This window comes from Lagenorhynchus albirostris, chromosome 16, assembly GCF_949774975.1.
Source record: "Lagenorhynchus albirostris chromosome 16, mLagAlb1.1, whole genome shotgun sequence".
Taxonomy (NCBI): domain Eukaryota; kingdom Metazoa; phylum Chordata; class Mammalia; order Artiodactyla; family Delphinidae; genus Lagenorhynchus; species Lagenorhynchus albirostris.
The window spans coordinates 57,263,826-57,552,183 of NC_083110.1; the positions used below are offsets into that span (position 1 = coordinate 57,263,826).

The window sequence follows — 288,358 nt, forward strand, 5'->3', positions numbered from 1 at the left end:
GGAGGGGATGTGAGCCTAATTAGACACCTGGGACGCCCCTGTGCGCAGCTCCTGCCTGACTTCACCAGGCCCGGAAGCAGTGGTTCTTAACCAGTCTGCATGTTAGAATTTTAAAATATACCACAAGGACCACCTTCAGAACAACTGGATCAGAATCTCCGGGGGTAGGGCTCAGGCATTGATGGGTTTTAAAAACTCCCCAGGGGATTTTAAAGTAGCCAGAGTTGAGAAACACAACCTCAAGAAAAGAGGTCTGGATAAGTATGAAAAGACTCTGTTTCTAACCTTCACTTTATCATTTCCTAGCTGGTGGGCTTGGGCAGCCCATCGGACCTCTTTGAGCAGCCCATCGAACCTCTTTGAGCCTCAGTTTTCTTATATCTGTAAAATGGGGATAGTAACCTTGACCCTGCCTACTTTATACAAGTTGTTATGATGCTCAGGTAGACTGTTAAATGTGGTATATTTTGTTAATTATATAGGGCACTATATAAAAGTAAGGTGGAATTAACCTATACAGACACTAAAATACAAATAAGCACACAAGGGACTTCCCTGGTGGCACAGTGGTTAAGAATCTGCCTGCCAACACAGGGGACATGGGTTCGAGCCCTGGTCCAGGAAGATCCCACATGCCGCGGAGCAACTAAGCCCGTGCGCCACAACCACTGAAGCCCACGCGCCTAGAGCCCATACTCCGCAACAAGAGAAGCCACCACAATGAGAAGCCCGCACACCACAACGAAGACTAGCCCCCGCTCGCCGCAACTAGAGAAAGCCCACACGCAGCAATGAAGACCCAATGCAGCCAAAAATAAATAAATAAATAAATAAAAACCAAAAACAATGGGTATCCCTGGTGGCGCCTGCCAATGCAGGGGACATGGGTTCAAGCCCTGGTCCAGGAAGATACCACATGACGCAGAGCAACTAAGCCCATGCGCCACAACTACTGAGCTTGCGCTCTAGCACCCGCGAGCCACAACTACTGAAGCCCGCATGCCTAGAGCCCATGCTCCGCAACAAGAGAAGCCATCGCAATGAGAAGCCCACGCACTGCAACAAACAGACCCCACTCGCCGCAACTAGAGCAAGCCTGCACGCAGCAACGAAGACCCAACGCAGCCAAAAATAATAAATAACTAAAAATAAATAAATTTATTTTAAAAAGACCCCAAAACAAATAAGCACATGTGTTCACTTGGCACAGTAGGTGCACTTGAGTGAGTACACACACACACACACACAAGACCAGACAGCTGCTGGCTGGGTTCTGAAAGCAGAGCCTTGGTTCTCTAGACTTGGCCTTTTATGTTTTTAGCCTTCAGAATATGCCGTTAAAATATGGAGAGATGATCTCTGTGTGTGTGTGCGTGTGTGTGTATGAGTGTATGTGTTTAAATGATTGCTAAAGTGTGGCATCATTTGAGTCCGCCTGTCAGCCTATCAGAAACGTCATCTATAACCTTCACTGTTTGCAGTTTAATCTCCCCTGCCTCCCTGAGGGCCCTGTTCTGACATTTTAAACCCCATAAATGACAGTAGTGCTCTTAGCGATTTTGAAAAAAGCCAAGCATTTGGAAAAAACACACATAGACACATACCCCTAAATTCCCCTTCCCTGAACACATGCTCACTCACGCTCATAAGTGGAATCACAGACCTGCTCACACCCTTGTACTGGCCAATTTAGAAGTCACAGATATTGGCCAAATAAGTGCACACGCGTGATGGCAGGACACAGATGTATGAAGGCCCAGCCGTGCATCTGGTGCCTGTGTGTATGCTCCAGTAGACACACAGCAGACACACCTTTCTGCTCTCATTCTCAAGTCCTATCTATTCCTCTGCTCCTTGGCCTTGAAAGAGAATGGAAGAATCCAAGGTCCTTGGAAGGCTGGTGCTGGGAGCAATGGGGTGACATGGGAGGCTGAGGGGCCCCAAATCTTGGTTTAGTGTTAGGCAAGGTTGTATATTAATAGGCTCAAAGTCTCCACTCTTGGAAAGCCCATGGGTAGAGGGGATAAAAAGCAAATTGTACCCCGCCCTACCAGCAACCAGAGAGCTCACCACATTTGGGGAACTGGAATGAAAAAAGAAAACCCAGAGATGCATATTAAAGGGTTGAGCACGTGAGTATAGAAGGACATGGTATAAGATGTTGACAGTGAGCTCCATAAGGCAGGGCCCTGTCAGCTCCTGGCTGTATCCCTAGGGTTTACAACACACCAGAGGCTCATCAGTACTTGTTGAATGAATGATTGAAAGAATGTGTAAGCTCTAGGGTGAGTAAGTAGTAAGGGGAATGTGTGTGTCCATGTGTGTGTTGTGTGTGTGTGTGTGTGTGTGTGTGTGTGAGAGAGAGAGAGAGAGATGGAGATGGGGATGGGAGATTAGATAGTTAAGGACAGTTTCTTAGAAGAGATGACTTCTGATCTAAGACTGAAATAGAGGTGTCCACATCATATGTGATATCCATTTATTCCAGGGTAAGTGGCTGGTTTTTCTTGCTCTGGACTATCTCTGACTTTGCAGCAAGATCTCCCTACTCAAAGACAAGACAGACTTTTCTCCTTATATGTGAGGCAAATGTACCAGCAGAGGATAGGGACTCTGGGCAGCCCTGCTTGATTCTGAGGGGCTCTGTGGATTCTTCGTGGCAGAGCTTGCTCTTATGGCTCTCGCTGTCACCACCTCAAGTCATCATGCACTTTAATGAACTTGTTTCCATGGCAACCAATTAGTGTCAGAAAATGAGGTCTGTGACATCAGGATGAGAGTGGGGTGAGAAACCTCCATCTTCCATATTCCTGGCTCCCTGCGCAGTGTCTGCAACCTTGTGGGAGGACGCAGGGAAAGCTCCAGAAGAGAGATGCAGGACGTGTACTCCTGAGGAGCACAGATTTGGGGTAAGGCAGGGCCCAGGAATAGGGACTGGGTTGGAGATCTGATTCAGCTGGCAGTGTCCCTACCTGCCATTCCACTCCGAAACGCTGACAAGGCTGTGGGCCCAGTAGTGAGACAGTGTGGGAATACTTAGAAGGGTAACAATAATCTGGGACCATTGCCTGTTCCCTAAGAGAGAGGGATCCCAGGCTTTCTTTATTTGGGGGGCTGTAAACATGGCCCAGAAGGAAGGAAATTTTAGCTCTAGGAGAGGAGACCCTCCCCTTAGGCCTCACTTAAGACCTGTTGCCACCCGCTAGGGATGGATGCTTTGGTCTACAGGAGGAAAGTACATGCTTTAAATAAATAGTGGGAAGCACAGCTAGAATAAGGCATCTGGAGAATGTAGGAGAGAGAATCCAATGGGCACTTAGCTCACTGATTCTTGGTGCAGAGAATGAGTTGTGGGTAACAGAACTGCACCAATCTGAACCCCTAGATCCTTAGGACCACAGCTGGCTTTCTGAGGGAGTCTGGCCAATTTGGGAAGGTCATTCTAATCAGAAGATAAAAGGAAGAATGCAAAGGACCTTGTCCTTAGGAGAAAAAAGAAGGCTGGGTGTTCATTTACTGGACCTCCAAAGTATGTGAACCTCATCACACCAGCTGGGCAGGCTCTGCTGTAAAGATGATGGAGAGGACAATGATGATGATGAAGGTAAACGGCAGCAGCTGTGTTTCTCATGGCACTTTACAAAACACTTTCATCCTTGTAGTAGCCCAGTCAGCAGGTAGGCAGGAATTGAATTGCCTGCAGGTTGGGTCTGGAAGCAGACTCTGGGGTGGAGATTACTGTGCGGGAGCTTCACTGGGGAGTGCCCTTGGGATCGTCACAAGTGCAAGGGATGGAACTGGAAAGAAGCAGGACTGAACAGAATGAGAAGTTGAGCTGTGCTGCAGTCTCAAAAAAGGCCTTAGTGGACCACAGGGAGGGCTCTGAGGCTGGAATGGCCCTTCAGGACTGTCCCAGGTTCTGGGAGAGGGGGCTGGGCCTTCATATGCTGGGGATGACCAGGCATTGGATGCAGGCTGCCCAGGGGAAGGGCATGACCTTAAGTGAGGCAGCTCCCTTTCGACAGAGACAGCTCCAAGGAAAGCTGCCAAGCCAGGGCAGCACCTGGAGACCATCCCTGAGTACTGAGGGAAGCAGGGCATTGCAGCGCGGCCTCCACACCAGCAGTTACCACTTTCCCTTTGAAGATGAGGAGACTGAAGTTCAGAGAGATGCAATGACCTGCCTCGTCATACAGCTGTCGTACAGGTAGGGTTGGAGTTTAGTTTCAGCATCGAAGTCTTAAGCCTTGGCTTCATGGAGAAGGGATTTCAGTGTAAAATTCTTCAGTGTGACTGCATGAGTAATTCATTAAGGGAAACCTCTCGCTGGGCTCCATGGAGGACAGGCCACTGGAGCTGAGGGTGCCTGGGGTGGGAGGCCGCAGGGAAAGCTCTGTGCGCTGTACCTGGGCAGAAAGAGTCAGGGTGCAGCGACCCTGTGCCAGGCCTCCTGAGAGCCTGCTCAGCTCTGCCGAGGTCCAGGGAGCCTCCTCCCCCGCTGGAAAGGGGAGACTGTGGCTTTAATCCTTCCCAGCGCTGAGGCCACAGAGCTGGCTGGTCTGGGCCATAAGAGAAACTTTCAGGGGTCCGGCCAATGGTCAACCTCCCTGGCCAGCCCCAGGGGCCACCAGCTGCCTCAGGAAGGCCTGGCAGAAGACTTTTGTTTGCTGAGGGATTGACAGAGGTGAGGGAAGGAGTGGGCAAGGTGGCAGAAGGTGAGAGATACCAAGGTGGAGGCCAAGAGAACAGAGAGGGGGCTGATGCTCTCAGAACCGGCCACCCCACAGAAACAAGCTGAAGGAAGGCAGTCCTTCGGCTGGGCCATCTATGCCCTGTTGAGGATTCTGGAAGTCTCCGAAGAGTGTTATGAATACGTGTGGTAGGGTGGGGGTGGGGCTGTGACAGGATCAGGTGAGCGTGGGAAATAGAAGGCCACCTGCAAGTTGGAATTGCTGGGTCCGCAGGCTGGGAGTGACAATGGTTCTTGCTCTTGTTTCTTACAAGTGTCCCTGGCTAGGAGGTGGGAAAGAGCCCTGAGCCACTAAGGGGGAAAGACCCAGAGATGCAAGAGGCAAAGGGACAGGAACCTGATGGCAGCTTGGGAGGCTCTTCCGGGGAGACTCACAAGGATCTACCAGCCTCTACCCAGTTGCCCTTTTGCCCTGAGGGCCATGGGCATGTGCCCCAGGGACCCGGTCCTTCTTGCTCTTTTCTGGGAGGCAAGAGTGAGTGGCTGGGGCTTCCTTGGTGGCGTAGTGGTTAAAGAATCCGCCTGCCAATGCAGGGCACATGGGTTCGAGCCCTGGTCCGGGAAGATCCCACGTGCCGGGGAGCAACTAAGCCCATGAGCCACAACTACTGAGCCTGAGTGCCACAACTACTGAAGCCCACGTGCCACAACTACTGAAGCCTATGCGCCTAGAGCCCGTGCTCCGCAACAAGAGAAGCCACCACAATGAGAAGCCCGCATACCACAACGAAGACCCAACACAGCCAAAAATAAAAAAAATAAAAAAAAAAAGAGTGAGTGGCCACAGCTTCTGTCCAGGAGACTCAGATCAGAAAGGGATTGTTGATTTTTGTTTTTTTTAACTCTGTCACCTTGCCCTTCCCCCATACATTTCCCTTCATGACCTTGTGACTCCTCCATTAGGTCTCCTTTCTTCTTGCTTCAAGAAAAAGCCAAGCGCGAGGGCTGGGGGCCAGGGAGGGAGGCGAGGCGGCAGAGAGGCTGAGCCAATCGCGGGTCTGCAAGGTGCAAAGCAATCAGCGGAGCCGCTGGTGAGCGGGTCACTCAGTAGTGTGCACATCAGGGTGAAATCCTTTCAGCTCTTCGCCAAACCCCTAGTGAAAGACAATCAGGCTCGCTGTCACCGAGCTAATTCTGTCTATATAAAAGCAGTAATGAAATTCACGGCAGGATTACCCTCTCCATCCAATGGGCCAGCGTCACGGTGACATATCTCTCTTATTGCCCGAATGTAACACACCATCTAATTTACGTCGTGTAGCGAGCAGGAATGAAATGTTCATAAAGAATTGCTGCATCTCGTCACCTTAACTGCGGCCCGGGGCTCTGAGGCATCTGTCAGGGAGAGGAGCAGGAGGGAGGGCGGGCGGGGCTCAGGGAGCAGCAGCCGGGGGCAGGGGTTCTGGGGGTGGTTGTTTCTCAGTAGGGTGAAGTGGAGGCAGAGGGAAATGGGGGCTGGGTCGGGGTAGGGAGAAGAGTGGGAAAGGGGGCCACGGAGGGCTTTGGGGGGGCAGGGATAAATAAGGGTAGGATGGAGTGGTCTGTAGGGAGTGATTGGAAGTCTGTGTAAGTCTGAGGAGCCAGAGAGTTTGAGAGAGTGTGTGTGTTTGGGTGAGTTTGGGAGGATAAATGACTGCCTGGTTCATTGGGGAAATGACCCTCTAGGTGCCTCCCAAATACTGCGTGGCCCCTGGTAGTCTCTCTCATTCTCTGGAAGTGGAAATCCATCCACCTCTGAAGGCTATCAGAACCAAACTCTAGGGTTTGTGAGAAAGAAGACCTTTAATAGAGGTGAGCAAGGAGCAGACAGACACTGGGAGCAAGTTTACAAACCTAGGGGCCATCTATGGCTCCTCTGGCTCCTCCTCTGCCCTTCAGGACCTGACCATCAGCTAGCCCTTTCACCTCCCCTCTAAAGTGTTTTACTCATCCATCCTTTTTTTTCTGTCTCCACCACCGCAGTCCAAGGCCACTGCCATCTGTTGCCTACCTAACTCCACACCCCACTGACTGGTCTCCCCCTTGCCCTCTTGCCCCCTCAACTCAGCCAGGTAGTGATCATCTGACTACTATCATCCCTCGACTTGAAACCCTGTTATGGTGTCCCCTTGCTCTTAGGACAAAGGCGAGAACCCACACCTCCGACTTCTTTGCCCTACGCTCTCAGTCTCACGTTGTGCTCCAGCCATATTGGCCTTTTCCTGTTGCCTGAACGTGCCATGTTCTAACCAGCCACTGGGACTGTGCACAGGTTTCCTCTCCTTGGAAGACGCCTATCGGCGGGAGCAGCAACACCCCCACGTGGCTTTAACACCCACTCTCGCTTCTGATGTCAGCTGAAGTGTTGCGGCCTGGAGGAAGCCTCCTGTGAGTACCCACACTTCATTATCTTGCTCTTTGATATACTTTCCTGTCGTCATTTACTTCCTTTACAACAAAGACCACATATTGTAAGGAGATGTTTCCTTTTGTGACTATCTGATTACAGCCTGTATTTTCCCACTGGACTCCGAGCTCCATGAGGGCAGGGACCCTTATGTCTCCAACACCTGGTACAGTATTCAGGGACATTGTAGCCGCTTGATAAATATTTGTGGAATGAAGGAATGAGGGGCCTGCACAACAACTACAGGGCTAGAAACCCTGCTCCTTCCTTCTTCCATTCATTCAGCAAACATCTACAGAGTGCCTTCTGTGTGCCAGGCACTGTCAGAGGCACTGTGGTCACAATGCTAAACAAGTGAAGACACAGTCCCTGCCCCTGAGGAGCTCACAGTCCAGGCAGGGGGACAGGCAAGCACCAAAAACAACCAGGGCACTAAACATGTCCTGTGCTGCTTTACTCTGGAGACGAGCCACGTCCCACTGTCAGAGCCCCTATGAGGAGGGGCTGATCTTCTGGGGCTATACAAAATTCCCCTAGACACAGGTCAGACACCTTTGGGGGGAAAAACTAGCAAAAGAAAGCAATTATATGTATGTATGTATATATATATATATATATATATATTTTTTTTTTTTTTTCGGTACGCGGGCCTCTCACTGTTGTGGCCTCTCCTGTTACGGAGCACAGGCTCCAGATGCGCAGGCTCAGCGGCCATGGCTCACGGGCCCATCCGCTCCGCGGCATGTGGGATCTTCCCGGACCGGGGCACGATCCCGTGTCCCCTGCATCGGCAGGCGGACTCTCAACCACTGCGCCACCAGGGAAGCCCAAGAAAGCAACTATATTAAAGAGACATAATTGGGTTTCTCTTACTAGTGCTAACAACAACGAGAAGCATTTATTGAGACTCAGCTCTGCGCCAAGCACCTCACAACGACTGTGACTCCTATGGATTATTTTCCCTGGTTTATAGATGAGGAAACTGAAGCCAACTGAGTTATACAGCTTACCCCCAAAGGTCACACACCTGGCACACAGTTAATGCTTAATAAATATTTATTGAGTGAATGAATGAATGAGAAGCTGATAAGTAGTAGAAAGGGCAGGCATTAAACATAGGCTTCTGGCTCCAAAGCCCCCGGGCTTTCTGTTATTCATTTCAGGTAACTATTTTTGGACTCTCAGGGGCTTCAGTATTAGAGAAATAACCTGAGGTTGGACTCTGGATCTATGCTTCCTTCCGACCCAGACCCTAGTCTGAACATCCATAGCCTTCCCGCAGATACATATGATACCTCAGATACCAGAGAAGATCAGACCTTAATCCCTTTGGGGAAACACCTATCACGTGAACTCTTTCCAATCCTGTCCTGTCTTTGTCCAACACCCCAGGCTTAGGTTAGCTTATCAAGAAACCTAGGAAGGGGGCGTTCCCTGGTGGCCTAATGGTTAGGATTCAGGGCCCCAGGTTCAATCCCTGGTTGGGGAACTGAGATCCCATAAGCTGCCCAGCGCAGCCAAAAAAAAAAAAAAAAAGTCTAGGAAGGGATCTTTTTGGGAGATAGAACATCATTCTCATGTGTCTATAATCAACCACATCTTACACTATGTCTCTTGAGCCTAAGCTATGTGGTCTTTTCATATTGATTCAGACATATTACTCACCAGATGATCTATATCTATGTGGGATGTTGTGTGTGGACATGTGTTCATGTATGTATATATACACATGTATCAGTAAAGCCATCATTTCATTAGCTCTCTCGTATCCCAGTGGTATCTATTCTCTGTGTATGGAGACACCTGAGTCTGTACCCTGAAGTTCCCTTCCCCACAGACGTCTGGGGATATGTGTCCCTGAAGCTGTCTTTCCCTCTTGCTTCTACCCTCCGCTCCTAAAAACTATGCATGACCTTCCAGCTAATGCTGGCAGGACACAGAGTGGGATTATGTGCCATGTGTTTCCTCTTATTTTGAGGAAAGTCCTGCTCCTTGGCAGTGGGTAAATTTCTCTTTATCAAAGAGCTAATGCATAGATGTATCATCAAAGAGATAATATATGCCTGGCACACAGTAATCTCCTAATTCATGCTAGCTATTAACATTATTATAGCTCATTTGTCCTCCCTGACCAGAGGGCGTCCCTCCTTCTCCCCACAGCCCTCCTTGGGCTGGAAGTACAAGTAACAATACCCATTCCTGCCAGGGAGCTGTGTGAGGCTTGGTGAACTTACAAGGATCTCCTGGGGTGAGAGGCTCCGGGCCATTGTCATCTATATCTCTCAGTAGATTAAAAATCTCACACACCCTTGGCAGGCAGGACTCCCTCATATTTTTTTAAAGTTTCCATAAAATAAGTCTCAGGAGTATCCTTAGACATCGCATCCAAAACCTTAAACTTCTAAGACACAGATTGTTTCCTAAACCCATCCTCTTGCAGCTGACATCTTTCCTCCTAGACCAGTGGGTCTGAGGCCAGACCCACTGGCCAATGCCCACCAGAGAAGAGCAGTTGCAGTCATGACACCTGATAATCCTAACTCTTTTCCTTTGGCCCAGGCGGCCTATCCTTCCAGCTAGTGATCTGTTTTGTGGCTCTGCCAGGAGCTGACATTCTAAACCAGACCCACTTCTTCAGGTAAAGCAAGATATCATTCAAGTTGGATACAGAGCATTCAGTAGCAGAAGCAGGGGAGGGTGGGAATGAGAGAGAGAACAGCTATTGAAAAGAATCAGGATTCTCTGGACAATATCAATCCTTAAATTGACATCAGGCATTCTTTTCAGGGTCTCTGGAAACCCAGGGGTCTGTACCTAGAGGTGTATTAAGATAAAGATTTGTTTGATTGTTTTTGGACAGGCAAGAGGGGGAAGGAAGATTCTATGGAACAGATAATCTAGAGGAGGTTGGTGATGGATTGAAAATTGAAAGTCAACCCTGTCAATGTGTTTATTTGATTTCTACATTTTCCTCCCCCCTTTATTCCCACTCCTCCTCCCCTTCCCCCAGACTGACATAAATGAAACCCTGATGGCTATTTCAACTGCAACCTTTCATATCCAGGGAAGCCTGAGCTTCCCAGCTGCCGGCCAGCTCTGATCCTCTAAACCCAGAGAGACCAGTTGGTCAGAGTTCTCAGGGATGGCAGACCCCAAGTGCAAATTTGGCTTCTGCTACCAACAAACTCTGATCATGGCAGATCACTTAACTTCTCTGGGTATTGGCCTTAATATTAACTTCCTCCTCCCACCTCCACACACACCACCCCAGGTGAGAGTAAGAAGCATCCTGAATTTCATGAAAAATGATTCTAGAAATTCACCTTTCCATTTCCCAGTATAATCACCAGATCAGAATGTAATCCCCATGAGAATTAGCTTGATCTTGTGTGGGCCAGTCCTCTTCACTGTTGGCCCGGGCAGCTGTTCAGTCATCAGCCAGCAGAGAGAGTGCGAGTGGGTGGGTGCCGCTCAGCCCTGCTGCTGAGTGCACGACCCATTGTGATAACAGCAAAGATAATTTTTCAGCTTCATTGCTTGTCTGAGGGCTTTGTGTGTACCTCCAGATACCACATGGTTTAAAACTGTGTCAGTCCAGGGAGTTCCCTGGTGGTCCAGTGCTTAGGACTCTGCACTTTCACTGCTGAGGGCCTGGGTTCAATCCCTGGTCAGGGAATCCCACAAGCCAAGTGGCACAGCCAAAAAATAAAAATAAAGCCATGTCAGCCCAAAGGAACTGCATCCAACCTGCTTAGAGTTCGGTATGATGGCAAAGGGATGTCTAGCATGTAGATAAAACTCAAAGGCCCTCAAAATGGAGACTAATTGATGACTTGAAGGAAAAGGCATAAATTCCTGTTAAGTATGGCTCAACTCCCTTGCTCTCCAGGTCCTCCCAAAGCCAGAAATTTGGTTTTGGTGGTCATTACCTGCTCAGTGTCATTAAATTCTCTGGTAATCTGCAGGGATATGTAATTATGCTATAGTTAGTGATTGTTCACTAAGTAAACCCTTGGTGTAGTTACCATGTAAGTCAAAGGTATTTACAGGGTATTTTTTCTGCCTGTAACTCAAAGCCTTACCGAAACAAATTGGAATTGCCTTCTGGAGGCCGTTTTTATAAATTACAGACCCAACATCTGTCCACATCTGCAATGTCTAGACAGCCTGTCTCAGCTACAAGAGAGGGGAGAGATGAACGAGGAAAAGCAAGGGAGACATGAGGAGTGGCAGAGGAAATCTCAGATTCGCACAATTTTTCTCTGCAGAGGTTTACCCAGGTGATTCCTGTGCTGGCTTCTGAAATGGGTCTGAATCTTCAGAAGCCTAACATCAAGCTCTGGAGGGTTCAGGACCTGACCATCACCCCTGAGTGGGTTGGCAATGCAGCCACTTCCTTTGGGCCACATCTCTGACCCGACAGGCTCTCAGGTCACAGTGGAGTCTGGAAGTTACAAACACAGGGACTGATGACTTTCAGGTCAGGAGAGTTGCCTGCTTCTCCGAATTCCCTCCATCCCCTCACCTGCTCCTCCCTGCCTCTCACCCCCACCTGGCTTAGCTTTTGGGGGGTGAGGCATTCATTTGCCTTCCTTTCCTGTGGTCCCTCTCCTGCACCCCCATAAGGAGCCTGCCCATCAGCTGAGTGATTGTATTTTTTTACAGTTCCTAGCACAAACCTTCTCATTTATATGTAAAGCAGCCATTAGTCATAGCTCCGTTCCCACACACTGCCTGATGTACAATCACATTTTGCAGCGGATGAATCTTTCCACACAGCTGCTCTGCTATGAATAATCCGTCTCCGGGCCCATAAATCAGAAAAAAATCATGCACCTCGTTCGCCTGATCCTTACACAAAGTCATATATTTTACATGAGGACGAGCTAAATATTCATGAGTCTTAAAGGCTTTTTTCATAGGCACTTGTTGGGGTTGTTTTCTACTATTGGGGGGATACCAAGGTTGTATTTAGGAGAACCAGGGATTTTAGAGAAGAGAGAAGAAGAGGGGAAGGAGAGAGAGAATCTCTGTGTTTGAGTGTGTATATGTGTGTGTGTGTGTGTGTGTGTGTGTGTGTGAGTGAGAGAGAGAGAAAGAGAGAGAGAGGGAGAGAGAGAGAGAGAGAGAGAGAGAGAGAGAGAGAGAGAGAGAGATGAGAGAGAGAGAGGTTGAGATTCCAAGCTTATCTCTTAGTCTAGGAGTCATGCGGGACAAAGGATGCTCATGTGAGGTCTTAAAAACATGATACATACTTGTTCACCTGAGCTTCTATCCTGCTCAGAGCCATGAATATTGCCTCCCTGACCTTCAAGTTCATTTCATAACCTTTGCCCTCTGACCTGTGCAGCAGTGACTTTGGCCCTTCTCGGTGTAGGGAGGTGCCTGGGAGCCCCACCCTGATTTGATAAAAGCAGAATTCAGGGTGAGGGAGGAGAGACGTGGGAAATGAGCAGATACAAAGAAAACTATTCTGATGCTAACAAAGCCTCTGGACCCACACACAACTTCAGGCCTCCAGAAGCTTCCTGGGGTTTTTGTTTATACCCCATTCTGGTTCCAGAGAGCATTTAAGGTAGTTTTCTTCAGCCTCTGCTTTATCTCCATCCCCTGGTCTATTTCCCTCCACTCACCCTCTTAGCCCCCCAGGCCCTGATCCCTGCAGTCTGCTCAGAGGGCCCACGTGCTCTGCCAGGATTACTCTCCCTGCACAGCCCTTCAAACTCCCCCTCTTTTCTGAAATGCAAATTTTGACCCCTCCAAGAAGCCTCCTTCCACTATACAGAGGAGAAGGAGTTACTTGCCTTGCCATGCAAGACCCGCTTGCTTTCCCTAGCTAAACCACTTATCACACCAACTCGTCTGCTGGCAGGTACTTTTTCATTTTATTCTGGCATTCGCTCAACATTTGTCTGTGTGTTCAGTGACGCTGTCTGTCTGACTCATTAATGTTGCGGTCTGCAATGGAGATGATGATGTGTCCTCACTTCCCTTGAAAGGGTAGAAAATTCTTCATCCTGGATTTCACTGACTAGATGAAGAACATATTGCTATTTCTAGGTAGATTTCTTGGATTTAGCTTTAGATTTGGAAACATATATAAGCTTCTCAGACCCTTTCAGCCTTCAGTGGATGATGATGACTTGTGTTCCAGTAGCTGTCCTCAGATGAATAACTGTCCCCAAACTGTAGTGGCACCTCTGTGGAGAAAATCACTTCTCTGTTTAATCACTTCCATGCCTCAGATGGGCAAACTGAGGCATAACCTTGGCAAACTGCTTTCTCAAGACAAATCAAGAGGAGATGACAGGAAGTTGCAATTGCATGCTAGTTAACTTTTATGATTTTGACTCAGGGCATCAAGTTTTTCCCACCAACCCCCAGGGTGAAAGGCCAGGCATCAAAGCCTTTTCCCATTTCTCCAAGTTCCACGGGTTTACCCTCTCTGCTACCCTTTGCTTCTCTGGCTCGTAACACACTTGCTAACGTTCAGAAAGAATTAAGTAAAAAACCTGCCAGAGAGGAGGAAAAAGTCCAAACTATCACAGATGGTCAGCTCGCAAATTTAATTTAAAATCATTCTTTATTATCCAAAATATTAAAATTAAAGCTATAATGCCCAAAGGAAAACACAGATTAAAACCCCCTATGTTTCACAGCCTCTTCCTCAGGGGGTCCCCAAAACACTGAGTAAGAATGCTTTGAAAAGAAAGCAGGCATGCAGGAGCAAAGAGCCAGCTGTAGATCATTGAGCCAAACTCTCAATGAGTGACCCAATCAGCTTCCCTTAAAGCCAAACACCAACTGTTTCATATGCAATTAATGATTGCCCTAGCAAATGAAAGTGCATCAAGTCATCACAGGCATCATTGAATGAGAAGACACACAGCAGTCACAGGTAGCTCATCCCTGGCATCTACATAATGATATTACCAGGCTAATCTAGGCTCAGAGATTTAATTCTGCAAAACACCATGCACTAAATATTTATATTCATAAAAGGGCTAAGGGGGGGAAAAAGCCCACGTGTTGCCTCTAGGCTCCCCATTTGTCTAGAATAGGCTGCTGGCTCATTTGCTGGGGTGTATGGTTGGGGTCAAGGGCATCAGTCATGTGTCAGTAGAATTCCAGTGTTTCTGGCCCCAACTTCACCCTTTGAAAAGGTTCATTGCTGGATTGGGTATTTAGAGATACCCAAGAGAAGGCAAAGCAGAAAAGGAGGCCCCCTCATATATCAGCTGAAAAAGGGGCAGTAGAATGGATGAGAACGTCTGTTCTCCTTTCTCTGGTGCAAAAAAAAAAAAAAAAAATGTCCAGAGAAAGATCAGAGACTGTTAGACTCATTCCTTACAAATTTCAAAATTTCAATTGCAGATATAGTTCCAATTTTTGGTACTACCACACTTGAACTGTAAAACTGAAGAAGAGAGTCTTTCCAAATAGTCATAAATAAACCAATGCTGATGGAAAGAACAAGTGTTTTCTTTGGCTTTTTGGATTTGTCTCCGTTTCCTCTGCTGGAGCCTCATTTTGAACTATGGCCCTTATTCAAATGTTCTTTGCAGTGCGCTCCTGGGCCTGACACCTCCAGCATACAAGGCACAGGACCTAACATGGCCTGGCGTCAGGGGTTGCCAGGATCATTTCTGGGTCCATCCTGGAGACTCCTCCTCTCCTCTCCCCACTCCCATCTCAAACCCAATTCTTTTTTTTTTTTTTAATTGAAATACAGTTGATTTACAATGTTGTGTTAATTACTGCTATACAGCAAAGTGACTCAGTTATACATATATATATTCTTTGCTATATTCTTTTCCATTATGGTTTATCACAGGTTATTGAATATAGTTCCTGACATTGTTGTTTAGCCATTCTATATATACCAGTTTGCATCTGCTAATCCCAAACTCCCAATCCATCCCTCTCCCACCCCTCTTCTCCTTGGCAACCACCAGTCTATTCTCAATGTCCGTGATTCTGTTTCTGTTTCATAGATAGGTTCATTTCTGTCACGTTTTAGATTCCACATATAAGTGATATCATATGGTATTTGTCTTTTTCTGACTTACTTCACTTAGTGTGATAATCTCTAGTTGCATCCATATTGCTGCAAATGGCACTATTTTGTTCTTTTTTATGGCTGAGTAGTATTCCATGGTATATATGTACCACATCTTCTTTATCCATTCATCTGTTGATGGACATTTAGGTTGTTTCCATGTCTTGGCTCTCGTGAATAGTGCTGCTATGAACATAGGGATGCATGTATCTTTTTGAATTATAGTTTTGTCTGGATGTATGCCCAGAATTGGGATTGCTGGATCATATGGTAATTTTATTTTTAGTTTTCTGAGGAAACGCCATACTGTTTTCCACAGTGGCTGCATCAACTTACATTCCCACCAAGAGTGTAGGAGGGTTCCTTTTTCTCCACACCCTCTTTAGCACTTGTTATTTGTAGACTTTTTAATGATGGCCATTCTGACCTGTGTGAGGTGGTACTTCATTGTAGTTTTGATTTGCATTTCTCTAATAATTAGCAACGTTGAGCATCTTTTCATGTGCCTATTGGCCATCTATATTTCTTCTTTGGAGAAATGTCTCTTTGGGTCTTCTGCCCATTTTTCGATTGTGTTGTTTGCTTTTTTGTTGTTGAGTTCAAACCCAGTGCTTTTAATCCAGCCCCCTCTGCCCTTTTTTCTCCTTGGCAGAAAATGCCGATGATAGAGCCTGTCGGTTCCCTGTGCACACCATGACTTGGAGCCTTCAGCAACTTTTCCAGTGCTCTGCATATTATAATCGAGATGAGATCAGCTAATAAAAATGACTTTGGTTACAATCCAAAAAGATTAACCAGCCTTAAGGGTTTCACGGCTATGCATTACACTTTTCAATTTTCCTACAATTAAGCTAACGACAAATACTATTGACAAATAAACTGCCAGATCTGCTAGCTGAAGCCCTGCCATGGCAAGAGTGTGTTGTTCTGCTGCTGAGTGATTGTCTAGCCACTGCCTGCTTGTAAGGTCCAGCCTGTGAGTTCTAACACGCTGGGGCACTGGCACTCTGGCTGCCTGGCTGAAGGGGCTACGAGGAATGGTTGTTGGCTTTGCTTTTAAAAAATAATTTTAAAAAAGGTGATAGGGCTTCCCTGGTGGCGCAGTGGTTGAGAGTCCGCCTGCCGATGCAGGGGACACGGGTTCGTGTCCCGGTCTGGGAAGATCCCACTTGCCGCGGAGCGGCTGGGCCCGTGAGCCATGGCCGCTGAGCCTGCGTGTCCGGAGCCTGTGCTCCGCCAACGGGAGAGGACACGGCAGTGAGAGTCCTGCGTACCGCAAAAAAAAAAAAAAAAAAGGTGATAATTCTGACTCTTGCCCTCCTGCCACCTTCTGGTTTCCACTGATTTATCGACCTCCTGCTAGAGAAAATCCAAGGTGAGGAGACCTATGTTTTCGTGAGGCACAACTACAACTCATTAACTAATTTGGAGTTACAAATCCAGGGCCCAATATAACTAGACCTAGCACTAATAAAATCTGGGGATGCACCCAAGTGTCTCAGTGGAAAACCCCTCCCACACAGATGCTGCTAGAGGTCTATGGAGGTCAGACTTCACCCTGCCTGACTGCCCTGGCATTGGGAAGAATAGAAGGCTGCAAGATGTTTTGGATCCTGTCTACAAAGCTAAGGTCCAATTACTTCTCCAGATATTTCTATTACGCAGTGTTGGAGAAGAAGACAGCAGGAGAAAGGGCTAGGAGAGGAGAACTACAAAGGGAATAAAGATCATTGTTACCATTTAATGAGAGTTTACCATGTGCCAAGCACTGTGGTAAGTGCTTTCACTCAGTAATTTACTTAATCCTCATAATAATCTTATGAAGTAGACCTGCATTTTACAGCTGAAGAAACCAAGGCTTGGAGAAGTTAAATAGCAGTTCCAAGAATTGCACGCAGGTTTTGGTTGCAGAGCCTGTGCTCTTTACCACAAAACCAATGAAAACTGCCAAATGATTATAAGTATAGAAAGTATCTTTCTATAACAGAATCTAAATTCTGATCTAGGGATTTCCCTGGTGGACCAGTGGTTAGGATTCTGTGCTTCCACTGCAGGGGGCATGGATTTGTCCCCTGGTTGAGGAACTAAGATCCCACATGCCACGCAGTGCGGCTAAAAAATAAAATAAAATGTAAAATAAATAAATAAATAAATTCTGATCTAGGTTAGAAACAGGACATCTAGCCTCAGTCATGCTCACTTTGATACAATGTTTGATCTTCATCAAAATCAAGAAATATCTGACAAGAACCCAGGCTCCTGGGCCAAATGGGAGAGTAAGAGAGTGCTGTTTCTCCAATTATGAGAAACAGAGGACAGTCTTTAAATCATTGGAGAAGCTTGTTAAAAATGCATTTAAAAATGTTAAATTCATGGGCCCCACGCAATCTTCTTGATCAAAATCTCTGAGTAGGAGGCTCATGAGTCTACTGTTTAACAAGCTCTCCAGATGACTATGCATCCCCCAAAGGAAAACTGAAACCATGCACCTCAGATTGGGGCTTGAATCCACGTGTCAGGACTTGAAACTGGCCAAAACCCACAGTCTTCCAACTGAGATCACACACCTGGTTTCAGGACTTAATGAAGCTCAGGTTCTTGATGTCTCATTGCAGAAAGAACTCAGTGAGAGACAAAGTGATAGGTAAGAAGTGGATTTATTTAGAGAGAAACACGCTCCACTGAGTGTGGGCCATCTCAGAAGGTAAGAAAGGCACCAGGGTATGGGGTTGTCAGTTTTTATACGAGTGGGTAATTTCATAGGCTAATTAGTGGGAGGAGTATTCCAGCTATTTCAGGAAGGGGTGAGGATTTCCAGGAATTGGGCCACTTCCCAATTTTTGATCCTTCTGGTTGGTCTTGGAACTGTCAGGGTGCCTGTGGGTGTGTCATTTAGCTTGCTGATGTGAGTGTATACTGAGGTTCAAGGTCTAGTGGAAGTCGACTTGTCCACCATCTTGGACCCATTTGGTTCTAATCAGTTTATGTCATGTACTCGGCTATGTCATTCTTTCAAAGGTTGTGCCCTGCCCCTTTCCCTCCTGTTTCAAAACCATTGACATGAACTATGAACACTGCCCTCAAATAGTTTCTAATCAAACCCAAGTCCCCTGCCCTGGCATCCAGGCCACTAATCTGACCCTAGGCAGCCCTCACCTCCTTCACTGTCCCCCTCCCTTCAGTCTTTCATATGTACCAACTGCATTTCTTCCTCCTGTCTGTCTTTGTTCTGTTTCACGCTGGTCCCCTCACCTGTGCTCGCCCCTCAATCTGTGTTTGGGTTTTATACACTGTGGCCTGCTATGACCTCTTTTTCTCTCCTCTCTACCTTTTTAAAATGTAATTTTAATTTAAGTATAACATACATACAGAAAAGTACACAGATTAATAAGGTTACAGCTCAATGAATTTTTTCAAAGTGTATATACCCATGTAGCCAGCATGAAGTCTCTCTCTTTTTTTAAAATACAAATTTGACTCTAAATAGCACTGAAGAGTAATTTAAGTCTTTAGTCTCTTAAAGGGGCAGCAAGAAAGGGAAATTCCACCGTACATCACTCTTTAAAGACCTCTCCTTATAGAAGCTTCTCCCCACCGAAATCTCTCTCCCTTCTTCCCTTCCTTTCTTTCCTTTCACACGTATTTATTAGGCACCTACCATATTATGTGCTGGGTTGATAATGATGAACAAGATATACCTGGGTCCTGCTTTCATGACACTTACAGTCTCGTGAGGGAAACAAATGAAACACAGGAAGGAAACAATAATTATAAATAGTGACAGTTGCTCTGAAGGGATTAACTGGGTGCTCTGATGCCTGGAGGGTGAGGAGGTGAGGGGAGAGTCTGAATAGCAAGGGCAAAGGCCCTGAGGTGGGTGGGACACACCTTGGCTCAAAGCAGGAATTCTTTCCTTTTTCCTCTGACTTTGGTGGCCTCTCTTCAGCCCTCTCCTCCCACCTTCACAACCTCTTCTTTTCCACCAGAAGCTTTCTACCTTGTCTGCCTCTTTTTATAGGAACGATTCACCATTTTCTCTCTTACAGCATAATAAAGGTTCATCAACACAAACCCTGACTGTTTAGTGAGTTAGGGAAGGGGGAAGAATGTGAACTTGCACTTTCTTTTTTTTTTTGGTTGCATTGGGTCTTCGTTGCTGCACGCAGGCTTTCTCCAGTTGCAGCAAGTCGGGGCTACTCTTTGTTGCGGTGTGCAAGCTTCTCATTGTGGTGGCTTCTCTTGTTGTGGAACATGGGCTCTAGGCAAGCAGGCTTCAGTAGTTGCAGCACATAGCCTCAGTAGTTGCGGCACACGTACCCTAGAGTTCACGGGCTTAGTTGCTCCGTGGCATGGGGGATCTTCCCGGACCAGGGATCCAAAACGTGTCCCTCCATTGACAGGCGGATTCTTAACCACTGCGCCACCAGGTAAGTCCCCGAACTTGCACTTTAATTTCTTTGTTTCTTCCTTTGTTTCTTTCCCCGCTCCGTCCTTCCTTCTGAAACCGTGCACCTTAGATTGGGACTTGAACCCACGTGCCAGGACTGAACCCAGCCAAAACTCAGATTGGGACTTGAACCCATGCGGCTGGGACTCGAACCTGGCCAAAACCCAGTCTTCCAACTGAGATCACACACCTGGTTTCAGGACTTAATGAAGCTCAGGTTCTTGATGTCTCATTGCAGAAAGAACTCAGTGAGAGACAAAGTGATAGGTAAGAAGTGGATTTATTTAGAGAGAAACACGCTCCACTTAGTGTGGGCCATCTCAGAAGGTGAGTAAGGCGCCAGGGTATGGGGTTGTCAGTTTTTATAGGAGTGGGTAATTTCATAGGCTGATGAGTGGGAAGAGTATTCCAGCTATTTCAGGAAGGGGTGGGGATTTCCAGGAATTGGGCCACTTCACACTTTTTGATCCTTCTGGTTGGTCTTGGAACTGTCATGGCGCCTGTGGGTGTGTCATTTAGCTTGCTGATGTGAGTGTATACTGAGGTTCAAGGTCTAGTGGAAGTCGACATGTCCACCATGTTGGACCCATTTGGTTCTAATCAGTTTATGTCATGTCCTCAGGCTATGTCATTCTTTCAAAGTTTGTGCCCTGCCTCCTTCCCTCCTGTTTCACTTCCTCCCTCCCTCCCTCCTCTTTCACTTTCTTTCTTTCTTTCATTTTCTTTCTTTCTTTCTTTCTTTCTTTCTTTCTTTCTTTCTTTCTTTCTTTTTTCCTTCCTTCCTTCCTTCCTTCCTTCCTTTCTCCCTTCCTCCCTTCCTCCCTCCCTCCCCCACCTTCTTTCTCTCTTTCTCCCTTTCTTCCTTTTTTATTTTTTCCCCAGAAATGTTTGAACAGGATTTATCTACCTACTCATTGGAATCAACACTCAGTCCATCCTCAATGGAGTTGTCCCTGATCTAAGTCTACAGGAAGCCTCTGAGTTGCCTCCTTTTTCTGGTTTCTCACAGTTATCACTGAGACTTACAGAGGTGTTCTGTTCAGGAACTCAGAGGTTTAGAATCAAGAGGTCTCATCAGTGGATTTAGCAGCTACACTGCTTTGTTCCCGAGCTAACACTGTTACCACCTGGCATTAAAGGGAGGGGACAGCACAGTCTGTGCCCAAAAGGGTTTGGCTGTGAGCCATTCAGATTCTCACCTACCAACAATGACTTGATATTGTTACAAGCACAAACAGACCTGAGCACTCAAGTGTGGCCCTCTGTCATCTGGCTTTCTTCCCCACAACATCAGTGTGGGCCCTTTGTGCCCTCTGACCCTAGAGGGAGGCAGAGCAAGTCCTTCTACTAGTCTCTTCTCTCCCTTTCCACCTCCACCACACAGCCCATCCTCAGATCCTGTTTCAATTCTGTCTGCCATGGTCTGGCCTCTTCTCTGAAGAATTGCCTCAGTCAGACTCCCTGACAGGTGACTGAAGTAGAGAGAATGTTGGGAGGTGAGCCCTAACAAAATAATTAGATCTTTCAAAAGCCCAGCTTTACAACCCTTTGCACTTTTCCAATATTATGTGATATAGCATCTAATTCTGTTAAATTCCATGTTCTAGAGAAGGTGAATAAAACAAATTGAAAAAAAAAAACAGATAGGGCTTCCCTGGTGGCGCAGTGGTTGAGAGTCCGCCTGCCGATGCAGGGGACACAGGTTAGTGCCCCGGTCCGGGAAGATCCCACTTGCCGCGGAGCGGCTGGGCCCGTGAGCCATGGCCGCTGAGCCTGCGCGTCTGGAGCCTGTGCTCCGCAACGGGAGAGGCCACAACAGTGAGAGGCCCGTGTACCGCAAAAAACCAAAAAACAAAAACCAAAAAACAAATAAACTACTCTTCCATACTGAGATTCAAGTTAAGGCCTCAAAGCCAAATCTTGGTATATGAATCTTTTTATGTCTTCTCTCTGTCCCAGTCCTTGACAAAATTCTGTCCAGTCCTTATCATCATCATCACCACCATCTGACATTTACTGAGTCCCTACCATGAGCTAGGGCCTGGGCAAAGTGCTTTAGGTGCGTCTTTTCATCCTGGTCCTGCTAAACCTGGACTGCTAAGCCTGACCCAGGACAGTGGTTCTGCAGGTCGATCTCCAGGGCTGTGCTATGAATGAGGCAGACCCTCAGGCCAGCACTGGAGCCAGCAGGGAGAACCCAGGGACTGGGGATAAAGTTTAGATACGTTGCTCTCTGACAGTTGGGACATGGTTGGGATAATTCTCTGACAGAGACTAGAGAGTAGAATTTGGTCATGTGTCCATTTAATAACTAGGAGAATGATACTAGCTTAGGATAGGGGAAGTCTGAGCTCAGGGAAACCTTTTTTTTTTTTTTTCTGGTCTTGAAATTTTTTGCGTGTTTAATTTTTATTTATTTTTATTTTTTGGCTGTGCTACGCATCATGCACAATCTCAGCATCATGCACAATCTCAGTTCCCCGACCAGGGATTGAACTCTCGCACCCTGCAGTGGAAGCGTGGAGTCTTAACCACTGGAGCGCCAGGGATGTCCCCTTATTGAAGTATAATTGATTTACAATGTCATGTTAGTTTCAGGTGTAGAGCACAGTGATTCAGTTTTTTATATATATATATATATATATATATACACACACACACACACATATAGGTATACACACAAACACATATATATATATGTATATATATATTCTTTTTCAGATGGTTCCCTGTGCTATGAGGTAGGTTCAGGAAAGCTTTGAGATCAGAAGTCAGTAAGGAGCCTTATGACCTTATATACTGCAAGCTACCCACATATTCATAACTGAAATGATATGAGATTTGTATCAATATAATCCAAAGGATGGGGGAAAGAAGTTGGTGGTGGTACAAATGAAATATAAGTGGCCATAAGTCAATATTTTTGAAGCTGAGTAATTGTTGCAGGAGAAGGGGGAGCAAGAGAATGGTCATGTCCCAGGTCTCGGACTAGTTCCTGGGATGGGCCACTAAGTGAGGGTCCTTGGCATTGTGCAGGGAAGAACTCAAGAGTGAGACATAGTAAAGTGAAAGCGAGTTTATTCAGACACCACATTCCATAGGCAGAATGTGGTCCATCTTAGAAGGTGAGAGCAGGGACTTCCCTGGTGTCCCAGTGGTTAAGACTCTGTGCTTCCACTGCAGGGGGTGTGGGTTCCCCCAAGCCACACAGAGCAGCCAAAAAAAAAAAGGTGAGAGCACCCCTGGGGTATGGGGTTGTTAGTTTTTATGGGCTGGGTAATTTTGTATGCTGACAAGTTGGAGGATTACTCCAACTATTTAGGAGAAGGGTTGGGGATTTCCAGGAATTGGGCCACTGCCCACTTTTGGGCCTTTTATGGTTAGCCTCGGAACTGCCATGGTGCCTGTAGATGTGTCAGTTAGCATGCTGATATATTACAATGAGCATATAACGAGGCTCAACATCTACTGGAAGTCTAATCTTCCAACATCATGGGCCCAGTTGGTTCTAACCAGTTTTTGTAGTATTCTGTTTTTCTTAATGGCTGTGTCATTCTTTTTTTTTTTTAAAATTATTTATTTATTTATTTATGACTGTGTTGGGTCTTCGTTTCAGTGCGAGGGCTTTCTCTAGTTGCGGCAAGCGGGGGACACTCTTCATCGCGGTGCGCGGGCCTCTCACTATCACGGCCTCTCTTTTTGCGGAGCACAGGCTCCAGATGCGCAGGCTCAGTAGTTGTGGCTCACGGGCCTAGTTGCTCTGCGGCATGTGGGATCTTCCCAGACCAGGGCTCGAACCCGTATCCCCTGCATTGGCAGGCAGATTCTCAACCACTGTGCCACCAGGGAAGCCCCTGTGTCATTCTTTTAATGGTTGTTCCCTGTCCCCTTCCCTCCTGTCTCCTAATGAGTAGAAGGAAGTTCACTATATTCTTCTCTTTATCTTTCTATGTGTTTGAAAGTTTACATAATCGAAAGTTACACACACACACACACACACACACACACACACAGTGCCCTTTCTTTGTGTGCATGTTTACTTCCAGGTGTTTTCTTTTCCTCCTTCCTTCCCTTCCTTTCTTCTCTTCTCTTCTCTTCACTTTCTCTATTTCTTCCTTTTCTTATTGTTAGTTGTTTTGTTATTGTTTCTCAAGTAAGGTGCCTTTATTTATTTTTTAAATGGCAGCCTGTTTTGGCTGTGGTAAGGACAAACCAAGTCAAATGGGGCCACTGAGAAAACGGTTCCTTGGACCCTAGGGGCAGTAGTGGTAGAAGGGACAATCATCAGACAACCCCAAGAAGACAAATATTCTGGGATAGGGAACTCAGACCTCTGTGAAATAGGAGAGAAGGAGGAAGGGCACAAACTTTAAAAGAATGACATAGCCCAAGGACATGACATAAACTGATTAGAACCAAATAGGTCTAAGATGGCGGATGAGTTGACTTCCACTAGACCTTGAACCTCAGTATATGCCATTGTAACACATCAGCAAGCTAAATGACACACCCACCAGCACCATGAGGTTCTGAGACTGACCATCAAAGATTAAAAAGTGGGTGGTGACCCAGTTCCTGGAAATCTCTGCCCCTTCCCCAAAATAGCTAGACTACTCCTCCCACTCATTAGCCTATGAAATTACCCGCCTCTGTAAAAACTGACAACCCCGTACCCTGGTGCCCTTCTCACCTTCTGAGATGGCCCACACTCTGTCTGTGGAGTGTGTTTCTCTCTAAATAAATCTGCCTCTTACCACTTTGTCCCTCACTGAATTCTTTCTGCGATGAGACTTCAAGAACCTGAGCTTCATTAAGTCCTGAAACCAGGTGTGTGATCTCAGTTGGAAGACTGTGGGTTTTGGCCGGTTTCAAGTCCTGGCACATAGGTTCAAGTCCCAATCTGAGGAACATAGTTTCATTTGTATAGCTGTCCTGGTGCCCTCCTCTAAACTGCTGCCCCTCAGAATTGTTCCCCTCAAAAATTGTCTCTTGGGACTTCCCTCATGGGGCAGTGGTTAAGAATCCACCTGCCAATGCAAGGGACATGGGTTCGAGCCCTGGTCCGGGAAGATCCCACATGCTGCGGAGCAACTAAGCCTGTGCGCCACAACTACTGAGCCTGCACGCCACAGATACTGAAGCCCCTGCACCTAGAGCCTGTGCTCTGCACCAAGAAAAGCCACCGCAATGAGAAGCCCATGCACCGCGATGAAGAGTAGCCCCCACTCGTCACAACTAGAGAAGGCCTGTGTGCAGCAACGAAGACCCAACACAGCCAAAAAAAAAAAAAAAATTATTAAAAAAAAAAGTTGTCTCTTGCTATATGGAGGAGATTGCATTTGATTTAAGGGGTTATTCTTCAACATCAAAGTTCTGACTCTACCTCCCCCACAGCCACCCCCCAGTCTGTTCCCAGACCTCTCTTGGGCTCACAGCCTGGCTGTCTGGATTACTCTCTGTTTATCTACTGATTAATGTGCCTCATATGGAAGCTTCTTCCAGCTGCAAGGCCCCAGGGATTTCCCCCTCCCTGAATGACCTGCCCTGCCCTGCAGGGCTGTCTACATTCCAGATCTCATCTTCCCCCACACCCCCATACTGTTGCCAAGAGAGCCCTGAAGTTAGTATATATTTTATGTTTTGTTTCCCTTACAAATAGAAAGCTTCCTAAAGGCAGGTCCTATCTCTTGAGATGCATTTCTTTTTCTTTAATATTTTATTTTTGGCTGTGTTGGGTCTTCGTTGCTCTGCGTGGGCTTTCTCTAATTGCGGCAAGTGGGGGCTACTCTTCATTGCAGTGCACGGCTTCTCATTTCAGTGGCTTCTTTTGTGGAGCACGGGCTCTAGGGCACTTGGGCTTCAGTAGTTGCAGCACGTGGGCTAAGTAGTTGCAGCATGCAGGCTCAGTAGTTGCAGCATGCGGGCTCAGTAGTTGTGGCACATGGGCCCTAGAGCATGCGGGCTCAGTAGTTGCAGCACGTGGGCTCTAGGGCACGCAGGCTTCAATAGTTGTGGTGAGCAGGCTTAGTTGCTCCACGGCATGTGGGATCTTACCGGACCAGGGATCGAACCCATGTCCCCTGCAATGGCAGGCAGCTTCTTAACCACTGCACCACCAGAGAAGTCCCGATACTATTGTTAATAAATGCATTTAGGCTCTGGGGTTAGACTACTTACAAGAGAATCTGTATTAGTTATCTATTGCCACATGACAAATAACCCTCCAACTTAACAGCTTAAAATAACGACAAACATTTATTATCTCATATGGGTCAGGAATTCAGGAACAGTTTGGCTGAGTGTTCTACCCAGTGTCTCATGAGGTTGTGTTCAAGATGTTGGCTGGGTTTGTAGTCACCTGAAAGCTTAACTGTGGCTGTTGGATCTGCTCCAAGATGCTTCACTCACGTTATTGGCTATTTGGTGCTGACTATTGGCAGAAGGCTTCAGTTCCTTGCTCTGCGGACCTCTCCACAGGGCTGCTTGGGGTTCCTCATAACTAAGTACCTTGTTTCCCCCAGAGCAAGTACTCCAAGTTGGTAAGGCAGAAACCACAATATTTTTTATAACCTAGCCTTGGGAGTCACCCTCCATCATTTCTGCAGTATCTCATTGGTTAAACAAATCAGCCCTATTCAGTATAGGAGGGACGTGAATACCAGGAGGCAAGAATTATTGGGTGTCATCTTGGAGGTAGACACCACCACGTCTTTGTTCTTCTTACTGCATTATATCAGGGGCACACAATTTCAATTTGCCCCATTCCTGATGATGTCCACCTTACTTTTTTTTTTGGCCGCTCCGCGTGGCATGCAGGATCTTAGTTCCCCAACCAGGGATCAAAACTGTGCCCCCTGCAGTGAAAGTGTGGAGTCCCAACCACTGAACTGCCAGGGAATTCCTGATGTTGTTCACCTTGATTGCTTGTTTAAAGTTATATCTACCAGGCTTCCCCACTGTGAAGTTACTCTTTTCTTTTTCGAATCATTAAGTATTTTGGGAGACGAATCTCCATTATTCTTTGAGTACTTCTTTGTGTTCTGGCACAAAATGTTCTAGGCTCATCTTGTATTTTCCTTGTCCTAGCTCTGGAATCAGTTATTTCCCCAAGGAACACTGATTTCTTTTAGTGGAGAATGGTACTTAGAAGCTAAGATCTGGACGCTAAGTGTACTTATTGTCACTGGGTATTGCTGCTCCAAGACCCTCACAGTGGGCAGAGCTAGAGAATGTATGTATGTAACCAATCTCCCATTGCTGCTGCTAGCTCCTTCCTCCACATGGATGCCCTTACCACACCAGTTGGGCTCCAACACCCCATGCCAGATCACCTCTCAGCATGGACACCAACTTTGTTCTGCCCTATGTAATAGTTTTAAGACTAAATTATTCAGGAAGGAGAAGGTCCAAACTGAGCCCATCTTGATTGTATATGCAAATTATACGAAATTTAGAGCTATTAATTGTTAACATTTATTGAGTAGTTACTATGTGCCAGGTAATGGTCTAAGAATTTTCCATGAACCTTCACACCAGCCCAATGAGATAGGAACTATTGTGGTCCCTGTTTTGCTCATGAGGCATAAAGAGGTTAAGTAACTTGCCCAAGGTCACACAGTTACCAGTGAGATATAGCAGAACTGTTTTATTGGACTTTTAGAACATATCCTTCAAAAGGAGGAGGTATCCTGTGTCCTCCACAGCATTTTTCTGCCGTAGGCCTGGAACACAGATATTGCTAAATGTCCTCTAGGGACAAACTGCCCCCAGCTGAGAACCACTGGTCTAGAACAACATTAATCGAACCTAAGGAAAGTTACTTCTTGATTGTTTGTGCTAAGAATGAAAGAAAGGGGGTAAACATAATACAGAAGGGCAGAACATGCAAAACTCTCATTTCTTTGTGCAGCAGAGATTGCTGTTTGCCTATTCCAACACCCATTAGAAGTGCATTTCTTTAACCTTTCTCCTCCAGCTCTATACCCCACCTGCCTTTGCACCCATACTCTCTCCCTCCATTTCTGTCACTGGAGGCTAATCCTTCCATCTGGATTTCATTCTGTTTTTTCTCAGGACCTGACTCCATCATTATGCCCTCCTCTTTCTTTTATCTTCAACCTTTCCTCTAATGGATCCTTTCTATCACCATTTAAATATGCTCAAGTCTCTCACTTCTTTTTATTCCCCAAGTTTTAATTTTGGAAATTTTATTTAATTAATTTATTTTAAAATTTTTTATTTTTAATTTTTTTTCGCTGCACTGCATAGTTTGCAGGATCTTAGCTCCCTGACCAGGGATTGAACCGGGGCCCTCTGCAGTGAAAGCGCAGAGTCCCAACCACTGGACTGCCAGGGAATTCCCCATATTTAGTATTTTATTTTATTTTATTTTATTTTATTATTATTTGCTGTGTTGGGTCTTCGTTGCTGCACGTGGGCTTTCTCTAGTTGCAGTGAGCTGGGGCTACTCTTTGTTGCAGTGCGTGGGCTTCTCATTGCGGTGGCTTCTCTTGTGGAGCATGGGCTCTAGGTGTGCGGGCTTCAGTAGTGGTGGCTTGTGGGTTCTAGAGCACAGGTTCAGTAGTTGTGGTGCACGGGCTTAGTTGCTCCACGGCATGTGGGATCTTCCTGGACCAGGTCTCAAACCCGTGTCCTCTGCATTGGCAGGTGGATTCTTAACCACTGTGCCACCAGGGAAGTCCCCAGAGCAGAATTTTAGAGTTTAAAAGATCTTAACCTCCCACCCAAACTGAACCCTCCTAGACAATCCTGCCTCTATGTTTTCAGACAATATGGTCATCCTGCCTCTATGTTTCCTTTGTCAGGACAGCTCTGATTACTAGAAAACTCTGAGTCTGAGTCCTATGTTATTACAGTGTGGTTCAGGGAAAATAGCACAGTCCTTGGAGTCAAGCAGAGTTGGGTTTCAATCCTGATGATGTAATTTGCTGCATGACTTGAGTAAGTTATCTCCTCTCAGTCTCACTTACTTCATCTGTAAATTAGGGATAATAGTACTTGTTTTTACAAAGTTGCTCTATATTAGAGATTATGATTGTAAAATACCTAGTGTAGTGCCTGGCATAAAGAGCTAATAAAGTGACAGCTGTTATCATCATCATCATAATTATTATCCCACCCAGTGGTCCTAGTTTGCCCTATAGAGCTATATACATATGCATTTCAGTACTTTCAAATACTTGAATTTAGCTGCCATGTTATTCCTAAGCGCTCTTTTTTCAGAGTAAGCATCCATCAATATTTTTTCTTTCAGTTATCTTGTCCTTGGCTACGCTCCTGCATATGATGTTTATAGAACATGGTGCCCATAACTGAATAAAGTACTCCAGGTGTGAGGACTTCCCTGGTGGCGCAGTGGTTAAGATTCTGCCTGCCAATGCAGGGGACACAGGTTTGAGCCCTGGTCCAGGAAGATCCCACATGCCTCGGAGCAACTAAGTCTGTGCGCCACAGCTACTGAGCCTGTGCTTTAGAGCCCGCGAGCCACAACTACTGAGCCCACGTGCCACAACCACTGAACCTGTGTGGGTAGGGCCCATGCTCTGCAACAAGAGAAACCACCGCAATGAGAAGCCCGGGCACTGCAACAGAGTAGACCCCACTCGCCGCAAATAGAGAACGCCTGCACGCAGCAATGAAGACCCGATGCAGCCACAAATAAATTTATATAAAAAAATTAAATTAAAACAAAGCAAAAAACCCACAAAGTACTCCAGGTATGGTCTTAGTGCTTTAAAACAGAGTAAAACCATAAAACTCTATTCCCCAGACACTAGTCTCTTCAAGCTGCCTAGGATTGCTTTAGCTTTTTTGGCAACCATGTCACATACTGCCTTAGTCCTATGAGAAGTTGCAGGTAGTTTTCATATGAATGAGTTTTTTTTTTTTTTTTTTTTTTGCTGTACGCGGGCCTCTCACTGCTGTGGCCTCTCCCGTTGCGGAGCACAGGCTCCAGATGAGCAGGCTCAGCAGCCATGGCTCACGGGCCCAGCCGCTCTGCGGCACGCGGGATCCTCCCGGACCGGGGCACGAACCCGCGTCCCCTGCATCGGCAGGCGGACTCTCAACCACTGCGCCACCAGGGAAGCCCCATATGAATGAGTTTTGAGTCTTCATTTTGCAGTAGTGTAAAACTTTTTTTTTTAATTCAAGAGTAAAACTTTTTATTAACTTAAAGTCTATTATGTATTAGGTATTGTGCTGAGTTCTGAGGATGTAGGGATGAGTAGGACAAAGTATCAACATACTAGAAATGTAAGCTCCATAAGACTGGGTCTATTGCGTTCACTACTGAATCCCCCCCATCTCTTGGCACAATGTCTGCACACGGTTATATGCTGTTTGTTGAATGAAAGAATGAATAAAATAGTTTACAATGGAAAATTTCCTTATAACCGAAAAGGTATTTCCCTAATTCACTTATTTTATAAACTCAGATATTTTGTACAGCGTATCACTTTTAGCCCAACCCTAGTGTTTTTTCCACTTAGGTTAAACCCAATTTCCAAAATAAATTCGTACTGTCCCTTTTAAGGCCAAACTAAATACTTACATGCTTTATTTATTTATTTATTGGATTTATTGGATATTCCACCATTAAAGGCCTTTTGCAAGTACCCATTTAACCCTTAACGCAGGGCTTACATCTCAGGGTTAGCAGTAGAGGCCATGGTTTCTGAGTGCTAAACACCCGAGAATTTCCTGAGCCGAGTTCTATTCGGCCCTGATTTACTGTGGATTAGAATAAGGTGACAGGCAGAAATGTGCGGCGATGACTTAGGAGGACCTTGAAATTCTGCATTAGTCTATAAGGTGCTGCCAGGTGCCCATAGGCCAAACGCCTCTAGGTTGAAATCCGTCCCGCAGACGCCAGACATATGAATTTTGGGGGCGTCCAGTTTTCTACAACCACAGTTAGGGAGGCCCTAGGACCTTTGTCCTCTCACAGTTTTTTCCAGTATTTGGGCTACAGGTGAGGCACTGGTCGCCATCTTGATATCAATTGCCAGGCAAGACGCCACTGGCGTCGCTCGGTAACCACGGAGACACCGATGCCCCTCCCATTTCCCAGCCCTAGAAGCTGTAAACTACGATTCCCATACGCTGATTCTCTACTTGACTGCCCGTTGTCTAGATGCGGCTTGTCAGCCACCGCGACCCTACCGCAGTGAACCGCGGGAGTTGCAGTTCGCGGTGTGGCCTCATTTTTTCCGGCGGGAAGTCCCAGAACTACAAATCCCGTGAGCCAGCGGGCTCACGCACGCGCACGGAACAGCTGATCCTCCCTGGCCCCCCTGCGGGTGCCTGAGAGGTAAGAGGGCGGGGAGAAGGAAGAGGAGGCGGGATCCGGGCTCTGCGTTGGTTGCGGCCTGGCACCAAGGGGGCGGCCCCGGCGGAGTGCGGACTCGGTGGCTGTTGACGAGCATGGACCCGGCCGAGGCGGTGCTGCAGGAAAAAGCGCTCAAGTTTATGGTGAGGAGAATGTGCAGGCCGGGGAACGGTGGAGGCGGTGGCGTTGGCGGCGTCGCTCAGGCTCGGGTCTGGGCCGCCATCCCGCTGGAGGAGGGGGCAGCGGGACCCTGGGCCGAGGCCGGGGCCGGGGGCGGAGGCGGCTGAAGGGACGGGACGGGAGTTCCTGGGAGGTAGGAGGGGTTACGGAGAGGACCCGGAGGTGGGGGGCAGCAGCTCCGCCATCTTGTGGATGAGAGGCCAAGTGACAGCAGGAGCTTAATCGGGGAGGGGGCTCTGGGCGGCGCGCAGGGCCCTGGAGGGAAAGGGGCGTAGGGACAGTTACTGAAGAGCGGAGGAAGCCAGGAGGAGAGACGCCGTGAGGCCGCTGGCAGGGCCTTCCTTGTGTGAGGGTTACGGGTGAGGCCCGGGAGAAGAGGTGCATTCAGGAGTGGGGAAGGGGAGCGCGGGATAGTGGGAGGAGAGATATTGGGAGTGGGAGGTGGGTGGGAAACGGGCAGCGCTGGATGCAGCTGGATCCAAGGTTAGAGGAGAGAAAGACAGGGCTGGTGGGAGACAGATTTGTAGAGTTAGGTGGGAGAGATAGCCTTTGCCTTCAGGGTACAATCCCAGCTTGGCCAAACTAATGTTGACAAACTCTGGAAAGGACTAGGCCTTACTTAGGAAGAAAAGGACTGGGGATGGGGATCTAGCGCTATGATGACAGTCTCTGAGAATGGAAGGGGGTTGACTAGGAACCAGAATTACAAATATCAGGAAAGGGGCTACATCCTCTAGTTTGAAAGAAGACAGGAGAGGTTCATTGGCTGGGGAAACCTAGGTACAGGAGATTAGGGGCAAAATTAATAACTAATAGGGTAAAACAAAACTTAGTGCTAAATTGTAGAGATAGTAAAATGAGGGGACCGGATGCTGTACTACTTTCTGGGAAAGGAAAGGCCATGGAGAATCCAAAGACCCATAAGAAGTGATAAGATCAATGGAGAAATTCAGGAGATAAAAGGGGGAATGCAGGTAGTGAGGAATGGCTGATGTCAGGATTGGTAGTTTTGAGTTTTAGGTTGAAGCACAGTATGAACTTGGACTGGATTTTGTGGGTGTGTTTAAATCCTTTGGAATCTAGTTCTTTAACTTTGAATCATGCTTTTCTGTTTTTGATATGTGTATGTTTGGCAAATTTGTGGAGTCTGATATTTGATGCTTTTAATCTGATGCTTCATTTGTATATCCTAGTTGTAAAACCAGACTTTGTGGTTACAGAATGATGGGATGCATAGACTTACTTCTGTCTTAGCAGGTGGACATAGAGACGTTGATATTACTTGCAGTCTAGTTTTGCTTTTTCCAGAAGTAATTGTAACCTGTCACTCCAAATCTTATTTCTTTTGTCAGTTATTTTGTGTCTTTGCCTGAGATACCCAAATTTAAACAAACGTGGACATTAACCTAATTGAATTTAGGCTTTAAACTGCCCCATTTACAAGAATACTGGTCAAATTTACTATGACTTTACTTACTTTGTATTAGTACTTTCAGAAACACCTAACTAAAGTTCAAATGTATCTTTAATAAAATTCTGTTAGGCCTGAAGAAGGTTCTTGAGTTTCTACCAAATGTTGAAATTCTAAAATATTAAGAAGAGGCTTTGAAATTTTTTTGGACTATAGAAGTGAGAGGAAGTTGCTTTGTATCTACAGCCAGCTTCTAGATTTGAGTCAGAAAAGTGGCAGTTGCTTATTTTTGTTTTCCTGCTTAGAGATTGACTCAATCCTAATCTTGACATGTATCAGGTTTATGGAATAATGTGGTTTAAAGATCATAAAGAGACATTATGAGATCATCTTCTTTACTCCCCATTAGACGTCAGCCTAGGAACATTTTCAACCAATTGATCTCTGCTTGGCACCAGTGAGTTGTTTTGATAATGGTCTCCTGATTGAGTTAAAGTTGAGCTAGAGATGGCCATGTAGTAGTTTACAGCTTTTGGGACGCCACACATTACGAAATGTTGAGTCAGTTTCCATAGGGAGAAACCAATTCTTCTTCAGTTTTACAATAGTTACTTTCATTTTTGACCTTGCCTGCTATTGTGGCTGCTGTTTGAGCAAAGGCCAACTGGAAGAGGGTCACCAAGAATGACACCTTAGGGCTTCCCTGGTGGCACAGTGGTTGAGAGTCCGCCTGCCGATGCAGGGGACATGGGTTCGTGCCCCGGTCCGGGAAGATCCCACATGCCGCAGAGCAGCTAGGCCCGTGAGCCATGGCCGCTGAGCCTGCATGTCCGGAGCCTGTGCTCCGCAACAGGAGAGGCCACAACAGTGAGAGGCCCGCGTACCGCAAAAAAAGAAAAAAATAAAAAGAATGACACCTTAATAACTGAAACAGAACAGAGAGTTAGAGATTTTGTATTCCTTTTTAGCTCAGTAACAGTCTTATTATGAATCTAAGTCACAACTTACTTGCCTTTGGTCCCATTTACCCTGTTATAACATGTCTGTTTCCTTAGTCAGTTGAGATAGGAAGATATTTTATTTGTGTTTGCACCTAGTAATTAGTGCACAGTACACATGCAAGGATTATCCTTTTAATAAAATTGAAGTTGTTGATAGTATTTGGCTTTATTTTGTCCTTATCCCTTCCTTCAGTTGTGAGTTGTGAATGATAATTTTTATACCGATGCCTGATTTCCACTGTTTAAGAAAATGTAGGGCTTCCCTGGTGGCGCAGTGGTTGAGAGTCCACCTGCCAATGCAGGGTACACGGGTTCGTGCCCTGGTCCAGGAAGATCCCACATGCTGCGGAGCAGCTGGGCCTGTGAGCCATGGCCGCTGAGCCTGCATGTACGGAGCCTGTGCTCCGCAACAGGAGAGGCCACAACAGTGAGAGGCCCGCATACTGCTAAAAAAAAAAAAAAAAAAAGAAAATGTAAAATTTGTTTAAAAAAGCAACATGAAATGATATTCTCTTTCATGAATTTTGTTCATTATTATATTGACATAGTACTTTGATTAGAAATTTTATAATAAAATCTTATCAATGAGACTGGTAATTCAGATTTGACCATAATTCACACATGGTCTAGACTTAAAGTTTACCTTTGGATTTTTGAGATATATCTATCTGTCTATCCTTCTGTATCCTACCTGTCTATATGACAAGTTGAGGGATGAATTTGAAGATTTTTTGTTTGTTTTGTTTTTATTTTTGGCTGCATTGCGTCTTCGTTGCTGCACGCGGGCTTTCTCTAGTTGTGGCGAGTGGGGGCTACTCTTCGTTGTGGTGCACGGGCTTCTCATTGTGGTGGCTTCTTGTTGTGGAACATGGGCTCTGGGTACACGGGCTTCAGTAGTTGTGACACACAGGCTCAGTAGTTGTGGCTCGTGGGCTCTAGAGCACAGGCTTAGTAGTTGTGGCGCACGGGCGTAGTTGCTCCGCGGCATGTGGGATCTTCCCGGGGCAGGGCTCGAACCCGTGTCTCCTGCATTGGCAGGCAGATTCTTAACCACTGCACCACCAGGGAAGTCCTTGAAGTTTATTTTTAAATGGACAGGATAAACCAATCCCAGGATCTTAGAACTGGGAAAATTTGACGCATGCATGAAATAATTTTAGGACATATAAAATAGTTTTTTAAAGAATTGAAAGATAAGTGAAAGTGTAAAGGGTAACTTGCTGTGTAACAAAGATAAATCTGTGGTTGACTGATGCATTTTCTGTTTCACTTGGTGTTGGCTGGGGTGCCAGCGTTTCTGGAATGTTCAAAATGGCCACCTTCTGTCATGGCTGGCCACTGGATGAAAGTTCAGCTAGCAGTAATGCCTTCTGTCCTACTTTATGTGGGCCTCCTTTCTCTAAATGGCCTTTCAATTTCCTTAAAGCATGATGCCTGGTGTCTAAGAAGGAGCATTCCAGGAGATAGGAAATAGAAACCAGTCAGCCAATTCTCCTAAGTCCTAGGTTTGGGAGTTGAGAATGCTGCCATTGGTCAAAGACAGTCAAGGCCAGCCCAGAGTCAGAGGGAGGGAAAATAATCTCTACCTGTAGACAAGAAGAGAGGTATGCATAAACAGAGAGAAACTGCTGGGGGCCATGCCCTTTTGAGACTGGCTACCACAGATGCTATTCTAGTTGGATGCTCAGGATAAAAATACAAATGGGATCAGCCAAATTTGTGGGTAATAACGCTAGGAATGCTTTGGAGGCATCTCTTTTTTGAGGTTAACTTCTTAAGGAGCTAACATGATCTCCTGCATGACTTGTCTTAATAATGTTACTGTAGAGATAATACTGGATGAATTGATAGGATTCAGGAACTTTTCTTTTTTGCCTGAGAACCATATGTATCTAAAAGCAAGAAACTGCATTTTAAAATAAGTATTCAGATTTCTCACTATGTTGGGCTTTTCTTTAAAACAGTGAGATTGATTACCAGCTGGTTGGATGGACATTTGAAACTAGTTCTTAGTTTGTCAGAATTTCTATATATCTGTTCCCTGTTCTCAATTTAAATTAGCCTTCAGTTTCTTTTCTGAATACTCATATAGGTATTGGGGTATGGAATTACAAATTAATGATAATTCTCTGTGTTCATTTTCTTGATTCATGTTTGTAATGTACATAATAAATTATTGGAAGTGAATTATTAGATTGGAGTAAAAATTCTTCTACTTTGAATGATTGCCAGAAATTTTTTTTTTTTTTTTTTGCGGCACGTGGGCCTGTCACTGTTGTGGCCTCTCCCGTTGCGGAGCACAGGCTCCGGACGCGCAGGCTCAGCGGCCATGGCTCATGGGCCCAGCCGCTCCGCAGCATGTGGGATCCTCCCAGACCGGGGCATGAACCCGTGTCCCCTGCATCGGCAGGCGGACTCTCAACCACTGAACCACCAGGGAAGCCCTGCCAGAAATTTTTTATTGCTAAATTAGAAAATGAACTTTCAAAGGAGACTACTTGTTATTCTATATTTTTTGTGTATTGTTTAAATCCTAAAAGAAAATAACCGGTTAAGAATTTTTTTCCCTTTCTAAAGGGAGATGGTACATTATGCAAGATCTTGATCATGTATAGATAAAATTATTTGTGGTAAATGGCATTACAATTAAAAAACGAATGAGAATGAAGAAAGAAAAAAGGATCTTTGTGGTATTAAAATATTTTAAAATACCATGTGCTTTCTAGCAATATTTTAATACAGCATGAAGGTGCTTTCTAAATGTATATAATAAGAATTCACTGTGGATAAAGTAGAAAATATTTACCAATGTTTAACAACTTGGTCACTATAAAGAAAACTGCTTTCTTCCTTAATAAATCAATCCCAGCATCCTAACATTGGCAGTGGAGGAGGGGAAAATCTCTATGGGAAAGGTCCACCTGATCTTACCATTTCAACTAGTATTCCGTAAGATTCACCTTGTCCTGGGGAATCTCTGGATAATTCCCTTTAGATTTCTGAAGCCTGATTGAAAACAGAGCTAGAACATTTTACAGAAGACTCAGAGATAACAACAGAAGAATAGATACTGAGAGTAATTTTGAACTAAGAATATGATTTGTTCTCTGGGGCACTACAATCATAGTTCCTGGATTGCCTTTGTATGTGGCCAGGGTGAGGATGGGGAGCAGGGGAGCAAAAGCCACAGAGCTGGGAGAGAATTCCTGCCTGCTTAAGGTGAACGCTTTGAGTTGGAACTTCCTTCTGAGGTCTTGCTCCTTTCTGAGATTTGGCTCTCCCTTCAGGGTATACTTGCCTTCCTATTCCTAGGCTTGTGACTGACCTGACCTGACTCTGTCTGTGTCAATAATAGGATAACCACAGTAGAAATGGGAGGGTTGTGTTTATTTATTTTTCTTTGTTTTTTTTAAATATGATCAGCCATGAATAGCTAATATGTATTTACTTAGTGTTTACTGTTTGCTATTCTAAATTCTTTACATATACTATTATTTCATTTAATCTTCCCAATAATCCTGTAAGATAGATTCAGTACTATTGTTACTCCCATTTTCAGATGAGGAAACTGATTCCAGGGAGGTTAAGTAACTTGCACAAAGTCTCTCTGCTTAGCAAGAAGCCTGAGATCAAACCCAGGCAGTCTGACTTGAAACCCTCATTTGCACTGTGTTTCATCCTTGAAGAGCAGAGAAACAATGGAATATGATGGCACATTTCTTTGCTGGTCCGATGGGCCAGAGTGGAGAGTTACCGTCCAGACTTATATATAGATTTATTTTATTTTATTTTACCTTTTTTTTTTTTTTTTTTGCGGTACGCGGGCCTCTCACTGCTGTGGCCTCTCCCGTTGTGGCGCACAGGCTCCGGACGCACAGGCTCAGTGGCCATGGCTCATGGGTCCAGCCGCTCTGCGGCATGTGGGATCTTCCCGGACCGGGGCACGAACCCGTGTCCCCTGCATCGGCAGGCGGACTCTCAACCACTGCGTCACCAGGGAAGCCCTATATATAGATTTCTGATCATTTGAATTACTGAGGAAACGGAGTTGTCACGGTATCATTGTATCAATTGGCTATTGCTGAGTAATAAAGACCCACAAAATGTCATGGCAATACGATGATAGTTATTTATTCTCATGAATATGTGGATTTGCTGAATATTGGATGACATAGACTGAATTTTGTTGGGTCACTCTGGATTTGGCTGCTCACTCAGGACTGTTCCACATGTTATTCTGGGACTCAGACTGTAGAGGCAGTGACTTCCCAGGCAGAGCTGTCCTCATAGCTATAGTAGAGGCACAAAAGAGCAAGCCCAGTTGTTCAAGTGCCTTTCAATCATTGGTTGTATTATACCAGCTGATATTCCATTAACCAAAGTAAATCACATGGTCAAGTCAAGAGATGGGAAAGTATACTCTGCCCATAGAAGGAGTGGAAGAGAGAGCAACTTGCACAATAATTTACTATAGTAATAATAACCTAGTATACTTGATTTATAGAAGAATGATAAAATGCTTACTATTACAACTATTGTGCTTTCTTTCTGCTCTCCCTTGTTGGCACTATTCTGACTAGCACTTTCACATTTTGGTTACTGAACAACACCTATTGGTTGGATACTTCCAGAATCACAATTTAATACAGCAGGTGTCTTTGTATTATGTCATGTAGAAAAAAAAAAGTGTAAAGAAGTAATCAGAATCTTGACTTTAATCCACAGTGATGCCCTGGAAAGTTCATCAGTATCACAGTTCTTTTTTTCTGTACTTGGGAAGGATAAGGTTGATGTCACTTGAGTAGCATTTGTAACAGAATTTGAACTGTAACAGAATTTGAATCAAGGTCATACATAATGCCCTCGGTATTACGTTCAGCGCTCTTAAACTCCTTCTCTGAACGTAAACTTAAGGCTGCAACGATATTTTCTGATGTCTGGGGGACTTTCAGGCTTTCACTGAAAAGTCATGGAAACAGAATTGTAGCATGTGGATAATGTTTTTGCAGCATGGATATGTAAATCCTTGTACTTCTTAGCAAGTACTACACTAAACTGTTAATGTGCTTTTTGTGAAATGCTAGATTATGGGTAATATTTCAAAATATTTGGCATCTGAAGATGTATTAGGAAACACACAAAAAAAGCATCACTTAGGTGATTTTTCTTTTCTTTTTCTTTTCTTTTTTTTTTTTTTAAGAAGATGTTGGGGGTAGGAGTTTATTAATTAATTAATTTATTTTTGCTGTGTCGGGTCTTCGGTTCTGTGCGAGGGCTTTCTCTAGCTGCGGCAGGCGGAGGCCACTCTTCATCACGGTGCGTGGGCCTCTCACTATTCACGGCCTCTCTTGTTGCGGAGCGCAGGCTCCAGCCGCGCGAGCTCAGTAGTTGTGGCTCACGGGCCTAGTTGCTCCGCGGCATGTGGGATCCTCCCAGACCAGGGCTCGAACCTGTGTCCCCTGCATTAACAGGCAGATTCTCAACCACTGCACCACCAGGGAAGCCCCGACTTTTCTTTTCTATATATTCCTTAATGTTTTCTACATTTTTGACGGTGAATATGTATTGTTTTTAATCAGAAAAATTAAAGTTTAATATATTTAATGTATACTTTATAAAACAAGTACCCCAAATGAAGACCTGCACTTGATCATGGACTACAGTGTAGCAAGTGTACTGGCCAGTGGACTGACAGTGGTGGCTTGAATAGACAACTGACTCTGAGCTCATTTTCTTAACTGAAAAGTCTTAATTGTTAGTCTTACCTAGTTAAGAAGGGTCTCTCTTTCTCTCTTTCTCCCCCCCTCAGTTCATTTTAAATTGTAAATTGCCATGTATAATGTGTTAATTGATAAATTATGCTACTTAAACTCCTATATGTATCCAAGTTTTCATTGGAAATTTAGAACTCTATGGTCCTAAATTGTGCTGGAGCACTGCATTTTCCTGTTAAGTAGTACTTGACAAAATGAGTGAGTTGACAACTGAAAACGAGGCATGCCGTGTGATTTGATAAAAATATAAACATAAACCGAGTGCAAAACATTATGTTACACGTGGAGGGAACTGGTTATGGGGGCAGGAGGGGATGAAGACACAAAGTTAAGTATTATCAAACTTCTGTCTTCTCTAGAACTTCACAGTCTGTTGAGAAGATAGGCATTTATAAATATCTCTTAAGGCACACTTTGATAAGTGCCAAAATAGAGGCACAAAGTGCTATAGAAGTTAAGGGAGGGGAAATTAGTTTTAACTGGAAAGATCTTTGGAAGGTTTGAAGAAGAGAGCTTCATATTGGACTTGTGGAATAGATAGATTTTGACAGACTTGTTTCTGAAGTGGGAAGTTCCAGGAAGAGGGCGTAGTTTAGGTAGAGGCCAGAAGATCAGGAGACGGCCAGCACAGTGTGAGTAGATGTGTATGATTTGAACATAAGGTGAATAGCAGACAAGAAGGAAAAGATAGATTGGGAGCCTAGGGAGTTTGGATTGAATCCAGTTTGTATTTAAGAATAATATTATAGTGTACTTGGTATGTGTCTATATAAGCTTTTATTGAAGTAAAATAAGTATACTTTTTAAAGAAATCATAAGTATACAGCTCATTGAATGTTTACCCAGTGGTCACTTCTGTGTAACTATTATCTTATATTTGTAGATTAGTTTTTGCCTTTACTGGTATTTAACTTCACATAAATGGAATCACTCCAGTATATATTCTCTAGTGTCTGACATCTTTTGTCCCACATAAGAAGATTCATTCAGGTTGCTGTGTTAGGTGTAGTATGTTCATTTTTATTGCTATGCAGTATTCCACTGTGTGAATATACTTCAAATTTTTAGCCATTTTATTGTTGATGGACGTTTGGGTTATTTCCAGTTTTGGGTTACTGTGAATTGTGCTATTATGAATAATCTTGTACGTGTCTTTTCTTGTACGTATGTACATATTTCTGTTGGGTATATACCTAGGAGTGGAATTGCTGGGTCATAGGGTATGAAAAATGTTTAGCTTTAGTAGAGTCTATGAATTTTTTCCATTTCATACTTTCTACAGCACCATATGAGTTCCAGTTGCTGTACATTCTTGTAACATTTACTTGCTACTGTCTTTTTTCACTTCAGCCATACTAGTGGGTGAATGGTAATTTTTGACTGTTTTAATTTGCGTTTCCCTAATGACTGCTGTAATCAAGCACCTAAAAAGATTATTGAGGTTTTTGGCTTTTTTAGGTTTACTGGCTGTTTAGATATCCTCTTTTTTGAAGTGTCTGTTCATGCCTTGGTCATTTTTTTTTTTAAATTGGATTGTCTGCCTTTTTCTTGTTGATCTATTCCCTATATTCTGAAAAATACAATACAGATCTTTCAACAAATATATGGTTCTTTTGTAGGAATGTGTGTTTTGTTTTCAGATTTTTTTCATTTAAGAGATCAGTAAAAAAGTCACAAGATTTTGAGACTACAAAATACCTACACAGGATTTACAGGGTTAACGTTTTTTTTTCTTACACAACCAATACTTGAAGAAGAAGCACCACTGTCAGCACCATTTTATAAATGAACGAAGGAGATTTTTAATGCCACAGAAGTAGAAAACACATAATCTCAGAATAAAGGAAACTCTTTGAGGTAGGCAAAATAATGCCTTCCCCCCACCCCCCACCCAAGATAGACAGTGTAATCCCAAGAACCTGTGAATATGTTAAATTACAGGGCAAAGGGGAGTTAAGGTAACAGATGGAATTTGGTTGCTAATCAGCTGACTTTATTTTTAATTTTTTACCATACCACGCAGCGTGCGGGATCTTAGTTCCCTGACCAGGGATTGAACCCGTGCCCCCTGCAGTGGAAGTGTAGAGTCTTAACCACTGGACCGCCAGGGAAGTCCCTCAGCTGACTTTAAAATAGGGAGATTGTCCTGGATAATCCAGGTTGGGCTCAGTGTAATCACAAGGGACCCTAAATGTGTAAGAGGGAGGCTGAAGAGGAGGTCATAGTGATGACGTGTGAGAACTCAATCCACTGTTGCTGATTTTGAAGATGCCGTAAGAGAGCCCTGAGCCAAGGAATGTGAGCAGCTTCTAGAAGCAGGAAAGGAAAAGCTAAGCCTCCAGAAAAGAACATATCCCCACTGAGGCCTTGATTTTCGGCTCAGTGAGACCCATTTCAGACTTCAGAACTACAGGACTGTCAAATAATAAATTAATGTTGCTTTAAGCCACTAAGTATGTGGTACTTTTTTAAAGTAGCCATGGCAAATTAATAGTCTCTCTTAAGATAGTTAACCTAATTGGGGTGTCTGTTTGTGGATAAAATACACATACATATAACATCACTATATTTATTTTTAGTGTTTGGTAACTACCAGTGCAATTCTTTCTCTTTCTCTTAATATTTTATTTTGAATCAACTCAGAATTACAGAAAAGTTTCAAGTACAACACAAATGATACTTTTTCCTGAATCATTTGAGAGTAAGTTGTCACATCATCACCAAATGCTTTAGTGTATATTTTCTGCAAACAAGGACATTCTATATAAGACAACCATCAAAATTCAGAAATTAACATACAGTACAATTACAGATCTAACCCCTTAGACCCCATTCAAACTTTGCCAGTTGTTCTAATAATGTTCTTTTTTTAAAAAATATTTATTTATTTGCTTACACAGGGTCTTCGTTTCGGCAGGCGGGCTCCTTAGTTGCAGCTCTCCAGCTCCTTAGCTGCAGCACATGGGCTCCTTAGTTGTGGCAGAGGGCTCCTTAGTTGCAGTACACAGGCTCCTTAGTTGTGGCATGCGAACTCTTAGTTGTGGCATGCGAACTCTTAGTTGTGGCATGCATATGGGATCTAGTTCCCTGACCAGGGATGGAACCTGGGCCCCCGGCATTGGGAGTGCGAAGTCTTATCCACTGCGCCACCAGAGAAGTCCCTCTAGTAATGTTCTTTATAACAAAAGAGTCTAATTCAGAATCACGTACTGAAATTAGTTGTCATGTCTCCTTAGTCTCCTTCAGTCTGGAACGGTTCCTGTCTTTAACTTTCATGACTATGGCACTTTTGAAGATTATAGGCTAGTTATTTTGTAGAATGATTCCTCAATTTGGGTTTATCTGATGATGTTTCCCCATGATTAGATTTGGTCCTGTATTTTTGGCAGAAATACCACAGAAGTGTTGCTTTATTTTACTTATTGCCTCCTGTTGGGTGACACATAATTTTTGTTTGTCTTACAACTTTTTTTACTTGATTAAAGTGGCACCTGCCAGTTTCTTCTTTAAAGCTAATGTTTTTGTAGTAAGTATCTTGTGGGAAGGTACTTTGAAACCATGTAACTATCTTATTCTTCATTAGATTTTCAATCTATTTTTAACAGAATGAGTTTATGAATTCCTGTTTTATTTGATGGGTTATAATACTATCTTTTACTTATTGCCTACTATTCTTTTTTTTTAATTTCTTTTTTTTTTTGGCTGTGTTGGGTCTTCGTTGCTGCACGCGGGCTTTCTCTAGTTGCGGCAAGTGGGGGCTACTCTTCGTTTAGGTGCGTGGGCTTCTCATTGTGGCGGTTTCTCTTGTTGTGGAGCACGGGCTCTAGGCATGTGGGCTTCAGTAGTTGCAGCACGTGGGCTCAGTAGTTGTGGCTCGCGGGCTCTAGAGCGTAGGCTCAGTAGTTGTGGTGCACGGGCTTTGTTGCTCCGCAGCATGCGGGATCTTCCCGGACCAGGGCTTGAACCTGTGTCCATTGCATTGGCAGGCAGATTCTTAACCACTGTGCCACCAGGGAAGCCCAATCATTATTTCTTTTGACACTTAAATTGTTCCCTGTTTGGCCAGTGAGAGTGCTTTCAAACTGCTTTCTTTGTCTTTGTTATGTATTTCTGTCATTCTTTGAACATTGTACTTTTTTCCCCCAGCCCTGGAATCAGTGATTTCTCTTTTTTTTTCCGGTTTCTTTTAGTAGAGAATGATATATAGAAGTCAATATCTGGGTGTTAGGTATACACATTGCTATTGGGTGTCACTGCTCCCAAGTCCTCTCACTGGACAGAGATAGGGAATATATGTATGTGTAAATGTGCGTACACACGCGTGTGCACACACGTATTGCTATTTTAATTTTATCTACATATTTATTTGAAACCATGAGTTCACACAGGTATCTCTAATTCTAGTCTAACACAACAGGGTTTATCCAATAATTTGCTTTCCATAATTGTAACTCCCTTTTCTGTTAGTAAGTTGGCTCTCATTATCCTCAACATAATTTCTTTTTTTTTTCAACATAATTTCTTAATCAATCCCCCCTGTATGTGACCAGTCTCTCCTGTTGCTGCTGTTCCTGACACCCATCATGTGGATGCGATCCTCACCTTATCAGTCTCCAAAATCCCATATTAGGCTGCTGCCCCTAGCCCCCGTTAGAAGACCCTTCTCATTTCAGGCTCTGATACTGTGCACTAGGTTGCTCTCCTCACTCCATTTGGACTTGAGCACCTTGTGCAGGGCTACTAAGGCTGCCGTATTCCTGTATAGACATTCTCTTTATCCTGCTAGGGTTCTGACATCCTGCTGTAGGTCACTGCAGATCCCTCCATCCCATCTCATGTACACACTTGTTTTCCTTGACCCTCACTAAACTGAATACAGAATTTTCACTTTGTAAAACTGAAACTCTGTACCCATTAAACAGTCCCTGGCAATTGCCATTCAGTTGCCTTCAGTCCCTGGCAACTGCCATTCTACTTTGTTTCTATGAATGTGACTACTCTAGATACCTCATAAATGTGGCACCATACAGTATTTGTCTTTTTGTGACTGGCTTATTTTTCTTAGCATAATGTTCTCAAGGTTCATCCATGTTAAGGCATGTGTCAGAATTTCCTTCTTTTTTTTTTTTTTTGCGGTACGCGGGCCTCTCACTGCCGTGGCCTCTCCCGTTGCGGAGCACAGGCTCCGGACGCACAGGCTCAGCAGCCATGGCTCACGGGCCTTTCCACTCCACAGCATGTGGGATCTTCCCGGACCAGGGCACAAACCTGTGTCCCCTGCGTCGGCAGGCGGACTCTCAACCACTGCGCCACCAGGGAAGCCCAGAATTTCCTTCTTTTTTAAGGCTGAATAATATTCCGTTGTATGTATACATCACATTTTGTTTGTCCATTCATCTCTTGCCAGACACTTGGGATACTTTTACCTTTTGGCTACCGTGAATAATGCTGCTATGAACATGGGTCTACAAGTATCTCTTCAAGACCCCAAAACACTTAATTTTTTTTTATCTTGATCTTTTGTTAGCACTTTTATGAATTCATCAGTTTTCCATCAGAGTTCTGAAAATGCTTATTCATTCAGTTCAGCAGTATAGTCAGTTACCAGAAACCTGTACTTGTCAGAGTCTTTTCCATGAATATTTTACCTTTTACATTTAGATGTACAGTCCGTCTGGAATTTTTATGTTTGATATGAGGTAGAGGACAGAATTCAGTTTTGTTTTGTTTTTCATCTGTTGCGTTGCATGGTCACTTTTGTCATATACCACCTGTCTATATATGTGTGTGGGCTTGTTTACAGGACTTTTCTGTTCCAGTGGTCTATTTATCCTTGTGCCAATATCATACTTTCTTAATTACTATATTTTTATACCAATTCTTGATATTGGATACTGAATGTCCCTCAGCTTTTGCATGTCCGTATATATTGGAATCAGCTTAATTTCCACAAAACATCCTCCTATAACTTTTATTGGAATTGCATTGAATCTATATATAAGTTTGGGGAGAACTGAGATCTTAACACTATTGAATTTTATAATCTATGAAAATGGTATATCTTTCCATTTTTGGGGTCTGTAATTCCTCTGTGTAGGGGCCTTTATATATCTTTTGTTAGATTTATTCCAGGTATTTGGTGTTTTTAGATGCTATTTTTAAAATTTAATTTTCTGTTGTTGAGTGTAAAGATTTTTTAAACCCGAGCTCCATGACCTCCATTCAGTATAAACACATGGGAGTACTTTTTTCTGAAAGGTCTATAATTTATGTCTGAATCTGATTCCCACTGGGGGCAATAACAACAAAGAAGATTAGAATACCCCTTTAGTTATTTGACTTTGAGTGGATTGGACTAGGGACGGGGGGGAACAGACAGGCAGGGAGGCTGCTTAAAGACTATGTAATAGTCTAGGCAAGAAGCCACGTGGGCTTGAGCTAGGGCAGTTGGTATGGAAAGAAGGAAAGATATTCAAGGAATATTCTGGAGATACAGTGAGTAAGGTTTGCCTGGAGTAGGCTAGGAGAAAAGAAAAAGAGAAAAGAGAAGAGTAAAATATGGCTGGTGTCAGGCGTGTTCAGGGCGATTAGTTAAAGGGAAGGTTGCCATAGCAGTAGGTATGGCAAAACAAGTATTTGGTGGGTAAAGATATTGGAATAGTCCCTAACTTTAATAAGGAGACTAAATTTAAGATATACATATAGGGTTTCCCTGGTGGGGAACCAAGCAGATGAATATCCAAGCAGATTTGGGGACTCAGAGAAGTTTAGAAGGGCAGGATATAATTTCAGAGGGGAAAATAGTGACAAGGAGTCTGGGTGCAGATATTCTGGGGAGATTCAGTAGGCAGACAACATCAGTGAGTACTGAAAAGAGGCGGCAAATCCTGTTTCAAGTTTGGGCTCAAAAACAGAACTGGAATACCCAGCAAGGAACTAAAGATTTCAGTCTACTCATTAGTGCCCACTGCAGTAGTACTATACTTTATTATTTGGAGAGCATGTTAACATGTAGTGCAGATTCTCAGCTCCTCTTCCCTCCACTTAATTTAGTAGACCTCAAGAATCTGCATGTTTAACAGGCATCTCAGTGTTTCTGATAGAGATATTTTTCAGATCATACTTTGACAAAATATCTAGACTGCTGTGTCCTGGCCAGTGTACCAACACAGAGGGAGTGGGGGAAATATTGTGGCTAGAGCCAGAGTAAAAGGTGAAGCCTTGTACATGGGGAACATAGCAGGAAGCAGCTGAGTTAACTGGATTCAAGAGTGGAGGCAGGTGGTAATCATTTTGTAGTATGTAAATATATTAAATCAACATGTTGTACACCTTACACTTGCACAGTGTTATGTCAGTTATATCTCAGTAAAGCTGGAAAAAAACAGTGAAGGCAGAATGAGACAAACTTCATGGCAGAGGCTTAGAATCGCTTTGAGTTCCAACTGATTAGTAATAAGTTGGTTTCTAAAAACAATTTACTTCTGGGTGCTGTTTGCAGCTGGAGAATTTGGTGAACCATAGGGGCAGAAAAATTAACACGATAATGCCATTTATAAGAGATATATCTAGTAGAAGAGCAATAGCAACACCCCCAAATGTGGCCACTCTAGGTATGTTAAAATCACGTCACAATAAACTGGTAGTCCCTGCTGGTGCTATGAAGAAGTTGTGGATAGTTCTAACATTACTTTTATTGTTAATATTCCATGACCCTATTACATACATGAAGATAAATGACAACAGACTACCTCAACAGTTGTTTCATAGTGCTCTTAAGGTAATGTCTTGAGGTAATGTCAAGGAATGAAGGGAGAAGTTTGAGGAATCATTGAAGTGTTGCTTAAAGCAATAGGCATAACTGAATGGTAAGGAAATTTATGATGAAAGATTCGTCTTTTGTACAATTACATAGACTAGAGTTGTTCTTTTGAGCAGGGTCCTCAAGCTGACCTCAAGTGAGAGGCACAAAGCCACAGGCTTTCTGGTGAGTGAGAAATTGTCTGAAAAGGTCTTTTTATCTTCATCCCTTAGATTAAAAGCAGCATCAGCCACAGCATCAGAGGGAGATGTAATTGATACAATTAAATGAGGTAAAGTGTGAAGCAGCTTTCTAGTCCATAAGGATATAGTGGTGGTAATACTTTTACAACAATACTCTAGTTCAGGGCTTCCCTGGTGGCGCAGTGGTTGGGAGTCCGCCTGCCAATGCAGGGGACACAGGTTCGTGCCCCAGTCCGGGAAGATCCCACATGCCACGGAGGGCGGGGCCCGTGAGCCATGGCCTCTGAGCCTGCGCGTCCGCAGGCTCCACAACAGGAGAGGCCACAACAGTGAGAGGCCCGCCTACCGCAAAAACAAAAACAAACAAACAAAAAAACTCTAGTTCAAAATAATTCACACAGATTTCCAAGGTTTATTGAATAGACATTCCACCCCTATTCCATTTTACTGTTTAAACGTGTATTTATTCATGTCTGCTGTGAGCATGTTTTTGGTCTTGGTTTTTTCTTTAAAAAATTAACGTTTAGTAAAATTGACTTTTTTTTAGTGTACAGGTCTCAGAATTCATGTAACCACCACCACTATCAGGATACACAACAGTTCCATCATCCCCCAAAAAACTACCTTGTACTATCTCCCCATCTTCCTAACTCCTGGGAGCTGTGATCTATTCTCCCTCACTTTAGTTTTATCTTTTTGAGAAAGTCATTTAATGGAATCATACAATATATAATCTTTTTGTACTGACTTCTTTCTCTCAGCATAATGCCTTTCAGATGATTCATCCAAGTTGTTGCATGTATCAATAGTTCATTCCTTTTTATTGCTTGGTAGTATTCCATTGTACGGAATACGGCCAGAGTGGCCGTAACATTTCGCATTACCACAGCAGTGTATGAGAGTTCTAGTTCTCCATCCTTGTCAGCACTTGGGATTGTTAGTATTTTTTATTTTAGCCATTCCAATAGGTATATAGTAGTATCTTATCGTGGTTTTAATTTGCATTTCCCTAGTGAATACCTCAGTTCTTGATGACTTTATCTGTTGGGCTCAAACACAAAAGCTAGTCATCCTAAGAAGAATCAGAAGAATGGTCATTAGAGTGATGTAACGTTCTGTGAAACATTCCATGAAAGACTTTTGTAACATTAGCATTCTATGAAAGACTTTTTGTAAATATTTGAGAAAGGAGTTTGTGCTAATGAATGTTGATGGCTTTTCAATGAAGTGAGGGGTACTTTGAAACCTAGTTACAAAGTTTCAAGTAAGCCCTGTGACAGAATGAGAGAGTGACTTAAGAGTGTCTTTTTCTGGTGGCATTTGGTCTTATGTAGAGCACTTGTGGCTTTTAAACTGAGGAGATAGGCAAATGAAAAAGAAAAATATCTGATTACCTGATAGTTTTGTTTTGTTGGCACCGCGTAGCATGCGGGATCTTAGTTCCCCAACCAGGGATTGAACCTGCGCCCCCTGCAGTGGAAGTGCGGAGTCTTAACCACTGGACTACCAGGGAAGTCCCTACTTACAGTTTTTAGAAACAAAGCAAAATAAGTGAGAAACACTCATGGTCATCATGATCATTATCAACATTTACTGATCTCCTATTCTTGGTATAATTTTGAAAAACTTACTTATTCAGGGAAATAATTTAGATAGAGGAAAGGAGGCATTCCCTTGAGTAATATGTTTGGCCCCCTTCTACTTCTTCCTTCTTCATAAATCATCCCAAGCAGAAGGCTGTATTATAAGAAGCAAACCAGATGATTGCTAACTAAATGTTTAGTGTTTTAGTTGGTTATTAGCTTAAGGTCAAATTTGTTTAATGAGTAAATGTGGAAGAGTTACTTTTTTTTAACACTTTCAACACACACTTAATGATCATTGGTATGTCATTCCCATTTTATGAAGGTGGAGTGTAATTTCTTTATTTTTAATAACGATAGAGGTTTATAATTATTGAATCTTTGTTTTGATGTTATTAGGCGTGTCAGTACTTTTCTTTGATACCAAGTCCTCAGTTAGGAAATAGCCTCCTGATTAGAACTTGTTTCCCTGGGACAATATAGTCCACTTAAAGCAGTTTCCAGGAATATATTGGTGCAGAAATAGACAGTCAAGTAGTGACTCATGTGTAGCATTCAGTGTAATTTAGAAAAGATGACTTAAGTAGAGGAATATTGATGCATCTGTTTTTCAAATTGCAGTTAATTATAGTGACAGCTTATAAGATCTACTTCATTCTCTCTTGGAATCTTGCCTAACTTAACAAATTTAGGTTAGAAACGGACAATTTAAAAGTCAAATAGGGCTTCCCTGGTGGCGCAGTGGTAGAGAGTCCGCCTGCCGATGCAGGGGACCACGGGTTCGTGCCCCGGTCCGGGAAGATCCCACATGCTGCGGAGCGGCTGGGCCCGTGAGCCATGGCTGCTGAGCCCGCGCGCGTCCCGGAATGGGAGAGGCCACAACAGTGAGAGGCCCGTGAACCGCAAAAAAAAAAAAAAGAAAGTCAAATAAATTAATCGAAAAGAATCCTGCCTTATCAAATCATGCTTCCAAAGGTTTTTCACACCCTCCAGTCTTATCCAGGTGTGATGTTTTGAAAATAAGAATGATTGTTTCAGTTTTTATCAGAGTTTGAGAATAGAAACTCCTTTTATGCAGGTATGTATCATCTTTGATTATACGGTAGTCCACTGGATATAGTCCCTCTACTTGACATATACCTACTGCATCAATAAACTGTGTGACCCTAGATAGTTTATATGTGGTCATGTTAAAAAGTGTTTAAGTATTCTTAAATGTGTTTTATCAATATCTTATGGAAAAATACTCATAATCTTTTGAAAGCATTCATGTTAAAAAGAATTAGAAATGATGTTTATCTCATTTGGAACTCTTTCTCTTTCAATGTATCATTAAAGTGTAGGGACAGTATATAAGAATTCATACCGGGCTTCCCTGGTGGCGCAGTGGTTGGGAGTCCACCTGCCGATGCAGGGGACGCGGGTTCGTGCCCCGGTCTGGGAGGATCCCACGTGCCGCCGAGCGGCTGCGCCCGTGAACCATGGCCGCTGAGCCTGCGTGTCCGGAGCCTGTTGCTCCGCGGCGGGAGAGGCCGCAGCGGTGAGAGGCCTGCGTACCGCAAAAAAAAAAAAAAACAATTCATACCATAGGATCAACTGAGACTTTGGTTTAAATATATTACAAATTATACACGGAAGCCTGCATAAGATCCTACATATTTTTTTTTCCCAAAGAAGCTTCTTTAAATGGTTCTGTTAAGTGTAGGAATGTTCTGATGATTATCTTTTTAATTAAAATAAGAAATCTTTGTTTAAAGTGGCATTCTTTTTTTACGGCCTGTTACAGTCTCTGTAACAATCATTCCTTAAGTCTGAACATTTTATTTCCAGGAATCCATTTATATAAAGCTATGTTTAGACCTAATTAAGGAACAATTCTTACAAAGCTTGTAAATAGCCAGGAAAAAAGGGACCGAAGATAAAACTGACATTCACATTTAACAAAATGATTGTTACAAGGTATGTAATAAGCTATAAAAATACAATAAATCTCTTTTTATAAGAGTTCATATTTTTTGGTCCTTGTTTTCAAGGGTATTTAAGGAGAATATCAAAGCTCTGGAAAGTGACATCTGTTTTGCTGAATGGACTAGTGATAACTTCTTTTGTCTCTTACTGACAGTATCAGGAGTTCTACATGTCTTCTTGGTGTGCTTTCTTTGAAAATACCTACTAATCAGTTAAGATTGTGATGTAAATTTTATATTGTGCCATAGTGAAAACAAGACCTAGTTCTCATCTCACTTATACTGCTTTCTAGAAGTTAGAAAACTTTGGGCAAGCTGCTTAACCTCCGAGTCTCATTTTCCTCATCTGGAAAGGTGATAATTGTTTCGATAATAATTCAATAATAATTATAATTATTATTTTTTATAATTATTTATAATAATTATATAATCACTTATAATATAGTTATTTATATTATATTAAATATAATATAATTATTTATATTATAGCAAATGTAATATAATTATTTATATTATATTAAATATAATATAATTATTTATAATTATAACTATTAGAATTTTTATTATAATTATTAAATAATTATTATAATTTTGATAATAATTCTCTTCCTACTTCAAAGAGTTGTTGTGAGGACTAGGTGAAATTATAAATAGTGAAAATATTTTGGAAGTTATATATAGGACTGTGAGTATCCAAGCTATATTTCTTTGTCTCTCTAACCTTGGGTTGTGGTAGCAGTAGTAATAATAAAATAACAGCAATAATGGCAGAAAACACTTATAGCTCAGTATGTACAGTGTAGGATTCTAGGCACTCAACATATATTAACTCATTTGATCCTCTCACCTTATTAGGTATGTATTGTTATTATCCCTGATTTACAGGCATGGAAACTGAGGCACAGAGAGGTTAAGTTACTTCCTTAAGATCATACAGTTGGAGGGACCCCTGGTGGTCCAGTGGTTAAGACTCCACACTCCCAGAGCAGGGGGCCCAGGTTGGATCACTGGTCAGGGAACTAGATCCTGCATGCCACAAGACCCGGTGCAGTCAAATAAATAAATAAATAAATAATTAAAAAAAAATCATACAGTTGGAGAAATATGGATTTGAAGAGGGGAATGGGTGGTATCAATCATTTTTCAAATCTATAGAAAAATTGAGAAAAGCATTCATATATCCCTCACCTGGATTGGCCAAGTGTTAACATTTTGCCATATTTGATTTTTTTCCTCTCTGTATAGCTATACTTTCCTTTCTAAATCATTTGAAAGTTGTAGACATCATGATATTTCACCTCTACTAAAGCATGTATTTCCTAACATGGGCACTGTCTTTCATAACTACAATGCAGGATCCCACTCAGGAGATTTAACAGTGATAACATTTTACTATTCAATATATAGTTTATATTCAGGTTTCCCCAATGGTTCCAGTAGTGTCCTTTATAGCCTCCTTTTTTAAAATTCATGATCCAGTCACATGTTACACATAGTTATGTCTCTTTAGTCTCCTTTAATTTACAATAGTTCCCTAGTCTTTTTATTCTTGAAATTGAAGTTTTTGGAGTCCAGGCAAGTTTTACAGAATGTATCTCATTTGGATTTGTCTGATTGTTGTCCATGGTTAGATTCAGGTTAAAAAATTTGGCAGGAATATATGTTGTAGTTTCTCAGTGCATTACATCAGAAAGTACACGATGTTATTTTGTTCCTTTATCGGTGATGCTAAGTTTGATCATTTTATTAAGGCTGTATTCACCAGATTTCTCCATTGTAAAGGTATATTTGGAATTAATAAGTGCTCAGTGGAGTGAAACTTGGAAACTGTGTAAATAACTTGTTTCCCAGCATTGTTTCTCCCTATAGTTTTGGCATCCACTGATGATTGTTGTGTAGAAATGGTAAAATCAGCCCATTTATTTTTAGGCAGTTCTAAGTGTTTTTTTTTTTTTCCTTCTTGACTTTGAAGTGGTGACTGTTTCCTATTTTGGGAAGATAATATGTAAACTTTGTCATTTTAATTTTATTTTTAATAAATTTATTTGTTAATTTATTTAATTTTTGGCTGAGTTGGGTCTTTGCTGCTGTTCTCGGGCTTTCTCTAGTTGTAGCGAGCGGGGGCTACTCTTCGTTGCGGTGTGTGGGCTTCTCATTGCGGTGGCTTCTCTTGTTGCGGAGCATGGGCTCTAGGTGCGCGGGCTTCAGTAGTTGCAGCACACGGGCTCAGTAGTTGTGGCTCGCGGGCTCTAGAGCGCAGGCTCAGTAGTTGTGGCATACGGGCTTAGTTGTTCCGCGGCATGTGGGATCTTCCTGGGCCAGGGCTCGAACCCGTGTCTCCTGCATTGGCAGGCGGATTCTTAACCACTGCACCACCAGGGAAGTCCCTTTATTTTTGTTTTTGAACTTAGCCTAATTAAAATGTACTTTTTACATTCTAATTTATAGGTTATATGCTTTATAATTTTTATCCTCGGTGGAAAACACTGCTAAAGCTGCTTAAATAATTGGGTTTAGTTTTTAAAGGCTTGTGGTACTAAAAGCTGCAACAGAAGTTCCTGGAGGGCTTGTGTTTTCCATTCCATAGGCCTGGGGTGGAGCCTGAAAATCTGCATTTCTAACTAGTTTCCAGATGATGCCACTGGTTCTGGGATCACACTTTGAGACTCACTGTGGCTTTTCTAGGCCTTTCAAGGCAATTTGCTCATAATTATTTGGGCTTTTTTTTTTTTTCTACTTATTTGCTTTCTCTGGTAGACATGAGAGTAGTGTGGTTATAGTATAGTGGAATAAGTTGAAGTTTGTATTAGTTGATTTTGATAAATGTTGGAAAAATTATGGGAATTGGCTAAATTACTGAATAGTATCTCATTAATCTAATTCACAATTGTGTTGTAATGAAAATGGCTGTAGGCTGTTTTAAAACTTACTGTGGCATTTATATTTGTTGGGATTTTCTTTACTTCACTTAAACACTGATCCCTTAGTTTTGACCGAATGAGATGTCCATTGTGGTCATTTGGGGCTTTCAGGATTTAAGTGATCCCTGCATACATTTCAACAACTTGGTTCTGTTAGGTCTGTGCAATTAGTAAAGCAAGTGGCACATTTGTTATGTCATAGAGATATTTTTACTTCTATGGAATTTGGCCAGATTGTCCTCCTCCCTTGCTTCCCCTATTAGAAATGCTATAAACATCAGAAAGAAAAGGATGACCTTACTATTTGTTTCCCAGACTAAATCACAGCCTTGAAGCAGCTCTTTACTTCCGAATAAAAAGTTTAATTTCACGCCCTGACTAGTGCTTGTACGTGCAGGTAGATATTTATTTTATGCAGCTAAACTGGTCTGCTTTTGCAAATTACTTGCCAGTCAGCAGAGCTATAATTTCTTATGAGTAGTTGGTGGTAAATTATAGTTCTTATTAGTAAGTTTTGTGTGTGTGTGTTTTCAATATGTACTTATGAAGCAGGAGTGGGAATCAGTCAGCAAACTTTGACCAGACTAGGATTTGACTAGTAGCTTTTTTCAGGGCTCAGGGATTGGGACTCCCCTGGTGGCTCAGTGGTTGAGAATCCGCCTGCCAATGCAGGGGACATGGGTTCGAGTTCTGGTCCAGGAAGATCCCACATGCTGCGGAGCAACTAAGCCCTTGCACCACAACTACTGAGCCTGCGCTCTAGAGCCCGTGAGCCACAACTACTGAGCCCACGTGCTACAACTACTGAGCCCGCGTGCCTAGAGCCTGTGCTCCACAACAAGAGAAGCCACTGCAATGAGAAGCCCACACACCGCAATGAAGAGTAGCCCCTCGCTCACTGCAACTAGAGAAAGCCCGCACGCAGCAATGAAGACCTAACACAGCCAAAAATAAATAAATAAATAAATAAAAAAGGCTCAGGGATTGATGAATTTGGACTAACAATTCCAATTAATTATGTAAACCAGTAAGAAAGAGTGAGATCTTGTTTTCAATTGATGTGAAAATGTACCCAGAACCTAGAAAGAATGATGCCTGGTAGAAAGGATTAAAGAAGAGATTCTCTTTCTTATTGAGAAATAGAATATATTGTAGTTAAAATTTGAGTTTTGAAATTGGAGGGCACTATTTTTTTATTTTTGGCTGCATTGGGTCTTCATTGATGCACGCGGGCTTTCTCTAGTTGCAGCAAGCGGGGGCTACTCTATGTTGCGGTGCGCCTGCTTCTCATTGCGGTGGCTTCTCTTGTTGCCTAGCATGAGCTCTAGGCGTGCGGGCTTCAATAGTTGTGGCGCACGGGCGTAGTTTCTCCGTGGCATGTGGGATCTTCCCAGACCAGGGCTCGAACCCGTGTCCCCTGCATTGGCAGGTGGATTCTTAACCACTGCGCCACCACGGAAACCCTGGAGGGCACTATTGGGCTGAAGTTTTAATTGCTTAATTGAAGCCATGAAGTTTAAAAAGTTTTTATTTTAAAGTGAGACTGACTTTTATTGAACTTGGATTAAGAGAAAATGCGATGAATCAGAAGGAGACAAAGTTCTTCTTCCTTAATAAGTGGGTCAGTTATTTGCTTTGACTGAGATGTCACTAATTTTGTGTGGGCTTTGAGTCTAGAGGGGTTATCTAACTCAAAGCTTCATAAACTTTTTTGTTCATGGACCTCACTGAAAATCTTTTGTATGTCATGAGATACTCTCCCCAGACATGCACATGAGTATACCTTTTGTACATGATTTCAAGAGGTTCAGAGATCCTTGAATCCTATCCATGGGTCCCGATCTAGCCTTATTTTAGTGTTGTTACATAATGTATTTTAATTTAAAATTTGTTGTTGATAATTACCATTTCAACATAAGTAATTGTGACTTTAATAAGGGTATGACTATCAGGTCTGAGCTTCATCATAAAATGGCATTTTGAGAAGCTAATGAAATATTATGTTATTTGGTAGTATCAGGAAAAAGGGTACAGACTTGACTGGTGGGTATCAAACATCCTACTGGAATGTCCTGTTCTTAATTTTCTAATCCCCCTAGCCACCCAGGCAAGCAGCCACAATTTATCCCTATCTGTGATGATAGAATTTTACTTGTCAGGGATATATGGATAGTTACACTTAATACTTTATTTGCTATCTACTGATATTTCCATGCTGTTTCTACTTTTATCAGTTTTATTAAAGAAAGAGTATGACCAAGCAAATGCCCAGCAACGTCAATTTACCCTAATAAGTGCACTTTACATCTAGGAGATTTGGAATACACTCTTTTGTGTCACGGTGAGCCTTAAACACTGTCAGCATGTTCAGTTATTTATACTCTTCAGCTCTGGGAGGGCTGGGAAACATCGTTTTCCCTTTTTCTTCATCCTCTTAAGGTATCAACACTGGGAATCTGTCCACCTGCTTAGCTCATTCAAAAAACAGTGGTTTATGGTCATTTTAGATCAGTAGTAGTACACTTTGGGCAAAAGGCCTTGTTTGAATCATAGACTATGACTTCTTCCTTTTAAAAATGAGCGAAGGCCTCGCCTCCGCCCCAGGCTCATGCGAGCTGGGTGTTTCCTGTGTCTCTCAGTCCGGGTTTGGAGACTGCAGTGTCTTCCAGCTTTTCATGGAAGAGATATCAGGAGAAAGTGTGGTGAGCTCAGCAGTACCAGTGGCTGCGACCCACACCACTTCGTTCAAGGGCACGAGCCCCAGCTCCAAGTACATGAAGCTGAACATGGGCGGAGCCCTGTACTACACCACCATGCAGACGCTGACCAAGCAGGACACTAGGCTGAAGGCCGTGTTCAGCAGGTGCATAGAGATGCTCATGGACAGTGAAGGCTGGATCCTCATTGACGAGTGTGAGAAGCTCTATGGTACGATACTCAGTTACCTTTGTGACGGGGCGGTCCCCTTGCCCGAGAGCCACCGGGAGACTGAGGAGCTGCAGGAAGAAGCCAAGTACTATCTGGTCCAGGGCCTGGTGGAAGAGTTCCAGGCAGCCCTGCAAAACAAAGATACTTATGAGCCTTTCTGCAGAGTTCCTGTTATCACCTCATCCAAGGAAGAACAGAAACTTATAGTGACTTCAAATAAGCCAGCCGTGAAGTTGCCCTACAACAGAAGTAACAACAAATACTCGTATACCAGCAATTCTGACGACAATATGTTGAAGAACATCGAACTGTTTGAAAAGCTGTCTCTGTGCTTTGATGGAAGGGTCCTGTTCATAAAGGATGTCATTGGGGATGAAATCTGCTGCTGGTCCTTCTACAGCCAGGGCCACAAGATCGCTGAAGTCTGCTGTACCTCTATCGTCTACACCACGGAGAAGAAACAGACCAAGGTGGAGTTCCCCGAAGCCCGGATCTATGAGGAGACCCTGAATATTTTGCTGTATGAGGCCCAGGATGACCGGGGACCTGACAGCGCGCTTCTGGAGGCCACAGGTGGGGTGGCCGGTTGCTCCCACCACCTGGACGAGGATGACGAGCGGGAGCGGATCTACATTGCCCAGATCTGTTGAAGGGGCAGGCCTGTTGTCCCTTCGGCTGATCTGTGGTCTGGTGCTTGTTGGGACCCCGCAGGGTCTGACCAAGGGCAAAGCTGCCCCTTCCCCTGCCCTCCTTGTTGACCCACTCCATCCTGGGAAGGCCGCCTGGCCTGCTCACAGGCATAGTGCACAAACCACTGCCCGGTGGGCTCCATTCCTTCCTCCTCGGCCTTCTGCCCCCAGCGGATGCCCTGCCCTTTGCTTAGAAGAAATTAAACACAGCCCCAGACTCTGTTCTGGCGTTCAGACAGGACCACCGCTCACACCAGCAGCCTCAGGATGGCTCGCCTGCTGTCAATGTAGCTGTCACCTGGAAATCTCTTCCTGTCTCTGCCTCTGATTCTTACACAGTGTGGAGCGGCCTTCAGCGAGTAGACCAAGAGGACATGCAGATCCCTTTGGGTCCAGTCAGTGTGTGTGTTCATGTTAGTTTAAGGGACGTGTGCGACTGTGGATGAGGATGTGTGCCCGTGGGGCCTGGGTGGCCCGCACTGGATCCCTGCTGTCTGCACGGCGCTTGTGTGGGACGGACGTTCTCGGTTACCTACCTCCCTGTCTCCTCTGTGTCCATGACGCACAGGGGGAGTGGTGACGAATGTGGGTGGTTGAGACTAGGCTGGTAGAGTAGTTCCAAGGAGATTCGGTTGTGTGTTAAAGTATGGGTGGGCTTTTTTTTAAAATATAAATTTATTTGTTCATTTTTGGCTGTGTTGAGTCTTCATTGCTGTGCACGGGCTTTCTCTAGTTGCGGCAAGCAGGGGCTGCTCTTCGTTGTGGTGTGCAGGCTTCTCATTGCAGTGGCTTCTCTTGTTGCGGAGCACAGGCTCCAGGCGTGCGGGCTTCAGTAGCTGTGGCACACAGGCTCAGTAGTTGTGGCTCGCGGCTCTAGAGCGCAGGCTTAGTAGTTGTGGCACATGTGCTTCATTGCTCCGCGGCATGTGGGATCTTCCTGGACCAGGGCTTGAACCCGTGTGCCCTGCATTGGCAGGCGGATTCTTAACCACTGCGCCACCAGGGAAGCCCAGGATGGGTTTTGTCTGCTCTTTGAGGGAAACATTACTGTTTTATGCCAAAAGTATTAATACAGGCAGCCTTTGATAGAGTGTGTTCCAAAAAAACGAGTTTATATTTTGAAATGGTTTTTACTGCTCATACTTTGTACATCCTGCCTTACTTGTGACAGTTGTATGCCTTTATTTTGTATCCAGCAACAAAGCCTACAATAAAACTTTAAAACAATCATGACCGAACCTAAAAATCATGTATCAGGTAGATGCTTTTTAAACTGTTGTGTGGGAAACTTTCATATTAGGCCATTTGGATTTTATTAAGTGCTAAGGATGGGACTTAAATAATGTTATATAAATATTTTATACAGTTTAAGTTTTAAACACCAACCCTGCTGTTTGGGTTGAACTTTTTTAGAAAATTAATGTGAATGTCTGTTGTGATGTTTTCTGTAGGAATGGAAAAGCCATCATGTAAGTTCTTTTTTTTAAATGTTTATGTGAAGAGTAACTTTGTGGAACAGTCTGATTAGCTGGGGCTTCTACACCTTATGACCAAACGTTTCTGGCTGTCTCTCTACTTTTACATTTCCTCCAACTTTGCACTTGTAGTTTTATAGTCTTTGCTTCCCTGGGATATGAAGAAGTTCTTGAAACATTCCATGGTGAGTGATACTGTTAGTTGCATACAGCCGTGAGCTGACAATGACAAAGTGTGGGCTGGTCCAAGCTCTGTTATCAGACATATTTTACAAGGAACTGATTTCTTATGTGAGCACTAAGGGCAAACAAAAGTCAATATTTGTATTTAAGAACCATCCAAGTAAAACACTGGCCTAAGATTTGGTAAAGAGTAAAGTTTTATTACACTGTAATAACTTAAAATGGAAAAAGCAGAACAGCTTTGGGTCCCTCGTAATGAGGTTTTTTTCAAATAAGTCATCTGATCGTGGTGACTGGGTGCCTCTGCCCACAATGGTTCCGGGCCTCGCCTCTCCATTGTCCTCCTGCAGTGGTTTAGTGGGACAGTCGCTGTGCAGGTACCACGGCCCTCCCTCTGGAATGTGTGCTCTCTAGGTCTCCACCCAGAGTCACTGTAACATGCGTGTGTCACTAACCTTTCTCTTTGTGCCATGGAAAAAAACACTATGAGCTTCAGAAGTAGTCATTGTATGTTATACAAGCATCTGTGGACATATATAAAATAAAAGTTATATAACGCTTCTACTTAAAAAAAAAATGAGCAAACTGAGACCCAAAGAGGTCATGTGACTTGTTCAAGGTTACAGTTGATGACAGCCTGGATTAGAGCCCACATTTCCCTAATCAGAGCCTAGTTGGTTAACTTTTGACTCTTTTTGTTTTGTTTGTGGTTGAGCTTGTGTTTCTTCCACTGGATGTGATTGATAGATGAATTGAAGGGTGTGTGTGTGGATGTTTAATTAGTGCTTCTATGACTTCTTTAAGAAAGCCTTTTCTACCCTAAGGTTATGAAAATAGTCTCATATTTTCCACTAGAAGCTTGATAGTTTTGCCTTTTACATTTAGAATGTTAGTCTCTCTAGAATTGATCTTTGCGTTTGTAAGGAATTTCATTTCATTTTTTTCCATATGGATTTCCAGTGTCCCAAGCATCATCTGCTGGAAGAATATGTATTCTCCACTGATCTGCAGAGCTACCTCCATCATAAATCATGTCCTTACATGCATTGGTTTGATTTTGGATTCATTATTCTGTATACTTTTCTATTTATTTATCCCTGTATCAGTACCATGCAGCTTTATTCACATAGCTTTATAATAAGCCTTGATATATAGAAGTTAACTATTGATAGAAATCAAAATATGGAGTTATAAAAATATTTGTTTTTGAATATGTAAAACATGCAACACAGTACAAAATTCAAAAAATACAAAAGGGTATATATCAGAAAATCTCTTTACTCATCTTTGTAGCATTTATTTTCCCTCCCCGGAGGCCACCACTTTTTCTTGTTTCTTGGAGATTAGTTTAAATTAGATTCTATAAGGAGTTTTCTAGAACTCACCTAGAAGACACCTACCATGGATTAAATACTAAAATTTGAAAACCTTTGGTAGGGAAGATGGCTTTTTTGTTTGTTTGTTTTGTTTTTTAAATGTTAAGAGGCAATGGTGTATAATGAAAGAGCACTCTCTTGAGCCAGATGGTTTAATAACCATTTGACCCTTAGACAAATGCTGGAGTTCCTTAGCCCTTGGTTCTGTTTCTTGTCTGTACTTTCTTCCTATTTCTCATCTTGTAAAACAGGGATAATGATAAACCACACATCCTACCTCATGAAGTCATTGTAGGAAGTAAATCTAACAACACTGTTTTTCAGTTTTGATGTCCATATGATAATTTTTCATAAATGAGCTTTTTTTTTTTTTTTTTTTAATTTGGCTGTGCCAGGTCTTAGTTGCGGCACGTGGGATGTTCGTTGCTGAGTGCAGGATCTTTGTTGCAACAGGCAGGATCTTTTTCTTTTAGTTGCGGTATGTGAACTCTTGGTTGTGGCATGTGGGATCTAGTTCCCTGACCAGGGATTGACCCTGGGCCCCCTGCACTGGGAGCACAGAGTCTTAGCCACTGTACCACCAGGGACGTCCCTAAGTGAGTTTGTTTTTGTTTTTTTTAATTAGAACAAATTTGAAAAGTAGAAAAAATAATCAAAAAACAATGAACGAATGAGGGGCCATAACTGCCAACCCCTTTGTATTATGGAACTCGCAGTCTGCCAGTGGAACAGTTGGTTCGTAGGTGACACATTTGACTGTCTAATATCAGGTCAAATGATGGAACCATTTTTTGTGTATGGTGTTAAAGAATGTTCTAGCTTCATTTTTTTTTTTTTTTTTTTTTTTTGCGGTACGCGGGCCTCTCACTGTTGTGGCCTCTCCTGTTGCGGAGCACAGGCTCCGGACGCACAGGCTTAGCGGCCATGGCTCATGGGCCCAGCCGCTCCGCGGCATGTGGGATCTTCCCGGAGTGGGGCACGAACCCGTGTCTCCTGCATTGGCAGGCGGACTCTCAACCACTGTGCCACCAGGGAAGCCCTCTCGCTTCATTTTTTTACATGTAGCTGTCCAGTTTTCCCATCACCATTTATTGAAGAGACTGTCTTTTCTCCATTGTATAGTCTTGCCTCCTTTGTCGTAGATTAATTGACCATAGGTGCATTGGTTTCTTTCTGGGCTTTCTGACCTGTTCCATTTCTGTTTTTGTGCCAGTACCACACTTTTGATGACTGTAGCTTTGTAGTATAGTCTGAAGACAGGGAGCCTGATTCCTCCAGCTCCGTTTTTCTTTCTCAAGATTGCTTTAGCTATTTGGGGTCTTTTTTGTGTCTCCATACAAATTAAAAATTTTTTTTGATCTAGTTCTGTGAAAAATGCCATTGGTAATTTGATAGGGATTGCATTGAATCTGTAGATTGCCTTGGGTAGTATAGTCATTTTCACAATATTGATTCTTCCAATCCAAGCATATGGTATATCTTTCCATCTGTTTGTGTTGTCTTCGATTTCTTTCATCAGCATCTTACAGTTTTCACAGTACAGGTCTTTTACCTCCTTAGGTAGGTTTATTCCTAGGTATTTTATTCTTTTTGTTGCAGTGGTGAATGGAGTTGTTTCCTTAATTTCTCTTTCTGATCTTTCGTTGTTAGTGTATAGAAATGCAAGAGATTTCTGTGCATTAATTTTGTATCTTGCAACTTTACCAAATTCATTGATTAGCTCTAGTAGTTTTCTGGTGGCATCTTTAGTATTCTCTATGTATAGTATCATGTCATCTGCAAACAGTGACAGTTTTACTTCTTCTTTTCCAGTTTGGATTGCTTTTCTTTTTCTTATATGAAGGAATGAAATTCTCTAATTCCTGTAGAGATGTGGATGGATCTAGAGACTGTCATACAGAGTGAAGTAAGTCAGAAAGAGAAAAACAAATATCGTATATTAATGCATATATGTGGAACCTAGAAAAATGGTACAGATTAACCGGTTTGCAAGGCAGAAATAGAGACACAGGTGTAGAGAACAAACGTATGGACACCAAGGGGGGAAAGTGGTGGGCGGGGCAGTGGGATGAACTGGGAGATTGGGATTGACATATATACACTAATATGTATAAAATAGATAACTAATATGAACCTGCTGTATAAAAAATAAATAAAATAAAATTCAAAAAAAAAATTCCAAAGGAAGCATTTGGACAAGGTAGTGAACCATGCCTATATCCTGAACTTGCTCTACTCCTAGTTACCTGATGTTTGTACTCATTCTTTGAACTACCTCACATTCTTCTAATAAATTATGGTTTTGCTCTTAAAAAAAAACAAAAACAAAAAACCTCCCAACAAATGTACGTCCAGGACCAGATGGCTTCACAGGCTAATTCTATCAAACATTTAGAGAAGAGTTAACACCTATCCTTCTGCAACTATTCCAAAAAAGTGCAGAGGAAGGAATACTCCCAAACGCATTCTATGAGGCCACCATCACTCTGATGATCATCATTCCTTTCATCAGCCACCATCATTCCTTTCTGTGGCTGAGTAATATTCCATTGTATATATGTACCACATCTTCTTTATCCATTCATCTGTCGATGGGCATTTAGGTTGCTTCCATGACCTGGCTATTGTAAATAGTGCTGCAGTGAACATTGGGGTGCATGTGTCTTTTTAAATTACAGATTTCTCTGGGTATATGCCCAGCAGTAGGATTGCTGGGTCATATAGTAATTCTATTTTTAGTTTTTTAAGGAACCTCCATACTGTTCTCCATCGTAGCTGTATCAGTTCACCAACAGTGCAAGAGGGTTCTCTTCTCCACACCCTCTCCAGCATTTGTAGATTTTCTGATGATGCCCATTCTAACCGGTGTGAGGTAATACCTCATTGTAGTTTTGATTTGCATTTCTCTAATAATTAGTGATGTTGAGCATCCTGTCATGTGTTTGTTGGCAACTGTATATCTTCTTTGGAGAAATGTCTATTTAGATCTTCTACCCATTTTTGGATTGGGTTGTTCTTTTGATATTGAGCTGCATGAGCTGCTTATATATTTTGGAGATTAATCCTTTGTTAGTTGCTTCGTTTGCATATATTTTCTCCCATTCTGAGGGCTGTCTTTTCGTCTTATTTATGGCTTCCTTTGTTGTGCAAAAGCTTTTAAGTTTCATTAGGTCCCATTTGTTTATTTTTGGTTTTATTTCCATTACTCTAGGAGGTAGATCAAAAAAGATCTTGCTGTGATGTACGTCAAAGAGTGTTCTTCCTATGTTTTCCTCTAAGAGTTTTATAGTGTCGGGTCTTACATTTAGGTCTTTAATCCATTTTGAGTTTATTTTTGTGTATGGTGTTAGGGAGTGTTCTAAGTTCAGTCTTTTACATGTAGCTGTCCAGTTTTCCCAGCACCACTTATTGAAGAGACTGTCTTTTCTCCATTGTATATCCTTGCCTCCTTTGTCATAGATTAGTTGATCAGAGATGCGTGGGTTTATCTCTGGGCTTTCTATCCTGTTCCACTGATCTATATTTCTGTTTTTGTGCCAGTACCATATTGTCTTGATTACTGTAGCTTTGTAGTATAGTCTGAAGTCAGGGAGTCTGATTCCTCCAGTTCTGTTTTTTTCCCTCAAGACTGCTTTGGCTATTTGGGATCTTTTGTGTCTCCATACAAATTTTAAGGGTTTTTGTTCCAGTTCTGTGAAAAATGCCACTGGTAATTTGATAGGGATTGCATTGAATCTGTAGATTGCTTTGGGTAGTAGAGTCATTTTCACAATATTGATTCTTCCAATCCAAGAACATGGTATATCTCTCCATCTGTTTGTGTCGTCTTTGGTTTCTTTCATCAGCACCTTATAGTTTTCTGAGTACAGGTCTTTTACCTCCTTAGGTTTATTCCTAGGTATTCTGTTTTTTTGTTGCAATGGTGTATAGGATTGTTTCATTAATTTCTTTTTCTGATCTTTCGTTGTTAGTGTATAGGAATGCAAGAGATTTCTGTGCATTAATTTTGTATCTTGCAACTTTACCAAATTCATTGATTAGCTCTAGTAGTTTTCTGGTGGCATCTTTAGGATTCTTTATGTATAGTATTATGTCATCTGTAAACGGTGACAGTTTTACTTCTTCTTTTCCAATTTGGATTCCTTTTATTTCTTTTTCTTCTCTGATTGTCGTGGCTAGGACTTCCAAAACTATGTTGAATAATAGTGGTGAGCGTGGACATCCTTGTCTTTTTCCTGATCTTAGAGGAAATGCTTTCAGTTTTTCACCACTGAGAATGATGTTTACTGTGGGTTTGTCATAAATGGCCTTTCTTATGTTGAGGTAGGTTCACTCTATGCCCACTTTCTGGAGAGTTTTTATCATAAATGGGTGTTGAATTTTGTCAAAAGCTTTTTCTGCATCTATTGAGATGATCATATGGTTTTTCTTCTTTAATTTGTTAATATGGTGTATCACACTGATTGATTTGTGAATATTGAAAAAATCCTTGTAGTCCTGGGATAAATTCCACATGATTGTGGTGTATGATCCTTTTAATGTGTTGTTGGATTCTGTTTGGTAGTATTTTGTTGAGGATTTTTGCGTCTATGTTCATCAGTGTTACTGGCCTGTAATTTTCTTTTTTTGTAATATCTGTCTGGTTTTGGTATCAGGGTGACGGTGGCCTCATAGAATGAGTTTGGGAGTGTTTCTTCCTCTGCAGTTTTTTGGGAGAGTTTGAGAAGGATGGGTGTTAGCTCTTCTCTAAATGTTTGATAGAATTCACCTGTGAAGCCATCTGGTCCTGGACTTTTGTTTGTTGGAAGAGTTTTAATCACAGTTTCAATTTCAGGACTTATGATTGGTCTGTTCATATTTTCTGTTTCGTCCTGGTTCAGTCTTGGGAGTCATTCTTAAACACCACCACAAAAATGAACTGAAAATGGATTAAAGACCTATATGTAAGACCGGGTACTATAAAACTCTTAGAGGAAAACATAGGCAGAACACTCTTTGACATAAATTGCAGCAGTATCTTTTTCAATTCATCTCCCAGAGTAATGGAAATAATAACAAAAATAAACAAATGGGACATAATTAAACTCAGAAGCTTTTGTACAGCAAAGGAAACCATAAACAGGATGAAAAGACAACCCACAGAATGGGAGAAAATAGTCTCAAACGATGCGACTGACAAGGAATTAGTCTCTAAAATTTACAAACAGCTCATGCGGCTCAATATCCAAAAAACAAACAACCCAATAAAAAAATGGGCAGAAGACCTGAATGGACATTTCTCCAAAGAAGACATACAGATGGTCAGTAGACACATGAAAAAGATGCTTGACATCTCTAATGATTGGAGAGATACAAATTAAAACTAAAATGAAATATCACCTCACACCAGTCAGAATGGCCATCATCAAAAATCTATTATATAAACAATAAATGATGGAGAGGGTGTAGAGAAAAGGAAACCCTCCTACAGTGTTGGTGGGAATGTAAATTGGTACAGCCACTATGGAGAACAATATGGAGGTTCCTTAAAAAACTAAAAATAAAAAAAAAATTTAAAAAACTAAAAATAGAGTTACCATATGATCCAGCAGTCCCACTTCTGGGCATATATCTGGAGAAAAACATGGTCCAAAAGGATACATGCACCCCAGTGTTCATTGTAGTACTGTTTACAGATGTGGAAGCAACCTAAATGTCCATTGACAGATGAATGGATAAAGATGTGGTACATATATACAATGGAATATTACTTAGCCATTAAAAAGAATGAAATAATGCCATTTGCAGCAACATGGATAGACCTGGAGATTATCATACTAAGTGCAGTAAGTCAGAGAAAGACAAATATCATATGATAGCACTTATATGCAGAATCTAAAAGAAAGATGACACAGATGAACTTATTTTTTTTTTAAATGAGGGAACAAGTGTCAGTCTATATTATAAAAATCAGAAGACATTAATTTCTTTTTAATATCAAATTAATTTTAATAGAAGTTTAATTTTTTTCCCCCTGTACACCAAAGGATCATCCTGCCTACCTCCTGGCATGTGCACTTTGGAAACCAACTGGTCTAACACATAGGAGGAAGATGCCTTATGGTAGAATTGAGTTCTTTGCTTTTCACATTCTCTTCAAATTTCATACATCATTGAAAGGCATTTGAGTGAGAAAACTAATCTTTAAAACAAGCATAGCAGTATAATGCAGACTTCTTGTACTGTATGTTGTGCCCTTCTAAAACTAAGTATATGCTTTGGAATCCATACCTAGGTCTTCCTTTATTCTAATGTTATAGTAAATAAATTAAAGATTTTACAGAATATGGACATTGTTTAGCTGGACAAAAAGATGTTTCCATTTCAATTCTCTTTGGAAGATTAATATTCTTGTAGGGCTAGGGGTGGAGATTGATGACTAAAGGTACATTATAATTTCTTATTAAAGAAGATGACTCTTTGATAACTTATTTTTTTATGATAATTATTCTTTCAATTTGGAAAAGTTATTCAGAATGGTTCAAATAGCAATAAAATTATTTTTAAGTTTTGGAAATTGGACCTTTCCAGATCCAATTGCCAGTGACTGATATAATTAAGCTTTATAAATCACTACATCATACCTTGGAATGTAGACGTACATTTAGATCTCTTGTGTATATATAGAATTCTTACCTCTTAAAATCACAGGAAAAGTACCATTTTGAAGTATTCAGTTCGCTTGCCTTGTGGACTTCACTTTGCTTATATTGGGGACACTAGTTTATTCATGAGATAAGGGTTTTTGGTCCTTTTAAATACTCAATTATATATCTGAACGAACTCTTTGACCAGCGCAGTAGTATCAAAAGTAAAGCTAAAAGCAGGTTCTTCCCCCACTCTCCTCCTCTCTACAAAACACACAGAGATCACAGACTCACTAATTATGAGTAGAGCATAACTACTTATCTTAGGAACAGAGAAGAGAAATAAGGAAGGCCCTAACCTGGAGAGAGTAAGGGTTAAAATTCTTACCACTTTGGACAGGATATAGCACACTCTTGAGAAGAGTTGGTAGGGGCATGTCCCAGTAGCCTGCAAGTCCCTATGGAGTGAGTGGCTAGACATGTCAGATTAGGGCAGGAATAGCAGTTCCACCAGTGAGTTCCAGCAGGTGTGATAGCAATAGCATAGATCTGAATGCGTGTTGGTTCGCAGCAGACTGTCCTGGTGATGAGGCCAGAGCCTGCCTTGAGAGGTATTCTGGATGAGTCGTGGCTGTTACCAAGAATGCCAAGCCACACATGCACAGATAATTCACCAATCTTATCAAAGTGCATCACAAAAATCCAGTCTTGAGACTCCAATTTCAACAGCATTAGCACCTAAATTCACATTATTGCACTATAATAAAATTACATCATTTTGCTTATAGCCTAGGACCTACTGGCTTCAGCTAGTTTATTAAGTCATTGCAAGGTAACAGTTACTTGGGAGTTTAAGCCTTAGAAAGGATTTTCTTGAGGTTCCCTACCAGTACTATGGAAAGAAGAAAGCAGGGTTAGAGAGAGATGGGCTTTTGTGTACGATTTTAGCCCAGTTTGTTGGTTTCATTTTCATGTGAGAGTCTATCCAGGTTGCCCAGGATTGGAATCCATTTGGTGCTAGTTTCTCTCCTTTTCTGTCAGTACCCTCTGTGCTGCCATTCCCCCTCTCTCAACCAATCCTTTAAGTAGTGTAACTATCCATTTGCTCTAGCTGCCTTTTTTTTTTTTTTTTAATTATCATTGTTTTGGAGTTCTTATTTTCTTGTATGGAAAAGATTCTGAAGAAAAGATCTTGGACTTCCCTGGTGGTGCAGTGGTTAAGAATCCGCTGTCAGGGTTCATTCAGCCTTGGTCTGGGAAGATCCCACATGCTGTGGAGCAACTAAGCCCGTACGCCACAACTACTGAGCCTGCGCTCTAGATCCTGCAAACCACAACTACTGAGCCCCCATGGCGCAATTACTGAGCCCCCGTGCCGCAACTACTGGAGCCCGCACGCCTAGAGCCCATGCTCCACAACAAGAGAAGCCACCCTGGTGAGAAGCCCTTGCACCGCAACGAAGAGTAGCCCCTGCTTGCCATAACTAGAGAAAGCCCACACGTAGCAATGAAGACCCAACTCAGCCAAAACTAAATAAGTAAATAAATTAATTAAAAAAAACAAAAACAGATCTTGATCCAGTCATTATTTTTGCTGTTTACATTTGCCAACCCTCTCCTCTTTAGTCTTTAAAAAAAACTGGCTAGAAACCAAATTGTTAAATTGTTATTTCAGAGGTTGGAAGAGTAGTGGAATTTTTCTTTAAAAAATGAACTTAAGAAAATGATCCTGCTATGATCCTCAGGTTTGGTTAAATAAATCATCTTTTTCAGTTCACTGCAAACTACAAAATTTATTAAATTATCTCAGCTGTGATTAAAATTAAAATGTGTCTTGTTACATTAATATGTGAAAATTAGTTCAATCCTATAAAAATACTACATATTATAAATAGTCTTTTAGATGCCTTAGGGAACTAAGGGGGATCTTAGTAACATTAGTAACATTTGCATATTTTCTCCTCAAATAGTAATATTTCCATGTTTTGTTTATAAGCAATAAATATATATACATATTCATGGATATTATACTATGGGAGAATTTTTTTTGGGCTGTGCTGCTCGGCTTGCAGGATTTTAGGTCCCCAACCAGGGATCAAACCCGTGCCCTTTGCAGTGGAAACGTGGAGTCCTAACCACTGGACCGCCATAGGATTCCCACTATGGGAGAGATTTTACTGTATCTTGGTCAGCTGATCAAAGGGCTTAAAAGATCTGAATTTAATGATTTAAGCTATTAAATTAAAATAACCTTTTGCATATACGGAGTCCTGTTATAGCAAATACTGGTACAAGAAAGGGTTGTAACAATTGATAGTTGTTTTTTTTTTAAAAAAAACACACTTTTATGTACTGACATGATGGTCCTAGTAATGGATATGGTGATCTAGTAGCCAAAATATTTTTAAAAATTTGTGTTGCCGATTTAGAACAATAAATGCTTTTCTTTGATCTTTTCTATAAATAGGAGTTTTTATAAATACTCAATTTATACTATAAAAGAATTTGAAGTGTATGAACTTCTTCAGGATTCTACTACCATGGAAAGCCTTGAATTGAAGGTAAAGATTTTAAAATGGAGTTTACCTAGTATAAAGCCCACTACTTAGAGCTCTGGTATTCCTAACAAATGATGTTGGATTACCACAGCAAAGTATGCAGTATAGAACTGTATTCATTCTTGATTTTTCTACCTGGGACAGGTATTAATGAACAGTTTGCCACAGCTCATAATCATGATGATATTGCTATCTTTTGCTTGGGGAAGTCTGTGTAAAAGTAAGTCACTGCTAATGGTAGATAGTCTTTAGGTTTCAGGTTTCAGGTATCAGGTTTTTAAAAATTTTTTTTTTTTATGATGAAAGTTCCTATCAAATTAACTCTTCCCTCAAAAGATTTTAAAATGGATTTTTTATTACTTAAATAAAATTCTTATGTAAATTTTGTTACTTTCTTCATGGGGAAGTCCAGTGTCCTTAAGAATACAATCCTAAGAGAAAGTTGTTACATATTGGAGAAAGGCAGGATGATTGTGTTGTTATGGCAACTCAAATGGAGAAAATGAAAACAGCACAGATAAGCTGCATCCTGTTGTCATAGCAACCATAGTTGTGAAAATGATTAAAGCTGGTCTAGAAAGGATGTACTGCAGCCTTAGTCAATCAGAAGTATGTAATGTAAGAAAGGACAGGGAGAATTGGTTTTAGACAGAAGTTAAATCCCTCTGGTGCCACAAGTTGCTAGTATCATTGCATATAGACAGATCTCTGTCCTTTCTAATTATACTTCAACTCAGTTTTATTGCCTCAGATCATAATAATGGTAGGAAGGAAAGATAAATACAATAACTATATGAAAAGCTTGTGAATAAAGCTTTTTTGGTAGCACATTTAGAAAGAAATTGAAGTCCCAAAATTTTAACTGAAAGTGGCTTTAAAAGAACAGTAAAATGTTTTCATTTTCTCCTCTTTCCCTTCTCTTTTCCCTCATTTCTTACCCAATGCTTTATTTTCATTCTTTTCTGTAATCTCTTTTCTGTATCATTTTAGTCTTAAGTGTTGAACTGCAACATAAACGCCTAATGTCATGGCAATATGTAAAGCATCAAATGAAGCATTGTGACTGCAGATGAACAGATGGGTTTGGTGATAAACGATAAGCATCTTGTAGGTGAAATTTGTTTTAGCTATGTCCTTCAAACTTTAGCTATAATCAAAGCTTCTTAATTATTTTAAATGCCATTATTTCTTTCCCAACTTCTATTTGCCCACCATAGCAAAATATTTCTTCCCAGTGGAGTGGAGACATGTTAGGAGTGAAAGCTGTGCTCTTTGTTCAGCATCTGGCTGTTTGCACAGGTTTTTGTGGTAATAGAATCGGAATCTCTGTGTAAGAGTATTGATCTGCTGCTTGGTAGGTACTGTGTAAAAGAAGTATCTCAGTAACAATGTGTTAAAGTGGTTTAAGAGCAGTTTCTATTACAAATGGGGTGGAGGAAGATGGAGTTCTGCGAGACTGGACACATGCTATAAATATCCATAAAACTGAGGGGTTGATCTAAAAACTGTGGTGTTGAAATTCCCATATTTCTTCCACATTTAATTGCAAATAATTGAACACTACCTGAGCATGAGTACATGAATGCCGTTGCCCTTTTGCCCTTTAGTAGAGGTTTTTATATTTAATGTTCTTGTGTTGTAGTTGGAAACTGCGGTGTGAATGTCAGTTATGAGAGATAGTATCGACTGACCATAAAAACAGTGTTTTAAAATAATCCATTGAATATTTTCAGTCAAAATCCAAATATTAATGTTGACTTGCTTAAATATAAGTTAATTTTCATAAATAGGCTCTTTAAACAATGCTTGATTTTGCCTGACTAGAATCTGTCCTTTGGTATAGGCATAGGGAAGAAAGTTCTTACGCGCCGGCTCAGCGGCCATGGCTCACGGGCCCAGCCGCTCTGCGGCATGTGGGATGTGGGATCCTCGCAGACCGGGGCATGAACCCGTGTCCCCTGCACCGGCAGGCGGACTCCCAACCACTGCGCCACCAGGGAAGCCCAGAAACTTCTTTTTAAAAAAGAGAAGATGGGGAAAGAGAAGAGAGAACTAGAGTTTTTTTGTTTGTTTTGAAAGATTTGTAAAATACTCGTCCCTTTTTTTTTTTTTTTTTTTTTTTTTGCGGTATGCGGGCCTCTCACTGTTGTGGCCTCTCCCGTTGGGGAGCACCGGCTCCGGACGCACAGGCTCAAAGGCCATGGCGCACAGGCCCAGCCGCTCCGCGGCATGTGGGATCTTCCCGGACCGGGGCACGAACCCGTGTCCCCGGCATCGGCAGGCGGACTCTCAACCACTGTGCCACCAGGGAAGCCCTACTCATCCCCTTTATGCTGTTATTTAGTAGTAGTAGGTCATATGTGACTCACGTGACTTAGATCAGACAGCTTAGGCTAATAAATGGTTCAGATACCCAGCAAACACGTCAAAGATTCCTTCAACAAGTTAGCTAACATTTTGTAAAGGAGTTAGAAAATGAAAGCCTACCATATGTGCCTGTATACTGTTATGCCTAGATATTGTAGTGCACTGGGATATAACAGTGCATGAATTTGAATCTCCCTTTCTCTTAGCTTATCTTGGAACAGAAATTTTTGAGGCTAGTTTGTAAATCTGTAAAAACGTTTTATATTAGAATCTGATGTGCTGATTTTAAGATTGGTGTCTAAAAGTGGACAGTGTCATCATCACATCAAATGTCAATGTGCATTTGAGATTTACTAGTTTGCATCTTGGCTTGTGCTAAGTTAGATTGTAAGATCAGGTAGTTAATTTTCTTGGAAAAAAAAAAAATTAGCTATACTCATCACTCCCCAGTTCACAATTTCTTGTCACATTTCACTTGCTCCAGAAATATTAGTTTTGGAACCTTCTTGTGAATATGTAACTCTTAATACTGATGTCCTGAGAGAAAGGGGAAGAATTTCTTATCTAACCTAAATAATAACCACACCATCACAGAATATGTCCTCACAAACGCATCAAGCAATCAGATAGCCAGTAAACCTATTCTGCTAAATTCCATAAACTGAATGGGGAGGGTAGATTATGTTCATTTTTGTTTCTTACTAGGGAACATGACACCTGATCTTTGAAATGGTTATTTATTTCATATATTGTAGCTGCCAGTCAGCCAGCCATTTGCAAATAGTGAAATAAACACACTGCTGGAAAGGAGTTTCTTCTCTATGGGTCTGTGGTGCCCAGGAAGTCAGATGTAATGTGGTTCCATTTATTTATGTAGGCATTTATTCTCTTTCTAATGAGCAAGTAGTTTTCTTTTCTCTATTCCTACACAAAAGTTAAATAAAGGAGTACCCAAGGAGGGCTGAGATACTTGGTTTGTAGTAGTTGAAATACCGTTTGATATCAGGGGATCTTTTCATAAAGAGAGTTTCCCTCTCAGTTAAGAAGAAAGCTCCAGAGAGCGCTCCCTTTTGATCTCATTGTTAGAGCAAACATATCTGTAGAGAGGGGGATGTTCCAGAAGTCCATTGTGAGGATTTGTCTCATCCTCCTCCACCTCCCAATCAAAGGATTTTACTCTGTGGCTTCTTTTGCTCTTTTTGCCTGTGAAGTGAGGGATAAGAGCTAATTGCTCATATGGCAGCCAGCCTGCCTTAATATGTGGATTATTAACATGATACTGTCCTCTGTTGAGTCATAGCAACTGCTGTGAACAAATGTGTAAATCCATACTGGAAAAAAAGTGTTGCAAATGCCTTTCATCAAAATGGAAGACTGCTTCAACTTCTGTTTACTCCTCTAGTTGCAATCAAGCTTTCTTTTTCTTTTTCCTCTCTTTTCCCTTTCTCTCCTCCCTCTCTCTTTCAGAAATACATAAAGCCTAATCCTCCCAATGAGTACTGTGATCATTTGAAGTTTGTGTATAGGCCAACCCCATATCATCAAAAATCGTTGTGTAACCCCATGATTCCCAGGCCTCAGCTGGTGGCCTAGTTATTTCAAACAATATTTAATGCAATAAATTCTAGTGCAATAAAAGAATTTGGACAGTCCCTTAGAGCTTATTGCAGTGGGATTTGACTTGATTTTAATAAAATGAAATGCCAGTATAACCAAATAATTTCTTTGTGGCATGATTTAAAAGGCCTTTAAGTACAGGTATAGGAGATTGAGTTTATAAAACCTAATCTGAATAATTGCAGTTTTATTCTTACCGAGTAAATGAACACTTCAAAAATATAGGAATCCTCCTTACTTAGCATAAGGTGATTTTTAATAATTAGCAAAAGAAATGTAAGTGAACAACCTTACTTTTTGTACTGTTATGGGGAGAATAAAGATACCACCTGGCTGTATGCATAAATTTGTGTACTAAGTTGGTTGATTACTGTAGATGGGTCTTAAAAATGACTTTTTGGTACAGAAAACATGTGGCATCTAGGTATTATGATGCCATGCTGCCTGCTAATGTTGAATATTTTGTGTGATTTTTTTTTTTTTAAAGAAAATTGTTCTTACTCATTCAAATTCAACAGTCTTACAGTAAAGTCAGCCATAGACCAAATATTCAGGACTTATGTTGATACAAATGAAAGAAAAATACAACACAAGTATTTGGTAATTAAGAAAACCAGAATGTCAATGTTAGAAAAATTTGGTCATAGTCTTGTACTCTGGAGTCCTTATCTTAAGCCAATAACTTTTAAGATCTTTTGTTTTCTGTACTGAAACAGAATAGTGAAAATGTTTTTATAGAAAGTTATGAAAAAGAAGTATGTATTAATTTGCTTTGGGTCATTCTAATCTCTCTGGTAAATTCATAATTAGGAAGGCCTTTTTAAGACTGTGTTCTAGTCTCACAGGTACACAGCTTCTCCATATCTGGTAAATTTAAATTCATATGTGAGGAGGTTATGTTTTTTTAAAGCATATTATTTACACAATTCACTGGAATGGTTCCTTTGGAAGTTGGGTGGCTCTCTTATGTAATTATGTACTTAGTAACCCTGCGTTACACAGCAGTAGGAATTCAAGTAAGAATAATTTACTGCTTATGCATAGTTATTAGAATTTTAAAGCATTTGCGCAAAATTCTAGTTTATCAGAGTGTTATATTTGACTAATTGCATACTTAATAAATAATAATGAATAAAATTTATTTTAGAAAGCAGCCAGGTTTGAATCCTAACAGTTCTAAATAAGCATCAGGAGCTGCTTCCTCCTCTCCCCCTTCACCTTATTGTTTAAAGGGATTTCCATCCCTTTAGGCCAGATTTTGTAGTGAAACTAATAATTACTGTTAAAAAAATCCATATTAGATGTGTTAAAGATAGACTTAAATCATAGAATTATGGAATTTTATTGCTGCAGGTGTTGTTAGAAATATTTTAATCTACTCCATTTTACCAGTGGAGAAGCTGAGGCACATGGAAATTAAGTGAACTGCTCAAGATCTTACAGTTGGTTTGAGTACGAGTCTGCACCTTGTCCTGGATTAGTGTCTTAACTCCTGGATTAGTGTCACACCTATTCTCAGTTGTTATGATAATTCAACAGTTCACTTCACCAGGGATTTCTTGAACACTTCTGCTGGACTAGGCAGTGGACTAGGCATCCAAAGATTATAAGAAAAGTGTGAGTTTATATGGGCTAACAATAATGATATCAAACTAGTAATATTTAAATTCTAATTTATCTAGTGTTTTTCAATGTTTATAAATGTTATAAATGTTTAAAGTTGGCTGAGCCTTTAAATCTAAATTTCCTACTAGATTATAATTTCCTTTAAGGCAGGGACTCACTTGCTTTTCATAACGTTAATCCAGTTTCATTTTGGAATGCTTAAATTAAAAAAATTTTTTTTTTGAGCATTGATGACATTGTTGGAATAAGTGTAGCTTCCCATGGTATCTACTCTGGGGATAATACTCATTTCAGAATTACACTTTTTTCTTAATTGAATACTTTTGATTTCAAGTTAAAAATTGTCTCATTTCCACCTTAAGCAAGAAGGAGCGCCTATTTTAAGGGTACAGAGATAGCTCATGGAACTAAAGGGGAAGATGTCAGGCACCACAAAGACATGGAGCCAGGCATTGGAACACGTTTAGTGCTCAAGGCAGCCACCTTGTATACCTGGGATAAATCCCACTTGGTCATGTTTTATAATCCTTTTTATATGTTGCTGGGTTTTATTTGCTAGTATTTAGTTTAGGACTTTTGCTTATATATTCATGAGGAATGTTGGTCTGCTTATCTCCATTCTGCTACTGAGACTGTCCAATGAGTTTAAAAATTTCAGTTATTTTCAGTTCTTATATTTCCACTTGGTTCTTATATATATCCGTTATTTCTTTGCTAATACTTTCTATCTTTCCATTTCTTTCAAGAATGTTTGCCCTGAGTTATTGGAACGTTTTTATACTATTTACTTTATTTATTTTTAAATAAATAAATTTATTTATTTTTGGCTGCGTTGGGTCTTCATTGCTGCATGCGGGCTTTCTCTAGTTGTGATGAGTGGGGGCTACTCTTTGTTGCAGTATGCGTGCTTCTCATTGTGGTGGCTTCACTTGTTGCGGAGCGCAGCCTCTAGGCACGTGGGCTTCAGTAGTGGCTCTCGGGCTCTAGAGTGCAGGCTCACTAGTTGTGCATGGGCTTAGTTGCTCCGAGGCATGTGGGATCTTCCTGGACCAGGGCTCGAACCCATGTCTGCTGCATTGGCAGGTGGATTCTTAACCACTGCACCATCAGGGAAGTCCTGGATGATTTATTTTTTGTATTCCATTTTATCTCCTCCGTTGGCTTAATAGGTACTTTTGTTTTGTTTTAGTGGTTGCTCTAGAGAGCACAATATGCATTTAGAAATATTTACTGAGGGAAATCCCTGGCAGTTCAGTGGTTAGGACTCGGTGCTTTCACTGCCAGGGCCCGGGTTTGATCCCTGGTCAAGGAACTAAGATCCCGCAAGTTGCATGGCATGGCCAAAATAAAAATTATTGAGGTGAAATTCACATAACGTAAAATTAACCGTTTAAAAGCAAACAGTATAGGGTCATTTAGTACATTCACAATGTTATGCAATCATCACCTCTATCTAGTTCCAAAACGTTTCCGTCAGTCCAAGTAAAACTTATTCATTAAGCAGTTTCTGTCCATTTCCCCCTTCCTCCAGGCCCTGGCAATCACTAATCTGCATTCACCTATTCGGGATATTTCATATAAATGGAATCATACAATATGTGATCTTTTGTATATAGCTTCTTTTAATTAGCATAATGTTTTTGAGGTTCACCTTGTGTCAGTACTTCAGTTTTAGGGCTGAATAATATCCCATTGTGTGTATATTCATTTATCTGTTCATTTGTTGGTGAACATATAGGCTGTTTCTACCTTTTGGTTATTGTGAATAAGGTTGCTGTGAACATGTCTGTACATATATTTGTTTGAGTATTTTCACTTCTTTGGGGAATATACCCAGGAGTGGAACTGCTAGAAGTGGTCACATGGTAATTCTATGTTTAACTTTTTGAGGAACTGCCAAGCTGCTTTCTACAGTGGCTGAACTTTTCATATTCCCACTAGCAGTGTATGAGGGTTTCAGTTTCTCCACACCCTCACCATAACTTGTTATTTTCTGGTCTTGTTTTGTTTTGTTTTTAATTGTAGCTTCAAAAGCTTTTGAGACTGGGTAGGACTTCGATGATAAAGATACTTCCAGTCTATCTGGATCTCCTGGCATGCTTTTTTCCTGAGGTATCTAGATAGCTCTGGGGTTTTTTTGTTTCTGTTTTTTCTGTTGCCATCCTAGCGGGTGTGAAGGGCATCTTGTGGTTTTGACTTTTATTTTCCTAATGACTAATGATGTTGAGTCAGTGTTTTTTTTTTTGTCAATTTGTGTATTTTCTTTGGAGAAATGTCTATTCAAGTCCTTTGTCCTTTTTTTTTTTTTTTTTTGCAGTACGTGGGCCTCTCACTGTTGTGGCCTCTCCCGTTGCGGAGCACAGGCTCCAGACGTGCAGGCTCAGCGGCCATGGCTCATGGGCCCAGCCGCTTCACGGCATGTGAGATCTTCCCGGACCGGGGCACGAACCAGTGTCCCCTGCACCGGCAGGCGGACTCTCAACCACTGCGCCACCAGGGAAGCCCTAAAATTTTTTTTAAATGAGAAAGATTTAAAGATATTTACCCACATATTTGTATTTCTGGAACTTTTAATATTTTTGTGTGGGGGACTTCCCTGGTGGTGCAGTGGATGAGACTCTGCTCTCCCAATGCAGGGGGCCCAGGTTTGATCCGTCGTCAGGGAACTAGATCCCACCTGCATGCAGCAACTAAGAGTTTGCATGCCACAACTGAGGAGCTGGTGAGCTGCAACTAAGGAGCCTGTCTGCCACAACTAAGACCCGGTGCAACCAAATAAATAAATAAATAAATATTAAAAAAAAATTTTTGTGTGGATTGTATCTGTTATTTCCAAATATATTTGGAAAATATATGCTTTCTCCCCACTCACTCTCCTGGTTTTCTTAATGGGATACCAAATTATACATTTGTTGGACCACTTGCTTATTTTTCATGGGTCACTGAGGCATGATTCAATTTTTTCCAGTCCTTTTTCTCGTAGTGCATTATTTTGCATATTGCTATTTCTTCAGATTTACTGATCTATTCTTCTACATTGTTGTAGTTAGCTGTTAATCCCGTCTCATGAAATTACTATTTCAGACATTGTATTTTCCTTTTCTGGAAGTTTTATTTCATTCCTTTTTTGTATCCTACAATTCTAGAATCATAGAATAGCTGTTGTTAGACTAGCTAATGTTAGAATAGCTATTTTAATGTTTTGGCCTGCTAATTTCATTTTTTTTAAAGTTTAAAAAAATTTTAAAAATTAAAAAAAAATTTTATTTATTTATTTTTGGCTGCATTGGGTCTTTGTTGCTGCGCGCAGGCTTTCTCTAGTTTCAGTGAGCGGGGGCTACTTTTTTTTTTTCCGCAGGCAGAAATGAGTTTATTGCATTAGAAAAAATACCAAAGAAAAGCAGCAAACACCTCCGTACTCCAAACAATTATTAGTTTGACTTCAAGGGCGAAAAGGAATCTCAAAGGTACAAACTTTATTTCTGGGAGGGGGTGACAGTCTCATCCCTCCTCCTCCTTCCTTGTCCCTTTAAACCAATGGACCTCGATAGAGGTGTCCATTTGTGTGATATAATCACACACGTCTTTCTCATCCTGCTTGCCTGCGCACGCCCGTGTGGAGCTAGCTGGTCACAGTGAGCAGGCTTCTGAGGTTCTGGGATAGACAGAGAAATGTGAGGATGGGGCTGGGGGGGTTCCTAGCCTGAGACCAGGTTTCCAGTTAGTGATGGTGGGACTAGGGTCGGGGAGGGAGGGCTTGCCTTCCTTCAGAGCTGAGAAGACAGCTTATTGATCCCTCCTTCTTGCCGGGGGCTACTCTTCATTGTGGTGAGCAGGCTTCTCATTGTGGTGGCTTCTCTTGTTGCGGAGCACGGGCTCTAGGTGTGCAGGCTTCAGTAGTTGTGGCACGCAGGCTCAGTAGTTGTGGCTCATGGGCTCTAGAGCGCAGGCTCAGTAGTTGTGGTGCACGGGCTTAGTTGGTCCGCGGCATGTGGGATCTTCCCGGACCAGGGCTCGAACCCATGTCCCCTGCATTGGCAGGTGGGTTCTTAACCACTGCGCCACCAGGGAAGCCCGGCCTGCTAATTTCATTATCTCTGTCATTTCTCAATCTGCTTCTATTGACTGATATTCCTCCTGATTATGGGACACATTTTAATGCTTCTTGTCTCATCTAGTAATTTTATTTTATTTTATTTTACTTATTTATTATTTTTATTTTTTATTTGTGTGTGTGTGTGTGGTACGCGGGCCTCTCACTGTTGTGGCCTCTCCCGTTGCAGAGCACAGGCTCCGGACGCACAGACTCAGCGGCCATGGCTCACGGGCCTCGCCACTCTGTGGCATGTGGGATCTTCCCAGACCGGGGCACGAACCCGTGTCCCCTGCATTGGCAGGCGGACTCTCAACCACTGTGCCACTAGGGAATCCCTATTTTTTTATTATGATTATTATTTTTTGGCCTCGCTGTGAGGCTTGAAGGATCTTAGTTCCCCAGCCAGGGATTGAACCCAGGCCCATGGTGGAAACATCCGAGTCCTACCCATTGGACCGCCAGGGAATTCCCTCATCTAGTAATTTTAGATTAGACATTATGAATGCTACATGATTCAGTGTTTGTATTTTGTTGTCTTTTTAAAAGAATGTGTTGAGTTTATTTTGGCCAGTCGTTAAGCTTCTTGCAGTTTGATGCTGCTGTGACTTGATTTTAAGCTTTATTAGGATAGGTTTAGTGTAACCTTTATACTAGTGTAGTTTATCCCTACAAGTGAGGTGTGAGCTTTCTGGGGCTCCTACTCAATGTCCCACATGTTCAGTTAGGCTTCTGCAATCTGGCTGGTCAGAACAGAAAAGTTCCCCATCTCTGTGTGGGTTCTAGGAGTTGTTGAGCTTATAGCTCCTTCATGGTTTTTTGCCTGGCCTTATGGAGTTTCACCTTATGCAAACAGGACTTAGTGTTTAGGAATAGACTTAAGGAGTCCCCTGTTCAGTTATCTAGAGCTTTTTTCTGCATAATTCTTTCTCCAATACTCTGACTCACCAATTCTGTTCTCTGTTTCCTCAATAAATGGTCCTATTTTGCTCTTCTTGGAGTCCCCTTTCTCATGCCACAGACTAGAAAGTGCTTTGAGGTTTAAGACTTGGACAGTTTTAAGGATCACCTCATTTATTTCCTGTTTTTCAGGGATTACAGTCTGGTACTGCCTGTTGTCCAATGTTTTCAAATATACGTTTCACATATTTTGTCCCTTTTTCTTTCAGTCTATGATGGGAGGGTAAGTTTGATACCAGCTACTTCCTTATTGTAGTAGCTGAGGTCTAATGTTGTTTTACTTAGAGTTTCTATTTTATTTAAATTTAATGCACTGGAAGTCCTCACTTTGCATGGTTCTGATATGCACAAATTTCAGTTACTACAGTTTAGTTAAATAACACCAGTACCCCAAAACATGGTTCAAATTTCAGTTATCAGAGTTTATTAACTGTAATTTTTGTAAAGTGCAAACTTCCTTGCTAGCTCTCCAGTCCACAGATCACTATGTGGAAAACAGATGCACATCATGATCAGTCAGTCGCTTTCAGTCTGTTGATTAGTCACATACATACTGCACAGTGTGCACTTGTGGGCACGCCTGACCTGGGTCCTCTTTAAGATCTCCTACAAGACTATAATGAAGGTACTGGCCAGGGCTGAGGTCTCATTTGAAGGCTTGATTGGGGAAAGATCCACTTCAAGTTTACGTGGTTTTTGGCAGAATTCCTTTCCTCAAGGGTTATTGTAGACTCAGTTCCTAGCTGACTGTTGACTGGAGGCCACCCTCATTTCTTGCCATGTGAAACTCTCCAGTATGACTACTTGCTTCATCAAAGCATGCAAGCCAAGAAGGCAGTAGAGTCTATTAGCAAGATAGAAGTTTCAATCTTATATAGCCTAGAAGCAAGGTATTAGGCTATCCCACACTCAAGGGGACAGGATTACTTACAAGTGTTATGAGGAGGTGGGGATGACTGGGGGCATGTTAGAGTTTGACTGCCAGTATTATAATCCATTATCATCATTATTTATTCTGATGTTCAATTTGTCGCAGAATTAGCCTGTGAGAACCTTTGGCACTGGCCCCTGGCCATGTCTTCACCATTTTTGAGTACCACAAGATGTTACTCTGAGGTCATCTTAAACTTTACTTGCCCAAGTCCTGGAATTAGCCATGTTCTAAGGAGCTCTGGTTCCTTTTAGTGGAGAGTGATATTTGGAATCATTAACTGTACTCATTGCTATTAAGGTGTTACTGTTACCAGACCCTCCCAGTTGATAGAGCCAGGGGGTGTGTTTGTGTATGTATGTGTACACACACATATACATACATCACTTACCTAGAAGTGTCTGTCTCTGTTATGAAGCTTTGCATTCATAACATCTTCAGTTGTAGTTCAGCAGCATAGTATTCACTCTGGCTTTCTTCCTTTCTATATTTGTAACTCTTCTCTGATGAGAATCCTTGCTCTTATTATCCTCAATATTTGATCTACCCACCTAATTTTTTTAAAGATAAATTTATTTATTTTATTTATTTATTTTTGGCTGCGTTTGGTCTTTGTTGCTGTGTGCGGGCTTTCTCTAGTTGTGGCAAGTGGGGGCTACTCTTCGTTGCGGTGTGCAGGCTTCTCATTGCAGTGGCTTCTCATTGCAGAGCATGAGCTCTAGGCATGCGGGCTTCAGAAGTTGTGTCACGTGGGCTCAGTATTTGTGTCTCATGGGCTCTAGAGCACAGTCTCAGTAGTTGTGGCACACGGGCTTAGTTGCTCCATGGCATGTGGGATCTTCCCAGACCAGGGCTCAAACCCGTGTCCCCTGCATTGGCAGGCGGATTCTTAACCACTGTACCACCAGGGAAGCCCTTCCCCACCCCTCATTTGATGGATCTTCCTGTATAACTCATCTCCCATTGCCAACATAGCTCTCTCTCCATTTCCCACCCCATACTCTTTATGGATGTCTTCCTTACCCTTTTGGGATCTATTTGCACCGGGCTAACCCTTCCACCCTTCTCTCCCTACTGAGTCTGAAACTCTTTGCTGGGCCACTGCCCCTCACCCCACTGGGTCAGAATTCAGTGCTGTCCACTACCCCTCCACTCTATGAATGTCTTTTTCTGCCCACTTTGGAAACCCTCACTGCCCTGCCCTTGCTGGACACGTGGACATGCTCATCATCCTGCTCACGGCCACTTCAGTCCCCCATGTAGAAGCTCTCCTCACTCCACTAGGGCTGTTGAACCCCATGCCAGGCCACCCTCTTGTAACGGTTTTTTTCTGTCACCCTACTTGGGCTCTGAAACTCTATGCCAGGGCTTTTACCCCTCAGGGACACCTTTCTCACACCAGTTGGACTCCAAAAGCCTGTATTGGGCCATCGTTGCCACTTATACCACTCAGTTTGATGCCCACTTAGCTTGTACTCACTTAATGGCTGTTGAAGTTCATTTTTCAGTTAGGAAAGGAGATGAGGGAGAAGAGGAATCGAATTTTATTTTTCATATTAAAAAAAATCTCGCTAGTATTTTTACAGCAAATGCTTTTAACCTAGTGCATTGTAGTTTATACAGAAGCCAGTGTTTCCCACATCTATGTAATGCTTACAGGTTTATACCCATGCTTTCATGCCATATTTTTACTCACATACTAGAGGTTTATTATCCTGTTATGTTTATGATTTCTGAGCTTATGTACTCCACCCCCACCCCAACACCCCGAAACCCACAGGTGGTTTTCAATTTACATGTGTCTGTCAGTGCTACCACCATTCTTCCAGTCATTCATTTGAAATCTTGGGTTATTTCTGACTCATCTTTCTTTGTTCCTTTCGTCAGTCAGTAAGTCCTGTTGATCTTTCTCTTTATGTAAGTTTGTCTTCTCTTTGCCCATTACTTTGATGATTAACATGGCCACTTGGGTGGGACTCCTTTTCTTTAGTTTCTGAGTCAGTCCAGTGCCCCTAAACCACCTTTGGCTCCACATTTTTTAATAAATGAACGAACTCCATGTGTGACTTTTTAAGTGCCTTTTTTTTTTGGCCATACCGTGGCGACATGCGGAACTTCCCCAAGCAGGGATTGAACCCATGTTCCCTGCAGTGGAAGCACAGAGTCTTAACCACCGGACCACCAGGGAAATCCTTAAGTGCCATTTTTACGTGGCATTATTCTAGGTAGTCAGATATCTAGTTTGAATCCCATATTTACCACTTGCGTGGTACCCATTCACTTTTGGTAATTTATTTAACCTCTCTGGATCTTTTTTATTTACTAGATTGTTTTACAGGTGAGTAAGATAATGAATCGCGAAAGAGATTTATCCAAAACGCATACCTTTCAGCCTGGTAAGATCAGTCTCAGTAAAATAAACAGTGTTATTTTATCAGTATTCTCACTGTTCTATAAGCAAAAACTGTTTCCTTACTTCTCTTTGATATGTAGCTTTCAATGATCACTTGCTATTAAGAGCACATTTATTGACCACCTACTATGACCACATACTGGAGATTAAAAAAAAAAGACATGACTCATATCTGAGAAATACATTATGATAGAGGAGGCAAACATATAATTAATTTACGTACAGTAACAAGTGCTACAATAAAATTAAAGACTGTGTCTGAACTTTTTAAAAATTAGAAATTTTAACTAAACTTATATAGCAGCTATTGTCTAACACAGTTTAGTATGTTATTGTATTTTTCCTTGTAGTTACTGTTTGTGTTAATTTATCTCCCTCAAATAGAGTGTAAACTACTTGAGAATAGGTCTTTATAGTGGTAAGTGTGGATTTTGGGAGACAAACACATTGTGGTCTTACTTCTGCCACTGACAGTCACTGTAACTTCTCTGAACTTGAGTTTACTCTCCTGTTAAAGTGAAAATACTAATAATTCTTTGACAGGATTGTAATGATTAAGTGAAATAATGTTTTTAAGGATCTAGCACAATGACTGGCAAACAATTTATGCCTGATAAATTTTGTTTCTCCTCTCCTTCTACTCCACTTGTGTCTGTTCTGCTAATGAACACTAAATATTTGATTAATGGATGAATTTATTGATTCAATGATCTGCAGTTCATAATGGCTTCCCAGAACATTTTGAAATGCAAGTGGCATTCATGGAAGCCTGTTCTTGGTAATGATGGCACTTTATATTTTTTCTTTTGTACTTGAAGTTTTTTTCTTTAATATTTATTTATTTGGCTGCACTGGGTCTTAGTTGTGGCATGCAGGATCTTCATTTGTGGCATGCGGGATCTTTAGTTGCAGCATGCAGTTCTCTTAGTTGCGGCATATGGAATCTAGTTCCCTGATCAGGGATTGAACCCAGGCCCCCTGCATTGGAAGTGTGGAGTCTTAGCCAGTGGAGCACCAGGAAAGTCCCTGTACTTGAAATTTTTAGATCCCTTATTTTAATTTTACCAAAACCTTGTGCAGTAAGGGTAGGCAGATATGATTATCCTATGTGACAGTGGGAGTTTCATTTTTGAAGTGAGTGAACTAAATTGGGATTCTTTTTTTTAAATTTATTTATTGGCTGCATCAGGTCTTAGTTGTGGCATGGGGGATCTTCCTTTGCAGCACGCAGGCTTCTCTGTAGTTGTGGTGCACGGGCTCAGTTGCCCCACAGCATGTGGGATCTTAGTTCCCTGACCAGGGATCGAACTGGCGTCCCCTGCATTGCAAGACAGATTCTTAACCACTGGACCACCAGGGAAGTCCCTAAATTGGAATTCTTAAGAGCCAGTCATTGAATTTGTATAGGTAGAGTGTGAATGTATTACATGGCCTGTGGAATACTATAGTTCTCTTGGCCTGAATTTTTTAGTTGATATAGTAGTGAAAAGGGAATTCTTCTATTCCATGGCTTAAGGATACATAAAGTCTCAATGCAGCAATCTTTTTATTGTTCATTATTATAGCTTCTTTTACTCTTAGAAGTTGACCAACAGGGACCTGAGTTTAGGAGATTTTGTCTTTCAGCTTTCATATAGTAAATGCTAAGGCCAGCCCTTTGCCTGCAGGGCCTTCTATCAGTGAAGAGGAACTGTGGCTTTTCCCATGCAGCCAAATAGGGGGAGGAGTCAAGATTTTCAGTGTTCTTTGTGAAAATGAATTTGTGCTGTTGAACCTCATGGGCATTAGATACTATATTCTCCTTAAAGCACTGCAGGCCCCTTGTTGCAACATTTCAATCTCTTTTTCTGATTCTTTCAGGTAGTAGAAAACATGTTTCAGGCATTTAAAAACATGCTGTGTATGCTTTTTAAAAGCTGGTAAACTCATTCAATTGATTAACAGACTTCAGTTGTAATAAATTATTGGCCCACCGTTTTTTGGAGTACTTTGCAGCATACTGTCCTTATATCAGTTATAGATAGTGTGAACAATGAATACCATATTTTGTTTCCTTAATATTTCTCCAACTAAAGTGTTTTAAGAAGAAAAAAAGTCCCACGATGATAGTAAATATTTCAAAGCTTATAAAGTTTAGTATTATGTGTACTGACTGTTATATTTCAAAATATTTTTCTGTTTTTATATGTGCTGTGATCAGGTATTTAGTTTTTTAGTATTATTAGACTGTAATAGCACCCAAGTTGATGGACAGAGCTTCAGCCTGGGATACATTGAGGGAAACCTAAAGATTGTAAAAATTCTTCTAAAAGATACAGTGTTTCATAAAGCTACAGGAGGAGTACCACTAATATTGTTTAATTAGTACTACTAGAACTCATAATTTCTACCTTGTTTTTTGTTTGCTACTGAATACACTATATGTATATTCACACTTACACATTTGTTTTTGTTTTTTTAGAAGGTTTTAGGACCAGCAGCTTTTTGGGGTTCTCTTTTTTTCCTCTTTTTCTGTCCCTGTCTCTGCTTCTTTCTTTCTTGTTGTTTTCCCTTCTGTTTGGATTGCTTCCTGCCTCCTCCCTCCAATATTCCCACCCCCCTTAATCCATCTGGAAAGATGAAGAGGGATCTGCTATGGTAACTATGCATTTTGGTTAATAGCAGACTAACAAGACACATAAAACATATGCAAACTGTGCAGTTAGTTGCTGTCAAAGCGGTAGGGGTATAATACTTTTTCTTTTCCTTCTCCCCACCTTCTAAAAAAAAACTTTAACTTTCCTGTTATATTTTGTCTTCTAAGTTACCATTTCTAATATTGAAATGCTACCATGAATAATTCCTTTTTTCTGCTTAGTCTGCACAATATTTCACTCTGTGGTGAGTTTATGGGAGATGAGTTGAGGTGTGTAGAGGAAAAGAGTTGATTAATTGGGTTAAGAAGTAGATTTCCTGGGCTTCCCTGGTGGTGCAGTTGTTGAGAGTCCGCCTGCCGATGCAGGGGACACGGGTTCGTGCCCCGATCTGGGAAGATCCCACATGCCGCGGAGCGGCTGGGCCCGTGAGCCATGGCCGCTGAGCCTGCGCGTCTGGAGCCTGTGCTCTGCAACGGTAGAGGCCACAACAGTGAGAGGCCCACGTACCGCAAAAAAAAAAAAAAAAAAAAAAAAGAAGTAGATTTCCTTTAGATTCATACATAGAAGGCAAACAGGGATAAAAAATTTTATTAAATATTTGGCTTCTTGACCTATAACTTTTTTTTCTTGCTTTTTGGCCACTAGTGTCCCTTTTGAGTTTCCCTCTGGGGTTAGAACTAGTTAGTAGTATGTTTCTTGAAGATGTGTCTATCATAAAGGCAAGCTGCAACTGGAATATTGTATTTAGCCAAGCCTTGAAAATTCCTGTAATCTGTGCCATCCTGTCTCATACTGTCCCATCTCATAGTTGTCCTCTCTCTGCAGTGCTCTATGCCCAGGTCTCTGTGGCTGGGCTGCTCCAGCCTGGCGGACAGCATGCCTTCGCTGCGATGCCTGTATAACCCAGGGACTGGCGCACTCACAGCTTTCCAGGTACTTTCTCTGTCTCTGTGGGTTATTTGTGGTCATTAGTATGTGTGTCTAATTAATTGGTGTGTCTCTCCTTCTTTCCCATCCTTTACTTACGTTCACTTTTCTCCTTCATGTTGCCTATATTTCACATCACTCAGTTCTCTAATTTATAATGTAGATCCAGATCCATCCACTCTTGAGACATTTTTATTATCGTGATTGGTTTGCCAAAATTGACATAGTGCAACTTGACTTGTTGGTTTTCATACCTAGTAGAAGTATGATCGTGAATAAATAATAATAATAAATAGCATTTATTAATAATATTAATAATTAATAGCATTCAATATGTAATGTTTGCTCTGGACCTACATAAAGCCAATTAATCAATCAATTACTTACAACCAGTTGCCTGGGCACCTTCTTGTGTTTTTCGTGTGATTACTAAAAATATAAAGTGCTCAATTCAGAGTGTCTCCTCGCTACTATACTATTATATATGTATGTGTTTGTATATGTTCTTTTGGGTTTTTTTAAATAAATTTATTTATTTATTATGGCTGCGGTGGGTCTTCGTTGCTGCACGCAGGCGTTTTCTAGTTGTGGTGAGCGGGGGCTACTCTTCTTTGTGGTGTGCAGGCTTCTCATTGCAGTGGCTTCTCTTGTTGCAGAGCACAGGCTCTAGGCACACGGGCTTCAGTAGTTGTGGCGCGCGGGCTTCAGTAGTTGTGGCACGTGGGCTCTAGAGCACAGGCTCAGTAGTTGTGGTGCATGGGCTTAGTTGCTCCATGCCATGTGCGATTTTCCCAGACCAGAGCTTGAACCCATGTCCTCTGCATTGACAGGTAGATTCTTAACCACTGCATCACCAGGGAAGTCCCCAGTTACTTGGCTTTAATGAAAATACTTACTTTAATGTAAGTATTTTAGTGATGATGCTGCTGGATATTTGTCCTTTGCAAAACTTCCTTTGCTTGTCTTATGAGATACAATATGGTGAAGGGCATAGGCTTTAAAATTAGTTAAATCAGAGCTTATATACTGTCTGTCACTAGTGGTATGATCTTGAGCAAGTCATTTTCATCCTAAATTCATCTGTAAGTGGCGACTATAGTAAGGGCATGCAGTAAATAGTTGCTGTTATCATCCTTATCTTCATTGTCATTAATATTATTGCTGTTAATGTTAGAGAATATTGATATCCTGAGAGTATCAATTTATTTCAAACATAGTATTTTTGTTTGTTTGTTTGTTTTTTACTATATATCATATTGATAAAGTTTTGGCTCTCAAGGAACTCAGTCTAGCTTTTTGGTTTTTTAAAATCTTATTGGGGTTGCAATGAGTTTCACCAGACTGCAGTCTGAGATAACAGTCCCTATAAAACTTCCCTCCTTCAGATACCAGTTGTAAGGAGGGCCCCCCCCCGCCCAGCCCTGCCTCAGGTTTGGTAACTCACTGGAAAGGACTCACAGAACTCACTGAAAGCTGTTATATTCACAGTTTATTACAGGCAGAGGATACAGGTTAAAATTAGCAAAAAAAGAGACATACAGGATAGAATCTGGAGGGAACCAAATGTAGAAATTCCTGTCATCCTCTCCCCATGGAATCATGGATGGCATTACTTCCTCTGTGCCACTGTATGTGACAGTACACACAGAATATTGCGAATCAGGGAAACTCACCCAAGCTTTTTGTGTACAGAGTTTTTATTGCGGCTCAATTACAGGCTGCTCACATGGCTGACTTTTAGTCTCTAGCCCCTCCTGTAGGTTACACTAATGCTTTTAGTCTCTGTTCCTTCTTAGGATTGGAACTGAGTGTGGCTCAAAGCCCCCATCATGAATCACATTTGTCCTGTGGCCAAAGCCCCCAGTCAAAGTTCTGTTAGGTAAGAAGTTCCAGGGGGATACCACCTGCCAGTAACCAAGGGGAAAGACCAGGCCTGTCTTTGGGTAAGAGTAATTCTTCAGTACACAGGGGTCATGTACTCCTTTGAGAATCTGATGAGAACTACTGAACTTAGAAAAGTACTCATGACATATAGGCAAAGTTTTATTTATAAGTTTTACATATTATGATTATTATATTTATATTATCTTAAGCTATTAAATTACTGTTTATTTTTTAACATCTTTATTGGAGTATAATTGCTTTACATTGTTGTGTTAGTTTCTGCTGTATAACAAAGTGAATCAGCTCTACATATACTTATATCCCCATATCCCCTCGCTCTTGCGTCTCCCTCCCACCCTCCCTATCCCACCCCTCTAGGTGGTCTCAGAGCACTGAGCTGACCTCCCTGTGCTATGAGGCTGCTTCCCACTAACTATCTGTTTTACATTTGGTAGTGTATATATGTCAATGCCACTCTCTCACTTCGTCCCAGCTTACCCTACCCACTCCCCGCACCCTCAAGTCCATTCTTTACGTCTGCGTCTTATTCCTGTCCTGCTTCTAGGTTCTTCAGAACCTTTTTTTTTTTTAGAGTCCATATATATGTGTTAGCACACAGTATTTGTTTTTCTCTTTCTAACTTACTTCACTCTGTATGACAGTCTCTAGGTCCATCCACCTCACTACAAATAACTCAATTTCGTTTCTTTTTATGGCTGAGTAATATTCCATTGTATATACATGCCACATCTTCTTTATCCATTCATCTGTTGATGGACACTTAGGTTGCTTCCATGTCCTGGCTGTTGTAAATAGTGCTGCAATGAACATTGTGGTATGTGACTCTTTTTGTTATGGTTTTCTCAGGGTATATGCCCAGTAGTGGGATTGCTGGGTCATATGGTAGTTCTATTTTTAGTTTTTTAAAGAACCTCCATACTGTTCTCCATAGTGGCTGTATCAATTTACATTCCCACCAACAGTGCAAGAAGGTTCCCTTTTCTCCACACCCTCTCCAGCATTTATTGTTTGTAGGTTTTTTGATGATGGCCATTCTGACCGGTATGAGGTGATACCTCATTGTAGTTTTGATTTGCATTTCTCTAATGATTAGTGATGTTGAGCATTCTTTCGTGTGTTTGTTGGCAATCTGTATATCTTCTTTGGAGAAATGTCTGTTTAGGTCTTCTGCCCATTTTTGGATTGGGTTGTTTGTTTTTTTGATATTGAGCTGCATGAGCTGCTTATATAGTTTGGAGATTAATCCTTTGTTAGTTGCTTCGTTGGCAAATATTTTCTCCCATTCTGAGGGTTGTCTTTTCGTCTTGTTTATGGTTTCCTTTGCTGTGCAAAAGCTTTTAAGTTTCATTAGGTCCCATTTGTTTATTTTTGTTTTTATTTCCATTTCTCTAGGAGGTGGGTTAAAAAGGATCTTGCTGTGATTTATGTCGTAGAGTGTTCTTTGTTTTCCTCTAAGAGTTTTATGGTGTCTGGCCTTACATTAAATTACTATTTAAATTACATAACCCCCAAATCCCCCAAACTAATAAGTTCTATTAAGGAAATGTTGCAGGAAGGGGGACCCCTTCTAGGGCCTGAGAGTGGGCTCTTGTCTAACACTTGGAAATGAATTGTCTGAGGAGACACACGTGCTGACAAAGCAAGAGACTTTTTGGGAAGGGGTGCCCGGGCAGAGAGCAGCAGGGTAAGGGAACCCAGGAGAACTGCTCTGCCACATGGCTTGCAGTCTCAGGTTTTATGGTAATGGGGTTAGTTTCCGGGTTGTCTCTGGCCAATCATTCTGACTCAGGGTGCTTCCTGGTGGCGCGCGCATCACGCAGCCAAGATGGATTCCAGTAGGAAGGATTCTGGGAGGTTGGTAGGACATATGGACTGGCATCTCCTCTCTCCTTTTGACCTTTCCCTAATTCTTACGGTTGTTGATAGCTTGTCAGTTTCTGCATTCTTTACCAGGATCTCCTGTTGTAAGGTACCTCTTGCAAGTGGTTACTATCCGGCCTGGCCAGGGCAGGCAGTTTCGGTCAGTGGTTACCCTAACAGAAATGTGCAGGGAGCCATAAGAATATATAAAAGAGGAACCTGATTTAACCTGAGGGTGGGGGTAAGGAAGATCAGGTAATCAAGGTTTGAGTTAAGAACTGAATGATGAGTAGGGATTAGGCAAAAAGGGAGGTGGGGGAGAACATTTCAGGTCAGTTCAAAGGCCCTGAGGACAGGTGGGGTTTTGTGCATTTAAGGACTCTGCTGGGAAAAAAAAAAAAGAAAAAGAAACCTATCATTTCAGAGAATGAGGAGAATAGAGGAGAATAGAGTTAGGGAAGACTGGGGAAGCTTGATCATGGCAGGATTTGTCGGCCATTGAATGTTTCATCTTGATGCTAAGAGTACTAAGCTGTTGAAAGTATTTTTTTTAATAAATTTATTTATTTTATTTATTTATTTTTGGCTGCATTGGGTCTTTGTTGCTGTACGTGGGCTTTCTCTAGTTGCGGCAGGCAGGGGCTGTTCTTCCTTGCGGTGCGTGGGCTTCTCATTGTGGTGGCTTCTCTTGTTGCGGAGCCTGGGCTCTAGGCACATGGGCTTCAGTAGTTGTGGCTCATGGGCTCTAGGGTGCAGGCTCAGTAGTTGTGGCGCACAGACTTAGTTGCTCTGCGGCATGTGGGATCTTCCCGGACCAGGGCTCGAACCCGTGTCCCCTGCATTGGCTGGCGACTTCTTAACCACTGTGCCACCAGAGAATTTCCTGTTGAAAGTATTTAAACACAAGTTTGACCTGATCAGATTTGCATTTAGTTGTATTACTCTAGCTATCATAAAGATAATTTCAGTAATTGAGGGAAGAGATGTGGGCAGTTTGGTTTTGATGTCAGGACTCCTTTGCACTGTTAAAAATTATTGAGGACTCCAAAGTGGTTTTGTTTATATGGGATATATCTATTTATATTTATTATATTTGAAATTAGAACTGGGAAAAAAATTAAATATTAATTTATTCATTAAAAATAACTGACTAAAATAGCTACAATAAATCCATTATATGTTAATGCATGTGAATGTTTTTATTTAAAAAAACCTATTTTCTAAAACAAAAATTTAAGACTAGCATTGTATTACATTTTTACAGTCTCTTTAATGTCTGGATTAATAAGAGAGCTGGATTCTCATGTCTGCTTCTGCATTCAGTAAGTTGTGATGTGGTGTTTTGCTTGTAATACATGTAGAATTCCAGCCTCACACACATACATAGTTTGAAAACATAGAAGTGTTTTAATATCCTTTTCAGGTAGTTGTGATTTCTTAAAGATTAGTTGTATAGAATCTGAAAGATATCAATGAACTTCTTGTGCTCTATTATATTAAAAGCATTGGTCTCAGTGTTTTTAACAAATCATGCTGGAACAGTTGGACATCTATATGCAAAATAATGAACCTTGACTAGATATATTGCACCATATTCAAAAGTTAAACTGGATTGTAGACCTAAATATGAGCTAAAAGTATAAAACTACTAGAAGAAAATGAGCGAGAAAAAAATTCATTGTGACTTCACATTAGAAAATATTTTTTCAAGAAGACAAAAAACATAAACCATAAAAAAAAATAAGTTGGACTTAATCACAGTTTAAAACGTCTGATTTTTAAAAAGATACTGTTTAGAAAATGAACAAGTAAGGCACTGACTGGAAGAAAATATTTGTAAAATACATATTTGATGAAAGACTTGAATTCAGAACTCTTACAAAACAATAAATAATAAGATAAACTACCCAATAAAAAAGGGCGATTAATGAGCAAAAAATTTGAATGGATATAATACCAAAAAAAGATACACAGACAGCAAATAAGCACATGAAAAGATCCTCTATATGTTTAGACACTGGGGAAATGCAAATTCAAACAATAGGAAGACACTACATTGCCACCCACATGCTTCTTCCCACCCTGGAATGTGGGGCTGGGAATTCAATAGATCCTAGTAGTTATTGTATCCTAGCTTAATATGAGAAATGTTAGGCTAGAAAATTCTTTGAAAGCAGAAGCAATCTCTTACACTTATCCATTGACCTCCTTTTTAGTAGTTGGGGCTCAATAAAAGCTGATGATTTGAACTATGTTAGATAAGTGGTAAAGATAATCATGTGCAACTAAAAATTGTACAAGTCAAAATCATCTGACTTGGACACTAAGATATGAAGAACAATTCCAAATTTCTTTCAGCCTAAAACAATTTTGAATCTAAGGCCAGTAGGAAAGATTTGTGAACAAAATTACCATCACTGTCAGGGCTTTATTTAGTCTTAATCAAAAAAATCAACAAATATCTATTTTTTAAAATGAGTCCCCTTATAAATTACTGTACTTCTGGAGTATATTGGAGACAAATTGATTTGGAGATTTTTGCTGAAAAATTCAGAATAAATTGGTGTGTAGGCCTTGAATTGTATTGCAGGAGTGAAATTGTGTGACATAGGCAGAAAAGAGATGCTTAAAAAACATCTTAGAAAAGAAGCCCAGAGGCCAGTATATGGTGTGGTGGTTAAGAGCCCTTGTCAAACCCAAGTTCTTGTGTCTTACGCACAGTAAGGCCAAACAAACTGAACTGTCAGAATTTGGAGCAGAAAAAGGTTTATTACAAGGGCAAAGCAAGGAGAATGGGCAGCTCTTGCTCAAAATTTGGTGGGGAGGACTGCAGGGTGTGTGACCTTTCTCAGATTGGTTGGTAGTGTGATAACAGGGTGGTGTTTCAGGAATCTCAGTCATTAGCCTTCTGGTTCCAACCAGTCTTGGGTCCATGTGGTAGTTGCTTAGCTTGAAGTTACCATCTTCCCCCTGGGTGGGGGGGCCTTAGTTCCTGTAGATGAAACTCAGAGATGTGTATCAGATTGTTATGTATATCCCTTGAAGAGGAACAAGGACCCTGCCCCATTGCTGCACTATTGTTTCTTGACTCCTTTCCTTTGTTTCTTCATTTCCTTACTTAATTAGTAACTGTTTGAATCTGCCCATTGGAACTCAGGGAAGGTCTAGGAAGCTGAAGCCTTTTTTTCCTGCAAACAAGAAAAAGGCTTTTGTACCAGGGAGGGCCCTGTAGGGTTCTGCTCAGTTTCACCCCGGCACCAGACTGCTTGAGATTTGAGCCTGGCTCTGTCTACGTGTAACGTTACTTGACTTCTTTATACCTCAGTTTCCTTATCAGTTAAGTAGGGATGATAATAGTATCTATCTCATAGGGTTGTTGTTAGGGTATGAGTTGACTTTTATTAAGTCCTTATGAAACCATGCAACTCAGATAGAGACTTAAACCCACTGTCTTTTAATTGAGATTACACACCTGGTCTCAGGACTTAATGAAGCTCAGGTTCTTTATGTCTCATCACAGAAAGAATTCAATGAGAGGCAAAGTGATAGGTAAGAAGTGGATTTATTTATAGGGAAGACACACTCCACAGAGTGTGGGGCATCTCAGAAGATGAGAGGCCCTGAAATATGGCTTGATTAGTTTTTATGGGCTGGTTAACTTCATAGGCTAATGTGTGGGAGGATTATTCCAACTATTTCAGGTGAAGGGGCAGGGATTTCCAGGAGTTGGGCTACTGCCCACTTTTTGGTCTTTTATGGTTAGCTTCAGAACTGTCATGGCACTGGTGGGTGTGTCATTTAGCATGCTGATGTAGTGCAATGAGTGTATAATGAAGCTCAAGGTCTACGGGTAGTTGACTCTTCCACCATCTTGGATCTAGTTAGTTCTAACCATTTTTTGTCATATCCTGTGGCTATGTCATTCTTTTAAAAGTTGTGCCCTGCCTGCTTCCTTCCTGTTTCACATAGAACAGGGTCTGGAAGAGAAATGGGTTCTATATTATCAGAAAACTGCACAGAGGACTAGGTTTGGAAGCTTTCAGCAAATAATGTTTCACCTTGGTATAAAACAGTACACTGTTGAATTAAATCTTTTTTTTTTTTCATACCTTACAGCCCAGTTCTGTATCATAGCAAAGCCTACATTTGGTTCAGGTATTGAGAAAATTTTGCTTTCCCCAACATTGCTATAAGTATGAATGTTTATTTTTCTTTTCTTATCTTCGGAGAAATCATTAAGTTCTCTGTAGCAAAAATGGAAGAAATGGGCTTATATGCTGGTTTTATTCTATTAATTCAACAGTTTGTTCTATGTCAGGTTCATTGTGCACAGGTGCTCAATATTGCTGATTGACTAATTGGCAGATGTAGACTTAAGTCTAGTCTTCCCTGTTTCCACTACTAGAATTAAAACAATCTTAGTACATTTGTATCTTTCTTGCTTGAGTTTTGCCTTATTTAGATTTTTGTTTATGTAAAAATTACATACAGTAAAATATACACACCTTGTGTACCCGTAGATGAATTTGACAAATGTATACATTTGTGTAATCTCACTCTCAAGATATAGAGCATTTCCATAATCTGAGAAAGTTCCTTTGTATCCCCTTCCAGTTAGTACCCATATCCCATATGCAATTACTGTTCTGATTTGTCTCTGAAGATTAGATTTGCCTGTACCTGAACCTTATATAAATGCAGTCACAGAGTATACATTCTTTCGTGTCTGTTTTTTTTTTTTTTTCTGGCCGTGCCACATGGCATGCAGGATCTTAGTTCCCTGACCAGGGATCATACCCCTAACCCCTGCAGTGGAAGCACAGAGTCCTAACCACTGGACTGCCAGGGAATTCCCTGTGTCCTCTTGATTAGCATAATGTTTTTGAGATTTATCCATTTTGTTATGTTTGTCTGTAACTTATTCTTTTTTATTGCTAAATAAATTCCATTGCATTAATATACTACAATTTGTTTTTCCATTCATCTATTGGTAGACATTTGGATTGTTCCTGTTTTTGTCTACTATGAATAAAGCTACAGTATACAGTTTGTATGTCTTTTTGTGGACATGGATTTTTATTTCTCTTGGCTTAATGCCTAAGAGTGGAATTGCTGGGTCATAGAGAAAGTGTATTTTTAACTTTAAAAAATATAGTTCAAGTAATTCTTCAAAGTGGTTGTCCCAGTAGGAATACTCATTTCTACTAATATTGCTGAACATGTTTAAGGAAGTGACTTAGTAATAGTTTCATAGTATTTTTTCTTTGAAATTATCGCAAATGTTTAGTGAATTTGAAGCACCTTCGAAGTAAAAATTCTGTGACAATAGAAAAGGAAGAGCCATAGAGTTGTTGCTGAATATGTTGTATTATCCTCAGTAACTCACATGGAAATGGCAACATTGGGATGGTTTGATTATTGACATTACAAACTACACATTTTAAACTTCCCTGATGGTCCAGTGGTTAAGCCACCACGCTCCCAGTGGAAGGGACATGGGTTCGATCCCTGGTCAGGGAGCTAGATCCCACATGCTGCAACTAAGAATTCACATGCCGCAACTAAAAGATCCTGCATGCTGCAACTGAAGATCCTGTGTGCTGCAACTAAGACCCAGTGCAGCCAAATAAATAAATAAATATTAAAAAAAAAACTAGTGGTAAAGAAGATGCTATAAATATTATTTAAATAGATTCTTTGAGGACCTGTTTAGTTTGAACGTATTTTCATTTCCATCATTCCATTGTTTTGTCCTGGAAAGTCAATAGGTGATTAAGAGGATTTCTGTTGATTAACAGTGGGTGTATTTTGTGTAATCATTTGTTTATCCTCAGCAAATGGCAGTCGTAATCTGTACTATTAAATGAGACTGAGCAATAGAAAGTGCTTAAAAATAGCTGAGTAATTCAGATCCTTTATTTTCTTTAGACATTAAAGAAGAAGAGAAATTCTAACAATAAGAATATAGGTTGGGACTTCCCTGGTGGTGCAGTGGTTAAGACTCTGCGCTCCCAACGCAGGGGGCCCGGGTTCGATCCCTGGTCAGGGAACTAGATCCCAGAAGCATGCCACAACTAAGAGTTTGCATACCACAGCTAAGGAGCCAGCAAGCCACAACTTAGGAGCCTGTGAGCTGCAACTAAGGAGCCCACGAGCCGCGACTAAGGAGCCTGTGAGGCGCAACTAAGGAGCCTGCTGGCCGCAACTAAGGAGCACATGTGCTGCAACTAAGGAGCCTGTGAGCTGCAACTAAGACCCAGCACAACCAAATAAATAAATAAATATTTTTTAAAAATGTACTAGTCAGTGCCTTAAAAAAAAAGAATATAGGTGGATTTATATGGCCTTAGAATATTTTAGGTGTCAAGTGTAGCTAGTAATTTTAAGGAATTTTTGAGCTTGAATCATATAGTATTTTAATATTAGCTAGGGTCCCTTGTCAAAGGTTGAAATTGTTGAGGATTGACTTCAGGAGAGATTATGTAATATATTTTACTGTTTAAGAATACTTAGATTTCGGGGAACTATATTCAGTATGTGATAAACAATAATGGAAAAGAATATGAAAAAGCATATGTATATGTATAACTGAGTCACTTTGCTGTACAGCAGAAATTAACACAACATTGTAAATCAACTATACTTCAATAAAATTAAGAAAGAAAAATACTTAGAAGTCTACTAAATCTTACCATCTACTACATGAAATGTTAATGTGGAGCAATACTAGGAAAATTAAGCATTATTCAGAATATACGTATATATACATGTATGGAAGTCTTATTTTACTTTTGAGGTTTTAGGGGAATATGGATTATCACACTGAATGTAAATGAACATGTAAAACTTATTACAAAACAACACTGTAAGGAAAATTACCCCATGACAAAAATGCTTACTTACCAAAGTCCTAATTGACCGCCCTCCCACTGTATATAAATCATCTCAGTACTGCATAATTTCTATTTAATAAAAACTTCAGCTCCTTTTGAACGCTCCCAAAGACATTCTGTGAAGCCACCATCACCCGTATACCAAAACCAGATGAAGACACTACCAAAAAAGAAAATTACAGGCCAGTATCTTTGATGAATGTAGACACAAAAATTCTCAGCAAAATATTAGCAAACCGAAACCAGCAACACATAAAGCCATGACCAAGTTGTATTCATCCCAGGGTCACAAGGATGGTTCAACAGTGTCATACTAATCAATCAGTGTCATACACCACATCAACAAACGAAAGGACAGGGACTTCCCTGGTGGTCCAGTGGTTAAGACTCCGTGCTCCCAATGCAGGCGGCCCGGGTCTGGTCAGGGAGCTAGGTCCCACATGCTGCAACTAAGACCTGGCACAGCCAAATAAATAAATATTAAAAAAAAAAAAAGAAGAAAGGACAAAGACCACATGATCATCTCAATAGACACAGAAAAAGCATTTGATAAAATGCAACATCCATTCATGATAAAAACCCTTACGAAAATGGGTGTAGAGGGAACATATCTCAACATAATAAAAGCTATTTATGACAAACCCACAGCCAATATAATACTCAATGGTGAAAAGCTGAAAGCCTTCCTGCTAAAATCTGGAACAAGACAAGGGTGCCCATTCTCACCACTTCTCTTCAACACAGTATTGGAAGTCTTAGCCACAGCCATCAGACAAGAAAAAAAAAAAAAACGTATTCAAATAGGTAAAGAAGAGGTAAAATTGTCATTATATGCAGATGACATGATACTATATATAGAAAACCCTAAAGACTCCACAAAAAAACTACTACAACTGATAAACAAATTCAGCAAGGTAGCAGGATACAAGATTAGCACACAAAAATTGGTTGCATTTCTTTACACTAAAAATATCAGAAATGTAAGCAAACAGTCCCTTTTGAAATTACATCAGAAAACAAAACAAAAAAAACCTTAGGAATAAACCTCACCAAGGAGGTGAAAAACTTACATGCTGAGAACTACGAAACATTGATAAAAGATATTAAAGATGATTCAAAGAAATGGAAAGTTATCTCATACTCTTGGATTAGAAGAATTAATATTTTTAAAATGGCAACACTGCCCAAAGCAATCTACAGATTTAATGTGATCCCTATCAAATTACCCATGATATTTTTCACAGAACTAGAACAACTAATCCTAAAATTTATATGGAACTATAAAAGACCCAGAACTGCCAAAGCAATCCTGAGGAAAAAGAACAAAGTAGGAGGCATAACCCTCCCAGACTTCAGACAATACTACAAAGCTACAGTAATCAAAACAGTGTGGTATTGGCATAAAAACAGGCATATGGATTAATGGAACAGAATAGAGAGCCCAGAAAAAAACCGATACATCTATGGTCAATTAATCTTCAACAAAGGAGTCAAGAATATAAAATGGGAAAAAGAAAGTCTCTTCAGCAAGTGGTGCTGCATGTAAATCAAAGAAGTTAGAATATACTCTCACAACTTGCACAAAAATAAACTCAAAATGGCTTAAAGACTTAAACATGGGACTTCCCAGGTGGCCCAGTGGTTAAGAATCTGCCTTCCAAAGCAGGGGACACGGGTTCGATCCCTGGTCAGGGAATTAAGATCCCTGGTCAGGGAATTAAGATCCCACATGCCTCGGGGCAACTAAGCCTGCACACCACAACTAGAGAACCCGTGTGCCGCAACTACAGAGCCCACATGTTCTGGACCCCACGTGCTGTAACTACTGAGCCCGCACGCTCTGGAGCCCATGCATCACAACTAGAGAGTCCGCGCACCACAATTACTAAGGCCACGCACTCTGGAGCCCACACGCCACAACTAGAGAGAATCCCACGTGCAGCACTGAAAGATCCCGTATGCTGCAACTAAGACCTGGTGCAGCCAAAAAATAAAAAAATAAATAAGTAAATAAATAAATAAACGTCTTAAATGTAAGATATGACACCATACGACTCCTAGAAGTGATCATAGGCAAAACATTCTTTGACATAAATCTTATCTACCAATGTTTTCTTAGGTCAGTCTTCCAATGCAATAGAAATAAAAACAAAAATAAACAAATGGGACCTAATCAAACTTACAAATTTTTGCACAGCGAAGGAAACCGTAAACAAAATGAAAAGACAACCTGTGGAATGGGAGAAAATATTTGCAAATGATGCAACTGACAAGGGCTTAATTTCCAAAATATACAAACATCTCATATAACTCAACAACAAAAAACAAACAACCCAACTGAAAAAGGGCAGAAGACCTAAATAGACATTTCTTCAAAGAAGACATACAGATGGCCAATAGGCACCTGAAAAGATGCTCAACAGCGCTATTAGAGAAATGCAAATCAAAACTACAATGAGGTACCACCTCACGCCAGTCAGAATGGCCATCATTAAAAAGTCTACAAATAACAAATGCTAAAGAGGGTGTGGAGAAAAGGGAATGCTCTTACACTGTTGGTGGGAGTGTATTGGTGCAGCCACTATGGAAAACAGTATGTAGGTTCCTCCAAAAACTAAAAATAGAGTTGCCATATGATCCAGCAATCCCATTCCTGGGCATATACCCAGACAAAGCTATAATTTGGAAAGATACATGCACCCCTGTGTTCATAGGAGCACTATTTACGATAGCCAAGACATGGAAGCAACCTAAATGTCCATTGAGAGATGAATGGATTAAGAAGATGTGGTATATATATATACAATGGAATATTAGCCATCAAAAAAAATGAGATAATACCATTTGCAGCAACATGGATGGACCTAGAGATTATCATACTAAAGGAAGTAAGTCAGAAAGAGGAAGACAAATACCATAAGATATCACTTACATGTGGAATCTAAAATATGATACCAATCAACATATCTACGAAACAAAAACAGATTCACAGATATAGAGAACAGACTTGTGGTTGCCAAGGGTACGGGAGGGAAGGAATGGGAGTTTGGGATTTAGCAGAGGCAAACTATGTATATGGGATGGATAAACTACAAGGTCCTACTGTATAGCTTAGGGAACTATAGTCAATATCTTGTGACAAATGATAATGGAAAAGAATATGAAAAAATATATATATATGCATAACTGAGTCATTTTGCTGTACAGAAGAAATTAACACAACATTGTAAATCGAGTACAATAAAATTAAAAAAGAAATTCAGTTCTTTTTTGTGCATATGTTGACATTTGACCTATGTTTATCCTAGCTATACTCCTTACATTAGGAGTTTGCATATAGTGAGAAGTCAAAAATGTTTTTGTTTTGTGTGTGGGGAAACCCTACATTTTCATCTGTTTATAAAACTAACTTATTGTTTATAGTAGAATATGCGAACTATTTGGTAAATATGTAAACAAGAAAGTATCACTCATACTCCTTCTACTTTAAGATAATCATCAATCAATATGCTAGTTTCCTTCAGTCTAGAATGACTTATCCATTTATGCATGCATGTACACACACAGGCATGCCCAAGCAAATATAATTTTGTTTTAAAATATATTTATTATTACCATTTTATTATAAAATTATAAAGCAAAATAAAAATTTAATAATTATAGAAAATACAGAGAAGTAGAAAAAAGGAAATATTTTAATGTCCTCCCAGATATTACTATTTTATTGATAGTAATACTTTCTGATTTTCAACTTTATTCTGTACTTAATTAAATTCTATGTTTGTCACCTGGTTACATTGATTTTGGTCACTCTATCCCATGTAAGTTTTAGCCATTTCAGATTCATAGTTCTCCAAAGGTGCTGTGTTCTCCCATGCTCTGTGTCTTTGCATATCCTGTTTTCCCTACCTGGAGAACGCTACTGAAAACACTTATCTTCCCTTACCCCCTGCCTCCCACTTTTATCTACCTGGCTAATTAAATTCCACAGTTCGCTCAAGTTGTTTCACCTCTAGGATAAAGGCCCTCACTGATCTTTTCACTCACCCGCCTTAACGTAGTCAGAGCATCTGTACCAACAGCATGCAATAGATACCTCTGTCATAAGCACGGATATGCTTATTGTGATTGCTCAGTTCCTTGAGAGTAGGACTATATTTTGTTTATATTTCCAATGTCAAGCACAGTATAAGTGCTTGATACAGAGTATGTGCTTTATGAATTTTTGCTGAATGAATGAATGGACTTAGATAATTTGAAGAAAATTATTAAATAACATATATAGGGTGGGAAGAGAGAAAGCATTGAATTGCTGGGGGTACCTGCACATACATACACACAAGTATTCTTTATTCAGAAAGAAGTCATGATAATTAAACAATCATTCCAAAGACTACACATTTACATGGAAAAAAGGAAAACATGCTGAGTCTGATTTATGGGCAGATTTATACCTTTGGCTTTCATACAACTCACACTACGATGATCCCTTCTGAATTGGATTTTGTATGTTGAATTTGGACTCTTGTTGATGAACAAATGCACATTTCAAGCTATTAAATAGTGGCCCTGCCAGCCAGCTAACAGTTCAGTTTCAATGATGTCAACGTCTTTATCTTCACAGCAGTGTGTTTGTACAATTATTTGACTTTTATTGCATTTTACCCTTATTCTATACAAGAATAGACACCGGGAGAATTAAAATGATCATAGTGATAAACTACAGTCTACAGAAAGGATGGAGATCATTAGGGACACTGAAAGTGACCCTTTAGCCTTGATTGAGAACAAAATTAAAGTATATGTGCAAAATGTTGGAAATATATTATTGAAGATCATTTATTAAAAAGAAAGTATATGGGGAGGGTGGGAGGGAGGGAGACGCAACAGGGAAGACATATGGGAACATATGTTTATGTATGACTGATTCACTTTGTTATAAAGCAGAAACTAACACACCATTGTAAAGCAATTATACCCCAATAAAGATGTAAAGAAAAAAAAAAGAAAGTATAATTATGGATTTTAAAACATTTTAGCTAAAATTGAAACTTATTGTTCAGCTTCTACCCTTTCAACTTTTATGTATATTTAACTAAGAAAAGTTAGAGATGACCTGAATTTGGTGTATTTTACTTTATGCTAGAAATTGTCTTGGAAGAATGACACCATTAGGACTGATTTGTCTTTCAGGATGCCTACTTGGTTGTTCTAAATACTCTGTTTTAAGTTTGGTAATAATAGATTCCTCCATTGCTAAGTATTTTGACGTGTTTGTGATGCAGGTAATGTTCATTTACAGGCTAATTTGCAACATTACCTAATATCTAGATTAAACAAGATCATCTTATTGTGAGATGATCAGATTTCCTTAAAAAAATTTTTTTGTTATATTTCCTGATGGATCTGAAAAATTAAACTTTTCACTCCACAAAGAGGGCTTATTGCTTTTATGTTGAATAATGTCAGATTTTACCTAACTGCCCTAACTTAACATGACCCCTAATGGCAGAAGAGAGAGTATAGGTACCCCAGGGCGCCTGGAGTTGCCCCAATATAAGAAGCACAGACCGGAAAAATCAAATTGATGAAAACTTTAAGGGTGATGGGATCCTCTGTGGATGTACTGTCCTTACCAGAGAAATTCTTCCTGTGGGCAGTTAAGGCTCACCTGTATCCTCTGGAGAGGTACATATTACTTTCTTTATATTCCAAGATTACCTTCTTGTTATTGCCATCTGTGTGCTGAGTAGAGGCCAAAGTACCACAGGAGTTCCTTATGTGCTATTCAGGAATCATTGTTGGTTGTTTTGTGACTGCCTGCCACAGCCATTTGTACCTTCTTTCACTATTGTGCTGTTTTATGTGGTAGTGTTTTATTGTCTTGCTGTCCTTCCTTGTGTTAGTTTTTAGACTTGGTATTTTATGTGGACGGTCAGGATATGGAATCTTGGTAGACAGGCAGCATTTAGGAAACTGTCATTTTTCATGATGAGAGAAATCCAGGTTATTTATGTAGGCCTCATTGGGGGAAAAAAGAAAGACCAATCTCTTGACTGTTTAGCTGCTTAGGCCTCTGAGAATTGCAGTACTTTACCATTGTGGGGTGATACGCATGAGTTCTGTTTTTCCTAAGAGTGATGTTGAATAGCTGTGAGCTTTTCTATATTCTCTGGCCCAGTCCTCTGAAAACCAAGTCTATATTTTGAAATAGTTATTTGGGCCTAAGATGTAGTACATCATCATGAAACGGGATTTTGCAGTGTACTTTTCCCTGCTGGGTTGTCTGTCACCTGCATTTTAAAGTTCTCAGGTGTACCATTCAAATTCTCGAGACCTTTGTCGCAAACCTAGTATCTATGGCTTGGTATGAATTAAATTGGAATTCTGTACCCAGTAAAATTGACATAAAAAGAGTAAATTCATTTTTATATATGATCCTTTAGCAAAAAGTTCACATCTTAACCTGATTTGATCTAATTTTTTTGTGTTAAAGATCATAAACAGAAGAGAAGGTATACAGGGATAAGTACTCGTTTTATCTTTTTGTGTTTCACACACACAAATATATATTGCAGTATTTAAAACTAGTTTATGCACAGCTTTTGTATATGAACATGAGAAGTTTTATATTTGAAAGAAAGCACATGATTAGTTTTACTAAAATATAGTTGCTATTGTTCATTCCAGTGTCTGCCCTTTGCATGAGCTGTGTTTTGGGGAGTGCCTGTTTCTTTACTGGTAATAAAACATAAGGGAAATTTCTAGTATAATATTAGTATATTTCCCCTAGATTTTTACATTGTCAGGTCATTAATTTTTTTTAAGCATTTCAGTTGTAGCATAGTGCAGTCCTTTGGGGAGAATTGGTAAAATGAGGATAAAATGGGTACAGGATTCCAACAGCTTGAAGATAACACAATATTTGACCAAAATCTCTTTTGTATTGCCTACTCTGGTTCTATTCCAGTAGTCTTGGAAATGTGCCTACAGACTATTTACAGTGAGATTATAAAACTGAATCATGATTTTGGTGAATAGAAGCCAGAGCATGTGGCTCCAGCCCCCTAGCTGGCAGTAAGCTCTCCGTAGGTTTATGAATGTAGTTAGATGGCCCCCAACTGTTTACAAGACAGCAGAGGTGAGATCTTTGATTGACAAGTCAGAAATGCATTAGATCATTCTCTCTGCCAGTCTCTGGTTCATGCTGTTAAAAATGTCAGCCTCCAAGTTTGAATGGCAGCCTGAGGGCCTTAGAAGCTTTTTGTTTTCAGAGATGGAAACACAAATTGGATGTGTGCCTGAGCGCTTCATCCTGGGCTGTAATTTCATCTTTTAGCTAAGAACCACAAGGTACATGAGCAAAGCACCCTGTAAACAATAATACTGTGGAAAAAAAATAAACAAGGTCGTGTTTCTGGTACGTTGATCCGATGGTGTCCTGACCTCTATCACGTTGAACATCTCCACTCTGATTGCTGTTCCCTTTGGCATTACAATGAGAGAAAGAGAGACTGACGTAGGAGGAAAAGATTTAAAGTTGCAGTGTTGTTGCACATTCCTTGTATTGGCTATGAAATATTGAACTGTCAGAATGTGACACTTGGTTTTTTAAGCAACCTTTCTTGTTTGAGGTGTTTGCAGTTCATTCCTTTATCCCCCATTTGTCTGCTTTCATTGATAGGGTTGGAAGTAGTTGCCTTAAATGCATGAAAAGGGACAATGTTAAAGAGAAGTGGTGCTGATGGAGCCAACAAATAAACGTAATACTGGAACATAAATGCAGGCTGTGAGGTGTGGGCAAAAGGAGATTAAAGCTGGGTTAGTAAACTAATATTGGGGTTTACGGAATACATTCTATTCTAAGGAGGAATCAGCTTAGGTCCTGGTTCTGTTTTTGTGGAGGCAGGAAGTTGGGAAGGTGGTAGTGGGTAAATACAGGAAATGGAGTGACATAGTTTGTTAAACTGATAGCCTTCTATATGGCAGTATTGCCAGTCAAATAAAAATTAACCCAGCTATGTTATTTATTCCTCTGATTATTCACAGTTTTGGCAAGTGGTTCATTATTGAAAGCCTTAAACGTTTGGCAAGAAAAAAATATCTTTTTTTTTAAAAAAAGTGCCGAATTCATATTTTTAGTAAGAAGGTTGATGAATAGATAATATGTAAGAACCATTGTGTTTGTATTAGTACAGCTTAATGGCACATGAATAGAAAATTTTTGTTGAGAAAGCCAAATCATAGATTTCTTGGAAAATATATTCTAGTAATAGAATGAGTTTTCTATTGCTATTTAAGTTGCAGAATATCTTAAAACAACATATTTTATAGAAAAAAATTTTCTTTCTTTCTAAGAAAACAGCTCTATTGTCAGATATGTGCTTTTATCTTAATTCATTTTGGGGGCCTAGACCTTACAAGTAAAGTTTTGAGTGAGAATGACCTTTTGGAATTCTTCTGGAGTATGAAAAAGGAGTTTGTGTTGAAAGTACTTGAATTAACTCTTATTGATGCTTTTAAAGCACAGCTGTTTAGCTTAGTCTTCTCCCTCTGCAAATGTGAAAGGCAGGAGCTATTCTCTATCATGAATACATAGTGAAATGCACTGGAAAAATGGTGGTAATCATTCCTGACATTTCTTAATTCCCTGCTTTGAGGGCATGCTAGAAAGAGGAGATGGTATTTGTAAAATAGTGTCCTGCTCCCTGGTACCCAGAATTATGTCCTCACTTACCAAGTACAGCACAGAGAAAGCAAGGCAAAAGGGAGGGATATTGAGAATTACTTACTGTTGTTTTAAGTATTGCTCTATATTTTTAAAGCATAAATATTGATGTAGATTTGCATTTAAGGTGTGAGAACCCAGTGTCTTGACTCAATGGGGGAGTTTTCAAAAACCATTCTTTTAGAAATTGATTTCTCATTGGCTGATATCCTGAGGATAAGTAAAAACAAACCATTCTTTTCAATCTTGGAAGAACAAGAGGAGTGCAAGTGCTTATCTAAGAAATAAGACTAGAAATATCTACATTTATGGGACCTCCTAAATCTTAAAACAGAGAAACTGTACAAATTTTCTTCTTCCTTGGTGTATTATCATGCAGCAATCACTATGAAAATGCCTCACAGCCCATGGGCTTTTATACAGCCACTCCTCCATAATAATGATTAGCTTTATTACTTAAAGTCCAGGCTTGCATTATAAGCAAAAATTAGTATATTCATAGAACCATAGAATTTCAGTGTTGGAAATGATGTCAGAAGGCCATCTAGTTATATATAGGAATCCTTTATGAAGTGTTTTTGGCAAGGGGCCATCTAATCTCTGCCAGATCACTGCCATTATTGGCAAGCTGAACTTCTTGAGGCATCTTGCTTTCTTCTTCACTGTTGGTTCTGTTAGAAAATTTTCTCTCAAGGAGTCAGGCTTCTTACTCACCTACCATTTGTGGTAATACAAAGTAATTGTTTTCTTTTTCATGTATTTATATGTTTGAGGATAGCTATCATGTTGCTTATATTTGCTGTGCCCAGAGTGAATATTCCTGGTTCTGTTAGTATTTCTTTGGAAAATGCTAATAATCATTCCTGTCATTTTCATAACCCTGTATTTTGATGGAGAGTGTTAATCATTCTGATTGTTCCTCCTTATGAATGCATTCCATCTTGGCAGTGTCCTTGTTACAATGTGGCATGCATAACTAGAGGCAGTGCTGCAAAAGTGTAGAATACAGTGACGCATCTTGTTTTGAACATAATTTGGGTTATATAATTTAATTACTGCAGCCTAAAATTGAGTATATTTCTTTGGTGTAGATGATGGAAAAATCTCTAGGAACTTAGCCTGAGTGTGTTTCTTCACCTTTTCTTTGAAGTCAGAAAAGCATATGTAAGTACTTTGATAAATGACATAATGTAGTGGCATATTTGAGTGGTACAGGTATTTTAAACCTAGCTCCAGTTCTTGAAGATGGTGAACATCTGCTTAGAGGTATTGTAGAGCTCCACAATGCACTAATTGAATTACTCTTTTCTGGAGTTGCTGACTGCACTAATTGAATTAGAATCAGTGTGTGTGTGTGTGTGTGTGTGTGTGTGTGTGTGTGTGTGTGTGTGTGTGTGTGTGTGTGTGTGTGTGTGTGTGTGTGTGTGTGTGTGTGTGTGTGTGTGTGTGTGTGTGTGTGTGTGTAACTGAGATAATTCCAACCTTAACAGGAGAGACTGGGGGAGATATGAATGATGGCGTGTACTGTGCTGCTATCTAATGGCAGCGCATGGAAGTACTGCCTGGTCTCCAGGGAAGACAGAATGTAGTCATCTGATCTAGCGTGACCTTAGTCTAACCCCATCCAGTTTAGTTCAAAAGGTCTCAGGATGTATTTTTGTAGTTCTAAATCTAAGAAGAAAGAATGTGATTAATTTACCTATTAAGAATTAAGATATGTTTTATTAGGCATAAAGTTTTTTACAAAGTATTAAGTCTCAAATATTCAACTGAATTAAAAACTTCTAATATCAGTATAATTGGTGAAAACAAATCCAAATGTACTGAGTCAATGGGTCGTGTTATTTTTCATTTTGCCTTTCATATGACATAAATGTAAAACAGAATTACCTTTTAAAAATTCTTAGCATAACAGAAAGTAATGATATAGGGCTTGTGTTCTTAAATAAAATTTCTTTCTGATTGTCAAAATACTGAAAGTCAGTCAGTCAATTTAAGGGTGTTATCAAATTTTACTATACATAATTATGCTTATATAAAATTTTTAAATTATTATAGGAAATATTTTAATTATAGCAGTCTCAGAGCAAGTTTTACAAATTTCTGCTGCTCTAGTTAATTGTTTAAAATTTAACTTTATCACAAATTTGGTCAAGTTTGCAATTCTCTGAAGTGAAATAGGTAATTCTTCCTTTTCTAAAAAAAAAGAACCCATTAATCACAATTTAATGATTTTTGTAAAACATCATGAAAATATAATTCTGTACAACTTTAAAAGCAAATACACTGAGGACAACTCAGCAAGCATGAACTGTATTTTGATTCAGTATAACTCTAGGCATTCTAACTTATAAAATAACCCTTAACAGAAAAATACACATGTATAATCACTTGATTTATAGAGTGTGTATGTGGACCTGTAATACCACTTTAACAGTAGAAAAGTGCTACTGGATACCTTTCTTGTATAAGTTTCAATCTCTTATATATGGTCTTCATTATTAAAATAAAAAGTAAGTTTTAATGTTGCAATATTTTATAGGCTAATTTGGTTTTTATTGTAGGATTGAGCTACTTAGGTTTCTGAGCTATACAAATAGCATTGATTAATAGGACTAAAACAGGGGCTTCCCTGGTGCTGCAGTGGTTAAGAATCCACCTGCCAATGCAGGAGACACGGGTTCAAGCCCTGGTCCGGGAAGATCCCACAAGCTGCGGAGCAGCTATGCCCGTGCGCCACAACTACTGAGCTTGCGCTCTACAGCCTGCGAGCCACAACTACTGAGCCCGAATGCCACAACTACTGAAGCCTGCACACCTAGAGCCTTTGCTTCGCAACAAGAGAAGACACTGCAATGAGAAGCCCGCGTACCGCAACAAAGAGTAGCTCCTGCTCACTGCAACTAGAGAAAGCCCTTGTGCAGCAATGAATACCCAATGCAGCCAAAAATAAAATAGATAAAATAAATTTAAAAATTTAAAATGACTAAAATATATGATATGCACTCTTTATATCTGCTTTCAAGGGCATTTTACTGATTTAGAAAATGTATTTTGATACCATGTAGATTTAAGGCTTTACAAATAACATTGCCATTCACAACTAGCGACAACTCAGTTTAATTCATGTATAGAGTACCTTCTGTGTGCCAGGTACTGTACAAAGTACTGGGCATAAATTAAGATTCAGACCCTGTCCTCGAGGAGATTATAGTTATTTATTAGACATTTATTAAGAACTTATGTACCAGGCACTATGTAGATAATTTGAGGGACTACTGCTGTGAATAACCATTAGTTTCATGTATTTTTCCCATTCATTGAGCTAGAGGTCTGGCTTAGTAGCCGGTCTAAGGAAGCAGTATACTTATTTTCGTATCAGATATAGCTCATCTCAGCAAAAAGAGTGATCTTAAATGGTTTTCCCTTCTGCCATTACATACCTTCTAAGGGAGCAGTGATGTTTTTGATAGCTTTACATGTAGCTTTAAAAAGAGATGGGTAACATTTATTACAGTGCCTCCTGCTGGTAAATCATAGATTTTCAACCCTGTTGTCTCCAGAATTTGTAGTGCCCACTTGTGGTTTGGTAGTTACTTCAGGGTTTCTTCTAAGGCTATGAGTGGGAAGGAGTCTACTGCATACAAGGTATAAAGTACTTCTTTAAACCATCTATTTCTAGAACTTAAATTGTCCTGGGACCAGCTCTTGATATAAAAATTCATAGAAACCTGTTTTTCACAGAGTGTGGTAACTCCTTGCCATAGTGCTGTAGTGTTAAAATTCACATTGGCCAGGTTGTTCTGTAAATTAAACACTGACAGCTGCCCTCAGGGGAACAGCCAATGTATTTATGATGATGTGCTGATTACACAAAATACACTGCAAGCAGAAAACAGCTGCAGAGAACAAACCTCTTAAAAAGAATACAATTACAAATAGCACCCTCAGTATTTCTAGTGGTGAGTGTAGAATACAGCATGCTAATGCAGGTTTCTTACTTAGTCTGCCTGAAAACAAAAAATCTGAAGGAGATAAGTTAAATTATGGTTGGTTGCACGTGTGCCCACATTAGCAATGAACAAATTTTGTTTCTGAAGAGCACAGCTATGAGTGCACAAATATAAGGTGTGGAGTAATTTTAACCCCCCCCCCTTTTCTTGTTAGTAGGCTTTATTGGTGCCTTTCTCATATATAGTAGGGCATGGCCTTGAGTCGATAAGGGTTTGGACATTTGAAGGATATTACACAATTGACCAGGAGAGTATCAAAAATTGTGTTTTAAAAAATTCAATAGGAATTCCATATGTTAGGGCTTGGATATCAACATTTTGTTTGGGACTTCCCTGGTGGCGCAGTGGTTAAGAATCTGCCTGCCAATGCAGGGGACACGGGTTCGAGCCCTGGTCCGGGAAGATCCCACATGCCGTGGAGCAACTGAGCCCGTGTGTCACAACTACTGAGCCTGTGCTCTAGAGCCCGTGAGCCACAACTACTGAACCCACGTGACACAACTACTGAAGCCCACACACCTAGAGCCTCTGCTCCACAACAGGAGAAGCCACCACAATGAGAAAACCATGCACCACAAAGAAGAGTAGCCCCCGCTCACGGCAACTAGAGAAAGCCCACGTGCAGCAACAAAAGACCCAACGCAGCTAAAAGTAAATTAATTAATTAATTAAAATTTTAAAAAAGACAAAACATTTTGTTTGCAGATACACCTCTATACATTCATTGTTATAATGGCTTTGAAGACGTTTGCCCTTGGAATTAATAAAAGGAGTCACAACTCTGTATCTGTGGTAAGGTCTCTGATTTCTTAGATTCTGTTTTTCAAGAATTTGGTGTTTTAGGACACTGTAATAGCTGGGTGATAACATATTTTTAGGAGAATCAATTCTCAGGTATGTCCCCTTTCATCCCTGTATGTTCGTGGTCATGTGCAGACAGGTGAGATAAGAAAAAACTTTAGTTGTCCTTGTTTGAAATTCTCTGTTACAGTTTAGGGTCTGTATTTATAAAATATTTCAACCGCTGAGCATGCTAGCTTCTGTTTAAATCAGTGGAAAATATGTTGATCTTCCAAGACATGGATTTACTCAAGCCAGTGCTAAGGTGTAGCAGGGGGATATAGTTATTGGAAACAGTTCACTTCACCCACCTGAAACTAAGAATCAACTCTTCAGTATATGGATCACTGGTATGTAATAATCGACTATTATTGGTCTGTCTGTTGGTCTCTTTTTAAATCAGTTTGGAACCTCCTGGAGTTATTTTCTTGCTCTGCTGACATCAATCCCATGTGGCAGAGGAGTTGTGTATAACCACTTTGGTTTAATCAATAGAATAATTGATAAACCAGATAAGATTTAAACTGATTATAGCCCCAACAGAATTCCCCAGAGGCCTTGGACTCTCTTAATTTTGACATGTGTGTTTTGTACCCTGAGGATGAAGTGCAGTTTGAATTATCTGTTTTTATTTGCTTAATGATGGGGAGGGTGTTAAAGTCAAATGTTTAATTAACCCAGCAATGGGCTGCGTTGTCACACACAGCTGATTGAGATATCTCATGGAGAATAGTGAATAGGAATGATAATGTGGCTCTGGGACGGAAGATTGCTTTTTCAATCTATTTGCTGGGTCACTGCTTTGAATGTCTTATTGGATGAAAGGCATTCAGCCTGGAGAAAAAATTCAGCATTTAAGTACATTTTGTTCTCTTCTCCCCCTCTAACCCCCCCTGCCCAGAAGTTAACTAAAACAGATATGTTCTAGGTTTAATAAGCCATTCATGTACTAGTAAGAGACCAGGGTAGTCAGTAGCCTCAAGCTACATAATTTCCTGTGGAACAGAAAAATTGTAGTAGCCTCCAAGGTATTCTAAATGTGAGCTCTTTTGTCCCTCACATCCCTTGTCCCTTGCCATTATTGTGGAGTTGTCTTTGGTTACTTGTCTCTTGCCTCTTTCTGCAGTGTTTGCTTGATATGCCCCTACCTCTAGGGCCACAGGCAGACCTTTTTCTCCTACAGAAGCATATTCTCCAGTACATTTTTGCCATTTCATGCAGCTGGCTTCTATTTGGTTGTATTTCTAATCAAATATTATAGTGAGATTGTCGAACTATTTAAAGAGATGAAAACGTGAAGCATATAGATTCTTGCTCCCTTTGCTACTGCTATTATAAAACAGTTGGTTCCATGTATATTTTATTTTGTTCAGAAGCAGTTTGCTTTCTGTATGAACTAAAATCTAGGCCAGGAAAGATTCTAATAGCCCACATATCAAAAATGCAATTCAGGCAACTGGAGTTTTAATGACTTGCTACCCACAAAACATTCCTTACTAGCTTTATAATCAATGTAAAATTCTTTGGAGGCATATGAGCAAAACTTAAAAAAATTTTTGTCATGACTTTCCTTTTTTGTAGTTCTATGCTTCTTCCTTTTATCCCCCAAAGATCTAAGCCAGGAATTTACTAATTTTTTTTCTTTGCTTTAGTCATTTGTATTCCAGAGAGCACAATAGGGAGAAGGATACAAGATTGATTTTTGTGTGTGTGTCCTCTTGAAAGCATAGTCTGGGGCATGACTACTTGTGTGTGGGGGGGGGTGTGGATTTACAAAGCAACAGAAGCATGTAGCTAGTTTTCAGGTGCATTTTGGACTTTTGCAGGTCAAGGCAGACCAGAGGAGTAGCTTATCTTGAGGGACACAAGTAATAGACGAAATATAGAGCAGCTATTTCAGGAATCATGTAGGTCATTTAATTATCCATTATGATTGAGTGGCTAATGCTCTTTTGGCAGTTACATGACCTCTGTTATTCTTGAAAGCTTTCCAGGCCCCCGTGGGTCGAATGACCCACCAGTCAGTGCTTGCAGACTTTATTCCACTCAAAAGGAAAGGAGATGCTGGGCGCTACTGGCATTTAGAAATGGCTGTGCTTTCTTTACCAACCACTACCCAGAATATCCTTTGTACAGCAGTCAGTGATAGGCAGCTGGTTTTGAAGTCTACCGTTCCTTCCTTGTATGCAGAAGCACGAGGTATATCGGTTTCCACAAGAGGGAATTGTGGCAAACAAACTTTAATACCAAAGTTGGCCATTATGGTATTCACAGGTTCTGTACTGCAAAGAACAAGTACTGTGGTATTAAAACTAATGTTTGATATCTCTCAAACCAATCATTCATTATCAAACTCTGAAGTTAGTGATTTTTTTCATTCCATAACTCAACAAAATAGCATTGACAATACTAATAACAGATTTTTTTAAAGAGATCATTGATTAAATCAGCCCAATCTGAATTGGTTAATCATTATTTATTCAACTAAATAAACTTAAATAATCATGCTTATATGTGGAATCTAAAAAAAATGGTGCAGATGAACTTATTTACAAAACAGAAGTAGACTCACAGATATAGAAAGCAAACTTACAGTTACCAAAGCAGAAAGGGAGTGTGATAAATTAGGAGTTTGGGATTAACAGATACATACTACTATATATAAAATAGATAAGGATCTACTGTATAGCACAGGGAACTATAATATCTTATAATAACCTATAATGGAAAATAATCTGAAAAAGAATATATATATATATGTAGCTATATCTGCATAACTTTACATGTGAAACTAACACATTGTAACTCAACTACACTTCAATAAAAAAAAATCATGCTTAAATGATTATCTAATTAAAAACAGCCACTCTAAAATTGAGATGCTGATCCAAGATGGAATAATTCTGCAACATTTAGATGAATGTTTCTGACCTTTTTTCTTTAATCAATAAAGGATCATTAATATTTCTGAAGAAAATTCTTTACTCCTGCTAAATGATAGTGAAACTTTTGCTTTTTATAATTATAGTGACTTATTGAGTAATTCTGAGAAAAGAAAATAATGTGGGTTTCTTGTGATTCTTTAGATTAAGAACAGTTATGGCGTGAAAAGTAATGACATCACAATCAAACTATTTATAGGGTTTGTTGGAGATGTACAAACAAAATTCTATATACTTAGCAAAATGGAAGATTACCATATTCTCTAGTGGTCCAATAATTTAAAACCACAGGCTTAAGAGAAATAATTTTGTTAGAATAATGTACAAACATATCCTTTAAGTAGAGACCATTTGCATTGTTATAGAAAAAATAATCTATTGGAGAAAAAAATCTTTTTAAATTTGTTACTTACACATCAAAGAGCATTGTTAACAACAACAACCCTACAAGGTTGTTTGTCCCTGGGGTAGTAAAATTAGCTATCTTTCCAAATAAATTTATCAGACCACTCTTGGTAGAACTCAAAGTTGATCTGTTTTTCTTTTTTTAAAAATTTTGTTGTTTGGTACAAATGAAAAACTGACGACATGAATTGATGTTTATAACCTTTGACCCTTCAGAAATGGAAGCCTTCTCACTTAAATTTTAAATCCTTTAGGCCAGTACTACCTTGGTATCTGGCTACTTAGAGACCTGTGAGAATGTAGTCAGTGTGAATTATATTAGTTGTTTTCTGTTTAAAAACATATTTTCCCTCATTATATATAAATACATATATTTTTTATTTTTTTTTGCGGTACACGGGCCTCTCACCGCTGTGGCCTCTCCCGTTGTGGAGCACAGGCTCCGGACGCGCAGGCTTAGTGGCCATGGCTCACGGGCCCAGCCGCTCCGCGGCATGTGGGATCCTCCCAGACCGGGGCACGAACCCGCGTCCCCTGCATCGGCAGGCAGACTCTCAACCACTGTGCCACCAGGGAAGCCCTGTATATATGTATTTTAAAATATCTGTAGTGGAGATGAGCAGAAAATGAGAAAGCAGAATTTACACTAAAAGCAAAAGTTAGAGCTTAAACTCAAGTATCCTGAATAAGGAGTATAATTTGTCTAGTTGGCACTTTAAGAGGAAAGCAAGGACCATAAAGCAAAGTGTGATGTTTGATTTCTTATCGGTAAGTTGCTATTCTTTAAGGCATACCCTTCAAGACCTGTGTTGGACTGTGTTATTCACCCTTGGAAACCAAAAATCTATATAAGTAAATGAGTGGAGATGGTATTTGTAATTTTAAAGACCTGAAAATTCATTAAGACTTCGTATAATTAGTGGAAATGTCCACAGGATAATAAGCCCACAGAAGAATAATTTCTTAATAATAATAAGGAAGAAGGAGAGTGATTAAATAAGGGATAGTGCATAATAGAAATATACACCGAAATACAAATCTTAACCTAACCCAATCCGATTTCCACAAATTTACTTATTTACTTGAGATGGTTTTATTTTCATTCCAAATGGATAGATTTGGGGATAAGTTTATCAACTGTAAAGGAGCCCTAAATTTCTTCCTCAGTATTGTTGAATTGTAATAAAATGGGAGCACTAAAGCAGGGAAGATATCCAAGGTGTGATGAAAGTCATTTAGCAGAAAAAATTCAGGAACAGGAATGACAGAAATAACTATTCTGCAGAGAGAACGGATTTTGGCATACCTCCTAAGGGTTCTATAGTTCTCAACCCCATTTTGAGAAATCAAAAAGATCTACTGAAAGCAGATGTCTCTGAGTTACAAAAATAACCAGATGTCCTTATTAGTAGAAGCAAATGTTTGCCTCTTAATTCACATAGAACTATATGCATAGGATCACTGGATGAAATATTGTGTAAATATGGCAGCAAAGAAAATTGTGGCATGAAAGGGTCTGTCCTAAACATGTAAGCATAAAGGTTCTATCTTGAAAAGGAAAAAAAATTATTTTAGATTCATGTAGATTTAAAGGTAAGAGAAGTAAATTAAACTATTTATACTTTTGTTCACTGTGATAAGTGAGATTGGTTTTTCTTATTATGTATGTCTTTCTATCCCAAATCCTCCTGGTGAACCTTTATTCATTTTACTGTGCTTGTTTAGCTACTCTGTGCATTTTCATTGTATTTTAAACAGTGAAAGCATACGTATGAAACACATTTTTTTCTGAATGAATGATAGTCATCTTGGTTCTGTCAAGAAAAAACAAACAACCCGCAGTAGTATATAAATGCCCTCTTTGCAAGCCTACTGGGATTTAAAAAATATTAAGCCACATTGTTATAAATAGATGTAGTTTGGTGACTGCGTTGGGTTGTTAAGCAGAATAAAAGGAAAAAAAAAAGGCAAGGTATGAAGTTTTTCTGTTTGTTTTTAAATCAGGCCTTAAGAGTCAAAAAAACCTTTAGAATTAAATTGGACTCTCACTTCTGATGTGGAGCATCTTAACATAATTACAAGCTCTTTTATATAGTACTTATAGTCATTGCTAAGTTAATGTTCAAACCTTTGATTAAGAAGTCACAAAGCTGAATGTGTTCAGACAGCTGTGTAATAATACCTCTCCTGTTCACAAAACAGAACACTATTTTAGTTTTTTTTCCTGTTCCGCATATTTATTGATAGAAATCTCTCCTCCTATGCTAGCTATGTTTTTAATAGTGAAATATTAAAATGCTGTATTATGATACATTCTATAACTTGAAAGTTAACAAAAGCAGCTCTGCTCCTTCATGTCCTTGCCTTGTCACTCCCTGGTGCTGTTCGACTCTTCCATCCTTCTTATCAGAGTATCTCAGTGCTTAGTTGAGCTTGTTTATCTTAAAAGAGCAGGAGGCAGGCTTTTAGGGAGTAAGCTGCATGTTCCAGTATAACAGGAACCAATGCTGTTTGACTTGAAAAACATTTGATCTCTTACATTAACAGCCCATGTCACTGTAATAGGACTACAGCCGGGCTGTTGTTCAGTTTTCTATTATTTTAGCTTTGAAAGAACTGTTAGAGCTGCTCCAAAATCTCCGTGTTTAAAATTGTATATTGGCAGTCCCCCCAGGACTCGTAAGTAAACAAGGTGATGTGTGTGGCCAGAGGGAACATATTTTGTTAGCTTTGTTTTAAATAAGAACCTTCTCTATCTAAAGATGGTTTTTGTCTGATCCCTGATAGTGTGCTGCATGACTTTGCTTTTGTAAATTTGCACATCTTAAAACATATTTTTGTTTGTTATTAATGTGTGTGCTCAGTAACTATTCATTATGAACTTTAATATTTTTTCTCAAATAATGAAGCATTTAGTTTTCTCATGAAGCTTAACTTCAAATATTCTGCACAATTTCCCTAAGTACAGCAGTTTGTGCAGCAGTTGTTGGAAACTGGCAAGCAAGAATCTAAGGGGAATGTTTGTTAGACTTAAGTATTATTTAGTTTTATTTTAAAATATTCAGTTATTGGTAATTTCTATGCCAGAAATAGTTTGACGTTGGAATCAGGTAGCAGTATCTAAAGAATAGAAAATAAAATTTGTAAAATCAGGTGGTTCTCTTCCTTTTTAAGAGTACCTCTTATTGTAATAGTGATAGAATGGCAGCTTATTGTAGTAGTGGTGGAATGGCAGCAATTTTACTCCTTCCTTTCTTCCTTCCTCTACCTATTTTTAGGTTTGTTTTCCTGTTCTGATTCTTTTCTGATGTAATACAGCATTGCTAGGCCACCCAGCACTTTCCTTGCATTTAACCTAAAATACATACATCAGCCAACACAAGCATAATTGGTTGAAAGGCAGCCATCTATCTGGGGAGTTCTTCTAAATACTGAATGTGTCATGCACTTTGACATGACATATCTGTAATATCTGAATACAGAAAGCACTTTTTGCATTAGCTATAGGTGTTAAAGCAGTAGTGTGTTTTAAGAATGTCTGCTGTGCAAATTCTGGCTTGTGGGGTAATGACAAGTGTTTGCCTGCATAGACAATATATTTTTCCTCTTGAGGTCCCCACACACCTAGTTTCCCTCAAGCTCATCATCTCTGTCAGGTTAATCAATAGGCACCGTATGGCAGAGGGTCAGTAATCAGTGTCATCGTGCCTTTAAATCGTGTTGAAAATTTGCTTAAAGCCTGGGCCAATTAACATCGAGATGATGAATGGATGGGAAGATGGAAAGAGCCTGACGCTCAGGGGCTTTGTGAGGAGGAGATGCTCAGCTGTTGAGCAGCAGACACCAGCGAATAAAATCAGCCATTCATGTGAGCTCAGTCCACCCACTCTTAATGATAATGTCAATCTAGCAAAATATATACACATTGGAGTTGTCACAAGTTCATAAATCAAAGGAGTTTGTCAAAGGCATTCAGATTAACGAGGCAGCAGCAATAACAAGTCAAATTTGCATAGAGAATTGCTCGAATCTCAGTAAATTATGATCCTGTTTTTCATTTGATTATTTGCTAATGTCTCAAGAGGGAGAATGATTATATTAGCATGCAAAATCTACTCCAGAAGTAGAAATCTGAGGTATAGAAGACCAGCACACTATGACAATTAATCAGCTTCTGCATACTAGCATAAATGTACAAGGCCCAGAAATCAACTTCTTTTTATTATTATTTCTCCTTGCCACTGATCCAAATGGTTCAGCTTGACAGAGACTTTATATTGCTTTAACAGTGTTTTGAATTGTGCCTGCAGGCAAGACATAGTTATGCAGCTATAACCAACCTATCCATCTGCCAACCAGATTGGAATTCTCCTATCCAAGGCTTCCATTAACCCCCACTGACAGCTCCAAACAGGATTAAGAATTTGCAAGCATAAAAAATAGTTGTTCTTTGCAAATATACACAATCCCTTTGCATCTTGAGAAAGGCTGCATCTGTGTTTTGTAATTAGTGTTGGACAGTGTAGCAGAGGGAAAAACCTACTTGGCGTTTTTTGGACTTTTGTCATAAGGGAGTAAGGCAGTACTAATGGAAGTTCTGTGTTTGGTTGTCCCAGAGAGTGCTTTCCATTCTCTCCGGTTCCTAGCACTGTGCTTGAATTGGTGTTATTACTAGAAAATATCACTTCTTGAAAGGTTTAACTAGTGGATCTTGTTGAAGGTGAGCAGTATAGGGAGGCTTTGATGTGGCTGTGGTTTAATAGAATATGTCAAATGATAAAACGTGCTGGAGAAGCAATGTGCATGAAAACATGCTAGAGAATATTATCTTATGAGGACACTTGAGGCCCTCCCTAAAATAAAACTGGTACTTGAATAGGATTCTTCAGTCAGCTTCTGAACTTAAATGACCTAAGTTTTCTCCATTGTATCCTAGAAGAATTAATTAAAATTTGCTTAAACACACAACGCATACACTACCCCCCTGCCACACAGTGTTTTGTCTTTTTCATTGAAGAGTTTGAATGATTTTTATTTATGTAGCTAAATCATCTTTTAACCTTGTAGAAGAATAATTGGACTTGTTTTTTTGCGGTACGCGGGCCTCTCACTGTTGTGGCCTCTCCCGTTGCGGAGCACAGGCTCTGGACGCGCAGGCTCAGCGGCCATGGCTCACGGGCCCAGCCGCTCTGCAGCATGTGGGATCTTCCCGGACCGGGGCATGAACCCGTGTCCCCTGCAACGGCAGGCGGACTCTCAACCATTGTGCCACAAGGGAAGCCCTGGTCTTGTTTTTGAAAATTACAAATCATACATATTTTGAGGATATAATTAGCTCCAAATCATGTAATAAGGTAATGGGAAAAATATTAATCCAATTAGTAATTTACAGGTCAAGCCCATGTTATGATGTTTGCAACTAGCTATGGAAATTGGTCTCAAGATTTTTCTCTTCACATGGGTTGTCATTTTACATGATGATGAACAAGTAATTCAAAATCATAATTTTAATTCACCACGATTTACCTGCTTTGCTAAAATGATACAATTTTCCTGTTACAGAGACCATTGAATTCTCCCAGTGAAGAATGTGGCATAGGTGGAAAATGTTACTTCTAGTTTTAGAGCTGGTAATTTTATTTTTAACAGATGTCTATTCAAACAGGCTCAGGCTCTGTTGCACCATCCAACCTTGAGCAAGATGCTTACTCAAAGATTATTATAAGTCATTATGAGTGGCTTGACTTTTCATCACTGTGTAAATTAGTTTAGTTTTTTATTTGATTATATAATCAACTCTTAATTATCCGTGTCACCAGGAGTTGTGTGTTCGAATAGATAACTGAAAACAGTAAATAAGCCACTTACTAGGTTGTGGAGAATATTGCTCCCGCCATAAACATCTGAAAAGTTAGGAGTGCTTTGCTTATCAACAGAAGAACATTTCCTTGTTAATGAAGGGTTGGCAAACTTTATTTGTAAAGGACCAGATAATAAACATTTGAGGTTTTGTGGGCCATAGGACCTCTGTCCTGACTACTCACCTCTGCCATTGTAGTGTGAAAGCAGCCACAGACAAGATAATGAACAAGGGTGGCTAACTTTCAATAAAACATTATTTGTAGAAACTTTATTTAGAGCAGGAGCTGGCAAACTCCTCCTGTAAATTATACTGGCATTAAAGTTTTGGGATGGGGACTTCCCTGGTGGTCCAGTGGTTAGGACTCCACGCTCTCAATGCAGGGGGCACAGGTTTGATCCCTGGTCAGGGAACCAGGATCCCACGTGCCCACGTGGCATGGCCAAATAAATAAATAAATGAATAAGTAAAGTGGTGGGATGATAGGACTGTAGTTGGGCTATCACTGAAGTTTCTCTGCTATGAAAACCTTTTTTTTTTTAATTTATTTATTTTATTTATTTTTGGCTGCTTTGGTGCTTCGTTGCGGTGTGTGGGCTTCTCATTGCGGTGACTTCTCTTGTTGCAGAGCATGGGTTCTAGGCACGTGGGCTTCAGTAGTTGTGGCACGTGGGCTCAGTAGTTGTGGCTCGCGGGCTCTAGAGCACAGGCTCAGTAGTTATGGCACACGGGCTTAGTTGCTCTGCAGCATGTGGGATCTTCCTGGACCAGGGCTCGAACCCTTGTCCCCTGCATTGGCAGGCAGATTCTGTGTGTATGTGTGCGGTACGCAGGCCTCTCACTGTTGTGGCCTCTCCCGTCGTGGAACACAGGCTCCGGACGCGCAGGCTCAGTGGCCATGGCTCACGGGCCCAGCCACTCCACGGCATGTGGGATCTTCCCGGACCGGGGCACAAACCCGTGTCCCCTGCATCGGCAGGCGGACTCTCAACCACTGCGCCACCAGGGAAGCCCTGGCAGGCAGATTCTTAACCACCGCGCCACCAGGGAAGCCCCATGAAAACCATTTTTAAAGCTAGCTGGATGGTGTGGGTGTAAGGTTCCAATTATTTATTAAGCCCTTATTATCAGTATATCATGTAATGTGTTGGGAGGTAGAGGGAGCCACAAAGACTGCCCAATAAGCTTACAGTCTTATTGGGTAGTTGAGAGTAACATGCAAAACATTCATCTATTTAAGTGCCGAATTGTGTGGACCAAATAAAAATGTTAGGGCATTTCCAGTAAAATAAGGTGGAGTAGTTGTATGGTTTCTTAGAGAAGACAGTTGAAACATTTTAAGAATGGGTAGGGGGCTTCCCTGGTGGCGCAGTGGTTGAGAGTCCGCCTGCCGATGCAGGGGACACGGGTTTGTGCCCCGGTCCGGGAAGATCCCACATGCCGCGGAGCGGCTGGGCCCGTGAGCCATGGCTGCTGAGCCTGTGCGTCCGGAGCCTGTGCTCCACAATGGGGAGAGGCCACAACAGTGAGAGGCCCGCGTACAGCAAAAAAAAAAAAAAAAAAGAATGGGTAGGACTCAAATCGATTAAATAATTGGTTTATAATTCTAGACTAGCATTAAGGACCCTTCTAGCATGGAAATTTCAAGACCAAATCACATGTTTATAAGACTGTGAAGAGACTTGCTTAACTAGGGCAGAAAAATGTACATTGAGGGAAGTAACTTGATATAATGTAGCAGAAATTCTGGAAGGTCTTGAAAACCAGGCCTAGAACTTCATATTTAATTTCATAGAAACAAAGAGCCACTAAAAATTTTTGAGGAAAAAAGACCACCACGGCAGTAGTGGTGATTAAGAAAGATTAATCTGGGCTTCCCTGGTGGCACAGTGGTTAAGAATCTGCCTGCCAGTGCAGGGGACACGGGTTCGAGCCCTGGTCCGGGAAGATCCCACGTGCAGCGGAGCAACTAAGCCCGTGTGCCACACTACTACTGAGCCTGTGCTCTGGAGCCCACGAGCCACAACTACTGAGCCCACATGCCACAACTACTGAAGCCTGTGCACCTAGAACCTGTGTTCCGCAACAAGAGAAACCACTGCAATGAGAAGCCACTCGCCGCAACTAGAGACAGACTGCAGCAACGAAGACCCAACTCAGCCAAAAATAAATAAATTCATTAATTTTAAAAAATTGACTCTGAGGATTTAGGTCTGGGATAGAAAGAAAAGTTGAGAAGGAAAGAGCTAGCCTAGAATGGGTGGGAATGGTAAAGAGTGCTTTAAATTTGGATATGTTGGACTTCCCTGGTGGTCCAGTGGTTAAGTGGTCCAGTGGTCCAGGGGGTGCAGGTTTGATCCCTGGTCTGGGAAGTTCTGCATGCCGTGCGGTGCGGCCAAAAAAAAAAAAAAAACCCACAACAACAAAAAATAAATTTGAATGTGTTGATTTTGAGACAGTTTAAGTTTTTTTTAAAAAAATGTGATTCCTTTTTTTTTTATTCACCCCCAGGTTACTTCCGGAAACATTTTAGGCAAAATACATCCCTGAGATCTAATGCATGGGCTTTAGCGGTATTTCACTTTGACTTTTTCCTACCCAAATTTTTGTTACCATATCTGCATGTCTGCAGATGTTATAACTCTAATGCTTCCAGTTTGAAGTTAAATTCAAAGTCGTCAGTGAGGCTTTTATTCTGCCCTTTAAAGTTCTAACCTAGTGAATGCTGAGTTAAGAGATAAACATTCAAGTTAATATAAAAGGTAACAAGTTATATAGTATCTTTTACAGAAATATTTTCATGTAATGCTAATATTTATACACTGTTGTTAACTGCAGGACTTACAGACACATTCTGCAAATGATTTAGTGTAATGAAATGTTCCATCTGAGTGTTGTGAATGAGTTGTTCTGGGCAGTCAGGTTTTTCTAGTTGGCTCAGGGTTAAGAGGTAGAATATAACTTTTATTTTTATTGAAGGAATTTTTTCCCTCAAGTTATTTTTCATTTATCTAACTTCTGTTTTTCCATTTCTTAACATATTTTCTTCTAGGTTTCATCTGTTTGGTTAATTTTTATTTTGACAGATTTACAGAAAAGTTGAAAGAATAGTACAAAAATCCCCTTATACTTTTTTTTTTTGCAAAAATATTTATTTATTTGGCTGCATCGGGTCTTAGTTGTGGCATGTGGGCTCTTTGTTGACGCATGCGGGCTTCTCTCTAGTTGTGGCGTATGGGCTCAGTAGTTGTAGCACACAGGCTCTCTAGTTGTGGCATGAGGGCTCTGGAGCGCATGGGCTTAGTTGCCCTGCAGCATGTGGGATCTTAGTTCCTTGACCAGGGATTGAACCCATGTCCCCTACATTGGAAGGCAGATTCTTAACCACTGGACCACCAGGGAATCCCTTTATACTCTTCACACAGATTCTCCATATGTTAACATGTTACCGTGTTTGCTTTATCTCTATACATACACACATATATATACTAACATCCATTTACTTATATTTTCTGAGTTCTTTGAAAGTTAGTTACAGACATATGTCCTTTTACCTCTAAATGTTTCTGTTGTATGTTTTCTGAAACCAAGGACAGTTCTTTTAAGTAACCACAGTACAAATGATACAAATGAACTTATTTACAAAACAGAAATAGACTCACAGACATAGAAAAGAAACTTATGGTTACCAAAGCAGAAAGGTGTGGGGGGGTGCTGGGGGGGATAACTTTGGAATTTGGGATTAACACTACTACTTTATATAAAATAGATAAACAGTAAGGACCTACTGTATAGCACAGGGAATTATATTGAATATCTTGTAATAACCTATAATAGAAAAGAATCTGAAAAAAGAGTAGATATAAATGTATCACTGAATCGCTTTGCTGTACACCTGAAACATTGTAAATCAACTGCTTCAATTAAAAAAAAAATGACAGTACAAATTGTCAAAATCAGGAAGTTGAATGTCTAAACAAACTTTGGTACATCCATACAGTGATACTACTTGCCAATGAAAAGGAAAGAACTGCTGATATATGCAAGAACACAATGAACAAATGAATCTCACAAATGAATGTATTATGTTAGGTGAAAAAAGACTAAAAAAATTACATACTATATGATTCATTTTATGACATTTTAGAAAAGACAAAATTATTGAGACAAAATAAATCAGTGATCACTGGGGAAAGGGGGTTTGGGAGGTGATGGGACTGCTTTACATCTTGATTGTGGTGGTTAACACAGCTTTATGCTTTTGTCAAAACTCAGAAATATACAACAAAAAATAATAAATTTTTCCATATGTAAATTTTAAAAGCGGGGAAACAGTCAGGAAATTAACATTGATACAGTGTTATTAGTTCATCCATAGACTTGTTTCATATTTTCCAATAATGTCCTTTATACAAACCTTATGTCATAATACCCACTCAGTAATATCCACTTAATAATTACCCATCAAGAACAGTTAAAGGGTGGGGAGGAAAAAAATTGTGGATATAGGCTAGATAGTTATTACTCATCCTGTTAGGCTCAGCTCGCTCATTTTTCACTGTATAATTCAGTGCAGAGGAGTTTACCATCAATTTTGTTTCAGCCCCTCCCCCCCAGGAACCTCAGATCACAAACTGCATTCAGTTACATCTCTTTAGTTTTCTTTAATCTGAAAGCAGTTCCTTATGACCTTGACATTTTTTAAAGTACAGACTAGTAATTTTATAGGATGCCCGTCAATTTGGGCTAGTCTGTTGTTTTCTTATGATCAGATTGAGGTTATGTGTATTGAGCAGGATGACCTCAGAAGTAATAATATCAATAATATCAATGACCTCAGTATATCATATCAAGAGGCACATAAGGTTAAGGTGGTATCTACCAGATCTCTCCACTGTGAGGCTACTGTTCTTTTCTTTTGTAATTATTAAGTATATTATGGAGAAATATTTTGAGATTATGTAACTCTCCTGTTATTTGTCACCCACTAATTTGTGTGATAAGTCTTACTTGCATCTTTTAGTTACCCTTAAATAGAACTTACTGGACATAATGTAGCTTGATGACCCAGGACAGTTGTGAACATTGCTTATTGGGATGCATCATAGTTAAAAGATACAAGGAATATCTGTGCTACTGAGCTCTCCTGGGTGATGTTGGAGATCACAGGCTTTGAGAGCCAGTTGAGGTGACTGTTAGGTATACACAGCTATTTCATCATTCCCGGCCACCCTTGACTATAGAGCTATTACTTTCTTATTCACTGGCTTTCTGGCTCTCCTCTTCACTATTAGTAGGGTACCTTACTCCTTGCTCCTGATATCATGACTGTTTAATGTCCCTGCTCCTATTTTATGCAAGAGGGTTGAATTTTTTGTATTGATTTGTTTCTCATGGTGGATGGTCCAGTAAAAGTAAAAAATGAGTAGAAAGAAGTTGGGAAAAAAGTAAAAAATGCTGGGTTAATCTGTCAAAAAAGAACTAGTTATAACAATGTTTTTCTCTTTTTCCTTTTTGTTAATGTTGAGTTACTTTAAAAAAAAAAAAAAACAACACAATATATAATATATATATCCTTTGCCCTGATGGGGTGGAGAAGGGAAAGGAGCTCCTCTACAGCTCTATGTTCTGCTCTCAGGTAGTAATTATCCTTTAGCTCCCTTCATCTTTTAATACCTTAGACATTCTTATAATACCCACTCAATAGTTTACTATCTAAATCAGATAAAATAGAGGGTCAGAAGGAAAAAAATTATTGATGTGGGCTAGATAGCCACTACTCATCCTCTTAGGTTCAGATCACTGTTTTTCACTATGTAATTTAGTATAGAGAGTTTGCCGTCAATTTTATTCCATCTGAAGCACCTGTAGAGTAAAAATGTGATTTATAATGTGTTCAGTATAAAAAACTTCCACCAAAAAGTAATTAGGCTTCCAACTTTATTATAATGACATTTTCAAAAAACAATTAATTTTGAAATATAGGACCTTACATTTAATTAAACAGGTTTAGGTGATCTGAAATGGTATTTTATTTAAAGGAGGGTGTAGAACTTCATGGTCTGGGAAATAGTTACTTGCAAATTATAAGTTTAAAATTGAATACTGGCTTAATTGGATACAGTTAAAATTGAATATTGGCTTAAGTTTTTATTATATAAGACATTTAATTTTAGCATTTAAAACATTGGATCTGTACTTTTTTTTTTAAGAAAAGTTAAATATACAATTGATTTTATGGGTTTAATGTTGACCTTTCCCTTCCTTTGATTCTCTTATAATGGCATATATTGCTAGTTTCCTTATCTGGAATGCTTTATTTTATTTTACTTTAGTTTATTTTTATTTTTAAATTTTTTTGGCCACACCACATGGCTTCCTAATTCCCCTACCGGGGATGGAACCTGGGCCCTCAGCAGTGAAAGCATGGCGTCCCAACCACTGGACCGCCAGGGAATTCCCTGGGATGCTTTATAGTCATTAACTCAACTATATCTCTTCTTCATTTTTTTGTAGATAGTCTACGTTCCTTTTTTCCCCAAAACAGAGAGTAAAAGCAGAATTCTAAAGTTATTGAGCCTCTATCCCTTGCTTGTAACATAGCATTTTTTCTTCTTCTTTGTCCCTAAATTGACCTTTAAAGTGATCATTACAAATGTAAAATTATCAAGTTAAACCTCATAAAAAATTTCTGCCCAAAAGGACCTTAATGTACTGGCCTGTCAAGGTGACACACAAGGCACACAGATGTTAGCCACAGAGGGCCTTTTGATACTATATGTATGCTATTTATCCTTTAATATCTTTCAAAATATAATATTTGATACAAAGCAAAAAATTCATAATACCTAAATTTAAAACACTGTTATGATCCTATATTCTAATAATGATTTCATACTTGGATGAAGTTTTTCAGATAAACTCATATGTTGGATATAATTTCTGGATCTAAAAGTAACTCCTCAGTTAGAATGTGATGAATATATGTAATGTAATGAGTAAATCAGCTGCAAATTCTAAAATGTTAACATTACACATGTAATTGTGGAAAATAGAGCCCAAATAATGTGTACTTGGATTTTCTGTATTTTATCTTGCGGAGAGTGATTTACATGTGTTACCAGATTTTTTAAAATTATTTTTTAATGTGATAAAATACACATAACATAAAATTTATCACCTTTAACATTTTAAATTGTATAGTTCAGTGGTATTAAATACATTCATAATGTTGTGCAACCATCACCCCCATCCATCTCCATAACTCTTTTCATCTCGTAAAACTGCAACACTCTACCCATTAAACAATAACTCCCCATTCCTCCCTTTTCCCAGCCCCTGGTAACCAACATTCTACTTTCTGTCTCTATGATTTTGACCACTCTAAGTGTCTTATATAAGTGGAATCATAATGCATTTATCTTTTTGTGACTGGCTTATTTCACTTAGCATAATGTCTTCAAGGTTCATCCATGTCGTGGTTTGTGTCAGAATATCCTTCCTTTTTAAGGCTGAAGATTATTCCATTGTATGTATATACCACATTTTGCCTATCCATTCATTCCTCAGTGTACACTTGGGTTGCTTACACGTTTTCGCTGTTGTGGATAATGCTGCTATGAACACAGACATAAAAATATCTCTTTGAGGGCTTCCCTGGTGGCACAGAGGTTGAGAGTCCGCCTGCCGATGCAGGGGACGCGGGTTTGTGCCCCGGTCCGGGAAGATCCCACATGCCGCGGAATGGCTAGGCCTGTGAGCCATGGCCGCTGAGCCTGCGCGTCCGGAGCCTGTGCTCCGCAACGGGAGAGGCCACAACAGTGAGAGGCCCGCGTATCGCAAAAAGAAAAAAAAATCTCTTTGAAACTCTGCTTTCAGTTTTTTTGAGTATGTACCCAGAATTGGAATTGTTGGATCATATAGTAATTCCTTTTTTAATTCTTTGAGGAATCATACTGTTTCCCATAGCTGATGTACCATTTTACATTCCCGCCAAAGGTGCACAAGGGTTACAATTTCTCAGCATCCTCATCAATGCCTGTTATTTTCTGTTTTTTGTTTTTGATAGTAGCCTACCTAATGAATGTGAAGTACCTTGTAGTTCTGCTGTTCATTTCTGAAATGATTAGTGATGTTGACCATCCTTTCATGTGCTTGGTGGTCATTTGTATATCTTCTTGGATAAATGTCTATTCAAGTCCTTTGCCCATTTTTTAATCAGGTTCTGTTTTTTTGTTGCTGAGTTTTTACAACTTCTCTCTATATTCTGGATGTTAATCCTTTATCAGTAAATGATTTGCAAAATTTTTTCCCATTTTGTGGGTTGGCTTTTACTCTGTTGATATTTAGAACTCTGAACTCGCTTGCAGTTGAATTGTTTATTTCCCTCTTTTTAAGTATTTAAAAATCTCACTGATGTTTTAGGGCCTTCTAGCTGCTATTTGAAGTGATAATGGCAAGAGTGGACTCTAATCTTAAACTACTGATAAATTTTATTGCTTTGAGCTAACTAAGCACTATGCTCTTTTTAATAAAGAAAAGAAAATCAAATCAGAGAAAGAGGAAGAGAAATAACTAATTGTTTTTAGGATCCAGACATAAGAACTTGGACCAAACATTTAGTATGGTTTAAAACTAATTATTTAAAAGAGAAGGCAATAATCCTGGTTTAAGTTGTTATCAGCTAAGTATAGACTGGAGCTTTCTTGTGTCCAGTGCCAAAGAACAATAAACTGGACTTATAATGAACATGATCTGCTAGGCAGTGCTTAAATATAGATGAAATACGTTTCCACCTAGATCCCTACGTATATTTATTTATATACATGGGCATATGTTTTCCTTTACATAAGTGTATGTCTGTATGTATATAAATCTTCAAATGAACAAATGCATAAATATACACGGTATTCTAGCTTACAGAATTAAAAATGTAATTCAGTTTACTCCCACAGAATAAGATTGAAGATAATGAGAACTGAATTAAAGCTTACTTTCTTTCACAGAATTCCTCAGAGAGAGAAGACTGTAATAATGGCGAACCCCCTAGGAAGATAATACCAGAGAAGAATTCACTTAGACAGGTATGAAATTCAGTCTTACTTAAAAAGCTACCAACAACAAAATAAAAGACAGGAAACCCTCAATTTGCCATTTGTTAAGTACTGGAGCTTAAATTAAGAGTACTCTGAAGTTGGTCTGGCTCTAGCCATCAATTTCAGTCAGTTACATTGTTTTCCCAATCATTTAAAAAATATCCTAGGTATACAAGTACAGGGCAGTCAATTGTTTATGTGTAGTGAAAACAAAATCAAAGAAAAAGTTTCTTGTTTAGGAAAAATAACCTGAAGTGCATCTTAAGTGCAGGTAGTAGAATAGTTCTCTTTAAACCTTACTTTTCTATTAAGATTTTTCATACACTAAAAAAAAATAATAATCAAAAGGGATCTACCTATGATGAAGTTAGCTCCTCTTAGTCTAAGCAATATTTGTTTGCTTTTTCTAGAAGTAAAGGCCGTTATTAATGACAACTTTAAAATAATTTTTACTCACCACGGTGCCCCCACTCCTCAAACTTTTTCTTTGAAAGTTCAATTCCATGGTGCTCTGTTTTTAAAAATTAAAATGTTCAAAAACATTTGGTCAAAATATTGGCTCTTCTCACTGCCTGTAGCAACCTCTAACATCTTCCATCCCTCACTGGCAACAAAAACAAGTTCTTACAGTATTGCCAGCAGTAGTAAAAATTATTTTACTTGCATTTATGGCATTATTCTAAGAAAAAGGAGAATAGATTAAATATTTGTTGAGCACCTACCATGAACCTGATACTTACTTTACTTCACTCTCACAATAACTCCGTAAAGTTGCTAGGTATGATTTCCATTTTATAGATGAAGAAAATGGAGGCTGAGAGAGATTCAATGACTTGTTTATTTAGCAAGTCAGTGATTTGAAACCCAGATCTCAGTGTTGCCAAAGCATTTCTACTTCTGCCTTCTAACTCTGTAGGTTGTAGACAGTGTTAATTTAGGGGAAAAGTAGTTGAAATTGTGACACTCATTTTTTATTTACTTTTTTATTTACTATATGTTAAAACATTTTTGGATGGGCAAAATTTCTTTTATAAAAATAATTGTGTGGTAAGTAGAATTGAATCAGTTCAGGAAGCTTTGTTAAATAGCCAAAAGATCAGGGATTGATATTGTTCAGTTAGAGCTTTAACTATTTGGAGATAAACACCTGATCTATAAATCTAAATATATAGGACAAAATTGAATTAAGATAAATTTGGAGGTGGAAACACTCTGCCCCACTATACAGAAACAACTGTCAGAAAACAATGACATGACAAAAAGTTTTGGCAACTTTATTTAAGCTAACAAACGAATTTTCACTCTGCAAAGTTATAAATTAATTTTAATAGGCTGATCCAGATGGTCCATTTGGAAAATGGATAGGCTGATCTGTTGAAAATTAAACTAAATTTATCTCTCTCATACTTCAAACCGAAGCAAGAGAGAGAATCGTGCCTATTAAGTCCAGCACATACAGATGGACCAGCAGGTCACACATGGGACTAATCTGATTCATTTAAAAAATAAATGCATACATTATTGAATCATTTTATACTTGCAAGATCTGTTGTGTGCAGTATTTGAAATAATGTTGTTTTTTTCATTGCTTTTTTAGCAGGTTCTCTTTACCCCCTCTGCTTTAATATAACAACCGTTTTGGGGTTTGTTTTGTTTGTCCTCCTAGTGCTCCAAACTGATTTTTCTAATATCTGTCATTCAGTGTTGAGATCCAAGCTCTGGAGATTAATTAGGTCATGAGGCTTTTCCCCCTCCTTTCTTTGTAAAGGGTTTTATCTCCATTCTCTTTGTGAAGAGCATGAACTCAATGTTCTTGGAAAGAGAAATGGCCTTTAGAAATGGGGAAGTAGGAGATCCTCCTGGGGCACTCGGAGTCTTTTAGCTTCTGGGTGTTTTAACAGCCCCATGAATGCAGATTTGTAAATTTATTGCAGTGCCATCTGGTTTTTTGCTCGAACCAGATTACTGTTGGCTTGTGTCTGTCTATTGTGGTGGTCACTCCCTAGGAGCTTGCCCTCTCAGTCTTAGGGATGAGTGATGAATAGCAGGGGTCAATAGAAGCGGGTCACAGGGCAGCTGTCCAGGATTGCCCTGAACTTGATTACGCCACCACCAAGTTTTTTAATGTAGGATGTCGTATATAAGCTGTCTAAACTCCCTCTTTTCACTAATGCATATGACAATAATGAAGTGCCATTTGCTCCCCCCACCCCACCTTTAGTCAAGTTATTATAGATAAAAAGATGTCAAAGCTGCCTTTTACCTAGTGTTGATGTAAGTAGGATTTGCATCATGTGGGCCAGTCCCTTGAGATTCTTTTGCAGACTATTTCTAATGGGATTTCAGGAACTCTTTCACCACTGATTTTAAAATGCTAAGTTATGTTCTAATAAATTTAGTGTTGTTTTAAACTAATTTTAGAGCTTATATATATTATTCTAAAGTATAGTTTTACCATTGTTGATAGGATATGACCACTGCCTGTTAAAACTTGGAGTTATTTAACTACTGGAGGAGCTGAAAGAAGTATTATCATTACAGTTCTTACAGACATTAAAAGGGTAAAAGGGAATATTACAAATAACTTTAAGCCAAAAATTTGGTTTCTTCCATGATATGGACGAATTCCTTGAAAAACACAACTTACTGAAACCAAAACAAGGTGAAACAAAATTTGAATAGCCATATGTCTATTAAAAAAATTGAATTATCAAAAGGCCCATATGGTTTCCTGGTGAACTCTATCAAACGTTTAAGGAATAAATAACACCAAAATAGAAAATAGAGAAGGAAAGAACACTCCCTGACTTGTATTATGAGGTTACCATAACCATAATTCCAAAACTTGACAAAGACCTTAGCAGAAAAAGAAACTATTGAAGGAGAAAGTCACGAGACATTACTCCCTGTGTCACCAAGTCATTTTGTATACCTGCTTTTCCATTTCATTTCCAACATCAGAAGGCAGTAGAGTTCAGGGCAGGGGAAAGAAATGCAATGTATTCTTTAAATTTTCTAAGCTTTTGAATAATCTTCTGACATCTTGGCATTAAGTGTAAACATTTATTTAAAGGACGTACAAAGTAGCTACAGTTTTCTTTTTACTTTTATTCCTAGAATGTGGAGCCAAGAAAACCATAGCAAATGTGTTCATAGCTTTTATTCACATCTGCAAACAAGGGCAAAGGCCTGGGAGGATACATGAAAGTACTCATTACTTTTTGAAAACATAACCTTACAACATGCAACTCCTTCTTTGCTTCACATTGGTGCTAATAGGATCTGTCAACCCTGCCTTTCTCTGTAATTGAGTAAATTGTGACCTCTGTCTAATCCTTCTCCCATCCCCCATTCCCTTTGTGTATGTGTCCACTTACCATCCTGAGAACGTGGGTAATGATAAATAAAGCATTGAGTAGTGCTCTCTCAACTCTTTGAAAGCAGCATGATGCCAGCCCTCTAGTTATATTTCTTTAAGTGTTTACGTTTTTCTGTATTCTTTCTCTTGTGTAGCTGGAACCCTGGGGATGCAAAGCCATGAGAGAGGCCAAGAAGCTAACAAAGTAGCTGTCTCCCTTGTTAGCTTGTTCCTTTATTCTTTAAAAACAAGATAAAAACCATCTGGCTCAGGGCATTACATTTTCCTCCCCCATGCACCTCTATAGATGGAGACTTCACCTGCAGTGAGGGTTTACATTGATTAGGGAGGGAGCAGTAATTCAAGCTTCCATCCTCTTCAAGGATACTTTGCAGTCTTTAAAGGTGCTGACCCACTGAGTTAAACTGTCAAGGGAGGATAAAAAAGTATCTTCATCCCAGGAGGTAACAGCTGCTAGGTTTTCAACACCTTGCATGCTGCTGGAAAAATGTCACAATTGTCAGCTGAAAGAAAAATGACTCTGTTGTCATCTGTTAATGACTGGGCCTTATAAAAGGAACTACATAAGCCTTTTAGAAGGAATAAGTAGCTGTTTTCCTTTCCTACCACCTTCCCCTACCTCTCCCCCAAATTCCTATGTTGTTCTAAACATTACCTTAGAGTAGATGCACAAAAAACAGCGGTGAAGAACTTAAAGCTAAAACAACCCAGCGTAAGCATGGAGGTCTGATTGGCATAGCTCCTTTATACAGTTGGCTGAGTAGGAGGAACAACCACATCACTGACACAGAAAATGACATTATCGTGTGTATTAACAAAACAACAACAACAAAAAGTCATTCATAAGCCAGTGAACTGAGAGAAAACGTACTGTATTTGTGCTCTTTGGAGGACAATTTGTTTTCAAGCAGCATCCAGATGGGTAAATACCACGACATTTCTTTTTTCAAGAGAGCCACTTCTTTTCTTCCTTTAAAAAAAAAAAAGGGAGAGAAACTCACTGAATTTTACTTCCTTTGATAGCTCTGTAATGTTTGTATATAATGGCATTCCCTTCTTTCTGATTTGATTGATGAGGGGGGAAGGTTTAATGAAGTCCCTGATATCAGGCAGACAGGTTTTTTTCCTGTTTGTTTTAGGTTAGTCATTTTAATTGTATTGAGTAATAAGAAGGTACACACAGCCAAGGGAGCTTTGTTCTGATAATTGCTCAAGAAAATCCATTCCCTATCTGCCTTTGCTTTGTGTTAAGACATTTCTCCCCCTAGTGGCAATAGTAAGCACTTTGTCTTGGCAGTAGGCAAGGTGTAATTGCAATATGACAAACTATGCTTCAGGGACTATCTTGTAAATAGTTTGGGATTTGGCATTATTTCATTATATATGTGTGTTTTTTCCCCCTAAGAAACTTCCTACCTCTTTTTTTTTTCCTGAAGTGCTTTGGGCTTTGGATGGAAAAAAATTGCCTGAAATGTTTATTAAAAAAAAAACAAACCGTAGTGCATCGTGGATAATGTTTTGCAGCTTGACTTAATTTTAGTCATCTGTTTTAATTACCTATTTATAAAAATGCTTTTGCATTTGTAGACATTATTTAATACTTTGGAAGAAGCACCTCATTTGAAATAAATAAATAAATTGTACTTATTTTAAATAGTCCATAAAAAAGACCTTGAAGGTAATTAATGTAGGTCCCTTAAGTAAGACAAAAATGATCTTTCCAAGTCTGATGAAGTGATTTGTTTATTTAACTTCCCATTTTGGCTGAATCCTTCAGAGTCTAATAACTTTTTTTAAAAAAATGGTTTTTGCAATTTGTGTCTAGCTACAAAAACCCTTCTTCAAAAACAAGCAATTTAATAACCAGCTTTCTTAAAATTACTTTGAGGAAGGAAGACTGTATAGGGGGTTGGTGTTTTATTTTTATTTCAGTGTAATCATTCTTTGATAAATTGTGTAATCGCTGACTTAGTAGAAAAAATATTATTGAACTCCTGGGTTGTAATGACCGTGAAAAGTGTATTTTCATATAGAGACTTGAGATATTGTGAATAAATTATAAAGGAAACAGCTCATATGTTGGTTGAAGTCCATATGGGCCTAATTTATTTTGTGTTCAGTGCTTAATCTGGTTGTACCGTTAAAAAGGTGGGAGGGGCTATTGTATCCAGTTGTGTGAATCCTTAAAAAATCTGCCCTATGAGCAACATGGAATGAGATCAGATACAACTTTTGCATCTACTGAATGAGATTTGGTAGCATCATTGTGGCATTTTTTAAAGCCCAGTTCCACCTTCCCTAGATGTCACTTTTTAGTTTGCTTTTTCTATCCCACATTCCTACTGGGGACTTGATTTGATGTTTTTATTTTATATATATATATATATATATATATAAAATCTGAAGGTCCCTGTGTACCCCTCCCCACCCCCTAATTACTAACCATTTTCATTATAACTGTATCTTGTTTTGCTATACGGCTGCTGAACAGATTTCTTAAGCAGCTTTTTGCAAGGTTAAAAGAATGCAGCCTGGTAACAAGTTTGTGTCATTTTAAATATATACCTTCTAGTAAATAAGGAGAAGTCTGGCAATCAATCCCTTTTAGTGTGTTATATGTTTCACCTGACAACTAAACCTTCTATTGATTAGCCATTACTTTGTTAGATAATCCTATGTCATTGAATCCATTGTAAAAAATTAAACTCTTTAAAATGTTTTACCCTAGCAGCAGTGTGAAAATTGAAAACTTGTTCAGAATTACAGCCTGCTTTCACAAAGAAGGTAGTTTTCAGCAAGGCATCTTACTGGTTTATGCTTATGTGCTTTATATGCAATATAAAAACATATTAAAGTACTCTAACACAAAACTCTCTGTCTCTGGTTTAGCAATGAAGCTACCTTTTCAGATGTTGCCTGGGTACAGAACCTATCTTGCCTGTGGCTCTTATACTCACTAGTTTATTTAGCTGGAAGGAGTCTTATAATAGTAAAATACTGAATGTAAAATATTTGATTCTTTAGAAAGCTTTTTTATTTCAGAGTGGTCTAAGGACTGTGATCAGTTTTGGTTTACTAATCTAGGTGACTTCCTTTGGGGAAAAAGAAGATCATATACCCATTTTACAGATGGAATGTCTAGAAAATAAAAACCTATATATATCCTTACTCTAGAAACTCCTGCAGGTTCCCTAATGTTCCCCTGAGTGTGTTATACTCATTTCTGAGGGGAAAAGGAATTTTGGAGGAAAAATTAGTTTTCTACCTGCCATGACTATTTTATTCAGAAAAATAAAATAACATTTTTATTAATTAACTGGACAGACCTCTAATACTTTATCCCCTAAATATTAACTGCAGACTTTTATATTTTCATTGAAATAAAGTTTTCATACAGTGAATTATATAGATATTAATTGCATAATCAATAAATTTTTGATGTCTTTACAATTGTGTAACCACCACCCCAATCAAGCTATAGGACATTTTCATTACCCAAGAAAGTTCCCTTGTTCTCCTTCCCAGTTTCCCCACCCACAATGAATCAAACATTGATCAGCTTCCTGTCATAGACTAGTTTCGCCTTTCTTGAATTTTATGTAATAGAATCATCCATGTTGGGGGTCTCACTGTCACTCAGCATAATGCTTATGAGGTTCATCTGTACTTTTGTGTTTATCAGTGGTTTATTCTCTTTTATTGTACAGTAAATTCCATTGAATAAATGTACTACAGTTTGTTTTCCATTCTTTTGATGGACACTTGAGCTATTTCCGTTTTTATAAATGAAGTTGCTATGAATGCTCTTTAAGCTTTTTTGGTGAGCATGTGTTAAATACTTTTTCATGTGCTTTTTGACTATTCACATATTTTCTTTTGCGAAGTATCTGGTTTTTTGCCATTAAAAAATTGCATTGTCTTCTTTATTATTGATTTCTAGATAGTCCTCTGTCAGATATGTGTTCTCACAGTCTGTATCTTGCCTGTTTATTCATGGTGTGTTTTGATGAAAAGTTTCTAATTTTTGAATGAAGTCCAGTCAATCAACCCTTACCCCATGATTATGAAGATATTCTAGGTTTTGTTCTAGTGATAGAAGCTTTATAAGTTTTAGCTTTTACCTTGAAGTCTGATCCATTTCAAATTAATTCTTAAGTGTACTGTGAAGTAGAGTTTGGGGCTCATTATTTTCCCCATGCTTTTTTTTGACTGAAAATTTTTAAGATAGTTTATTTATTTTTTCCTGCAGTTTATTGTTAACATTTTATTGTGCTTATTTTCTGATTGTTTGGTTGGCTAGTATTTGTTTGCTCATTTATTATTTATATTTTTTATTGAAGTATAGTTGATGTATCATATGTTACAGGTGTACAGTATAGTGATTCACAGTTTCTAAAGGTTATACTACATTTATAGTTATTTTAAAATATTGGCTATCTTCTCTGTGTTGTACAATCCCCATACTTTTTTATTCAGTTGTTTTGGAACCATCGTTGAAAAGGCTTTCCTTTCCTCCATTGAATTACATGGGTGCCTTTGTCAAAAATCAGTTGGCTGTACAAGTGTAGTCTATTTCTGAACCTCCTGGAAAAGAGGCTGCTTGCTGCTGTATGCAGAGCAAAGGGTAACAGTGTCTGAGGCACTGACCAACTCCTACTTCATGTCCCTGCATGACATAGAAGATGAGCTCAAAGTCCTCTATTTTTTTTAGAGGTGTCTATCCTTGCACCAAATATTACACTGTCTTGATTGTTGTAATTTTAATAATTCTTGAAATCAGGTAATGTGAGTCCTCCACATTTTAATTTTTAATATTGTTTTGGCTATTCTAGGTACTTTTACACTTCTATGTAAATTTTAGAATCAAGTTAGAATTTCTATTAGAAGTCTGTGGGGTGTTGATTTGGATTTTTTTGAAACTATATATTCATTTGAGTAGAATTAACCTCCCAATAATGTTGAGTCGGGCTTCCCTGGTGGCGCAGTGGTTGAGAGTCCGCCTGCCGATGCAGGGGACACGGGTTCGTGCCCCGGTCCGGGAAGATCCCACATGCCGCGGAGTGGCTGGGCCCGTGAGCCATGGACGCTGAGCCTGTGCGTCCCGAGCCTGTTGCTCCGCAATGGGAGAGGCCACAACAGTGAGAGGTCCGCATATCGCAAAAAATAAAAATAATAATAATAATAATATTGAGTCTTCCAGTGTGCAGACAGGGTCTGTATCTCCGTTTGTCTTTTTAAATTTTTCTAAGCAATGTTTTTTAGTTTTCAGTGTACATTTCTTACACATAGTTTGTTAGATTTATTCCTAAGTATTTAATGTTTGTCAATGCTATTGTAAACCTTTCTCATTCCCTGTTGCTATATTATATAAATGCAATTGGTGTTTGACTGTTGACCTTGTTTACTATCATTTGTGAATAAAGAAAATTTTATTTTTTCTTTTCCAACCTATTTGCCTTTTGTTCTTTTTCTTGCTTTATTTGAATGGCTAAGGCCTCCCTATAATGTTAAATAAATGTGGTAAGAGGACATCTTCGCCTTGTTCCCAGTTGAGAGGGAGTATTACGTCTTTTGCCATTAAATATGATGTTAGTTGAAATTTTTTAGATGCCCTTTATGGGACTGAAGAAGTTCCCTTTTATTCCTACCTTGCTGAGGTCTTTTTTTTTTTAAATCATGAATGGGTGTTTAATTTTGTCAAATTCACCTCCCCATTCTATTAATATGGAGAATTACATTAATTGACTTTATTAAGAAGTTTTGTGTCTGTGTTCATGAGGGGTATTGGTCTGTAGTTTTTTTTCAAATGTCTTTGTCATGTTTTGGTGTCAGGGTTATGCTGGCCTTATAAAATGAGTTGGGAAGTCTTTCCTTCCTCCTCCATTTTCTAAAAGTGTTTGTATATGATCCTGATGTTCTTCTTCCTTAATATTTAATAGAATTCACCAGTGAAACTGTCTGGGCCAGAAGTTTTCTTTGTGCGAAGATTTTTTTAAAATTTATGTGGAGTGTTTTTTAATAATTTCGACTTCTTTAATAGATATAGAGCCGTCTAGATTTTCTATTTCTTATTGTGTCAGTTTTGGTAATTTGTGTCTTTCAAGAAATGTGTCTTATTCAACAGATTGTGAACTATTAATATATTTTATTTTATTTTAATACTCTTCCATTTTGGGCCAGTGAGAGAGCCCATTTAGGCTGCATCTATGCTCCTCTGATGTATGTCCAACATTCCTTCAGTGTTTCCAGGTTCATCTTGTATTTACCCTGTCCAATCCTTGAATCAACCATTTCTCCAGGGAACTCTGGTTCCTTTTAGTGAAGAATGATATTTAGAAGCCAAGATTTAAGCATTAACTTTTATTTTACATCTATATTATATGTTTTGAAAACCATGAATTCACACTGATACCTCCAATGCCAATACAGTGACACAGAGTTTGTTTTAGATTTCTTCCTCTACATATTTGTAATTCTCTTTTCTAATGGTAAGAAACCTGGTTTGAGTGTTTTCCTTTTAGCACTTAAAAAAATCATGTTCCCCAGGGAATTCCGTGGTGGTGCAGTGGTTAGGACTTGGCACTTTCACTGCCAAGGGCCCAGTTCAGTTCCTGGTCGGAGAACTAAGATCCCACAAGCTGCGAGGTGCAGCCAAAAAAAAAAATAGTGTTCCCTTGTCTTCTAACCTTCATTGTTTATGGTGAAAAACCTGCCATTATTTATATTGTTACTCCCATGTATGCAGCATCCCTTTTTTCTTTGGCTGCATTTAAAGTTTTGTCTTGGTTATTGGTTTTCAGCAGTTTTGACTGTGTTGGGCCTAGGTCTTGTTTTCTGATTTTGGGGTTTTTTGTATTAATCTTCTGGGGTTTGCTTATTTTAGATCAGTAAGCCAATGGTTTTCACCAAATTTTAGAAATATTTGGTCACTATTTTTATAACCTTTTTGTGCCTCATTCTTGCCTCTCTTCTGGGTCTCCAATTACACAATGTTAGAGCATTGAAAATTGTCCCACAGGTGGCTGAGACTCTGTTCTTTTTTCTTTTACTCTTTCTGTTCTTCAGATTATTTCAGTTGAATCTGTCTCTGAAGTTCATTGGCCTTTTCTTCTGGCATCTCCAACCTGCTTTTAAGTCCATCCCGTAAATTTTTAATTTCTAGAATTTGGTTCATTTTAGTTTTTTATTTTAAGGGTGAAAATTTCCATCTGTTTACTCATTGTGATTGTATCTTTCTTTAAGTTGTTGAACATATTTGTTATAGCTTCTATAGAGCCTTTATGTACTGATTCCCATAACTAGATCATCTTGGGGTCATTTTCTATTGATTTCTTTTTCTCTTTACTATGGGTCCCATTTATTTTCTTCTCATGTCTAGTGTTTTTGATTGTATAGTGAACATTATAAACAATACATTGTGGAGACTGGTTTCTTTTATCTTCCTCTGATTATCTTACTGGCTGACCACTGTGACTTCATACAGTCTTGGTTTATGTTTGTTAGGGCAGGTGTGTTTTGGTTTTGACCTTAGTCCTGAGGCACATCCCTTAGTCCTGAAGACTTACTCTTTAGTCTAAATGCAGGGTCTTTCTAAGTTTCAGTGGAAAGTTTGAGATGCTTATTAAGCCCCTCTAGTTTAGTAGGAATCAAATTCAAAACCTGTCTCCCCTCATGGGCAGTAGCTGGAGTCTCTGCTCAGATCTTTCAGTCTTCTAACTTTTACTTTCCATTGGAATATTTGGAATCTCCCATTTATGTAAGTAGTTTGAGGGTTAGCCATGGATTTGAGGGAAATTTATATGCATGTTTTGATGCTTCATCCCTGCCCTGTCTTTTTCTATTTTTCTTCTCAATTTCTAGCCACTATGGCTGCCCTGAACTCCATCTTCTGACATCTCAAGCTGATAGACTGTGCCTTTCTAACTGAATTTTAGTCACCCTGCACCAAATAGCCTAGTGAGTACCCTCAGGGAAAAAGCACGTAAACATGGATCTTACCCAGTGTGATTCTCCTTTTTCAAAGTCAGTCCAAATCTCCCGCCAATTTCTGCCTACTTTGGGTCAACCTCTAGTGCCTTTGTTATTTTAAAATATTTTTTCCATAGTTTGTCAGTTATCTGAGACGGGGTTAATCTAATACAAACATCTCTGCCATTATTGGAACCAGAACTCTTTGACTTAAAGTTTTATTTTATTTAGCATATATCAGTTGCTTCATAAATGTCTTAAAAACACATTAAGTTTCATTTTTTAAAAATTGTGTTGTCAGAGGCTTCCCTGGTGGCGCAGTGGTTGAGAGTCCGCCTGCCGATGCAGGGGACATGGGTTCGTGCCCCATGTGAGTCCGGGAGGATCCCACATGCCGCGGAGTGGCTGGGCCCGTGAGCCATGGCCGCTGAGCCTGCGCGTCCGGAGCCTGTGCTCTGCAATGGGAGAGGCCACAGCAGTGAGGGGCCCGCGTACTGCAAAAAAAAAAAAAAAAAAAAAAAAAAAATTGTGTTGTCAGATGACATAAATCACAGCAAGATCCTTTTTGACCCACCTCCTAGAGAAATGGAAATAAAAACAAAAATAAACAAATGGGACCTAATGAAACTTAAAAGCTTTTGCACAGCAAAGGAAACCATAAACAAGATGAAAAGACAACCCTCAGAATGGAAGAAAATATTTGCAAATGAAGCAACTGACAAAGGATTAATCTCCAGAATTTATAAGCAGCACATGCAGCTCAATATCAAAAAAACAAACAATCCAATCCAAAAATGGGCAGAAGACCTAAAGAGACATTTCTCCAAAGAAGATATGCGGATTGCCAACAAACACATGAAAGGATGCTCAACATCACTAATCATTAGAGAAATGCAAATGAAAACTACAATGAGGTGTCACCTCACACCAGTCAGAGTGACCATCATCAAAAAATCTACAAACAGTAAATTCTGGAGAGGGTGTGGAGAAAAGGAAACCCTCTTGCACTGTTGGTGGGAATATAAATTGATAGAGCCACTCTGGAGAACAGTATGGAGGTTCCTTAAAAACTAAAAATACAACTATCATATGACCCAGCAATCCCACTACTGGGCATATACCCAAAGAAAACCATGATTCAAAAAGAGTCATGTATCACAATGTTCATTGCAGCACTATTTACAACAGCCAGGACATGGAAGCAACCTAAGTGTCCATCAACAGATGAATGGATAAAGAAAATGTGACACCTATATGCAGTGGAATATTACTCAGCCATAAAAAGAAATGAAATTGAGTTATTTTAGTGAGGTGGATGGACCTAGAGTCTGTCATACAGAGTGAAATAAGCCAGAAAGAGGAAAACAAATACTGTATGCTAACACATATATATGGAATCTTAAAAAAAAAAAAAAGGTTCTGAAGAACCTGGGGTCAGGACAGGAATAAGACGCAGACGTAGAGAATGGACTTGAGGACATGAAGAGGGGGAAGGGTAAGCTGGAACAAAGTGAGAGAGTGGCATGGACTTATATATACTACCAAATGTAAAATAGATAGCTAGTGGGAAACAGCTGCATAGCACAGGGAGATCAGCTCGGTGCTTTGTGACCACCTGGAGGGGTGGGATAGGGAGGGTGGGAGGGAGTCACAAGAGGGAGGAGATATGGGGATATATGTATATGTATAGCTGATTCACATCATTATAAAACAGAAACTAACACACCATTGTAAAGCAATTATACTCCAGTAAAGATGTTAAAAAAAAAATTGTGTTGTCGGGACTTCCCTGGTGGTCTCGTGGTAGAGAATCTGCCTTCCAATGCAGGGGATGCGGGTTTGATCCCTGGTCCAGGAACTAAGATCCCACATGCCGCGGGGCAACTAAGCCCGCACGCCACCACTACTGAGCTCGCGCGCCTCAGCTAGAGCCCCTGTGCCGTAAACTACAGAGCCCACGCACTCTGGAACCCGTATGCCACAACTACAGAGCCCACTTGCCCTGGAGCCTGCGTGCCACAGCTAGAGAAGAAATAAAACCCACACGCCACAACTAGAGAGAAGCCCACACGCCGCAGTGAAGAGCCTGCATGCCACAACGAAAGATCCCACATGCCTCAGCGAAGATCCTGTGTGCCACAACTAAGACCCAACACAGCCAAAAATAAATTAAATCTTTTTTTTAAAATTGTGTTGTCTGTACATGAATAGTGTTCGTGGTATTAGCAGTTGCAAAAGAAGTACTGAACCTGAGTCCAGAATGTATTAGTACATGTCCCAATAGTGCCTGTACACTAATGTCAAATGATCGTTTATTCTTTTAAAATATGTGTTTGAAATAATTTCAACTTAAACAATATAAGAATAAAACAAATGGATAAATTTTTAAAAGTTTAACTTGTTTAAATGGAAAACCAAATTTATAATGTTATTTTTCTCTATTTTCTTAAATTTTCTTGTCTATTTACTCTTTTCCAAAGAATGATAATTGACCAAAAATGAATTACTTAAAATATTTATGCATCCATTGCTAATATAAATAAATACATAAATGAATAAGTAAACAGACGGGAAGAACTATAGCGCTTCCTTAAGAAGAATTCCAATTAATAGATGTAGATGGAAAGAGAAATTTAAGTCACCATTAGAACACCACAGTAAAAATTACAACAGGCAAGATCCACCAGTATGCTACAATTAGCAGGCAAAAGTTGAAGCAGAAGCAAAATATTTGCATAGTCTTCAAGTATTTCCCACAATATATTTAGTAATTTCTAAAGGAAAAATAATAAGCTTATAATAGAGAATCTTGGCAGGCACAACCTTAGGCAAGTGGTCAAGGTTAATATCACCAGAAACACTCAGCAACATACCTCTTGACTTGATGCATTGAGAAGGGCATATCACCTCTGTTGTATCCTTCCCAATAATGTATAACCTCAGTCTGATCATGAGAAAACATGAGACAAACCCAAACAAAGGGACATTCTGTAGATCAATCAGTACTCTTCAGAAGTGTCAGAATCGTGAAAGACAAGCAAAGACTGAGGAATTGTCACAGGTTAGAGGAAACTAAGGATACACAGCAACTAAATGCAATGTGGGATCTTGGATTAGATCCTGCACAGAGAAAGGATGTTAGTGGAAAAACAACATCCTGGTGAAACTCAAATAAGTTCTTAACTTTATATTGTACCAAAGTTAATTCCTTAGTTTTGATAAATGTTCTGTGGTTGTGTAAGACATCAACATAAAGGGAAGCTGGGGGATTTCCCTGGTGGTCCAGTGGTTAAGAGTCCAGCTTCCAATGCAAGGGACGCGGGTTCGATCCCTGGTGGGGGAACTAAGATCCCACATGCTGCAGGGCAACTAAGCCCATGCACTGCAACTATTGAGCAAGCCCACGTCCTGTAACTAGAGAGCCCACGCGCTGCAACTACAGAGCCCGTGTGCCACAACTAGAGAGGAGCCCATGCGCCACAACTAGAGAGGAGCCTGTGCACTGCAACAAAAGATCCCGTGTGCCACAGCTAAGACCTGATGCAGACAAAAATAATAAATAAATAAATATTTTTAAAAACATAAAGGAAAGCTGGGGAAGGGTATACAGGAACTCATATCTATTTTTGCAACTATTCTGTAAATCTAGAATTTTAAAAACTTGATTCTTTCCTATTATTGGTTATAAGAGATCGCCCACATCTTAAGATTTTTCTCTTTAATTTCAACACACATATTTATAAAAATAGTTCTCAAAGAGTGTTCTTAGACCAGCATCATTAACATCAGCTGGGGACTTGTTAAAAAAGCTCTGGGGGTGGGACCCAGCGATCTGTGTTTTAACAAGCCCAGATGATTCTGACATGCACTATTGTTTGAGAGCTGTTACATGTACTATCAGTAAAAACTTAAGACTAAAAGGAAACATTTTAATTAATATATTGGCAAGTTTGATTACAATAAATTATAACCAGTGTTTTTTTTTAATTGTGGTAAAATACCTGTAACATAACATTTACCATCTTAACTATTCTTAAACATACAATTCATGATATTAAATACATTCACATTGTTGTGTAATAGTCACCACCATTCATCCGCATAACTGTTTTTAAAAAAATTTTTTTAATTTTATTTTTGGCTGCACTGGGTCTTTGTTGCTGCGCGTGGGCTTTTCTCTAGTTGCCGCGAGCCGCGGCTACTCTGTTGTGGTGCGTGGGCTTCTCATTGCAGTGCCTTCTCTTGTTGCCAAGCACAGGCTCTAGGCACGTGGGCTTCAGTAGTTGTGGCTCACGGGCTCTAGAGCGCAGGCTCAGTAGTTGTGGCGCACTGGCTTAGTTGCTCCACGGCATGTGGGATTTTCCCGGACCAGGGCCCGAACCCATGTCCCCTACATTGGCAGGCGGATTCTTAACCACTGCGCCACCAGGGAAGTCCTATCCACATAACTCTTAACGTCTTGTAAAACTGAAACTCTGTACTCATTAAACAGTAACTCCCTATTCCCCACTTCTCCCAGCCCCTGGCAGCCACCATTCTATTTTATGTTTTGACTATCTAAGTGGAATCATACAGTGTTTGTCTTTTTGTGACTGGCTTATTTCACATAGCATACCGTCCTTAGGTTTCATCCATGTTGCAGTATATGTTAGAACTTCTTTCCTTTTTAAGGCTGAATGCCATTCTACTGTATGTATATACCACATTCAGATGAATGCTTATCCATTCATCCGTCAGTGGACACTTGGGTTGCTTCCACATTTTAGCTACTGTGGATAATGCTGCTATGAACATGGATGTACAAGTATCTCATCAAGACTCTGTTTTCAGTTCTTTTGGGTATATACCCAGAACTGGAATTGCTGGATCATATGGTAATTCTATTTTTAATTCTTTTGAGGAACCGCCACTATACTGTTTTCCACAATGGCTGTACCATTTTACATTCCCACTAACAGTGCACAAGGGTTCAAATTTCTCCACATTTTCACCAACACTTGTTTTCTGGTTTGGTTTTGTTTTTTTAATAGTAACCATCCTAATGGATGTAAGGTGGTATCTTATGGTAGTTTTGATTTGCATTCCTCTCATGATTAGTCATGTTGAGCATCTTTTCATGTGCTTTTTAGCCATTTGCATATCTTCTTGGATAGTCTCTGTTCAAGTCCTTTGCCCATTTTTGAATAACTGACACCCCTACCTTTCGTATATACAGTAAAGTCACTGCTGCTCACATACTTGTTCATGGGCACATCAGTGGCACTTCTGGGCTCTCACTTTCTTTACTTCCCCCTGTCTACCTTGTCCCGCAGCTCCCATAAATCTGGTATTTACACATAGGATCTATTTGTGTGCTGATTTTGAGAAATAAGGCAGAATTTGAAAACTACACGACAGTATTTCAGTATTTAAACCTATTTCCAAAAAATTCTCTTTACAGACCTACAACAGCTGTGCCAGACTCTGCTTAAATCAAGAGACAGTATGTCTAGCAAGCACTGCTATGAAGACTGAAAATTGTGTGGCCAAAGTAAGTAATATTACACATCAATATATATTATACCACATGATAATAATGGTTTATCTATAGACATCTTTACTCAGTATTGCTATTAAAGACTATTATAGGATTTTTAAATATTTATTCTATTTTTATTTATTTGGCTGCGCTGGGTCTTATTTGCGGCATGTGGGATCTTTGTTTTGTTTTTTTTTGTTTGTTTGTTTTTTTGCTGTACGCGGGCCTCTCACTGTTGTGGCCTCTCCCGTTGGCGGAGCACAGGCTCGGGACGCGCAGGCTTAGCGGCCGTGGCTCACGGGCCTAGCCACTCCACAGCATGTGGGATCTTCCCGGACCAGGGCACGAACCCGTGTCCCCTGCATCGGCGGGCAGACTCGACCACTGCACCACCAGGGAAGCCCCATACAAGCTTTTTATCTTTAGTTGGGCATGCAGGATCTAGTCCCCCAACCAGGGATTGAACCCAGGGCCCCTGCATTGGGAGCACAGAGTCTTAACGGCTGGACCACCAGGGAAGTTCCTATTATAGGATTTTTAAAAAGAATGTAGGAGGCATCATTTTATGCAAAGCAGATTGCAAGTTGGAGTTTGTTTCTCTTCAGTTGCAGCAGAATTTTTTGATTATGTGTTCTGGTCACACTTTAGTCTAATCCACATTTGTTGCTTGACACTAGTTATGGATTATTACAGATAAGATTTGTGTGGGACTTCCCTGGCTGTCCAGTGGTTAAGACTCCTTGCTTCCACTACAGGGGACACGGGTTCGATCCCCGGTCGGGGAACTAAAGATCCTGTGTGGCGTGGCCCAAAAAAAAAGATTTGTATAAAAAAATATACAGTTATTCTCATAAGTTTGGTGGTGGTTTTAAAATGTAATAAGTATAGAGTACACCATTGTAGGATTGTGAAATATGCTATAGAAAATCCAATTATTATATCACTATTATTTATTGAGCGGCTATTGATAAAAATACCGCTTTTGGTGATCTTGATCTAACTGGACAAGTATGTTTAATCACGTATATGGAGCTTCTTGTTTCTTATATATAAATGTGTGCCATATCTATAGCCTAAATACAAAAATAATCTTATGTATTAGAGATCTTACAATCTAATAATTGTATCAACTATGCCTCACGTTTTCCATCTCTAATTACTCAGGAACTTTGACCGAAATTTAGATTTCAGCCATTTAAATTATTCCAGGAGTAAGTAAGAGTACAGTACGGGCTCTGTTTCTAGACTTCTACTCTGCATATCTGCAAAATTACTGCCTTTTATAACTATTCAGGGATTTGTCACTTTTACAACATTCCCAACTTTAACTAGTTTAATCTATTGTCTAATCTAGTGTTTAATCTATACACTCAGGGTCTCTGTTAGCTGTTATTATTAGAGCCAGGCCGGTATCATGTGTTTACAAAAATCAAGGAACAGCAATTTTTTTTTTTTTTTGCGGTATGCGGGCCTCTCACTGTTGTGGCCTCTCCTGTTGCGGAGCACAGGCTCTGGACGCGCAGGCTCAGCGGCCATGGCTCATGGGCCCAGCCGCTCCACGGCATGTGGGATCTTCCTGGACCGGGGCACGATCCTGTGTCCCCTGCATCGGCAGGTGGACTGTCAACCACTGCGCCACCAGGGGAGCCCCAGCAGCAATATTTTTTATTTTGTTTTATTTCTTAAAACATGAAGTAGTTTCAGTTGATAAAGGACATACTTTATCAACTGAAAATATATCATACAAAATAGAACCATTGGAAATGATCCATGTAAGAAATGTCAGAATTTATTAAAAGTTATAGTGAAAAAAGGTAGAGTTAATCAGTTCAGTTCTTAAATTAGAATGTCTTAATAATTTACTGCAAAATATGAATATTATAAATTAACGTGTATTTATTTTTCAGTCATACAGTCACAACTAGCCAAGTGCTGATTGACCCTACTTTTTATCTAGCATTTGTACATTGAGGAGACCAATAATTTGGGCCTTTGAAAATAATCTTTTTCCTTTTTGGCCATGCTGTTCTCAGTTTCATCACAAGTGGGTGACTTCTGGCTAAACAAGGTAAAATCTTAGCATGAGCACCGATCCAAGGACAGGGTGACGATTTTAATGAGTTACATTGAGAGCTGGCCAAGTGAGCATCTGTTCCTTTTGTTTCTCAATACTTTGTAAGCCAGGATTTCTAAGCTACATAGCTATGTTGGTGTATGTCTGTATGATGGTTTTATATTTTCCTCTACCTTCTACTTTAGCGGTGCATGGTTAGAAATCTTGTGGCATCTGGCACAATGGTATAATTTCTTCTATGCTCTTGAGTGAGGAAATAAATTTGCTCATTGCTGCTGTTTCCGTTGCTCTCAAATGGTGACCCTCTCATCCCATTCTTGCTTATTTTAGCATTATTCTGCCACCTATATCCTTTCATCATCTCCTTAAACACCCTAATTTAATAATGATTTCTATCATTTCCTAGTTTAGGAACCCACCTAACTTTCTGATTCCTTTTATTGGCCCATCTTCATCTTCTGGTTCATTGCTTCAGATCTGAGCCAAATAATCAGTTGGTCAATGGCAAATAAAAACATGTAGCTGAAAATTCTCTTTCTTGCAACAGTCTCCAGTGAAGTGCCAATAACATAGGAATAGGAAGAATTTTCCCTTTTTTATTTACATATGTTATGTGTATCTCATGATTCTGTGCTGCTTCTACTGGCCTCATTTATTGCTTGCCCTTTGAAAAGTAATGACTTGCCATTATTTTTGTAGGTCTGTAAGCTTGTCCCTATTTCATGCTCTTCACCTTTAGCCCTTAACTGGATAGTTTCACCTACTATACTTGATATGGCTGCATTGGTTTTTAACTTGGTACAAGTATGTGTTGTTGATTCAGATTGTGCTCCAAAGTGGCCTTGAATGTCCACCTCCATGGAGAGCCGCTATAATATGGTGATATCAACCATTTTGGTCCTCTAGTTCAAAACAACTAATTCTGATAGGTGTGACTTTGGTTTGGGTAGAGATGGTAATTAAAGTCTAAGACCTTATTATTGAAAACTGTTTATATAAGACATTAATACCAGTTAGTCCCTTTAAAAACAGCAATCCTGTTATGTTTGGACCCCTATAATATATTGTATGTGACTTCTTTGCCAGAGATATCTTAAAATAAATGTTTTATAATAGGTGTATGAAAAGAGACCCTTAGTCCTCTTTAGAATACAAGAAGACAAAGTTGTAAGGCAAACTACAGCCACCCTCGGTTAATAATCTTCTGAATCTCTGACTTGAAGAATGAGTCTTAAGAAAATATTTTAAAATAAAAATGGAGGAAGGGTCATTTTATAGTATAACTTAATCCAAGTAATATTTGGAGGCATTGAGATGTTTTTTATTTCTTCCAAAGCCTTCCTTCTTACTAATTATAGCCCTGTAGTTCATGAGGTTTGTGTTTGGAACATGATAAGCTCTGTGTTTATTGTAGCTTTAAATGGACAGTCATTATTGACCTCCAACTTAATCTTTAAAATCAATAATCACGTTGTACCTAATTGTCAACCTTCATGATGTTTTTTAATTGGTAAAGAAAGCTTACTGGAAAAATAAAGAGCATTAATTTTTGTTATATTTTTATTGACTTCAAGTATTATTGAAAATTTTTGTTTTCAGGATTTTCCCTAATTTACCCTTACACACACACATACACATACAGTTAAAACTGAGTTGTTTTTGAACACATCTGCCTGGATTCCTGCCTAGGTCGGAGAAGTTCTGCCTCTTTATATTTAGAAAATAAACCCCTTCCATAGTCCTTTGTAGATGTGTTCTGTATTGTAGTTGTTGTTGTTTGTTGTTATTGTTTTTTACTTTAGACTAATAATCTTTTTGCAACTGAGACAGAAAAATGTGATGTTCCTTTCCACTCACTCCAGATTTTGATAGAAGACTTGTTTTATTTATTTCCAAAATTATATCCGCAGGAAACAAGCTGTTTAAATTCAGATTATGCTGAAGCAAAATGGTCCTGGTATGAGAAGCAACGTGCTGTTTTACGAGCACAGAGTCCCCTTTCTCATAACTGATTGATAGTAAATATTTTCCTGAAGAATTATTGCCAACCATGAACAGTGCAACTGTTTCACTTTTTTCCTGTGCTACTTGCTGTACCAGCCATTGTCGGTAATTAAGATCTACAATTCACAATGCAGACGTTTGCACTTCCTCTGGGTCTGTGCTATTTATAAGGCATTTCAGCTGTTCAGAGTTTCTTTTGAGTTTTAAACTACGTGTTAACAGACTTCTTTAATATACTGTTCCACAAGTAGCATGTCAGATGGTCCATTCTGCACACAAGCTTCTCTGTTGGTTCTAAAGAATAGCTTTGTGGAGAATATATTAAGATTTAACCATATCATTGAGGCTGATGTGGTTGGAAAAACTGAAGTATAATGTTTTATACATTAGGCTTACTGCTGTATTAAAGAGGCAGGAATTAACTTCAGAAGTAATGTTTTTTCTTCCATCTTTAAATATTTATATTAATTAGTGAATGTTAATGGGGGTTACAGAGAGGTTCTGAGAAATACTAGTACAGTGACTTTTCCAAGCTCACTTTGAAGTAATAATAGAATCAAGAATCCTCATTATAGACAACAGTTTGTGTGTTTGTCAGATTAAGGATATGAGAATACATAACCTTCTAGATGTGCATGATATTTAAGAATACAAACATGGGGCACCAAAATGGATCAGCAGATTGACTGCACATTTGTTGTGTAATCAGCTTCAGGAACCCTAAGTAGCATATGCCACTGGAGGGGAAAGTGTAAATAGGAATCCTGGTCTGTATTAAAATTGGTAAAATTCAAAGTCATTTTCAACCATTTCAGCAAAGTTAATTAAAAAAAAAAAGTTAGGACCCCAGTGAGAATCTTCATGAATTATAGTCTAGATTCACAGTAAATACTTGAACAGTCTCCTTGCTACTGCTCTCATTGTTAAACATACAAGAAAAAGAAACAAGAAACTGAAAGCTGTTAACAAAATATGTTAAACTTTTGCCCTGAATGGGGATCAGACTGACTGTTTTTAAGTCTGAAGTCAGAGGCATTGATTCTGCACATTGGCCGCCAGCATCTTCCAGCAGAGCAGATCTGTGGAGAAAGGCAGGACACAGGTTCGGTGCTGATTTCTTGATGGCTCCTTGAATAGACAGAGCTTATAACAAAGACTTTCCAAGGCAGTTTTATTTGCCAAAACCTAAAACTTTCTGTAGTTCTTTTGAACTACGGTGTTTCTGTAAACTTTTTCCCTTCAGTGAACTCTTTATGAGCCTTTTTTTAGATAGCAGCAGTGGTTCAACTGTTGGGAACCACTGATATATCTAACTGAGGTGCTTCAAGATGCTAGAACCTATTCACATTTCTATCTAGCCAGGGAGCTAATAAGATTGAGTTTGTCTTTGTGGGTTGATCTAGATTAGCATGAGATGAGCCCAGTCATTGTCTCCCTCAGTGAAAAAGGAAAGGTTGGGAGAGAGTGGGATGAAGGAAGAAAGTTTTTCATGAAGAACTGACTGCAGTATTGCCTGCTGATGCATGTCGGATAACCCGCACCAAGAGATCACATGGCTTCTCCAAAAGTCAAACGATCAATTCGCCTCGTTTTGGCTCTGTACTTAATGCACAAACAGTGCGATCTGCGGGGCTGTAATTGCATTGTTAGGGCCAAGGAACAAGCCTGTGCCTTTTCAGCAGACAGCTGGCAGGGAGAGAGGCATGTTGTTAGGAAAGAGAGAGGCAAGGCAAATAAAATTACTGCTAACGCTCAGAGATCGGCAGGAGTCCTACTTGCCTAATCTTACCGGTGGGAGCAAGCGGCTGTTGTAATCCAATTATAGCAGCATAAGCAATTTGTTAGACACTCCGCATAATGTAACAATTTCCCAATAAACTCTGACTTGTAATAACGTCGGCAAGAGTCCGCATAAATCTGCCCGAATGGTGGGGGCTGGAGCGTTAGGCTGGGGGCTTGTAATTGGCGCCATCAGCACGTTTTGCGGAGTGCAGTATGGTGCAGTCTTTAGTGCAGGAATTTTAAGGAGAAAAGCGTGGCACACGTTTCTTAGAAAAAGAAAAGTGGTCATTAAAGGGGGAGCAGCAAGAAGGGCATACTCTTGCCTTCACATTACCTAGGAATCTTAGTATAGAAAGAAAACAGGAGGAAGCCATGTTTCCTTCTAATACTAAAAAGGGGAATGGGAGTAGAATGTGTGGATTAAATTCCTTTATTTAAAAGGCATCAGTTTCCATTATTTATACCCTCCTCTCCAGCCCCCCAAAATGCTGTTCAGGCAGCATTTAGCTAACATTTTTACAAAATGTTCTCAGCTAGGCAAGCCTAGAAATGCCAAATTAACATATATTTTCTTCTAGAGTTTAGCATTTTCTTTACAACAGGAAAATATATTTTCTTTGTGCCCAGGACAAATCTTTTAAAGATATTATCTCATTGACTATCAAACCTTTGTGTAGAATTCTGTCTTCTGCTTTAAGAAACCGTCTCTTACTGAAGGGTTTAAAACCCAGATTGTTGTTTGCTTAGCTGGCTTTATTATGCTTCTTATTTTCCAATTCTGAAATATATTGTGAATTTCTGTGATACTAGGATTAATAATCCTTCTTGTTGATCACTTACATTGTATAAGAATACAGTTTCGGGGCTTCCCTGGTGGCGCAGTGGTTGAGAGTCCACCTGCCGACGCAGGGGACACGGGTTTGTGCCCCGGTCTGGGAAGATCCCACATGCCGCGGAGTGGCTGGGTCCGTGAGCCATGGCTGCTGAGCCTGCGCGTCCGGAGCCTGTGCTCCACAACGGGAGAGGCCACAACAGTGAGAGGCCCACGTACCGCCAAAAAAAAAAAAAAAAGCCTACAGTTTTTATTATTTAAACCTATACCTATATAATCATTATAGAAACCATTTTGATTCCTAAGTCATAAAATTGCTGCTTTAGAAAAATATTTGTTGTTGTGTTGTGCAAAATAGAACCTCCACTATTTATTGATTGATTAGCATTTGTAGTCACAATAGAGTTTCTTATTATATAGGGTATAGGAGGTGAAGAGTGCTCACATATTTGAGTTAATAGACAGATTTTCATGCTACTGTGTGTGTATTAAATGTTATCTACTTATGCCAACCCAACTGTTCATTGTTGTTAATTTGTGTCAAAACCAAGCTTATAAAATAAGGACAGGATTCTTCAAGATACCGTGTTGCTGTGGGTATTATTACAATAAATATTTACTTTCAGTATAAACATTTCCTTCTACTGAAGCAAATGCTGCCTTGTTTGACTGGAGCTACATCAATAAACTGCAGTGCCTCTAATAAAGCCACTCAGTGTCTGGGTTTAACTAATGGCTGATTTTCATGGCTTTGACAGTGAGCTGTGTGCGTTATTTTCTCCTGATATTGTAAAAATAATGAGAGCAAATTAGAACAATCAGTTTACACAGATAGCTCCTGATTGGAGGCGATGGGCAATATGGTAGCAGGTAATCCATCTTCGGGCTCCTGTCACATTAACTTCAGCTGTGTGAAAAGATCAGGTGGGGTAAGCAGGGATCCTGCCCAATCGGAACACTGAAATTAATGAGAAGAGCATTGTTCTGTGATCAACCTTTTAATTAGCAAGACTGGAAATGTTGGGAGTGATGAAGGCAACACCACAGCTGCACAATGCCAGGCACAGTTCCTTAAAGGGGAATGAAAAAGAAAAATCTTTGGGTTTCACATCATACTTTGTTGCTGTATACAGGCATTTTGTTTCCACTCTAGAGCTGGTTTACAGACTTTAAGAAGTACTGCCTATACACTTGAAACTAATATAGTGTTATATGCCAATTTTACTTCAATTGAAAGAAAGAAATACTACCTACTTCCCAAAGTATTGTCACAAATATGGTTGATGTATTAATGATCTGTAGACGGTAATTCTATCAAGGGTCATTTAGAACTTTACAGTTTCTTTGGCATTGCACTCTGGGTTTTAACCTTTGATTTTTTAAAAATCAGGTAACCAGAGAAATTAAAATTTTAAAAGGTCTGCCTTCTCAGCCTCCTACCACCCCACCCCTCCAATATAGAGTTTTCCTTGCAAGTAGCATGCGAGTTTTATGGTTTGGAGGACTTCTGTCACTTTGAATTATTCAAAAGAGGACCCTAATGCAGGCAGTAAGCTATGGCATATTTAAGTTCTGTTCCTTTCCTGATTCTGTTTATTAGGAAATTCACTATTTGGTTTTTTTCTGTATGTCATTGACTTCTGTATGTGGGGGACTGTGCTATTTCAGTTTATATAATTGAGAATTGACTATCAATGAATGGTGTTTATAGGAGGAAGAGGGGGGAAAATCTATGCAGTAGCTGAGACTAAGGGCTGGTTCATCCACTTAAAGCTCAGTTATACTAAAATTGTAACCATGTTAATCATCCCTGAAATATTGGAAAATATGGTATTAGGCTGTGGAAGACATCAATGAGCCAAATTTTCTCCACCAAATCAGTGCCTGTTTTCTTGGCCACCTTTGACAGGCTTTGACTATGGGAAGGTATATGAGACCACCAGGATTTGCAGTATTTTAGAGTTTATATCTTAAGTTTAGTGGCTTACTGTAAAAGCAAGTAATATAGGCTATGTAGATGAATCCAGATATTTTCCAAAGACATATAAAATAAATTTGTTTTCTTAATGTTAACAGTCAGTTGTCTTAGGCACTTATTTAAAGTATTAATACATAAAAGCCAGTTTATCAGGTACCCATCTGAGTATAGAATTAACAGGAAAGAGCCTAAAGTATAGTATGAAATATTCAGGTTAGGTGTAAGCTAATCTTTTCTCATCATAGTTAATAGGACTTTTAAAATAATATATATAACTAACAGAAATTCTTTATTGCAGCCCTAAGCTGCTGTATTTGCAGAATATAAGTCCCTGATATTCTACTTCTTTGCAGAACTCACAGAACAAAGGCTCTTCACTTCCTCCTAGTACCTATCTCCCTACCTTCCTTTCCCCTCTAAAAATATTTAGTATAGCTCTAGCAATTCTGTCAGAAACCTGATTTTTTGTTTTGTTTTGTTTTTTGACTAATAGCTTTTCCTGAAAATATTCATTAAGACTTAAATGTATCAGTATTTTAAGATCAGTGACTTAATACTAAATAGTCTCTAGGACTTCCCCCCTACACTCTATAAGAGAATGGTGCTACTGTGCATGTTAGTATTTTAAAGCCCACTTGTTAGAATTTTGCGTGATAACTTTTCTGCATTTCTTAATCTGGAAGAGATCTTTAGTCTTACTGCTTTTATGGATTTTTGTGGCTTTTCGTTCTCTTCTCTCTTAGTGACAGTTCCAGAAGCCTGGGCTCATAAGCTCTCCATAAATAAGTATGTTCTTAGTCATATGGTATAAATAGATCACTTACAAAGCTTGTGAAACCTGAGCTTTCCTTTTGAACCTTTCAGTACCCATGAGCTCAGGATTCATACATGTAAAATTTTATTCTTGTGTCGTGAGTTCAGCTTCTTGTAAGGCAAATGAGCTATGAATTTAAATGTTCTCTATACCAAGTTTCTACAAAAATAAAATTGTGTTTTTCCATTTTCCTATGATTCTGGAATTCCATCTGACTTAATTATCTTGCCAATATTTGTTCTTGTTGTTAGAGCTCTTTTCCAGTAAGATTTGTTTCTTAAGATGAGTGTTAAAATAGATGTTTCTTTTTTTGAGGGCATCTTTTTTGTTTGTTTATAATAGTAATAACAGAAATGTCTAACTGGCTGAAGGACCAAGAAACTCCCTTTTAATTTCCTAACAGAGCTAGAGTTGCCAAGTCACCTTAAATTCTACTAATCCAAAATCTCATCAGTAGGGTTCACTTTAGAGAAATTTTCATTAGTCTAGTCCTTTGGATCTCACCTAACACACCCTTATTTAAAGTTCTTATGTATGGAACCAGTTTTATCTCTGAGGATGTGATAATCTTTTCTAAGTTCCTCATCCTCCTCATTTATTAGTTTGGGGTATATTCCTATACAAGGAATTTTTAAAGGTCCATTTTCTTTCTCTTGTAACTTCAGGATGGAAGATATTTATTTTTACTTTTGTACTACTCAAAAGTTTGAGGGGGAGAGAGAGAATATGTTAATATTTATTAAGCCCCTGTGTTTAGGCACTTTTGTGATAGCTATGTTGTCTGTTTCAACCTGATGAGATGGATGATACTATCCCTATTTTACAGATAAGGAACCTGAAGCTTAGAGAAATTAAAACTTTTCACATATCTAAACTATAGAGTTTTGAGTCATCTCTCTGACTTCAGAGTCCTTGCTCTACTGCATACGGGTTGATTTTTAAGTAGTATTTGGAGGCCCTGTGTATCTCTTCTGTTATACTTGGCCTCACACTACAGAGCACCTATAGCTTTTCAACATTTGATTTATATAGAACATTTGACATCTAGCAAATATTATTTCTTCATCTCCCCATCCCCCCACCCCTTACTGCTTGTAAAATATCTTGTTCTGCCTGAACTGTGGCAAGACTGTTTCCAGAAAATTTAACTAACTGCGTTAAATACTCTGGGTTACCTAGTCAATAATTCTATGCAATTCTAAATGCTTACTCAATAATAATCACCTACCTTGTAAACATAGATCTTTAAAGGATTGAAGATGACCTCATGTCATTGGACTTATTATGAGTATGGTAACACCTTAGTATGAGTCCAGTACAATTCGTTCAAGGTGGTAACCTTACCTTAGTAATTGTTTTAGAAATTGTTTTGGAATACAAATCTCATTTGAATTGCTGTATCAGGATTTACAGTGTAAGCATATATTGGCAGTCCTTTTATACCAAAAATTTATTTTTCCTGGTTAAACTTGGTAATTAGTTTTATCAGTTAAAACAAAAAAATGTCCCTTAGGGCTTCAAAGCCCAGGCTCTGTCTGATTACACTTTAGTAAATATTTTTTGTAAGTATGCATGCTTTTAGATAGTTTGGTGATTGTAAAGACATGATGAGGGTATCAGAATTAATAGATGGACCTTGAATCCCCTGTTTCAGACAGGAAAGAGGAGGATTGGGACAGGAGTGAGTAATTAAGAAACAGGTTGATCAAAAGCAAATGAAAACAAAAAGCAAATAAACATAAATATTATTCTGTGGTGTGTGTGTGTGTGTAAAATCTCCCTGGATATTCGCTAATGGAAAGAATAGAAATTTTTGATAGTTACAGTTGACATATAAATATATGTAGGAAGCACTTGGTCACATGGAAGCACTAAGACCATGACAAACAGAAAATTTTAAGTATTTCTAGAAGAATGACCATAAATTTAATTATGCTTTATACCTCAGACACCACTTCTTTAACTTTAGCCACATTTTCTTGGAATATCTAATAGCATAAGAAATTTAATTATAAAGATTAAAAAAACAAAAAACTTTGGAGCAAGCCTAAAGGGAAATACAGAGAGAAAACCATGTTTAAAAAGAGATGGTTCCTACAGTGTTAACTATGGAGTGTGTAGCGTGACTCTGTAATGGAATATCATGGCAGGGGGTATAATACTGTAAATAAGATGAATATGCCACTTGTGGATTAATGGGCAACCTAAAGAGTGGCTTTATTTACATCTATGTGTGAGGTTCATTTCCAGTTTGTGTATTTTTTCTTATTCTTGTAATTGGAGTACTTAAAACCTGATGGTTTAATTAGGAGACTTAAAATCAGTTTCCTTGAATCTTAATATGTGTGGGGTTTTGTTTTGGTTTGGGGTTTTTTTGGGGGGAAGGGGGTAGGATTAGTATAATGTCATTTTTGACTTTAAAATTGATCGGTTGAAGGAGTTTTCTTTTTTTCCTCTAGGTAATACTTAAGGAGAAGAGGTGGGTTCTGAATATAAGTCTAAGAAATACAACTACTTTTTATATTTTACATTTTGACAGGGAATAGGTGTAGACATCACATTATAGATTATAGTAGATTCCATTTGCAGTGATAAAAGGATATGGGATGCTTTTCAAAGGTTTGAGTACTGAGTAATGTAAACTTGAATACTTCTAGCCTGGGACAGTGTAGGAGCCACTATCTCAACATTATAACATGAGAACATGCAATAAGAGTAGATTCTAAGTGAGAGTTTTATATAACTTATTTTTTTTAGTTTATTGAAGTATAGTTGATTTACTATTTTGTGTTAATTTCTGCTGTATAGCAAAGTGTTTCAGTTATACATAAATATACATTCTTTTTCATATTCTTTTCCATTATGGTTTATCACAAGATATTGAATACAGTTCCCTGTGCTATACAGTAGGACCTTGTTGTTTATCCAATTCTATATATAATAGTTTGCTTATATAACTAATTTTTTACTCAGCTGTTTAGGTTGCTGTTGGTTTCCATTTAATGCTATTATTTAGTGCTCTTGAAACTTCAAATTTTGAGATTTAGACTATTTTTTACTCCCTGTTTTCTCCCTCAATTGAAAATGTGTGGTAAAAGTTACCTATAAAGGGCAAATTATATGCAAAAGTAAATTGCCTTCATTGTAGAGTCTGAATAGGACTGATTTTCACTTGCAGAAGGTAGATTCTCAAATTATATTTGTTGAGTCTGATATATATTATTTAAAGTATTAAAATCCAGAGATTGTGTCATCAAATGTTACAGCATTTGTGCACCATTATTTATTGAATGTTTACAATGTGCCAGACACTAAGGGTTAAGGGTTTTATATACATTCTCACTTAAATCCCCACAACAATCTCATTAAGCATACAACCCCATTTTATATATAGATTAACCAGAACTCAGAGATATCAAGCAATTTGCCCAAGGTATGTTGCAGAACTAGAATTTGAACCCAGACTGTCTGACCCCATGGCCATGTGCTTTCAATCATTGTGTTTTGTGAATTTTAGTACATAGAAATTAGGGCAGATGTAGCAAATGTGAGGGGATTATCTAAAAAGTTCTCTATGGTGCCTATTAAGTGTTAATAATTTATTAACAAATAGCCATGATTTGGAAAACACAGAAGTATGCAAATTGGTTATATAAAATCATGATACAGTAATACATTTTAGGTTTGTGTTCTCCTCTTACACTTATAGTATTTTCCTTTTCAGCATTCTATATGAGATGATAAAAATTAAAAATACCTCAATTAGCAACCACAAAAAAGTAAAACTGTTAATTGAACCTTGTAATCTCCTCTTACTGTCTGTTAGGCTTTTCTTTTCAGGCTTTGATTGTGTGTAATAAAACTGTTGCTTAATTAATGCCAGGATTCTGAAGCCTTTGGATGCCACAAAAGAGAGTGAAGTGGAGAAACCAAGAAGCAGCATCGAATAGCTTTTCTGTTGTGTTAATTTAGATCTGTCATTCTTGTTCTAGTTCATGATATATGGCTCCCAGCAGATACTAGGTGAATTAAAAGAGAAGCAAGTAGTGGATCCTGTCTCAGGAAAAACACAAATGATTGAAGCTCTCAGTAGCTTAATGAATAATTGTTTTCAGATAATATTTCACCCCTAGTTTGAGCTGCCCTTGGAATGAATGTGGCTGTGTTAATGTGACCAGCAGACCTAATGCAAAACCAAACTAATTGGTAACTTGGCATTATGGCTTTGTGGTATGTGCAGGAACGATCCAGTACTAATGTCCATGCCGTACTGTCTTTGGCAGAGTGGTGCTTGTGTGTAACCAGAACATGAGAGAGGAAGTCATCCTGACTTGTATTAATCTCCATTTAGAATGCTAAAAAAAAAAATTTCCCTCGGAAATTGTTAAAGTTTCCTATAATTGTGGACACACTTTTTGAGGGATCTATATGCTAAGAAAAGGTTGATAGGAAATGTTTGTTCCTTATAATAGTTCAAAAAATGTTTCTTTAGAATGCAGAATAATGAAGAACACATAATAGTCTTAGCTAAAATGAATTTATTTTTTAAGGTGGTTCTTTATATTCTCTTCTTTTTCATTCTCCTTGATTCAAGGGACTTATTAATTAGCTGGCTTTATATTTGTATTTTAACAAGAGTGTTGAAAAGCAGTGTTTCTTTCAGAGAGGGGAAGATTTGAAACCCAACAATGAAAAACGAAGCCCCTTTTATTTCTGGCTGCATTCTCAGATAGTGTGTATTATAATCATTGAACTTTTAGAGACTGCTCAAATGCTGCCTGAAATGTGTAGGATTACAACATTATAACTAAATTATACTTTCTGGCATATCCAAATGTGAAACAGACGTTGCTGAGTGGAAGCACTGATAACATAATTTCCATTGGTTAAGGTGTCAGTGGAGAAGGGAGTTTACAAGCATGGGCGAAGAATACAGGCTAATTTGAATAGGTCGCTATTGTCCAGGGGGTTATTTAATGCTAATAAATACTTGTTTTAGAATGGATGGAACTAGGTTAAGTGTTACAGCCAAACCTTCCTCTTCTCCTCCACGGAAGAGCAAGGTTCTCCTAACACTGACCTACTTCGCTCTTGTGTGGTACTATAGGTACAGTATATAGGTATGAAGCCATGAAGAGAAAAATTGATGAAGATCAGAAGAATTTTTAGTAGGAAGTGCTTGGTAGCATGCTTCTTTGTTGGTGAGACATAATGTTGCCACAAATCATGAATAAATGTTCCGAATTCTCTAATATTATAGCAGTTATAACCATTTTTAAGCCTCCTTTCTAAGTAGATATTTCTCTCCTGGCTTTCTGTATTGTGAACTTCACAAAACTGGCTTAGGCAGCCTATTAATTATTCATATCATAGCAACAATTAAAGCAAATTAAAAATAAAAATCACCATATTGCATTTAACCGTGGGCAGCACCAAACTGTGTCAGCTCTGTAAAGCCCTGTGATGTTTCCTTAGTTAAAAGTGCTAGAGGGAGCTCTAACCTTGTTCAGAGTAGTGGCATATGGGAACAGTTATCTGTATGTGGCCAAAGGGTTGTAAGTGAAGATAGAGGCTAAGGCTGTGCCATGGCAAAATTTAAATCTTTTTTATAGAACTCCCTGTTTCATTTATATCAGAAAATAAGGGTTAGGACTATGTATCTGTAACCAAACAGGACTTTATTCACCCTTATTTCTCTTTTTATGAATATAATAATGTGTTCCTAATACAGTATTTGGGAGACCCTGAGTTTGGCTCAGTGAATTTTCACAAAGTGAACAACACATCTGAGTAACCACCAGCAAGATTTTTTTTTTTTAAAGCAAAGGAAAGGGAAAGAACCTGACCAGAAACCCACTCCTGCCCTCTTTGTCATTCCCCTCCCAAGGGTAGCCGTTATTCTCTCTGCTAACATCATGTGTTAGTTTTGCCTGGTTTTGAACTTTGTGTAAATGGAATCATACAGTATACATTCTGTACTGTTTGACTTATTTCACTCAACATAGTTTTTTGAAAGTCATATTATTGCATATACCTGTAATTTGTTTATTCTCAATGATGTGTAGTATTTCATTATGTAAATATACCAAATTTATGTATCCACTTTACTGTAGATGAACATTTGGGTTGCTTTCAGATTTTGATAACTACAAAATTTTTTCGGTATATATTTACAATGAATACATATATTCTATTGTGTATGTAACTAGGAGGGGAATTAGAATGTCCTGACAGTGGTACCCATTTATACTCTTTCCAGCAGTTAATGAGAGTTCCATTGTTCCTTTTCCTCACTACACAACACTTGTTGTCTGGCTTTTTCATTGAAGCATTCTGGTGGTGTGTAGCAGTATCCCATTGTGGGTTTTTGTATTTTTTCTTAATTGTGGTAAAAAAAAATTTATATAACATAAAATTTACTATCTTAACCATTTTTAAAGTGTACAGTTCAATAGTGTTAAGTATATTCACATTGTTGTCACGTGTTTTTAAATTTAACTTTCCCTTAACACTTAAAATTGAGCGTTTCTTTATATGTTGATTGACCACTTAGATGTGAAGTGCCTGTTCAAGTCTTTTGCCCATTTTTCTATTGTGTTTTATATATTTTTCCTAATGATTTGTAGGAGTTCTTTATGAATTCTGGATATAAGTTCTTTGATACATGTGTTACGAATATTTTCTCCTACTCTGTGACTTGCCTTTGCACTTTTAAAATGATGTCTATTGATGAACAGAGGTTCTTAATTTTAATATAGTCCAATTTATCAATCTTTGCCTCACATAGTTCTACCTAAGAAATCTATGCCTACTCCAGTGTCATGAAGATATACTCTTATGTTTTTTTTTCTAAAATTTTTATCGTTTTTTACCTTTAACGTTTAGATCTGCACTCCATTTGATTTTTGTGTGTTGTGTTAGGTAGAGGTGAGAGTGCTTTTTTAAAAAAATGTGATATTCGGTTGACCTAGCACCATTTATTAAAACATGTATTTCCCACTATACTGCATTGTTTTCTTTGTCATAAATTACATGACCATATATGTATAGGTCTTTGTCAAATCTTGAACTCTGATAGTAAGCCCTCTAGCTTTGTTGTTATTCTTCAATATTACCTTGGTTATTCTTGGCCATTTGTATTCTCATATAAATTTTAGAATCAACTTATCAGTATTTACCATCTATGTGACCTTTGCATCACCTAATATAGTATTGGCACATAGGAAGTCCTCAATATATTTGTTTAAATGAGATAACTCAGTACACACAAAAATTCCCTAAGTTGTAGTTTCCTCTGATTTCACCCAGAGCCTTTGAGCCTGGCTCTGCTAAGCTTCTCTTACAGTCTAATCACATCTTAAATTTTCTTTTTTTCTTCACAATTCTATCCCCAATCACATCAGCTAATGGTGGCTAGACAAGTTAGCATATTTTAAAATATTCCAAGTCATAATTCCCCTTCCTGGGGAATTTTGTATGGAGTTTCAGTTAAAACTACTTTCAGAGTTTGGTGGGCAGGTCCTGATACAGGCCGAATTGCTCTGATGGTTTCTACATACTGGCAAATGAAAACAACTACCTTTATTAGGCATTTATGTGCCAGACCCTGTGCTTAGTATTTTATACATAATCTCCTGTTGTTTCTTTTAACAACCCTGGGAAATATGTGGTATTATTCCCCTTTGCATGTGAAGAAATTTGAGGCTTAAGGAGGGTAACTAGCTTGCGCAAGCCTACATAGTTTGTACATTGCAGACATAGGGCTTGAACCTAGGCTTGTCTGGTACTATGTAGTACTGCCTCTAAAATCACAGTTCCTTTTACTTCATCTACAAGGAGCCCAGGCTCCTTGCTATTATCCCTAGAAATATATCCTCCCAAATGTCTTGATTCTGTCTTCTTCCCAACCCTACCCAACATAGTCACTGCTATTGTCTTAGTCCATGTCCATTCTGCTATCAGCCTACTCTTCCATCTTTATTTATTTACAATGTAGGCCCATTAGATTGCTCAGTATTGAAAAATACTATCACCATGGCAGATGGTGCCACAAATTATGTTTGTAACTTCCAGTGAAATTTAATCTTTCAAATGGAAATTGAGGCCCAGTTCTTTTTCATATATCTTTATTTAATACAGTAGCTGATGTATCACCTTGGCCTTGAGGACACTTGATGGCCTTTGGAATTGACAGAAAAAGGTCTCTAAGATACAGCAGGCTATGGGCTATCATGCTGAAAATTAAACTGGCCGAGAACAGCAGAACCTTGATAAAGCATTAAGAGGATCCCAGTAGGTTTTTCATATCTATTTGCAGACTCTTCATGTAGCCCTGCTACTTTGATTTGGCCCTAAATAAGACAAGTTGGTATATTAAATTGATACAATATTTTATCTCCATGCAAAATAAAGGAATTTTTAATAGAGATACACTCATTTATTAACAGTTTTCTTGAAAACCTTCCCTTAAATACTGGGAACTATGGAGAAGGTGGATGGGGAAATGAGAGTAAATTATGAAAGAAATGAGGCACATTGAGACACAAAACCTCAAGACATCATTAGGTCTTCAGGTCCTCGAGTCAGCCCTGAGAAAGATTAACACCGTAAAGTTTTAAATTCTTAATTATGGAATATTTTAGCATGTAGAAAACTAAGAGAATAATAATGTTACCTGTGTACCTGTCACACTCAGAATGATAACATTTCTTTGCATTAAAAACTCAGTTGTTGCAGAAAAGTTTGACTTATTCTTGGGATTTTGGAATATATTGCCTGTCCAAATAATATTATGAAAAATATTTTTTACTTGAGATGTGTACTTAAACTCTAATATGTTAGTTTTTTAGTAAGAAAATGTGAAGAATGATTCTTTTTAAATGTATTCCCTCGGGCTTCCCTGGTGGCACAGTGGTTGAGAGTCCGCCTGCCGATGCAGGGGACGCGGGTTCGTGCCCTGGTCCGGGAAGATCCCACATGCCGCGGAGCGGCTGGGCTCCTGAGCCATGGCCGCTGAGCCTGCGCGTCCGGAGCCTGTGCTCCGCAACGGGAGAGGCCACAACAGTGAGAGGCCCGCGTACCGCAAAAAAAAAAAAAAAAAAAAAAAAAAAAAGGATAAATGTATTCCATCAACTGAGCCTGAGATCATTCCATCCACCCACTCATTTTACAGATGAGATCTCAAACAGCAGAGACTTATCTAAGATCACATAGCTAATAAGTGATGGGACTAGGCCATCATGCTGTCTTACTTTTGCTGTGGGGCTGGCTGTTCACATGTGAATCAACTATAAGAAAAGTTTTCATAATGGTTTGTTTCCAAAGCATCAAATTTCCAAAGCCTCTGTTTATTCCTTAAACAGAAAATGGAAATAGAGTAACTTCAAAACATTTGGCACATAGGAAAACTTCATTGGAAAAAGTTGTTACCCTTGCATTTCATATTTATAGTGCTCCATGTGAGCTTAAGCCACACCCAGGTGAAGTAAAAAGTTGGGTAGTAAAGCAGAAAATGTCTTTATAGAAGCTATTTCATCCTTTAAGAAAAGCCAAGTTCTGCAAAGAAAAGATACAAGTCCTATTTCTAAATTAAGCACATAAACAGTATGGAATTAACTATCTTCCTGATTTTCATTTTCTCATCCCACCTTCACTCCCAACAAATACACACAGAATCCCTGGTGGGGGTTTGTCCCATTTTGAAAAAGAAAATTTTTGTGACACCCAAGATTCAGTATTTCCTCCAAAACACCAAAAATCTGCAGTCTCTGGCCCACGAAACCCCATAAAAATAGTGCCCATGTGGGGGAAATGTAAATAACCTTCAGACAAAATCACAAAGTAATCATTTTTCTGCTAATTTTTGAGAAAAAGAAGGGTGGATGCTGATGACAGCTGGAATTTCAGTCTGATTTCTGCCCTAGCTATGTCTTTACTGTTTACTAAATTGAAGTACAAAGTCTGAAGGAAGCAAAATGTACTCTGTACCCTACAGGATGTAGGAATCATCCTGTATTTACTGTAGAAATCAGTAAAGTGGATTTTCAAAATTAGGGTACTGTATTGAGAATCTTGTTACCATTCTAATAATTTTCCTTATGGTTCTTCCCTCACTAAATTTGAGTGTTATGGGAATATGTTTTGGCAGTTGCTCTGAAAGATTGAAAATGAAAAATAATTGATGTTCAAATGTCTTTTATTTCACATCATAAAACATATTTCGAGGTCTTCCTTTTGCTCTTTCCTGTCTTCACCAGTTGTTAAATGTCACTCATCATTAGTTCAGTTTTACCCTCATTCTTAAATTTTTACATAGTAATATTTTATATATTTTATTACATTAAAATGTTGAAACTAATCTTAGAAAACAGTGGATTAAAGGTTATTAAGTTAGAGTACTTAGGGACAAGCATCAATGTAGTGATAGTAGCATCCTTGTTGGTACGAGAAGGGGACTCCAAATATGTTTACAACCACAAAGCAATTTACCACTACTCCCCAAAAGCAATATCCACTCCTTACATTAGCTTGGATTGAAATTTCAATTTACCTGATATTTTTGAGCTGCTGCTACATATCTATATAGTTACGGTATATATCTAAATGGCTTATGTCGATCTCTGTCCTTCAGAGTTTAAAATCTAGTTTGAAAGTGAAGGTTGCTGGGCATATATTATTGTAAAAGTGAAGAAGATTGTATTTAATAAAATTATTAAGCTTATAAAAATAAGCAACTATGGGGCTTCCCTGCTGGCGCAGTGGTTGAGAGTCCACCTGCCAATGCAGGGGACACGGGTTCGTGCCCCGGTCTGGGAAGATCCCACATGCCGCGGAGCGGCTGAGCCTGTGAGCCATGGCCGCTGAGCCTGCGCGTCCGGAGCCTGTGCTCCGCAACGGGAGAGGCCACAACAGTGAGAGGCCCGTGTACCACACACACAAAAAAAAAATCAGCAACTATGTACATTGCAGTGTTCTCTAGTTAAAAGCATAATGAGAGCTAATGCCCTTACTATGTGCTCGGTACTGTTCTAAATGCTTTTTCATATGTATTATTTATATCCTAACATTAACCCTTCCAATTAAGTACTGTGAGAATCGCCATTTTACAGATGAGGTATTTGAGGCACAGAGAGGTTAAGTAACTTAGCCAAGAACACATGGTAGTGCTCAGATAGAATCAGTGCAAAATCATGGTATTATTTTTTTACGATATTCTATTACATAAATATGAACTCCTTAAGAAAGACATTTGAACTGGCTTCGGTGTAGCACTTGTGGTCTTGGTGTTCATGTAAACTTCTTTTGGCTATAGAAAATGTCTTTATCCTTTTATACAAAATAGTCCTAGTGTTTTGTATTTAGCCTTAGTCATTGACTTGGAGCTTCATTGTTATTAGAAAGCCAAAGGTCCAGAATTTCATTTTAGAAAAACTGTACACTTGTAACAACTGCATTTTGAAATTTAGTCTGAACTCTACTAACTTACGTGAATTTGAGCAAGTTATTTTGATCACCTCTGCTAAAAAAAAACAGATGCTGCATCCAAACTAAGCTTTTCCTGGATAAATTAAGAAGACAATTACCCATGTATTCCAGAGAGAAATGTCTTTTGTCCCTTGATGCTCCAAGGGTTATTAAAGTTTTACCTGCAGATAACCAAGACTTCCAGAAGTTACAAGTCATTTACTTCATTCACTGCAGCTAAGAGAGGCCTGTGCTGCTGCCTCATAGGATTATTTCTTGCTGCATTTAACATGCATTAACAAGCATTTGGAAAGAGTTGAATTTCTTCTAGAAAGCCGAGTTGGCTTCTTGAGATCCTAACCCAAAAAACCTTGTATTTTCCTAATCCAGGTTTTAGATATAGCTTCTCAAAGGCTTTCTTCAGGAGCAAGTTTTACCAAGTCATTGAGACCTTTTATTGGACCAAAAAATGTAAGGATTAGAACACAAAGAGGAGGAGGGTAGTTTTTTCTTCTTTATTTAAAACTGACTATATTTTTTCCCATGTCCTTTTTTTTTTTTTAAACATCTTTATTGGGGTATAATTGCTTTAATTGGTGTGTTAGTTTCTGCTTTATAACAAAGTGAATCAGTTATACATATACATATGTTCCCATATCTCTTCCCTCTTGCGTCTCCCTCCCTCCCACCCTCCCTATCCAACCCCTCCAGGCGGTCACAAAGCACCGAGCTGATCTCCCTGTGCTATGCGGCTGCTTCCCACTAGCTATCTAACTTATGTTTGGTAGTGTATATATGTCCATGCCTCTCTCTCCTTTTTAATTGCGTTTTAAGTGTGTCTCTGTGTTTTCCTCTGGCAGCCAGTGCCTCTATCATTCCCTGTTATTTATTGGTAGAACTTAGCTTTCTGATGCTAAAATTAAGGGAAGATGTGAGGGAGAAGTCAGGGAGAAGTGTCTTAGTTAAAACTTTCTCCATCACAGAAATTTTATTTTGGTAATATTAATATTATTTAACATCCAGGTGAGCAACCTCTATCTGAGGAAGTTTACAGAAAGAACAACAAGATTCCAGACAATTAAACTTTATTACTCTGCCCGAAACATTAAGTAGTGGTTTAGAAAAGTAGTTTTTCATCCCCTCTCCCTCTTGATGTTTACTGTATGGGAGAGGCCCTTTTCATCCAACAGGCATATTGCTTTTCTTGGGGTAGGTGAGCTTGGTAATGTTATGTCCCTTTTGCATTTGGTTATATTTATTCCTTTCCCTCTCATCTCTCTCCACCTCATCCCTACTCTCTCCCTCCATATCTCCCTCCATCTATTTCCTTGCCCCTCATCTCTTTTCCCTTTGCCATTTCTTCCTATCCATGCTATCCTTCCCATCTTTTTCCCGTCTCTCTCCTACCCACTCTCTCCTGTTCCCCATCTTCAGTCACTTTCATTCCTCTCCCTTCTCACCTCTCCTCTCCTCCTTGCTCTCTCCTTTCTCCCTGCCTCCCTTCCCTTTCTTCCCGCTCTTCCCCTTCCTTCTCCCTCCTCCTCACTCCTTCCCTCCTCTCTCTGCGTCTTCCTCCTCTCCTCTCCCCTCCTTTCCACACTCACAATCACTTATAATTCTATATCCTATAGGATCAGATCTTGACTTCTCTGAGGTGTTCAGCAAAGGAGATAAATTTTGCCTGCTCTGATTAATTTGATGTTATAGACAAAGAATTCTCTAGATGACACAGAAACACTCTCCCACATATCAAATAATTGACTAATAATTTTTTTTTAGACCAGAAAGATATATAGCCACCAAAATGTGAACACTGTTTATTTGTTGATGGTGGAAATTATGGGCAATTTTTATGTTCTTTGTGTTTCTGTATTTTTCATATTTTCTAAAGTTTGTCTATTATAAATGCTGTTTTTTTAAAAAATCAATTGATCTTTCTTTGCTTGACCCCAATAATCCTGATTTAAAGAAAGAAAACCAAAAAAAATGAGGAATCAAATTTGATCCTCTAGTGAATATGAACTTGATTTGCCATTTTTTTTTTGTTTGTTTTTTGCGGTACGCGGGCCTCTCACTGTTGTGGCCTCTCCCCTTGCGGAGCACAGAGTCCGGACGCACAGGCTCAGTGGACATGGCTCATGGGCCCAGTCGCACCGCGGCATGTGGGATCTTCACAGACCAGGGCACGAACCCATGTCCCCTGCATCGGCAGGCAGACTCTCAACCACTGTGCCACCAGGGAAGCCCCTGATTTGCCATTTTGCTATTCAGTTTTCCACATCCTTTCAACTTTCAAAATGGTGGCCCCTTGATTGCAACAGGAAGCCTTCAGCTGTTGGCGCAAACATAGCAGATAATGGATGTTAAAAACAGTCTCACAAGTTAGGCTTAAACTCTAAGTCCTACAAGACCTTTTCTGCCTTCCTCTACCTTTCCCAAAATTTAGTTCATATTTTGTTGTTTGTAATATTACTATACTATGAGGGTGGTCAGTTTAACAGACTTAGCAGTTTATATAGAGATTAGTTTTGTTTTGGGGGATAGAGGGGACCAACACTGGTGAGCAGCCATTCTATTATTTGTTATACCTTGTCTATTGTCTTTGCTACCGTTGGTTATAAAAGGCTTAAAATTCATACTGTACTAGGCCATGGTACCAATTCGCTTGCAGTTAAACGTTAAAATTCCAAGTTCAGATTCAAGTTTGACCAAAAGAAAAAAATTCCAGACTGTTTCCTTCGCAGTTGGCTAGCTTAGGTGTGGAAGGTGAATGTAAGACTAGATGAAATGTTCTACACAAAGTTATGCATTTCCTAGCTATAGTGTACTTGTTTCAGAAAGGGTTAAATGGTGTAGTTAGTAAGTGATTTTCTAGCTGCAGGGGTTTTTGAAAAGAGATCTAGGAATTCTGCAGTTAATTGGATTCTGCAGGCATGGACTTACAGTCGTTGAAAAAATTTGAGTGAGTGAAATTCTCTTGCTTTGCTCCTAGGTATAGTTCATACCGTGTCTTAGAAGTCCAGAATTATTATTTTTTTTAAGGATCTTATGCCTGTTTGTGCTGGTTGGACATTTTATGACATTTTGAAAGATTTTACACAATATATTCCCTTGCTTTGCTCTTCTCCCTGTTTTTTTTTCCTTCTTCCCTCATTTCCCCAAGTCTGCATCACTGGTGCTTTTCCTCATTTTTCCCCATCTTGTGAGCAAAGTCTTAACAGTATGTAGAAAGTTAACTGCCTGGAGTCTTTTAAATATAAGTAACACGCAACCAGTAATAAGCTGTCGGTTGTTTTTTTGCTGCCTGCAAAGAAACATAAACACAGCGCTCATTTCTGGCAGGTTTTTACTGTCAGAGTTTCTCCTATTATATTTATCTTACAATTTGCCAGGGGGTGAAGTTATTAAGTTTTAGCAGCAGCCATCGATCAAGTTCACAAGTTAACACGATAAAGGCTCTATGCCGCTCTGATCCGGGGAAATGATGATCCTCACTCGGTAATTAACTAAATGAGAAAGTTAAATCTTACTTGAGAGCTGGGAGAGATGAAAGAGAGATGTTTGTCAGTTTCTCAGTGGAAATTAGAAGCAGTTTTCTGCAATTCCCTAAGCTGCTGCTCTGTCATATTTTACATAAGCACTGGGAAAACGTCTTGTAATTAGTGCTGTCATGGAGGATTTTTTTTTTTTTGCTGAAGGATGTTGGAATAATTCATTAGATTATCAAGAAAGGCTTGTGTCCTGAAATGATTAGCACAGTGAAATTTAAACCATTAACGATAACAAGTTTAGAGCTTGCTGCAGTGCAGAGGCACCCGGGGTATGTCTGTGCCTATTTCAATCATTTCTTATAATTAAACATTATGTCCTTTTTTTTCCCCCCATCACTAAGACCCATCCAAAAATCCTTTTAAGGTGGCACTGTCTACATCAGTGCGTTTACCAGCCTTGGAGGTGTGCGTGGTTAGTAGCTATCATAATGCAGCAGTAAATTAAACTGCTGTGAGCTTCTTGGTTTAGAACAAAAGAACCTATCACCCTGGAAGCTATGAAATTGCATGAGGGAACCCACTACAGAAACAAGAGCCCCCATTTGAAACCTAAATATGTTAAGTGACTATCCTATCCCTCAAAAATCCAGAAGTAATAAAAATGGCTTTGTTGTGATTTTGGTGAATTTTTTTATATGGTTTTTCCTATAATTAGTAAATAGAAAAAAAGATTGCCAAGTGTCCAGTCTTTAAATAATCATTTATACCCGGGCATTTGTGAGTTCATTTCCTGGTAAGTTTTATTTAAAAGAATTGGAGTGATTGCAAGCTTTTTCTTGTTGGTTATTAGAAACCAGTCAAATTCATAATGTGAACTTTCCTTCTGCTGACAAGTCTGCCCCTTCCTGTCTTCCACGTTCACTAATCAGATCTGACATATTTATGAGTTCACCTAATATATAATCATATTTAGTAGAAGCTGTTAAAATATTAATACAATAATCCCACTGAGAAATGTGATGCTTACTCCTGTTGAAATGTTTGTCCTGTTCTATACATGCAGCCACCATTTTCTTTTCATTTGCACTCTTACCTGAGGCGCTCCCCCAAAGATAAGGGACTACTTCTTTGGTCACTGAAAGTTATAGAGATTTTTTTAAAACGGAAAACTGGAAATGTTCAAAGTTATGGTTCCACTTTTGAGCATTCATTACGTTTTACTCTGCATGTTCAATTTATGGCCAGATTCTTTCAGTTTCTCTTGAAACTCACTTGTTAAAAGATGCTTAAGTGCCAGTGGACTCTATTGAACCTTCTGGGTCCCTTTTTCTTTTCTACCCTAGTTCTTTGTAAGTTCTAGAGCTGTTCTGGATCTCCCTGCTATCACCATCTCCATCCTTAGGTGTGCTTACTTATTTCTTTCAGTCCTAATCAAAATGTAGACAATATCATTTCCTCTTAATTTAACGAAGACAATGTTGACTTTTTTTTTTAAGAGATATTTTTACAAAGAAATCAAGGGAAAACAGTAGGAAAACGCTTTGAAATCAAAGTTTTTGTATTCTTATTTAGCTGAAGCCTGGCAATAACCAATAGAGAATAGTATAGACCTAAAAACTCCTCCTCTTTCCCATGCAAAAATCTTGAATGTTTTACCTTGTTTCTCCTGGCCACAAGGAGCAAGAACCCTGGTTTTATCCCTATCCAGGTTAATGTACCAGATTAAATATTTGAAGGATCGGCCCTACTGAAGAAGTAAATCACTATACTGAAATAAATGTGTATTATAACCTAGATTTATAATTCTCAACAGGGCTTTTCTCCTCCTTCCTCTCCTGTGAGGGTAAAATACCTTTCTTCTAAGCACTTCCTAATCTACCTCTTCTAACCTTAGCCATGATCACTTCTTGCCTGGATTATTTTATCAGCTCTAATTGGTCTTCCTTCCTCTGCTCTTTCAACTAGCCCTTGTTATCCCCTCCCCACTGCCCCAGATGCCCCCCACTCCCCTTTCTCTGTGTGGTACCTAGTATAAGTATTTCTAAAGCATAAATTAGATGATGCCATATTTAACTATCTCTAAACCTCCAGGGGCTCTCCTTTACACTTAACAAGAAATCGAGACTTCTTACTGTGACCTGGAAGGCCTTATGTGATCTGGCCCTGCGTCACCTTACTAACCTCGTTTCCCACCACTTTCCCCCTCATTCATTTTGCCCCACCCATACCAGTCACCTTTCTTTCTTTCACTTGAATATACCTTTGACTTGTTCTTCCTTCTGTCTGGGAGGCTTTTCCCCCAGATCTTCACAAGGCTTGACTCTCATCTTTCAGATCTCAGCTCAAATGTTACCTGCTTCAGCGTCATTTCGTAACCACCTCAGTTAGAGTAGGTTGTACTATTCACTTCCTGTTTTTTGTTACCTTATTTTGTTTTCTTCACAATACTTACTGGTTTCTGAGATTAAAATATTTATTACATATTCTCCCTCTACTCCTCACCAGAGAAAGAAACTTTGTCTACCTGTTCACCAGTTTCCCTAGCACCTAGAAGAATGCCTAGCACAGACTAGTCACTCAGTAAATGGTTGTTAAAATTATGGTTACCACGGGTAAGGGGGGAGGGATAAATTGGGAGATCGGGATTGACACATACATACTACTATATATAAAATAGACAACTAATAAGGACCTACTGTATAGCACAGGGAACTCTACTCAATACTCTGTAATGGCCTATATGGGGAAAGAATCTAAAAAAAGAGTGGATATATGTATAACCGATTCACTTTGCTGTACACCTGAAACTAACACAGCATTGTAAATCAACTATAACCCAATTAAAAAAAAAAAAAAAAAAAAGTAACACAGGGAGGCCCAGGGCAGGCCAGCTCAGGCCAAGACATCACTCTGATCCCACCCCGGTAGCCCTGTGTCCCCTCCCTGTATGTGTGAAGGTGGGGGTTTATGTGGGATTGGTCTTCCTCAAGCAAGAGCAGGCTGATGAGGGGTTAGAAGTCTGATGGGCCAATTATGTCCACACCCCAGGTCAAAGCTGGCTGGGCTGGATGTAGAGAGCCCAGGCAGTGCCCTTCTACCTGAGGTTTATCACAAGCCCTCTAGATGTATATCCTTTCTCCTAAGTGCATATCGGAGCAGACACAGGTCTGTGCCTGATCTGGGAGCAGAAGGTCAAATGGGCGGAAGAAGCAGTGATAAGATACTGGCCAGGCAGGGCTCTGATACCTCCGGGCCAGGCCAGCTGCTGGTCACTGTCATTGCAGAGCCCCACCCCAGAGACTGGCGAGGAGCTGCTTGATGGGGACATCCAATTCATCTGCCCAAGTGAGGGGCCAGTGCACCACACTGCCAGGGAGGGCCAGTGCAGGCTCCCGGTGAGTGTGGCCACTGAGGGTTCATCAGAACCAGGGCCCAGAGGTGAACAGGAAAGGCCTTGGCCTCGAACACCACCCAGGCTACTCCCCAGGATCCTGTCCTGGGCTCACAGGGAGCTTATTAGCACATCCGGCTCCAACATGGAGCACCGTGTCAACCTTCCCTTGAGTCAGCTGTAGGACCTGGAGTCCACCGTGGCAGAGTCTGAAGCTCCAGCAGGAGACCCAGCCCCAGATGATGATTCACCACCTGGGCAGGGAGAACCCGCCGCTGCTCCTGCAGGAGACCCAGAGCCAGGTCAAAATTCACCACCCCTCCAGGGAGAACCTGCACTAGCTCCTGCAGGAAATCCCCACCCGCCCCCGCGGGCAAATGAGGCTCTTCACCACCACCATTGTCAGCTCCTGATCTACACCATCAACCTGCTACCCCAACCCGAAATTTACTTTCTTTCCTCAGTCTTTGTGTTTGAGTGATTTGTAATTTTATCTTTTTCTTCCCTGTTATTTACGGCATTCTGTACTTTATATTTTAAGTGTAAAGTAATAAAATTTAAACATTTTCTATTTTTTTAAAAAAAATGGTTGTTGGTTGATTGATAACACTGAAGTTCCAGCCTTAGTCAGAATTCTTGTCCTATCCCTCTTAGGCTGCAGCCTTATCCCGAGTACAACTTTTACCCATTTTATTCTTACATTCATTCATCATCGTAATCATTATATCACTTTCCCCCCCACCCCCCATGGGTTTCAATGCCAGAGTCTTTCCTCAGAGTCCTTCTTAAGGCCAAACAGAATTCTTAAATATCATTTGCATCTCTCTAGTCATCAATATTATTCTCTGTATCTAGTCCTTGCACCCCCAATTCCAAATGTTGTCCTATATCTGGAACATTTTCCTTTCTCTACTTAACTTACCCTTCCTTGTGATTAACGCAGGGTTTACATGCAAACTAGAAACGTCTGTCATCTTACTATCAAGTTCAGCCAGTCCATGCTGTATCTTCCAGCCTACACACAGTACCGTTAGCAAAGTCAGCACACTTAACGTTGCCGTGGTGGTGGTTAGGCTAGTTGGTGTCTGCAAGTATATATTTTTCCCTCCTGGCCCAGGCAGCAGCTTCAGAGAAATTCATGGTAATTTTGAAAGTGATGCTTTAATATATTTTCAGGGAGCGAAATGTTAGCCCTTGGCCTTTGAGGACTAAGCTGAGGACAGTCATATAAATACTTAAGTCCTTTCATTTTGTGTGTTTGTCACCTGACGGCTTCTTTCTTTCTTTCTTTTGGAGATAACTGTTCATTGTAAACAGAAAAGCAGAACAGGAGATGTGCAGGGGTGGCAGAAAGTTAGTGTTACCATTAAACTGAGGTTGTTTGTCAGCTTTCCTAGACATTTGAACAGTAGTGGTTGAGTCATCAGGCTTTTGCTGGGAAAGCCAAATCAATTCTACTGCCACAAGTAACCATTACCGTCACTTCCATACACTCTAATGTACAACCTTTTGATTTTTTAATACTTGAACTTTTTCACTGTACCCCTGTGGATTTTCTGAGATTCCCAAATTGAAATTTTGCTGCATTTACTTTAGACATTAGTAGAAAATCCGTAAGGGAGAAGGATAGAGGGAAGAGGCTTGATAACAAAGACCTTTATCTCCAGAGTTCTTTACAAATATAATATCTTAGTTATGAATGAAATTAATATTACGGTGGTATTTATCCTTAGGAATATGCTATCCTTAGAAGTTCTTAAAATCTATTTTATTAAGATATAATTTACATACAATAAAATACACCCATTTTAAGTATCCAGTTCGATGAATTTTGGCAAATGTATATACCTGTGTAACAGTCAACATATAGAGCATTTTCATTACCCCCAAAACTTCACTGGTGCCCTTACCCAGTCAGTCCCATCCCCATATCCAGCCCCAGGCAACCACTGTTCTGTTTTTATCACTATAAATTAGGTTTGTTATTCCTAGAGTTTTATATAAGTAGAATCATAAAGTAATATATTCTTTTTGTGCCTGGCTTCTTTCATTCAGCATGTTTTTGAGATTCATCCTTGTCATTTTGTGTATCTGTAGTTTGTTCTTTTATTGCTGAGTACTATTCCTTTGTACAGATATATCACAATTTGTTTATCAGTTAAACTCTTGATGGGCATTAGGATTCTTTCAGTTTGGGACTATTATGAAGCAGCTATGAACATTCATGTACAAGTTTTTGTGTGGAAATTTTTTTTTTCCATTGGGAAGGGGTAAACACCTAGGAGTGAAATTCCTGGGTCACATGGTAAATAGATATATAACTTCGTAAGAAACTGTCAGCCTGTTTTGTAAAATGGTTGTGCTATTAAACATTACTGGCAGCAATGTATGGAAGACCCAGTTGCTCATCGTTGTTGCCACTACCTAGTATGGTCAGTCTTTTTAATTTTAGCCATTTTAATAACTGTGTAGTCGTGTCTCGTGATTTTAACTTGCATTTCCCAAGTGACTCATGATATTGAACATCTTTTCATGTGTTTATTGGTCATCCCGTATATGGATCCTTTTTTGTGAAGTGTCTGTTCAGGTCTTTTGCCCTTTCAAAAAACAAAACAAAACAAAATAGGGTTACTTGTTTTCTTTTCTTATCGAGTTCTAAGAGTTTTTAAAAAATATGTTTGTTCTTTCTTGTTCTTTTATGCCTTATCTGTGAAATGTTTGCCTATCCCAGTAACACCAAGATTTTCTGTTTTCTCCTAGAATTTTTGTTTTCTTCTAGAAGTTCAGCTCCTATGGATAAGTCCAGCATCCACTTATGTTAACTTTTTTTTTTTAGATTTTTAAAATTTATTTATTTATTGGCTGTGTTGGGTCATCGTTGCTGTGCATGGGCTTTCTCTAGTTGCATCGAGTGGGAGCTACTCTTCGTTGCAGTGTGCAGGCTTCTCATTGCAGTGGCTTCTCTTGTTCTGGAGTAGGGCTCTACGTGCACGGGCTCAGTAGTTGTGGCTCACAGGCTCCGGATGCGCAGGCTCAGCGGCCATGGCTTATGGGCCCAGCCACTCCGCGGCATGTGGGATCCTCCCGGACCAGGGCACGAACCCGTGTCCCCTGCATTGGCCGGTGGACTCTCAACCACTGCGCCACCAGGGAGGCCCGCCCCTAATTTTTTAATAAGATCTAAACTAGAGAACAAGGTTCATTTTTTCTATATGGATATCCAGTTATTTCAGCATAATTTGTTGAAAAACACTATCCTTTACCTATTGAATTATCTTGGCACCTTTCTCAAAACTCAACTGGCTGTATATGTGAAATTGTTTGTGAATTTGCTATTCTGTTCCATTGATCTACATGTTTGTCCTTACACCAGAGCCATGCTATCTTGATTACTATTACTTTTTTTTTTATAGACTATACTACAGAGTTCCATCCATCAAGTTACCACATGCTGTAGTTTAAGGGTGTGATTCTTTTTTTTTTTTTTAAATAAATGTATTTATTTATTTTTAGCTGTGTTGGGTCTTCGTTGCTGCACACAGGCTTTCTCTAGTTGCGGCAAGCAGGGGCTACTCGTCACTGCAGTGCGCAGGCCTCTTATTGCCATGGCCTCTCTTGCTGTGGAACACAGGCACATGGGCTCAGTCATTGTAACTCGCGGGCTGTAGAGCACAGGCTCAGTAGTTGTGGCGCATGGGCTTGGTTGCTCTGAGGCACGTGGGAGCTTCCCGGCCCAGGGCTCAAACCCGTGTCCCCTGCATTGGCAGGTAGATTCCTAACCACTGCACCACCAGGGAAGCCCGATTACTATTACTTTATTGTAAGTCTTGAAATTCATTAGTGTGAGTCCATCTTTGTTTTTATTTTTCAAGATTGTCTCAGCTAAAGTTTAGGTCTTTTGCACTTCTGTCTAAATTTTAGAATCAGTTTGTCAGTTTGCTTGCTAGATTGATTGATATTGCATTGACGGTGTAGATCAACTGGAAAGAATGAACATCTTAACAATATTGAGTCTAATTTGTGAACATATATTTCTCCATTTATTTAAGTATTTTAAGTTTTCCCTCAGCAATGTTTTGTAGTTTTCAGGTGTTACACATATGTTGTTAAACTTATTCCTAAGTATTACATTTTTTAATGCTACTGTAAATTGTATAGGCAGTTTTTTAAAAAATACGTATTTTAAAAAATGAAATAAAGAGACCTTCAAGATGGCGGAGGAGTAAGACGTAGAGATCACCTTCCTCCCCACAAATACATTAGAAATACATCTACATGTGGAACAACTCCTACAGAACACCTATTGAACCCTGGCAGAAGACCTCAGCCTTCCCAAAAGATATATATTTTTTCTTCCTTTTTCTCTTTTTGTTACTGTGTATGTGTATGCTTCTTTGTGTGATTTTGTCTGTATAGCTTTGCTTTTACCATTTGTCCTAGGGTTCTGTCTGTCCGTTTTTTTTGTTTGTTTGTTTGTTTGGGTTTTTTTAGTACAGTTTTTAGTGCTGGTTTTCGTTGGTGGATTTGTTTTTTGGTTTGGTTGCTCTCTTCTTTCTTTTCTTATTACTTTTTATTTTTAATAATTATTTTTTTAATAACTTTATTTTATTTTACTTTATTTTTTCTTTCTTTCTTTTTTTCTCCCTTTTCTTCTGAGCTGTATGGCTGACAGGGTCTTGGTGCTCCAGCCAGGTGTTAGGTCTGTGCCTCTGAGTTGGGAGAGCCAAGTTCAGGACATTGGTCCACCAGAGACCTCCCGGCTCCATGTAATATCAAACGGCGAAAGCTCTCCCAGAGATCTCCATCTCAACGCTAAGACCCAGCTCCGCTCAATGATCAGCAAGCTACAGTGCTGGACACCCCATGCCAAACAACTAGCAAGACAGGAACACAACCCCACCCATTAGCAGAGAGGCTGCCTAAAATCATAATAAGGTCACAGACACCCCAAAACACACCACCAGAGGCGGTCCTGCCCACCAGAAAGACAAGATCCAGCCTCATCCACCAGAACAGAGGCACTAGTCCCCTCCACCAGGAAGCCTACACAACCCACTGAACCAACCTTAGCCACTGGGGGCAGGCACCAAAAACAAGGGGAACTACAAACCTGCAGCCAGCGAAAAGGAGACCCCAAACACAGTAAGTTAAGCAAAAAGAGAAGACAGAGGAACACACAGCAGATGAAGGAGCAAGGTAAAAACCCACCAGACCAAACAGATGAAGAGGAAATAGGCAGTCTACCTGAAAAAGAATTCAGAGTAATGATAGTAAAGATGATCCAAAATCTTGGAAATAGAATGGAGAAAATATAAGAAACGTTTAACAAGGACCTAGAAGAACTAAAGAGCAAACAAACACAGATGAACAACACAATAAATGAAATTAAAAATTCTTTAGAAGAAATCAATAGCAGAATAACTGAGGCAGAAGAACGGATAAGTGACCTAGAAGATAAAATAGTGGAAATAACTACCACAGAGCAGAATAAAGAAAAAAGAATGAAAAGAACTGAGGACAGTCTCAGAGACCTCTGGGACAACATTAAATGCACCAACATTCGAATTATAGGGGTCCCAGAAGAGGAAGAGAAAAAGGGAATGAGAAAATATTTGAAGAGATTATAGTTGAAAACTTCCCTAATATGGGAAAGGAAATAATCAAGTCCAGGAAGCGTAGAGAGTCCCATACAGGATAAATCCAAGGAGAAACATGCCAAGACACATATTAATCAAACTATCAAAAATTAAATACAAAGAAAAAATCTTAAAAGCAGCAAGGGAAAAACAACAAATAACATACAAGGGAATCCCCATAAGGTTAACAGCTGATCTTTAGCAGAAACTCTGCAAGCCAGAAGGGAGTGGCAGGACATATTTAAAGTGATGAAAGGGAAAAACCTACAACCAAGATTACTCTACCCAGCAAGGCTCTCATTCAGATTCGACGGAGAAATTAAAACCTTTACAGACAAGCAAAAGCTAAGAGAATTCAGCACCACCAAACCAGCTTTACAACAAATGCTAAAGGAACTTCTCTAGTCAGGAAACACAAGAGAAGGAAAAGACCTACAATAACAAACCCAAAACAAGGAAAATGGTAATAGCAACATACATATCGATAACTACCTTAAATGTAAATGGATTAAATGCTCCAACCAGAAGACGTAGACTGGCTGAATGGATACAAAAACAAGAGCCGTATATATGCTGTCTACAAGACACCCACTTCAGACCTAGGCACACATACAGAGTGAAAGTGAGGGGATGGAAAACGATATTCCATGTAAATGGAAATCAAAAGAAAGATGGAGTAACAATTCTCATATCAGACAAAACAGATTTTAAAATAAAGACTATTACAGGAGACGAAGAAGGACACTGCATAATGATCAAGGGATCAATCCAAGAAAAAGATACAACAATTGTAAGTATTTATGCACCCAACATAGGAGCACCTCAATACATAAGGCAGATGCTAACCGCCATAAAAAGGGAAATCGACAGTAACACAGTCATAGTAGGGGACATTAACACCCCACTTTCACCAATGGACAGATCATCCAAAATGAAAATAAATAAGGAAACACAACCTTTAAATGATACATTAAACAAGATGGACTTAATTGATATTTATAGGACATTCCATCCAAAAACAACAGATTACACTTTCTTCTCAAGTGCTCATGGAACATTCTCCAGGATAGATCATATCTTGGGTCACAAATCAAGCCTTGGTAAATTTAAGAAAATTGAAATTGTATCAAGTATCTTTTCCGACCTCAGTGCTATGAGACTAGATATCAATTACAAGAAAAAAATCTGTAAAAGATACAAACATATGGAGGCTAAACAATACACTACTAAATAATCAAGAGATCACTGAAGAAATCAAAGAGGAAATCAAAAAATGCCTAGAAACAAATGACAATGAAAACACGACGACCCAAAACCTATGTGATGCAGCAAAAGCATTTCTAAGAGGGAAGTTTATAGCAGTGCAATCCTACCTCAAGAAACAAGAAACATCTCAAATAAACAACCTAACCTTACACCTAAAGCAATTGGAGAAAGAAGAACAAAAAAAACCCCAAGTTAGCAGAAGGAAAGAAATCATAAAGATCAGATCAGAAATAGATGAAAAAGAAATGAAGGGAACAATAGCAAATATCAATAAAACTAAAAGCTGGTTCTTTGAGAAGATAAACAGAATTGATAAGCCATTAGCCAGACTCATCAAGAAAAAAAGGGAGAAGACTCAAATCAATAGAATTAGAAATGAAAAAGGAGAAGTAACAACTGACACTGCAGAAATACAAAGTATCATGAGAGATTACTACAAGCAACTATATGCCAATAAAATGGACAACGTGGAGGAACTGGACAAATTCTTAGAAAAGCACAACCTTCCGAGACTGAACCAGGAAAAAATAGAAAATATAAACAGACCAATCACAAGACCTGAAATTGAGACTGTGATTAAAAATCTTCCAACAAACAAAAGCCCAGGACCAGATGGCTTCACGGGCAAATTCTATCAAACATTTAGAGAAGAGCTAACACCTATCCTTCTCAAACTCTTCCAAAATATAGCAGAGTGAGGAACACTCCCAAACTCATTCTACGAGGCCACCATCACCCTGATACCAAAACCAGACAAACATGTCACAAAGAAAGAAAACTACAGGCCAATATCACTGACGAACACAGATGCAAAAATCCTCAACAAAATACTAGCAAAGAGGGCTTCCCTGGTGGCACAGTGGTTGTGAGTACGCCTGCCGATGCAGGGGACACGGGTTCGTGCCCTGGTCCGAGAGGCAAAAAAAAAAAAAAAAAAAAAGATTATGTACTTCTACGTATATTATACTTCAATGAAAATTAAAATAGAAAAAATATATTACATAATGAGAACGAAGGATATATTTAAAGAGAGAGAGAAGGCCTAGCTCCAGCAGTGTCATAAATTCATTGACTGTTGATTTACTGAGCACTTTACTGTATGCCAGGTGGTGAACCAATTAAGCATGGCTTTTCTTAGATTATTTTATTTGATCTTCACAAAAACCCAATATAATAGATTCTATTATTAGCCCCATTTTACAGACAAGGGGAACAGAGACTCAAAAAAAAAATCAAGTTATTTATTCCATGTCACACAGCTGCTAAATTGAGGAGTTAAAATTTAAAACCAGGTCTTTCTACTGTAGGGCCAACGCTCTTAAAAGAGTGCGGTATGGTGTAGTGATTAAGAGTACTCATGTAAAGTGATGATGGATCTGAGGTGTATGTCTTTCTACCTACAAGGAAATACTCTGTTTTGAGGGGTGGTGACTAGAATGTAGTACCAGCAGACAGTTGGCAAACACATGAACTCTCAGGTTATACTTCATTTCTAATATACAGTGTTTTAGGTCCCATTTATGACTGGATCATTGAAAGTATGACAAAGTCTTGACTGAACTTTAGCTCCTGCGGTGGGATAATCAATATGTGAAATCCTTAGGCATTTTTATCTGTTAATGGTCTGATAGCCACTGATTCCATTTTTATAGAAACACCTGGTTCATTTAAAGTATAAACAGAATAATTTCATTACTTTGCTGATTATTATTTTCTGTTACTGGCGTTTCTGGTCTTTAGCCAGAATACAGTACTCCGGTGGCATCCAACTCCAGTCCGTTTCCACCTTTTAAAAGATAAAAGACAAATATATAAGAGATGATGGAGTGAGAGGTTTTGGATGTTGGGATCAGAAGTGGCGTTTGGTCAAGCTTCTAAACCCACCTATTTATTAGCTCTCAAAATCTTACTCCATATTTCACAAGTTTTCATTTTCTGAGATACAAACAAATAACCTGCATAAAACAGTCCGGAAGTCCCCCAAGGCCCGTGTCCAACAAGGTTCTTATTAATCATTTTTGGTCTTATAGACAACCGTGGCATTTATGCTAAAAAACATCCAACTCTGTGTACACCAAGGTTTGCTGTTTATGGTGTCCACTCCTTCTATGTCAATAGAATGGCTTGGGATTTCCCTGGTGGTGCAGTGGTTAAGAATCTGCCTGCCAGTGCGCCAGTGCAGGGGACAATGGTTCAATCCCTGGTCCAGGAAGATCCCACATGCCGCGGAGCAACTAAGCCTGTGCACCGCAACTACCGAGCCTGCGCTCTAGAGCCCGCAAGCCACAGCTACTGAGCCCGCGTGCCACAAGTACTGAAGCCCTTGCACCTAGAGCCTGTGTTCCGCAACAAGAGAAGCCACCACAATGAGAAGCCGGTGCACCACAACAAAGAGTAGCCCCCGCTCGCCACAACTAGAGAAAAGCCCGTGCGCAACAGTGAAGACCCAACGCAGCCAAAAATAAATAAAATTTTTTTTTAAAAAATAAAAAGAATGGCTAATGCCATTCTTGGAAATATACTTTCAGCTGTGTATCTGGAATCATTTGTAAAGAGGCCTACAGGTAGGAGTTAACCTTTAGAAATTAAGGCAAGTCTGTGCCTTTAATAGCAGAAGTTGATTATCCAAATCTGATACAGTTTTATGGCACATTCAATATGTCTAGGCAGGTATGAACTCCACAGTAGCATGGGTCTCCTTGCCACACTGGGTTTGCCTCAATCAAATATGCCAAAGATCCATCAAGTTACTTTGAAAAGTACAGTGCAGGGCACACGGGTTCAATCCCTGGTTGGGGAACTAAGATCCCACATGCCACGGGGCAACTAAGCTCACATGCTGCAACTACTGATCCCACGTGCCACAACTAGAGAGAAACCCATGCTCCACAACTAGAGAGAAACCTGCACGCTGCAACGAAAGATCCTGTGTGCCGCAACTAAGACCTGATGCAGCCAACAAAAAAAAAAGTACAAGTACCTAGTTGTACCTACCACGTTGTGGTTATCCTCTAAAGAAAATCAACTTTTAGAGTAGCAAAAAGTTCAGTTAATTTCTGAATCTTACCCTAGTGTTCCCCAGCTTCAGACTTAAGTATGGTCATTGTCTCCTTTTTCCCCCTCATACCTCGTATTCAGCCTATCAGCTAATTCAGTTGGCTCTGCCTTCAAAGTGTATGTTGAATCCCAATTATTTCTCACCACGCATGTAGCTACCTTACTAGTCCAAAAGATTGTTGTCTCTTCCATGGACTACTGTGAAGTAATCTGTTAATTAGTCTCCTAATTTCCATTCATGTCCCCTGCAGCCTATTCTCCACATAGCAGTGATCCTTTATAAGGTCTCAGATTGTCATGCTCAGGCTATGTGCTTCTCCATGTGACCTCTCTCTGCATAGCTTCTCATCCTCCAGACTTCCCTCTCCAGCAGGGTACTCTGAATTTCTTACATGGTGGCTCAAGGTTCTAAGATGGAGTAAGCAGAAGTTGCCTGGACTCAGAAGTCCCAGAATGTCACTTTCTCCACATTCTGTTAGTCAAAGACCAGATTCAAAAGCTAGGACAAACTACTTCTTGATGGGAGGAACAGAATTCATGTTCAGGAAGGGATGGAATTGTTTGGGGCCATCTTTGGAGATAGCTACTACCACCCAAATGACCTGGATCATCTGGCTTGGACTACTTCTTCAACTGTATTTCTTCTTGCTTTGCTCACTTGGTTCTAGCCACCCTGGGCCCTCCTGTTGTTCCTTGAACATGCCATTTAGACTACCACCCAGGACCTTTGCTCTCAAAATGCCCATTGCCTGGACCATTCTTCCCCCGTGTAACAAAATGTCTAGTTTCCTCATTTTCTTCATGTGTCAGTTCAAATGTCATATCTTTAGGGAAACTGTCTCTGACCCCTTAGACTTAAATAATTGTTAGGTTGTTTATTAATTGCTACATAACAAATTACTACAAACTTAGCAAGTTAATATAACACCCATTCATTAGCTCACTGATGTCTAGGTCAGAAGTCTGATATAGCATGACTGGGTCCTCTGCTCAAAGTATCACAAGGCTGAAATCAAGGTGTCGGCTGGGCTGAGTTCTCATCTGGGGAAAAATCATCTTCTCAGCTCATTGTTGTTATTGTTGTTGGCAAATTCAGCTCCTTGCCTTTGTAGGATTGAGGTCCCCATTTCCTTACTGGCTGTCTGCTGGGAGCTGCTCTCAGCTCCTAAGGATGACTGAATTCCTAGTCAGGTGATCCCCTTCTCTTCTGCAACCAATTGGAGAAAACTCTCTGCTTTTAAAGGGCTCATGTCATTAGATCACACCCACTGGAGTAATCTCCCTATCTCATGGTCCTGATTTGGGACCTTAATTAAGTCACGGCAGTACCTACATGTTTGTTTGAATAACTGAGAGAGATGCTTGTACACCAGGGGTCAAGAATTTCTTGGGGGACCATCTTAGATTTTTGCCCGTCACAATAGCATATATTAATTTTTCTATCCCGTTATCCTGCTTTATTTTTCTTCAAAATACTATCTACATTGTATTTTCTGTTTGTATGGTAATGTTTTTAGCTTGCTGTACCTACTAAAATGTAAGTTACTGATTGTAGAGACTGTATTATTTTTGTTCAGTGCTGTATTCCTAGCACCTAGGACAGTGTTTGGCACATTATAGATGCTCAATTAATATTTATTGAATGAATCAATTAATATAGAAGACTTTATGGCATATAATTTTGATGACAGCAGAGATAGGATTTTGGGGTGGTTGGGGGGAGGAAAAGGGTATATTGAGCATTGATGTTATTTAAGCTTTATCTCCAAAGGTACCAGGGTCTCAAATTATTCATTGGCTTTTCTTTGCATGGAGGATTTCTTACTTGACTATTAAAAAATAAGCTGTGGGCTTCCCTGGTGGCGCAGTGGTTGGGAGTCCGCCTGCCGATGCAGGGGACGCGGGTTCGTGCCCCGTTCTGGGAGGATCCCACATGCCACGGAGTGGCTGGCCCCGTGAGCCATGGCCGCTGGGCCTGCGTGTCTGGAGCCTGTGCTCCGCGACGGGAGAGGCCACAGCGGTGAGAGGCCCGCATACCGCAAAAAAAAAAAAAAAAAAAAAGTTGTGAGTAAGTAATTGTATAAATGCCCAGTAACTGGTGTATACAAGAAAAAGCAAATTAGCTTTTTTGCTTGCTAGTAATAACATGCTTTCATCGTTTTTCATCTATATATCTCCAAATAATGCTTTCCTACGAACTTTTGGAAATGGATACCTTGTCATCCAGCAGTATTCCTGATTTACCAACTTGCTGTGGTATTTCTGTGGCTTTTTCCATATAACTGCTGTTTGCAAACATCCAATTACTAATAGAGTAACAGAGTGAGCTCCATCATATAGACATACATAACATAGCATGCCAGACTGGAAAATTATATAATTTCTCTTATTGTCAGTACTTATATGTTTCTTTCAATTCACCTCTTCTACAGACAAAACTTGCCAATGGCACTTCCAGTATGATTGTGCCCAAGCAACGGAAGCTCTCGGCAAGCTATGAGAAGGAAAAGGAACTGTGTGTCAAATATTTTGAGCAGTGGTCAGAGTCCGATCAAGTGGAATTTGTGGAACATCTTATATCCCAAATGTGTCATTACCAACATGGGCACATAAACTCGTATCTTAAACCTATGTTGCAGAGGGATTTCATAACTGCTCTGCCAGGTATGTCTACAGATGTTTGTAAGCCATTAATTTGCCTGGAAGATATGTTACAATGGTAATCATACTAAATCTACAACTCTATTATCTCTCTATTTAAAAAAAAAAATCTTTGTTGGCTTGATTTTTACAAACTGAGCATTTAAATTGTACCTTCTTGGGATATAAATACAAAAAATCAAACTCTGTAAATAATAGACTCCTCTTTCCCCTCTCTTCTCCCTGTCTCTATTCACCCTATTTTTACTCACACGTAGGTTTAAATAAAATCTTTTCTGAGGTGTTGTCTGGTTTGAGATGTGTCTTTTATAATGTGTCTTAGTTTTAAGGTATATTAACTAATGTATTTGAATTTGGATTTCTATGTGAATTTATCAACCGAATATTTACATTATAGGAATGAATAAGAAACATTTTTAATTGAATATTTTAGAAAGGGTATCTCAGGAGCCTTGTTGTGATATTAAATATGTAAATGCCAGGGTTTACAATCTCACTGCTCAGGAACTAAATAGCTATTATAAACTATATATTTTTAAATATATATATATATTTGTACAGACACACACAGACACACATATACACACACAGACTTAAAATACTTTGGAGAGTGCTGTGGTTGTTTCACTGAATGCTTGATGGTGATCTAGGATACTATGTAGGCATCAATATTTGGGGGAAATGCTGTCTCAGGAAAATACAAGTTTCTCACCTGTGTTAATAGCTTATTTTAAAAGAAAAATAGTACAGAAGTGAGTGAATCTCTAAAATAGCTTATCTTGTTTTTATTTTTTTTCAGTTGTTTCCTGATTATAGCACTTATGGGAAATTTAGAAAATTCAAAACAGTTTAAAATATAAAAATAAAATTTACCAGAACCCTACCATTCAGAGAGAACTACTAATATGCTATTAATATTTTTCCTAGGTGTGTATATTTCCCTCATAAGTGTTTGTAACATTTTTTTCTTACTGTATTCTCTTAATGTGTTTTTCTAAGTGTTGGTTCGTTTAAAAAATAATTTTTTATAGTATTTGTATTACTTACGGTGATTGAAGCACACATTATTTAAATGCTTTATTGAACATTTAGGTAGTTTAAAATGTTTTTTGCATTATAAACTGTGTTGTGGTGGACATTCTTATTCATCTTTTGGGCATCCTAGGGAAAAAAATACCAAAAGTGGGATTTCTATATTAATGAATTATGAACATATTTTAAGGCTTCTAATACATATGCCAAACTATCCTCTAAGAAAAATATACCAACTTATACCTTCCCCCCAAACTGCATGTTACCACTCTGCTTAACCTTTGCCAATTATATCTTTTTAAAAATTTGTTTTTCCAAAATTGGAATTTAAATTGCCCTTTAAAATAAAAGAAATGCCTATTTATATCTTAGAAATAACCATTTTCAAGCTGAATTTGTTCCTATATCTTTTGTTAAGTAGAATAGATTTCTGCCCCTTCTTCACTCATTGGATTTTATTTTAGCCATAGGCAAACAGTTTTCTTTGTGCGAACAATCTGTGTGTACCTCATTACTGTACTCTTCCCAATCACTGAGACATGTTACAATCTCAAGCATATACCACTAAGAATTGAACAGGAGATGATTAGACTTGTATATCCTTTGCCTAATAACAATCTCTGATGTATATCTGCTGACCACTTCATAAGACACTAAATCATCAGTCTAATGCTTTATGGCCGCTTTAACTTATGAACCTACACCATCTGGCTACATTTAGTAAACCAGACTACTTCAAAAAATGCCTGTAATCCATTAATGTAATGGGTTTGTTTGGAGTGTTAGGTGAAATTACTTCCAAAGACTTATTATAGGGACATAGTGAAAGATCAGGAGCAATTTCATGCCAGCCATTAAAAACAGGAATGCATTTTGGGAACTTCTGATGGTGTAGAAAGTTTCAACATAAAGATGCAGAAATTGTGCCATTACTGTGTTTTGTATGATGAACTAATTATTATATCTTTAATTGGCTTATAGTCATGTTTCTTTAATAAGAATTAGGTGATGAATGCCTCCATCTGCTTGTGCTTAAATATGAACATGTGATGCCAGCCAAACAAGATCCATTTAATGCTTTCTTTTCCAAATCTGCTGAAAAATGTGACTGATATCCATACAATTTTTATAATTAAAATAACATTTAAGCACATTTGGATTTTTGCTAATGGCATCCAAATGTGTCTTTGTATGATTCAGGGGAAAGACACAAAATGAAATGTGGTATTCTCTCTCCTGTTTGTTAAGTTTGTGCCTAAGGGAATCAGAGTATGAAGGAATCTTTCTGCACTATTTAAGTTTTTAGCAAACCTCTGATATGTAACCTGTAAAGAGAAATAACTTTGAATGTTTTTGTCTCACTTGTGAGTTAGAACAACAGCCAAAAGTTAGTGCAAATATCCTATTTTACAGGATTTGTTCCTCTGAGGCCCCAGTACAGATTTGGGTAGTAGAGAATTGTAATTGAGAAGCCCACCCAGTTAACACAGTCCAAGATCTACTTCCACTGTTTTTCTCTGTATATCCTACAAAAATAGTCTCTGAAATTATAAGTTATCTATTGGTCTGGGATTTTTTTTTTCCTTTTTTGGCCAACTGTCATTTAGGCTTTATAGCAGCAACTGTTCTCGAATATATTTTTTAAACATCTAGAATTAAACTCGAACTTAAACATACCTCTCGGTCATTCCTCTTGGAATGTTTCTATATCAATCTGTATTTCCTTCTTCTCTCCTTTCTGCATGCCCAGAATTCTATAATCCAGAACATTCTGACTTAGTGCCTCTCCCCCAGTACATTTAAAGGATATTTCTTTTACTGAACAGCTTAGGAACTGCAGCAGTAATAGAAACAGAATGAGAAATGGACCTAATATAGAGAATTGGGGTGTGGGGGGTGTGAACCACAGAGTTTGAGATGCCATCCATAGAACATCCCCTAGTGCCGAAATCCATATAGATAGATGTGAATTGTTTCCTGGAATCCTTTTTATTTTTAATGTCTTGGGGGGTTTGCTGGTTGTTAGTTTTCACTTCCTTATCTAAAGGAAGATGGAAAATACTGTTCATTTCTGTAACCTTATAGAAAAATTATTGACACTCATTTTACCCCAGTCTGTTTGAAAAAGAAACTGGACCACACTAGGGACAGTAATGTGCCTTCATAGCAGAATAAATGCTGTTCTGATTTAAAGGACCTTTTGTAAAAAATCATTCACCACTATCTATGTTCTTTTTCTTTGCCTCCTCCCCCGACCGAAAGCTCGGGGTTTAGATCACATCGCTGAGAACATTCTGTCATACCTGGATGCCAAATCACTATGTGCTGCTGAACTTGTGTGCAAGGAATGGTACCGAGTGACATCTGATGGCATGTTATGGAAGAAGCTCATCGAGAGAATGGTCAGGACAGATTCTCTGTGGAGAGGCCTGGCAGAACGAAGAGGGTGGTGAGGCTTTTAACGTTCTTACTGTTACAGAGCTTCAGGACCTGGCCTTTCAGTCTCTGGAATACAGTATTATTGGGAGCCATGAGACCACTTATCTTTTGATACAGTGATTTTGCTGTTTTATAGCAAAAAATGTTAAATAGTTGTTCGTGTACTTGACAGTTTTTCTTCTGACCAGTCACTCATAAGTGACATAATAATGTGTTAATACTGCTTTGCAAAAAATCATAAAAAAACTGGCCAGCCATTCTATTTGAAGCGTTCTGTTCTCTGGGCAGAGATTGGTATCCTGAAAAAGGGCTGATGGGCAATTTATAAGGCAAGTAGATGGCTTTGAATCACACAGAAGCCATCAGATCTAGCTTTCCCCTAAAATAATCCAGAACAAATAATTATTTTCTTTTTCAGATTTCTTGCCTTCAGCCCTTGCCTGTGGTGTTTTATCACCTTTGTAATCAAAATTATTTTTATGCCCAACTAGAATAAGAACTCAAGCCATCAGAAAGAGGGAAGATTGGAATTTAGTATAAATCATTGTTTCTTTTTAAGACTCTTATATTTTCTCAAGATTTTACTGCTTAATCCTGAATCCCTTAAGGCATTATATAGTTAGCAGCCCAAGAGATAGTCACCAATTTTGTTGTTCTCTTAATGTAATGGTACCATTTCATTAGAACTTCTGGAAGATGTCTTCTATATATAATTTTCTCTCGGAGGATGTCTCTATAGTGTCACTATAAGAAAGTTGGGTGTGAATATTTCATAAATAAAATAAAGGTGACATATTAAATGTTTTAGTTGGGAGATATGCACCAGCAGGCATATGTATGCTCAATGATATCCTGAGCAATTAATTTTATGAATTGTTTATCGTGGATCATAAAGAGATACAGAACAGTTAAGAATGGAGGATCAGCTTTTCTTAGCAATTTTCATAAAAATATAGTCAGCTCCCTTACTTTTTTTGCATCTTTGAAATTCATTAAAGAATAATAAACATAATGACCTCTAAACATTATACCAAGTGCTTCAAGAGATTTCTGTCATTCTGGCTATTAGGAAGACTTTAAAATTTCTCCCAAATTCAATTAAATTAGGAAGCAAACGCCAGGCAGTTTGGGGCTATGTAAAAATTGCATAAGTGAAAGTTATTATTTCTCCTTCCCGAATATGTTTTCTTTATTCTCATTTATTTCACTATATAGAAAACTAGAAATCTTACCTTTCATAACTTATTTCATAATTTGGAAATAAACTCTTTATATTGTATAAAAAAAAGTATATAGTTGTATGGCATTCGAAGTCCATCATTTTGCTAAGCATGCCAGGATGAGCCTTAGAAATAGAGGAGGCAGTTGCTTACATGGGAAAATTTTAGGGCAGCTAGGAATATTCCTCCACCCCTCAGGGGAAGAAAAAAAAAAATGAAAAAAAACTCCCCTCCAAATAAGTCCTGACCTGAAATTTCAGTTGTAGAGACTTATTCCCATAGCTATAAAGGTTTTGTTCCCTGTTAAAATGTACTTTGTTCCCATTTGGACTGTAAATGACAATAAGCCTTTATCACACCTTGAGACTTTACAAAGTCTCTTTTTTTGAAGGCAGGGAGAACAAGAAGTAGATGGACAGGTCTTGACACATACATGTGAAAATGCCAAAGATAAATGTAGGCTCCACAGTTTTGTTTAGGGTTGGCACTAAAGATCTATTATGTTAGTTACACAGAAGAAAAAACCAAGTAAGATCATTGAACCAGACGGCTTTTTGGCCTTTTAAAAGGGTGTGTGAAGGTATAGCTGAGAAATAATTCAGGATTCAGCACCAATTATCACTTTTCCCTCTATCTCTTCAACCACAGAAACCCATTCCTGCTCTTTTGAGGATCCTTCAGAGTTCTGACTGTATTCCTTTGTCTTTGGCCATATTTATCAGCTTGATACAGACCCATGAAATTTCAAATATTTGTTCACCCCATGAAGATCGCCTCCAGTATCCCCTTCACATTCTGTGGCTGCTTATTTTTACATGTTGCCTTTCTTCCTGTTAGTTGTCCTTCCCCACTTAAAAAAAAAAATTAATCTATGATCACTTTTCCATTTTTTTCTTGCAGGTTGTCTTAACCAAGCCTCCTTTGTCAATAAAGTCTGTTATACTACCTTTCCCCAAATACTGTCTTTGAAAGTTTCTTCCAACCAAAAATAAATAAATACAGTTTTCTAAAAAAGCTTTGGGTTTAATTTCCACTCTACTGTTGTATTTTATATCTAGATGAATTTGACACTCTGCCCCTAGGACATGAACTCTTATTTTCTCTCTTGAATAATACTGAATATTCTCTCTGCTCAGTAATGGTAACTCTTAAAAGTATAATAAAAGACCACTTGGGAAAAGTCCATTTTCTTAATCAGCAGATCACATTTTATGATAACATTCTGAATTTAATATTTAGCATTTATCATGTCCTCACACTCTCAGAAGTACTAGGCATTTCAATAGAAGTGGTCCCTGTTGTCAAAGAGCTTCCATCATAAAAGGTTTTGACTTACAAAATAAATATAGACTGAGAAACCAGTTTTCAACACTTAGCCACCCTTTTTTGTAGCACCTTTGATTCAAAGAAACTCAAATACTTTAGCAAGGTGTGATAAATACAGTGGGGTAGAAAATGAGATCAGAGGTTTGTATGATTTCTTTTTCCTTATGGTATAGTTTCATTGCATATGAAGAAAATCCTGGGGTGCCTGTATACGATTGCCAGAGATTAAAAGGAGGACAGGAATCTCTGAGAAATGGTGGGCATTGAGAGACAATAAAGTAGTTAGGGCTTCCCTGGTGGCGCAGTGGTTAAGAATCCGCCTGCCAATGCAGGGATCGTGGGTTCGAGCCCTGGTCCGGGAAGATCCCAATGCTGTGGAGCAGCTAAGCCTGCAAGCCACAACTACTGAGCCCACGTGCCACAACTACTGAAGCCTGCACGCCTAGAGCCTGTGCTCTGCAACTAGAGAAACCACCACAACGAGAAGCCCACACACTGCAACAAAGAGTTAGCCCCCACTCGCTGCAACTAGAGAAAGCTCGCGCACAGCAGCGAAGACCCAATGCAGCCAAAAATAAATAAATAAGTAAAAATTTAAAAAACAAACCAAAAAACCCACCAGAGATATAAAGTAATTAAGAGTGTGGCCTCTGAAGTCAGACTTAGATTCAAATCCCAGGTCTCCTCACTAGCTGTGTGACCTTGGGCAAGTTGCTTAACCTCCCTGACATTTGATTTCTTCATCTGCCAAATGAATATAGTGATTCTTACCTCATTAAAGGATGTTGACGTTGAAACTATTAAATTGTAATTATTGACCAGATTTTTTTTTTTTTTTTTGCTGAGCTGTGCAGCTTGCGTGATCTTAGTTCCCCCACTAGGGGTTGAACTCGGGCCCCCAGCAGTGGAAGTGCCGGGTCCTAACCACTGGACCGCCAGAGAAATTCCCTATTAACCAGATTAGAACCTCTTCATTCAAAATCTGTTTGCCTGCAATATGTTTATAGAATAATATTGTTCAGAGAAGTGTATCTTGAAGCCCAAATTATTTCATAATGTGTCTTGTTTGCCCTTTTCTTTATGTTGATATATCATGTTTTTTGTTCCTATTAGTCCCTTTAAAAAAAAAAAACTATTGTTTTAGCTTCTCTGTTGCAGATTACCCTTTTTGTATCAACACAGAAGTCAGAGCCAGCTACCTTCCTGATAGGAAATTTTCTCAACTAATTTTCAAGGTGTATAATAGGAAGAGGGCAGGAGAGAAGTGCTCCTAGAGACACTGAACAATTAATTATTTTGTAATGGAGCTATAGAGGGAGGAGTGGATGACTGGCCCAGAGAAAACATGATTTCTCTGGTGCCAGGATTACACTCAGAGGCATTTCTGCCTATCTCCACTTTGCAAGGCACAGTGCCAATGAGAACAGCAATTAGTACACCCATAGTGGGGTTTACTAGCTTGCACACCGTGTTTGGTGGGTTCTTAACTTCAGGATGAGGAATTAAATTTTTTACCCAGCAGGAAGTGATTGCCATTTACTGATTTTTTTTTGTAGCAAAGATCTAGCTTGGGATATGAGTATTCCAGAGATGTTCTGTCATAAGGAAGGAGGTGCTAACAAATGTTGCTCACTGGAATCAAGGAAAGGCAATAAAATCCATGTATGTATGTACATAACCAGGAACACACCTGTGAAAGTCAATTTTGTGCCTTAGACTGGACAGCACAGTGCTCTTAGGCATTTCTTTTTTTTAATCTGCTTTCATAGTTGCTGCTGGACACTCCTGTGGTCCCTTTGTTTTCTGTCGAAATTGCTCCTTTTAAAGCATAGCTACACTGATCACCAGCAGCCTGGGTGCCTGAGCCGCCAACACACCTTACCCCATATAACTGGAGACTAGAAAAAGTAATCTCTGTGACAGAGCCATTCCTGCTGCCCACAATGCTAGGCTCCACTGACACTGGCACAGCTTTACTCAGTGGAAAAAGTCTTTGGGGCATGTGCCTAGTTCAAAGGTGGTAGTTATTATCACAAACAAAATTTTCAAAAGATAAGGCCAATGAATCTGTCTGTACAGTGGTCTGATTGTCAGTAGATGAATTCTGAATGTGTGCATTCCATTTGTCTATTGACATAATATTCCTGAAGGCCTGACACTCTGATGTTCTATACTATAAATCATCATGTTTTACCCAAAAGCAAATCAATGTTGGCAGAGTTCCTTTGAGCCCAGAAAGTTCCTCCTTGACATGGACTCTTGAAATTGAGCTTAACTTCACACCTCTCCAGGCTAGTTATGGAGATTATATGGAATGGTAACTGTGAAAACACTTTGAAGAAATAGGAAGTTCCTTGTAAATGTATAATATTATGATTTTTATTGGGAAATATTTGTTGTTTTTTAGGGGACAGTATTTATTCAAAAACAAACCTCCTGATGGGAATGCTCCTCCCAACTCTTTTTATAGAGCACTTTATCCTAAAATCATACAAGATATTGAGGTAAGAATCTATGTATATTTGGGTATTTGCCAAATACTAGAGAATCATCAACATTCTTCAGTAACAGCATTGCTACAGCAAACCCATTAGGGTTTATTGTGTGGGTTAAAAATCAATCTCTTTACAAGTGAGTAGGATAGGTAAAATATAGTAAATTCCCAGGCAAAAAAACTTTTAAGCTTTTAAAAACTGTTTACTGATAGATAAATAGATGAGAGAATACGATAACAGCAGTGAAACTGCTAAAGTTGCACTTATAAGCCATTATTCAAATATCTTCTGAATTGAGCCTCTGTGGAAGTTCACTGGTAGAAATGGCCACCACAAATGAAAGATGAGCACTGAGTAGGTAACCTCATGTGGTTCATAGCTTGCCCTCTGTTGGTGAACAGTCTCTTCTTTCTAGCAGGTTTATTATTTAGTTCAACGAGTTATATACAGGAGAGTTCTAGAAAATAAATCTTTAATTACTTTGCACATGGAAAAATGTTTTACAGTGTTAAATAGTGGCTTTTTAAAAAAAATGCCTTAAGTTTTATATATCCAGTAGAGTAAAGCATTGAGCATTTGTCATTGGTTACCATGAAAGTCAGATAAGAGCTTAGTTCTAGTCCTCTCCTAATTATTGCTTCTTTACCATTCCTTCTTCTCAGACAATAGAATCTAATTGGAGATGTGGAAGACATAGCTTACAGAGAATCCACTGCCGAAGTGAAACAAGCAAAGGAGTTTATTGTTTACAGTATGATGATCAGAAGATAGTAAGCGGCCTTCGAGATAACACAATCAAGGTGAGGTCTCTTCAGTTATGGGAAGGTAGCAGAAGGGGTGAGGACGACCACAGTATAAAGCAATCAAGCATAAACTCTAAGCAGTATTTCCAGAAAGTAAGAGTTTTAGATTGTTTCCAGTCCAAAAGCCAAAATTTCCTTAAAGGAAAAATGCCTGCTTCCCTCCAGAAATGCATGCAAGTGGATAGGGCTAGGGTTAAATTCTCTTCTTGAAGTGCACTGAATGGGCTATTACTCTTTTGGCCTTCACATAATTATAGGCTACCGCTGTTCCTTAATGAAAAGGATAAAGTCTGCATTAGTACTGAAGCCACATATATATAGGTGCTTAGCTATACGTATAGGAAAGAATGCATTCCACACTACTCCGGGCTTTGATTCTTTTGGGGAATCAAACACATAATAGAGCCAGCAAGTCTCTGCAGCACCCCATTATCATAATGATCAAAAGGATCTTGTTTGCCATCCTAGATCTGGGATAAAAGCACATTGGAATGCAAGCGAATTCTCACAGGCCACACAGGTTCTGTCCTGTGTCTCCAGTATGACGAGAGGGTGATCATAACTGGATCATCGGATTCCACAGTCAGGTAGAAAATTTCAAATGATCTTTTGAACTCTGAAATATCAGATTCACTCTGTTCTGTCTTAGATAGTAATTTTGTATGTATTTGCATGAACACAGTTAAGAAACTTCATAACCAAAAAAGAATAAACCACCAGCTCTCCCCATCATTGTGTCAGTCTAAAACTAGAAAACTTGATTTAGGAATGGTTACGGTAAGTTTACATTTTTGTACATTTAAGAAACTACAGGGACTTCCCTTGTGGTGCAGTGGTTAAGACTTTGTTTGCAGTGCCAATCCAGGCGGCCTTGGTTCTATCCCTGGTCAGGGAACTAGATCCCACGTGCCGCAACTAAGACCAGGCACAGCCTAAATAAATAAATAAATATTTAAAAATAAAAAAAAATTTTAATTACAAAAAAAAGAAACTACATATTCTATTTTGATTTGGGGGAATCATCTATTACAGAAACTTGGTATACCTTGCATTTCTTACAAAAGCCACCTCATGGGGGAATGACATGAATGGAATGAAGCCTTCCTTTCAAGTGGTTATAACTGTAGTACAGGCATGCGTATCTCCTTTAAAATGTGTACAGGTGAGCAAAGCTCTCTCTTTGTCAACCCCTCCCCTGCTGTCCCTGCAGTTTTTAATTGCAAGCTTCACTCAGGGAGGGACCTTCAATTTCCAGAGGCATTAGTGATTTGATGACACAGCCATTATGCTGCTGGAGTCCACTGTAGCTTGAGTTCTGGGTACTAGCAGCACTACTAGAAACCTCTGTTAGGAATTTTGCCTTGAGCTAAAGGATTTAGCAAACATAATGCATCAAAAGTAACTTTAAAAAAATAGGGAAAAAAGCAGTTAACTGCATTGTTAGATTCTCTGAAGCTAAATGTTTACCATTCCAAGTTATCCTCTGTGAATAGAAAAGGCCATTCCTGTTTCTTGTCTTTTGACTTAAAGGCACAGCAAATTCTGTTCTTAGAGTTATCAACATTTAACATTTATTGGTGCTTGTGGAGTGCCTCAAGGAAGCTGAAAGATTGTAAAGGCTAACATCATTTATAGGACAAGGGAAAAAATGATTTTCTAAAAGAGGGTTAAACTGAAAAAAGAAATAAAATGTGTTGTAAAAAACAAAGTAAATATACAAAAATAGAGTGATCAAAGTAAAATATACCTTCACAAAAAATTCTCAAGCTATCCAAGGGTCACACACTCTGCTGTGAAGCCCATATTGATATTGGGATGGCTGTTCTTGATCCCTACACTCATTTAAAGCACAGAAATGGGGCCTTACATTTAGAGTCTAGATAATTTTAGGCCTTGATCTATGTGGTGAAAAGGTCCAGCATCATCCAACTCAAATCCATAGTACTAAGTCAGTCTGTTAGGGAAGCTTCTTGGCCTATGTCAGTCTAGGACCTGAGGGCTGTCTGTGGGACCACCAGTGCTGTAGTTATTATTAATCAGATTCCCAGTTTAAAATGTAACAGATTGAATGTTAGAAGGTATATGATAATCTTGAAGTCTGTGGCCAATTCTCTGGTGATGGTCGCTGCAACCTCATTCCAGCCCCCTGAAACTAGCCCAGATTTCACATTGACAGCATCCCATCCCCTTCCTCTTCCTTCTCTCCCAGTCCAGCCCTCTGTCTACCACTTCCCCATGATCCATCAGTACACTTTAACTCAGCTCAACTTCAGAGCTGCAGAAGGAAAGTAGGGTGTAACACTAACTATGAGAATAGGGTGGGAAGGGTGGGGAGTGAGGTGGTCCAATACTTGTAATAGATTGTAGCATGAGCTCCTCCTCAATCTCGGATAACCTTAATGTTGTTTGTTCCAGGGTGTGGGATGTAAATACAGGTGAAATGCTAAACACATTGATTCACCATTGTGAAGCAGTTCTGCACTTGCGTTTCAATAATGGCATGATGGTGACCTGTTCCAAAGACCGTTCCATTGCGGTGTGGGATATGGCCTCCCCAACTGACATCACCCTCAGGAGGGTGCTTGTTGGACACCGAGCTGCAGTCAATGTCGTGGACTTTGACGACAAGTACATCGTTTCTGCATCTGGGGATAGGACTATAAAGGTAAAAAGGCATTTTTCAGTAAGTCCCCAACTTAGAAAAGGGAAGTTCATGTGGAAATCTGCTCAAGGGCAGTTTCATACTTAACCCTCACTGTAGAATACTTAATATTTAAATCAACTACTAGTTTATGCGTAAAAAGGTAATGAGTGAGATAGGTTGTGTGACAATTTGAATTAGGTTTTTATTCCTATAAATAATGGTGAGTATGAAAAGGGCAGGGGTAAATTTAGGTTCAAGAAAATTTGCAAGACCAGACTAACCCCATAAGAGTACATCAGTTTGAGGATTCTCATGTGATAGCAGCCAGCTACAAATTAGCTGTATATTACTATGAATTAAACTTGTCATTTTTTGGTTTGATTTGGATTGGTTTGAAAAGTTGAATTCCCCCTATTAGTTCAGTCCTATTTTCTGCTTCCCAAAAACTCCAGTTGCCATAGATTTTACTAGTAAAAGCACCAGATCAACTGCCAAATGCTATTTTTATTTCAGGTATGGAACACAAGTACTTGTGAATTTGTAAGGACCTTAAATGGACACAAACGCGGAATTGCCTGTTTGCAGTACAGAGACAGGCTGGTCGTGAGTGGCTCATCTGACAACACTATCAGGTGAGCAGCAGGTGCCCTTGCCCAGAAGGGATCACTGTTATCCTGCCATTCATTGTTTGTGCACAGATCAAACAGATTTTCAACTGTGTTAAGTTTATAATAAAACATTTTTCAGTTTCTGTAGCTTCTTACAGATCAAAAGTTTGCCCCAAGCAGAGAGGCAGCATAGCAAAGCCTTTTGTTGATGTGTTTCCTTCCTGTAATAGTTTTATCACCATATAGACCTATTTAAAAAGAACTGCTTGAAAGAGGAAGTGAGCAAGAGAGATAAAAATGGAGGCTGAAGGCCCTTCTCTTTAAATTTCTCCTGTCTGCAGTTGAAAAGTGCTAATAAATAGCTAAAGGCCTTTTCTCTTTGCCACTGTTCTAAAAAAAGAAAAGAGATTTGTTTCCCTGCTAGAAATTGTGCATTTTGTTTTCTTAGCATTACATAATTAGCCAGGGAGTTACCAGTCTTTGAAATTGTGAAAAAATTATGAAGAATCCACAAATTGAAGTACTTTTTGGTATTTATCCTTCATGAAGATGAATGACACTCATATGAATAGAATTTGGAAGATTTATCAACCCTCTCCCCCTCCTTCAAAGAAGTACTAAGGAATGAAAAGGCTATTGAAAAAACAGATATTGTTATATCTAAGGAAATTATCATTCCTAGAAATCCTTTGGATTGGTCAGAAAGCATACATAATTTAAATTAGTATATAAAAGTTTTTGAGAACTTACTTTGCATTTCCATTATATGAGAAAAACTGTCCTGGACAGTGGGGTGACAGCAGAGAGTGTCCTCAGTGACAAAGGTGGACATACTTTGTGAGGGCAGGATGTCACTGATACTGCGTCTCATTCTTAGTAATTGTGATTTTAGGAAACATTATTTTTCTTGGCTTGGTCATTTCCTTCATAGGCAACTGTGTACATTGAATTCATCTTTTATATTCCTTGGTGACCCTGATTACAGAATTATATGAAGGTTGGTGCTTTGAAAATATATACTGCATATTTGAACTTAAATCGTACATTTTTCTGCTTATACGGCAGAAAAGAAATAAATTACACTGAAAGTAATACATTTGTGTATGAGTGTTGATTGATTTTATTTTTTGGATATTTTAAAAGACGTATGAAGTATGTTATTATAACATTCCAAGCTTAGAAAAGAATACCTGAAAATTCACTTGACTCAATTTTCTCTTTTAGATTATGGGACATAGAATGTGGTGCATGCTTACGAGTGTTAGAAGGCCATGAGGAATTGGTGCGCTGTATTCGATTCGATAACAAGAGGATAGTCAGTGGAGCCTATGATGGGTGAGTTTGCTAACAGCGTTTTTTAAAAATCTACCTGTTAATCCCTCCTGCCTTAGAATGTTAAATATAACCTTTCCTTGTCTCTAAAAGATTATAGATATCACAGAAAAAATCTGATACAATATTTCTTGTGTCTAATCCATATATTCACCTCTCCTTTGTTTACTCTTTTCTAAAATATGCTTCCCAATCATTTAATTGTACTTGTTTGCTCATGAATTTCATTAATATTTTGGCTTTTTGGTTATATATTTATCCATTTTGCCGTATAAAGCAAAGAACTGGGTAAACCCACTATATCAGGATATGAATATAAAATAGTGACTTATTAATAAAGCTGAAACGTTGGAGGGCAATATCTTGAGGGTGGGGTGGTGCTTAGTATGGTACAGTCTTGAATTTTTATCCCTCTTAGTGATTCCTAAAAGTACAGCCCTCTTGTCCTCACTTCTAGCATTTCAGTCACAATGAGTTAAGTAATCTTTACTTTCCTTTAGTCTGATTTCGAATGGTCATAGAGTCCATTCATGTTGTGGATAGATCCCATGTCCAGCAATGCTAATAAGCACATAGTAAATTCTTACAAAAGTGTATTCACTTATGAAGTGCTCTCTATCATTTCTCCTCATCAAGGTGCCTGATTTGGGGAAGTAGAAGGTCACAGTTCAAATATTGGCAGCTTTTTATTTTATTTTATTTTATTTTTATATTTATTTATTTAGCTCCGCCGGGTCTTAGTTGCAGCACGTGGGATCTTTTTAGTTGTGGCATGTGGGATCTAGTTCCCTAACCAGGGATCGAACCCAGGCCCCCTGCCTTGGGAGTACAGAGTCTTAATCACTGGACCACCAAGGAGGTCCCTGGCAGCTTTTGTAAATATCAGAAACTAACTTACAACATTATCTTAGTTTATGAGCTGGCTATACTGATATATTAAGACAACTCAAGCAGCAGCAGTAAGTGTTAAGAGACCCACTTCCTCTGCTTTGAGTCAGCCATCACTGTTCTACCCTTGGGAAATTGTTCAGGGTATGATGACATGTTCCAGATAAGTCCAAGGTTGTATTTTCTCATTGCCCTGGTTTTGATCTATACCCACTTTTCTTGGTTTTTTTCTGTTGTTAATACTTACCTTGAGGAGACATGACCTATACTTGATTTATAGAAGAGCTATACTTTTCTTATTTAAATCAAAATATGAGGATTTGCTTATATCAACTCCAGAGCTCTTAAATGGACCCCAGTCCTCTGATACGTGTGACGTGAGCCATTCTTAGAATTGACCAGAAAGAAGATGCCTCAGAGTTATAGGTTTCTAGGTCTAAGTGATCTCTTCTATCATTAAGAGTTCTAATGTATCGATATAAGAACTCCTTTTGGCCCAAAGTATGGTGTAACTTTACCATTCACTCTCTTCAGTTTGGTTAAAGCTAACCTGTTTCTCGTTTTTAGGTTAATCACGTACATTTTCCACTTTTAAGAATGAATGCAAGGACTGAGTCTCCAAAACAAAAAAGTTTTTGTATATTTCTGTGAGCTGCACTTATAAACTATCTTCGCCGTACATATTTATTGCCGTGACTTTTTACTGTTCTTCCTGTGTTCCCTTAATTTTGCTTTTAACTAAGATTTTTGTCCCCTTTTTGATCTTTAGAAAAATTAAGGTGTGGGATCTTGTAGCTGCTTTGGACCCCCGTGCTCCTGCAGGAACTCTCTGTCTACGGACCCTTGTGGTAAGAGCCTTATTGTTTAGAGGGGTTTGGGGAGCAGGAAGGGAAAGAAATTAACATTGATGTGCTGTGGAATACAGAGCTGGATTTGATAGTTGGAACTTCACAAAGCCTACTACTAAGTGGAAAGGCAACCAATACATGACAATAAAATATGTTTATATAGCTGCCTTTCATCCAAAAGTGCTTTAGAGACTGTATATGGAGAAGAATGTGGCAGCTGTTCAGCAGCTGCACGGCAGCTCTACACACAGTTTAGTACAGGAAGTGAATAAGAATTCTCTATCCGCCAGAAACAGTAGGGGGTACTTAGGGAGAGAGAACATAATTACTCAATTGGAACCTGTCCAGAATCTGAGGACCTGCACACCTGTGCCTGCAAAAAGTGCCAGGGGAGTCTGTGTGAACCCCCTGGTCAGCCCCTGAGTTACGCTTCCTGTTTAAGGCATGCCGCCTGCAGCAATTTAAATCTCGTCTCTTTTATACTAATATACCCCCTTGCCCAAACATCTTGATATTTGGGCAAAGAAGTGACATAGAAGGAAGAATGTCACCTCAAAAGCACCAAGTTCTTTATCGTGGTGTTAGCCAAAGGCCCAGATCAGAAAATGGCTTAAGGTTTGAAAGCTGCTTCCACTAGAAAAAGATTAGGTGGGGCACCAGGGAGGACAAATCTTTTGCACAATTCAGGGAAAAGATGAGAGCAAGCATTTGAAGCCCAGTGTTCTGAATCCTGACTCTCAACATTTAGGCAGCCTCTGCTTTGGAGAAGAGGGAGATGCATTTCTTTGTCTCCCTTGTTGGATTTAAAGCTCATTCTTATAGCACCAGACCTGCTTTACCTGCATGTTTCACACATGGTTTTTTAAAGTGTGTACTTTAATTCATTTGATTTTTGAAGTATAATTTACATACAGCAAAATTTGTCCCTTTTTTAGTGTACTTCTATGAATTTTGCAATTGTGTAAACACCACAGTCAAGATATAGAACATTTCCATCACCCCAAAAATGATACCCCCTCATATTAATCCCCTCTCCTCAACCCCTAGCAACTGTCCCTATAGTTTTGCTATGAGTGTCATATAAATTAAATCATATTTATGTAGCTTTTTGCACTTGGCTTTTTTCACTTCTTTTGAGATTCATCCACATTGTTGCATGTGTTAATACTTTGTTCCTTTTTATTGCTGAGTGGTATTCCATTGTATGGATGAACTAATTTCTTTATTCATTCACCAGTTTAAGGACATGTGGAATGTTTTCAGTCTTTGGTGATACTGAAAACGTTCCCATACAGGCTTTTGTATATACATTTTTTTCTTTCATTTCTCTTGGGTAGATACCTAGGAGTATGATTTCTGAATATATATTTAAATTTAAAAGAAACTACCAACCTGTTTCCCAAAGTAGCATTTTGGGAGTTTGCGAATGCAAACCGTTTTACATTTCCACTAAACAATGTGTGAATGTCCAATTTTTCCACATCCTTGACAGGACTTGGTGTTGTCAGTTTTTAAAAACATTACAGCCATTTGAGTAGGTGTGTAGTGGTTGTAGTTTTAATTTACATTTCTGTGATAGCTAATGGTATAGAACATCTTTTCATGTGCTTCTTTTGAAGTGTCTTCACATCTCATCCTCATTTATTTATTGAGTTGTCTTACTAAGTTTTTAAAAACATTTATTGTGGTATAATAGACATACAATAACATGAGCATATTTAAGTATACAACTTGCTAAATTTTGACGTATGTACAAAACAGTGAAAACATCACTTCAGCCAAATAATGAACATATCCTTATGCCCCCTATTACATAGTAATCCCTCCTTCCCATCCCACCCCACTTTTCCTTGCTCCTATCCCCAGGCAGCCACGGATCTTCTTTCTGTCAGTATTGATTAGTTTACATTTTCTAGTGTTTTATGAATGTAATCATAACAGTATGTACTCTTTTTTGCCTGTTTCATTTCACAAAGCATAATTATTTTGAGATTCACCCATGTTGTTCATATAGAGCAATTTTCCTTTTTGAAAATTGCTGAGGAGTATCCCATTGTATGGTTATACCAAAATTTATTTATCCATTTGCTAATTGATGAAAATTTAGGTTATTTCCAGTTTGGGCCTATTACAAATAAAGTTTCTATAAACATTTATGTACAAGTGTTTGTATGAACATATATTTTCATTTCTCTGGGATAAATCCTAGAAACAGAATGGCTAGGTCACATGGTAAGTATATTATTAATATTTTTAGCAACTGCCAAACTGTTTTCCAAAGCATTGTACAGTTTAACATGGTAGTACAACTGTGCATGAGAGTTCCAGTTACTCCATATCCTCACCAATACTTAGTACAGTCTTTTTTGAATCCTTCTAATAAGTGTGTCATTGTACTGCATTGTGATCTTAATTTTATATCCCTAATGTTAATAATGTTGAGCATCTTTTTTTTTTTTTTTAAAGGGGGACTTTTAAAAAAAATTTATTTATGTTTGGCTGCATTGGGTTTTCATTGCTACGTGCAGGCTTTCTCTGGTTGCAGCAAGTGGGGGCTACTCTTCGTTGCCATGTGCAGGCTTCTCATTGAGGTGGCTTCTCTTGTTGGAGGGCACGGGCTCTAGGTGCACGGGCTTCAGTCGTTGTGGCACACAGGCTCAGTAGTTGTGGCTCGCAGGCTCTAGAGCACAGGCTCAGTAGTTGCGGTACACGGGCTTAGTTGGTACACAGGCTTAGTTGCTCCACGCCATGTGGGATCTTTCCAGACCAGGGATTGAACCTGTGTCCCCTACATAGGCAGGCAGATTCTTAACCACTGCACCACCAGGGAAGCCCCAGTGTTGAGCATCTTTTCATATGTTTATATGCCATCCATATATCTACTTTGCTGAAGTGTTTGAATGTTTTGCCCATTTTAAAAATTGAGTGGCTTTCTGATTATTGAGTTTTAAGATTATTTTGCATATTCAGCATACAAGTCCTTTGTTAGGTATGTGATTTGCAAATATTTTTTTTCCAGTCCATGGTTTGTTTTTTTATTCCCTTTAAAGTATCTTTTGAAAAGCAGCAATTAATTTTGATTAAGTCCAGTGTGTCAATTTTTCTGTTAGGGATTATGTTATTAGCTATTATATCTTAAAAAAAAAATTTATTTGGCTAATCCAAAGTCACAAAGATTTTCCCCTCTATTTTCTTCGAGAAGTTTTATACTTTGAGGTTTTACATTTTAGTCAGTGATTCATTTTGAGTTAGTTTTTGCGGATGGTACAAGGTATGGATCAAAGTTCATATGGATATCTGATTGTTCCACCTCCATTTATTCAGAAGACTCTCCTTTTTCGTCTTCGTCATCTTCTTTTTTTTTTTTTTTTTTAGATTTTTATGTTTATTTATTGCTGTAGAACAACTGCCTGACATAGAGAAGATACCATTAATGGCTTTGGAGATTTGTTTCCCCTTTTTCTTCTTAATAGCAGCTTTGTCAAAAACAAATTGACCATATATGTGTGGGTCTACTTACGGACCTACTCAGTTCTCCATTGCTCTTTTTGTCTATCTTGATGCCAATATTATACTATCTTGGTTACTGCAGCTTTTTAATAACCCTTTAAGTCAAGTAGTGTTAAGTCATTCAACTGTGTTCTTTTTCAAAGTATTTTGGATTCTTTGAATTTTCATGTGAATTTTCGAATCTGTTTGCCAATTTCAACAACAAAAAGTCTGCTGAGATTTTCATTGGGATCATGTTGAATCTAGATCGATTTGGCAAGAATTGACTTCTTAACAATATTAAATTTTCTTCTAAATAAAGACCATTTATTTAGGTCTTTTAAAATTTCTCAGCAATGTTTTATAGCTTTCAACGTAAAGGTCTTATACATCTTTTGTCATATTTATCCTTAAGTATTTGTTATTTTTAATGCTATTATAAATGGTATTTAAAATTTTTGATTTCTGGATTGTTCACTGCAAATATGTACAAATACACTTCTTTTCCAATTTGTGTACCTTCCATTTTTCTTTTTTGTTTTATTGTACTGACCATCAGTACAGTGCTCAAAAGAATTGGTAAGAGTGGATGTCCTTATCTTTGGGAAAAGGCATTTGGTCTTTTACCATTTTATATATACTTTTATATAGATATATGTTAGCTATAGGTTTTTCATAGATACATTATCAGGGGATTAGGAGGTTCCCTTCAGTTCCCAGATTGCTGAGAGCTTTTATTAGGAATGGATGTTGGTTTTTTTTTTTGTTGTTTTTTTTTTGCGGTATGTGGGCCTCTCACTGTTGTGGCCTCTCCCGTTGCGGAGCACAGGCTCCGGACACGCAGGCTCAGAGGCCATGGCTCACAGGCCCAGCCGCTCCGCGGCATGTGGGATCTTCCCGGACCAGGGCACGAACCCGCAACCCCTGCATCGGCAGGCGGACTCTCAACCACTGTGCCACCAGGGAAGCCCTGGATGTTGGTTTTCGTTAAATGCTTTTATCTGCATCCATTGAGGTGACCATATGGTTTTCACCTTTATTCTGTTAATTGCTGTATTACATTGATTTTTGATATTAAACTTTGCATCACTACAGATCCCATGGACATTAAAAGGATTCTAATAAAGGAATACTGTGAACAGCTCTATGCCCCCAGAATTGATAACCCAGATGAAATGGACCAATACCTTGAAAGATACAATCTTCTACAACTTAGGAAGAAATAGACATTCTGAACAGACCTATACCTATTAAAGAAATTTAATAAATAATTAATAACCTTCCAAAACAGAAAGCACCAAGCCCAGATGGGTTCACTGGTGAATTCTATTAAATGTTGAAGGAAGAAATTATACCAATTCTCTATAATTTCCTCCAGAAGATAGAAGCAGAGTGAATACTTGCTACCTAATTCTGTGAGGCCGGCATTACCCTAATACTGAAACCAAACAAAGATATAACAAGAAAAGAAAACTAGAGACCAGTATGTCTTATGAACACAGATGCTCATCTATCTAATGAGCTAATTTACATCTTGTAAAGAATATAAAATAGTGCAGTCTCTATGGAAAACAGTATGGTGGCTCCTCAGAATATTAATGATAGAATTACTGTGTGATCCAGCACTCCCACTTCTGGGTATATATCCAAAAAAATTAAAAGCAGAATCTCAGAGAGATCTTTGCATACTCATGTTCATAGCAGTATTACTCATAATAGCCAAGAGATTGAAGCAACCCAAGTATCCATTGATAGATGAATGTATACACAAAATGTGGTGTGTTTGTGTGAAAATATATATATATATATATATATACACATACATACATACACAGAGAGAGAGAGAGAGAATGGAATAGGATAGAATATTATTCAGCCTTAGAAAGGAAATACTGTCACATGCTACAACATGGATGAAACTTGAGGACATTATTCTAAGTGAAACAGGCTTATACCTGCTTATGAGAGCCAATTGTTAGACGTTCATGAATTTTGCAAGCTGGTTGAACTCAGATGGGTAGCTTGAAATTAGCCAGGATAGAGATTTTTAGACCATAAAATGTGCAAAAGCTTTTACAAATTGGGGAGAGTTAATTGATAACTATATACCAGCACACTAGTTATTATTGCTCATCGGTCCTTGGCCTCTGATTGTGAAAGAATCCTAGAAATACAGGGAAGAGGATAAACCCAGGGAGGTACTGAGGAATGTTCTCATTCAGCCTGAGTCTAGGAGAGTTAGTAATGAGAAACTAGTGTACTATTTGACATGTATCAGCTCTAGTAAATATTACTTTGATTGTATATGAAATCAACTACCCAATATTTGACTTTTCCATCCTGCCTTTAATCCAAGTTGAGGTTTTTCTCTGTATTCTTGAAACAGCTAAATGGTAGAGAAAACTATCAGCATAGCCTTTCCATAGACTCCTTTTGACAAGTTGCTGAATTTGTGTCCTTTTGATTTCGAGTAGTTCAAAAGTTTTGTTTCTGCTTCTTTAGGAGCATTCTGGAAGAGTTTTCCGACTCCAGTTTGATGAATTCCAGATTGTCAGTAGTTCACATGATGACACAATCCTCATCTGGGACTTCCTAAATGATCCAGCTGCCCAAGCTGAACCCCCCCGCTCCCCTTCTCGAACATACACTTATATCTCCAGATAAATAATCATACACTGACCTCAGACTTGCCCAGGTATGAAAAAGAATTGTGAACATAGCACTGTGGGTAGGAAATGGAACATTGGCTGTAAGGTATTGTGAGTTCATGGAGGCTTCTCATGCCCTTTATATCTCCAAGTCCTGTAAAGCAGGAGCTGACACCATGAGACAGGGCTGGGGGCTGCACATTGGACACTGCCTTTGGTTGAGGTAGCCAGCCTCAGTTCTTAGATGATTCTTGAACTAGATCTAGATGATCCTTGTGTAGTAGAACTAATATTCCTGCCTCAGTAATCTAGTAGGATTTTTAAGAAAATAAAATGAGATTTGAATCAGTTTCAAAACTAAGAGTATTGACTCTAAAGCCTATGGCTTTGTAATTCCCAGATTAAACTAGCACCTTTAATGGAGACCCTTTAACCCAAGTAGATAACCTAATGTGTGAAAGGAAAAATTTCTTGGTGAAATATCGGGCTGCCTTCTCACAGCTCTGCCTTGTCAGTATCATTTGATTGTAAAAGGTAGCTTTTCTTTTATCCTTATCCGCATTCCCTACTGCCTCCAAAAAAGAAAAGAACTATTTTTTGACCTTGGAAGTAGCTCTGGAGTTGGTGAGAACTCCATATAATCTCCCACTCAAGTCTCCATCCTGTCTCTGGGGCAGGAAAAGATCCTAACATTCATCTTAATCTATAGCCGTGGTATATTTAGGTCATACTGGGTGCCCTAACCAGTTCAAATATAGGTAATCACTGGTTTGGGAAAACTGTACTAGCTACTGGGGAGGATTGCCATTATTGTGATTTCTTGTTTCCCATACTTGCCTCCGTTCTTGTGCCAGAAGTACACATTTAGTACACTTTTCTGCACATCTTTCTATAGTGGTTCTTCTGACCAGGGTGTTTCATGCCCTGCTGGGCTCGCTTCAGTGCTCACTTCTCTCACAGAGGATGCACTGCTTCCTCAACCAAGGCACACAGACAGGCCTAGGTGAGAATCCTAGCTGCATGCCCTTGGGCAAATAACTTCCCAGAGCCTTAGTTTCCTTATTAGTAAAACGAGAGTTGCAATACCTACCACACAGAGCTGTTGTGAGGATCCCCTGGAAATGTTATATGTAAAATTCTTAGTGCTTAGCACAGTGTCTAGCACATAACAGGCCCTCACTAAAAAGCCATTAATTAGTATTAATATTGTAGTCGTCATGTACCTACCCCCTCCTTTTGCCAAAATTTTCTCCTCCTTAGATTTTGATGGCATTTTGTCATTTTTAATATTCTTCCTGGCTCTCTGATTATTTATGTCTCCTTCTTTCTCTCACCCCTAAAACATAGACATCCACTAAGAGTCTGTCTCAGGCTTTTCTTCCTTATCTGAGTTCCCTGCTTTGGCTGCCTTATCTCTTCCCGAGGCTTCAGCTCTCATCTCTAATTTGTATCTGTAGTCCCAACCTCTGCCTAATCTCCAGGCCACATTTCCAGACACCACCTACACACCTGTCCTTGAAGGTACTAGGAGCACTTCTAGAGCACACATCTAACAATCAGGCTCTCCCCTCATCTACACTGCCAGTCCCCTCCAGCCAAGCAATCAGATGGCCTCACCTCACTCCCCCACTTTTGTTAGCGGCACATTGCGTTCATGGCTACTAAGGGCTGGAGCCTCAGAGCTGTCCTCGCCCGCTCTACCATTATAGGGAGCAGCTGAAAGCTTGATGCTACACCCACCATAGTCATTCTTAATCTCTAGATATCAGAGTCACTCTGCATGAGCACTACAGCCCTGACCATGTCAGTGAGCCCTGCCGAGTCCCCAAACAGGCCATGTAGCCTTTGACAGAAGCTCCTGCATGGCATGGACAGAAAGCGGGCATTAGGAAGGACCCCTGAGCCTTTCCCCCAATTGACAGCTAGTTTAATATTCTTTTCCTCTTAGAGAAAGTGAGAAATATAGGAAAAGGGATTAATGACTATGTGCTCTGTTTTCGCACAGGACTCATTAAAGTTGCGGTATTTAACGTATCTGCCAATACCAGGATGAGCAACAACAGTAACAATCAAACTACCACCCACTTTCCCCGGACTAGCTGAGGAGCAGGGCTTTAAGACTCCTGTTGGGACACAGCTGGTCTGCAGTCGACCCAGGATGGTTTACTCAGCACAGCTGACTGCTTCCGTGCTGCTATCAGAAGATGTCTTCTATCTTTTGTGAATGATTGGAACTTTTAAACCCCACCTCCCCTCCTTCTTTCCTCCTGCTCCTGTTTTTTCCTCATTTGGTTCCAGACAGAGATGACATAAATATATTTAGTGTTTTGCCAGAATCTCTCTTGCTTTGCCGTTAAGCAGAAGAACTAGTTTCCTATGGAGCCTACTGGGAGAGAGCCGCTTCTAAGGGACAGGGGTACAACTTCAAGCCAGACGGCACCCAGTGTCTCCCTGTAAACTGCAAGAATACCCAGCACCTGGCAAGATCTGCCCAGCCCCACTGTGCTTAGGAGGAAACAGCTGTCTGTGTAGCCTCTGGGGCAAGAAAGAAAGAAAACAAGAATGTACACCCTGGAAGATCTGGGCCTCTTTCCTTCCATCTCTTTCTCTGTTTCTGTCCCTCTTGCCCCTTCTCCCACTCCCCTTCAACATGTTTATCTGCTCCACCTGAGAAGAAAGTATCCTCAGTTATCATGAGGCAAATGAGAAAATGCAATACTTAGAAGAGTTAAGTACCCTTCAGTTAAAATTTCAAACCCAGGCTTTTGCTGCAAGTGACCCTATGTGGCAACGATGGATTCTCAGACATGGTACTGTCGTCGTATTTGCACCTCTTCTCTCTTCTCCTTGTAACACCCACCCACGCCCCCAAAACAAAAGGGGGGAGGGGCAGAAATTTCCTGGGCTCCTTCAATGGCCACATCTTTTCTGGACTCAGCAGTCTCCTCGATTCCATGTAGAGTGTGGAAAGGAGTTGCTGATTGCATTTCCTCTCATTAACAATTAGATGTGTAATAAAAAGCGTACTTCATCTTAAATCACTGCTAAGGCTCAGCCTACAGAAGGGGTTGAAATGGCCAGAGCCATTCTGCATAATGGTTCGCATCTCTGATTTCCTCATCAGGGCCTGCAAGTACCCAGGCGTGCCTGTATTTTTGCCGAGACCACGATCAGACTAGCTTACCAGGTGGTCAAGACTAAAAGGTGATGTCTTTTTCATTTAAGCCAGTAAATATTGTCTCTCAAAAATCAAGCTAATCATCTCAACCTTGCTCTGCAGAACCTTCCTTCTGCTTTTCCAAACCTGGTATTTATAAAAGGCAAAACTGCCAGAGAGAGAATCAGGGTGAAGTTTGGCACACAGGGTTTATTAATGGCACAGAAATGCCTTCTCTTTCCTTTTCTTCCTTCTCTTGGCCTTATTTTACTCTCCACTCTCCCCAATAAAATTCCTCTGGCAGTTGGTGAGCAACATAAATAAATGGACTTCAGGAAGAGCCAAGGCTTACTGGCCACTTCAAAATCAGCTATAGAGGCTTCAGGTGCAGGGCACGTGTGCCCCCCAACCTGGGGGCACAGGGAGTACTATCAGTATGTGCCCGGCTTGTTTCCCTGGGCAGGAATGGGCCTTCACCAGCCATATTGTGTGGCACAGACACACCCATCAATGGGCACAGGGCAGTCTCCAAGTCTTCCCTTGGAAGCTGAGCAAACAGGCCCATTGTTTCCGTTATATCAAAGCAGTTGAGTAAAAGAAAGGCCCCTTTTAACCAGCTGCTGTAAAAACTTCAGAATGGGATCCTGTTGCAGGCGACCTCAAAGCCAGGCCACCTTTAGTTGGGGGCGGTGGGGGGGTCATCCTCACTCTTTCCTCTGCTTTGCCGGAAGGAATCCTCTTCCCAAAATATGCCCAGACTGAATCTTGTTACGTACTGAGAGGCAGATTGTGCATATGCATTTTCCCTTTCCTGCTTTATGAGTGCTTTTAAGCTTTTAGTTCCAGGTTATAGTCAGAAAACATTTCCCAGTGAAATGATTGTCATTGCTTGGGAAATTCTGGATTGGCCAAAAAGTTCGTTCGGATTTTTCCACACATCTTACAGAAAAACCCAAAGGAACTTTTTGGCCAACCCAGTATTTTCTGAATATAATTTCCTTACCAAATACCCACATGCTAGATGTATGTCTTCTATTTAGCCACTATCAGGGTTCCTTGTCTATTGTCTTGACTTTGTGTGTGTGTGTGTGTGTGTGTGTGTGTTGACTATTAATGGCTTTTTGATTGGTTAAGGATTTTGCTATAGATGAGGCAGAGGGCCATCCCAGGTCAGGCATTAAAGAGGCATGGATTTTGAGCTATTTCAAAATATTGTCCAATAGCCATAACTTTACCAGTCCTTCTCTTATATGCTGCTATTCGGAAGTGGAACCATGGAATATTCATTGGTCCCCAGGGTTTTGCTCTCTCATCTAGGTTCAGTTGAAGGTATGTTGACAGGAGCTTGTCCAGTACATCATAAATGAGATCAAGGGTGAACCCTGCAGTCTGGAGCCATTAGCTCTATGGAGGATATTCTCCAGGTTGTCCTCTGCTGCTCACGGAAATGGGAATGAAGTTAAGTGGCCTGAAAAACTTGTCGGTCACATTTCTCAGCTCCTGGGGGTCATTTACCAGTTCATTGTAGAAGAAATAATCAGGTAAGTAGAAGTTTGTTTCCAGAGAAGGTAAATGCCACTTACCATCTCTGCATGATTTCAGTGGGAATCGATTATCACTAATCCCCAACTGGGCTAGAATAAAAATAAAGTTTGACCTTTTTAAAAAGACAAGAGAAATGAAGTCTCAACACCTCCAAAGGAATGGTAGAAAAGGAGCTGAAGGTGTTTCTGGGCTCTGAAATGAAATGTCCCCATTGTAGATTAGTCTCTTCTCACTAAAATTCCAATTTAGGCCTGAAAGAAACATCTCATAAAGATGGGAGGAATCCTGTTCAAAGGCAGGCAAGGAGCGTGTGCATGCCCCTGCACCTGGTTACTCTGTGGGCACTTGTGAGCTCTCTGTTCACACTGGGGCTCCTTGGACAAAACCAGCATGCCTTGCTACATATGTGTGTATTTCCACTGCTGAGAACATCCTTTTACTTTCTTAATGTGCAGTTTGAAAATGGACATGAATTGTGAGTGGGAGGCCTTTTACACTTGTCCCTTGGCAAAATTCTTTCCAATGACTCTTCACCAGAAGCTTCAGAGATAGGGACTCTCTGGAATTCTGTTGACAAGTAATAAAGTCTGGCCCTCATAGCTTGTTTCTGGGAAAGACCCTGGAATCCCTAAATCATTCTGTTTTCTGCTTGAGTAAGAAAAATCCTTTTTATTTTTCTTTTGTAAAATCAAAAGCTGAAGAGAAGAAAATATGCACTCTTCTCCTTTGCTGTCTCCTGGTACCCATTGGTCTGAATAGCTGTGGTTGGTCTGTTTCTTACTTAGCACTTGGTTGTATGTGGAAACACAGGGCTGGGGGTGGAGTGGTGGGGGGAATATTAGAATAATTAGGGCAAAATTTTCTTCCCCAGAATTAGACACCTTTGTATTGTTGACCTTCTTGGCATCTTAGATGGTAATACCTTCCTGCCTAGAACAGCACAAGCCAGAGAGGCTAGGCTGCAAGCTTGATTCTGGAGGAATCCGAAGTACTTCCAGGTGTCAAAAGGGATGCTTCGATGCCTACCACCTGTTTGATGATCAGGTTTGCCATATGACTTTAATCCATATTTCTGATCTCCTCCTTCATTTCTCTGAGTTCAGCAGACTTCCCCGAGCTGGAGAACAGAAAAAGGTGCCCTTGCTTCTTTTTGCCTTCCTCTCTTCCCTCCTAGAGTAACCCTCACTTCTACCAAGTGTACCTGAACCTGCAGGCTGAGTTTATCTCCCCGGGCCTCATCCACATAGCCAATCGCTGGCAGACCACAGCCCCTTACGTTATTCACAGTCTCAACATAATCAGTGTTGAAAAGACAGCCATCTCTTAGTAGATTAAAGCTGAGTTTCTCTTCTTGTTACTTTACCTGTAGTTCATTTGTGACTTCAGAATCCTTGGAACTGAGGAGAGAAACCAAAAAAGCATGATTATGGCTGCTGATTTCAGGTGGAACTTAATGCATTGAAATCCAGAAACCTCTTCTGTTGGAAACTGAGTACCTATGACCTAAAATTTCCTGGAGGCAGATGACACCTGCCAGCATCTCTCCAGCCCACCCAACTGGTTCCTGGGTGGCTGTGTGGGTGTTTAAGGGTCAGTGCAGTAAACAGCATTATAAAGCTTCACCTCCCCTCTGTCCCTTTCTCTTCTTGGACACTGATGGAAAAGACCAACAGGAAGGGTTAGATCTCTGGGTACCAAGGATACTAACACTTTGCCAAATCAAGCCCAATGCAGACTGTTCTGACGGATGTTCACTGGACTCCAGCTATGGGGCAGGCCTGGCAACAAGTGTGAGCCTCCCTGAGAGCTTTCGGTTGGCTCAGCCTTTATTCTCTAGACTCTTCAGTACTGACTGCTTTGACTTTTGTGATTATGTTATGGTGATGTGTAGTCAATGTACCAATATGTTCACAACCTAGGATCATGGTAATACAGTGTGTTTTGTTTTGTTTTTAACTGTTCAGAAAAAAAGTAACTTAAATTACAAATATAAGATTAAAGTGAATGCCCTGGGTGTCTTTATCTCTTTACACCAACACGAAGAGGACAATGACTTTTTCAATATAGAAACTGAGGGAGTAAACAGAGACCTTTTGAAGGTAATCTGACATGAGAAAGCAATATTGAGAGAAGACAGGGCCAAATGGGTATGAATAAGTATGGGAAGGGAACCTAGGCATACAATTAGTGTTCCATGTTGAATTAAATTGAAGCCAAAAGTAATGTCTAACTTGGGAACTGGTCACTATAGCCTTGGCCTACCAACCTGAGCTCAGAACTTAAGTTTTCCTCTGCCACCTCATTAGGTAAAAAGACTTGGGTTTCCCTGGCATCCCATTTGATCAGTTTCGAGATGGGAGAGCTCACATTTGGGAGTAATTTCAAGAGAGATTCCAACAAGCTATAAAAATGAAGGGAGCATTGACTGGGGAAACCCACCCTCCTTCCCTTCTTAAATCAAACCTAGGGAAGTGAGTACCAGGTTGCAGCCAGACCGTTCCCTCCTCTCCTCCCTCTTCCCCTCTAGTGCCACAAGCAGGAACCTCAGTAAAAGTAACTCATCCTTGTTCTACATCTATGGGCTTTTAGTAGTGGTGGTCTTCCCTGCCTGACGAGGCCCCCTGGCTCTGTCAGCCTTGTTGTGCCTGTTGTACCTGGATTGACAACTGCGGTCATTAGAGCATTCTCAGACTATTAGATGACAGGGCCCCAGTGCTAGAACAGGAGGCATGTCAGAGCATCAGGTGCACCTGACGTTGTGCAAATGAGGAACCTGAGGAACAAGAAAAAGGGCTCCCCACACTGCCCAAGACCACACTGGAGTCTCCTCCCTAAGAGCTAAGGAGAGGGAAAGGGAGGAGTCAGTGGACACTCCTGGGGCCACTGGCAGCTACTCAGTTGTCACTTGTAGGCTGGACTCCTGAGCCCAAAATTGAGCAGAGGCTGGGCCTGGGAGGGTTATGGGTCTCACCTTGAAACCCAGTGTCAAATCGCTCCTCTCTAGGAAGACTGGGGTCTAGGGCACACCCTTGGAAGACTCAGCCCTGAAATCACTTTCCTAAAGCAAGGCTGGGCCTGGAATCCCTCTCCCCTTGAAACCTATAGCTGTACCACCATCAGCAATGACTGAGGGGAGGAGACCTCTCTTCATCCTGATTGGCTCTTGCCAATTAAGAGCATTTTATTAGGCTGCTAATTAAAGGCACTTTGTTAGCAGCAGGAGAGGCCGGGTGGGTGCCTGGTGAGATGGAGCCGAAGCCAGGAGAAATCATTTTCCTCCCCCCACATGGAAGCTGAGCCTCTCAGGGAACCCTCTCAGTCCCCCAACCTCTCCCGCTGCACCTACCACACCCCTTGCTTTCAATTATTGGCTCTGAGGGGAGTGAGGTCATTACCAAGTCCAGGTGGAGAACCATCCCCTGCCTCAGACCAAATGAGGCCTTCGGGGGGCTGTCCTTATCCCAGTCTCAGTGCACTCCTTTGGAGTCTGGGTCCAGGAAAGGAGAAGCCCAGGGGGTTGTGTTTGTTCTCCCCACTGGGGAGTGGCCCTTGGGTCTTCATCACTCAGACTGTCACTAACTTGGGTCACATGGTATGAATCTCCATGCCCACTTCCTTACCAAAGGCTCAAGAGGTTATTAGGAAATGTGACCTTCCTATAACTTTTGCAAGAGCTGAGCCCACTTAGACCCAGAGTGGGTCCAGGAAGAGGGGCTGGACCCACACATTTCAGACACTTAACCCTGCCTGGTCCAGCTGAGCACCAGGAAGGAAAGTCCCCTTCCTCCAACAAGAGAGGAGGGCCTGGCTATGACTTAGCACATAGGGGCTGGCATGCAGGGTCAGAGATACCCCCTCGCCAGAACCTTCCCTGTCCCATCTTGCTGCCCTCCTCACCCCCTCACTTAACTGCAGAATTAGCACCAGCCCAGGCTGGGAGGGCGGATTTATGGCTAGGCCTGCCTCCTATTTAACCCGAGGCCGGTCCAGGCTCCAGACACTAAATTAGATTTTTGACAATTAGAGAGACTAATGGGCACGTAGCCATCCCCAGAGCCAAATATCCAGCAAGGCCGTCCTTTAATATCCACCATTGGCCAGCCAGCCCCTCCCTGGCTGCCCTCCTCTCTCCCCTGTGGGCATTTCCCTCCCACACCCTGTATCTCTCTACCCCGGCTCTGAATGCACTCCAGAGGTTTCTCTGGTTCCGTCTCCCTCCATTTCTTACCCTCTCCTTCCCACCCCTGGCCCAGTACCAGCTCGGCTCTGGGGCTCTGCCCCTCCTTGCCCTCCAGTCACATCTGTCTATCTCTGCCTTCCCGAGGCCCATCCCTCTATAATCTTTCCATAGGCCCCTAGCAGACAGCAAGCCCCTTGAGGGCAGGGGTTTGTGCCCTACCTGTATCCAGCATGCCTAGTAACGAACGGGTGCTTAATAAATGTTTATCGTTTCCTGGGCCTGACTCCCTCTGAGTGTCTGGATCACTAAGTCCTGCCCATGCTGCCCTCCTGGCCCCAGGCCCTGGCCTGGCCGTGTACCAGCATGGGCTGGGTCCTCTTTCCTTGCAGCCCCGCAGCTCTGGCCGGTCTTGGGCTGGGTGGGTAATGAGATTGCAGTAAGTGGCGTTGGTGGGGGAAGCTGCTCACATTCACTCAGGCCGGCTCATAGCTCTGTCAGGCTGATTGGTCCTGAGTGGAGGCACAAACGGCCCCCCACGGACACGCTGAGATTGGTTATAAAATTACAAGCATTTGTTCTGCTGTCAGTGGCCTTCGCTCCCTCCCTGCCTGCCTGCCTGGGCTCCTCACCGCCCCCCACCCAGCCTTCTCTCCCCTGGGGTCAGCCCATACACCCTGAAGGACCCTGGCCAGGGGCCACCACGCCAGATGAGGCCAAGAGGCTAAGGCCACCAGGCTCCCCAAACAGGCTGGCCTTCTTGCCTTGGCCCTGGGATTGTCACAGCTCAGGCTGGCCTCAGAGTGACCTGACCTTGTGCTCAGGGTTTCCTATTCTCTGAAGGTAAGTGTGGGTGGGGGCCCAGGGCAAATAGGCCTTGGAATCCAGACGCTCTGATCCCAAGTAGAGGAAGATGTCCCAAGCCCAGGTCTCCCTGGGTCTACCAGTGCCCACGACATTTGAGGGAGTCCAGGGCAGGGGTTGGGGTGGCTGGGAGGCTTCCATGCTAAAGGAGGGAGCAGCAAAAGCCAGGTTGGTGGGAGGAGTCCATCTCTCTTCCCTTCATGTGGCCAGTCCCCTGCCATGTACCCTAACCCCAGGTAAGGACAAATCAGCTCTCAGGACAGTCCTCCCACCCCTACCCCCAGTCCCTGGAGCCTGAGCCAGACCTAAAAGCCAATTTGGCCCACCAGATGCCTGCTATGGTACCCTCTACAGACTGAGTCCCCTTAGCCTGGCCCTTGTACTCACCCTCTAGGACCAAGGGTCAGTCAGTCCTTCTGGCCTTTGCAGGGGCCCAATTACCCCAAAGCAGATGTGCCTTGAGATCCTGGTTTGTGCTCTGGTGATACTCTCACAAAGCTACTCACTCCTTACTGGCCCTGCTTCCCTGCCTGACACAGACACACCAGCCAGTCCCTCTTACTCTGGCCTCTCAGCCTCCTTCCCACCCTCATTCCTCCAAAAAGGCCCCAGGCCCTGGCCCTTTCCTGGCCCCTCAGCTCCAGCCTCAGTCCCTGCCTGACTGTCACCGTCCTGTTGGGAGGCACCAGGGTGCCCTGCGACCAGGTGCCGGGTTCCCCAGCTTGGAGTAGGAACTTGAGGGAGCATCGTTTCCTGGCTGCTGCCTACAAGGTGCCTTCCTGCCATCCGTCATTCATTCTCAGCCCAGAATGTATTTGCTGCAATTACATCTTTAATTAGGGTGGTGATGGCTCATTGTTCAACAATGATGGATCGGATCCTCCTACTTACCTTCCTCCCTCTGTCCAGCACCCTCCAGGTCAGCTCTCCCCCAGCACTGGGGTTGGGAAGGGTGCACAAGAACTTGCCCTCTCCTGGGGACCACCAGATGTCTCCTTGGTCCAAAGTGGCCAGGTTGTGACAGGGAGGCAGGCTGATGTTGCCCCCATACACATACATGTCACCATCACCACCCCAGGCTGGGCCCTGAGCCACACACTCATCTGAGGGGCTGACAAGCACAGAAAACCTCACAAGTGTTGGGTGCATGTGTGGGCAGCCCTAACTCCAAGCTCCCCTGTGCATCAACCAGGGTCTCTGGCAAGTTCTCCGCTCCCATATACTTGTACCCACTCAGGCCATAGGCCCAGGTCCAAATCTGAACGTGGTGGCTGTTCAATGACAGTGTTCAGTAAATGAACATGTCAGTCGGTAAGGGGAGATCTGCTCTGAGAGGGTGAGGCTCAGAGCTCCTCATTGGAGGCCCTGGGCAGGCTGGAGTCCATGGTGAGCAGAGGGGCCAGGATGGGCAGTGAAGGCCCAGGATCCTCCAGGAAGCCTTATGGGTTAAGATCCTAATCTGGGTTAAAACCCCAATTTGGCACCTACTGACTGTATGACACTGGATGAGTTTCCTAACCTAAGTCTCAGTTTCCTCATTTGTAAAACAGATATGAAAGCGGTACCCTACCTTGTGTGATGGCTGCAGATTCATGGAGACACTGCATGTAAAGCGAAGAGTCTGGGATAAGGTGGTGGCAGCGGCAGGGAAAGGTGGTGGCTGAGCAGCTGTGGGGAGCCCATCTCTACTGTGGCTGGCTAATGGCACCCGGAGCTGGGAGGTAGCCTCCATCCTGGTTTGAGGAAGGCCTTACCCACTCCAGGCGTTGTTGGGCACAATGGTGGGGGTGGCAGGGATGTGACAAGGCTGGTGTAAGATTAGGTGCACAGTAGTTGCACAGGGCATCTTCACTGATAGGAATTGGCTGACCTCCTTTCAGAGGTGCGGGGGATCTTCCCCGGTGTGGTCAGGGTCTGGTCAGAGCAGGGTCCTGGCCTGATAGTACGGGAGGGGATGAGAGGGAGAGCCTGGAGGCCCAGCAGGGGAGCTTAGCCTGTACCTTATCTTTAAGGGGACTGGGCTTCAGGAAAGTGGGGAGGGGAGAAAGCTGGGGTGGGACCTCTATCCCTTCTACCTTTCAGCTCTAAAATTCTATGACCCCCCCCCTCCATGGGGCCCTATTGTCTCCCACAGAGCTTCCTCACTCCCAGGGGTCGCCCCTCTGCATTCCTTCTTCCCCAGTGATGCTCTCCACCCTGCAGGGCCCACCCTCCCCAGTGTGACTCCAAGGCCCAGGCTGAAAGGATGAGCTGTACCTAGCGGTAAGTATGCGCAACATTACATATGTATATTGGAGAGTAAATAACCCCAAAAAGCGCCTTGTAAATAGACTCCAAGTTTATCCTTTATTAATGAGGCACCGAGTGCCCCGCTGTTTTAGAGCAGCGAGACTTTCATAATATCAAAACCTAAATTACACTTGTGTCTCTCATCCCAGGGACGAACATCTTTCGGCTTCGTTTTCAGAGTGAGTAAGCAGGGATTCCTCCCTGCCTGCCTGGGATTTTTGTTTGTTTGTTTTTTTAATAATTTTTTAAATTTTTTGTTTTTTTTTTAGATGTTGGGGATAGGAGTTTATTAATTAATTAATTATTTGTTGCTGTGTTGGGTCTTCGTTTCTGTGCGAGGGCTTTCTCTAGTTGTGGCTAGCAGGGGCCACTCTTCATCGCAGTGCGCGGGCCCTCTCACTATCGCGGCCTCTCTTGTTGCGGAGCACAGGCTCCAGACGCGCAAGCTCAGTAGTTGTGGCTCACGGGCCTAGTTGCTCCACAGCATGTGGGATCCTCCCAGACCAGGACTCAAACCTGTGTCCCCTGCACTAGCAGGCAGATTCTCAACCACTGCGCCACCAGGGAAGCCCCTGCCTGGGATTTGTTGGCACCTTTCTTTTACTGGAGGGAGGGAGAGAGGATGTACATACACGTGCATACACACACACACACACACACACACACACACACACCCGAGTTCCCTTAGCTTCGTGTCTAAGGCCTCAGGTCCCAGTGTGTGAGGGCCGCCTGGGATGCTGGCCTTCATTCCAGTTACAGAGTTTACAGGATCAAGGGGTCACCCCAGGCCCTGGGGTGTGGAAGTGGCGATGGGTCACTGGACCTTTACAAGCTCTTAGCTTCAGTTTCCCTGTCTGCGAATGGGGATAACAATAGCTTCCTCCTAGGATTGTTGTGAGGACTCAGTTAATGGGTCAGAAGTGGGATTTGGTATATAGCAAGTCCTTGGTAAATGTGAGCTGTGATGGTGATGATGATGAAGATGGTTAGTTCCCTCTTTGGAATGGGACACCAGTGTCTTCAATTCCTGGAACACACCATATATGGGGTCACAGAGTTCCAGCCTCATCCTGGCAGCAAGGTCCTGCACTGACCATGGCCCATCTCACCCTTAGCACGTGCAAGACCTGACCTTCCAGAGGCCCCCAACCCTGAGCTGAGCCAGGGCAAGGAGCCTGGACCCTCTTGGCCCCCCTGATTCCCCAAGTCCAAGGCTCTTCTCAGACCCCTTGGGGATTGTGCCTACCCTACCCCAGTCCTAGACCAAATGGATTAGCTGGGCAGGTGGGCAGGCGGGTGCTGTGTGGGCAGGATTTACAGCCTGGCTGGCCAAGCTCCTGGTGCTCCGGTGGGCGTCATGTCGAATCTGTCCCATTATATGGACAGTTGAGTTTAATAGTCATTGTGTGCTTGCTCAGAGCCCAGCAAACATCACGGGGCGACACCCCCTTCATGCGAGCCACCCGCTCCCCACCCACACAGCCCATCCATACAGTAAATTAAAAATATGAATCACTTCTCCCCACTGCCTCCCCAAACGCTCATCTTGTCAGCCTCTATGTTGCCTTCATTTGTATTACCTTAATTTAATGTTAATTATGGTCTTCATTTACAAGGAACAAGTGGGCCCTGCTCTGCCAGGGGAACTTCCCCCCACCCCCTCCCCCTCAGCCCAAGAGGGAGAGGCTGGGGGAGAAGGGGAATTTGGGGGGGCTACAAAGGAGTAAGGAAGGGAGTTGGGAGAGGGCAGGAGATGAGATCTGAGCCATCAGTGGCTGATGGACACTCAGAAAGGGACTAGGAAGATACCCCCCCACCCTGTCATCAATCATTTATTCATTCAACAGTTACTTATTGAGCACCTAATAAGTGGCAGATAACTAGGAAACAGAGAGATTGGGCAGGGAGTCTTCCACCCTAATAAGGGCTAATGGAGTACCCTCGGAGTCCCCTCTGCCATCCTGAAGTGAATGTGCTAGAAAGCAGCATCAGGAAGACAAGTCATCCATGCCCCAGGTGGGCTGGTACCTGACTCAGCCCAAAGGGCATAGGACATGGGCAAGAGATCTTCTCTTCCTTCCAAGCTCCTCCCTTGGCTACTAGTACCATCCCTTCTCCAAACTGCTTCATACTCTTTCCAGGCAGGGAGTTCTTTCTGAAGTCTTTCCTGAGTCCCTCTTGCTGCAGATCATCCTAGGCTCAGAGCCTGAGTGGGGTCAGGAGTGGAAGGGTGACTCCCAGGCTGCACTGTCTCTGGAGGGTTGGGAGGAAGGCATTGTGTGGATCACCACTCATCACACCACCACTCACCACCTCCACCACCCAGCCCTCCTGACGTGCTCAAAGTCCTGTGTCTTTGAGAGGCCTGGGAGGCCTGAGTGTGACCGTTTTGGCTGTCCCTGTGCTGCCACATTCTGCCAATGGGACACACAGCCACATGTAGGCCTGTAGAGCCTGTGGGGGGGGGCTCAATAAATGTTGGTGGCTCACGTCACACGTGTGCACACAGGGAGCTGGCAGAGGGCCACCTGCACTCAAGCTGCCATTAACCACGAACACCAGCCCCTCCCCCCAGCACTCGTCTCCTCAACTGGGGAAGGGGATCTCCAGCTGGGAATAGCTGCTTGACAGATGAGGCTGTTCTGAGTGTGTGTCTGCATGTGTGTCCGTCTCCAGGGAACCTTGATCCACACACAGGGACGTGTGTCTCCCCAATTCCGGTGTGCCCCCTCAGGTTCCGTGTGCCTGTGTGTATGTGCAGGAGCGTGTGTCCAGCAGGCCCACGTGCGTGTGTGCGCGCCTGTGCTCATGCACGCGAGGCCGCCCCCCCACCACCATCCCCGCCTGTCAGCGGCGCTGGTGACATTGGCGCAGAGGAAAGTGATGACAAATGCCCGTTATCAGCGAACGAGGCCGATGACAAATGGGCGGGCGCCCGAGCAGCCCCATTACGCTGTAATAACAGAAGATGGATGGTCTAGCGCCCCCCACCCCCACCCCTACCCGCCTTCGCCGGTAACGGGAGCCCATACGGCTCCGCCCTCCCGGGAGGGAGCCGAGCCGCTTGCTGGGCCGCCAATCACGGCAGGGCCGAGAAGCCCAGGCCCAGGCCGCGGAGCCGGGAGCCCACGCGGCTGCCCGCGGCGGAGGAACAAAGCGACGCGCTCGGGTGGGAGCAGGCGGCACCCAGGGCATCCGGCCCGCCCGCGGCCAGGACACGCAGCTGTGCACACAAATGGCCTGCACACGCGCCAGCCGCCTGCGTCCTTGCACGGTGCTACTGCAGCTCCTGTCCAGGCACAACCCCCACGTCACGGGAGCACGGACACATGCTTTCCTGCCGTGCGTGGGCATACCATGTGCAGCCCAGATCCGGGTACACACCCACCAACATAAAACCGTGCACACACAGCCATGCAGACCCGTGCACCTGCAATTCATGCACGCGACTACAGAAACCACTTAGGTCTGTGAACACGTATGCTGCCAACATGCCTGCACATGGATGGATATGGAAATATGCACACACTTAAGTAGAAATGCTTATGCATGGACACAAACCCTTACACTCAGTTCTGTGCACACAATTCAGGGCCTCCAAACATGACCACACCCACACGCCAAAGATGCTCACAGCTGCATCAACAAATGTTAACTGAGCCCCCTACCACGTGTCAGCTAGGTGCTGTGGAGTTACAGTGATGAATATGACCATCCCTGGCTTCTAGAATTTTAAGTCTACTAGACGGGGCAAACGGCTGTGAGTGAAGGCAGAAGATTATTTGTGTTTTGACCCAAGTACATAGTATGTGATGTGAGATTTCCAACTGGAAAATCAGAAAAGTCTTCCTGGAGGAGGTGACTAAAGGAAGAGTAAATTTTCAAAAGGAACTGAATTTTGAAAAAGAAAGTATGGAAACGTGAAAGTGTAGGGAGTGCTTGGGGCCAAGATACCTAAGGGGCCAATAGTCCACGCAAATAGTGTGGGGTGAGTGCGGTAGGAGTGAAACTTCCCAGATAGACTGGGGCCAAGAGGCTGGAGCTGGGAAGAGGCTGGGGCAGGTCCAAATGAGAGACCAAGGAGCTAGTTCCTGACATAGAAAAGGAGAGGACCAGGAGGTCAATGAATGGGGAAGTAAGTGAATGAGAGGTGCCAGGCAGGGCCAACTTCCTAGGTGTGTGACCTGGGCGGTCCCATGGGGGTGTGCGTTTAGAAGAGCCCTGTGTTTGGTTTAATGCTGTCTTGAAATTCTTTATAAATTTATAATAAAGAGCCTGCATTTTTATTTGGCACTGGGCCCTAAAAATTATATAGCCAGTCCTGGAGCTAGGGATCTCTCAGGTTGGTCGAGTAAGACAGAAGGAGCAGATTGGGGGAAGAAGACGGTGAGTTTTGGGGGGCCAGAGAGTATATGAGAGTCTGAATATGGAGCGAGGAGTTGAGATGATGGGTAGTGTTTCCTTCTCTGGAGTGGGAGTTTGTGCCTTGCTTATGCCTCTACCCATGGTCTTTTCTACTCCACAGAGAGTCCACACACTGCCACATGCCATAGAGGTTCCTCCTAAAACATGTCTATGTACCCCCTTGCTGGAATATAAGCTCTCCAGTGTTGCCTCCATATCCTCACGGCATGGAAAATGGTTGCCATGCAATACCTGTTTGTTGAAGGAAAAAGTGAAGGTATGCATGAATGAGCACATGTGAGTCCACATATGTACACACACTGGGCACCATGGGAGGGGTCCGAATATGGTGCCGAAAGTCCGAATATGGTGCCGCTACCCCATTGCCACTTCAGGGGTTGTTCTGTCACCCTGTGTCTACTTTAGGGAAAAACTGTCCTTGTCCCAGGGCCCCCTCATTGGGTGTCTCCTTTGCAGACAGAGCTGGGCAGGAGTTAACAGTGAGCCCAGGACCCTGGGGCGATGGACAGGGAGGGGCTGTGGTTTGGAGCCAGAGGATCTGAATTCAAGCCTCAGCTCCTCCCTTGGCTGACTGCTCCTCTCTCTGAGATTTAACTCTTCATCCGCAAAATGAGACTATAAGATGGAAAAGCATTTATGCCAGCACCATGATGCTGACAGAGATAATTAGGGGAGGTATACTCAATAAAGTCAGGTATTGAGAGAGCTGCTTCCTTCCCCCAAACTCTGGGTTCCCTAGGGTGACAAAAATAGACTGGGGATCCAGAGGATGACCTAGGTGACCTCAAACAGGAGGGGAGCTGGCAGACTGGAAGAAGGATGCTTTGGTCTACTCTCAATATGAGCCAGATGATCGAGGAGCTGAGACTCAGGCCCTGCCTCCCACAACACCCCTGCAAGCAGCGGCACATATGAGGCAAGGCAAATAGGGGGTGCCCTCCATGGCTAAAGTAAACACTCTGACTTTGGGTAGCTTGGGTGGGGAGAGGCAGAGGACATCTCCAGAGATACGGACCAATTGAGAGAGCCAGGTGGAGGCGGGTAAAGGTGAGTGCAGGGCACCAGTGTTGCTGTCTATTTCTTTCCCAGGGTACCCTGCCTTCTGCCCCACGGGAACTCCACCTGCTAACTTTGGCTTCCTAATATGTGACTTTCTCCGGTCTACAGAATGGGGGTGGGGGAACATTTCCAGGAGCCCCCTCTGGTCTCCCTCACCCTCATGTGACCCACTTTGGGTCTCTCCAGTATGTCCTGGTCCGTCTCCACCTCCCCTATTTCAGCTGTGTTAACCATAACCTCTCAGTCCCTGTCAAGAGGCCCTCGGGAAACCCCCGGCGGCAGGGGCCTGCAGCAAGAGGTACCGGGATTAGAGAGAAGATGCCGGGAGGAAAGCGATGGGCCAGCTAATGGGCCTCGTTCCTCCTCCCTCACCAGTTCACTTTTTCTGTAGCGTTATTGACCCGTCATTAGTTATCCGTCCAAGGTCGCCGGGCCTGGCCCAGCTATAAATCATGGAGGCTGGAGGGGGGCTACTGGCAGAGCGATAGCTCCCGGAATACAGCGGAGAACTCATCCCCCAGCACAGCGCGGAGGAGGCGCAGATGGCCCCAGTCTCGGGAGAGCTTCCGCTGAGAGGGCTAAGCCCCTCTTCGTACCCACCCATTCCTCCCTCCTTCCCTTCCTCTTCCTCCATTCTCCCCTTCCATTTGCTTTTCCATCGCCACCTCTCCTTCCATCACACTTTTCTCCTCTCCCCATCTTTTTCTACTTCCCTCCAAGCTCTGTGTTCAAGGTTGGCGAGGTCAGGGGAACGGGGCGGGGGGGAGGGGGGTACCTGGGGGCGTACTAGTTCCCTTTCACTGGGTCGTCTCACCCCACCTGGTGTCCTAGTTTAGAGCTTCCGGGAGCAAGGACAGAACTCACGCAGGGGGAAACTGAGGCACAGAATTTCGACCAGAGGTGAGTATGAAAAAGGGGTCCCACCTGATTCAACATCAAAGGTCACCAGTCCTGAATCCGCGGACCCTGCTCCCTTGCCCGGTAATGGGGAGGGTCTACCCACCCAGGGAAGGGCGCGCCGGGCCGCATCCCCATCGGCCGCCTCCTCCTAAGGAGCAAGGGGCCGCGCAATCCGGACACTTCCTGCCCCAGCTCCCACCCCGGAGCTCGGAGAGAAGCTCCTGGGCGGTTCCTCCCCGGCACTTGCTGTCCTCTCTACCACACCCCCATCCCCGGCCTTCGCGCGCGCCGGGCCTCTTGGCCGGTCCTCGCGCGCCCTCTGCTGGCGCCTCCTGAGAAGCGCTCCCGTCGGCCTACGTACTCGCTCCATCTCCAGCCCAACACACCTGGCGGCGGCGCCCGGCCTTCCCCAAGGCCCCGCCCACCGCCCGGATACACATTTGCGGTGCCGCCCCCGCTCGCAAGGAGGCACCGTGGAGCACTCCTCTATCCCGCCATCCCCAGCTTCTGAGCAGTCTCTGCCATTCCAGATCCTAGAGAGGCCCGTGTGCCTGTTCCAGAAGAGTGGGCGGAGTGAGGTCCAGCAAGACAGAACTTGAAGCTTGGAGTGGAGAGAGCATTTCTCTTGCCCGTGGAGCCACGTTCTGGAGGGGCATCTGCAGTCCGAGTCTATACGTCACAGGGCAGCAGGTGGGGTTCCTTCAGGGCATCCCCCTGGACTTGGCCCTGCAACTTCCAAAGGTGCTTTGGTGGGGGAGGGTCGGGGAAGTCCTCAAAGTAGGGGGACCTTGGTGTTCAGCTCTGAGGTGGGGGCTACAGTCCTTGGCCCATGAGGTGGGAAGCTGGGGCTGCTCAGCGCTGCAGGACTGTTCTCTGGCATGGAGAGGAAAGACATGGCCTCTGGGGGCCTCTCTCCCGGGGCCAGACCCTAAGGGTCCTGGGCTTTCTCCCCATTAGGCAGCTTGGGAGGAAGAGGGACAGGCCAGGGGGTGATCCTTTCCACTGGGGTGTCTGGCCCGGTAGGTAGGGAGGGTGGCTTGACCAGAGGCCCTTGCCACACTGGCCCCAAAGTTCTCCAATACAGCAGAGTCCAAAGTCATGGTGTTGAGAGAGGATTCCTCAGGTGAAGCCTGGAGCTGAGGGGAGGAGTCTCTCAGGCCAGGCCAGGCCCCCAGCAAGCCCTGTGTGGAGTCCATGTAGGAACAAGTCAAGTATGTGTGGAGCTATGAGAGGGGGGTCCAGTGTGTGCAGGGACATGTGTAGGAGCTGTGGGGGACAGGCTGGGCATGTGTAGGGATAGATGTGAGCTACAGAGCCAGGACCCTTGCCTCTAGCAGGGCTGGAGTTTGAGAGTCAATGACCCCACATCACTAATTCCCTAATGGAGGTGGGAGGTTAGGGGGTCCCATCTCAGGGCAAATGGGCATTTGCTGATTCAGAACTCCAGTTCTCAGGGGCAGGGATTGTGTCCTTCACCATCAGCATCAGGAACCTCCACAGACTCTGAAAAGCTCAGGGCTCTTTGCTTTGTGGGAGAAGCAAAGGGAGAGAAGTTAGCTGACAGCCCAGTTAGATCTGGGCTAGAGCCACTTCCAAAGGGGGAGCCAGGGAAACCAGCTGGGCTTCCTTGGGTCACAGAGATCTGAGAATGAAACCCAGCTGTTCTCACATGCTGTGTGACTTAACACAAGTAAATGAATCTCTCTGGGCCTCTGTTTCCTCATCTGCCAAATGGGGATAATAGGGCTGTAGGGAAGGTTACATGATATAGTCCATGTGCAGGGCTGGGTTAAGGGTAGACTGGCCAGGCTCAGAGTCAATCAATAAATGCTGCTGGAATAAACCAGAAATATGGTGCAGCTAACCCAGGTCTCCTCAGTGGAGACTCTTTCCATAACTTGCAAAATGTCAGTTGGTCTTCCTCAAAATCCATGATGCTGGGACCTTCCAGTGGGAATCAAAAACATCTCCCGCCAGCACCCACCCAGGACCCATGCATAAATACTTTTTGAAAACTCTAGTTTGGGGGGAAGGGGAACTCGGTTTGAAAGCACATTAAATTATCAGCCATGCCCTAACCACATTCTAGAAGCCTCTGCCTACGCCAATTCCATAGAGGCTCCTCCTGTCAAGGACCCATTCCTGTGAGGTGAGCTTGCTACTCCTCATTACCCAGGGGTCCAGACTCCACCTGGCAGGAATCATGAATTTAAATGCTTACAAGGGTTTAGTCCCAGGTGAAACAATAGGGAGTGATGAGAATTTTGGCAACTAGGGAGCAGCTCCAGTCAATTGTTGCCGTGTGGGAATACGGTGGTGGTGGTTGTGGGGGGAAGTAGCATTAGGATAGAGCCTTAGACCTCTCCCAGCTTCATCTCCCTCCCCCATCGTAGGACCCTCCTAAGATACCCTTCCCCTAAGTCCTGCATATTAGGTTTCTATTGCTGCACAACAAAAGTGATAACAAATCACAACTTAGCCCCTAAAAACAAGACCCATTATTTCACAATTCCGTAGACCAGAAGTCCAGGCAAGCTCAGCTGAATTCTCTGATTAGGGTTCCACAAGACCTAAATCAAGGTGTTGGCCCGGCTGGGCTCTTATCTGGAAGCTCTGGGAAAGATCAGCTTCCACACTCATTCTCATTGTTGACAAAATTCAGTTCCTTATGGTTGTAGGACTAAGGTCCCCATTTCCTTGCTGGCTGTCAGCTGGGGGCTGCTCCCTGGTCCTTGCACAAGTCCCCTTCCATCTTCAAAGCCAGCAAAGGTGTGCTGACTCTTCTGCTTTGAATATCTCTGCTGCCCCTTCTGCTAATAGCCAAAGAAAACTTTTAAAGGGCTCACATGATTAGACCAGAGGCACCCAGATAATCTTCCTTTTGCCATATGAGGTAACATAACCACAGGAGTAACACCTCATCAGAGTTGAAGGCTTTACCCACACTCAAAAGGGAGGGGGTTATACAAGGGCAAAAGTCACTAGGGGATTTTCAGAGAATCCTGCCCACAACACCCAACCTTCAAGATGGGGTAGAAACAGCCCCCACACCCCGACCTAGATCCCAGACTTCTGTGAGACATTGAGTCAGTCACCTCCCATTTCTGGTCCCGTTTCCTCACCTGTAAAATGGGGTAACGTGGTAGATAAAATCTAAATCCCTCCCAGGTCTCACATACTCATAATGAGGCAAGAAGACGGAGAATCTGACCCTTTGGACTGCAGAGGCCCCACTGCTCAGGAACTGCATAACCCTTCCAGAAACACCCCCTGCAGGCCTTCGAAAGGGCCTTACCAAGAAAAGCAGTACAGCCACAGAGCACAGCCAAGGTGCTTAGTGTAAGAGGCCCAGCCACCCTGCTGGGCTGGGCTGGGCTGTAGGGAAGTGACTGCTGCTGTTGGCCAGAGACTATGGGTACCTGTGAGGCCCCACAGACTAGAATGGGTCCCCCCTGGAGTCTGCACAGGGCAAGGTAGCCTACACCTTGTTGGTGGGGAAGTGGGGTGAAGACCAGGTACCCTCCCCCCACCTCTCAACTGGAGCCGACCTTCAAAATCCACCTCCCAAATCCATCCTGTCTGACCCCAGTCTCAGCCTCTGGGTACCCAAAAGGGCCTTCTCGGCCTCTTCCTGCCCCTTCCACCCAGACCTAGCTGGACAGGGGTAGTTGATACTAGCATCCCGGACCCTCTGGGCTGTTCCTGCCCAGGGAGGGGCCAAGGGTCTCAGGCGTCTCTCATCTGGGAGTCCCAATCAATCACTCCACATTCCCCTGCCCCCGGCTCCCCCCACAGTAACAGAGCCTCTCTTCCAGGCTCCCCTCCAGCCCTCCCAGGCTCTACTTTCTGTTCTGCAGGCAAGCTCCCCTGCAGGGGTCACCACCCGCCAGGCTTCCACCAAGGCCTGGCAGAGGGGCTGGAAGGAGACCCTCCCCGACTCCATCCAAGCGTGGGAACTGGGTAAGAGGTGGGGAAATGAATATTAATTTATCATGATTAGGCAAATCCGGCAGGGAGAGCAGATTCCGGAGGAGGCTAAAAAGATGAATTTCAGCAATAAAATTAAATAAGGATGGACGGGCGGCCCCTCCTCCCTCCCACTTTGCTGATCTCTCTCCTTCTTACAATTTATGAGGCCAATTATGAAGATGAGGTTGGAAGTTCCTGGAACTTCACTAAATGCAAACGGCGGTCCCTGCTGTTCCCATCAAATTAATTAACCGCGCGCTATTGATGGCCGCTCAAGGCTGACGCAGGCGGCCGGCCCTGCGGCCGCCTCCAGGACACGAGGACTCAGAGTCCGCAGCCCATTGGGCCTCTACCACCTTCTGCAGTCCCTGCCCAGCACCACAGGGGACTCCAAGGACTCCCCTTCCAGGCCCTGCCTGAGCCCTTGATGACCCTGGGGCATGCACACCGAGGTCTAGATTGGCAGACACACTGACACACACCCAGGTTGTCCACACACGTGTGCAGATGCAAAATCATGAACCCGCAGCACACAAACACAGGGCCAGGGATGTACTTTAAGCACACAGGCAAATGCCCACGCAGTCAGACACAGGCACGGTGGCAGCTGAGCTGAGGGAACCGGAGCCTGGTGGGTGAGGACAGCAGGGCTAAGGGAGTCTCGCTGCAGGAGGAACATAATGTCTGGGGCCATGGGCCTGCTCCATCAGCGCCAGGCCCGGGTCCAGCAGAGCGAAGGGTCAGACAGCGGTTCTGAGCAGTGGCCCACTGCCTGGTGCCCGTACTGCCCTCCCATGGCATTCTCAGAGCCCTGTCCACAGTCCCTCCACCGCTGGGTCCTCTCCTCACCTCTGGGACATTTTTCAGTATTGTTCCCTCTTGGTCTTTCGCTAGGGCTCAGCTTCTGCACTGACCTCCAGTGTGGGGGACCAAGGCTTGCAGATCCCCTGGTTCAGACTATGGGGATGAGGCCTGGCCCAGAGTCTCAGGCCAGTTTGGGGACTTCAGCCCTGAGGGTCCCCCTGTTCCAGAGCTCAGAAGCAGGGCTGCCCAGTGGCTCAGGCGTTCTGGAAAACTATCTGGCTGGTGTCCAGACTGAAGGGCAGAGTCGACAGAGGACTAAAGGTCTGGGGGCTGAGCCCGTTCTAGGCCTGGTGCAGCTGGTGTCTGCAGAGTATGGGTAGCAGCAAGTGCCCGAACAGCTGTAGCTGCCACGTGAGGTTGATCTCTGGGATGGTGAGGAGGGCCTAGAAAGGGGGTCTCTCCTGTTGGGGAAGTGAAGAGAGGAAATGATGTCTTCTCCAAGCTGTCATTCCTAGTCCTGGCAAGAAGCATCCCATTCTGTTTAAAGGGACAGGAACTCATAACCCTCTTGTGGAGAAGCAGGACAAAGGGCCTGGGTTTCCCATTCCCAGCCCTTGGGTCCTGGAGGGCAGGACATGGCTGGACCTGTCCACCTTGTAGGGCCCACTCCAGGCCTGGGAAACCCTGGCCCTGTGCCCACACCTGCTCCCCCAGGAGCAGCCAGAAGCCAGGAGGAAACTTTGGCCTGGTCTCGTTCCCCTTTCAGTGCAAGTCTTGGACCAATGTTATCAATCCAGGCCCTGGGAAAAGATGAGGCTCCCGGGTTGGCAGGGCTGGGGCTGAGCAGCCTGGAGAGGATTGTACCTGAGGCACAAAGTGCAGGGGGAAACTGGGAGGCTCAGACTGAGCACGGGGCAGCCAGTCCATGAGGACTGGGCTCCCAGCTTTGCCTACCACCTGCCCCTCCCCTACTGCAGCCATGTAAGGAGGCCCCTCCCTTTCCCCACACCCCACTGCACTTCCAGGGACACCCTCCACCTCGCAGCAGGGCCTGCTCACACCCACCATCCCTCTGCTCACTTTGTACAGGGAAAGAACAAGACATGCCCTGTCTATTGGTCCTCTATCACTGCAGGAACAAATTTCCATACACTTAGTGGCTTAAAACAACGCAGTTATTACTAAACAGTTCTATTGTTTAGAAGTCTGACACAGGTCTCCCTGGAATAAAACTGAGGTGTTGGCAGGGCTGTGTTCTGTTACAGAGGCTCTAGAGTAGAATCTGTTTCCTTGCCTCTTCTGGTTTCTAGAGGTTGCCCACATTCCTTGGCTGGTAGTCCCGTTTCTCTGTCTTCAAAGGCAGAAACATCACATCTCTCTAAGCTTCCTTCCTTTGTCACCTCTCTCTCTGATTGTAGCCAGGAAAAGTTCTCCACTTTTAAGGACTCATGATTAGATTGGGCCCACTGGCTAATCTCCTCATCTCAAAATCCTTAACTTTAATCACATCTGCAATGTCCTTTTCTTACCAAGTAGGGTAACATATTCACAGGTTCCAGGGATTAGGCTGTGGACATCTTTGGGAGACCGTTACCCTGCCCACCATACCTGTGGTCTGGCCAGAGACCACTGTGGCTCAGGGAGAGAGTGACGATGAGCTGAGCTAGGGGCAGGAAGTAGGCCTGTGGGGCCCTTCCTCTTTGTTAGGGCCAGGTGGTGAGTGGGTGGTAGTTTTGGGGTGCTCAGTTGCTAGATAGGATGCCGATTCCCACCAGGGCTCCAAAATTCAGTCTCCCTTTTAGCAGGATGGGGCACTGGGTTGAAAGCCCACCCAGGAACCAGGCTCAGTGCTCAAGTGGCTGGGGAACCCCCCAACACACCCTTTGCTTAGTTTGGACTCAGAGGATCGCCCCCTCTGCCAAACTGGGCAGCCTTCTCAAGACACAGAATCCTACATTAGCTCTTCTCCTGGGCTCCTGTGCCACACTGAGCAGCCCAGAGGACACCACCCGCAGGATGGGTCTCTCTGGAGGGTGTGGGCACTCCTTTTTAACCCATGATTTCCTGTTGCCCTTACCAGGATGTGGGACCAGGAATTTGTACAGTTTGAAGGTGGTCTCCAAAATTCTGAGTCTCCTGGGGGGGGGGTTGGGGGGTCCTTTCCCTACTTCCCACAAGAGATGGCAGGAAAGGGGGCCAGGCCCCTGGTACCAGATCCAGAAGTCAGCACTATCCCTCCCTATGGTTCTGAAGACTTCCTGTGTGTAGGAAGGGGTTAATTGGCCAACTTATCCTGTGACCCACTGGTTCCCTCTTCTCCTAGCCCTGGAGGCCTTGCTCCTCTGGGTCTGGAGAGGCTGCTGAGCAGGCTGGGGCATTCAAGTGGGAAGCGAAAAGAGGAGCAGCAACGTTGGGACACGGACACCCCAGGCTTTGGGCTTCTGTCAACTCCACCCCTTACTGGGGATGGTGGCGGGCATGGAGGGCCCAGTTGAGTAGACTAGCAGAGCTCCTAAGGGGAACTGAAAGCAGCCCTAACACCTGGGGGGCCCAGAGATGTCCCAGCTCCTCTTTTCCAGTCCAGGCCCGGGGCAGCCACACCTCCCTGGGAGTAGAAGCTCCGAGGAGAGGCTCGCCCCTCACGAAAGCTTCTGGCCCTTTGATGTGGCTTCTCTGGTACTGAGCTGTGAAAGGGGCCCTCCAGACTCCCACGGCTTTTGATTCCTTCCCTGGCATGACCCATGCAGGCAAGGCCCCACGGCTTGGACTTCAAGGTTCTGAACTAGAGTTGAGGGGCCCATTCTAAGGTTGCTGGGATCTCCTGAGACCAGGCCAACAAAGGCCAGCTCTGGGACTCTGCAAGTTACCAACAGATGCAGGACTCGGCACCCACCCCCTCCCTGCCTCACTGCCAGCACACTCAGGTGGAGCCCATCTCTGCAGCCCGGGCTCCTTGGTGCTCCTCCAACGCAGCCACCTTCTCCTGCCTCTGAGCCCAATATTCTTTATATTGTACTTGGTATGCCCAAACCTTCCCAGTGCCCCTCTCCCCTTACCAAATGTTTCCTGTCCTGCAAGGTCCAGTCTACAAAACCATCCTGATGCCACTAGCTGGACCCTCCTAGCTGCTCTATCAAACTAAGCCCCTCAGCTTGACTTTCAGTCCTCTACCAGCCTGGCCTTCTCCCGACACCCAGCACGTAGCATCCCCTCTAAAGCAGGTTCCTTAGTTGTCCCCAAACAGAGCTGCTTACCCCTCTCAAATAGGCTATTTCCTGCCAGGCTGCCCCTCGCCTCCTCCAGGCAGCCTTCCCTGACTGCCTCAGCCCTGTCAGCGGCACACAGGTCACCATTTATTTCTTCCTAATGAGCCTTGCCACCTTTGTTCATGTCCTCAGATAACCTGTTCTAGGGCAGGGTCCACAGGATATGCTGATGGGTAGACAGGCGCTCCTAATTCCCGACTCCATGAATTCTCCCTTTTAATGTCCACCCCTGCCCCCTTCTGAGTTGTTCAGGAGCTAACTCAGGCCCGGCCTATTTGGAGAACAGTTAACTGGCCTCTCTGGGTTCCCATTCACCTCTTATCTCTGTCCCCGCCCGGGAGAAGAAAGGCAGGCAGAGGCTGCAGCAGCTCACAGACACACCAGGCAGGTTGAATGTCAAGTGCACTTTACTGGTTCCAATGCTATCCTCATCGCACCTGGGGTGCCCCTTCCCTACACTGCCAGCTGCACAGGAAGTGGGGTGGGCGGAGGGAGCACACGTGGAGTGGCTCATTCTCCTGCTCTGAAGGGTCTTGGGTGATGTTGGGCCTCAGCTGTGCGCCTCTCCCCTGCAGCCCCCATCCCATGCTAGACTCTCCTTGGGGTAGAGAAGGGGGATGCCTGGGCCTTCAGCACAGGAAGCTGGCCTCAAACCAGGCACCAGTTCCTGCTTAAAATGGGGCAGGGGACCATGTGCAAAGCTCTCCCAGGGGCAATGGTGAGTAGAAGGGGCAGCACCCTGTTCCTGTCAGGGAGAGGGCTGGGTAGCCCTGGGAGCCAGGCTGGCCTTTTCCATCAGGCCCAGAGGAGCTGGTGGTTGAAAGAGTGAGGTTCAGCCAGCTGAAGCTGGAGGAATGGCCAGGAGGGGCAGCTGGTCCAGCTTGGCACCCCCTCCCCCAGTCGTGGGTCACCAGTCCCGCTCAGCTGGTTCTCGGTAGGGCAGGCCTAAGAGCCTGAAGACATCCTTCTCAGTGGGGGTGGGCAGTACTTGGCCAAGCCCCACCTTGAGGCCTTGGGTGTCCCGGACCACAGCTGTGCTGAGCGCATGCTCCGACAAGCTCATGCCCTTGGTCTTGGCCAGAGCCCGCATGGAGCGGTTGAAGTGGGCAGAGCCAGTGAAATAGAGCAGGGCACAGGCAAACTCGCTGTAGGGAACCACAATGATGTCCAGTCGTCGGTGCCGCCGCCCTGGCCCTGGGAGCTGGCATACACCCAAGTACTTCTGCTGCTGGCCGTTCTCCTCCTGGCTCACCAAGTCATCCGTCAGGAACCCTGGCCCAATACAGGAGGGCTGTTGGGAGGGCAGGGAGCCAGGCCCTGGGCTGCCCAGCCCTGGGCCGCCTAACCTCCCAGGTTTCTCCTGATTATCCTTGGGTCCTCTATTCCCAGCTCATCTACTTATTTGCTGGGCGACCTTGCCCTCTCCAGGTCTGTGTCCTTTTCTGTAAAACATGCATAGTAATTCTTCTCCAAGTCCCCCACAGGGGCACAGAACGATCAGAGGAGGCACTCAAACTGCAGCTATTACTGAGCACCTCTTGGGAGGTAGGGGAAGCTGATTCATCTCTTCCCTGAAGTGGCTCTGGCCACAGGAGAGAGGTGGAATTTTCATGAAACAGCCTTCCCCTGCTTCCTGCCTAGAGATTGCCACTCTGAGGTTCTCCCTCCTGGGGGCCACTCCTCCCCTGCCCCCCGGCTCACCCAGGGGTGGGGCTTATACCTCGCTGCCGGAGGCTGTCCAGGAGGCGGCTGAAGATGCCCTGGTGAGACCGGCCGTCCGGGTGGGTGACCAGCACATCCACGTCACCACAGGTTGCCTTCCCCCGTCGGTATGAACCACATGCCACGCACAACAGCCCAGGGTTGAAGGCCTGAGCTGCTTCCCGGACCTGAGAAAGGACAGCGAGGGAGGTGAGGCCTGTGGGATTCATTACAGCAGCGCAAGGGCCTTCCTTGACTCAGGAGCCCACATGCCCCCTCATGCCCCAAGCCAATCCCTGGATGCATGATCCAGCCTGAGGGAGAGAGCCCCAAGGAACAGAGGCAGAGCTCCACCCTGGAGAGTGGCAGTTCTCCACCTTGGCTAGGACAGAAGAGAAGAAAACGTGCTCACATCACCGGGGGTGGCCTGAGGAGAGAGATGAGAAGATGAGAAGATGTGCTCGGATTCTGAGGGAAGGCACCGCTCTTCAAGAGCAGAGAGACATATCTTCTCTGGGCTTCTGTCCCAACCCATGCACCCAGGTCTGTGAAACTCCACTGAGGACAAAGGGCTGGGTGCCGAGAAGCCCTCAGCCAGGTCTCCACAGCCCCAGGTGTCTTTGGATTTGGAGCTAAAGGCAGAGTGTGTGAGTTGGGGCTTGAGGCCTGACAGGTGGCTGGCAGGGTGCCCCAGGCCCAGGCCTCGGGGGAGATGGAGCCTAGAAATACAGCTGCACGTGTAACAAAGGAAAGGAGGGAAAGCAAAAGGGAAGCACTTCTGAGCCAATGCCCACATCCTTACTTGGAGGAATGGGGCTCGGTGGGGAGGGAGCTGAGACAGAGGGAACTGTCAGCTGAAGGATCATCCCTCACTGAGGGGGGATAAGGCCATTAGCCTCCACCCCAGAAACACTGAGGTCTTTCATATGTGGATTATCTCTCTCTCTCTCTGACACACACACACACACACACACACACACACATACACGCCCACTTCCTCCCCGGGACACTGAGATTTCTGGGGCCCTGGATACCTCAATTCTCCTGACAGGCAGGCTCCGCTAATCCCCTCAATTCCCTTCTTGAGCCTCCCAAGAGGATGGAGGAGGCCTAGGATGAGTAATCCCATCAAAACCTCCTAAGGCTGGAGACCTTAAATGGGGAGAGTGGGCCAGGTGGGGAGCCACTTCTGTTCCAGTGGGTCAGGGCTGGAGGCTCGCTGGGGCATTCTCTATGCCCAGATACCGTGGCTGAGTGACAGGTCATCACTAGCACCAAGGCCTGGTGATGGGTGGACAAAGGGGCTTGCCTGTCCCTCCCACACTAGCCTCAGAGTCCTGTGGCTGGGAGTAGAGCTGGAGGCTGATTTCAACTAAGCTGGGCCAGAGTCTCCAGGGAGTCCTACCCTATCAGAATCATAGACCAAAGTAGAAGCAAATCAGCCCCTACCCCTAATGCCAACTGAAGAAATTTACCCTAGTCTCCCTCTAATTTAGGTTTTATATGAACTGAATCCCTAACCCAGCTCTACAGCAAACACTAATCTTGGCTGAACCTTATTTCCAGGACAATCACAAATTTTAACTAAAAGCATCCAACACTAAGAAAACCCTACTCCTAATTCAGCTTTCCTCTAACCCCAAACCTAGTCCTATTGGCACTGTGCTACTACACCAACCCTAACCCAAACCCTGAACCAGACTTGGGTGACCTGCAGAAGGTGTGTACTTCTGGAGATATAAAATTTTGTACATTTAAAAAAATTGTGGAGAGAAAGAGTCCATGGTTTTCATTAGGTTCTCAAAGAAGTTTGTGAATCAAAAAATGTTAAGAACCTCTGCCCTGATCACCCTAACATAGCCCAGTTCAAATCCCAATATCCTTGAGTAGTTCTGACCATAATCCATCTCTAATCTAGCCCTGACATTAACCCAGTCCTAACACCATTCTAGCACCTAAACCAGTGCTAACTCTGCCCGATACTGAGAACCCTACTGCAGAGAGCTAATGTTGCAGCCCTTTCCTACCTAAGCCAATTGCTCTTTCCCCACTAGTCCCAACCTCTGGCCCCCCATAGCTTCCTCTGCCTGCTGGGCTCCCCTGCTGAGGGATCCGGAGTTCTTGGCTTTGAGCCAGGCCCTGATGTTGTAGTAGGACCTGGCTCTCCTTACTGGTCTGGGACACCTGCTTACTGTCTGCTCAATCTCTGCAGCCTCCTCCCTGGGCATGCGATCCAGGAAGTCATCGTAATGCTTCAGGCCAATGGCCTGCTGGGTAGTCAGAGAGGCCTGGTTTCGGATGTCTTCTAGGTTCCGGAAACCCTGAGAAAATAGCCAGATGGGAAGGCTATGAGGATCCAGGACCAATGAAGAGGCAGTGAATAAGCACACACACAAGGCTTCCATCACCCCCAGACTCCAAGGAAAGCCTGAGGCAGGACCAACCCCAGGAGCGGTTGGGTCTGTAATCAGTGGGACTTGGGAAAGGCAGGGGGCATGGAAGACACACCTCAGTCCAGCCCTGCCACAATCCTAAAACACTGGTTCATGACTCCATCGATCTGGGGGTGATTCTGGGCATTGCTGGGTTTGGGAACCACTGTTCTGGATACTCAGCCCAGAGGCCTGGTCTCCTCAGGAAGGCCCCTGCTGGTCTGGGGGACAGATCTTGTCTCTGCCTACACCACAGATTAAGCCTCAACGATACCAAGCAACAGGGCAGTTCTGAGAGCCAAGAGAGGGATCTGCATGGGCCCTGGTCCCTTTGAGAAGTGGTCTCTCTATAGTCTGGGTTCATTCTTATCAAAGCACAGCGTAACAGGACTGTGGGACAGGAGCTCTAAGATACAGTAAAACTGAAGTGGGGGCTGGGACAGGGTGTGACCTGATGGTACCACATCTGGGCAGTCTTGGTTCCAGCTCCCCAGATGTTAGAGAAGAGCTCTAAGACAGGCACGCTTTCACTGATGTAGTCCAGCTTCCGCAGATGCCCGCTCTCCAGGATCTCTACGATCTTTTCAGCCATCCGCTTTCCAATTCCGGAGATACTGAAGGCCTCCTAGAGGAAGGGCAGGCAGAGGCAGGAAGGAAACTGACTCCTTTAGCAGATGTCTGAGTAAAAGCCAGTATGGCCGGTGGGCAAATGATAGCTGTATAAAGCTTGGGCAGAGTTGAAGATAAGAAGTTTGGATGGAATGGGCTGGGAAACTTATCTGCTGGTTCCCAGAGGGATGGAGGTCAGCACAGGAAGCAGAGGAAAGGCAATAATGACGATACTAGTCACCACTGCCATCATAACAGTGGAGCTAATATTTATGAGGCTTTACCCTGTATCAGGTCCTGCATTACAGGGGTCATCTCATTAAGTCCTCATGGGAATACTGTGTCTGTTACTATTCTTAGTCCCTTTTTACTTTTGAGGAAACTGATGCTCAGAGGGTTTAAGTAACTTACTTTAGGCAAGTTACAGTTAGTGAATGATGGGAACCAGAATTCAAACTCTGGTCTGTTGACCTTCAGAGCCTGAACTTTTAAAAAACTTTTTATTATGGAAAAAATTCCTAAGGAGAGAGAACAGTATACTGGACCCCAAGTACCCATCACCCAGCTTTTATAATTATCAAGATTTGACAAGCCGCTTTCATTAATCTCCCCATTTTTTTTCTTTTGTGCAAGTCCCAAACATCAGAGAATCTTAATCACTCCACCTGATCCCCACTTGTGACTGGTGCTTCCACCGACCTCTGGCCAGCAAAGAAAAGACCCCCCCAGCCCCCCACATACCCTCCCCTGATCCCCAGGTACCTGGTAGGAGGTGACAGGCTTGTGGAAGCTCTTGAGGGCATTAATGGCCTTGGCATAGCCCAGGGCTCTCCACTTGTCCCCCTGAACACTGTAGGCTTTGGCCAGCACTTCCAGCTTCTCTGTGATGTGGCGGTTGTAATTGGTCGCCTTCTGGCTCGAAGGCTGTGCACAGACCCACTTATCCAGGCCCTCAGGGGCTGGGCTAGGCTCACCATCTCCCTCAAGGGGGGTTGGGTAGCGGCCACTGATCAGGGCTTCCAGATCAGCTGCGCCAACCTGGGTCTCTTCCCCATCACTGCGTTCACCACCAGAGCCGGGCTTGACATAGGGAAGGAGAAGAGACAATAAGTTCATGCCCCCCATGAGGAGGGCTCCTCAGAGGTGGGGGCTGAGTTTCCTAGTCAGACCCAAGAAGGACGCTAGGTCTTCTGCAGCAGATTTGGGTTCCATGTCGCTCCCCTTAGGGCCCAGCCCTGGGATCCCCAGTGATATGTGGTGGATATGGCCTGGGCAAATGCAGGAGTGATGACTGTTGAGAAGAGTTAAATGGCTTCACAGTAAAGAGAGCCCTCCTCTCTCAGGGGCCTGGGACATTCTGAACAACCATCAGGCTCTCCCTGTTTCTGTGATCTAGTTCCCAGGAGAAGAGAGCTGTGGGGCCTGGGAGGCTCCTCACCTGTGCTTGGAGGCTTGCGACTTCCTCTGCCCTCCAGGAAGGAGATACAGGTCTGGTGCGAGGAGGGGAAGGAGAGAGGGCTGTCCTGAGCTGAGCCTCACTAGCTCCAGGAGGAGTCGAAGAGTCTTGGTCTGCTTTGCTGAGCTGTGCTTGATCCAGGTACCTGCAGGATGGTGATGGGAGGTTAAGACACCAAAGTCTCACGCTATCTCTGTTCCCAATCCTTCTCTACTCTGAAATCATGGTTTTTTAATGTGTCCAATTAAGACGATGAGAGTTTAATAGCTCTAGAAAACATCTGAGGAAAGACTAGGACCAGCCTACCTCTTGGGGATGAAGATGCTGAATCCTGCTGTGTCCACGAGTCTTCTCTCCTGTAGGCACGAGCTCAGCCAGGCTGACTTCACCAGCTGAGCACCTGGGGGCAGCCAGGGCAGTCTAAGGAGGCGGAGGGCTCGCTCACAGTCCATGCCTTCATCCACCACAATGTGAGTGACCCCTGGGGCGTGGGCAGGGCATATATGGCCACCATGCTGGACAATCTGCTTCTCAAAGAGTTCTGCCCGGGCTCGCCCAATGCCAGTGGGTACAACATGCGCCCACACGGAGCTCAGCCACTCTGTGGAGAGGACATCCAGATACCTACTGTCATACTTTCAGACATGATCCCAATGAACCCTTCACAGTCCCCTCCCCCCAATCGTTTTCCTCCACCCAGACAGCCTGCCTTCTGGGGATTCCATCACAGGCATACAGTTAATTTCCTATGGGCCATCACTTGATGTAAGGGGCAAGGATTCTGATACGTCCTGTTCCCTGATATAACCTAGAACAGTGTCTGGCACCTTGTAGTTACCCTGTAAATCACTTCATTTGATCATTTATTCTTTCAACACATATTAGTAGACACTTATTATGTATCAGGCACAAAGCACATGTTTTGCCATTATAAGCCTCACAGTCTAATAGATTCCCCTCCCCCAACCCAGCCCACCATGTAAGCTTTTGCCATCTATTTGTCAATTTGGCTGCAAAATAACTTGTAAGTCTGGGACCTAAGAAGGATCCCCTCCCCGCAGCAGCAGGCAACCTCCTAGAGAGCAAATGATTCTGCCAGTCATTCCTTAGGGACCAGGGAGTATTTTCTGATTTATGGAGGTCTCAGGGTGGGGTAGAAGATAAAACAGCAAGTCGCCTGTCAAAGACTGGGGACCAAGCCTAGGACAAGGCAGGTAAAAACAAACCTGCAGGCTCTGGGCGGACAGAGTCAACTGCAATATCTGATTCTGGGCATGAACGAAGTAAGAAGCCTCAGGCTCAAACACATGAGGGTTCTGAGGCTGGGTCCACTCACCTCCTGCTTCTTCTCCATCTTCCCTCTTGGGAATCTTTGCAAGTGCTTTTGATGATGGATTGGTATGAATTTTCTTCCGCTTGGGAAATGCCTTCAAGATGCCCCTGGAGTCCATTGAGGTATGGCTGGAGCCTGGCCTTTCCGTTGGAGGGTTGATCAGGGCAGCTGTCATGTGGAAACCCAGAACTGAGGCCCCCCAACCCCTTTGACTATGAAGGTGGGGTCTCTACTGACCAGGCCTTGGGGACAGTAGCCAAGTTCCCAGGAGCCTCCCAAAACCCAACTGAACTTGGGTGGTTTAGCCTAGCTCTATACTCACCACTTTCAGAGTACTGGGGAAAATAAGGGGAAGAGTGGAACTATTGGGGGAACTTTTGATGGGTACCAAACGATATCATTCCTCAGGGAGTTGCTCTGAAGATTAAGTGTGCAGTGTCTGCTCCTGCTGCATCCCACTTCCAAAAGGCTTTACCAAAACGAGATGCCAGGCTAGGAATGGAGCTCCATCTTTAGGAAGGACTTGGGCTCCCAAAATGAGTGGGGACTCGGGGGGACCTGTATATAATCTTTCTCTACCCCCATCACACACCCGCAGATGGCAGGTGGAGATTAGGAGGCGGGGTGGGGGAACGCCCTGCACCTGCCCTGGTCTCGGACCTCTCAGCACGGGGGGAGCGCAGGCCCGCAGCTGCAGGGAAATGCACGACTGCAGCAGGTGTGGGGCGCCTTCCCGGATTGGGGGAGTCTCGGCCTCACAGCTGGGGGTGAAGAAGACGCTGGCAGGTGTGAGGCACCCGCCGCGAACGCAGCTGGCGCGCGCCCCCCAGCTGGGGGCCAGGCGAAGGATGGACTGTCTGGATCCTGCCCTGAAGGCTCCTCCCCACTCCCCAGGTTAGTTGCCGGATGGGGTCAACTTCAGGCCGGACGGGTCACCAGGTGTGGGCAGGAGTAAATTACTTACCAGAGCAGCCAATGAGAGCAGACGAAGGGCGTGAGGGGTTGCGGGGTGGGAACACGCAAATGTCCAGAACTTCTTCCGGGTCATCCGGAAGTGACCCTAGGCGGAAACGGTTGCCATGGCAGCGGCCGGGCACGCGGCTGAGCTGAGGGAAGATGGCGGTGACGGGTTGGCTGGAGAGTCTGCGGGCGGCAGAGAAGACGGCGCTGCTGCAGGACGGTAACTCGAGGCACCCCGCGAGCACCCTCGTCCTTTCCCCCAGCGTCCGGCCCTCCGCTCTGGCGCCTCCGGGAAGGGCCTCAGCCCAGGACGGCAGGGCTGGAAGGTCGCGGCCTCCCTCTAGGGCAGTTACTGCATTTGCAAATGAGGAAACTGAGGCCCAGAGAGATGAGGTGACTGGAACACACGTTCCTGGACACCACCTCACTCCGCTCTGAGTTTTGTTACTAATAAATAATAATTCTTTTCACGTTCACCGTCATTTGCTCCTCACCGCTGTCCCGAGAGGTGGTTTTGACCCCATTTTACAGAAGAGGAAACTGAAATCCAGGATTTTAGATCGGCCCCAGCTCCCCGAGTAAGTCAGTGGTACAACTGAATCTTGACCTGGGATGAACCTCAGTCTGGAGGTTCTGTTGCTGAAAGCAGCCTGGTATCATAGAAAGGCAGGACACCTGGGCTCTAGTTAACGACTCTGCCTTTAATTTACCGTGGGCTTCCCAGTCGGCCTCTTTACTTGTTTGAACCTCATTTTCCTCATCTGTAAAATGAGGTGGATGGATTACCTGTGTTGTCTCTGAGGTCCTTTCCAGCTGTAATGTTATCTTTGTAAGTGAACCTCTAAATGTTCCCTGGGTCTTTAGAGGAGACAAAGCAACCCCCTACCCCCACCTCGTGCTGGTCCTGGAAGAGGTGGGCACAGAGGTATGGATGGAGTTCGGACTTTCTTCCACCCTAGGACTGGCCAGTGCTTCAGGGTCCCTTCCTGGACTCACTTGGCAGCCAGAATGAATTTGGTCTGAATTCCTGTAGCTTTCGGGAAACCAGCAGGGACTGACATCCACAGGCAGAGGCCAGTCAAGAAAGCGTGGAAATTGAAGTCAGCTGGTCATTTGCTCATTTATTCATGCAGTATTTAGGGATGCTTTTTACTGTGTGTCAGGTTGTGTGCTAGAGCAGATAGAAAGAAAAAGAAACGTCCCAGGAGTTCACATAGTGGTCAGGAAAAAAATGTAAATAAACAAAAGCATGTGTGTTAAATAGAGGTTGGACTCTTCTATAAAATGCTATGAGAGCACAGAGGTGAAAATGATTATCTCTTTGAAGGAGGACCTGACAGAAGAGGTGATGTTTATGGGTCCTAAAGGATGAATAGGTGTTTGCTAAGTGGAGAAGAGGGGATAGTTATTCCAGGAAGAATGACTCACGTGTAAAGGCACAGAGGTGTGAAAGTATATGGCTGATTACTAGGGGCATAACAAAACATTTAGTGAGGCCAAAGCATTCACCCAGTCATAATATCTCCCTACACTGTGTAAGGTACTAGGTGCTAGGATGCAAGAGTGAATAAAAGGACGCTTTTCTCAAGCGATGAGGGGAAATGGTGGAAAATGAAGAGAGATTGCAGATAAATTGAGGTATGTTGTGATCGATCTCCTATGCCAAACCAAAGATTCTGAACATTATCTCATAGGACAGTGGGGTTTGTTTTTATTGTAAGAAGTACTTAACATAAATTTACCATTTTAGCCTTTATTAAGTGTACAGTTTTGTGGCATTAAGTACATTCACATTGTTACGCCACCATCACCACCATCCATCTCCAAAACGTTTTCATCTTCAGCTGAAACTCTATACTCATTAAACACTAACTCCCCAGTCTCCTTATCCTCAGCCCCTGGTAATCACCATTCTACTTTCTGTCTTTATGAATTTGATTACAGCAGGAACCTCATATAAGTGGAGTATACAATATTTGTTCTTTTGTCACTGGCTTATTTCACTTAGCATAATGTCTTCGAAGTTCATCCATGTTGTCGCATGTGGAAATGAGGAAATGTCGCATGTCGCTTGAGGAAAGTTTGATTTCCTCCCTTTTTAAGGTCTGAATAACATTTTTCCGTTGTATGTATATACCGTATTTTGTTTATCCACCAGTGTGTCGATGGACACTTGGGTTGCTTCCACTTTTTTTATTGTGAATAATTACTGCTGTGAACATGGGTGTACAAAATATCTATTCTAGTCTCTGCTTTTACTTCCTTTGGTCAAAGGACAGTGTTTAAACAAATATTTCATCAGTCAGGACTTCGTTAAGTTTTTTTGTGAGTAACATCACAAAACAACATTGTTAGTCCCCCCACCAAACCAAAATCAAAAGAAAGAAAACAAACAAAAAAAGCCAAAGGTGTGTATATGCCTTGTCAAACCTCTCCTGTTGATTTATCCTCCTAATGTGTATGTGAGTGGGCGTAGGATGCTACTAACTTCCCACCAAGAATCACTTCTGTTGCTAATGAGAACCCAACACACTTCTTCATAAATAATTTATGTTCATTGTGGAAATAAGAAAAATAAATAAACAAGTCACTGGTAATCCTGCCATGCAGAGATAATCACAATTGACATTTCCATACAGAAACTTCCATATTTTTTCCATGCATACAAACTCATACATATATATATACTTTTTTATCATCTTTATTGGAGTATAATTGCTTTACAATGGTGTGTTAGTTTCTGCTTTACAACAAAATGAATCAGTTATATATATACATATGTTCCCATATCTCTTCCCTCTTGCGTCTCCCTCCCTCCCACCCTCCCTATCCCACCCCTCCAGGCGATCACAAAGCATCGAGCTGATCTCCCTGTGCTATGCGGCTGCTTCTCACTAGCTATCTACCTTAGGTTTGGTAGTGTATATATGTCCATGCCTCTCTCTCGCTTTGTCACAGCTTACCCTTCCCCCCTCCCCATATCCTCAAGTCCATTCTCTAGTAGGTCTGTGTCTTTATTCCTGTCTTACCCCTAGGTTCTTCATGACATTTTTTTCCCTTAAATTCCATATATATGTGTTAGCATACGGTATTTGTCTCGCTCTTTCTGACTTCACTCTGTATGACAGAATCTAGGTCTATCCACCTCATTACAAATAGCTCAGTTTCATTTCTTTTTATGGCTGAGTAATATTCCATTGTATATATGTGCCACAAATAGCTCAATTTCATTTCTTTTTATGGCTAATATTCCATTGTATATATGTGCCACATCTTCTTTATCCATTCATCCGATGATGGACACTTAGGTTGTTTCCATCTCCGGGCTATTGTAAATAGAGCTGCAATGAACATCTTGGTACATGACTCTTTTTCAATTATGGTTTTCTCAGGGTATATGCCCGGTAGTGGGATTGCTGGGTCATATGGTAGTTCTATTTGTAGTTTTTTAAGGAACCTCCATACTGTTCTCCACAGTGGCTGTATCAATTTACATTCCCACCAACAGTGCAAGAGGGTTCCCTTTTCTCCACACCCTCTCCGGCATTTATTGTTTCTAGATTTTTTGATGATGGCCATTCTGACTGGTGTGAGATGATATCTCATTGTAGTTTTGATTTGCATTTCTCTAATGATTAGTGATGTTGAGCACTCTTTCACGTGTTTGTTGGCAGTCTGTATATCTTCTTTGGAGAAATGTCTATTTAGGTCTTCTGCCCATTTTTGGATTGGGGTGTTTGTTTTCTTGATACTGAGCTGCATGAGCTGCATGTAAATTCTGGAGATTAATCCTTTGTCAGTTGCTTCATTTGCAAATATTTTCTCCCATTCTGAGGGTTGTCTTTTCGTCTTGTTTATGGTTTCCTTTGCTGTGCAAAAGCTTTTAGGTCCCATTGTTTATTAGGTCCCATTTGTTTATTTTTGTTTCTATTTCCATTTCTCTAGGAGGTGGGTCAAAAAGGATCTTGCTGTGATTTATGTCATAGAGTGTCCTGCCTATGTTTTCCTCTAAGAGTTTGATAGTTTCTGGCCTTACATTTAGGTCTTTAATCCATTTTGAGCTTATTTTTGTGTATGGTGTTAGGTAGTGATCTAATCTCATACTTTTACATGTACCTGTCCAGTTTTCCCAGTACCACTTATTGAAGAGGCTGTCCTTTCTCCACTGTACATTCCTGCCTCCTTTATCAAAGATAAGGTGACCATATGTGCGTGGGTTTATCTCTGGGCTTTCTATCCTGTTCCATTGATCTATATTTCTGTTTTTGTGCCAGTACCATACTGTCTTGATTACTGTAGCTTTGTAGTATAGTCTGAAGTCAGGGAGCCTGATTCCTCCAGCTCCGTTTTTCGTTCTCAAGATTGCTTTGGTTATTTGCGGTCTTTTGTGTTTCCATACAAATTGTGAAATTTTTTGTTCTAGTTCTGTGAAAAATGCCAGTGGTAGTTTGATAGGGATTGCATTGAATCTGTAGGTTGCTTAGGGTAGTAGAGTCATTTTCACAATATTGATTCTTCCAATCCAAGAACATGGTATATCTCTCCATCTATTTGTATCATCTTTAATTTCTTTCATCAGTGTCTTATAATTTTCTGCATACAGGGCTTTTGTCTCCTTAGGTAGGTTTATTCCTAGATATTTTATTCTTTTTGTTGCAATGGTAAATGGGAGTGTTTTCTTGATTTCACTTTCAGATTTTTCATCATTAGTGTATAGGCATGCCAGAGATTTCTGTGCATTAATTTTGTATCCTGCTACTTTTCCAAATTCATTGATGAGCTCTAGTAGTTTTCTGGTAGCATCTTTAGGATTATCTATGTATAGTATCATGTCATCTGCAAACAGTGACAGCTTTACTTCTTCTTTTCCGATTTGGATTCCTTTTATTTGCTTTTCTTCTCTGATTGCTGTGGCTAAAACTTCCAAAACTATGTTGAATAAGAGTGGTGAGAGTGGGCAACCTTGTCTTGTTCCTGATCTTAGTGGAAATGCTTTCAGTTTTTCACCATTGAGGACGATGTTGGCTGTGGGTTTGTGATATATGGCCTTTATTATGTTGAGGAAAGTTCCCTCTATGCCTACTTTCTGCAGGGTTTTTATCATAAATGGGTGTTGAATTTTGTCAAAAGCTTTCTCTGCATCTATTGAGATGATCATATGGTTTTTCTCCTTCAGTTTGTTAATATGGTGTATCACGTTGATTGATTTGTGTATATTGAAGAATCCTTGCATTCCTGGAATAAACCCCACTTGATCATGGTGTATGATCTGTTTAATGTGCTGTTGGATTCTGTTTGCTAGTATTTTGTTGAGGATATTTGCATCTGTGTTCATCAGTGATATTGGCCTGTAGTTTTCTTTGTTTGTGACATGTTTGTCTGGTTTTGGTATCAGGGTGATGGTGGCCTCGTAGAATGAGTTTGGGAGTGTTCCTCACTCTGATATATTTTGGAAGAGTTTGAGAAGGATAGGTGTTAGCTCTTCTCTAAATGTTTGATAAAATTCGCCTGTGAAGCCATCTGGTCCTGGGCTTTTGTTTGTTGGAAGATTTTTAAACAGAGTCTCAATTTCAGTGCTTGTGATTGGTCTGTTCATATTTTCTATTTCTTCCTGATTCAGTCTTGGCAGGTTGTGCATTTCTAAGAATTTGTCCATTTCTTCCAGGTTATCCATTTTATTGGCGTAGAGTTGCTTATAGTAATCTCTCATGATCTTTTGTATTTCTGCAGTGTCATTTGTTACTTCTCCTTTTTCATTTCTAATTCTATTGATTTGAGTCTTCCTTTTTTTCTTGATGAGTCTGGCTAATGGCTTATCAATTTTGTTTATCTTCTCAAAGAACCAGCTTTTAGTTTTATTGATCTTTGCTATCGTTTCCTTCATTTCTTTTTCATTTATTTCTGATCTGATCTTTATGATTTCTTTCTTTCTGCTAACTTTGGCGTCTTTTTGTCCTTCTTTCTCTAATTCCTCTAGGTGCAAGGTTAGGTTGTTTATTCGAGATGTTTCCTGTTTCTTAAGGTAGGATTGTATTGCTATAAACTTCCCTCTTAGAACTGCTTTTGCTGCATCCCATAGATTTTGGGTCGTCGTGTCTCCATTGTCATTTGTTTCTAGGTATTTTTTTATTTCCTCTTTGATTTCCTCAGTGATCACTTCGTTATTAAGTAGTGTATTGTTTAGCCTCCATGTGTTTGTATTTTTTACAGATCTTTTCCTGTAATTGATATCTAGTCTCATAGCGTTGTGGTCGGAAAAGATACTTGATACAATTTCAATTTTCTTAAATTTGCCAAGGCTTGATTTGTGACCCAAGATATCTATCCTGGAGAATGTTCCATGAGCACTAGAGAAAAATGTGTATTCTGTTGTTTTTGGATGGAATGTCCTATAAATATCAATTAAGTCCATCTTGTTTAAAGTAGAATTTAAAGGTTGTGTTTCCTTATTTATTTTCATTTTGGAGGATCTGTCCATTGGTGAAAGTGGGGTGTTAAAGTCCCCTACTATGAATGGGTTACTGTCGATTTCCCCTTTTATGGCTGTTAGTATTTGCCTTATGTATTGAGGTGTTCCTATTATATTTTTTTCTTTCACCAAAATATCATAGTAATAAACTTAAAATTTTTTATATTCACATACATATATACACATAGATTATGTACATATTCTATGTGTACATATGTACACATATGTACACATAGAATCTTGGGTACGGGAAGATATTCTAAGCACAACTTCTGGATAATAACCACAAAGGAAAAAACAATTGACTATATAAAAATTAAACACTTGTTTGGGAAAACCCACCTTAAACAAAGTTAAAAGGCAATTAAAACAGAACATTTGCAACATATATGACACGTGCTTAATATATACAAAGTTCAATCAGATTAGTAAGAAAAAGATGAATACCCAAATAAAATAGGCTAAGGCCTAAACAGGTAATTCACTAGAAACATGAACAATAAACCCTTGGAACATTGTTCATCCTTATAACCTTAAAGCCATACAGATATCCTAGTATGGTTATTACAGGATCAACTTTGGCCTCAAGTGGGTTTAAGCCTGGGCTGTCATTTCCTAGCTTTATGACCTTGGACAAGTTACATGACCTTTAATCCTCAATTTTCCTTACTTGTGAAATACAAGTACTGGAGGCACATAGGATTATTTTGAGAATAAATGCAATAAAACATGTAAAGTGCCTGGCCCATAGTAAGCACTGCATCCTGCCTGCACTTAAGACTGGACTCCAGGGGAGAAGAGAGTCAGGCCAGATACCCTCAGCTACTCACAGGGAGCACCTTATACCCCACTCCTGACAGGACAACCTCTTATAGCTCTATGAGCCAAACAAATGAGTAAGGGTGGTGTAATCTAGGCGCCTACTGAGAGGCCCTGCAAATTTGGGGGTGAGTTTCCCCAGAATACAAATTCGGAATGACTCAAGGGAACTATGTCTCAGAGGAGTGAATGGACAGTGAAAAGGCTTGGTAGATCAGATAACAGTTGCAAGTTTTGGCTAGTGACTGCTTTAGCTGGTTAAGGGCCTTGGGGCTCTATTCATCAAGCATTCGTTAGGTACCTGTATACCGGGCATTGGTACTGTTATTAGTCTCACTGAGGAGCCTACCTATATCTACTTACCTATCTGTAAAAATAGGGGAAATTATATAGCCACTTTTAAGAAAATGCTTAGTATTATATTACATAGGTGGAAGAGCTGGTCTAAGAGACGCCATTGGGTTCTTCTGTGCTTTCAATGAAAGATGAAACAATGTTCATTAACTCTCTCAATCAGTATTTAGGTGAGCTCCTAAAATATGCCAAATACTATACTAAGTGATAGGGAAACCATAGGTGGGGGGATAAAACCCCTCTTACCTTAGTAGAAGAGACAGGCAATAATCCAAAAATCACACAAATACATGTAAAAATCATACCAAGGTAAATGCTGTAAGGAGAACACACGGGGACTAACATCGTATGGATGTGTGATAGAGATGGCCTAGAGATGTACAGAAGAAGGCAGAGCGAGGGCACGGCTGGAGGGAGGCCTTGGTCGGGAAACCCAGTTCAGTATCCTGAGCACATGGGCTTGGTTTTAGGAACTGGGGAGAGAAAGATAAATATGATATCATTCTTGAAACAGATGCTTTTAAAAGTATAGTATGTGATAAATGCTCCACTGTGGATATGAATAAAGCACCAGAGAGGCATAAACAAACAAGTGATGAATTTTGCCAAGGTGGTTAGGGGTGATAGTTTAGGAAGATTTCACAGTGGAAGTGACATTTGAGCTGGATTTTGAAGGGCAAGGAGGAGTTCAGCATTTGGGAAGAAGTTTGGAGCTGTTGCTGGTAGAAGAATCAGCAGAGTAAAGACATGTTCAGAGAAAGCTTAGAAAGGAAGTGAGTCCCAGGACATGTCCTAGAGTAGTGGTGGGCAATGGTTGGCAAGGAGTTCGTGGGAGGCTCTGGGAAGGTTTTTTTAACATGCCCAAGGCTGTTAGTGTTTCCCAGGTAGATCTCTTGACCTGCAAGGCCCAAGGCAAGAGGAGGCTCAGGGGTAAGGCACTCTCTGTTTTGTGCCTAGGGAGAAGGAAGGTGCACTATTTGTTCCCAGATGGGAAGGAAATGGCCGAAGAATATGATGAGAAGACAAGTGAACTACTTGGTAAGTGACGGGACCCCCAGCGGGCCCTTAGGAACACTTGGGGTGACCTAAGCACAGGTAAACACACATAGCTGAGGCTTCAGGGAGGATCCCAGCACCACATGTGGAAGCTCAGGGAGACTGAAGCCCTTGAGGCAGGATTGTTCCTGAAAATAATCTGAGGTCAGGGCTGGACACCAGAGGTGGAGTGGGCATCCGCTTGACCAGTAAACCTCACTCCACCCCCAGACAAATGAGAGAGTGAGTAATTCTTCTAAGGTGGGAATGGGCATGTAAAGAAACCGTTGGGAAAAAGCTTTACAGAGAAGGTGGAATTGGAAGTAAGCCTTGAAGGCTGAGTAGTGGTAAGGGCAGGATTTCACTGCAGTTTTTTTGGTCTGTTTTTTGTTTTGTTTTCTGAAGTCATATCGGGAACAAACAAGTATCAGAGGCGCAGCTTTTGACCTTGCCTCAGAAGTGACTCTATTAAATATGCCCCTCATTTTGGAGAAGGTCTGAATCAAAGGGAGTAGGAGGTAGAAACGGTGATTTTGCAGCATTGTCATTTTCATTCCTGCAGCCCTTTTCCTCTAAGAATACGCTCATGAATAGGGGCCGTAGCTCAGATTTCTGGGAATTATTCGATTTGTTCATTCTCTGTTCTCAGGTATGCACATCAGCATTAACCGACTTCCCAGAGCTAGGTGGCTGGTTCTTTGACCCAGGGCCTGAGGCTGTCAGCAGTGGGAGTTGGTCTCTTTATTAAATTTCACCTGAAATGCTAAGACCAATGATGGAATCATGGGCTGGGTTATTTTCTTGTCATTATTCTTGACTTTAATTTCTTCCTGGGCCTGATCGACAGGTAGTATTGGCGGGGGAATTTCTTTTTCCCTTTTTCTGACAGCTCATAAATGTCTAGAACCGACAACACGGATTACACTGGTTTGCATTCTCTTAGTCTCCAGTCTTAAAATATGTGTCCTGTGCATGTTCAGCCGCAGAGTGAAGTGTTGATCCCTTCTTATTATGAGCTGCTTGGGTTCCAGTCCCAATTGGTTTAGTCTGGTACTATTAAAAATCTTGATGTGTTTAGCATATGACACTGATTTGGTGGAAACCAGTACAGTAGTAATATTCTCACAAACCATTGTAATTTATAGCGCTCCCAGGGGGTGACAGCCTTGGAATGCCTAACAGGGGTGAGCTTATGAAAGCAGAGGTCACGTGGGCTGACCACCACCATCACCAGGCCGGGGACTAGCGGCAACTCTTCTCCCCCAGCCCCCAGCGTCACCTCTCTTCTCCACACAGAGCAAATAATACAGCTGTCGGGGTTGTGGCTGTAAAAACAAACAAACAAATAAAACCCAAGGCATCTTAGTTGTGCTTGGACATGAAATTAAAATGAAAAAAAGTCCAGGTCCCTTCATTTGTAGCATCCCACATGAACTGTCATTTTCCCTCTTGGCAGGTGGAGAATAGACAGTGGCCTCCAAACTCCTTTTTCTTAAAAGTAGAAATGGAGGTTCATAGGAGAACGTTGTCTGACTAAAGTTTACCTAATGATAGCAATACCGTAACTTTTATTGGGCGCCATGCTAAGTGGTTTACACGAACCAACCACATTACAGCCCAGTGTGGTAGGTTACTGCTGTCTTCATTTAACAGTTGGGAAAAATGGAAGCTTCAAGAGGATAAGCACCTTGCTCAGAATCACACAGCTGGTTAGTTACAGAGCTAGGATTTAAGCCTAGGTCTATCTGATGAAGAACCCATGCTTTAATCCACAAGAACATTCTGTTGGGAGTTGAGATTATTTAATCCTGTTTTCTTTTCTTACTAAATCTTGTTCTCCCCAGAATGACCCGGGTAGGGGCTGGAGGGAGCAGGACAGAGATGGGCGGCAAGGAACACCCCACTCAAACCACTGGGCCCTTTGAACAGCTGATCCTTTTCTTACCCGTCTCCAACCACCCCACCCTACCTCCGCCAGCTTGCAAAATACTGTTTGTTTTTCATTTTTAAGTATAAATAATCCCAGGACCTGAACTTTCATTTGTGCATTCTTTGAAGCAAAATATGGATGGGGTTTTTGTGGGTGTAAATGGGAATAGTTTCCGTTTTTTCAGCTAATTATACAAATTGGATAATTGGCCAAACTGGTTTTCTGTCCAAAAAACCCAGAAAGTAATTTACAGAGAGAATTACCGATAGGACATCTGTCTGGGTTGGAGCTCTTCCGGTCGGTGTTAATAAGCATAGTAGTGTCATATTTTTTTTCTGCCCTCTCAATGCTATTCATTCCCACCCCCCACAGTGAATGCTGTATGTGTATTCATAGAGGAAAAAACTGAAGGGCCCCATAACAATGATCGGAACATCAAACCAGCCCTAGAAGAACACAGCATGTCCAGGGGGGCAGAGGCTGAAGGGCAGGCCGTCCCCCAGCGATTACATTCGGATTACCGGCTTAATCTGCTTTGGTATTTGACCGCCAGCCTAACCACCCCAGGCTGCATTTGGAGGATATTGAGCACTTTCATCCCCAAGCACTTCACCGGCTTTATAAATGACCCACTCGATTCCCTTCAGCCTCCTCAGGGATGGGACGTAGCAGCTGTTTAATAGCCACATAGCAATGTTGCAGTGTTTTAGGGCAGAAAAGAAGAATCCTGCATCCAGTTTAAGCTGCAGGGAGTACTTAGGAAAGGGGAATGTAATTATCCACATTGGAAGTGGGCCAGGGCTTGGAGCTCTGGGGAAAGAGGCCTTTTAGGACCTCCACTTTCTAGCCCACCTGAAAGATGGGGCCTCCTTTCAGCAGTCTGGGACATCAGCCTGCTTCCTGCTGACTTAGGAAAAAGGCCCCAGGCGCTGCCTCCCTCATATATTCCCCATCAGACCCTTTACAGGGTCATTGAAAGTCTCCTTTCCAAGGACTGGCCCTGGCTCAGCCAGGAAGATATGACAGCGTCCCAGGGAGCTGCCTTGCACACACCAGTTTGGGTTTAACATATAATCAAATCAGAGTGACAGCAGGTGCAAACAGTCTTCTGTTGCCGCAGGAGCTGTCCTTGAGTTCAGGAACAAAGACAGGACAAGAAAGACAAGACAAAATGTATTTGCATGTGTGCATTCATGCCCACGTCCATGGGAGAAATAACAAGGACTTCACCCATTCATTTGTTGGATCTTATCTCACAAGGGAATGAATACGGAGGCTTTCTTCATATTCTAACAAAGAATTTAATTCCAAGGTGTTAAAAAAAAAAAAAAGACAAAACAGCCAAGGGTCCAAATTTCTGTGACCTGAGTGGCTTTCAAGGTCAGCAGTAAGGAAACCAGTAGCTGACTTTCCTCCTCCTTAGGGTACTCCTTGGGAAGGTTTCTGTTCCAAACCCAGTATTCCATGGATAAAAGAGTAGACAGGAAATCCTGGTATCGGAATTGCCTCTCCTGGCCACACTGGCATCGTGCCTCAGGACAAATGATTTAACAGGGTCCATGATTACAGGACGCCTCACTTATCAAGCCCCAGATAGTTAGGTTTTCATAACTTATCAATACATTTTCAAATAATTGAAGCTTTTCCTTTAAATGCTAAAATATAAAAAAGAAATAGAGCTTCATTTTTTTTAAGTGAACCTTTTAAAATATCATGTATGCTTATTGAATGTTTATAGAATACAAGTTAGCCTTTTACTAATGATTCAAATTCTGGTCTTGAAGTTAGGAGACCTGAATTTTAGCTGTGTTTTTTGCAAGTTAGTGTATCTTTCTGAGCCTTGGTAATTCTTCATACTCTCCCCTGAAGAGTGGTGGCAAGGGTTGAAGGAGAGCAGGCAGGGAAGAAATGCTGTTTCCCATTTGAAAAATACAGGTATTGGACTAGATGCTTTCTAAAGGAACCTCCACCTTTAAACTCTGTGATGACTGTGTTCTATTATATCGTGATCCTGTCAGGGTCTAAGGATGTTTGTTTGTCCTCACACCAAATGGTCCCACATTCTTTTTAGTTCTGTCGCTGCCCTTGATGTGAGCTATCCCATCATGCTGTTGTCAGTATGCCTGGGAAAAAATTAATTTCCTGCCTTATTCTACACATAGCATTTTATACATGTCTGAGAATCTGGGAGTGATCTTTCCTACAATAAAGAGTGAGATACATGGGTCTTGTCACAGGAAACCTCCACTTAGAGGCATTTGTTGCTTCTGAATTTGCAACTGTGAACACTGCAACCCAGAAGGCTGGCTTCCAGTTAAATAAGCAAAGTATTACATGAATAGATTTGGATATACTTCTGGTCACAGTCCATTCACTTAAGAGAGAAGAAGTATTTGTGAGAAAAAGAAAAAAGTTGCCTTTAAAGTATATTTCCAAGTTTTACTCTTCCTTATTTATTTGCATTGTAAACTTGGAAATGTGTTTCTAGGGAGAGTTTTTGGCCCTGAGACGTAATAAAATCACACTGCAGAAGGCACCAGACCTTATAAAAGCACATATTAAAGGGAAAATTCGAATTGTGCAGCATACTTTTGTGTTCAGCTTGTGTGCCTTACTTAGAGCAGTGAGGGTGTTTGGGTTTGGCACAGCTGCCCAGAAGGTCTCAAAGAAACCCATCCTGAGAATCGCATTGCAGCTCTCACCACCCCGGCCCAGAAAAAGGAGCAACTGCGACAGGACGCCAGGCACTTTCTGAGTTGTTTAGCTCCTCACAGCAGCTTCAGGAAGGCTGCTGGCCTGGAGCAACGCTGGGACTGCCACCTGGAAGACCCCCATTGCTGCGGGCAGGGAAGGAACAGAGGGGTCGCACTCGCGAAAGCCCCCTGTGGCCATGGGCGTGCTGACAGCAGTCACTGTGACAGGGCTGAGCAGGGTTCCTGAGCATCCCAGCAGGGGCTTTCAGTTAGTGTTTACTGAATTAGTCTTTTCACTTAGAATTTCCATAAAGTATGTGGCTTAATTGAAAAAAAAAAATCTTATGCAAACATCTGGGTTGTAAAATAGAGATGATTTTTTGCATTATAAAAGGATGATTCCACTCTACAAAAAATGTACATTAGATCTTTTATAAATAATGCATTTAAAATATGGTGTGTGCCTAAAATTTCCTGTAAATACAACTCTGGGACTTTTGTTTTAAGCCATGTGCACCTGAGATGAGTGAATTTCTATATTTGGACTTTCTGAATCATGAGACAAATCTGCCTATCAGCTTTCGCCCTCTTACTTCATGTTTCCTCTGCCCATTTTTAGAGGGAAAAATGCATGTCACATTTTTGGGGATCCACATTTTCCCTGTTACTGGTAGCTACCCTTTTCCTAACATTCACGTCTTCCCTTTGCATGAAGTCACACCTGGGGTTTTCTAAACTCCACTTGGCGCCTTTCAGAGCTTTGTTCTAATTCCTTTTGTCTGGGCACCCATGATATGGGCTTTACACGTTGTCTAATATTGAAATACTCTCCTGAGATTTCAGAGGTTGTGAGGTCCCTGCTCAGATGGATAAAGCCAGTGTAAAAGCCTGTAGCTCCCACTTTTATCCTGTTCCAGTTACCTAATGTGATATTGATGATTCAGCAGAAAGAAGCAGAGTACCTTTCTTCCCCATAATCCCACTGCTTCCTTCTCTCCTCAGTGAGGAAGTGGCGTGTGAAGAGTGCCCTGGGCGCCTTGGGCCAGTGGCAGATTGAGGTGGGAGAGCCAGCACTCCCAGGAGCAGGGAGCCTGGGGCCTGAACTCATCACGGAAAGCAATTCCAATGTATGTCTGTCTGTCAGGTGTCTTGGGGAGGCTGGGGGAGTGGGCTGCTGGCCCTCGGGGGCAGGCGCCATGTCTTGTTCACCTCCTCATCTCCAGTGTACCCACCTGGACACAGTGCTCTAGAAATGTTTGCTTGAATGAGTACCCAAAGGGTTTTGGCTTAGTCATCCCAGGGCGAGGGCTCCAGGCCTAGAATGTCACAGCAATGGCAGTATCAGAGGGGAGCTGTAGGGAAGAGCTGAGGGTCTCCCATTGTGCCCCTTGATAGAGCTTTGTGGAGGGGGGAGCCATCCTTTCCCACCCCCCTCCAAGAATAGTCCTCAAGTTGGCTTTGCCTTCTGCAGCCCATCTTCATGCGCAAGGACACCAAGATGAGTTTCCAGTGGCGAATTCGAAACCTCCCGTACCCTAAGGATGTCTACAGTGTCTGTGTGGACCAGAAGGAGCGCTGTGTTGTCGTCAGAACAACCAACAAAAAGTAAGTGGCATGGTGGGCACCTGCCTGCTTGTGTATGAGCAAGGCAGGGGTGGGGTTTGACCTGAGGTTAGGGCTCAGATGGCTCCCCACCTCAGAGGGCAGAGAAGCCTGCTGTCCAGCTCTGAGGGAGGTAGGAGGGCTTCACTAAAGCCCTGTAGTAGGTGCTAAAAGCTGAAGGGCTTTCTCTCTGCAGGACCAGCTTGAATATTGTAATCAGTTCCACCGGGGCAGGGAAATTTGAACAATGAGTATCTGGCCCAGTACTTGGCACAGACTGGGGCTCAATAAATATTTGCTGGATGAATGAGAGGTTGAGGGAATCACCCGGCCATTGCCTTGTGATCTTAAGTGGTTCTGCTGTAAGGTTATTGTGCCTTGACCTCTGGCTGGATCCAGTCCATGATGAACTTGGCCTGGTAACATCACTGTTGGAGCTGGCAGGGAGCCATGGCCTGGAAGGTGCACCTGTCTGAGGTGGCAGTTATCGAACTTTAAAGTACTGGTCTGGGAGCAGCAAACCTATCCCTCCCTGAACTGAGGGACAGTGAGCTGGTGCTTTGGCCTCTTGGAAGTCTCTTGCATGAAGTCACTTGCATTATGTTTCAAAGGGATTACTAGACTTCCTTTTGCTCCTCTTCTCATGGTCTGCTAGGGGAAGGCAAAATGTGGGGTTGAGGGGACAGAAAGTGACCAAAGTGGAGATCTAATCCTGGCAGGGCTGCTTCTGGGCTGATCATCTTGGAAATGCATTGATCTCGTTTGGGTTTCTGGAGCTCTGACTGATCACAGGAGAAGAGAAGAGCCCTGTGATGACTCGGTTGTGACCTGAGTCAGGGATTGCAGAATAGGACCAACTCCCATGAAATAGATTTGGTGCATTGAGATGGGAGGTTTTATGAGTTACTGGTCCACAGACTGTGAAGCCACCCAACATGTCTCATGGGGTGCTAAGCTTAGGCCAGAGGTGTCCCCATCATCCACTGATTTACAAGCAGTAAGGAAGACCCAGCTATTTGTCCATCTTCTCAGGTGGTGTGGTGCCAGCCTCCCGTCCCATCTCCCTCAAGGTCCGTGCCTCCCAGGCTCCCCTGGTGCAGCCCTGGGTTCTGCCCTCCTCTATGACCCCCATACCCTCTCACTTTGGCAGGGTTAAGTGGTGGGGAAGGGGTAGAGATGAATGAATTAATTTCAGGATTATTGCTGTACACGCAGCCAGCAGCCCCTGAAGTGGGCCTTGTCTATAAATACAAAGTCATAATAATAAGGATTTGCGTTTATAAAGCACTTTGAAGCTCTCAGATAAAAGGCAGTTTATTCCTGTTATTGTTCTCATCATTAACAGGAGTCAGTGCCTAAAGTGGAATTTAGCAATTTCAGGCAACAGAGAAATTGCCTTTAGGAAAACAAACTCCGTGCTTCAGCAAACATTCCCTGGCGTAAGAGGCCCTGGGCCCAAATTAGGAACAAAAGTGCTTCTGATAGCACTTGAATCTGCAGCCCAGCAGTTTGTGGAGCTGGCTGCTGCCTCCCTTTTGTCCCCCAGAGGTCACTGTCGAATACAGATATCCAGCAGAAATGTGATTACCAGGGAGTGAGAAAAGAGAGGCTAGCTAGCTCACCAAAAAATTCATCTGCAGGCAGATCCTCTGGGTCCCATCTCCTGTGCGTATTCAGCCATAGGTGGCGCTCTTGACCAGACGCTCCGTGGCCAGAGGCCCACTCCGGCGCCCAAGGCAGGGGGAGACATTTTTGAATTGATGGGTAAGGCCAGGTGGGATGCGAGTAGTGCCCCAGAGTGAGCAGGGCCGGGATTGGATTCCCAAAGAGGGGAGAGGAGTATGTGAGTGCCCACTTCAGAGCCTACAATGAGATCTCAGGTTCAGCGGCCCAGCCTGGCTCAGCACAGCCTTCCTCAGGATCCTCTGCTGGGAGGAAGGTGAGAGAGGCTGCTAAACCCCTAACAGGCTCTTCTGAGCCTAGTGGCATTTTCATCTTCTACCTGGAGTAGAAGATGTCCTATACCTTTACTACCCCGAAATATACAGAACTCAATAGCTATTCCTTTGAGCAGTGTTTAGCTTTTTCAAGATACTTTAAAAATCTGTTTACTGATCATCACACCATCCAGTGGTGGACAGGGTATGTATTTTTATTGTTGTGCTATATATGAATGATTATCTATAAAGTCAGCATGATGAACAGACTTACTGAAGGGATAGTTAGTGATGGTTTCAGTGCCCAGGCCTCTTCAGTTTCCATCACACTGTGGCTTTTCTGATTTGACTTCCTTCACCTGGAGGTTCCATGCCTGCCCCGATTCTGATATTCTGGATTATGGTTACCAGTAAAAGCCAGAGTTCCTTTGTCTATACCTGCCTTGTCTCTGAATAACTGGGTTGGCCATTTCTCTTGAAGGAATTGATTCCAGTGTATTATGTCCTTGGCCCCAGGTAATAGCAAGGGATGAATCAGGGAAGGAAGAAAGTGCTTTCCCAGGATCCCATTGTGGCACCATCTATTCCCAGTAAGAGTGTTTGTGCAGAAAGAAGGTTCCTAGCCTCAGCCTAGAAGCTGGCAGCTATAAGTGGAATGAGCTAGGATGTGGAGTAGGAAGATGTCCGCTTGAATCTGGCCTCTGCCACGTATTACCCGTAGCATTTGGGGCAAGGGTTCCTCATATATCATAGGAGAATACTCATACGTACGTCACAGATTGCTTGGGGAATTATGAAATCGTATATGTACAAACACTCAGCCCCATGCCCGGCCTGAAGCAGGCCCTCAACAATTCTTTGAAAATTAGAACCTGAGGAGAGCTTGGCTGATTTGACATCGGTAATACTAACACTGTGGGAGTGTTAATAGGCATCTCTAGAAAAGAGGATTCTGTGGTCAAATAACTTTAGGAAACTCACTTTGGTAGGACTTCTGAGTGCCTTTAGTATGTGAATGTGTGCTGTGACTCTCTACGAGGGGCTACTGTAGGCAGGGGTGACCAGTTTGCCTGGAGTGTTGATGTTTAAGAAAGAAGGGGAGATTTGCCGACTGATTCTCTAAGGGACGGACTGGCTAGAGGCTTCTCTCGACCACTCTGGCCAAGCCTGTGTGCAGGTGTGCAGAGCACCCACTGGAGGTGTGTGGGGCGTGGCCCATGTGACTCCACAGCCATCCTGCTTCTACTTTCAGCCTCCTCCAGAGTCTCTCTCTAACGGCCTGGCTTCTTGTGCCCTTTCTCAGTTCACTAAAAGGGAGAATGGGTTGGGAAAGGACTGGGAATTGGGCAGGGGAGACAGCAGAGAGAGAGTGATAGGGTGCAGTGGATCATTTCTGAAATAGCCAAAGTGAAGGAGCTGTCCTTTTGGCACAGTTTGAGAGAGGCACAGAGTTGGCCTGTTCCAGTCCCTTTGACAGCGACTTAAAGTTCATCTAGGGCAGCTCCTTTATTTTTAGAAAGGAATTTGGAGGAAGAAACTGAGGCCCAGAAGTTAAGTGGCCTGTCCAGAGTCACAGGACAGGGCCAGGGAGTCCTCCTGAGAGCCTTTGCTTCCACATACATCTTTTGGACACTTTTACATTCAGAAAGGAAGCCCACTCTGTGTTAGAGGGAGTGTCCAGGAGACCTGCAGGGTGGCTGGGTTCTGGGGGTGACCACCCCCCATATCTGCCCCACCCTTGGACAGATGCAGGGAACCTAGACCAGGTGGTCTGTTACTTTGAGGTGAGAATGTAGAGCGATGGCGGGGGGGGGGGGTGAGGAGATTGGGGGGATTATCACTGTAATAAGGGTATCTCCCTTTACCAGTTTTATGACTTGGGCAAGATACCTAACTTTCCTGTGCCTCAGTTTACTCTTCTGTAAAAGAGGATAACAGAAGCAACCAACCTGAGAGGGCTGTTTTCAGGATTCAGTGTGTGTTGAACAGGGCCTGGCACAGAGTTAGCATTCATAAATGTCACCTTTCACTGTGTGGCCGAGACCAAGGACAGTGAAGGCAGGTGAGAATGGGGGTTGTTGTGCATCAGCGAAAAGTCCAGGAACCACACTATAAAGGCTTAGTTTCAGCAGAAACACAGGGTCTCCTCGGGCAGTGATATGGCCTGTTTCTTCTTCATCCTTAAATCCCCAGCTCATAGTTCAAGGTCTGGGACACAGTTGACGCCTAAGAAATGGTTGCTGCCTACCTAGGGCTTGCCTGAGGCTGAGCATTTGGACTTTTCCAGAAGCACAGTGGGTCCCTCTCCAGTCCAGGTGCTGGTGAGAAAGTGAAGCATGGTTCTTCTCAGGGCAAACCCCAAGGCCAGGGATGGAGATAAGGGAGTGTGGGCTGCTCCCTGAGGAGAGAAAGCAGATGCCCCGTACTCCCTTGAAGACTGCCCATCAGAAGCCCCTGAGGAAAATGGTTTAACCTCAGCCAATAAACTAAATCCATTAGAATACTCATAACAGAGCTGAGCCTCCAGACCTACTCTGCCTCCATCCCCCCACCTCGTGAGAGGTGATGGGAGTAGAACAGGGAAGCTGGGGTAAGTCATGCAACTCAAGTTCCCTTTGATCTTGTCATTGCTGTTGAGACCAAGCCCTGGGACTCTTTCTCCAGTCCTACTACCCCTGCCTGGGGAATGTGCCTTGATGGTGCCCCTCTGAGAGTACACAGGTGTGTCCCTGTCCCCCCTCCCCAGCACACAGCCAGGTAGGCAGAAAGGATGTCCCCACGTTCTGCGCAGCAAGGGCTTACACAGGCCCCCTGGGTTCGGCTGAGCTGTGTGTGCCCGGCTGCTTCTCTCCCGGTTCTGCTTCTTGTGTATGTTTGCAGGGAAGATGTTAACACTTCCTAACAAGCCTTTGTGTTCATCTAATCTCTGCTGTTTAACCTTTGACTCCCTCCCTATTATCAGTGTCTGCCACCTTTGCTGGCCAGACCAGAGGCCCCAGAAAGAGCCCTCAGCCTGGGCTGGCTAGGAAGAGGATGAAGCCGACATTCCACCCTGGTTTGTAGGCAGATGGATCACCTTTCCCTGGGGCAGAGTTTGGAAAATAAAGCAAACTTGTGGTGCCATTAGGATCCCCCAGCCCCCACTCCTTTTGAACTGTCAGCCTTTAAGTAAACATTCTTTTCCTGCCACGGGTCCCAGCACCTTGGCGGGGAGTGAGGAACCTGGAGGATAGGGGCCCTGAGAGCCTTCACTAAACTGAGGGATTTGGGCAGGGAGAGCAGGGCAGAAGTGCTTGCATTGATGTCAACTCTCCTGAGTCCCCAGGGCATCAGGGCTTTTGAAGTGGACTGGGGGTACCTGCCACAACGACCAGGCCCCCCTGACATATTGAAAGCCCTATCCTCTCCAGGCCCCTCACTTGAGTTTGTCTGTACCTGTCTGCAGCGTTTCCCTGCCCAGCCACATACCCTTGCAGCAGCAGTGATGCCATGCCCAGGTGATAGGTCTGGTAGCCACTGGCCAGAGCCTCGGTCATACTTCCACCAAGGAAAATGCCAAACAGTCCTATTGCTAGAGGTGAGGCGGCCATTGCTTGTGCTCCAGTGTAATAAGCACCAGACCAGGATCAGGGAACTTTAATCCTGACTCTGCTGACAACTGGCTGTGAAGCCAGGCGAGATATTTCACCTCTCTGAGCCTGAGTTTCCTCTTCGGTAAAGGAGGTCAAATTACAGACATTATGGGTTGGATGTTGCTATCTGGGTTTGTTTTGTTTTTGTTTTTTTTTAGTTTTTTGGCTGTGCCGTGCGGCATGTGGGATCTTAGTCTCCTGACCAGGGATTGAACCCTTGCCCCCTGTATCAGAAGCGAGCAGTATAACCACTGGACTGCCAGGGAAGTCCCAGGGTTGTTTTGTTTTTTTACTAAAAGGGATCATTAATCTCTGGACTGTCACCTGCCATTGAGGGAGACCGAGTGTGGTATGTGAAAATGGAGGAGTGGGGTCCAGAGCCCCAGAGATCCAGCTTCCTTGATGAGTCACATGGCTTGTTCTCTTAGGGATATTTCTCCTTGTGGATGTACTCCCCTCTCTGGCCTACAAGTAGAGTCAGGCTAACAAGGCCTTCAAAGACCCCAAAGGAGGAAAAGGTAACTGAGGTCCTCAGTAAAGGGCCATGTAAGTGCCAACTGTCAGTCCCCAGCTTTCAAGGACAGCCCTAGATTTCCTTATTCTGTTTCTTGTTAGCATACATATCCCATTTTCTTTGGGTGCTGAGGAGGTAGGGCTCGCCTGAGCCAATTGTGTATTCCAGGAGGCTTCTTCCACGTGTCTTTGGGAGGACTGAGCTTGAAGTATGAGTCAGTCTGATCCCTGGTCTAATCAAGGAATTATGACTGGCCCTGTTCCATTGCTGGACTGGCCATAAGGCCTTTCTTTTTCTTCCAGGACCACTAAGCTCTAAAGTACTGGTGTTCTAACTGGCTTCCCTTCTTCCTCTTTGGCTGTGTGGGGAGAATTGTATAGAAGTTTGGCGTCAGAGGGCCTGATGCCCAGCTGTTGGGGTCACTTTGTTGGGTGTTCTCATGGCCTCTTGTTGTCCCCACAGGTACTACAAGAAGTTCTCAATACCTGACCTAGACAGGTATCAGCTACCTCTGGATGATTCCTCGCTGAGCTTTGCTCATGCCAACTGCACCCTCATCATCTCCGTAAGAGTCATTCAGACTTCTTGGCCACTATGTCAGGGACAGGCTCCTTCTTCCCCTGCCCAGTTCCCATCCTACTGGAGTCCTCAGTTCCAGCCCCAGCTACTCCTGGGGTGTGCTTGCTAGAGAACAGGCCTGTCTGCCTCAGCATGGTGTGAGCCGGTGAGGGTCAGGAGGCTGATTTTAAAATCATAGCTGAAAGAGGATAGAGGGTGATGGGGAGGGGTAGAATCCACAGAACTGGGGTTCTAGATGGTCCAAAGGCCTACCCCTACCCAGCCATGTGACCTTCAGCAAGTCATTCAACCTTGTAGGCCTCAATTTCCTCATCTTTGAATAAAGGGGGTAGAAGGGGGAGAGAGAGAGGGAGAGAGGGATGGGGAGAGAGGGGGAGGGCGGGAGAGGGAGGGAGGCAGAGAGGGAGGGAGGGTGAGAGGGAGAGGGGGAGGGAGGCAGAGAGGGAGGGAGGGAGAGGGAGGAAGGGTGAGGGAGGGTGAGAGGGAGAGAAGGGAGGGGGAGGGAGGGAGAGAGAGGGAGGAGGGGAGGGAGGGAGAGAGGAAGGGAGAGGGACGGAGAGAGGAAGGGACGGAGGGAGAGGGAGGAAGGGTGAGGGAGGGTGAGAGAGGGAGGAAAGGTGAGAGGGAGGGTGAGAGGGAGAAAGAGGAAGGGAGGGAGAGGGAGGAAGGGAGGGAGGAAGGGAGGGAGGAAGGGAGGGAGGAAGGGAGGGAGGCAGAGAGAGGGGAGGGAGGGAGAGAGGGAGGAAGGGAGGGAGGCAGAGAGAGGGGGAGGGAGGGAGAGGAAGGGAGGCAGAGAGGGAGGGAGGCAGAGAGGGAGAGGGAGGAAGGGGGAGAGAGGGAGGAAGGGGCAGAGAGAGGGGGAGGAGAGGGGGGATGGAGGAAGAGAGGGAGGAAGGGGGAGAGAGGGAGAGGGAGGAGAGAGGGAGGAAGGGTGAGAGGGAGAGAGGGGAAGGGGGAGAGGGTGAGAGGAAGGGGGAGGGAGGAAGGGTGAGAGGGAGAGAGAGGAAGGGAGGGAGGGTGAGAGGGAGAGGGGGAGGGAGGCAGAGAGAGGGGGAGGGAGAGGGGGTGAGAGGGAGGAAGGGAGAGGGAGGCAGAGAGGGAGGGAGGCAGAGAGGGAGAGGGAGGAAGGGGCAGAGAGAGGGGGAGGGAGGGAGAGAGAGGAAGGGGGAGAGGGTGAGAGAGAGGGGGGAGGGAGGGGGAGGGTGGGAGGGGAGGGAGGGGGAGAGGGGGATGGAGGAAGAGAGGGAGAGGAAGAGAGAGGGAGGAAGGGTGAGGGGGAGAGGGAGGAAGAGGGAGGGGGAAGAGAAGGGGAGGAAGGGGGAGGGAGGGAGGAAGGGTGAGATGGAGGAAGGGGGAGAGGGAGGGAGAGAGGAAGAGAGAGGGAGGAAGGGTGAGGGGGGGAGAGGGAGGGTGAGAGGGGGAGGGAGGATGGAGGAAGAGAGGGAGGAAGGGGGAGAGGGCGGGAGGAAGAGAGGGAGAGGAAGAGAGAGGGAGGAAGGGTGAGGGGGAGAGGGAGGGAGGAAGAGAAGGGGAGGAAGGGAGAGAGAGGGAGGGAGAGAGGAAGAGAGAGGGAGGAAGGGTGAGAGGGAGGAAGGGGGAGAGAGAGAGGGAGGAAGGGGGAGAGAGAGGGAGGAAGGGGGAGAGAGAGGGAGGAAGGGAGGGAGAGGGTTAGAGGGAGAGGGAGGAGAGAGGGAGAGGGAGGAAAGGTGAGAGGGAGAGAGGGAGGAAGGGGGAGAGGGAGGATGGAGGAAGAGAGGGAGAGGAAGATGGAGGAAGAGAGGGAGAGGAAGAGAGAGGGAGGGAGAGGAAGAGAGAGGGAGGAAGGGTGAGAGGGAGGAGGGAGGGAGAGAGGGAGGAAGGGTGAGAGGGAGGAGGGAGGAAGAGAGGGAGAGGAAGAGAGGGAGAGAGGGAGGGAGAGGGAGGAAGGGGGAGAGAGAGGGAGGGAGATGGAGGAAGGGGGAGAGGGAGAGAGAGGAAGGGAGGGGGAGGGAGGGAGGCAGGGAGAGGGAGGGAGGGAGAGGGAGGGAGGAAGAGAGAGGGGAGAGAGAAGGAGGGGGAGGGAGAGAGAGTGTGTGTGTGCGCGTGTGCGTAGAGAGGGGTGATGTGACTGAATCATGTCCTCTCCTTGGCTCCATCCACAGTACCAGAAGCCAAAGGAGGTTCTAGTAGCTGAGTCAAACCTGCAGAAGGAGCTGAAGAAGGTACAGACAGCACACAGCAGTGACGGGGACTGCAAGACTCAGTAGCGGACCCCTGAGGCCTGCACTTCCAGCGCTGAGTGTGGGTGAGGCTCTTCCTGTAGAGGCCTCTGAGACTTCAAGGCTTGGGCACTCCTAGCCCCTGAGTCGTGGTCTTCTCTCCTGAGTAAAATAATTCTGAGACACTGTGGGTGCACTGCCCTCTTGTCCACCTCTGATGCTTCTGCCCCCCAGGGAGGGTGCTGGTGATGACATTTCCTTCTCCTCTAGCCTAGGGACCTTCAATATAGAACCTTCCACATAAACACATAAAGGGAGGTATGGGTCTTAGATGGAGAAGAGGATCAGGGAGCCCTGACCCCAGCAGGACAGGGCATCTTCCCCAACCTGTTTGCATAAACTCAGAGGAAAACCAGGCTGGAAGGGCCCCTGTGCTACCTTACCTTGTAAACCCTAAGTGAAGGGTGAGTGAGGAAGATTTTAAACTGCAGAAAACCTGGAAACAGCCCAGGATATTAAGATGCTGTGGGTGTAAAGCCAGCCTAAGGGTTGCAGCATTGTGGAGCGCTGGAGTAGGGTGAAGGAGGTCACTGCAGGCAGACAGCAGCTTAGCAGCCAGGAGCCTTTCCACCGTCCCCCTCCATACCCCACAGACGACACCCACCCTACCACCAGGGCCAAAGTGGTGGAGGGGGTAATGAGAGGTTTTCCTGAAGAAAAGAAACGTTTGTTCTCTGAGACACTGAGCCACGAGATCGTACCCTTCCCTAGCATGCCCAGCCCCAAGTTTAAATCTGCTGTTCCTTCTCCCTGGGGTCTTGCCAGCCAGGGAGGAACCAGATCTGTGAACAGTCAAGCTTTATTTCTACAAAATGAACATTTTAGCATGTCTCCACAGCTAGCCTGAGGTTGGACTGGCTCAGAACTCATTCAAAATTTCAGGGTTCCCTTTGTCCTTTCTTGGTTTCAAAGCAAGACCAGGCCACACAGTACCCCAGGAGTGAGTCCCCAGCCCTAGAGCTTGGTCAAAGGTGGGGTCTGACTGAGGTGGAGGCTGGTGTCACAGAGTATTGGCAGCCTCCCCTCTCCTTCCAGGGAAGGGGCAGGAAGGGCCCAACTGGGAAGGCTGGAGCATCTCACCTCACTCTTGTGGTGAGCTGGCCCGGCTCTAAGAAGGGGTGGGCCTCTCTCCCCCGGCCAGATCCTTGCTCTGGCCAACAGGGAAGCGAGGCCCGGCTAAGCTCAGCTGAGCAGCAGCAGGTCCCTTCCTTCCACCTGGTTCCTGAGAGGGATTGCACCCCTGGGTAACCTCAGTGCCCAGGAGTCAGCAGCCTTTATCTTACGGTGCCTGATTACCATGGTCACAGGTCTAGGAACACAGGCGGGGCCGGGGAGGAGGTATCACTGCACCCTGCAGACAGCAGAGGTCCCTGAGTAGCTGGCTTCTCTGGCCCACAGGCTGGGGTGGCCCGGTCACGGCGTTTGAAAGTCCAGGCCATGGAGGTTGTAAGACAGCGCAGCGTAGAGATGCCTGGTGGTGAAGCGCAGGCAGTACACAGGACTGCTGAGGGGCGTCGACGTCAGAGGGAAGGCCTGCACGGGAGGGACAGGAGTGGCGAGAGCGTCCCCACCGGGAGCTGGGGGAGCCCAAACCCAGGATTCCCAGGCCTAATAACAGGGGACAGGGGCCACTGTAGGCTTCCTCCCACCCCCTCCAGGCACACCCGCTCCCAGCACAGCCCCCAATAACAAGTCCCGGCATCCAGGAGGCCTGCAGTGGGCAGGACGCTTACGTGTAGGCAGGCCCTTTGGCGCCGGTCCCACAGTCGCACCACACCGTAGTAGGAGGAGCCAGTGGCCAGCAGGTGGTTCCCGTCTGTCTGCAGGCAGTACAGCGTGCTGTCGTGGGGCTCTTCCCACTCCATGACACACTTCCTGTCCGGGAGGAGGTGATGCAGGGAGAGGTTTGGGGGTGCCCTCCACCTCCACCCCAGCTTCCCCAGAGGCCTTAGGGAGCCACTCTGGCTGGGAGAAAGAGATGCCGAATCACCAAATTCCTTTAAAACCAGACTTAATGGGGGAAAGCCTCCTCAGTAAAGATCTCTTTCTCAGCAAGTCCCTGGCCCCAGGCAGGTTTATGCCTCGTTTGCGCATCATGTGGTTGCTGTGTGTCACCAGACTTAAGAGGCAAGAAAGGCCTCGAGAAAGCTGGACAGAATGCTGAGGGACAGCACCCTGATGGCGCCCAAGGAGGCTCTTACCAGGGCCTCGTGGCTATGGTCTCCTGGGTCACAGGACCAGGTCCGCCAAGGTGGGGAGTCTAAGCTTGATCTGACCTTGTCAGCTGCTCTCTACCAGCCCCTGATACGGAGTCTCCGTCCCTTTCCTTTGGGCCCGCCAGGACTGGAGGGAGGGCCAGGACTGGCATGGGGTTCTCACCACCTGTCCTGCTGCCCGGCACACTCACCGGACACTGGCTCGGAGGTCCCAGTAGCGAACGTAGGTGTCGTAACCACAGGACAGGAGTGTGGAAGGGGACTCGTACATGACGTCCAGCACCCCCGCCCCTGGGGGAAAGTCACCGCCCAGGTGCGTCATCAGCTGTCCACTGGGAAGAGAGGCAGGGCAGAGGATGAGAGCTTGTCCCACCCTGGCCCACACACATTCTTTTAACCTTCAAATGGCATCAGTTCCTGGGGAAATGCAGCTCTCCTTCCTGAGCTAGAATTAGATTCCCTTAGGAGGGAGGCCAAAGGAGGAGATGCCCTAGACTCCCACCCCTCTCCCCACTTCCCAGTCCCTGCCTCTCCCCCAGCTGAAGGCCTCAGTCAGCCACCAGCAGCCCCTCCATCACACCTGCATGCTGGCTGCCTGTCGCCCAGCCACTCCTCCTCGGGACGATGAATGGGCCGTGCTGAAGGGGTCGGCCCCCCTCACACACACACACTTGGTTACTTTATACGCCTTGATCCCGCAGGTCATGCGGTTCTGCGCTGCCTGAGTCCAATGCCTTAATTCCTGCCTGTAATCTGGGGCTCAAACCTCACTGGGGATAAAGACCACACAAAGGGAGAAGGGGAGTCCCAGGAGATGTTAAAACAAGTAAACACCTTTGTGTCTGGGGAGAGAAATCGCTGAGAAAGCAGCTTAGCAGGCTGGTCCCTGGTGTTCCTGGCCCGGCTGGCCCCCGGCCCGGGGCTAGCACGCCTCTGTGATCACAGCCACCAGCCTGCTGGGCTCCAGCTTGCTCCCCCCACCCTTGCCCCTCTCGGTGGCCGAGAGCAGATTACTGAGAAGAACAATTTCTTTGTGACTGTGTAATTCCCTCCGTGACCGCGGCAGTGGGCAGACCCCTCGCCCCAATGCCAGACCCCTAGCAACCATGTAGGGGGGCCTCCTGGCCCTAGCAACTACCCCTCAACATCAAGTGTACCCGCTAATTCCTGTGGCTAGGGGACGGGTAGAAGCGGTGAGTTTCTGCAGAATGACTGGGGGGAATGAAGAAGAAGGGGACACGCTCCAGGCCAAATTCCTCAGCTTCACCCAAGAGATGCTGGGCTCTCCCCTGTGATGGGACGGGAGAAACTGGACACTTCACAGGGACACCCAGGTGAGAGGCCCCGGCACGGGTTAGGGAGGACTTTGTGGTCTCACCAGCCCAGCTTCGGCCCAGGCAGGTTTCACCAGAGAGCCTGAGGCAGACGAGGCCACCAGCCACATGTGTGAATGTGGACCTTAGCTCCAGTCCTACCTCACACAGACTCTCTGACCCTCAACCTCCCTTCTCCTCAGTGGAGCTGCCATCTTCCCTAAAGGAGTACCAAGGAGGAGACTGTGGATTCTTTTCTGCCCAACTCTGCCCACGAGTCCTGGGCAGCGTGGTGACCCCCAGCGAGAGCACTGTTGTTCTCCAGTCAGGGTAGGGGGCGGGGGGTAGGCCTTAAGTCAGCACCCGTGTCCCCAGCCTCCTTCCAAGAGAAGCGCTTCTTCCTCTGTGTGCTGAGGGATCAGACAGAAAGCCTTCTCCCCAGCATCTCCTAGAGATCACTACCTCAGCTCCCAAGAAGGCCCACCTTTCCACATGGGCCGCCAGCCATGATTCACCACCCCTGGGCAAGCCAGAGCCCTGAGAGGGCCTGGGGTCATATTCTTTCTGTCTGTCTCCGTCTGTCTCGTCCACTGGGTCAGGGCTATTTTGCTCCACAGTTCTCCCTCCTTCCAGATTTAGGGGCCCTGCCCCCTCCATTAGTGAGGCCTTCAGGAATGACTGAGGAGCTCTCCCCTTTAATCTGTAGAAGTAATTTCATGTTTGTCTGTTTGAAATAGAAGATGAAAGGCAGTGGAGATTGGGGGGCGTGAAGCCCAGCATGGCTCTACCTGCCCACCCCTGGTCCCAGGGCTCAGAAGGAAGGAGAGCTGGGCACCCATGGACTGAGGGACGGCAGCAGAAGGGCCACACCCAGACCGAGTTGCCACCCTGGGCCCCTGCCCAGGCAGGGGGGCATCTGAGCCACCGCTGGAAAGTGTCATGCCAGTGTGTGCAATAAGAAACACAGAACTCTACCCTCTGGGCAGACCCAAAGGCCGAGCGAGCACCAGCCCCTGGAGACCAGGACAAGTCCCCAAAGCCCCCTGTCTGCCAGCCCAGCCTGGCCGGGGCCTGAGGAGTTTCTGCCATGTTAGTCCTCTGATTCTCTGAAAGGGCCACACACACTTTAAATGGGCCAATAAAAAGATACAGTTTCTTTTGCCTCTGGGCCTGGGACCCTCGAGGCTCTGTTGTGCAGTGCCTGTGAGGTTAAGTTCAGAGCATAAACTGACACACCAGGCTCTGGGAAATGGCCCGTCTCTTCAAATAGCAGCCCAGCGGTGCCATAGGAGCCCCGCTGGGGCTTTGATTGGGGAAAACAAACAGAAATGGCACCATGGGCCCTCGTGGCCCCACCACAGGACCAATTTAACTAGAAAACTCTAGCTCAACTGCTCTGGTGGAGGAAGCAAGATGAGCTCAACAATAGCCCCAAACTTTGGGGGGAAGGGGGACAAAACAAGCTGTTTGTCTCCTCAGCCCCTCCTCCGGGTTCCTTTTCTTACAGCAAGTGTGTTCTTGTAAAAACGATTAGATTGCAATTTGTATAACGTGGTGACCCCCAAATTCAGACGTTTCACCCCTTTTCTCTGGAAAGAATGTTAAGAATGCCTCTCGGCCTCTCACGGTGGGGGGCGCAAGGGGGGCGTGCAGAGCCTTGGCTGTCGCACAACTTGTGTGGGAAAGGGGCTGCCGCTTAGAGCCTCAGGCCAAGACAGGAGCAAGGGCCAGCTCTGTCACTATAGAGGGCCAGACAAAAAGTCCATCCCCTTCCAACTCCTGCACACAAAGCCGGGGCCTCCAGGAGCCACTGAGGGCTGGGGGGCCTCCACCCCAGCCTCCCCGCAGCCTGACTCCAGCAATTCTCTCTTGACCCAGGGAAAGATAAAGACAGATGGGGCTGCCCCTGTGAGCCTGATGAATGAGACACAGGCCGGGGAGACCTGGCTGTGTGTGGCTTCCCCCAGGAGTCCCCAGAGTACCTGGGTAGGAAAAGCAAGTGGAGTGTGGCCTCATCCCAGGGACCCTTGAGGAGGGGATCAGGTGAGAGAATCAGATCTCCCTGGCCCATCCCAACCCGCTGCCCAGGCAACTCCACTGAAGCTGGAGGGAAATGGGATGACAGGAACTTCCTGACAGTCAGGGAGGAGGAAATTTAAATAAGATACTTATACCACCCCCCATCACCATCTTTGTGGGGACAGCTAATTAGAGGTAGGCACTGGCCTTGAAGACCCAGACGCCCTGTCTGGGAGAGGCCCTAAGCACCAGGCTGGAGTTAGGCACAGAGGGGCAGTCCCTGGAAGCCCCCCTCCACCCTACCCCCAGTCTGGGTCCTGCAGGCCAGGGAAGCTGGGTGACCTGCGTCACTGCCTTCCTCCCTCTGAGTTCCCTCATCCCGGCCTCCACACGCCTCCCTTGCCTGGCCCGCCTGAGCTCCCAGCACAAGCCGTGGCCCATAGAAAGTCCTCCTGTGCTAAACTGCCCTGAGGTCAGATAACCCTGGCTCTACCTCCTCACCCACATCTAAGAATGCCCATGGCCCTCACACCATTGACAGCCACTGTTAACACACTGGGTTCCTGATGATGCTCCTTGGAGGTTCTATGGGTATTCATTCCTGCATCTGTTTGGGTGTGAGGATACCCCATCTGGCACGTGCAACTGCAAAAATGCAGCGATGGCTTTTGGTGAGAGGGTGGAAGGGTGGCAAACACCCCACCTTCCTACATTGTTTCTGCCCCCAGGGGACAGATGGCCTGAAGGTATAAGCTGGACCCAACATGGTCACTAAGAAAATAGGAGGGATCTGCTCCCTTCTTTCTTTCCACCCTCTCCTTCCCTTTCTTCCTTTCTTTGATCAATAACCATTTCCTGAGCACCTTCTGTATACGAGGCATTGTGCCTAATAGAAACTGCAGGGAGATGTGAGATGAGACTTTGAGGGAGACAGTCCCTTCTTCAAGGAGTTTTCAGTCCAGGGAGGGAGAGAAGTCTGTCATCTATCCAACTAACAATACAAGGGGAGGCTCAGTGGGTACCAGAAGAGAGATGAAAGAGTTTTATAAGGGGACAGATAAAAGAACATCTCTTCAGTGAGTAACAGGATCGTGACAGGCAGTGACAGGAGATGGGGGGCAGCTCAGGTGAAGGGCCAGCAACAACAGAGGTGCAGGGCTGGGGCACCTGGCTTGGCTGGAGGCGTGGGTATGTGTGGGGCACAAGCTGGTGGGATCTGGCTTCCTGACCACGATGGGCCTCCGGGTGCTCACTGCTCAGCTGGCATGAGAGGAGGGAGTGGTTGTCCTCGTCCAGCCCCCTGGTGGGGAGGAGGGAGTCAAGGGGGCAGACAGGTCCCACATATAACCACAGAATCCGTGGAGACCAGGAGAAGCCCACCAAAGCTTCGCCTACCCCAGTCCCATCAGGTGCACGGGAAGGGCCCTTTCCAAGCCACAGGTGTCTCACATGCATGCGTGTGCGCGTGCACAGCCCCAGCACCTGCCCATGCACACGTGTTCAGACACTGTGGCTCAAAGGCCAGGCAGCCGGGCAGCCCACTTTGTACTGCTAACAAGAGGACCGTAATTACAGGAAGGGGCAGCCGGGCAGATAAAAGGATACAAAATTTCAACATCTGTTGCCATAAAGGGATAAGGAGAAGTGAAACGCAAAGTATCAGTTTGGTGTCAGCAGGCAGAGAGCCAATTTCAAAGAGTTGGGGTGGGAGGACAGAGGGGACAAGAAAGAAAAAGGGAAGGGGTGGGGGGAGAAAGAAAGAAAGAAAGAGAAAGAAATTACAGGGTTCCTCAAAGAGGTAAAGAAAAAAGAAAATGAGAAAAGCTGTCAATAATACTTTCAAAGGAGAAGGCAGGTACTTTAAAGAGGGGCAATTCCCATAATCACCCCGACTGAGGGCCAGGCCCCCTGCCCCAGGTGGAGGTGGAGGGCGGGGGCAGAGACAAAGCCACACCTGGGTGGGATGGGCACTAATGGTGCCCTCAGAGCGGCTCAGCCTGCGCTTAGGACACCAGTTCTTTCTGCAGACAGTTAGAAAGGGTTGCAGCCAGGCGCCCGTTGTCATTCCAAACATCATCAGATGCCGTGACATGTGTCTCCCGTGTTCAGTCCAGGGTTCCAAGATAAGTTCCCAGCCTGAAGGGAAGCTATACCAGGCCACGTGGTGGCCATCAAGGGGGCCCTATGAATGCTCTAAGGTCACCAACTCCAGCCACAGGGGTGAGAATCAGGGAGGGCTTCATGGTGGAGGTGCTATTTATGCTGAAGAATGAGCAGGGTTTCAGTAGGCAGAGAGGGGGTATCCCAAGCACAGGGGTCAGCTAGAGCAAAAGCTCAGAGGGGAAAAATATAGGGTGTCTGTCAGAATATGTGAGAAGCTTCTTTGCCCCTACCTTTGCTGAGAAAGAGATTTAAGGGCTAAGGATGGAAATGGAGGAGTCATGGGGAACTGGGGATGATGCGGGCCTGAAGGGGAAGGGGAGATGAGGTGGGATTATGCAGGGGCCATGAATATGGTCACACACATACAGAGCAGTGCAGTAGCTAGCCAAGGACTCAAATCCTCAATGCCCTAGGAGTAGCCAAGTCGCCAAAACCCACCCCTACTGACTTCCTTACCCAACAGTCCCCAGGCTGGCTTAGGACCACAGCTGGACCCACTATGACATCTCCAACGCTGAGATCACAGGCCTCTCCATCCTGGTGCCTGCCTCCCCACTGCCACTGGGGTTGCCCGTTGTGCCCTGGTCTCAGGGCACCAATAGTAGATCCAGCTCAAATGTACCCTGGCAGAAAAGGTAAAATCCACAGCAAGGGCAAACCCAGGGGAAGATCACTGGCTTGATGTGTTGTCAAGCCAGTCAGAACCGCCACCCACCACCGGGGTCTTCCAGCAGCAGAGGCGTGCCCCACACAGATAACACCTTCCCTGGGGCTGAGCCAAGGGCCCCGAACAAATGCAGATGGAGAACACAAGATGGGCCTTAATTCCTCCAGACCCAAACTCAGTAACAGGATGGCTTTGGCACAGTTCCTCAGGGCCTAGCTAGGGATACTTTAGTGGTTGGCTATCTGCACAGTCTCTCAGGATGGAGCCCTTGGGGGCCAGGGACTGGGCCTGAATGCCATCTATCCTCGGAAACAGGAACACTCTAGCACGTCCAAATTGGGTGAAGGACTCTATCTTTCTTCCCATCTGATTTAGACAGGTTAGAAATCCCCTGTCCTTTGACCTGTCCGCAGCTCTAGGAGAGAGAAGGGCAGGAAAGGAGGAAGGGAGAGGGCGACAGCCAAGTTCCTTACCATCTAGGCAATGGCTTTGTGCCCACGGGTGCTCTCAGACCTGTGTGCTCCAGCTAGCACCTCCCCATCCCTAGCCCAGAGGGAGAACAGAGTCTCCAGGAATCCTGATGAACAAAGGGCTGAGGGAGCCATGGTGACCTTGAAAGAGGTCTCCAGGCACTGTGAAAAGCAGCCTGAGGACCAGTACCGGGAGAGACACAGATGAGGGTGTGCTGGTGCCCAGCAGGCTGCCTCTGAGCCGCGTCCCAGCCCCCACCATCATCCCGAGGGCAGCCCCTGGAGGGGCGATGATGCTCTGAGCAAAACTGCCCCTCCAGTACTCCTCCCCCGCAAGTTGTAGCACACACATAAAAGAGAAAATCCCAGAACTCCTCAAGTTTCAGCGGTGACAGGTTAAAAGCAAAGAATCAAAAAAAAAAAAAAAAAAAAAAAGCAAAGAATCCACCCAGCACGGAACACCGCCCCGCAACTGAGTCCTGCCGAAGATGTTGCTCCACCTTCCAGATTGGCCTGTCAGTCAGGCTTTGGCATTATTGAAAGATCAAACTCTGTCCTGCCTGTTCATTACCTTAATCCTATTTTCTACATGGCTTTATTATCTGCTTGGGCTTCTCTGGGAAAGGCAGCTACAGACAGTCGTCCTGTCCATCCGTTTCCTCCCACCGAAAGCAGATGCCTCCACCAGGGCATCTTTCCCTCAGTCCCTGCACCACTGGTCGTCCAGGCTTCCCTGGGAATGGAAGAGATGTTTAAGCAAGGCCTGGCTCCTCAGTGGTGAGGAGGGGAGTCTGGGAGCTAGAGAGAAGGGAAAGCCAAGTGATGCCCAGGGCGGCCTTGCCTCAGGCTGGCGTAAGGGTGCAATGGCTATTGTCTGGCTTCAGTGAGAACTGAGGCCATAGCTGTCTTGTGCCCATTTTCATTCGGGTCCTTTCTGGGTTCTGTAAAGACCCAGTGTTTAGGGTTAGTGAGGTCTAGGGATTTCATAAGAGAATGCTGTTGAGGCAGCTGGTGCCTTAGAACGCCATCCTGACCATAAATCTGTGCCCAGAAGCATCCCTACCAAGGCAACCACGGGCAGAAGAGGCCGAAGACGACTCAACCTTCCAGATAAAGCTGGGTCACGGTGGGGTGGTGTACACCCTCCCTGCCCCAGCTTGTCCGCCATCCCAGGCCCAGATCAATATTGGTGCCAAGCATAAGGTCCAGCTATGTGACTAAATAAAACTGACTTTCAGCAGAAATGCCCCTCTGCAACCTCAACGGTGAAAAAGCAAACAATCCAGTTAGAAATGGGCAAAAAAACATGAGCAGACATTTCACCAAAGAGAATATACAGAAGGAAAATAAGCACAAGGAAACTTGTTCAACATCACTAGCTATTAGGGAAATTCAAATTAAAACCACAATTAAATAACACATCCATTAAAATAGCTAAAATAAAAAATAGTGACACTACCAGATGCTGTTGAGAATGTGAAGAAACTAGATCTCTCAGACACTGGGGTCAGAATATAAAGTGGTAAAGATACTCAAAATAGTCTGACAGGTAAAAAACTAAACACACACTAATGACTCAGCAATTGTACTCCCCCGCATTAATCCCAGAAAACTGCAAATATATGTCCACACAAAAGCCTATATGCAAATGTTCATAGTAGCTTGATCTGCAATAGTCAGAAAATTGAGAACAACTCAAACATCCTTCAGTGGGTGGATGCTGGTCAATGGGGAAAGAAACTTTGGTACATCCATACCAGGGAATACTACTGAGCAATAAGAAATAAAGCACGACTGACACATGAATCAACTTCTGTGGATCTCAAGGTAATTATGCTCAGTATATTAAAAAAAAAAAGCAAATCTCCAAATGTTAGATATATTATTGCATTTATATTACTTTTTAAATGACAGAGATGAAGAACACCTAAGTGGTTTGCCAGGGGTTAGGGCAAGAAGGAGTGGAGGAGGGGAGGAGGATGGGTGCAACTACAAAGGGGTACATGAGGGGTCTCTGTGCTGATGGAACAGTTATCTTGACTGTGGTAGCAGTTACATGACTCTACACATGGGATAAAACTGCAAAGAAATACGTACACACACACACACACATACCACACGAATAAGTACAATCAGATAAAGGTCTATGGACTGTACCAATGTCAACTTCCTAGACTTGATATTATGTAAGATGTTACACAGGTACCTTGCCTTCCTACTTTTGTAACTTCCTGTGAATCTATAATTATGTCAAAATGAAAGATTAAAAAAACCCCAACAGAATGGCAGGTAATCAGATGGGAATGTGTCAAGCCTGCCAAGGCAGAGAATTGTGAACAAAAACTGGATATATTTTAACTGTTCTGTATTGTTGTTCTTACGGATCTGTAGGCCACTTCCAAAATTTCTTTATTTTAGAAAAATCATCTCTGAGGATAGATGGGATTTTCTATAGCCACATAGTCAGGCACTCCTTAGAGAAGAAGTATCATGCATCCAGACTTTTGTTGTTGTTATCATAAATTCTACATGAAATTATTTACCCATTATAAATTACTTCAACAGTCTCCTCAAGCTAACAAATGATTCCATGTGTGAAGGTGCCACAGCGGAGGCTGTCAGTGGGTTTTGGGGCAGCATCCTCCTGGACCACTCGGCCAACTGAACCAGGGGCTGGCTCAGCCAGCTTTCCTCTGCTTCCCAACCGCTCCATCCCCGCCCACCCTGGAAGCCATGGTGGGCTCAGGAATCTCTTACCTGTTGAGGTCCCAGATTCTTAGGGGTGAGAAGTGCCCACAACAGGCTGTCCCTGTCACAAAGGAGCTGCCAAACAAAAGGAGAGCAGTTAGGTCTGGCTTGTCAGAACTTGTGGCGGAAATGGCTATACAATTGGAAGTGCTGTGCTCATTCTCCAGGGGATCATGGGGTTAAGCCAGGATGAGAGAAGCAGCCAAGAGAGCCATCAGAGAAGTTGTGGGAAAACCATATGGAAGCACAGTGAGGGCTGTAACCTCCCAGAGCTGCTTGGCCAGAGGACCCATGGATTCAATAGCTGAGTTTGCTGCTTAGATCTGGTTGGGTAGTCTCTGCCCACCATAAAAATGGATCTCTAGATGTACAACTGAGGCCAAGGGAGAGCAAGGCTGTTGGGCTTCGGTTGTATGAACACCAAGTTCACAATGCCACACCACAGAAATGGTCTCCTGGGAATAGGTTGCTGGGTGCCAGAAGGGGATGCCCTGGTCAGAGGTGAGGGAGGCTGGGGGGCTTTACCGAAGGTTTTAAGAGCTGAGGGAATATGGTAACATGGTACAAGCACCAGGCAGGTATAAAGGCACCAAACTGAGAAAAGGCGAACTATGAATGGTGGGTAACAACGTGAAAAGGTGAGGGTGGGAAAGTAGGGAATGTGAGGGGCCAGGCAGCCAGGACTGCTGTGGAGTGGGATAGGAGTCAGACAGAGTTTAAAGGATAATGACAGACACTGCCAAGAGGCAGGAGAGAAGGAACACTCAGTATTTCCCAGAGTCTCTCTTAAACCCCTAAAAAGTTCAACATATACAATCTGCAGAGTTTCATTTTAAGTGGAGGCCCAAACCCAGTGAGAAGAAATCTGTGCAATGAGCCAGGCTGGCCATAGTGCTAGGACTAGAACTTGAACCCACACGCCAGACCACTCCTTTGTTAGAGGATTTGGAAGGGGTTGGGAGGGGGAGCCTGCAGGAACCCTGGGCTTGAAAATCTAAACTGGAACAAGGGAGCTGAAAGCAGTTATGTCACTCAGGAGCCCTGGGGCAGGGAAGGGCCATGTCCCTACACGTCTGGGCATGGGGGGAGGAACAGGACATACTAATGACATGTTAGCAATGTGGGACAGCAGTCCATTGGCCCTGGCCTTGCCCAGCACCTGTGGCTCTCTGATCCCAAGCACGTCCGTGGGGAGGTGGATTTCCGCAGTCGGGGCTCTGAGAAGCCGATGGCTTTGGCTTGGCGGGGGGTTGGCCTGCTAGTTGCTGATGGGGAGATGTTAGGGCAGGCATTGGCCAAGCCACTGATTTACAATCAAAATTGCAGGGCAGGGATCTATGTTTCAACCCCAAGCTGACAAAAAGGCCACATGAACCACCCTGGAGCATCCATGCCTCAAGTCAAGACTTCTCTAGGGACATGCTCGGTCTTCCCAGCTTCCTCTCAACCCATAGGCATGCCAGCAGCCACTAAACTAGAGTGACATGCTAAAACAGCCATTCCATCATGCCCCAAGTGACTCCCAGCCTGGGAAGCAGCCACTGGACACTGAAGCCCCAAACTACAAAGCCAGCTGTTATCCTCACTTCCCTCCCCCACCAACATTTTTCTCTTGAGGGTAATCCATTAATAACTGGTAAAGCCAATTACTTTGGGTTGGAAACATAATAGCCACTTAGAAATCATTCGAGCGGGCAATTGGGCTCTCCAGACTTTTGAGGAGTAGGGGGCCAGGTGAGGGGCGCCAGCACAGACATACAGACAACTCTTAAGGAGGCCTATGGCAGGCCTCTGACAGGCAACAGGCCTAACTTAGCGCCAAGGTAAGTCAATGGAGAGAGATGGGAGGCACCTGTAAGCTGAATCCCTGCCGCTCCCACAGCTCTGAGCCCCAGCAGGCCGGGCTGGGGATGGGAACACCTGGCCCTGGACTCCTGCCCTCTGTCCCTGCCCACCTGGCCTGGCCCCGGCCCTCTGCCTCCAGGAGGAGGGCCTTTCCTGATTGCCTGGACATGACGGCCATGAACATTTCTTTCCAAAAGCTGCCCTTTTCCCTTGCTTAACCATGTGAAGCAGGGAGGAGGAACAGGAGGGAGGGTAGAGAGTCTCCCTGGCATTTGAGGGCTTAAGGGTTTAATCAAATATAACACTCAGTAAAAAAAAAAAACAAAAACAAAACCATGTATGCAACAGTCAAGCAGATTTGGAGCCAGGTCCTGCTTGGAACGTTCACCAAGTCTCACATCCAAACTACAGGGACTGTCCGGGGACAGGGATGACAAACCTGTGCTGAACAGGCAGAGGCAGGAGCTGCTGGCTGCTTGGTGGCTTGACTGGCCTTCCTCTTAAGTCCTGCCACACCCTGATCTCACCTTCATGAGACAAATGGTATTTGGGGGGTTATCTTCCCATCTTCATTTTGAGATCATGGACTGTCTGGTGGCTCTTGTGTACTCCAGTGCCCAGCACGGCGCCTGGCCCCAAAGAGAGGCCCCAAACAAACCTGTGGGCCTCAACTGAAAGGGCCTTCTAGAGCTCACAGCCAACAGGGCTGGGCAAGCTAGTCACACGAGCTGTGAGGGGGGGGGTCCCTCTGCTTCTTAGAGAAGTAATTCCCAAATCACCAGACTCAGACCTGAATGACACATGACACAGTCATACATCGTTGGAACAGTGAAGTCCCTCATAGGCAGTGCAACCAGATAACAGATGAGAAGTAACAGCAATACCTAAAAATGTCAACACACGCATAGACACACATGCTCTCACACAAGTGCATGCACTCTCTCACCCTGAGGGTCTAAAAGTCATTCTGACTCCACAAACTCTACTCTTTTTGGACCAGAAAGCCTTTATCAGAAGCCAGCCTTCTACAATTTCTGGTCTGGGATCCAGTCCCAGACCCTGCCCAGATCCCCAACCTACCGTACTGGCCTCCTGGCCCCAACTCAGGCAAACCTGGCATCACAGAGATCATCATCAGGCCCAAGAAGTAGACGTAGGAGCCCTCACATCAGAGAGACCAGGAGAGTTAGGGGTTCTGGTACTCAAGTTGAGGAATAGAAAATAGCAAGATACAGAACAGAGGAGAGGAAAGTACGAAGGAAAATTAGTTGGGTGTGGGCACGGTGAATAGAAGGTTGACCCTGCTGCCTCTGCCTTAGTTTAGACCCTCTTAATTACATTAGGAATTGACTGAGCACTTGCTGCGTGCCAGGTTCTTTTTTTTTTTTTTTTTTTTTTTTGCGGTACGTGGGCCTCTCACTGTTGTGGCGTCTCCCGTTGCGGAGCGCAGGCTCTGGACGCGCAGGCTCAGCGCCCATGGCTCACGGGCCCAGCCACTCTGCGGCATGTGGGTTCTTCCCAGACCGGGGCACGAACCTGTGTCCCCTGCATCAGCAGGTGGACTCTCAACCACTGCGCCACCAGGTAAGCCCCTCCCTTTTTTTTTTTTAATAGGCTCTCAGCCATTTTACTTAAAAAAATTTTTTTTTAACTTATTTAGTTTTGGCTGTGCTGGGTCTTCGTTGCTGCGCACGGGCTTTCTCTAATTGCGGCGGTGAGCAGGCTTCTCACTGCGGTGGCTTCTCTTGTCGTGAAGCATGGGGTCTAGGCACGCGGGCTTCAGTAGTTGTGGCACGCGGGCTCAGTAGTTGTGGCTCGCGGGCTCTAGAGCACAGGCTCAGTAGTTGTGGCGCACGGACTTAGTTGCTCCTCGGCATGTAGGATCTTCCTGGACCAGGGCTCGAACCCATGTCCCCTGCATTGGCAGGTGGATTCTTAACCACTGAGCCACCAGGGAAGCCCTCGTGCCAGGTTCTGAGCAAGTGTTTCAAAAGCATTTCCCTGTCTAATCCTTGTAACTCTATGTAGCAGGTACCACTTTCCCTATTTGACAGACGAGGATACTGAGACACAGAAAGGTAACGTAGCTTGCTCTAGCTCACATAGCGAGCAACTAGTAGAACTAGAATTTGAACCCAGTTAGTCTTAATTCCAGAGCCCAGGTGATTTTACACCCCGTGCCCCATAAGTTCTCTCCCTAGCACCTAGTATCATGCCTGACACATATTGAAAACTCAAATGCTTACTGAATGAACAAATGGACAAGTGAACAAACGACTCCACCTGGAAGAAGAAAGGAGTGACTGTGGGGCTCTGAGGAGGGGCAGCAGAAGGGGCGTGCTCGGCAGCTGTGCCCCGTGGCTGGCCTGGAGCTGCCCAGCTGGCCCAGGCCCCAGCCGCCTCTGAGCTGGGGCTGACACACTTTGGCAAGAGAGGCCACCAGAGCTGTCACATCATTCACCAACATGCCCATCAAGGGTATTCAGTTCTCTTCAACCCGCATTGGCATTTTAATTACTGTTGGGTAAACTAATTTGTACAAATGAAGGCCGGGCTGCCTAATAGAATATGCAAGCTCTCTGACCTCTGACAGGCACTGACACGAGATACAAAGGCCGCCGAGGAAGGCTTTTTATCTGAGCCTTATTACTCTCTATTACTCCAATTAGTCAGGCTCCAGTGCTCCTAATTGGAGGAAAAATTGCAATTAAATCAATTTTTGATGGGCTGCAAGTGGGCTCCCGAACCGCCCTGCTTGTGAAACACTGATATTATAGCAGCAAAGGTCACAGGCTTCATCGGCACCTGGGGACCCCCGAATTCCCTCGGCCCCCTCCTAAAATGCCTCAAGGAAACCTCTGCCCCTCCATCGGCTCGGCCAGCAAGGGTGGGAAGGAGAGAGTCATTAGAACATGTCAGGTCTCATCGCTGTTGCCGCCATCTGCTAACCTGCGCCATTGACATCATTATAGCGGCTAAGTCCCAAAGCATGAATGCAGTGCGAAGGTCACACAAACTCACTGGGTGAGGAGAGGCCAGTAGCAGAAGTGCAAGTGACAGCACTGTGAGGGAGGGACCAGTGGAGTGGGAACAGGAGGTCAACAGAAGTCAGGAAGAGGAGAGACATAGTCCAGGGCAGGTGAAGGGTGAGGCAGCCAGTTCCTAAGATCCAGCCAACAGGGCACCCCAAGCCACCCAAGGGGAAGGAAAATAGATGTACTTGGGGAGGAAAAAAAAGAAAGACAAAGGAATCTTGTTCTTACTAGCAAACATCCCACCTCGCAGTGGGGAAATATACACCTGAATGCTGTCCACAGACCAGAAGGCTGAGAGTCACATCCGTGATGGGGGCAGGAGCACACTGTGGGGCCTACCATCTATATAGCAGTGCCTGCCTGTGACGGCTGGGGAGGGAGTGCACAGAACTAAAGCTTAAGAGCAGGGAGGGGAAGGTAAACACAACTTCGTTCATCAAACTAAAGGATAACAAGACCAAGAAGCCTATCTGAAGCTTGAATGAGTAAAGTTTAAGGCAAATGAAAAGAAGTTCCATTTCACATAGCAACTGGCATACCACTACCTCAAAGAGATGGTGCAGAAAGAAAATATAAATTCAAAAGAAGGTTAGCCAACTTCATGGGTGATTGAATCAAAATGGATTAAAAGGGAAAGAATGATGTGCCTTGTCTTCAAGGGGTCAAGACCAAAAACATGTTGAATAAATGATGGTCCATCTACTTAATGGAATATTACACAAACATTTAAAATGATGTTTCCAAAGAATATAGACAAGATGCTTATGATACTATTATAAGAAAAAAAAGTAGGGTACAAACAGCATCAACAGAACTATTTTAAGAATAGCTTGTGAGGGGAAGGTAAACACAACTTTGTTCATAAAACTAAAGAATAATAAGACCAATTTTTTTTAATTACAAAGGAGGCAAGAATATAAAATGGGGGAAAGGACAGTCTCTTCAATAAATAGTGTTGAGAAAACTGGACAGCTACTTGCAAAAGAATGAAACTAGACTATCCTATACTATACACAAAAATTAACTCAAAATGGATTAAAGACTTGAATGTGAGATCTGAAACCATAAAATTCCTAGAAGAAAACATAGGCCATAAGCTCCTTGACACCAGTCTTAGCAATAATTTTTTGGATCTGACTCCAAAACAAAAGCAACAAAAGCAAAAATAAACAAGTGGGACCACATCAAACTAACAAGCTTCTACACAGCAAAGGAAATCATCAACAAAATGAGAAGGCAACCTACTGAATAGGAGAAAATATTTGCAAAGCATACATCCAATAAGGGGTTAATATCCCAAATATATAATTTTGGATATATATTTATATTATATATATTACATATATATAAAGTTGCAATTTTGGAGATATATATATATATATATAGAGAGAGAGAGAGAGAGAGAGAGAGAGTTGTAATTTTACAACTCAATTGCAAAAACCAAAGAATCTGATTAGAAAATGGGCAGAGGACCTGAACAGACATTTTTCCAAAGCAGACATAGAGATGGCCAACAGGCACATGAAAAGATGCTAAACATCGCTAATCATCAGGGAAACGCAAATCCAAACCACAATGAGATATCACTTCACACCTGTTAGGATGGCTATTATCAAAAAGACAAGAGATAACCAGTGCTGGTGAGGGTATGGAGAAAAGGGAACCCTTGTGCACTGTTTGTGGGAATGTAAATTGGTGCAGCCACTATGGAAAACAGTGTGGAGTTTTCTCAAAACAATGAAAAATAGAACTACTATATGATCAAGTAATTCCCTTCTGAGTATTTATTTTTTAAAAACACAAAAATACTAATTTGAAAAGATATATGCACCCCCATGTTCACTGAAGCCTTATTTACAATAGCCAAGACATAGAAACAACCTAAGCATGCCTTGGTGCATAAATGGATAAAGAAGATGTGGTATCCATATATACAACGGAACACTACTCAGCCATAAAAAAAATATGGAATCTTGCCATTTGTGACATGGATGGGTCTTGAGGTATTATGCTAAGTGACATAAGTCAGACAGAGAAAGACAAATACTATATGATTTCACTTATATGTGGAATGTATAAAAAACAAGTGAACAAACAAATCAAATCAAAACAAAACAAAATGAAAAACCAAGTTCATAGATACAAGGAACAGACTGGTAGTTGCCAAAGGGGAGGAGGTAGGGGATGGGAGAAATGGGTGAAGGGGGCCAAAAGGTACAAACTTCCAGTTATAAAATAAGTCATGGGGAGGTAATGTGCAGCATGGTGACCATAGTTAATAACACTGTGTTGCACATCTGAAAGTTGCTAAGAGAGTAAACCTTAAAAGTTCTCATCAAGAAAAAAATTCTTGTAACTATGTGAGATGACGGATGGTAACTAGACTTATTGTAGTGATCATTTTGCACTGTATACTAATATCAAATCATTGTGTTGTACATGTGAAACTAATATAATGTTACACCTCAATTAAAAAAACAGCCTGGGTGTAGAAAAGGAAAGAGTGGAAGGAAACACACTAAAAAGCTTTAAGTGACTGTGTTTGGGCAACAGAGTGATTAGCAATTCTTTCTTCTTTTAAATTTTATTTTCCAAATCTTCTTTAATGAGCATGTGCTACTTTTTAAAGGGAAAAGCATATTATTTACATCTTGTGAGAGAAAACACAACATAACTAGACATTCCCGCCCACTGACTCACGGCCAAGAACAAGTGGACCCGATAATGAGCTGCCTGCTGGAGCAGGTGTCAGCAATAGTGGTCCTGGCATACCTTGGGCTGAAGCTTTAGGATGGACCAGTAGCCTAAGGTTAGGACAGGAAGCGCCAGATCAGAAGGGAGGGATCTTTCTCCCAATTAGGTGCCGGCCAGTAGAGAGCAAGAGTGACTCCTGATTCCCACAGCGGGCAGAGGCCTGGAACACCTGTCCCAGTGTCCGTCTGTCTGCCTGCCTGTTTTGTCTGTCTGTCTGTCACACACACACACACACACACACACACACACACACACACACACACACACACACACACACACACACACACACACACACACACACACACACACACACACACACACACACACACACACACACACGCCCCTCTCAGGGGATGGCCCCTCATCAGGACAGGATGGTGCAAGTAAGCCACCTAAAACGTCAGGCTCTGGAAAGAATGTCCAGAGGCTGGGCCTCCCAAGGCTCACCCTCCTACTGCAACTCTAACAAACAAGGGCAACAAAGCAGGCTTTCTGCTGCCCCACAGAGGAGTACAGTTCAACAGCTGGGAAATTCCTCTATAGAAACACAAAATGTTCATTTTCCATTTCAACCAGTGGTAAAAGGGCAGCCTGGCCAAGCATATAAGACCCTGGCCCAGGCTAAACAGGTGGAGGCTTGATGTAGCGGCTGCTCTTCCCAAATAAACCAATTCCACTCAAGAAGCAGAAACTTAAGGACCTCCCTGCTGGTTCAGTGGTTAAGAATCTGCCTTCCAATGCAGGGGATGCAGGTTCGATCCCTGGTTGAGGAAATAAGATCCCACATGCCGCGGGGCAACTAAGCCCACATGCCACAACTAGAGAAGCCGACGCACTGCAACTAGAGAAGCTCGCATGCCACAACAAAGACCCAGCACAGCCAAAAATAAATAAATCATTAAAAAAATAGAAACTTAGAAACTTGAGCAATGGAAGGGCAGAGTTAATAAAGAGAAAAAATTAACTACATTAAAAACAAAGTCTCACAGTACAATGGAGTAACATATGTTCATTCAATCTATTGAATTTAACAAGATATGCTGGAGAAGAGTTTCTACACTCTATTTTCCATCTATATGGCCTCTAAACACAAGCTTCATCCACTCCCAAGAAGAAGAAATGGCAATATGTTCCAGTGCTAAAGGAAAAACTGACCGGGTCAGACTTCCTGAGAAATGATGAACATTGATTCACAAAACTATGTACCTAACAAGAGGCATGGAAAAAGAAGAAATACATATGGTCTTTATTTGCAGACACTATAACTGTCTACCTAGAAAATCCAAAAGACTCAACTAAAACTATTGCAACAAATTCCAGAGTAGGATGAGGTGGAGGGCATGCTGTGGATGATAGTGGAAAGGAGTGCGGCCTCAGGACTGCTGTCTCTGCCACCCAGTAACTATGTGACGTTGCATGAGCAATTTAACTGGGCTCTAAAGCCCAGTTTCTTTATCTATAAAACAGAAATAATATTAGGATCTAGGCACAGGCT

The 288,358-nt window shown here is 42.4% G+C and overlaps 5 protein-coding genes across 20 annotated transcripts in view; 3 read left to right on the top strand and 2 right to left on the bottom strand.

Annotated features, from left to right (window-relative positions):
* The first annotated feature begins 31,005 nt into the window (after window positions 1-31,005).
* On the top strand, window positions 31,006-215,572 carry BTRC (beta-transducin repeat containing E3 ubiquitin protein ligase). 10 transcript variants are annotated; one of them, XM_060125582.1, is made up of 15 exons: window positions 31,008-31,135; window positions 87,137-87,244; window positions 129,690-129,767; window positions 146,567-146,656; window positions 186,865-187,096; window positions 190,388-190,574; window positions 195,518-195,614; window positions 196,268-196,405; window positions 196,877-196,995; window positions 198,824-199,073; window positions 199,566-199,684; window positions 200,885-200,995; window positions 202,650-202,728; window positions 208,720-208,912; window positions 210,871-215,572. In XM_060125582.1, exons 1-14 carry the CDS (start codon window positions 31,088-31,090, stop codon window positions 208,879-208,881), a joined length of 1,818 nt encoding a protein of 605 aa, XP_059981565.1. In that variant the 5' UTR covers window positions 31,008-31,087; the 3' UTR covers window positions 208,882-208,912; window positions 210,871-215,572. The 10 variants fall into 10 exon arrangements, with proteins under 10 accessions (XP_059981572.1, XP_059981565.1, XP_059981568.1 ...); XM_060125583.1 differs by lacking the exon at window positions 31,008-31,135 and adding an exon at window positions 31,395-31,531; XM_060125584.1 differs by lacking the exon at window positions 31,008-31,135 and adding an exon at window positions 31,532-31,550.
* On the top strand, window positions 56,410-57,547 carry LOC132507118 (BTB/POZ domain-containing adapter for CUL3-mediated RhoA degradation protein 3-like). Its single transcript, XM_060126163.1, has one exon. It carries the CDS (start codon window positions 56,410-56,412, stop codon window positions 57,409-57,411), a length of 1,002 nt encoding a protein of 333 aa, XP_059982146.1. The 3' UTR covers window positions 57,412-57,547.
* Window positions 215,573-235,709: 20,137 nt separating the features above from the next.
* Window positions 235,710-243,872, bottom strand: POLL (DNA polymerase lambda). 5 transcript variants are annotated; one of them, XM_060127050.1, is made up of 9 exons: window positions 243,816-243,872; window positions 242,855-242,995; window positions 241,825-242,119; window positions 241,501-241,663; window positions 240,825-241,142; window positions 239,905-240,078; window positions 239,214-239,342; window positions 237,041-237,209; window positions 235,710-236,592 (listed from the first exon to the last, which is right to left on the bottom strand). In XM_060127050.1, the coding sequence occupies exons 2-9, from the start codon at window positions 242,967-242,969 to the stop codon at window positions 236,228-236,230; spliced, it is 1,728 nt and encodes a 575-aa protein (XP_059983033.1). In that variant the 5' UTR covers window positions 242,970-242,995; window positions 243,816-243,872; the 3' UTR covers window positions 235,710-236,227. The 5 variants fall into 5 exon arrangements, with proteins under 5 accessions (XP_059983033.1, XP_059983030.1, XP_059983032.1 ...); XM_060127047.1 differs by having other exon boundaries at window positions 242,855-242,991; window positions 243,812-243,870; XM_060127049.1 differs by lacking the exon at window positions 239,905-240,078 and having other exon boundaries at window positions 242,855-242,991; window positions 243,812-243,871.
* On the top strand, window positions 243,860-267,758 carry DPCD (deleted in primary ciliary dyskinesia homolog (mouse)). 3 transcript variants are annotated; one of them, XM_060127054.1, is made up of 6 exons: window positions 243,901-244,031; window positions 252,411-252,491; window positions 258,114-258,238; window positions 258,583-258,716; window positions 265,259-265,361; window positions 267,517-267,758. In XM_060127054.1, exons 1-6 carry the CDS (start codon window positions 243,968-243,970, stop codon window positions 267,619-267,621), a joined length of 612 nt encoding a protein of 203 aa, XP_059983037.1. In that variant the 5' UTR covers window positions 243,901-243,967; the 3' UTR covers window positions 267,622-267,758. The 3 variants fall into 3 exon arrangements, with proteins under 3 accessions (XP_059983036.1, XP_059983038.1, XP_059983037.1); XM_060127053.1 differs by lacking the exon at window positions 267,517-267,758 and having other exon boundaries at window positions 243,860-244,031; window positions 265,259-265,514; XM_060127055.1 differs by lacking the exon at window positions 252,411-252,491 and having other exon boundaries at window positions 243,892-244,031.
* Window positions 267,759-268,416: 658 nt separating this feature from the next.
* The window catches only part of FBXW4 (F-box and WD repeat domain containing 4), an 80,468-nt gene continuing 60,526 nt past the window's right edge, over window positions 268,417-288,358 (bottom strand). The window contains exons 6-9 of the mRNA XM_060127046.1: window positions 279,239-279,304; window positions 270,041-270,181; window positions 269,367-269,508; window positions 268,417-269,166 (exon numbers count right to left, since the gene is read on the bottom strand). Of these exons, the coding sequence (XP_059983029.1) occupies window positions 269,047-269,166; window positions 269,367-269,508; window positions 270,041-270,181; window positions 279,239-279,304 (469 nt within the window). The 3' untranslated portion in view covers window positions 268,417-269,046. The remainder of the gene's footprint in view (window positions 269,167-269,366; window positions 269,509-270,040; window positions 270,182-279,238; window positions 279,305-288,358) is intronic.

Bases quoted from the DNA above. Each gene is read 5' to 3' on its own strand.
- BTRC (XM_060125582.1), top strand. From the start codon at position 31,088: ATGGACCCGGCCGAGGCGGTGCTGCAGGAAAAAGCGCTCAAGTTTATG. The intron at 146,657-186,864 runs GTAAGTAATATT...CCTCTTCTACAG, and splicing joins CTGAAAATTGTGTGGCCAAA to ACAAAACTTGCCAATGGCAC. The intron at 196,406-196,876 runs GTGAGGTCTCTT...TTGCCATCCTAG, and splicing joins TTCGAGATAACACAATCAAG to ATCTGGGATAAAAGCACATT.
- LOC132507118 (XM_060126163.1), top strand. From the start codon at position 56,410: ATGAGCGAAGGCCTCGCCTCCGCCCCAGGCTCATGCGAGCTGGGTGTT.
- POLL (XM_060127050.1), bottom strand. From the start codon at position 242,969: ATGGACTCCAGGGGCATCTTGAAGGCATTTCCCAAGCGGAAGAAAATT. The intron at 242,120-242,854 runs GTGAGTGGACCC...TCCTCTCCACAG, and splicing joins AGATGGAGAAGAAGCAGGAG to AGTGGCTGAGCTCCGTGTGG. The intron at 239,343-239,904 runs GTCACACCCTGT...CTATTTTCTCAG, and splicing joins CCCAGATGTGGTACCATCAG to GGTTTCCGGAACCTAGAAGA.
- DPCD (XM_060127053.1), top strand. From the start codon at position 243,968: ATGGCGGTGACGGGTTGGCTGGAGAGTCTGCGGGCGGCAGAGAAGACG. The intron at 258,239-258,582 runs GTATGTCTGTCT...TGCCTTCTGCAG, and splicing joins TCACGGAAAGCAATTCCAAT to CCCATCTTCATGCGCAAGGA. The intron at 258,717-265,258 runs GTAAGTGGCATG...TTGTCCCCACAG, and splicing joins GTCAGAACAACCAACAAAAA to GTACTACAAGAAGTTCTCAA.